The sequence below is a fragment of the Hesperophylax consimilis genome, chromosome 2 (genome assembly GCF_061612785.1).
Source record: "Hesperophylax consimilis isolate HC1 chromosome 2, BYU_Hcon_1.0, whole genome shotgun sequence".
Classification (NCBI taxonomy): Eukaryota; Metazoa; Arthropoda; class Insecta; order Trichoptera; family Limnephilidae; genus Hesperophylax; species Hesperophylax consimilis.
In genome coordinates this window covers 39501067-39789424 of record NC_142837.1, presented here as the reverse complement: position 1 = coordinate 39789424, position 288358 = coordinate 39501067, and the positions used below count along the sequence as shown (strand labels likewise).

Below are 288358 nucleotides of genomic sequence, written 5' to 3'. Positions count from 1 at the left end.
TCTCAGCATCGCCCTGGTGGAAAACCACCATTCAGAATTGAAACGTTGCTTGAAATAGCTTTGGCCATGTTTGTTGACCAGATCAGAAGAGCCAGGTTTCCACCTTCCTATTCCCTATCTCCTTTCCCTCCCCAATACGTTCAACCCCACAACATACCCCAATTGGATATGCTATAGTCTCACTGGCTCAAAACGGTTTTACGCACAAATGTGTATATTTAATAAGAAAATACATGACGTTGTTTTGCTTAAAAGTGCGTAAAATAATCACCACGAACCGCCTTATGATAGTATCCGCAAGAAATAATTGCTATGGCCCCCTTTGACCATTATACTTTGGACTCAATCTCAAAATATCCAAAATGTCACACAAGAACACGCACAGGTAACATTCCGCCATTGTCCCCAACGGAATTTGGGTCCTCTTCAATAATAATTGGAATATGGATTTATACGAATTTCCGGGTAAAATTACAAAAATGACCCTCCTTCCCATGACCGTCCGATAATCTGTGATATATATGCGAAATGTTATTTTATGTGAAAAATAATAATGAATTTAAAGAAACTGTAATTTTTGAAATATAGGGTAGATATTTTTTTTGTTAAATGCCCCAGATAACACAACATGCAAATGTACAAATTTTGTATTCAGTTTTGAATAACAGAGGCATGTTTTGGGTTCAAGAGGTCGCTTGCTTTGTCGTTGCGGCTTCATTTTTTTAAACTTTATTTTGGTCTTTGCTCTGCATGTTGAAAAAAAAAAACAAATTTTCAAGGCGTGAAATTGTGAATTGATAGAGTTTTTTATGTCAATTATTTTGGACATTCCGGCATTTTAAATAGGTTACCTATTTCTGCGAATACTTTTTTTCATAATGGATTATTTTAAGTGATGCTATATCTATCATTTATGTGGTAATACGCTGGACACGTAGCAAGGTAAACGGATGACCGTTGGAACTCCAATATCATACTAAGTGGTGTAGGAACGTGGTTGAAAAACAGAAACAGAGGTCACCCGTATATGAGATTCGCTGATGACCTGCCGCCTTCCGATGGATGAGAACTGCTAGAATCATTCAAATAAGAGATATTTAAACATTAGGTTACTCTCAGTATCGCCATAGTGAAAAACCACCATTTATATCTAAACATCGTTTGAAATGGCTTTATCAATGTTTGGAGACCAAATATGAACAGCTAGGTACTTCCCAACCTTCCTCTTGATTGGGTATGCTATTATCATAGTCCTACTAGCTTCGAATAATTAGGAGCAGTAGGGACTCTTGTTTAGTATTCATATAAAAAAGATAGGCCTGTGTACAAAGCTGGATGCCAGAAGGTTTATAAGAAAAGGGCGATAAGGAATATATATACTTTTAAAAAATATTATTATAACACAGACCCGTGAAAAATCACGGGATAGTATAAAATCTTGACAAAATTTTGAAAACGAATATTAAATAATTATCCGTTAAAATAGCCTAGTATTGAAGTAATGTACAGATAGGTACTTTATCGCTTGTCAATATTATTCACACAATCAGTACTAATTTAAAAAATTACAATTAAATTTAAATGTATTTGAGTTTGATAATTAAAATAATATTTGAGTTCATTGAATCAGAGTTACGCAGGACAGACACACACAATCGAAATTAGTATTTTTATCCATATTTTTTATAAGGTTCTACTGGGCGCTCCATCAATAATTACATAAGAAGGCAAGAATTTCTTTTTTTTGTTGGTAGATAGGTAAGTATGCACCATTAGTTGGCTGATAGGTAAGTATGTATCATTAGTTGGCAGATAGGTAAATATGTATCATTAGTTGGCAGTAGAAATACGATGTCAATGCAAATAGGGGCAACTATTTCAATTCAATTTTTTCTTTCAGATGAAATAGAAGATATCTCGGTACGCAATCTCCCACATTTGTCGATGAAAGGGAACGCTCGTACAAAAGCTGATTAGTCCTAAACTAGAATCGTATTGCAGGCTATTCCCTATCAGATCAGTCTCAGTGTAATGCGAACCCACCGCAGGCCAAAGCGCCTTATCAATAGGTAACTATTTCATTAGAATCGTATGTGGTATGGCACAAAATTTCGAGACTGTTTCAAAAGCTACAAATTTAATATTTAAATTATATTTTTGTGTGATGTGAACTTATTTCAATAACTACAGTTATCTCCAAGTTAATGCTTATGGAGGTAACATACCTATCTGTGAAATCTGCTACAAACCACCAAACATACTATTTTAGGATGTCTGTGCTGTGTGTTATTCCCTTGTGAAATCTCCTGCGTGAGATCTGGTTCAAAGAACTCAAATTTGCTTTGAATTTATTTGTCATTTTAAAAATATGAACTGCTTAAGTGATCAAAAATCGATTTTATTATGAATTTACTAAAACTTTATCAGGAAGCGGCTTCCAGTCCCGTTTTAAACAGGATTTCATAAATCAGCATTCCTCATTTTTCTCCGTGCATATTATTAAATAATGTTTACTGCGAAGTTATTGAATCACATAAAACAAAATTGTAGTTTATGACAGTTTGATATAATTACTATAAAAATCAGTCTCGAAATTAGAAAAAAACCAGTTATTGTTCTTTAGACACAATTTCATCTCATATGACTGTTTTCAACCGGTGGTTTAGTTTCGTCCTACCAGGGGCGCACGTGTGAGAAGATGTTATCTGCAAAGGGAGGCTGGATAAGGGTAGATCTTACCGAGATAACAGCCTTCGAAAGTCTGCTGAAGTCGCTGCATCATTACGTCACCACATCATATCGCAATTATTATTACACAGCAGTTGTAATAATATATATTTCTTTAAATAGGGGATGATAGTGACAAGGGTTTTTTTAATGGGTGCGTGTGCTTTATGATGCAAATCATTTGTATGGTACTATTGGTTGTTCCTTAATTAATTATGGTTAAAATGTTTTGTTACCAAAAGTTTTTGAAAAGCATATGAAAGATTTTTTGTACGATATTTGTGGCTGACCCATTTCTGAGATGTTGTCGGTATCTTATAGCTACACGAAGAAAATAAGTATTGCTGATTTATTAAAAATCTGTAAAACGTGTTGGCAGGTTATTTCATAACAAACTATCAGTACATTTATAATATAAAGAAACAGGTGTACATGCAGCTGAGCTTATAAATAAATATAATGACATCCCCATAACACATTTGTGTTTTACCGACAGTTTTATTAGAAAACCTGTCAATTCATTCATCAAAGGAATGCAATCCCGCTTAGAACAGGAATACGAACAATTTAACCAGATTTTTAATAAATTAGTAATATTATATCAATAAAATTCAAAATTCAAAAAAATATTTATTGCACAAAAAGAGTACAAAGGGTATAGCTTATAGGTTACATTCTATTTCTTCCAGCTAACCCAACAAATACACATTATTTTACATAACCCAACAATTACATGTTAACAAATGCATGTAAATAAAAAATAAAAAACAGAAGTATTTAATTTATGTAAGGTATTAATTTAAGGTGAAGTGACATTTGTTTAAAAGAAATGTTTTTAGTGTTGATTTAAATTTAAGTATGTCGGTTATTTGTTTGATGCTACGTGGAAGGTTTTTATATACTTTAATGGCTATATACTTTAATAAGTTTCTCCGTGTACATTATTTGAAAATAAATGGACACTTCAATGCGACGTAATAATCCGTCAGTTTTAAATGAATGTTGAAATTAAAAATATATATTATATATTAAAATATATTTATTAAATAATTAATACTCGTACTAAAACTACTGACTTAAAAATAGTGACTTACATCTAAGACTTATAACTAATGACTTGCGACTAAGGCCCTTCTCAACTGTCTTAATGACATATTTATTTACATATGTAGAAACTTACAATTTAGTTACATTAAAAAATACTCTTTCTAATTTTACAAGCGCCAGAAGAAAATGGAAGTTCTATAGAGGAAAGGAAGCGTATTTGGAATACTGTTGGTAATTCGGAATACCGTCTTATCTTCGGTTCGGGTGGCGGAATCTATCGGTAATAATTATAACTATTGAAAGTCGAAGCTGTGAGCCTTGATTTTGGCCGGTATAATAGTAATAGGGCGTTTCATACTTAATTTTAGAAAACGGGTGCAAAATGCGCTCAATGGGATAGCTGGGTTTATAGAAAATATATCTTAAATGAATGAATGAAATTAATTAATGTATTAATATTAAACATAAACTTTATTTTATGATTAATATTAATACAGGAGTCTAAGTAATACATACAAATAAAATAGGAATGCGCCTTAATAATTTAGAAGAATTGGAAATTTCGTAATAAACTAAAAATATTTTTTTTTCTAGAAAGTAGTAACTTTGTGCTTTGATGCTTGTGCTAAGCGAAACCGGTCGGTCATAACAAACTAAATACATAAAATTTCGTGGTTATTTACAAATTAATTGTTTTATTTTTACAAAATAACTGCCAAATTTTAAACAAACAGTTGGAATTAACCGACAGTTCGATTTAAGAGATGTTTCCTTTCTCCCTGTGTTCTCTCCCTCTCTTATATGCTTTCTCTTTTGTTTAATCTTATAATCTTCCTCTTTAGGTAATGTCATTTAGCTTGTATATTTATTGTTCCGATAAAGATTGAGATCAGCCGAAACCGGTCTAAGAGTATAAATCATAAGAAAGTGGTTTTAAAAAAAGAACATTTTCATTTTTTACATTTAAATAAGTTTACATTTAAACAAATAACGTTTTTATTTGTACATTTAAATATGTTTACATTTAAAATCATCGATAGTAATTTATATATTTTTACACATTTAGTTATTTACAATGTCGCGGACTTCTGCTTTTTACTTACTTACTTTTACTTATACGGACTTACACTCTACTTTATGGATATACTGATATGCAAAGAGTGCAAGGCTGATGTAAACGTAATGAGTAAGAAAGGGACGCCTAGATGGTTTGGGCATGTAGTGCAAATGAGCGAAGAAAGGAGTGTAAGGAGAATATGCGATGCAAATGTGAATGGTAGCAGAAGTCGGGGACGCCCAGGAAGACATGGCACGATTAAGTGAATCAGATACTTGAGTCGGGCCAGAGTCAGAATAATAGAAGAGAATGTATGAGACGGTGTATGAATGTGAATGAGGCAAGCAGTGTGTGCCAAGACCGAGTTTTTTCTGTCCGTTCTCTCTGCCTACCTATGCGGGGAAACGGCGTGATAGTTAGATAGTTTCTAATACATTAATAGCAGAGATATGCATGAAAATAAAATAAATTAATAGTGTTTCACATGGGTCATGTTTTACATTAAAAAAGTTTTTCTCTTCTAAATATTATTTAACCTATTACAATATAATGCAGCTTCTCTTGTTTCACATGTTAGTCTTCTAGAAGTCTTATGATATTTGATTCCATTGCAAAATAACTCAAATACCATAAGACTTCTAGCAGACTAACATGTGCAACTTCTCTTGTTTCACATGTTTGTCTGCTAGAAGTCTTATGGTATTTGATTCCATTGCAAAATAACTCAAATACCATAAGACTTCTAGCAGACTAACGTGTGCAACTTCTCTTGTTTCACATGTTTGTCTGCTAGAAGTCTTATGGTATTTGATTCCATTGCAAAATAACTCAAATACCATAAGACTTCTAGCAGACTAACGTGTGCAACATCTCTTGTTTCACACGTTAGTCTTCTAGAAATCTTATGGTATTTGATTCCATTGCAAAATAACTCAAATGCCATAAGACTTCTAGCAGACTAACATGTGCAACTTCTCTTGTTTCACATGTTTGTCTGCTAGAAGTCTTATGGTATTTGATTCCATTGCAAAATAACTCAAATACCATAAAACTTCTAGCATATTAACATGTGCAACTTCTCTTGTTTCACATGTTAGTCTGCTAGAAGTCTTATTGTATTTGATTCCATTGCAAAATAAATTTTAAATTGAAGGGTCAAAAAATATATATTTATTTTTTATAAACCTGTTTTCTGTATTCCTATCGAATTTTATAAATTTCTACCCTTTTTTACCGTAAAGCTTTTTCTTGTAAAAAAGAAACTGGTGAAATGTTAAACGTACTTGAACATTCAAAAGCAGATCTGGGAGCATTCGCATAATTGATTCCCAAAAAATCGCTGTCTTTTTAACCCCATTTTTTTTTATTATTGACAATGGTCAAGGGTTAAACTGACCTTTCGCAGTAAGTGGTCAGTGGTCACTGGTCAGTTGATTATGTTCATGGGATTAATGGACACTTCAGTCAAATCCGGTAATCGACAATCCGGAACGTTCATTGTTCAGATCGGGGGATTCGCAAATCAGCAATAATCAGGTTATGGAGTTGTATTGAGAACTGTTTTATTTCTTGAACTACCGTGGGAAGGTTAACGACATCCTGTCACGATTAAGTTTTTGGTTTACAATTCTAGTTTTTTATGAACAGTGTAATTTGGTTGAAGTGATTCGTGTTATTTTATTTTGTTTTACGCCCTGCTTGTACATGGATTATAACAACAGAAACCTAGTGAGCTATCGAAAATTATATCACAATTTTTTTTCATGCATGAAATGATATTAAAATAAATATGAAATAATATTTGTAAAACATGTAACAGTATCATCAAATAAAATATACATACATAAAGTATATACATTTACAGGGTGTATCGGCACGTACTTGACAAACTTTAACCAGCTATTCCTTAGCATATTTGGAGTAAAAAAATCTTATGTGCACTTTGCTGTCCGGTAACGTTTTTTTTTAATAAAAACATTATTATTTATATTTTCACCACATGTCACCAATGTTTTATCCTTTGTCAAAGTTTGAAAACCCATCTGGCAATATTTTATTCGAATTCCGTTGAATAATGTACGTGTGTACCTATATTGGCGCGCTTTTACAATCACTACGAAATGGCACGGCACCATTCGTCTCATTTTTAACTATTATTATTTAGTGTGTGCGAAAGAGCGAAGACGCTTTTCGACATACTTGCTTATAACAGCTGTCGAACACGAAAAGCAATGCCAATGACAGTGATGTAGTGTGGAAATTTTTAATTTTTTTGTTTTTAATTGAAAAAAAATGCTACCGGACAGCAAAGTGCCCATAACATTTTTTACTCCATATGTGTTGAGGAATAGCTGGTTAAAGTTTGTCGGGTACGTGCCGATACACCCTGTATACTATATAAAAACACACTAAAGACGGTATACTTTTCCCTATGTCAATCAATTATATCTTACGGTATAGTAGTCTGCGGTGGATGCTTTAAAACTATATAAGATACATTAATTAAAGTTCGAAAATTGATTATGCGGACAATCTACTAAGAACACTACATTCGCCCCACGAAGGACTTATTTAAGGACTTCAAAGTACTCAATATAAAATCCCTTTACATCAAATACTTATCTACTACAAATTCAAACATACGAAAAAAACATTTTTGAATCCACTTATATTACTAGATATTCCGACCAATCCAACTATACTATTCCAGCAACAAGAACCTCAATGGCGCAGTCACAATTTAATTTTCTTGCTCCTAAAATCTTCAACAATTTACCAATAGAAATAAGTCAATTGCTAAATACGACAGTTTCAGGAAGGCGCTTGGGGATTTCTTGATGAGTGAGTGGGATAGTGTCGGTAACCTGCTTCTCGTACTCAGATAGAGGTGTATATATAGTTTACATGTGTGAGGAAAAAGATACATGTATGTAAGTATATGTATGTATTTATTTATACTTGCGTGCGCATGTGTATGTATGTATGTACATATGTGTACTACTTTATATATTAGTGTTTATTTTATAGAAAACTTTGGCAATTTTTGTGAGTTATTGAAAACATTTTTTTACCAATTTTGAATTTTTTTTTATAAATCTACCAAAATATGTTTACACTAGACATACATTCAAACTTACCATTCCTTATGTGTCCAGTATGGTGCTCTAATGTATCTTTTCTAAATAAATGTATTAATCATGTAACATGTACTTATAAATAAATAAATAAAAAGTAGTACACATCCGTACTAGATATTTTAATAATATTTATTTTTTATGATCAAGTATTTTAGCCTCATGTCCAAATTTAAGTTTTGTATGAAGAAGGCCGTGAAGTCGTTCCCAGCTTTGTTTTAATTTTCGGGACTTGTTGAATTTCTGTAACCAACGTAATATGTCCAGACATTTACATTTATGATTTGTTTTTTGTTTGGAATGTCTCTGGTCGCTTTTGTTTTTTTGGATTTGGTCAACTAACAATAACACCCTTATGTAGGGGAGACCCAGGCAAAACGAATGTACCAGGTAAAGCGGATGAATTGAATATTTCCGAAAATTACCTCTACAATGCGCTAATACTCTCACAATCGGTGTACTGCATCACTACCGACGCCATGACAGTGAATATTTGTCGTTTCGCAAGAACGCACGCTCCTTTTGATAAAAATAGTTTTTTAGAATTTTCATATGATAAACGAAGGTAAGGTATGTATATGTGATTATTATTATTTGGTTATATTTCATGTGAAGATTTGTTTATTTCAACCAATGTTTATTTGTTTCCTATCCAAAAAACTAACTTTAACTAAGAAATACAGAAATCACTTTGTATTTTTTAACAAAATTTTATTTCAGGTTGAGATTTTATTTTGCCTTGGGCAATGCGAAAAGTGCAAAGCGGATGGACCATTCGCTTTGCCCGAATGAATGAACTTTTTGATTGATTATGTGCAATTGTGTATTAAATATCACATAAAAAATAAAAAAAAATAAATAATAAAGAAAAAAAAAACTTACAAGCGAACTAAAAGTTTGAAAAAAAATTATTTGCCTTAATTGTGACTAAAATTATGTTGAACCACAACAGAGGATTGGATTCAATGCAGCCAGTGTAAAAGTTGGGCTCACGAATCATGCAACTCATTTAGTGGATATGGTTCTTACTTCTACTACGATTGTGATTAATAATTCTCTTTGCCCGGAGCCCAAGTTCACTTTGCCCGGGTATCCGGTCAAAGTGAACAATACGAAGAGTTTTTTAAATTTACATTATTTTATAATTTTAATTAATATTACCTTTTCAATTATTTTACTTTTGTAGACAAACATTTTTTTAACATTACACTTTATAAAGTTTTTATGTTATGCAAACATTGTGTGTTTTATTTAATATCTCCCTTAACACATCCGCTTTGCCTGGGTCTCCCCTAACTGAAATTCTCGCTTTACATCAGACTCCTGTTTTGATCTATGCATAATAAGAAAAGAAGTTCAAACAAAAATATAAAAAAAACATTCTGATCATTTTCTAAAATACTTAATGTATCACATTATAGAAATTATTACAATCAAAAGGGGTACATAAGTAGGAGATTTTGCTTTTTAAATAAGTTTTTAAATGTTTGATACTTTATTTTTTTCTGGTCTTATAAAACAACTAATCAAAAAATACTCGATGCCAAATCAAAAGTCAAGAAATGTTCTACTCACAGTATTTAATCAAAGTATCCTTAATATTTCTAAGCGATCCAATTAAATGAAAAATTTAGCAATCATCGCCTTAAGCATCCAAGAACACTCCGTATTAGCTTTGTTCTGATTACGTTTTCATCAAACATTCCTCCATTTATAGACATTTGTTGAAGTTTTATACACATAACATGAAAAAACTTCTTATATTAATAATTCTAAAGTTCCATTCTACTTAGAATATAATTTATTTCACACTAGTAAACGTCAAAATATGAATGGAGTCGATTTTGATTAATCGACTCAGGAATTCTGTTTTCTTTTCATTTCAACTGGGTACGACGTCAGGTTGTTAGCTGTTGGATTGTAAATTATTATCATTTCTGACGTTTCATTTATCATATCTTATTATAAGCAAAAGCCAAAGGAGAATTGACCAGTAAATAATAATACGTAACCTGATTTTTTACCACTTTTATAGTTGTACGATAAATTAATTGATGAAATCAATCTTAATTGCGTTCAATCTAAAATTCTATTGTTGTATAAACGTGAACCGCGTTAATAATGAGTGACTCATTTGTCTTTGTTGATTGAAGTCTTACAAAGAAGTTAAAGGATAATACTGGATTAATTTATAGGTCACCAAGCTAGAAAAATGCTACATTCAAACGACCTTATTACGAATGAGATTACTAAAGGATACAAGATCGATCTTTGAGATGATTTGGGCATTTAATAAAGCGGATGGACAGAAAAAGGAGTGTCGGGAAAATACTGAATTGAATAAAATATGTAGTTGAGTTTTGCAAGGAGTCGGAATAACTATGAGTTTTTATAAAGTGATGCATGAATGCGAATGAAATGGGAATATTCATTTAAGGCGATGCACTACGTCGTGTAGTATTTTAAATTGAGCCGCTATCAATAACAACCCTTACGTAGATGGCGATAAGGTTTAAATTCCCGCTTAACACCATCCGCCTGTTTTGATTTATGCAAGAAAAAAACATGGCCAAAAAGTGCCCTTTATTTTATTTTGTGGATGTTCAGGCATAAATATTTTTTTTTTCTATCATTTTATAAATAACTTAATTTGCCACATTATACAATAAAATAATAACCGAAAATGGGTTCGTAAGTAGGAGGTTTCGAACTTTAAAGCAGTTTTCGTAGGCCTTTACACTATTTTTTTCTGGGCTTATAAAAAGACTTATCTAAAAAATACTCGATTATTTAAAGGGCCAAGATGTATTCTACTCGCAGGATTTAATTAAAGCATCTGAAACATTTCTAGGCGAGCAAATTTTCAAACCAAAAACACATGATTTTGCATGGCTTGGCTTTTGAAATAATCGAGTATTTTTTAGATAAATCTTTTTATAAGCCCAGAAAAAAAATGTATAAGACCTATGAAAACTGCTTTAAAGTTCAAAATCTCCTACTTACGAACCCATTTTTGAAATGATTTTATTGTATAATGTGGAAAATTAAATTATTTATAAAATGATCCAAAAAAATTTAAAATATTTATCCCTGAACATCCACAAAATAAAATAAAAGGCACTTTTTGGCCATGTTTTTTTCTTGCATAAATCAAAGCAGGCGGATGGTGTTTAGCGGGAATTTAAACCTTATCGCCATCTACGTAAGGGGTTTTATTGGTAGCGGCTCGATTTAAAAGATAACACGACGTATGGCATCGCCTTAAGTGAAAATGGTGAAAAAATATTTAGTAAAACACGACTCGTTTGAAATAGAGCAAAAGTCTTTTGACAAATGCTTTAGTTGCATTTAAAGATACACTGTGAATTTTTTCATGCTTATAACATATAAAATAACAGAACAAAGCTTGTTATTAATAATTTTTCGGAGCGGTGCTTATTTTGCTTTTATTTTGCTTTTTTTTTTCTGTATAGATAATTTTATATAATTAACGTTTCGGCATTACAAATGTATAGATATTATCTTTAGAAAATAATATAATTTTTTTTTTTGCAACAAAAACTTAGTTAGCGAGAAACTTGTTGTAAATCTGTAGAAATTGGGTATGCTGTGGCTCAATATACGAAGCCAAATACTAGGTATATGTATAATATACATTGTATATGCCATCATCGTCATATGGCGTTTGTAACAATTTGGAAAATATTTCTAAATTAGACACATTAATTGACGGTCGTGACAAAAAAATTTTCTTTCAAAATTATAAATAACCTTATATTTTATTTTATTTTATTTGTGTACAAAAAATTTTACAACATTACAGATATTTTATCTAACTAATTGTAAAAGTACCATTTTCACAGTGAGGATGTAGCGCCAAAAACCTTACAAACTCATTGAATTTTTCGAAGAATTTGTCGAAATCTTTATCTAATATATTTAAATAGCGTATCGCTCTTCCCACGGGCGAATTCGGGTACAGATTTGTACGACTTAATCGGCAATATAATATGTTATGGTGACGTGTCAAATAAATTGATTTGCACCAGAATCTCACCGTTAGAGACGAGGCCATTGATTAATTGAAAGAAATATTTTAGCAACGCAAAACATCTACGAGTTTCTGGAGAATGGTAGTTAGTCATACCTAGAATAAATGTCGATGGATATAAATATGGATATGTTCCATAGAGGCGTAAAAATAAAAAAAAAAACGTAGGAATTATTTATGCACTCTTTCAATGTTTAAAATATAGGATGCTTCAAATGGGGCCCAGATAATATAATCTTTTCCCTTGACCAATCAAAATCAAGATCAATGTAATCGAAATCAAGATCAAACGAAACTTTCCATATTCCTTAACCTTCCTCAAAGAACCAACTTAACCTTCTCCCAACCTCTTTTGCGAATGTGTCGACTTTATAACATCCATTGTAGTGGCGTAATTCCGGGCATAAGTATTTAGCGATGGCCCCCAGAACTTTAAATAATTTCTCGAATCTTTTGAAATAGCTTCACTAAACTGACTCAAACTTTATTGTCTCTTGTTTGTTTTAATTTATTTTTGTTGCTATACACACTTATGCATAATTTAATGTATCCATTTTGTTCTAGAGCTTTATAGGACAGTTGGTATTTATTATTTGTAATCAGCTGTGCACATTAAAAAAATATAAAATAAATACAACAAAACACATTGTAGAAATGTTCCTTTCATTGAACCAAGTGAAGAAAATACAGTGACAGTTATTTCGTCTTTGAAAAGAAGAATAAAGAGCGAATAAACTGCGTTTTACACAAATATTTTTTTCGTTCAGTTTCCATACGAGTCGTCTTTCGTACGGATTCAGGATGAAAAAAAGTGTTCTATTTGTACCGATTATCATACAGTTTATGATGGCGGACATTGTTTGAAATTTGTCGTCCGACATTGTTTAATATATTAAAAATATTGATAAAAACACCATAAAATGGTATGCATTCACGATTGTAAACGGGTATTACTGTTCGTTAATGTAATTTTCACATGTATTTTTGATGAATTGTTGACGGCAAAGAAAAATAAAAATGACAGATGCTTTTATATGATTTATGATATCACCCGTGTTCTAAAATTAATTATAAAAAAACACTCTAATATTATAGAACTTCCTTCTTCTTCTGGGGCTAATAAAATTAGATTGTTGAATGTTAATGTTAGTTTAATTTTCTACATATGCACTTAAATATGACATTAAGATAGTAGTTATAGGCCTTAGTCGTAAGTCACTAGATATAAATAAGTCTTAGATGAATCACTAGTTTTAAGTCATTGGAGGGGACCCACCCTTTCCCGACGGCTGTGTGAGGAAACTGATTGTTTAACCTCCTTAGCCGCACACGTCAGGACTCTAATTTTTTTTTTGTAAAAAGAAGCTACATTTATTTTAAAACGAATCTAGACCCTCCAATGTCCCTGCATGCATGATTGTTAGTACGAAATAATGTATGCATACTTACATTAATAGTAACACAAAATAAGAACACATATGAAATGTGTTCGCCTGGTGGTTTGGCATCTAAAATTAAATAATAAATAAGGAGCACAAATTTTATAAGTGGAAGTATGATTGAAACATAAAAATATACAAGCCGCGTATCGAGGGCAGTTTACCCCACTATCACGGGGCGGTCCCGGCAAGAATGAGCGTTTTAAGTCAGTAATTTCAGTGTAAATTATTTAAGAAATATATTTGTACAGGGCCGTTGAGGTGATTTTTCACGAAAACGGCGCTATATAAAGTAGCCAAATATTATTATTATTTATAATAATAAGTGTTGACTAACTTATGTTTGACTAACATATAATAATAGGTGTTGACTAACCTCCCCAAATTATTATTTCTGCTGTAATGGAATTTTTCCGTGGGAAATCATATGTTCGAAATCAATGATTTTTTCAAATGGGTTTCGTTATAGTTTCCACATGGGGATCAGTATGAAAAAAAAGGTTTGTGTATATAAGTTGTAAGTCTTTAAAAGAGAATATGTGAAGTTTTGTCCCATTTTCGTAAAGGTTATTGATCATCATCATAAAATTAATGGATTCTTCCGTTCAATATTCAAAATTCCAGCCGTCGATAAATTGAAATGTGCTCTCAATGGCCGGGCCATATCAGCCGCCGGAATAATCTCCCGCGGCCCCACAAATCATAAAGATATGGGTAATATTTTATCGTACAAGTCGAATAAATAAGCCATTTGTCTATCACATGGCCACTCTGCCCGCCTCTCCCTCCCGCCAAGGGTGTGCCACTTCAAGAGCCCCTAAATCAACTCGCCTCCAGATATGTGGAAGAAATGGAGCACGTAGAAAAAACACACCCTGTTTATGATACCGGTGATGATAGAGTAGAGTAGGACACAACGTTGTTCTTAAAAAAGGTACGATAAATGTAGTTAAAAAAATAGATAACGAGTACCTACTCAAATATCTCAACATAACAAAATCGCACATTGTTGTTCTCGGGGGTTATCTCAAACTCTTAATAAAATCCCCGGCTTCAACAAATCTTAATTTGGGCGGTTGGAATAATCTGGACCTCGACCTTGAGGTTGCCACCATATTTATTGTCCCATTATTCTCCACAATTAACGCCATCTATGGCTTACATAATCTAGTGACATCTATGGGGAGCTCATATTATATCATATTTTTGACCAAATAAATTAATTTCAACAAACACAAGCCATCAGTTAGATAAGCGTATAAAAACACTAAAACTCCGACAATAAATGCAAGCTTTGGACAAACCACCACAAATACTAATCATTTCAATTTATTATTTATTTTTGTAAAAGGGGGGCAACAGCACGAGTAAAGCACCCAGGAGCCAACATTTTTAAATAATGGTTTTAAATTTGTAAAATTATTGTAACAAATAAAAATAATATTTCTATAGTAGTCCCAGAGAGAGGACGTATGTGGTGACTTCATCGTTATAGTATGCTCGGTCTTTTTGTCGTTTTAAAATATACAATAGCGTAAATATTACATTCGAAAATATTGACCATTTACCTTATTTAGGTGTAAAAATTGACCAAAATAAAAAATGCACGGATTGTATAAAATAAATTTAAAAAAACTAAGTTAAAAACTTAACTAATAAAACTAAAAATTAAGTAGTACTAAACCACCAGCAAAGTTCTCAGTAAAAAAGATCAGTATAGCTGTTTGCCAATCGATGGGGCAGTGCAAATGACAATAAATAATAATATTTGGATGATTTTTACTGCGCCGTTTTTGTTCAAAATCAGCTCAAGCGCTCTGTAAAAATATATAATACACTTCTTCAATGATCTTCTAACTATATAGTTTTATATGGAGATAATTATTTATCTTCGTTTTAACATACTTATTTTAAATTATCGAATAAAGCAAACACTTTGTGGCTTGACATTATACAAAATGAAACAAACACTTAGTTTTAAACCACTTTATTTTGAGGTATATTCGTCGACCGGTTTCGATTGGACTCAATCTTTTTCAGGACAATAAAATATAATACTTTATTGTATTATATTTTATTGTCCTGAAGAAGATTGAGTCCAATCAAAACCGGTCGACGAATATACCTCAAAATAAAGTGGTTTAAAACTAAGTGTTTGTTTCATTTTGTATACTTATTTTATCTAGTCTTAAATCCTGTATTCGTCTAGGATAACTTGAAACCTGAAAATTTGATTGTCCTAAAACGGGAGTCCTTCCTGGTTGGACAGTCAAAAGCATAAAATGTAATCAATATTATAAAAAATCATTAAATAAATAATATACAGTACCATACTTACCTGGTGGGTCACTTGAGTATCATAAAATATCATAGTATCAAAAAATCTCACATTAAAACACCAAAAGCCATAATAAAAATGATTGTGAAAGTTCCTGTAAGAACTAGCACTGACGAAATCTTTGATTAACTTAACATCATGTCAATTAAACAACTCTATTCTAAAACAATACTCATTTACATAAATTATATAAATTCCAAAACACAAGAAACAACAACTTACACGAATATTAGAAACACTAGATCTCAGGGTAAAATACATATCCAACAAGCAACTAAAAATACAATATTTGGGCAAAAAAGCTTTCAATACTATACTAAATAACAAAATCACACTCTCATTCAAAACCGGCAACAATATTACAACATTTAAATCTCAAATAAAAAGCTCGATACAAAACACAGGGAGATTAGAAATAGATTATATACTGACACCAAATTAGGACTGAAACCGAACTAAAAACACCATGTAATATATTTTAAAATATTTCAGCAAAAGCCCTACTAAATATATTTATAATAACTTTATATTATCCACACTACAAAGTATTAATAATATGTAACTGAAATCCTTAGCACGAAATAACCCAGTGAGAATAACTTTACCTCTATTTGCTACAAAAAAGAAAATAATAAAACACTTATTAATATTATCATATCTTTCCACAAAGTTAAATGAACACTAAAAAAATGTTCTTATCCCCAGAGCAACTTCTTCTCTCCTCTCCCCGTAAACTTATACAACACTACCCACCACCTCAGTACTCCTCCCAACTCCTCCCCATCCCGCCAGTCTCTTAGCAAAACTACCCCCGTAGGACACGTCTGATTATTTTATCATTTTTTTAATCTTAAGTCGGTCATAAATCATGTTGGCCGCTTTGTTTCATTCTGCTTTTTAGGGTGGAGATTTTTTCTTGATTTATGTCCAAGGGCTATTTCAGGCTAACAGTTCATTATTTCAGGAATCAGAAGACTGGATACTAGTTGATAGCGCAGTGAATTAAATTCCCGATAAAAATTGCGACTTTCTTATTTTTCACTTTGATTCCAAATAAGATAAGTATTTAACCCTTTTTAAAGAATGTTACATGTTGTCTTAACCCCTCCACCGTTTGAGGGTCATATATAACCGGGCGGTCCATAATTTGTAAAACTATTTATATATTTTTTTGATGTTAGAAAGAAAAATAATTATTTTTTTCAGTTTGCCTCAAATATGTATACTGGAATTCATGAATAAAATCCTAAAAAATTCCAAAATGAATAATTCATATTTCGCGCCACGATAAACAACGGTTTAACATTAAAAATTAATTCATATTTTTTTAATTTTTGAAGACAATATTAGCGATTTCTAAATGAAAGTCTGAAACAGAAAAATCAGAAAACGATACGGTCACATCTAGGACTCGCACCCAGGACCCTTGCCTTGCCGGGGTACCGCTCTACCACTGAGCTAATGGAACCCTATCCCTCTCGGTCACTTTTAACTGTATCATACTTCGAATAAGAACTATCAACATTGTCTTCATTTTTTCATCGCACATTTTTACTGGCAACTATCTTTATGTACGATAGCAAGATTCAACCCGAAGTAAAAGCAATCTAGACAGCGTCTTTTTAGATAAACCTATCTTATTATTATTTTTTTTAATGTGCAACATCTATTGACTTTTCTGCAAGTCTAGGATGAATATTTATTTTTTGGAATAACGTTATTGAGTAAAACCTCAAATTTTAATATTTAATTATTGAAAACAATATCAGCGATTTCTAAACAAAAATCTGAAACAGAAAAATCAGAAAAGGATATTTTTTAATATAAAAACGAGATAAAAGTGAAGGTACAGTTATCTTACAAATTTTCCAAACAAAACGGACATGTTTTCGAAATATCGAGTTTTCTCAATTTTTCAATGAGTAAAAAATTAAGTTACAATGTGGTTATCATTTTTGACAACATTTTTCAAGTTTGATAATAAATTTATTTACATAGTAATGTTTATTAAAAATGCATACAAAGGAAAGATTATTTTATCTTGTTTCTAAAACAGTATTTGTTTTTACGGAAAATTAAAAAAATAAGATGCATATAGCTCATTTGACATATATAGAAAACATTGCAAACTATACAAAGGTTATGAAAGTACTGAAGGGTTAAACATTCAGAGAGCTTTTGTAATCATTTGTTAATGAGATTGACGAAAATAATTACGATGTTATGGTCACAAGTTTTTATTTATAAAGAATTTCACATGAGCCAGTTAAACTAGCAATCCGGAGGTCTCGGTTTCAAATCCCGGCTTGCGCAAATAAATTTTATGGATTAATTTCAAATAATGAATAGCGTAATTTATTGGCGGTACGTTCCAGCATCAGTATCGCCCTGGTGTAAGACCACCATTCAGAATTGTAATTCTACTTGAAATGACTTTAGCCGTGTTTGGTTACCAGACCTGAATAGCGACCCTCCTCTTCTCTTCTTCCTCTAATCAATATGCCATCGTCTCACTGACCCCAGATGAATGGAAGCAGTTGGAATCCTTGTGCGGTATCCACACAAGAAAAAGAAACTCAGAGAAGCCGAAAATGGATAGTATAAAATATAATCATTAAAATTTTGATTGCATCATGGTGGAACAAAAAGTAAATAATAAAACATAACTTAAGTACCTAATAGTAAATAAATATGGATAGTATCAAATGTAGAATTTCCACAGTGATTTATGATATAAACGAAACATGAGTAGGATCCAAAATCATCACTCTCAGCTAGCACCATTATCATAAACATACCGATCATTGCCTCAATAGAGAACTTATATAAATCCTTCCAAGATTTCTTCCGATATCCTATTATGTACTTCTCATGGCATTGTTACAGTGGAAAGATCCATTGCTTCAAATCTTCCAGTTGTACCTCTTCATAGCGTCAGTTGTGTCAGTTCACACATCACCTCGAGACTGTCAGTAATCCCGATACGTCAGGTGTGGCTATTAAGTCTGAATTGCGCATCGGAGGGTATTGTGCGAAAGGCTGTAGGCTATCGTTGTACCTCATTACACTGCAAGAGGCTGTATTCTCAGCCCGCTGCCAAAGGCTTTACGATCGCCATCGAGCGCAGTCGTAAAACACCTTCGCTCGTAAATCTGTATGACTCCCGATGTCTAATCAACGTCATAAAACTGAAGAACTTGAAGACCTAAGAATGCGTATTATAAAATGGTGGCTGTTACTTAAAGTGGTTTCTTTTGAGGTCCTCTAAACATTTAACCGCTGAAAATTTCAACTCTATTTGAATAGACTTATCTCTTATCTTATCTCTAAAGTATATCGTGTTTGAATCTAAGAAATACTGTAATCTCTTTTACAATCAGTTCAATCAAAATCCGTCAATTTATTTAACACTAACCCCACACAGGAGCCTTGGGGAATGTCATCTTTTGGGAGTGGATTGTCTTTTTTAAGGAAAGGAAGATCTGGAAAGGAAAAGGGTATGAGGGTTAGGTAAGATCAGGTTAGGTTAGTTTATAAATATGTAAAGTCGTCTCATACATAACAAGAGTGCCTTTTGTATGTTGATGATACGGTGCTGATTGCTAATAGTATAGATGATCTACAGTCTTTCGTGTTTAGGATAAACGAAGTATGTATGAAGAATGAGTTAACGATGAATGTTGTGAATGAGGAATACTTGGAGCAGATGGAAGAGTTTGTGTATTTGGGAAGTATGTTTACGAAAGATGGGAAGGCTGACAGAGATATTGAAGGAAGTCTAAATGCAGGTAACTCCATTAATGGAGGGCTGAACGCAGTTGGCGCTAACAAAAAAATGTCCAAAGAAACGAAGTTAGCAGTCTACAAAGGAGTGCTGGTACCTACCCTGACGTATGGAAGTAAGGCATGAAATCGGCAGAGAAAGGATGAAAGTGGAATGAATGCTGTAGAAATGAGATCCCTGAGAAGTATGTGTGATAAAACCATGTATGATCGTATGAGAAATGTGGAGATCCGCAAAGAGTGCAAGGGTGATATTATTGTAATGAGTAAGATTAAGGGATGCTTAGATGGTTTGGGCATGTAGAGCGAATGAGCGAAGAAAGGAGTGTAAGGAGAATACATGATACAAATGCGAATGGTAGCAGAAGTCGGGGACGCCCGAGGAAGACATGGCATGATCAAGTAAATCAGATACTTGAGTCGGGCCATGTCAAGAGTCAGAATAATAAAAGAGTATATTTGAATGTGAATGAGGCAAGAAGTGTGTGCCAAGACCCAAGAGTTGTTTGGAGGTCCGTCCTCTCTACCTACCCCTGCGAGAAAACGGCGTGATGGTTAGTTAGTTAGTTAGTTAGCCTCATACATACAGTGTAAGCGAGTAAGCATATCTTGTTATCTCCGTCACACTCGTGATGCAGAATGTAGTATTGGACGCAAATACGAAAACGCCAAATACAAATACGAATATCTTTGTCATATATAAACTAAGAATTTAATGGAAAAATAGGAGTGTTTCTACTTGCCACATTTTATCTTGAGTTAGCGAGGCAATAACCAGTCTAGATGTATTGTAACGTCACTGGTCTTAGTTATACATCATACTGCTTCCAATATGCACCACGACTATCTTTGGCAGAAGCTGATAAAGCAAGCTAAATTAGTAATGATAATAGCATTGTCTTGTAATTGAGAGACTAAAAGGATGTTATTCAACATTTAAGACAATTGTTTAATATCAGATGGCAAAAGGCCACCCACAGAATTCGTCAAAAGGCAAGCTGCATCCGTGGACGATATTTATTGCAATTATATACGAACACAAAATAAAGTTGATCTTTATTTCATCAAAAAAATTCACAGCAAAAGTTGTGTAAAAAACAATTTGGTAATTTTTATAGGATTAAAAAAAGAAGGAATTATGATCATTATTATTTTATTACTTTTTCTGTCTGATATAAGTGTGAGCTACTACTAAACAAGTAATCTCTGGTCTGATGCCCCTAGTTACATTATGCGCAGTCACGGACAGTCCGTGTTTTATTAACGGACGAATTGCTATCATACGATAGGTAAGAATGTTGGGTTTGTTCTTCTGTTTTTTTCAGTGATCCCTTCGGCAAAAGATGCACAGTTGAGTGACACGCAAATGTGTGAACACGGCGCTATTATTTGCCTTATGAAAATAGGTTGTTCTCTTGTTTTGACTGTGAAATGAATTTCCCGTAAACTCCTCATTCTTCAGAAGGGAAATCTTAAGGTTTCGTGAGTGGAGCCACCCACCCCAAAACCAAGTTTTTTTACCCAGGATCTGGAGTTAATAACCCATCCGATCTTAGAGAAATGCCAATATATTCGGGAGTGTGTATGTGTATGCGATTTCAATCAAAAGTTGATAGAATGCATTGTAATTGACAGCAAGTCTATTTGCTGAGTTTCAGCACGATTGGATGTCGGAAAATGGGTTAATTTTCGCTTCCAAGATATGCATTCATTCATTACAGGAAATAAAAGTGATGTACAAATTAAAAAGAGAAATAGGTATGTCTATCGAATTTCTAAATAGTTACGCACATACCGATAAATTATATATTATCTAGGTATTTAGGGGAAGATTGATCGGTTATTATCGATTCACATTAAAGAGCAATGAAGTGCATTGGTGCTTGTCTATTTCCTTGTGGGACAAAAAATAAGTCATAACACATTAGTTCAAGTCTTTGAGTGGCATAATAATGACACCAGTGTGCAATGCGTATTCTACAGAATGCCAGATGCGCAAATTGGACCAACTGGCGATTTGTTGTACGATGTTACCTGTTACAAGTATGTATATATCGAGGTATTTACCTGGGTATGGGAACACTACACATTCCGCATGTTACGTTACATTCTTTAGTGAATTGTAGCGGATATTACAAACGTTCTAGAGGTCTATAACGAACGACCGATAAATGTTAATAAAATATTGACGCAATCGGTCAACTATGTTCAGTTAGCGATATTTGCGAGCACGGTTAGAATATGATTTCGACAGTCGGTAGACGAAAGTTTGCCGAAAGTATCAGTCCAGTCGAAAGGTATCGGGTGAGCTCTAAATGTGCACAACTATTTGGATAATGTCGTTTGTAATGCATAATAACTGGCTTATAAATGAATTGGGGTGAACTAACTAAGCTCATAGAACTGATAAAAATCGTATACACGATCCACAGACTTAATTCAAAAAGTATCGTTAGTACAAAGCTACTTAAAAGTAACCTTCGATAAAAAAATGATCCAAATTCAAATCAACCATTATCTCGAATGAACGTTAACATTGGAATATTTTGCGTGAAGATACGATAGATTTAATTTTTTTTTATTTACTTACAAAAATTAAAATTATTATTTGTCAAAAATTACTATCGCATCTTTGCTGATAAAAGTCGAATGTATCTAATTTCAAAAGCTCGCAAAAAATTCAAACATTTTTTTTGTTCTAACGTTCCAGATGCTTATCGACATTATTAGATTTAACCTGGGGTCTTTTGAGGTTTCCAAGTTTGAAAGATCTGTCAGATGTATAATTAATTTAGAAATATTCCCAATTTTATATAAATAGATTCGCTGTTTTTAAAAGTACCCCAATATAATATATTTTCATAATATTGTTTAAATCTTGAATCATAGATATATAATATGTTTAAAAATATTGCACATTTAAATGTGAGATTTCTTTGTTAACACCCTTTTTTATTTGTGTTTTTGTATTTTCTTTTTACTACCTAGTATTTTTAACTGTTCCAATTTACAAAAATAAAAAATGCTGTTTTTTAAAGCAGATAAAATAATCTTAATCCAAAGCATGCAATTGAAAATATTTATATTTTAATTTACAAAAATTGTGATTGCATTTTCGCTGATTGTTTTTTTTCTTTGTTTATTTACACAATCGTTTTGTAAAGGCCATTGTTATGTGAGTTCATTTTTGTTTCATTTAAAAATAGAATAATATATTTTTTTAAATTTTTTATTAAAAAATCAGCCTGCGTATGTTTGAGCTCACTAAACTTGAAAAGTAGTGGACTAATATCGTGGAAAAAAACAACATTAACATTGTGGTATATGGAATGGTGGAAGAAGTTAGAGACGACCGAGAGAGGTCCACTAGTAATTAATAAAAGATTCACAAACTTTGACTGATTTTTCGCAAACATGCAAGCAATGGAGGTAGATAACTTTTTGGAATATATTATAATTATTTGAATGTTTCCATGGTAGAATTTTAAACGTGAATATAAAACGTGGTGTTGACACTTTCTAACATTGCTTAAATCATATATCTCACAGTAATACCAAAGGGATATAACGAATTTTGTGAATCCGTGTCTGTTTGTACCATAAAGTACACAAGAATACTCCACTGCTATCAATATACTATAATGCACAAAAAGATCCAAGGGGTTCCGCTAAGCAATCGTTTGATCTGTTTCAGATGGGAAGGAAGGATTGATACAGATATTGAAAGACAGCTAAATGCAGATAACTCCATTAATGGAGAATTGAATACGGTTGACGCAAACAAAAAACTGTCCGAAGAAGCGAAGCTAGCAGTCCAAAATTGAGTGCTGGTACCTACCCTGATGGCAGTGAGGTATGGAACTGGCAGAGGAAGGATAAACGTAGACTCAATGCTGTGGAAAAGAAATCCCTGAGGCATATGTTTAGTAAAACCATGTGTAAGAATTGTAGACATACGCAAAGAATGCATGGCTGATGTAAGCGTAATGAGTAAGATAAAGAAACGGAAGCTCAGATAGTTTTAAACGAAGGAAGTAAGGAGAATATATGACGCAAATAGATGGTAGAAGACGTAAAGGACGCCCAAAGAAGACATGGCACCATCAAGTGAATCAGATAATGGAATCGGGCCATGTCAAGAGTCAAGAATGAGGCAATAAGTGTGTGCCAAGACAAATTTGTTTGGGCGGTCCGTGCTCTCTGCCTACCCCTGCGGGGAAACGGCGTGGTGGTTAGTTAGCCAGTTGTTTCCTCCCATCGGCTCCACTTGTAATCCCACCCCACGACCTTTGCAATCTTAACATGATCACAAATCTTTCAGGTCTATAATATAACCCGTACAACTAACGCCAGATTTTATGACAACGTCGTAAACATAGTTTAAGCACTGGCTTCTATTGCGTGATATCACATTTTATATGATTTTTAACATCAGTTCAAGGAAAATGTTGTTGTTCCGATTTTCGAAGGCATTAGGTTATGAACTAAACCGCAGTAAGAATAAAACATTATTTAATCATAATAAGTCACACGTAAAGATAATTGCCAATAAAAACTGTGCGGTGAAAAAATGAAGACAATGTTGGTAGTTCTTATTCGAAGTATGATACAGTTAAAATGTGACCGAAGGATAGGGTCCCATTAGTTCAGTGGTAGAGCGGTGCGCCGGCAAGGCAAGGGTCCTAGATTCGAGTCCTAAATGTGACCGAATCCTTTTCTGATTTTTCTGTTTCAGATTTTCGTGAAGAAATCGCCAATAATGTCTTCAACAATTAAACATTATTTAATAGATAATTAATAGTTGGAAAACTACATAACTAAGTGTTTATACCTTGATAGTACCTAGTTATCTTTTACCGGCCCGCTCTGAACCAAGTAATAATACATACCTACTATAATTTAGCCAAGAGTTTTTAAATTCGTTACCATACAAAACAGAAAATACCGTGTTATTAGTATATATTTTTTTTTACCTTTTTGATTTAGAATAATAAACACACTTACAATTTGAGAGGAGGGCATGGGTACCGCCGCTCCGAGAACCATTTGTTGGATAACCAACACCCCTGCCATGAATCACCCTTAGTGGTTCGCTACGTTTGGTGACATAGCAGGAGTGCATGGGTTCATGGGGTGAGGTTTGCCTAGGTCTTGGTGGCAGGTGCGTTTGCCCACCTACTGCATGGAGGGTCGGAGAGACTGTTTAGGGAGACCTTTTTATCTCTCCAGCCGGACTCTCTCTCGACCCATCAACATGCACCGCAATGAGAGGGATGCATTCATACATCCGTAACTCCTGGATATATTGATCCCCAGATTCCTACCCACTCCTCACACCTTTCCCTAAAAAGATTCTCCACACAGCATCCCTAATTATGACACAGGTCCTTTTAATACGAACTTAAATTTGAATTTTTTATTCAGAAATCAAATATCTAGTACGGATATGTGCTAATAAATTTATCTTTCTTGCTATTTTAATATAATAAAAAATAAAAAAATAAAACATTTTTTTTGTGTAGAATTTTTAATTTACATTCTACAAATTTGTGTGTTCAAAAATTTAAATTTAAACCCATCATAGTGCTTTTTTTAGAAATCTTTATTTTTTATATCATCATATTCGTGTAGTAAACATTACAAAATATTTCATATTCAACAATTATCATTAGTAACAAATTGCCAAAGTTGTCTCTGAATTGATGAAAATTAAATTTTATAATTGCTCAAGTTTTATAATTTAAAACACATATAAATAAAGTTGCTCATGTCCGAACTCGATATTTGCCACTTCTTTGAATTAAAAAAAAAAAAAAAATCGGTTAAGAATTTTTGCCTCAAATCTAAATTTTTTTTTTTTGTAAAACGGTCGCGCAGCCGTTCCCTTTAAGGTCGTATTTAGTTGATTTAAAGACGTGTTTTGTGATATTCTGTAACGTTTATTATCAACATGGCTGTATCATATTGCAAGATTCAAAAGAAAGGTTAATACTTAGAGTGAAAAAATCATACTCAGAATTTATGAACATATTTTCAAGAATACTTGGAATTTTACGGTATTGATAACTCAATTTTTTATTTATGTTTTTTTTTTCACATACGTGAATAATAATAATAATCCGATAACTTGTACATCTCCGTTTTTATGAAAAATCATTTCAACATGCTGTAACAATTAGTATTTTTTGAAAGGCTTTTTAAAAGGTCAGAAAATATCTTCAAACTATAAATAAATTTACTTAAAAATATTTAACGAAGGTAAAAAATGATTATATATATATATATATATTATCGTAGAATTGAAGGCGAATAGCGCATCTTCGTTAAAGGTTGTGAAAAATATTAATAATGCTTTGATAATTTATATAGTGGTAAATAACAATACAAATTGAAAATATCTCCCGAGTAAAAATAAATACTGCTGACAGGAATCGAATCCGCACCTTCTGATGTCCAGTCAGCTACTCTGGACCAATGAGCTACGTCGGCTTATTTCCAACACGCCAAATAATTCAATATGTTCAGGAGACTAATTATTGCTCCTAATAAGTTGTTATTCTTTGTGCTATGCATAAAACCTCGTCTTATAATTATAAGTTTATCATTTATAAAATAATCAAATTTTAGGACTGGAGAATTTTAATAAAATGACATTAAAAATTCTACTTAGGTTTCAATACGAAATTATCAATGGGTGTTATTTATATTTTTTACACATTTAGTTATTTTACAATATTGCGGACTGAGAAAGTGAAAGGGAGATATGATTGTCTGAAGAGATGAGTTTTGAATATTTTTTTAAACTTTTTAATTCTATTACAATATTAATATTAATTAGAGTCCTTGCCTAAAATGAAAATCGAAATCTTCAAGGCGAGTGCTGAAAATGTCAAAAAATTAATCATTTAGCAGCAACATACCTCATGTCATACTATGATGGACTAGATTGTCCGTTCTCCCATGTGGGGTGCAGAGAAATTCATAATGTCAACCCTGATGAAGTAAATATATGAGATGAAAGTGTGGATAATATTTTCAGAACAAAATAATAAATTCAATATTTTAATCGTTTATTAAATTTACAATTTTTTTTTGTGTAATAATGATGACTTTTACCATTGGACGAAGGTTAATATTATTTAAATATCTCAAAGCCAAATATAATATAGAAAATTATATTTGTAATAGTTGACAGGCATCTACAATGTAAACGTTTTACTTAGGAATTTTCATGGATAATATTGAAATAAAATAAAAATTTCTAAAACTTAACTGTATAAAATGCAAAATGCAGTGCACCTTAAGGTAGTCATGATTTCATTGAACTGCTATTGTAGTCGGTCGTATCCTAAGGTTAATCAATTTCTTAATTAGATGCCAATTCAATGTAGAAGTATTAAAATCTTAACGCTTAAACCATTTTATATTTCGATAAAAGCACCTTATCATTATTTGGTTAACTGCAATCGACAAGTTCACCCTCTTGTAATCTTATTGTTGGCAAGACAATCCCTTCAATAAATTACTACAAACAACACCCCCAAACATCTAATACTTACCCTTAGAACTAATGCCTACAAGGTACATGTTCTCACCGCCGCGCGCTGTTCGTTTGCCGCTACCTATGACAGCACCCTTAACCTAACTATAAACTACGAAGGTTCTAGATTCCACTGCAAGGTGACCAGCGCTGGACAAACAATGAAATGTCCCGCTGGGCCGAATTGACGGGAAAGTGACCAAATAATCGATGCACAACCACCCTGGCAACCGTCCTGTATACATGATGCAGGATTGTATTTAGAAATTAAATAGTTGAGAAGGTATTTGGACCAAGGAAAGTCCACCTTTCAAGATCCTTAACTTTATTCTTCATTTACGACGTTACTGCTCTAGAGTCACCATCGTACCGTATCTTATTCCCTGAGAAAAATGATTGTTGCTAATTTATTAAGAATATTCAAATTTTTAGTAATTACAAATATACGTATCATCACAATGTCGGAACATATATTCATACAAATCATTATATTTTCGCATCATGACGAAATACAAACACGTGTTTCTACGACTCGTTTTTTAGTTCAACAGCTCCATGTTTCCTCTCTCCCGTAACACGGTTATCTTCAAGACCAAAACCCTACAAACAGTATCTCAACTATCGCATAAAAAAATACAAATTATTTTCCTATGGAATTAGTTAAAAAAAAATTCAATTTTAACAAATTTAACTGAATAATACTTTATTACTGTGAAACTTACGTAATCCAACCCTGTTCAGTTTCCACCCCCGCCCCCTGCGGCTAAATGGCGTAACTTGTCATCTGGGACAATTAACTGACCAGTGAATGATTCGCTGACCGCCTTCTACCTTCACCCCCTACCCCCATCTGCCCCATCCTTGTACCTCCACCGTCCATAGTTTACTGCGGCCCACAGGCTATAGTTAACAGTGGACACTGTCGGGGGTGTGTGGGATACCGTTTAGCCCCATTATGGGAATACAATTGGTTCAGCAATAGGAAATCAATTATACCTTAGGTGTGAAAGCAAATAAAGGTTGTTGCGGTCGATTAGTGGTCATTTTATGGCTTATTATCCATAATAATGAAACAACCATACTCCTCCATCCCTTTGAACACGAATATTATTCATTACAAGAAAATTATTCACTAAAAGAATATTATTCATTACAAGAATATTATTCATTACAAGAATATTATTAAATATAAGAATATTATTCATTACAAGAATATTATTCATTACAAGAATATTATTCATTATAAGAATATGAATCATTACAAGAATATTATTTACTACAAAAATATTCTTCATTTCAAGAATATGAATCATTACAAGAATGTTATTCATTACAAGAATATTATTCATTACAAGAATATGAATTATTACAAAAATATTATTTACTAGGAGAATATTATTCATTCCAAGAATATTAATCATTACAAGAATATTATTCATTACAAGAATATAATTTATTACAAGAATATTTTTCGGTACTATAAGGGTATAATCATATATTTTTAATCAATCCCAATTTAACCTAAGTCTACTCATAAGTTTTGCTTGAACTTGTATCTCTTATTTTACATCCGTCTAGAGTTCACATATTATACTTTCTTGTTTTATACTTTCTGATGTCGTAGTATGAACTATATTTAATGTGGTATGTTTATACCGTTGATATTAAATAAACTACAGTTAAACAGTTCATGTTATAAATTATTGAATAGATCTGCAAACTTAATAAAGCTTAGCTAGCCAGTTAGTATCTACTAGGGGCCTTACTAATAAACGCATTTTAAATTTCAAACTGTAAAAAAATAAACAATAAAAAAAATCCACCCGTTAAAAACAAAGTTTTTTATATGTATTCCAAATAATTTATTGGTATGATTAAGGATTGAACAGTCACACTCAGGAACTGGAGTTGACAACTCTACCAACTGAGCCAAATCCTGATTGGATGGGACTGACATTTATTGCGTATATTAGCTTCTGTAACTGCAGAATTTCAAAGAAATGCGTATATGTCCGCGTTTGTATTCGTGATTGCCACCAAAAATCTATAGCTTCAAAGATTTGCATTGATTCATTACTGAAAACCAAAGACAAATTCAAATAGGTGGAATAAAACATAAATAGTACCTAATTTCAGGGTGTTCACGAATAAAAATATTGTAAGATTGTTATTTAAGTGAAAAGATTTAACACGATGAAATTTTTATTTTGTTAGTTGGATTGACTATTGAATTGGTTTAATAAAACAACATAATTAAATAGTAAATTCAAATAACTTAGATTAGATTAGTACCTACATTAGATCAATTTACTAAAGTACCAATAAACTTAATAAAAGTTATTACTTATATATTTATTTATTTAGAACATTATATGGATGGAAGATTTTGACTTTGCAACTAGGAAGGTTTTTAGGAGAGTCAAATTAAGAGGTTTCAAATTATCATACATATACACAATTACAATTACATAACAGTAACATTACAAAATACGTAGTAATAACAAAATTACATAATAGTAACACCATCTTGTTGAATAAAATGACAAGCAAATTGAGTAGGTAATACACTAATGGCGAATATAAGAAAAATAAAAATATGAACAGAATTTAAAATGTGAGAGAAAATAAGCATGTAAAAGCGAAGATACAACTAGGCGTTCGTGATAAATAATTATCAGATTACATTTTTTTGATATTATATGAAACAATGTTATAAATAAAATCCTCAGTTATGTGAGAACTCTTGTTTCAAACTCAGTTATGAACTCAGTTTCGAACTCAGTTATGTAAGATCTCTAGTTTTAAGTGTGGATAACCAGACCTCAAGCTAGATACTAGGTAAATACTGGCCTTATCAAAACTTGAAATGTGATTTTTCATCAACTTCAACTGGTTTATCTAAAAAAGAGATATAAATGGGTTCAAATTCAGCTTTAGGGTTCATGATGTTATTCTATGATCTCACCATCCGACGGAAAATGTAAAATCTACAAAATCCACGCGTTTAACTCTCCGTAAGGTTCAAACGTTCACCAATGACAATCATGAGATGAGATCATATATCAGGTTACGAAAAATGCTACTTTATTAATATTAAGGGTTGTATTATTATAATATCTAGGCACAATGCAGCATCACCAGTTACTGTACCAAAAGGTCAGGCGTGTGCTAGATAGAAAGAATTATATTTATAAACGGAGAAAAAGAGTTTTTATCTGTTGATATTAAAGCAAACAAGAAGACGTGGGGAGAGTTTCGTATAAAGCAACCCTAAAATATGTAAGTTTAAAGGGTGGTTTTTATAGTTACCGACTATTTTAACCTTCGTGACCTAGAAAAAACAGTTATGTATTTAAAAGACGTAAAGAAATTAAAGGGTGACTGTTAATTCGTCCAGGCAATTTTTAAAATAATAATACTTTGTAGAAGAATCGACGCTTTACTCTTCGAGGCTGTTTTTTTTAAATCATTATTAATAACTGGTTACGAGAGAGGCTGAATCAAGAGAATATGTATCATTTATATACATTTTCGTTACATGTTTAAAGTTTTTGTTTGTGGACATTCCTTGGAACGATGATTTTAGGTAGATTTTGGCTAGTGTGATATGATTTTCAGTATTTTACTGCAAATAATTATTCAATTTGTACATTCAATCTTTTAGTTTTTTTCATAATAAATTAGTTTTATGTTTTAACTTACACATGTGCCCCTGAAAAAAAAGTTATATCCGATAGCCGAGAGTTAAAATCTACTTTTTTTTTACATCAATGAATTTTGGATAACTATTTTTCAGCAATTACAAAATATTACGAATATTACAAAATATTACAAATATTACAAAATATTACAAATATTTCAAAATATTATAAATATTACAAAATATTACAAATATTACAAAATATTACAAATATTACAAAATATTACAAATTTTAGAAAATATTACAAATATTACAAAATATGTATTACAAAGTATTACAAATATTACTAAATATTACAAATATTACAAAATATTACAAATATTACAAAATATTACGAATATTACTAAAATTAAATATATCAAAATGATGTCAAATATAAACAAAGATCACGAAAACCAGAAAACGAAGAGATAAATTATGTTCTTCCAAATGAAAAGTAAATAACTTCGGGTCAAAGATCACATTCAGCACTCGACATACGAACATTTAACCCGCTGATTATTTTGGTTACAAGATTCGTAAGGGTTGTATTACCAGATAAACCAGCATCCGCTCTGTACCCGCCAGAGATCAGGCACGAGCTAAATGTATGGCATTATACTACCAATAAAAAAAACAGACTTTTTATCGCATCTGTTTATAACAAAAGGGGAAACATCATCCCTTAATACGTAATAGTATCGGGTTAAGAATGGGACGGGTTGCCGCGGTGTACTTTGTTAGTTACTAACAATACAGCTTCCTCTACGGAGCAATTCCCTTTAGTGAACTTTAGAGAATACTTCTGACGTGTGCTGGAATGTTTTTTTATGACTTGTGATAACTGGGGCAAGGGTTAAAGTTAAACGGGAGATATAAAAATAGAAGGGATGTTTTAAGCAAGTTGATATATTTAATTTATTACACCAATAATATTATTATCATTGAGCATAGTTAAATTAATGTTTTGTACTACTAAACTTGTTCATTTATTTAAATTTAACATTTGAAAATAAACAATGACGATGTCTAATAACCTATCTGAATACAGAAGGCTGGTTTTAAATCTTCAAAATGTTACTAAAAGTATCATAAAAAAACTCTGTAATTTTCCATTGATACATCGAATGTTACCTATTGCTTCGACCTCTCACTGACACCAACGGTTTATTTTGAAATATATGGGTTAAGAAACTAAATGTGCCTGTAACGGTTTTGTAGAAGCTGGTTTTCCTACCACATAACCGGCGGGGGCCTTACAACCAACAGGTCATCAGGTCATCACAACTGCCAGAATCTATTCCTTTATCTATCAAACTATAGCACGCTACACAAAAGCTACCAAATTAGTTACAAGCTTGAACCAGACACTAAAAACAGCCGCGCATCAGAAAAAAATACACTGGACATAAAAAGGAAACATTCTAGTTTCTTCACAATCTATAATAACGTATAAATTAGACCAAGGAAGTAAAAAAAGGATCCCTCGCTGTCACATAAAGATGTTTCTCCAAAATAAAAATAATGCATATTCAGACATTTTTTAAAAGTACAATGCAATTTAATACATAAAAAATCTGGTTCATAAGAGCAGGCGACAAGTACGATAATGCCTAATCCAATTTTAAAAGGTTTTTTTTTTGGGGTAGGACTGCAACAAAACATTACGGGATTGGGTCTGAAAAAAACTTGCAAAAAACAAGAATGGCTTATCTAACAATGGTTTGCAAAAACTACAATAAGACGAGGTAGACACTTCCTACAAAACACAGTTCGCGCCTCAGGAGACTTGAAAGGGATCGGCTTTTGAAGTAATAAAAATATAATATTGAAAATTAGGGCATATTCATAACCATAAGAGGCCTACTTTCAGATTGAAGTGGGTTGTGGGACCCCCCTTCTCATTATTATTTATAATAAATTATTATTTTGGTAAAAAAGTCAAGAAAGGTTTTTTACGTATGAAAATATCAATAAATAGATGAAAACATGTTTGAGGATTTATGAAATCGAATTATATTAGGGGAGTTTTTTTATTGAAATAGATTTTTGAATTATGTAAGTAGTTGAATTTCGATAAAAGAGCTACTGATCGAAATATAACAAGACATATCAACGTATACACATACACGTAGATATATCGTGTCAACGTTCAGTTCGTAACGTAAATTTCAATGTGTTTTTTGGTTTGATTGAGGATTGAAACTTCCTCCCCAAGGGCTAGACTCAAATGCGCCCACACCTGCACCAAATCTCAACTGGGCAGGACCGACATTTATTTCATATATTAACTGCTGTAATGTCATCCGAATTGAGAGAAATGCGTATAATTCCGTATATATATGCGTGATTTCCACCAAAAGTTGAAAGAATGCATTTTCGTGTACAACGAGTCTATATGCCGAGTTTCAGCTAGATCAGATATCGGAAATTTGGTTAATTTCCACTTCAAATAGTTCCATTCATTCATTTACTAAAAAAAATACAGTGTGTGGCAAGCCTACGCACGACGGAAGTGAAACTTTTAGTATTCTTCTCTCTCTCTTTTCATTTCATTCTCTCTTTTTTTCTGTCTATTGACATATTTATAAGTAGCATGTGATAAAAAAATTAAAAGTTATAAAAAAAGAAAAAAAAAATAGTTAAAGCGGGGATCGAACCTCGGTTCTTCACGACGACAGTCGGGCGCTCTGCCTCTAGACCGCGAAGCTGAGTTTGGAGAGTTACCTAAACTAGGTATATAATATTAGCTAGGCTCCTATAGTGAAATGATCACGGTTTTTCGTGACGGTCATGAGTCGGTTTTATTCCGGTCCTCCAAATTGCATGACGCGCGTAAAGAAGTTACACTTCAAAAAGTGAAATTCAAACAGATGCATTCAAAAATAAGTCCCCATACTAAGATATTTTTAGTTTCAGCATATTTCCCAGTTATTCAGTTTTTACGTTAGAGCTACAAATAGTGATAAAACTGCAAAAAATATATGATTAAAGTGAAGCATTTTTAATATAATAGGTAGGTTTCTCTCACCAATCGTTGTATTTACTGAACAGAGAACTAAATATTTTAATTTCGTTCATGATTGCCGATTTTTCATGGTTGATAAATCTATTTTTATTCAGTGCACCAAACTACATATATTTAATTTAACACGCTGTGTCCCTCGAAGTCCGTTGGCATTTTGGAAAGGTCTTCAGCGTATATTACACATGAGCAACTTCGGGACTTGTAGGGGTCTAAAATCTGGTTAGTTTTAGTGTTTAGGGGTAAGTTTATAACCAGGGTGCCTCGGATGTCACGCCTTGCCTTAATAAACCCCATAGACATAGTCCCATAGTGCTCTGTGTCATCCCTCGCTTCACTGGCCTTATTATTTCTACTGCACTGTATGGAATAAATAGAATGGGAACTTTCTCAGTTGTCAGTGGTCTTTTATCTAAAAGTGCCACCAAGGGTATGAATAACTAAAGCTGAATAGAAATTCTCTGTATGAATTACTACGTACTTTACTAAATTCACTTCTAGGTAAACTTATCAAGTATTTCGGTGTTTTAACATTGGATACCTATATAATTTATTTACATATTACAAATAAAATTTATTTACCAATCAGTTAGAAATAGTTAAGATGAAGGCGAATTCTCAAGTTATTGTTTTACAAAATTATCTTTTAATTACTGTTTGTATCTGTGTTTTCTCCTTAAATAAATAAATAAATAAAACTGTAACATTTGATCTCAGCGAAAATGTTTTTAAATTATATGAATGTGTCAAAATATACGTTTGGTACCTCAACCTCAAGGAAAAAAAGAGTTCTGTTAAAAACGGGATTGCATGCCGTTTCCTGAAAAAATTCCGTAAATTCCTAATATATCAGAACCCGTGTTCACGCACCTGCATTCGCCTTGATAATTTATCTATTGATAACTATCAATTCATTCGTTAAGGGTCTGCAGTCTAGTTCTTAACGGGATTACGAATAATTTGAAGAGATTCTTAAAAAAATGCAATACTCATTTTTATGGTTTACAAATATTCGTACACGTTTGACATTTGTCAAATATACTGTAGAGATATTGAAAGATGGGTATCCAGGTAACTCCATTAATGGAAGACTGAACGCAGTTGGTTGGAAAAAAAATTGTCCAAAGAAGCGAAGTTAGCAGTCCACAATGGAGTGCTGGTACCTACGCTGATGTGTGGAAGTGAGGCATGGAAATGCAAGGATGAAAGTTGACTGAATGCTGTTGAAATGACATCCCTAAGGCGTAATTGTGTATGATCAGACCAGATAAACCATGTATGATCGTGTGAGAAATGTGGAGATCCGCAAAGAGTGCAAGGCTGATGTAAGCGTAATGAGTAAGTTTAAGAAATTAACGCTTAGATGGTTTGAGTATGTAGAGTGAATGAAGCAGAAATCTGGGACGAGAAAACATGGCACGATCAAGTGAATCAGATACTTGAGTCGGGCCATGTCAAGAGTCAGAATAATAGAAGAGTATGCATGAGACGATGTATGAATGTGAATGAGGCAAGGAGTATGTGTGAAGACCAAGTTGTTTGGCGGTCCGTCCTTTCTACCTACCCCTGCGGGGAAACGGCGTGATGGTGAGTTAGTCATTTTTACTACTCGTCATTGAGTTCAATAGCTCGGCTGTGCAATTTATGGGTACAATAATATAAAACCTATAACCAAAATACTTTTCATAGAAAACTACATATAAGAACTTTCACAGATATTATATTACATGGTTTTGTAAGAAGAGAAAAAAGGATATAGCTATGAGTATATACGAAGAATCCCTTAGTTCAGTATCTACATAATATTACATCTGATTCGTAAGGTTAGATACTTTGCTCTAGTTCGCTTGCATTGGTTTCTCTTCAATAGAAGGCATTAGTTCACCATGACGACTATGACCAATAATAAATTGCTTTTTACGTTTGATTAAAATAAATATTCTCTGCATGTTTAGAAAACTCAATGTGATTTGAAACTTAAATGAAATAAAAGCTTTAACCTCAAACCGTATGTGAAAATTAAAGTAAATATCTTCCATAATTTTTGCATTCGATTTACTTTATCGTATTTGCATACTGCTATGTAAACACGGTGAGATGATCTATAATAATAAGGGACTCTAGTGAAAAATATTGTAGTTTAAAAAAATATATTCGTTTAGATCAATAAACGTTGATTATTTATTATTTATTTATTGGACAATTTGTATAGCGCCGCTTTTGTGAGATACCAGCTCAGGGGCGCTATACCGTTGATGCAGTTATTACAAAAAATATAAATATTGCAAAAAATTAGTTTAAGTTAAGTGAAATGAAGTACATGAACAGGTGACACGAAGATAGAAGATGGAGACTCTGCAGCAAGAATCTTAGGTGGTGAGGAAACTGGACCAGCTGCTGCAGCGAAAGAGTCCACCGCGTCCACCAACAGTGCCAGCACGAGGTTCGTCATCCGTCCAGGTATGTGTCTGCTGCTAATAAAGCCCTGACAGAATATCGTCTCACAGACACCAGACCTTGGCAGCACCGCTGCGACGTTTGACGAAGATAGAAGACGGAGATTCTGCAGCATGAATCCTAGGTGGTGAAGAAACTGGACCAGCTGCTGCAGCGAGAGGGTTCACCGCGTCCACCAACAGTGCCAGCACGAGATTTGTCATCCGTCGAGGTATGTTTAGGCTGCTAATAAAGCACTGACACCTCACATAGACGTTCGGCGAGTCCATCCCAGTGATTATTGAAACAGTGCATTCTGAAGGCAATAAAAGGAGACGGTCAGGATTGTAAATTACCCTGGGCTTAGCTTACAAATACTTCTTTCCGTTGAAAACATTTGGGGTGCATTTACCGATCGACGTTCGTTTCGAATGTCGAATATTTTGAGCAAAATATCTGAATATTCACTTTTAACACACTGCACTCAAATCACATATTATAAAGTTCTAATAAATGGCTGATAAGTTTATTTAAAATGTTGATTGATTGATTGATTTTCAAATAATTTCAAAGGGATGTTGCTTCATTTCGCTTGAAAATACTAAAAAAACACAAAGCGGTTGACGCTTAGGACGCGTTAAGACGCATCCGGCTGCCACGAAGGGCGCTACATGTATATAAACCTAAGTTTTATTATATAAATACGTAGAATTTATAAATCGTCATTTAAAAACGAATAAAACACCACCACATTAAAACAATCCACTTGGTTGGTTGAATCTGCAGGTTTTGACACGTTCTGACATCACAACCATTCTACGTGAGTAATATATCTATGGTCTACAGTCACATAATTTATTTCTTAGTAATGCAGATTTTTAAACATCGTTAAATTGTTAGGTTAAGTTATGGATGTATTTTTGCACTTTGGTTCAATACAAAAACATTAGTGACGAGATATAACATTTTGCCTAGTGTTCTACAACGTTGAAAGCGGGTAATCTTAAGATTAAAAAACGTCTCGACTCTTACATAAAGGACAGCGCCGGAGGAAAAAAACGGAGTCTTTTAAACGTAAAAAGTCACGTCCAAAGATTTGGTGAGATTTTGAGAAATCCAAGAAATTAATTAACTGTTAACATTAATTATAACAATACAATAATAGATACTGGTATTTAAGTTAGAAGATAATTAATTTGGAAAGCGGAACTGGAGTTACGTATTATTAAGCAAAAAGCAACCCCATTTAAATATTACAAAAAATATGCGTTTTGTGTTATATTTTTTTCTTACAATGCCTGTAATTGTCGCGCCCGTATTGAATAGAGATTTGCAAATCTCCTTGGGACGAGTGTCAACTGCCGTATAAATATTTAGATTGACAGTTTTAATTTCATGGGAAGGCGCATTTCAATTGACGACGGAGGGAATATATCAATTGATTTGCTTCTTCAACGGAGATGCACGTCAAGCTAATCTGTACACGGGTCCATTCAAATAATAATACTCGTAGCTACCTATTCGTTTATGTACAATATACATTAAAGATCTTTCTCCGATATATGCCAAAACGAGAATAAATTATTGAATATGTTTTACTGGGGAAGTAAAGTAAATTTCATTGATATGCGGGAATAAACTAAAGATTTTTTTTAATGTCTGCTTCTAATTTATTTACAGTTACTTTTTCGTGTTTTTTCAAAATTTATTAATTTAAAATAATGTATAAGTACATTTGCGGCACGTTTCAGAGTGGAAGATACTCTCAGTATCACCCTGGTGTAAGACCTCCATTCAGAATTGAAACGTTGCTCGAAATGGCTTTAGCGGTGTTTGGTGACCAAATCTGAATAGCCAGGTACTTCCACACCTTCCTCTTCCCCATCTAATTTCCCTCACCACTACCTTCAGCTTTATAACATACCCAAATTGGGGATGCCATAGTCTCAATGGCTCCAGATAGGAGTAATTGGGATTTTTGTGCGGTGTTGATATAAAAAAAATGTAGGCAGTGAATATATGCGGAATTAACAAATAATATCTAAATAATATATTTAGATGTATATATAAAAATCTGTCATCTTAAAACTGAAGCTTTCCAAAAATAGGTATAATTTCCTTCTATCGAGCAAATTATGATGGTTTTTAAATTTGACAGGCGCTACAAGAGACAGATTAAAAAATATGTATTTTTTGCTAATAAAATGGTTTTCTGAAGTCATAAATAGGGTAAGAGCACGCAATGGGAAATAACATTTTTAGTTGCTAAATATAAAACATAAATGTAAGCTACTAAAAATATTTTTTTTCAATATAAATGTACGGACGCATAAATGAAACAACTTTAAAAATACAATATTATTGCTAAGATTATCTGTGACAGTTTCCCTTGATTAAAGTTTATGCTTTCTTATAAAATTGTTTACAAAATAAATAAAAACCTCTTTTGCGCTTGAAACCGACCGTTTCTAGACTCTGCCAAGCGATTTTAAAGCCTATTACCTATATTCGTGAAGATATAAGGTACACCAAGAATTCACACATTTTTGCCTGTAACTCTTGTAAAAATTGCGTACCTACAGTTACCCAACGTGACTATACCTATAAATTTTAACGCGAAACCCTTAGAAAAATGCAGCAAATAACCATTATATTTTTAAATTGCTTCCAATGGGAATAATTCAAAACCGTTAGAGCACCACCTGTAAGTACCTATTTAATAACCTGATTCAGTTCAATAGGCAAAACAAACTATGAACTCAACAACGACTCGCATTTCTCGTTCAAATGATTTCGATATTCAGGTACCTTACCTTCCTCGCACGACAAAAGACACGACATTATTTTCCTTTATTTTGAAAATCCCAAAGAGAGACATCATTTTATTTATCCACTATCTCACACTTCAGGTTGTACAGGTTTTAAATTCAATAATACTACGAACTATTGCCTTTAGAGACATGAAATCGCAGTTCATTTTACAAACAGGTTTTTACATTTTGTTTGGTTTGGGTACGATTTCATTTCCTCCCCTATTCGCGGCGAATTACATTTAACGGAGTGATCAATCACGAATATTATTATTATTTTCATATTTCATAAAATCAAATGACGCAGCATTTATTAAAAGGTTCCCGTATTTAGCATACATTGTTCAATGACAACGAGGTGGGATTTATTCTATGTTCGGAATTGGTTAGCATTATCTATTTACCGCATTACCAAGCAACAATTTTTATTAAATTAAAGAAATACTTCTTTTACCACAATATTTTATTTATTTTCATTAATATGTGGCAAAAACAATGTATTACGTTTATTATTTAAATAGTTACGGCCTTACCAATAAAAATGGTGAAAATATTGAATAAATATATTGATAATTTTAATGTGAAACTGCTCCTAACCGTCAATTGGGGTATGTTGTGAGGTTAAAGATAGTGGGGAAGGAAGAAGACGGGAAGAGAAAGGTGTGTATTAGAAAACCGTACTAATTGAAACGTAAAATAGAAACTAACATAAAATAGTTAATGGAAAGATTTATACATCGTTTACACAGCCAAAGAGGGTTGTTTATCTGTTGCATAAACTATTAATAATAGTGATTTCTCATCGAATTTCGTAAAAATTTCAAAGTGTTTTAAATGCTCTATATATTTCTTAATTTTGAAGATGCCATAAAAAATGTCTTTTTATAAACTAGATACAATTTGATTTTAGATTTTCGAATTAAATTTATTTTTTATTTTTTTATTTTGTTTTAGATTTATTAATTAAAAAAGTAAAGTATTTATAAATTATTATTTACATTGTGTTTGTGCATATTGTGAGATTTGAATATTACTCTTCCATGGAAGCGTTAGCTTGTAGTTGGAAGTTTGGAATAGGAGTGTTCAGTACATTTTCGTAGTAGTTGATGTTTATAATTGTTATTTTTATTTTACATAATTCTGTTTTTTTTTAACAAAAAAATTACTTTAAAAAAAAATGCATTGTTTTTTTTTTGACAAAATAAAAATATTATAATTTTTTAATTTAAATACAATTTAAAAGTGGTAATGAGGAAGAACACTGTCTACTATAGGTTTCTAAAAACTACCACACTCCTTTTTCTATCCCTTAAAGCAGAATAAAGCCCGGGACACGTTGGGTGCTTCAGATAGTTAAGAAAATAGGGATTACTAACTAACTAACCAACTAACCATCACGCCGTTTCCCCGCAGGGGTAGGCAGAGAGGACGGACCCCCAAACAACTCGGTCTTGGCACAGACTCCTTGCCTCATTCACATTCATACATCGTCTCATACATACTCTTCTATTGTTCTGACTCTTGACATGGCCCGACTCAAGTATCTGATTCACTTGGTCGTGCCATGTCTTCCTCGGGCGTCCCCGACTTCTACTACCATTCACATTTGCATCGTATATTCTCCTTACACTCCTTTCTTCGCTCATTCGCTCTACATGCCCAAACCATCTAAGCGTCCCTTTCTTGATCTTACTCATTACGCTTACATCAGCCTTGCACTCTTTGCGGATATCCACATTCCTTACACGATCATACATGGTTTTACCACACATACGCCTCAGGGATCTCATTTCAACAACATTCAATCTACTTTCATCCTTTCTTTGCCAGTTCCATGCCTCACTTCCATACATCAGGGTAGGTACCAGCACTCCATTGTGGACTGCTAACTTCGCTTCTTTGGACATTTTTTTGTTAGCGCCAACTGCGTTCAGTCCTCAATTAATGGAGTTACCTGCATTTACTCTTCTTTCAATATCTCTGTCAGCCTTCCCATCTCTCGTAAACATGCTTCCTAAATACACAAATTCATCCACCTGCTCCAAGTATTCCTCATTCACAGCTATATTGCACACTGTTTTCGTACTTTCTCTTTCAAACACCATTACTTTAGACTTACTTACATTACGTCGTCTCCGACTGTTTCCACCATTCACTTATGTACACCACAATGTTACTGTTAAAAAACTACATTACATTACATTAATTCGACTCCGTATCTCATTCCAGTGTAGAGATATTGCGTTAGGTATTCCTCAGGTGTCCGTGACTTTTTCTAGCGTTCAAATCACTCTTTAACCACTTCTGACACTAATAAGAACAAACTTAAAAATTTTCAGCAATATCGGTCTGAAAGACTGGATTTTTACAAACACATTTTAAGATTTTGTATTGTAATGCTTTTATTTTATTTGTCTACTTGTGCACACCTCACAAAACCACACAAAACCACACAAAACTACAGAAAATCACACTAAACTAAAACCCGATTATTATTTTATAAATAACTAACTAAAAACAGGAGACATGTCATTTAAATTCCTCTTCACTCTGCCTACCCCTGCGAGCACATACGCTACGTAATAGATAATTGTTTTTTCAACCCATTAAAACAAGTCACATAAACTTGTTACACAGTATTTGATATAAATCAAATCACTGCAACTGCAACTGTGTTGAGAAACTTAGCCGTTTATAAAATAATTACATGTAATTAAATCGGCTTTTACAGATATTCAGATTATATGCTGCCAAGGCAATCATTTATAACTAAGAAATACGATTTTATGAACAAGAAATGACATAATTATTGCAAAAACAGCCAATTTATAGGCCAATGTCTATATTCCATACAAATCTGTATTAATGTGTGATATTATCTAGGAACTCGACGTCATTAAGGCGGTTTTATAGTTAATTTCTAGGGAGCTATAAAATGACTGATTTGATAAATTAATCTATGCATAAATATTATTAACACATTACTACGTTTTACTCATCATGTGTAGGTACTACGGACAACATACTTATAAATTAATATCATATAGACATCAAGCCTGCAAAATACATGTAGAGAATTACGCCTACTTAAATTACACCTATTCGAATTATACACGTGAAAAAACTTAATTTTTTTACGGTCTCCGTGGTCGTGGGGTAAGTCTCCCGACCAGCAATCCGAAAACGCGGGTTCATATCCTAGCATGCGAAAGTAAATTTTATTTGATTTATTTGTGTAATTTGCGGTATGTTCCGGAGTGGAAGATGTTCTCAGTATCGATCACTATTCAAAATTGAAACATTGTTTGAAATGGCTTTCGGCAAGTTTTGTGACCAGATCTGAATAGCCATGTACTACCCGCCTTACTCTTCCCCGTCTTCTTTCTCTACCTTCAACGACACAACATATTCTTATTGATGATGCCACATCTTGCTGGCTCCAGACGACTCTTGTGTGAAAAATTATTTAGCACTCGAAAATTTTAAAGTTTAAACGTGTAATTTATTTTTGACGCGAATAATTGCAGTATGTGTAATTAAATTAGATGTAATCCTTCCTATGTGTTATTTCTTCCATATTATGGGCTCAAAGACGAACTAAGCTATGCTTTGCGAAATTTGTGCTCTTAGACGTGACATCTGTATTATTGAAAAAATAATAACCCTGCAGCCGACTATGGAAGTGATATATTATGTGAAGTGTTGATAAATTGATGTAGTTCCGATACCGCTCAACAGATGTCATTAGAGTGTGTAGATTTAAGTATCTTAAATTTAGTTTAAGATGTCTCCATAGGTGGCAGTAATAACGCCACATAACCGAATGGTTACGAGTATAGCCGATGCTTGCCGATCTTCAGGCAAGCAGCTCAGTACGAATTCCCGTTACGGAATTACTTACAGCTTCCTATATAACGGGCATAAGTCCAGTTTATTCTAAAAATCTCACGATAATAAACACACTCAAAACCGATGTAATCATTGAAATTGCGAAGATAATTAATTAATTAATATTGTAATATATTGTAGATATTTGTTTTACAAATAGGTGGAGAAATATTTCGTTCTTTGGAAAGGGCCTCGAGGTTCATTATTGTCGTGCGATATTACGAAGTCCTGTTCTCAAACACGAGTAGCCAACTTCCTTTTTATAGTCCGAGAAACGAACCATCTCCTCCCAGGGGTATCGTAGACCTCCAGTTTAACCCTTGGAGATTATCGTGTTTTGACTCCGCATCAGCTCGGAGGAAACCCACAAGGACTCCACAGGGACAAAGGATCTACAAATCTGCATAGGTATCACTGGATCTGCATTGGATGCGATGCACGAAGCAATAATTATACTTGAAAGCAGACGGCGCGCGTTTGATTGTATCTTGGTCCTTAGACTAAAGAGGACTTCATTATTTAAGTCTTAAATACGTTGAATTGTGCTGGGTTCAACGTATAATGGTTTCCTTGTAATTTACAGGTTGTTTTAGTAAAGTACTACCAATTTATTATCCCACATTGTGTAGATTTTTAGGGACTGTTTAGTTATTAAAAAACTTTGGTATTATTATCAAACCCAATTGAAAAATATGTCAGGTATAAGGGAAAGGAGAAAATACAGTACCTGGCTCTTTAGTTCTAGTTAATAATCGTAGTTGCGCTGATAATATCTGCTTAGTTATGTAGTTCCACGGAAAAAAATGAGTATTGCCAATTCATTAAGAATCTCTTCAAATTATTAGTAATCCGGTTAAAAACATCATGAAAACTTTTAGTAAATTCCTAACATATCAGCAAACGTGTTGATGCACCGGCATTTACATCATAATATATATAATATAATGACGAAATTCAAAATATTTGGATTTTTATCAAAACATGTTCATATCATATTTTACTAAGAGTTTACTAGAAAACCTATTGATTCATGCGTTAGGGGCTTGTAATCCCGTTTTTAACCGGATTAATACTAATTTGAAGAGATTCTTAAAAAATTTGCAATAATCCTTTTTCTCCGTGTAACCATAAACCATAACAATAGAGACATTATCCTAGAGGAAATACTAAGAAAAATAGATACTACTTTACACATTAACTAACCATTACGTTGTTTCGGTTTTGGCACATACTTCTTTCCTCATTCACATTCATCCATCGTCTCATACATACTCGTCTATTATTCTGACATGGCCGAACTCAAGTATCTGATCGTGCCACTTCACTTGATCGTGCCATGTCTTCCTCGGGCGTCCCCGACTTCTGCTACCCATTATTGATTGATTACATAATATAAAACTTACCTAACAATTATATGTAGGTACCCAATATGAACATAGTTATTAAATTGACATGAAATCTTCTGTATTTTATAACTTTTAAAACAGCATATAAAACATTAATTGAATATCTCAATGGGATTATTTAAATTATTACCTAGATTCATATTTATGCATTCTGGCTATCCGTTAGAATACGAAGTAATATTTAGTCAAAAAAATTCTAATTGCTACAATTAAATAATTTAGTAGGCATTATTAACGTTGCAAAAAAATTGACACGAGTATCCAAAATATTAAATCTTAATCAATTTATTTGATTCAAAACACACCCGTTGCAAGAAGATTCTCATTTGTGAGCACAAACTATGAATTTATTCCAGAACGTATGCAGGGATGGTGCAATACAATACATTTCATATTTTGAAGTAATATATGAAATAATTAGGATAAGAAAAATAATAATACATAGATAAACTGCCTCCTGTTTTATATTATTATAATAATAATAATTTATTCGAATGTATGCAGGGATGGTGCAATGCAATACATTCCATATTTTGAAATAATATGCAGCAGACACATGTCAGCGCTATATTAGCAGCAGACTCATACCTGGATGGATGACGAACCTCGTGGCACTGCTGGTGGACTATTTCGCTGCAGCAGCTGGTCCAGTTTCTTCACCACCTAGGATTCTTGCTGCAGAGTCTCCATCTTCTATCTTCATGTCGCCTGTTCCTGTTCTTCATTTTACTTTACTTAACTTCACTTTATTTTGGTAATATTTATATATTTTTTTAATACCTGCATCAACTGTAAAGCGCCCCTGAGGTGATAACTCACAAAAGCGGCGCAATACAAATTGTCCAATATTTATTTATTTATTTACAAAATAAATAATAATACATAGATAAACTGCCTCCTGTTTTATGTTATAATAATATTAAAAAAATAATTTATTCCAGAATGTATGCAGGGATTGCAACGCAATACATTCGATATTTTGAAATTATATTAAAAATAATTAGAATAAGAAAAATAATAATACATAGATAAACTGCCTCCTGTTTTATGTTTTTTTTTTTTTTTTTTATTGTACGACAGACAGGTAAGTCCAATTATGGTACAATTTTATTAAAACTAACAATACATGTACAAATTTTTTTTTAAACATGGTATAGTGATATTAAACACATCTATATCCGCTGGTAGGGCATTTAGCAAGGTCATACCTCTTGTCATGCATGTTGGGCAATGACATCTGTCCGACCCTGCGGTATACAGAATAGGTCGTGGCTACGATTTCGACAGTATTTATCAGGAACGAATAAGCCACAGCATGATAGGAGATATGGGCAATCGATAAGGTTTTTTAGTAACTTTAATTCAAATACCATGAGTCCGGCATCACGCCTAGTCTCCAGGCTTTGGTAATTTGTCTCCTTTAGCAGTTCCACGTGATGCATGAATTTCGGATATATTCCGTATGATCGCATGTTGACATACCTTAGGAATTTTTTTTTGAATTTGTTCAATCATATTTATGTATTTAAGTTGATAAGGTATCCAGACAGTACTGGCGTACTCCAGCTGGCTTCTGACCACTCCGTTGAACATGGCGGTCATTGCTTCTATGTTATTGAATTGTTTGCAAGTTCTAATTACAAAACCAAGAGTTTTGGAGCAAGCCGAGGTAAGCTGGACTATGTGGTATGTTATAATAATAATAATAAGAATTTATTCCAGAATGTATGCAAGGATTGCAATGCAATACATTCGATATTTTGAGATAATATTTAAAATAATTAGAATAAGAAAAATAACAATACATAGATAAACTGCCTCCTTTATATTATGTTTTAGTTTTAATGTTCTTGTTTTGTCCTGTCCTGCTGTTATTGTTATTCTAAATTTTGTCATAACTTTGTATAAACAGTAGGTATGTTTAGTGTTATAATATTAGATCTGTATGGGTAAGGCACACTGTAGGAATAATTGTAAGAAAATGACCACTAATACTAAATTACCGTTTTTAAGTTTTTATAGTAAAGCACACTTGAAGAGAAGTGACATTAAACTGCGCTATATAAATGCTATGTTATTATTATTATTCCCTCATTCGCCTTCGGAGCAACTCAGTCAATTATTCAACTGCGTTTCCTTTAATGGCTTCATTTCTTGTACCAGTTTTTATGGCACTGCGAGCGCTGCTAACAATTTGTTACCATTATTTTGCTCTTGTCTATTTAATTGGTGCACCTATTTCCGTGGTACTGTAACACAGAGGTAATTAAATAAGGTAGGTTTATTATCATCCGTATAATCTATCCATAAATAAACCACATAATCTACTGTTCCGTACGTGTTTTTAAAAAATAAGACTTTTAGAAAAGTCAATAGGTTTCATACATTAAAATAATGTGTGTTGTTCCGTCACGCCGATTTGCAGGCGGTGTGCTAACCAATAGTATGTTCAGTATTTGAACTGTACAGTTTGAATTCACACACGTCAGCTATAATCACGGAGTGCCGTGAGCCGTACAATCGCATCGAAACGTTTGTCTTGTCAAAACCAATGTGTGTACTATCGCCGGTTATTTATCGGAATAATCCCTTAAACGTATTTTATCGCAACTATTGCAATCCAATTCAACATAACGAGTGCTACCGTACAACGGTCACGGTTCCAGTGCTGACAGATGATTCTCGAGATGCAGATTTCGTTCGCCACCCGGTAAGTTGACTGTGAATTAACCTTACAAATTATGTTATAGCATTCGCCTGTCATAAGCCATAGGCTTTATCCATGCTTTATCTGTGTGGAATAGCCCTTCAAAATACGGCTATCCCAACCCTTGTTTGTTCCTCGAACAGGTGTATTTATATAAAACACAATGTAGATTGATTATTATAATTATTAGTTGGGGGAAAATCTTGAAATTATACATTGATGGCAGCCAATAAAAGTATGCGTTAAGAAAATGAAGATGATGTTGGATGTAGAAGAATAATACGGTTAAATCTGACGGAAGAGAATTTTTTGATTTATCTGTCTCAAATTTTCGTTTGAGAGTGGCAATACGGTCTTCAATGATTAAACGTTACAGTTTGAGGTTATACTCAAGTTATTTTAACTTGAACGACATTGTAAATTGAATAATAATGTTATTGAATATATAAACGAGAAACTTAAAATTAAAATACAGTTTAGCAAATTAAACTTAATAACAATCTTCTACAATAACAATGTAAATGTTCGTTTGTTCAAAATCTTAAATCTTTGAAAGCTCTTCACCGATATTTCTGAAAATTTAAAAGTTTATTCTTATTTGTGTAATTTGTAGATTTAATGGTAGAAGTCGGAGATACTCGAAGAATACTTAGGCAATTTAGTTTTTTAACGATAACATTGTGGTACACGTGGTGAATGGTGGCAGAAGTCGAAGGCGCCCGAGAAAGACATTAGCAATAGAGAAGAATTGCGGAATCCACTAGTAAGAAAATAAAAAAGGTAGTTTTTTTATCAGGTAGGTATTTTCTTGTAGGCATGCGATTTTATAGCGTATTTATTAATATTCATCACCCTAATGTAGAATGAGCATGGGGATATAGAATAGATTTGCACAGTAATTGAATTCACCCTTCGCTAGCTGCTACCTCCGGTATTAGCCTACCTCGTAACAATCAAGGGATGACCGCCCTGGATTAGGTCTTCTCTCATTTATATATTGCAGGGGTTGGAAAACGCAGAAATAGAACTTGGGTAGTAAAGTTTGCAATGCATATAAATGCAAGTGAATTTTTTTTATAGGTAATCTTTAAAATTTTTTTATTGAATTATTTTGAGGCATCATATTATTTAAATAAATATAACATCTATGTTTTATATATATATAAACCTTCCGGAAGAAGTTCTCCAAATGATAGTGAAAACCTTATCAAACTCCGTTGCATAGTTTAGAATAATTAAGCGCACAAACAGACAGACGCGGATAGTTACTTTGTTTTATACTATTGAGAGATTCCAATGTATTGTCACGATTGTGAATTTACCATAAGTTTATCAAGAAACGATCTGTAATCCCGCTTCCAGTTCATTATGATCTGGGATGTTCCGGGATGTTCTCGATCGTTCGAGACTATTCACGAATATTTCACAATATTCCAGTATGTTTCGGGATGTTTTGGAATGTTGTGGAATGCTCTCGAATACTCTCAAATGTTTTGGACTGTTCTAGAAATTTCTAGAGGACGAAAATTCCAGCCCTTATATCTTCAAAAGCACTCCCTTCAGGAAAAAAACGGGAACCTTCTTCATGGATGGGTGATAGAGGGCTACCACACCATATAACTGCCTTGATCGTACCAGGACTCATTTTTGAGTTTTATCGGCACGCACATTGTACATTTCCTTTTATATTACATATTGATGAGGCATTACTTACACTTATGACTAATAACCTAAAACTAAGGTCTATAATCAGTGACTTAGTAAACCATTGTGGGAGACCTCTGGTAGAGGTGTTGGTTGTCTATAGGTGGTACCCATTACCCGCCTCCCAAATTGTAAACTCTTAGAAGTTTAACAATTTCTTTACACGTATCAACATGTTTTAAGTAAAATTTCAAGTTAATTAATATGGTTTGAGTTGCTGATCTCTTCCTTCTTTTGATCCTAACAGATGATCGGGATTTAGCAATTGACCGCAGTAAGGACTGGCCTCTGATTAAATCAATTCCCGTCCTCGGGGAAATCCCGCCACAATAGATCCATCCCCTACCACCCACCCATCTCCACCCCCTCAACTATCCTGTAATAGATTCGGCATTATTTTTATTATACATTAAGGGTGGCTGAATACTCTTGATTCAATGATTGTTGCAGATAAGGAGGCATAAAGTAGAGAAAGGAAAAATAATTTAATGATTAGTGTATAATTCTAAAGGATTCGAGGTTGGTAGTACACAGTGGAGTTCTGGTACCAACCTAGATATGCATGGATTTGACATAGGTTTGAATATAGTAGATATTAGTAATAATCCCGAATCAAATGATAATAAGTATTTTTAAAAATAATAAAAAAATTCTGTTTGAATTTCGATTTTGTTTTCGTGAACGAATGAATGAAAATTTTGGAAGTTGAAATGAACCCATTTCTCGACATCCAATCGAGCTGAAATTCGGCAGAGAGACTTATTATGGATGACAATGCATTCATTTGGCAGTAAGAATGCATACACAAGCGGAAATATACTCATTTTCTGAAATTGGATGACCATATAGTTTGTAAGGAGAATATATGGCGCAAATGCGAAGACATGGCACAATCAAGTGAATCAGATACTTCAGTCGAACCATGTCAAGAGTCAGAATAATAGAAGAGTATGTATGAAACGATGAATGAATATGAATGAGGAAAGAAGTGTGTGCCAAGACAGAGTTGTTTGGCGGTCCGTCTCTGCCCTACCCCTGCGGGGAAATGGCGTGTTGGTTAGTTAGTTAGTTATATAGTTACTACCGCCGTTGTCTCCAGTCCTTGGGGAGAAAGGTTCAATCCTCAGTCAAACCAAATAAATTTAAATATACATATTTTTTAAAGGTGCATAGCCGTTGAAGAGCCTGTCCCTGGAGAGGAAGGTTCAATCCCTGATGAAACTAAAAAAAAACTTTTATATACTAGCCGGTCCAAGAGATGGTGCAGACAAAAACATTGTTTTTTGCGGGATGATGTTTTCTAAAACTGGTGTGTTTATTATAAAAAGTTTCCTTACCAATGTGTAGCAAAGGACAAGATTTCTCCCACTTGAAAAATTAAACTCAATAATTTTTTTTACACCATTACAGTTATAATTTAGAAAAAAAAACACGTTTTACGCTTAGTACCCACCAACTTTTAAATAAATTTTACAATCGTGGTATGAACTTAAGTAAGATGTATATATACAGGGTGTGGCAGAGAGGACGGACGGTTTAAAAAAATCATATAATAGTTAATTTTTACTCAAAAACAAATTTATTGATGGAATCAGGTTCGCGACGAAATAGCATTTGAGACAGTCAAGTGTGGAAAATCACATCAGGCATGTGGTGGCCGAAATCGTTGATGCAGTGCTGGAGGCGTTCTTGGAAGTTCGCGTAGACTCTCTCCAACATCGCTCTCTCAACTTGGGCGACTTCCACGCGAATTGCGTCCTTCAATTTGTCCAGAGTTCGGGGCTTGTTCTCGTATACTCTAGCCCTCTTGCGGAGCTCCTCTTGGTCTTCTGTTGATCAGTTCACCACGCCTGCGAAGTGATTCAACCCAACGAAGGATGGTGTTTCGAGAGGGAACAGCTCTATTCCGATGAATGTTGAAGTGGCGACGAAACTCACGCTGTACGACGGTGACTGACTCATTATTTCGGACGAAACAATCATAGGCGAAAATGCGGTGCTCCACCGTCCACGGCTCCATGACGACAACTGGTAAAACAATGCTAGGAACTAACGAGTCAGAGTAACGAGAACTAAGCGGCTCCCCCCCCCACCTCTCTCGTAGACGGAGGGGGAGAGTAGGTACTACCCATCTCAAAAACGTCCGTCCTCTCTGCCGCACCCTGTATATTACTTTACCTCCGCGTAGGAGGCCCTGAGGAAAATAATTTCCATAAATAATTTCATCTTTGGGGATGCTGGGTGGAAGGTCTTTTTTAACTTAAGAACGAGTCGCTGTTGTTTCCATTGAAGGAGACTAATAAAAGCGGTATAATTGGGAATAGTGCAATAATAATGCAATGTGCCTAGTGCAGCGAACGTGATCTTTACGACTAAACTTCATTAAATAATTCCTCACCCCTACTTGTAAATTGCTTATTATAAAGTGCATAATTCACACCTATCAATAGCGTCATTTGCTATTATTAAACTTTACTGTATCAAGCCGTATAAGCTCGCTGCTTTATTGCTAATCCTTTCAATACGTTTAGTGCCAAACACAGTGGGGATTAAAACGCAACACCGCACAGCAAGTGGCATCTAGTGATCATTGTAAAAGGATAATATTCTATTGAGAATTATGTTCTAAAGGTTTAGTTCTCGGATGAGAGGCTAGTGGGGAAGGGTGCCGGGACGCTGTATCAAAATCTCGTTAAGTACGTATTAGTTACATCGAGCGGATGAAATATTGTGAACTCTTTGTGAAAATTTGCTGTATCTTTTGATGGTTCGTGTCATCATGTATCACAAAGTGTCGGAGAACAATTATTATAGATGTTATTAATATATTAATTTTACTATTTAGTGGAGCCCTACTTAATAAATGAATAAATCTACTTAATTCTGTGCAAAGGAAGGCGGTCCGTCTGATCTACGATCCATTGTTAACAGACCGATTTCCATCTCTAATACACAGACGCAATGTGGGCATGTGGAGTCTGTTCTAAAGGTATTTTGATGGATTCTGCTTTAAAGAGCAGCATTGATCACCGGTGCAGCAAACTCGACGTACACGAGTGGAAGACACGTTCAACGGTCCGCTTATTCGCCTCGTTTTTGTATAAGACGGCTGGTATGTGGAACGAGCTACCGGCATTTGTTTTTCCTCCCTCAAATAATCCGAGCCTCTGTAAGTTAATGAATCTCATCCTACAGCCCCTACCTTAACCCGCCTTACAACGGTGCCCAAGTGGGTGGCAACATACCTCCCCTTATTTTACACTGAACAGACCAAGGCATTCTTGTGAGGAGTAGGTATATTTTAAAAAAATGAATACAAAGTAAAGTAATTTTTTCATAGTCCTCCTCACTGGTGATTCATGTTACTAGGCGGACTGTAGATTGTTGTGTTAGTGATACATCATGATACAAGAGGTTGCAATGAACCTAGTTAAAAAATTTAGTACTTTCTACCAGAAAAAGGGATTTAGAGATTTACAAACTTTTCTGTAAAGGCTATAGGAATAAAGGGAAATTAAGGATATGTGCTGACGGTGGCCAATAACTAACTAACAGAACTAACGAACAACTTTTTTTTTTTACAACCAACACCAATATCCTACCACAGCGGTGAGACTACAAACGTAAGTTCGAAAAATAACACCTTTTTGTATAAAACTAATAAGATGCATGTTTTTTGCCACGGCAATGAAGCTTTTTAAGAATATAACCTGTTTGACGCAAAATATGTCCGATAAGTAATTTGATTAGTTAGCTTTGCAGGTCCGGTAATAAATCAGTTAATGACAAAAATCATCACAGAAGAAAGTGGATTGTTGATGATTTTGAGGATTCAAATTGAATATAAGCATATTTTTCAAAATGTACGTTTTGCAACGTTTCAGATAGGCAGGAAGACGGAAAGATAAATACCATAAGGTGAACAAATCCTCCTAAATATTACTGCGTAATGTTCTTTGAAGGTAATAAAAGCCTAAGGAATAAAGCAATTTGGCACCGAAATAAATCCAAGTACTAAGTTATCTTCCCCGTTAATAAAATTCGCGGTAGTAGTTTTACGTTCGGAGGCTGGGCTATAACAATTATCATTATAAAGATATGATATTATGCAAGTGTGGCGCATTAATTACAATTCTTGCAAGAATTCGGGCAGTAATTAAAACCTGTGTCCCAATAAAACTTGTAGAAATTTGTGGGGAAAAGGTAATAAAAGACGCCATATTTAAATTATTATTGTTCAGGAACTTTTGAATGCGGGGCGCAATGCGGTGCGGTACTTTTTTTAGTTGAGAAAAGATTTTTGTTTTTAAGTTTTAAAAAACATTTTAAATGGATTTATTAGTAAACCCATAAAACATTGTTTTTAAGGGTTGATTTTTTATATCGCTATTTTTTTGAAATATCTCCTCAAGGACTATTTTATTATATGTTTTGAGATTACTATTTTTTCTTACAGAGGTCAACTATTTAATTTTAAAAATTGCATGACGTTTTATATTCGATTGAAAAGGTGTAATGCTTTGAAATAGAAATGTTTTTACATTTTATCAGTTAAGAGTTGGAATTTAATTTATCACTCATTTAACGAGCTAACTTAAATTATTTTTAAATGCGATTAAGATAGCTTTTAAGTGAGCGTGCGCCTAGCGTACTACTTACTCCACCTATATCTGTTTGCTTATGCCAGGAGCACATGTCACGACAGAATAATACTCAGGCCAGTTCATGGGGAGATAATCGCGATGTGTAGTGGGCATTAATTGCTGCGTGGCGCTACTAGCTACTTATTACCTCCTTGGCGTTATCTGCTCCTGGTAGACGAACTAATTTAGCACGACTTAAATGGATTCTGTAGTTTTTTTTCTGGTAGCCTGTTATTTATTTAGTTTATTTTTAGATGGATTGTGACAAGAAAAGTATTTAATTACCATCCTTATAATATATTAAAAAACATTTTGTTTTATTACGAGTTTGTCTGTGGAGATTTGAAAATAATATGGCTATACTATTTAAGTTTTGTCTTGGGATCTTTACAATAGATGAAACTTTTCATGTACGTATTTTTTTATGAAAAACAAACACAATTTAAACGATTTTTTTGGATAGTGAATTTTTGACCGAGCGTTTCGAAGTCCTGCTTTTACTCGAGCGCTTTACATTTCATCTGTATGTAAAATTGTTTGTGTGTTCGTGTTCGGTCAATCCTGTCAAGATGGTAGCCGTGTAGGACAGTACGTTATTAATCCGCCAGAGTTCCCATGAGCACGTTGCGAGCTGTCGTATTGGAACAATCAACATTACGCGAGGTTTACTGTTCACAGAACTGCGGTAGATTATTTTAAGAATTTTCAGGCACATTTTTATGTGGAAATATATTCTCCTCTTTGCCTAGTTAAACTTACTTACTGTAAAATGTAGATTTTTTTATTGTTTTCAAGTCGAACTTTATTACTAAGTTGAAGATTTAGTTAAGTATTCTGCTTGAATTCATGTTCCTGCATTCCTCCACCCAATTACCTGTCTCTTTCTGACAGTGTGAAGTACCTATATACATTAATGTGTGACATTGCAACAATTTATTAAACATAACCAGTCTGTTAAGATAACAGGTGCAGTGAATTTGTTTCTTTAATGCATTTAATTCGATTCCATTACGGAAGCTTGTACAGTGATAACCAGCATTGTCTATTGAGGCCATAATATCGATCAAAAAGTCCAAGGGTAAGTCAGAATCTTTTTCCAATTCTAACTGTTAACCACAGCTACCTCAATATTTGTGTCAAAAATTGATTAAAATCCACAATAAAACCGCGCATACAATATTGCAACTCCAATTATTGTGTACTGACAGTACATTAAAAATAACGTTACCTCTTCTTCTCCAAATTAAATGCCACAGATTTACTGCTCTAGTATATTATTTACTCTGTGGTTAGCCAATACAAAAATTAAAATACCATTCTATACAAATCAGACATCATGTACTATCTGTAGAATTGTTCTAGTACCAATATTGTACATGCAAACATCAATACGCCAAACAGCGGAGCACTCTCGCACTGAAACAGAACAGAACCTCGCTTAAAGATTTACAAATGAGCGGCTATAATTCATGAATAGGCGATAAACTTTAAACCCCCGACCGCGGGAAGGTTGGCTGGGGGTGGTGGGTGGTAGTAGGGGGAAGGGGGCTTTCAGAAGAATTGGTGCAGCCGTTTAATCTGGCTAATGTGGCGGGACTTGCCGTCGGGTGACCAAAGAAAACTGAGGAATTTTTTATTATTTTTTATTCTGTGATTTGCAGACAAAGTATTGCACGCACCGCTCTGTTCAGCTGAAATAAACAAAAAATAAAATTTTTATCGATTCCTCAATCATCCCAACCGAGTGATTTAAATATGTTGTATATTGTAATTTTCCGAATAATTTTGTGACAAGAACCCTCCTATCTACTTATGTCTTTATCGAAATGTTTAAAACTTATTTAATTTTTTGGTTGCAAATATCACTTTTATTTTAAACTTGATTTTATCCCGAAGAAAAGTTTGGTAATAGGTTATTTCTTTGTGGTAGCATTATTTATTTTACTAAAAAGATAAATAACTTAGTTTACATTCTTTAATTTTTATGTGCTCAATTTACATGTTTGCGAACAATTGTCGCTTCTTTGGTGAAAAAACAACTATTTCAAATACACTGCATGAACTTTTACACCAGCTAACTATGGACAAGGCACAAGGCGTCATGAACACATTCCGATTACAGTATAACCACACATACAGGGCCCTGTTCGGCCTCCCTTGGCGATGCAGCGCCTCACAGATGTTTAAAAAGAAAGGGTGCATGGTTTGCTACTTTGATGCTCTCCAGAGTAGCCGGGATGAGTCAGCGCTACCGGAGATCGGAAAAAATCTTATCCAGGCCGTCGCCCAGTAGCCGAGCGCGCCCCTACACCATAAATGGAGAACTTCCCTCAAGCCACCATAGTACAAATGCAAAATTATTTTTAATTTATTTTATTTGCAACTTGTGTTTTTTGTTTAGATGTTTATGCTTCTATCTAGCAGACAGAGTATCGCACTTAACGCTCTGTTCAGCTGAAATAAACAACCATTTATTTAGGAGTAAATATACACAACACGTAGATTTTGTATTTAAAAATAAAGTGATGTAAACTACCAATAAAATTTATTAAAGCTTTAAATTTTGACAGTGGCTTAGTAACAAAATCCAAACGTAATAATATAATATGACCCAGCAAACTATGCGCATACGATTCAATTAAAGTAATTTATATGTTATACTTATATAACACAATTTTTATCAAGGGTCATAAATCAACAAGTGAGCACTCATAATTAAGATCGCTCATTGAAACCTATGTTTTTTCTTGCTTTGTTATTTTACCACCAATATAGAAATTTATGATTTTTTAGAATAAACGATAAGTCTATTTCGTTAACTATAGATTTAATATCAACCCAATAATGTTTTAAAATGTGGTCACCCCAGTTATACTAAGCAAAATAGCTCTGTGGGAATTGCTGCTGGCGATCCCGGTGATAAGGAGCTTTTTAGAGTATTTTTCATGTATTAATTGTGGTGGAGCTTTTGTGGTGGCTACCCACCTAGCTTTATTATTACTGTGGTAAAATTCACCATATCCACCTAAGAGTACTATAACTACCTAGTTACACTGCTGCCGCTGATAGCAAGACACTAGATAGGTCCTATCTGCTGAAACTGAATAGAGGCTGGTGGGTGCGCAGAGTTGGGGGTAGGTCTTGCAGGTTGTGCCAACCTTGTGTCATTATTACTTCATGCTTCACGATACATGTGTAGCTACTACCTATCTAATTCAGCTGCAGCCTCTGAAACACTGAAAGCAAGATACTAGATAGGTCCTTTCTGCTGAAACAGAATAGGGGTGGGTGGATGTATGGGGGGTGAGGGTAGGTCTTGCAAGTTGTGGGAAAGAGTTCTGTAAGGGTAGCTGAACTCGGGATGAAAGGCTTTGATATTTAGTTCTTTAGATTGTTTTTTGTTGAGGATGCTGCAACATTTCTTTGAATTTTGTGCGCCTTTGGACTTGCTCTGCACTCATAAAACTAGGTACAATGACGTAAACTTACTGCATTTTTCTTTGTATATTTTTTTGTACAAAAGGTTCTTGTACAAAATCTGTTTTATTTCCATTTGATTTTATTACATTAGTTACGAAGTGAATTAATTTATTTAACAAATTGTATGATACCTGAAAATTTTTCAAATGTCTACATTGTGTGCAAGTGATATTATGGCTTATCAGGTCGATAATAGTTCCTAAATAGGAGGATTGCCTGTTTTAAGAAACTAATTGCTGCAGATATGCATTTTATATAATTTATTCTGTAATTATTATTTTTCTTCAAGCTATCTACTAAGTATGTTATTATTGTTTTATTTAAAGTGACGTTTTTTTGAGACAAACAAATTTTGAGACTTAATTAGTTGTACTCTAAATTTTCAAAATGAAGCTATACAATCATAACAATGAGGAACCGCAGTCCATTTTTTAAAGAAATGTTACCTGTATATGTTTTTATTTGGTTAGTTTTAATAGTTAAAATAATTATCAAAGCGTACATTTTCCAATGTTCCCTAAAACGCCCGTGACGTCAAAAAGAACGATGTGACATCACAAGAAGCTTTCTTTTTGTATCAACAAGGTAAACTCAGTACTAAACTCAGAGACGGACTCATAACATGGTAGTTATATTTCCTTTTGTATTACATATAACATGGTAGTTTTGCTGATGATGCGGTGCTGATTGCTAATAGTATAGAAGATCTACAGTCTCTCGTGTCTAGGATGAACGAAGTATGCATGAAGAATGAGTTAATGATGAATGTAAGTAAGTCTAAAGTAATGGTGTTTGAAAGAGAGAGTACGAAAACAGTGTGCAATATAATTGTGAATGAGGAATACTTGGAGCAGGTGGATGAGTTTGTGTATTTAGGAAGTATGTTTACGAGAGATGGGAAGGCTGACAGAGATATTGAAAGAAGGGTAAATGCAGGTAATTCCGTTAATGGAGGACTGAACGCCGTTGGGGCTAACAAAAAACTGTCCAAAGAAGCGAAGTTAGCAGTCCACAACGGAGTGCTGGTACCTACCTTGATGTATGGAAGTGAGGCATGGAACTGGCAAAGAAAGGATGAAAGTAGATTGAATGCTGTTGAAATGAGATCCCTGAGGCGTATGTGTGGTAAAACCATGTTTGATCGTGTGAGGAATGTGGAGATCCGCAAAGAGTGCAAGGCTGATGTAAGCGTAATGAGTAAGATTAAGAAAGGGACGCTTAGATGGTTTGGGCATGTAGAGCGAATGAGCGAAGATAGGAGTGTAAGGAGGATATATGATGCAAATGCGAATGGTAGCAGAAGTCGGGGACGCCCGAGGAAGACATGGCACGATCAAGTGAATCAGATACTAGAGTCGGGCCATGTCAAGAGTCAGAATAATAGAAGAGTATGTATGAGACGATGTATGAATGTAAATGAGGCAAGAAGTGTGTGCCAAGACCGAGTTGTTTGGCGGTCCGTCCTCTCTGCCTACCCCTGCGGGGAAACGGCGTGATGGTTAGTTAGTTAGTTAGTTAGTATTACGGTGAGAAACATGAATTAAGCAGTGTTAGAAAGAAACAACACTACTTTTTGTATTGGCATCTAAAACTTCATCATCTTACCATACATTCCAAATAATTATAATACATTCCAAAAAGCCATAGAAAAGCCATAGCCACCGTAAAAATTAACATGTTTGCGAAAGATTTGCCAAAGTTTGTGAATTTTTATATGAATCAAAGAAAATAAAAGTGACAAACCTTCATAATTCGTCTATATAATTAAATATATTTTTCAATTTCAGATAAAAAGGTAGTTCTACAGTTTACAAGAAAAAAACAATATGTAAGAAACAAAACAATCGTAAAAAAATTCACAATTTTCCGTTTGTAATTACATCTACTTTCAAAACCAGTAATTTATTTTGAGATAAATTTAAAAAAACTAATCATTTAGATTCATAAATGTTTGATTACAAAACTTTTTTTTTTCATGCAATATGAGCATTTAAAACCCGCGTAGATTTGCGGTGTCACTAGTACAATAGTAGTATAAACAAAGTTGATTATTTTCATTTAATTTAACATGAAGCCACGAAGCAATTTTTCAGACATTGAAACATATAAACTAACTTTATATTTATTTATTGCATCTCACTTAACATAAATCAGGTTTTTTATCATAAAAATCAACCCCACTAGGACTAAGCTCATATTGAAGTTATTATTAGAGATGGCAAAATTTCGTTTTAACTAAAAACGCGAAAAAATATTTATGGTTCGAAAATTGGGCATTTATAAGTTTTCTTTGCGTTTCAATGCATTTGAAATTGTTTCCAGTGATTTCTATTTCGCGAATTAACGCGAAAAACGTGATTTTGGCCGTATTTCAGCTAAATTATTCTATTTAGCGAAATAGGCGCGAATTTCCCGAAAATACCGGGTATTGACTGACAGGCGTACGAGAATGAAGGAGCCCACTATTGAAACGTGCGCAATGCTATCATTCAATCAGTAAAGTGCCTTTTCCATTGTTTTTTATATTTACCTGTATTTCAAATATGCCTACTTTATTTCATTTTTGGAAGCCTTTCCTACGATTTTTTATAATTTTGTTACTACTTTATGTGTAAATATTTAATATTTTTGTACTGTAGGCTAAAATTGCTTTTTGACATTACACAAATTGTGCGAAATAAATTACGCCTATTGATGTAAATCGCAATCTGCATTTGTTGTGTTTGTGTTCAACCCGTACTTAGAGTTTCCTTCCTTATTAATTTAATATTAATTATTTATAATCTTTCACATGGAAATGCTTGCAAATGAAGGTTAAACATATATTTTACCAAAAATACTTAAAATATGCGCTAAAAAGTTCAGGAAATACATTTTTTTCTATTTTGCTACAAAACGCTAAATTATGCCTCAAAATGCTATAAAACGCTAAATTTCCAATTGTTAATGCTAAAAAATCTGAAAATTAATGCTAAATTTTGCCATCTCTAGTATATGCCTAATAAGATAATTATAAAATATAGGTAAGAGTAATAATATATATAGTATATATATATATACGTTAAATATATACTGTTAATAGGTAATATTGTTTAGTGAGGTAACCCATTTTTAATACGCGACAATGCTTACGTACGTATTTTTGTGTGGCAGGTGTTTGCTGGCACCCTTCGACTAAAAACTAAGCGATCAACAAGCCCTTGAAGTCTTCAAAACTCAGATAAACGCAGTCTCCGACCCTTCAAGTGATCTAATTTCTCTGCTCAGAATAACAAACAAGAACGCGAGATAAAGAGATAATGCGACAAGATACCAGTTTTTACACTAAAGGGTTTTTTGTACCAAAGTTTATTTTTATCCGACACGTGGTCTGTGGCACGTGCAAGGGCTGCTGCGAGGAGCCCAGCATCACAAGGGTTGAAATTATCCTGACGCTTTAAAGTTAAGGGCTTAAGTTTAAGAGTTCACGTTTTGGAATTGCTCCCTTTTTAAGGTCAAGTTACTGGGTTAAAGTCGTTAAATATTTTAAACAGGTGATTGATTTTGTGATGCTGTGTAATTTTTATGGAGACAATTTAAATGTAAATAAAATTCGGTATCTATTATTGTCAGATATCAGTTTTATACGGATTATTAAATATGTACATTTATTTGAATATGATATGAAATTTTCACGTCCAAAAGAATTATAGTGATTTATTTTTGGGTATTATGCCGTGTTGCACTACCTTCTTCTTGAGCCAACGTTTCGGACAGCATTACACTGTCCATCATCTGCCCTGGATAAAAAAATAAATCACTTTAACATCTATTGGAATTTCACCTTTTTTTTTACGAAAATAAATCAATGCAAATCTTGGAAGTGGAAACTAACTGACTTTCCGAAATCCGATCAAGCTGAAACTCAGAAAATAGACTTGTTGTCAATGAAAATAAATAATAATAATAACATTTGTACATTCAAGCATCACGTTCATCAATCAAATGCACTTTATATATGGCTTTGCATTAGTGATCGACAAACCGGTGGATGCAATCTGTTAATAATAACAGCCATAAATCCATAATAGTTTGACTAGTCTTTTGTTAGTAATAAGATAGATAATTTTAGAAATGTATCATATATTTGTACAGCGCCCTTGAATGTGATTTTGCACAAAAACTGCACTGTAAAAATCATCCAAATATTATTATTATTAAGATATACAAAAATACAAAATATGAAATAAAACGTATAAAATTTTTTTTAAAAAAAAGGAGGTGGAGTTCTTAGAGGTGTTGTCCCGGTAAGTCAGAGGCCCTAGGTTCGATTACCAGTTGATACCGTCACCTTTTAATTTTTCTGTGTCTTGTTCTGTTCAAGTTTTGTTAAGATTTATTAGTATTATCTTATTCTTCAATGCCACATTACATTGATGGGTTCTTTATATTATTTATTCAGATTTTTCGTTTACCTCTTCTTGTCATCTGTTACTGTTCCAATATTGCTTGCCCTTTATGATTGTTAGACTAGTGAGAAGTGTGGTTTTACATCACTACCCGTCAGACTCCCAAGTACACAGCAAGTAGAATAAATCAGATTAGCTACACAGTACACACCCACCACACCGGTCGCATGTATCTAAATCTGCAACAGAAATGCAGCGCGTTTCAGCGCGGACAGTTCGGTTTTTGCGGTTACGACAACTGTGCATTATTATGCAAGTATATTACAAAGTCATTACGGCGCAGTGCATATTTCATGGTAGTAACAAAGCCTTAGATTACCACTTCATTGTCTGCGAGGAAGCTGCAACGTCGTAAAATAAGATTGATCACAGTAATGCTATGCAGCCAGATTAAGCTGTAATTGTGTTCAGCGCTGTTCTTTGCATCCACTTTCAGTTCTTGGTACGTACGTGCTTATGTGAGGTGAATGGTGGTTAGCACTGGAGAAACTGACCGAAGTTGTTGTGTGTTGAAGGAGATTGGATTATTAAGAACATACAAAGAAGTGATAATACAGCTTAAACATGTGTGTTTTTTTTGTTATTCACTTATATACATAGATCACAAACGAAAACTTTTGATGCCGCTGTGCAGCCATTTTTCAAACACAACTTAAATTTAGATTTGAGGCCAAGAAAACAACCAAACTGAATTTTTTTTCGAAGGTGTAACAAATATCTTATACGGAGTGCTAGTTTATTTGTTTGTATTTTAAATTATAAACAAGAGACCATCAAAGAAATCGATGTTTCACGATTTTAGATAAATAGTGACGTTGGCCATTATTTGTGAGTTAAAGATAATTATTACATAAAAATTTCATTGCATTACCTACTTTGTAAAGTATTGAAATAAAAATTGAAAATATATATTTAAAAAAACCATTTCGATCGGCTTAAATTTAAATTACTAACCACCAATTTATTTACGTTGGAACACATGTGTTGAATGTAAAATTATGAACCAAAAACGCTTATTTTATGATGTTTTAATATTTTATTGACAAGACCATTTTCTTATTAATTACCATTACTTCTCAAAAATTGCCAATGTTTCTTCAAAAATCAAGAAAAATTTAAAGCTTTACACAAATAAATTAAGTAACACATTTCTGTACTAGATATTTGCTACACCTTTTGACAAAAATAATTAATCTGTTTGGTCACGCAATTTTATTATTTATTTATTAATTGATGCCTTTTTACATATGAATATTAAGAAATATACATTTTTTATTGCACATAACTGGATTGCTACATTAACAACATTATTTATTTGTTTAAAGATAAATTAAAGATGTCCACTGACTTGGTATAATTGTTTCCCTCTATTAGTATTCTGGGCAAAGATGAAAACTGTTCTTATTTTTTCATATTTTGTAGTAAAAATTTTATTTCTAAATTAGCTTTCAACAAAAACTTTATAGTACGCTGATGCGATTATTCTTATTTTTATTTCTATCATCCCTAATATTATCTATTATTTTTATTTGTTATCCTACTTTTTTTTTAAAAATTTTTTTTTAAAAGATTCGCCTACTTCAACTTCTTTCCTGTATGTGATCATGTACCTAATATTAAATATTCAGAATTTGTTATTTATGAAGGGAAGGAACTATTTTAAAGAATACCTGACATCAATAAATTAAGTTCATTTGCTTGATAATTATTTTTTTTTAAATTTAAATTCTGTTTAAAATTTCTTTTTAAAATAATTAATTAATTTATCATTATTTTCATTATATCAACAATTAAAATCATTTGTTTATTTGCCCATTTACATTTATATTTATTTTATCTCATTAAAATCAACAGTTTGCAATACGGTTGGTTTATTATTGTGAAATCTACTTAACTAGAAAACTAGTTAAAGTATTACCTATTTTACAAATACATTGCATTTAACAAACTAATATATTAACAAATGAACATATATTACATTTATATAATTATATACAAATTTCGACTACCATAATACGGACATGTGTCTCGTGTGGTATTCGGAAAGGGTTCCTGATAACTCAACACAGTGACAATTCAACACACTTTCAAAAAGTGATATAAAGTCATTAAAAAACTATGAAAAAAAAAATTAAACCTAACCTAACCTACTTAATCCAGTTAATAAAGTTTTTGTATCATTACTTTCCATGACTTTGTATAAATTTTTAAAGATGTGATCAATTATCACTTTGATGATTTATCCGGTCACCGTCCAAAAGCATGTAAAAAACTGTATACAAATATATTTTACGAATAAAGGAAAGAAAAAAAAAAGTCAGTGAAAATTCTTCTCTTTGACAATTTGATCATATTCATATAATTTAACATAGTGTTGTCATAGTCCAAGATAATTGCTGAAATACCCATTTTAAAATTTGTAAAACGTAAGTATTTGTTTTGTATTCTTTCAACAGCTTGTACTCGTAGATGTAGGTATATTATAATGTGGGTCCCAGACAGGATAATTGTACTCAAGTTGACTTCTTAGAAAGGCAAAATATAAAAATTTAATACACTTTACATTGTTAAAATTTGTATTTTTTTTTCAATTTTCGCATCAAATACAAATAAAGGATGAAAAATGCTGCGAAATAGTATATTAGGTAGGTATTTAAAATAATGTAAGTGTTGTGAGACGATGAAACAGTTTTAAATCTTCAACTTGAATATTCACGGGATTAAACAATGTTCAACTAATTTAAAAATTAAGTAATATTTAAAAAAGGCTGTTTGCATAATGTTTGTACTTCGTGGAATATTATGCGGTGGAAGGGATACATTATTTTGAAGAAAAAAAATATAAATTGGATACATTTGAAAGAGCAACAGAATATTACATGTGACACTAATTGAAGTACCCGGCGTTACCCGGGCTTCATTCTGCTTTAAGGAATGAAAAAGGAGGCTGAGCTAGTTTTTATATCATGTATACAGTGACCATTTTTTTGTTTTGATGATCAAGTGTGCAAAATTTCATCAATAATAAACAAACCCACAGACACAATTTTTTATCGTATATATTTAAATAGATAAAAGAAAAGCGAAAGAGAAAACATAATTTTGTGAAATGAATTGAAATAAAAAAATATATTTACGTAGATCGAAAAGTAGATTGAAAATTGTTTACGAAAATGTTAAGTTAAATAGGCCGGAAGATATACAACAGTATAAATGTTTTCAAATGGGTGAGAAAGAAAGATCAATCAAACAAGATTAATTATAGAAAATTGATTTTTAAGTACGGAAAATTTTTTTAACGGGTTTATTTTTCAAGTATTGAACATAATGTTTCATTAGGTAGTTAAAAAAATCTTACTAAACGCTTTCCGGTAACAACATATGGTGCTTTTAATGCTCATAGTTAAATTTTAATTTTTGATTGTATTCAAAATATGATTAAATTAAAATACCAAAATTTGAATGCGTTCAGTTAAATGCGTTTTTCTCTTTATATACCAAAACACTTTATATAAAAAACGCAACACTTCATTAATTCATTCTGAATAAAAATATATATTTTAAGTCTGCCAGTGAGACTATGGCATCCCCAACCAAGGTATGCTGTGATGCTGAGGGTGGTAGGAGTAGGAGATGGGTAAGAGAAAGGTGGGGAAGTACCTGATAATTCAGATCTGATCATCAAAAACGACCAAAGACATTTCAAGCAACGATGCCGTCATTAACGTCCACTCTGGAATATGCCGCAAATATACAGGGTTTTCCAATAAGAGGTGTTATTTTTTGAATAGCCCGCTATTTCGGTAGATGTTACTTTTGAAGCTGTCATTTTTTTAAATTTGACAAGGAGTAACTACGCCATTAATAAAAATGGAACAATACAGGCTTCAACAACGCATTGAAATTATTAAAATTCACTTGAGTGAATCAAATGCAAATCATCTCGAGTGATGAGGCCCATTTCCACCTCGGTGCCTTCGTCAACAAGCAAAATTGTCGCATCTGGGGCTCGGAAAACCCAAGAGTTATTATTGAAAAGCCTCTCTATCCTGAACGTGTAACTTTTTGGTGCGGTTTATGGTCCGACGGAGTCATTGTTTTTTGAAAATGAGGCTAGAGCAACAGTTACGGTGAATGGATCGTTATCGAGAGATTATTAATGATTTTTTACTGCTGAAATTGGATGGTATTGATTTGGAAAACATTTAATATCACACGTGTCACACAAACAACGAAAAAATTTTCTTTTACGATTGAATATCAAAATAACACCTCTTATTGGAAAATCCTGTACTATAAATTATGTTTTGGCCCCACCCAGGCGTTGTATGTTCAATTCCTCAGCTGGCTAAGTCCTCCATCACAACACAAGCAACATATTCCGCTTACTATGGTGGTAGTAGGAGATTTTCAAATATTGTCTGACAAACCTGGAAATTTTTGGCTTTCTTTTTAAATAAACAATAATATTAATACACATCAATTCAAAGAGAAGAGAGGAAAAAAATGTTATTACCTGCCTGAAGTAAATAACAAAAATCAGAATAAAATAAAATAATAAATTAAAAATAAATATTTACGTAAAAAGGAAGTAACAGATTATATAACTTAATAATGCGAAACAAAATGTCAGAAATTTTTGATTTAAATTTTAGTATTGATTAAATTAAAATGTAATATATACTCCATTGGTTGTAATTCACAATAAAACACACTCCAGAAATTTTTTAATATTTTCGTTTAGCGGGTTTGGAAAAATTGACTTCAATTCTGAATGTCAAATTTGTCCTGTCAAACGATGATTTACTGTCGTCAGATGGTGTAGAATCCTCACCGTGAAATTACGTTTCCATTAGAAGGCAGTAAAAAATAATAATATGCCCATTTTTACGACTTCTCAGAACCAATGCCAATGAGAACGTGCTTCAAACTGAACATGTTTCTTTTCACAAACAAATATCATTTTGAGTCTAGTATTTATAGAGATACCTCCATAATTTGATCTAAAGTAAATATTCTTGCCGTGAAGCGAAAAAAATACGGTACCATCAAAAACACCTCAAAAAAGCTTTGAGGTCAAGATTTTGTGCAGTTTTTCTGTCTGATTTAGTTTTACATTAAAAAAATTACGGCTAAATGCAGTGTCTGCCAAACTTTTTTTACTTCACACACATTGGTAAATGGAATTCTGCGGCACATCAAATAAAAATGCCTTAAAAAATTAAATGTACTTTATTAATATGAGTAAAGGAAATCATAATAAAGTAATTTAAATATATAAATATACTTTATAAACATACTAGCCTTGCCTCACTTTGATGTGGCTAAGAATGTCTGTGCAGATAGAGAAATAATAGCGGGTGTTGCTTTTACGTCGAACAGATGGCGCTGTTTTTCAAAAAAGCATGTTTATCCAACAGAATGATGGCACTGTATTAAAAAAAACTATTTTTTACTTGTCACAAGTGACATCTATATTAGTAGGTGTATAAAAACACACACGTATTCGAATGCAAGGTTGTATGAAAATTTCAAAGCAATCGGTGAAGAAATTTCTCGAGATTTAAGATTTTGAACGAACGAACATTATGAAAGATATGGAATTAATAATTTTATGAGTGAGAAGCAAAGATATTAGAAGAACGAGATGTGCTATGCGCAGTTCGTACTGAGTGGAATTGTTTTGCCGAGTGTCGCCGGTTTTGTTCACCAATACTACTGCACACCTTCGCTTGCGCTAAGGTATCCGCACTAATACATATAACAGATTTCTGTGCGTACACGTCCCGATACCGTTCAAAGTACCCTAATTAGGTAGTACTCCGGCTACGGTCCGGCGGCCAACATAGCATATCTCGTTCTTCTAATATCTTTGGTGAGAAAGGTCCAATTGATCTTTTAAAATAATTTTATCAAAACGCTTTTTGTTTAACCAATCAAATTTTTTCTCACAAAATGTAGTCGACACAACGCGGCACAGAACGGGTGTGCGTGCTTACTCACTCACACTCACTGCGCTGCGTATTTACCAGCCAAATTGTATCCTTGTATCGCATCAAACACTATGTACGAACGTAACTAATATTTATTTGAAGATGTAAATGTTGAATAAATTGAAATGAATTAAAAAAAAATAGGAATTATTTAAATTGAGTCGTTTTGAGGCGTCTTCCTTCGCGACAGACTCTCCTGAGACGTTTTGCGGCACAGTTTTGCAGACTCTGAGTTAAAGTGTTATTTGGAGAATTGTTTTCTTTCGGTGAAAAAGCTTCAAATAGTGTTGACTTATTGCTTAGAGTAACACTCGACTTATTGTTGCAATTCAGATACCAGTTCGACAAAATTTAACACACTTCTATTATATATAATAGCAAGTCGATATTATTTGCATAGTATAAAAAGAGTTGAGGGCATTCGAGAGTTGATGGCATTCGAAAGATCTCATATCGCTTGGTTGTAATTTTTCAATTTGGTTTGAATTATTTTTTCTTCTCAAAATTGACCTGCCAGGTTGTCGGTATAATTTTTATATATTTTTATATCGTATTATTTTTTTTACCATTTTTATTCCAAATCGATTTGAGCCAGTAAGACAATGGCATCCCATTTGGGTTATATTGTGAGGTTGAAGGTAGTCTGGTAGTGGTAGAGGTAAGAGGAAGGTGGGGAAGCACCTGGCTATTCAGATCTTGTCACGAAACACGGCTAAATCCATTTCAAGAAAATTTCAATTCTGAATGGTGTTCTTAACACCAGGATGAATGATACTGAAAGAATCTTCCAATTATACCTTACTCTATATTTTTATTAATTTTTTAAATAGCACAAATTGATCTAAAATTTATTTGCGCAAGCCGGGATTTGAACCAGTGACCTCCGTATTGCTCAACCATGGAGGCTGTCTAAACTGCCTACTTCGCATTTAGATTTTCTTTTGTTTTGAAGTTATTAGTTATTTTATAAGCATGTTGTGAATTGGGTTACCTATATGTTTCACCAAAAACCTAGCTTTGAGTAGGAATGTGGGTCTGGGTGGGTGAATATTTATTAATAGTTCTTGTAAAGTGACTTTTATTTGATTTTTCTCAAAAATAGCCCGTTAAAATGGTCGAACATCTGTCATAGTTCAATCATCCCTTCAGTACTTTCAACACATTTGTTCCGTTTACAATGTTTTCTGTGTATTTGAAATGAGCTATACACTTTTTTTTATTATTTTCCATAAAAAACAAATAGGTACTGTTTTAGAAACTAGATAAAATTATAATTCCAGTGTATGCATTTAAAATAAATATTACTAATTTTAGATAGTCAAATTTCAATATCAAACGTGAAAAATTTTGTCAAAAACTCTAACTACTTTTATACTTTTTACTCCAATTGATAATCGATATTTCGAAAACACATTCGTTTTGTTTGGATAAATTGTAAGAAAACTGTAACTTTTATCTTGTTCATATAGTAAAAATATATTTTTTAAAGCTACTTTTAGGATTTTATTAATGGCATCTAGTGTAAATATTTGAAAAAAAGGAAAGATTTATTATTTTCTTTATGACGTCAAAAAAATTACATATTTCCACATGGTAAAAAAAATAAAACCAATTCTATAAAATGTGGAAGCCTGGTCATAAAACGCTGGAGCGGTTATGGGAGATGTCTGATATTTAAAGGAAGGTAGAAAATAAATATTTTTTATTATACTAAAAAATTATAATTTGCAGAAATTATTGTAAGCTTTTTTTTTTATTTTTTTTTTTATAGTGCATACCTCACAAGAGTCCCAACTGCTCCCGTCTGGAGCCAGTGAGACTATGGCATCCCCAATTGGGGGATGTTGTGAGGCTGAAGGTAAGTGGGGAAGGGAAAGAGGAAGGTGGGGAAGTACCTGGCTATTCAGATCTAGTCACTAAACACGGCTAAAGCCATTTGGAGCAACGTTTCAATTCTGAATGGTGGTCTTACACCAGGGCGATACTGGTAGTATCTTCCACTCTGGAACGTGCCGCAAATATTCTATATATTATTTTAATTAATTAATTGTGAAATAACACAAATCAATCAAATAAAATTTATTTGCGCACGCCGGGTTCGAACCCGCGACCTTCGGAATGGCAGTCCAATGCGTTACCACTGGATTATGCCGGCCGTCAAAGCCGTCAGCCGTCAGCCGTCGGCCGTCCCGTTTTAGATCCGATGATGCATTAATTTTGCTAAATTGAGTCAATAATTAATTAATTGACAGCCCTGCCATCGTTGCCACTATTAAATTCCATGCCGACTAGGAATACAAGACAAAATGTAACATTCTTCTGCAATATATAAACAACCAACTGTCAGACACTCACTGACTAATAGGATGCATGATCTGGGCTACAAGTATGGGGGTAATATTGATATATTTATTGACTCCATTTATAGAACTAAGCGTAATCTATACCAGCACTTTTTTGAATCCTACAAATTAGAGTATTGTTGATAATGTAGTTTTAGTGATTTGTCTTATATGTAGTATTGTTCTAGTCTCTAAATATTTTATGTTATTGTTACATGTTTTACTAATATTATTTTATGTTATTGTTACATGTTTGACAAATATTATTTTATGTTACTGTTATACGTTTTACTAATATTATTTTATGTTACTGTTACATGTTTTACTAATTTTTTTATTTTTTATTATTAATATTACTATTATTTTTATGTTACTGTTACATGTTTTACTAATATTATTTTATGTTTCTGTTACATGTTTTACTAATATTATTTTATACTCATTAGCTTTAATTTTTTTTATATAATTTTCGATGAAATAAGATAAATTCCCGGCTGGGCGTAAATCATAATAAAATAGTTTAAAGAGCTGAAGATTAAAAAATAAATAATTAAAAAATAAAATTGTGCCCATTCCCCTTTTGTCCTATTTTGCCCCTCGCACTCCTCAATCGTGAGTCCGTCGGGTATTTATAAATAATTATATTTCAATTAGACAACAATGATTCCTCTTAGACAATTAAACTCTTAGCCATCTCACCGCCGTCGAGGGAATGCAATCAGGTGGAATTCCTCTGTCCGGGACCGGCCAGTCAAAAAGTTAATTAAGTGCCGAGGAAATAGTTGGCGAGCGTGTTGGACCGTTGCAGAGGAAAATATATCGGCCGGCATTACGTTGACTGATGGGCGGGATGAATCATATGGCCCGAGAGCGCTGCAACGGTCGTGCTAATGAAGTTATATTATACACTTAAGGTTTGCGGGGTTTAACGAAGGGGTGAGCGACGGAGATAGGGTCAAATTATTGCATTGGGAAAAGTATTGAACTTCAAATTTCACTTTGGAGAATAAAAGCAATCTTATCATTAACTTATTACACTACGCGGTAATGAAACGTTCTGAAGGTCTAATAGCACGGACGACCGATAAAATAATAATAATAAAATGGCATTTATATAGCGCAGTTTAGTGTCATTTCACTTCAAGTGCGCTTAACTATTCATATAACAAACTTTAAAAAAATTGTAATTCAGTATTAGTGGTTCTTAAAATTATTCCTACAGTGTGCCTTACCCAAATATAGGTCTAATATTATAACATTAAATACACTGTTTATACAAAGTGATGACAAAACTTAGAATAACAATAACAGCAGGATAGAACAAAACACGAATATTAAAACTAAAACATAATATAAAACAGGAGGCAGTTTATGCTCAGAAATGAGAATTTTCTGAGTAGACACTTTAAAAAAGTACAATAAGGAGACAACCGAAACCAAACAATTACCGGAAGTTTTAGAATATGGCTTAATAAACATTGAAAAGAAGTTAAAATTTATGAATGGTAAGATTTTTTAAATAATGTTGTTTTTAAAGCCCGTTTAAATTCAGCCAAATTTTGGACATTAGTAAGAGCTGAGGGAAATCTATTCCAGATGAGCGGGCTTGTTACACTAAAAGAGCGATCATGGTAACAGCTCGCTACGTCAAAAAAATATTGCCCAAATCCTTTATCTATGGTCAGTTAGCGATATTTGCGAGCACGGTCAGAATATGATTCCGACGGTCGGTAGACAAAAGCTTCTGCTCTTAGCGCTGCCTCCAAGGTGTTGGATAAGCTGTCAATATGCACAACTTTTTGGATAACATCGTTCGTTTTACGTTGAAATAAATGACCAATTAATGAATGGGAGTGAACTGACTAAGCTCTCAGAATTGGAATAAATTGTTTGCACGTAAACTTAATTAATTTATCTAAGACGCGATCAATTGATTCCATTCCAGCCTTGAGAAAAAAATTTCTTAGTTATGAGTGGAGGCCTTCTGAACTAATTAACTCCCTAATACGATTTAAGATTTTTACGGCCAAAAGTATTTTTGTTATTTGTTTTTGGGGTGTTATGCCGTGTTGCGCTAACTCCTTCTTTAGCCAACGTTTTTTTTTCTTCTTTTTTTTTTTTTTGGCTAAAGAAGGAGTTAGCACAACACGGCATAACACCCCAAAAAAAAATAACCAAAAAATAATTAACTCTCTTTTTTAATGTCAATAATACATGCGGACTGCCGATCTATATTAATGTTTTTATGTACATTAGTTCAGTAAAATGACCGGTAGTATGACCGTTCGATGGCATAGTTGACATCGCGCTAGGGTCTCACCCAGTCGTAGTGTTTTTTTAATTCTTCGGCTGGCTAAGTCCTCCATCACAAAACAAGCAAATTTTTTCTGGTTTTTCAAAAAAAGAGATTTTCAAAAATTTTAAAAGAAAAATTCAATTTGAAATTATCCATTTATTAGTATTCATACCTTTGTCTAACGTTTAGGAATGTAATTTCATATAAAATAACTACAGTGTTTCCAGTGTATGTCGATTTCTAACATATTGCTTTATCAAATATCGGGCTGGCTAACAACAGCGCGTCCGTGCTCGGCAACACACCTCTTTGCAAATTGCAGAATGAACAGAATGACCCTTACTGCTTCTAATGACACACTCCTCAAGACTGCATCGGCTTCAGTCTCCCAACGTCGAAAGCGTCACCTGGATTCCTGACGAATAAATCTAACGACCAACGAATCCATCTAACGGATAACGGATTTATCGACACGTCCAACGGATAGCCAGCGCCGAATTAGCGACCACTAAATTTAATCTGTACGAGAGAAGAGAGACGGAATGTGACCGGTATGTTGTTGATGGATTGATGAAGTGGAACGTTTGATGATGTTTCATTGTTAGAGTGTAAGATATAAAGCAAATAAACATGTAACTTTGTATAGATATTAAGTTGGCAGTTCATTTTAGATCTCTTGATGAAATTATCTGTTGCTGATTTGCCGAAAGGCATTTTTAATGCAAAAGCGTTTAATACTAATAACGTCCAATTATACCTATACCGTATACCCAGATGTTTATTGCATTACGTGAGGACACAAAAACGAGAAATTTACATCGAAAACAAAAAACAAGTTAAGTCGATCTAGAAGAATTTTCTCGATCTCGGGGAGAAAACTTACTGAAACGAAATATTGCTAATTTGTTAAGAATATCTTCAAGTTATTCGTAGGTTAAAAACGGAATTGCAGACCTTAGTAAAACACGAATGTGTTTTCACGATATTGGAACACTGTATTACAATGATAAATGTAGTAGGAAACGGTCTGCAATCCCGTTTTAAACTGATTTTTAAAAAATCAGCATTACTCATTTTTCTCCGTGTAACTACGTAGGTACCAAGCAATAAGAATTAAAATATTTTTGTAATAATTATAAATTATCTTATTTATAAAACTTTGGTCATACACGTAAACACAAAAATTAGTACGGGTTTTGATCAAGATACTGTTAAAAATGTGACTGCATGATCATTTCCCAATAAAATATAAGTCATTCAGAATACATCTGAATAAGTGTTTACGCAGGTACCTACCCTTATCCGAATAAATATAATGGCGAAAGTATTATTATTTTGAACAGCACGTGTTTCGACTTCCTCATAACTTTACTACCCTGATGCATGGCAGTTAGGCATGGAACTGGCAGAGAAAGGATTAAAATAGACTGAATGCTGTAGAAATGAGATCCCTGAGGCGTATCTGTGGTAAAACTATGTATGATAGTGTAAGAAATTTGGAGATCCGCAAAGAGTGTAAGGCTGTTGTAAGCGTAATGAGTAAGATTAAGAAACGGCCGCTTAGATGGTTTGGGCATGTAGAGCGAATGAGCGAAGAAAGGTGTGTTAGGAGAATATATGATGCAAATGTGAATGGTAGCAGAAGTTACCCGAGAAAGACATGGCACGACCAAGTGAACCAGATACTCGAGTCGGGCCATGTCAAGAGTCCGAATAATAGAAGAGTATGTATGAGACGATGTATGAATGTGAATGAGGGAAGGAGTGTGTGCCAAGACCGAGTTGTTTGGCGGTCCGTACTCTCTGCCTACCCATGTGGGGAAACGGCGTATTGGTTAGTTAGTTACTGATAGTTTTTTTATGAAAACGAATAATTTTACCAGAATTTCAATAAATTAACCATATTTCTTATCAGTAAATTTTCTCCGTATTGAAAGTATTATAAAAGCAAAGGAGGGGAGGGGGGTTTCACAAAAACGGCGCTTTACAAATCATCCAATTATTATTATTACTATTTAATGAGCATGACAATGGTATCCAGCTTTGTACATATATTCATATTTGTCCAGGATTCCCTCAAAATTTACACATTTTTCCGAATTTTAACGGTTCTCACTCATCCGAAGCCTGCATTTCTCTTCAAATCATTAATCCGTACCATTCCCATCATTTGACGGCCTCCGTGGTCAAGGAGTAAGGCTCTCGACTTGCAAGTCAGGCAAGGGTTCAAATGCCGACATGCGCAAGTAAATTTTATTTGATTAATTTGTGTTGATTCACAATTTACTGATTAAAAACAATATATAGTAGGTATAATTGCGGCACGTTTCAGAGTTGAAGATGCTCTCAGTATCGCCCTGGTATAAGACCAATGGCTTTGGCGGTGTTTGGTGACCGGATCTGAATAGCCAGGTACTCTCCCACCTTCCTCTACTGCATCTCTTTCCCTTCCCCGCTACCCTCAGCCTCATAACATACCCCATTTGGGAGCAGTTGGGACATAAAAAAATACCCCTTAGCTAATATTTTACAATCAATGATGTCATTCGTATCAGCACTTGCACTCGTCGACATTACTAACCAATGACACTTATTATTTGCATGGGATAACCATTCGGCAGTATCCTTTATTCTCTTGTGTTTTTAATTGCGCTTGATTTGACAATAAACATTATTTCAATATTAAAATTTCACGCACGTAAGTTACTTGTAGCCAATTTTATTTGTGTTCTCACTTCGACGGGACCAATAGCAAACATTGGACGAAGTGATATGTGCTTACTACCACATCGCGTAGACTGTTATATAATAAGTATCTATATAGGTTGTGTTTGTTAGCTGAACGTATTCACGTAATATAAACGTAGATACATAAAGCTTGCTTAGAACATTCTTCTTATTTCGTATGGTAGAGGGGTCAGAGGGGAACATCTAGGTCAGTGAGACAGTCGAAGGCTTCAGGCGTCGCCCTGTGGTAAAAATCTATCCCGCCAGGGAATGAATACAGCGGGTATTCGTTGACATCGCCGACTCTTTAGGACACAGCGGCTGTTGGAGGACCTTATCCTGTTGAAGGCAGGCCAGAGTTTGCGAGGCAGTGAGAATCCAAGCTGTCTCTCAGTGGGGTCGTGCACGAGATGGGCATTTCTCACTTCGGCCAATTACCACTCAAGTTTATCTTCTGGAGTGAGAGGTATTCGGAAGAGCCTCTACGCCTCCTCCTTCCACGCAGAAGGATTTTTAGGACTTCGAGTGGGATGCAGGGTGAGTGATGACATCATCGTGCAACGGTATCGCGGTTCTTTGCAGTGCCTTCTTGCATTAAAGTCGCCTGTTATTTGGCGGGGTTATATTTGCAAGTACAGTGAGCCAAGGGAGAGGTGTAGATATCAAGTTTTTTTGTAGGAAATGATATAAATTCAAGCGATATTTTGGGAGCAGATTTGCATGGTGGTAAAGCAATGTTTTTATAACATTAGCATTAAAGATAAACAGGTGTTATACACATACATACATACGTTTGTGGGTGAATGGGTGCTTGTGTTTAGTGATGCGTATTCCAGAGTAATTGAACATACGTCAACTCGATCTACAATTCATACACACTTTTTATACAGATACAACAAAAAACTCTCTTACACTACAAGAACTATAACCAACTGACACTACAATAGATAAGACTAAGTATATAGACGACATACTACGTCAACACAAAGACAATTCATCAACCTAGCCCCTAAAATCCTCAACCATCTTCTTAAAAACCAAAACCCAGTTCCAGGCGGAGAAAAATAGTACCTATTGCTAATTAATTAAAAATATCTTCCAATTTTTGGCAAACCGGTTAAAAACGGGATTGCATGCCCTCTCCTGATAAACTTTTAATACATTCGTAATACAAAAAACACGTGTATATTCACCTGCATTTGCTTTGATAATGTACAGTGACGAAATACGAAAAACGTACAAACATTTTAGATTTTTTATGAACACGTGTTCCGGCATCGTGATCATCAGAAACCTACACGGATAAAAACGAGTACCTACCTTTTTCTAATTTATTAAGAATCTCTTCAAATTATTCATAATCTGGTTAAAAATGGGATTACAGGCCCTTAATGAATGAATTGATAGGTTTCCTGATAAACTTAGTACGGTTTAAAAAATTCGAATGTTTTCTACGTTAATATTCGAGGAATATTTTAGTTTGTAAGCAATACTTTGTGCAGCACCTTCGTCTGCGATTATTTTTTAGGGTTTTTACTACGATGGTACAGAATTTTTATTGTATGGTTTTTTTAAAACATCTCAGGGCATTAAAACAGCAAAAAATATCGTTGTTTGTCCGAAAATTTTAAAATAATTTACTATGTACTATCATTAAATACCTACTGGGAGGGTAGTTTCAGCAAATCATGAAGAAATTAATAATCATTTCAGGAAATTGAAAAATAAATGGAAACACACTTAATACTACTTCACCTTCTCTAGAATATTCTGTAAGTTTCTTGGCCATCTCGCCGTTTAAAATCAGGGCTCAACCCCCGATAAAATCAATATCCCCGCCAAAGGAAAACTTTCTAGCCCAACTTATGGCCCGGTACACCGCAGAGTGTTCAGAATGTGACATTATCGGTCCGCCGCGGGTATTTCGGGCGCGGAATTCATAGACGGGCTCATTCTAAGCGACCGGACCCTGTTGGCCCGACCTGACCGCATAGTTCTCAACTAGGAACGAGACACTTGGATGCCTCCTGAAAAATATGCGCTCCCGATACTCCGTGCATTTACTCATTTATTATTCACAACCCACTCGGTTATTCTGTGCTCCTGGCAGAAATAAAATAAGTCCACACTTTGTTAAATACATTTTTATATGATTTCCACGCAAGAATTAGAAATACCCCGGAACCAGCGAGACTATGGCAACATCCCATACGTTTCAATGCTGCGGCATGACTTATCACAGGAGTATCTAAGGACGGGTTGTTTCGGAGAGTTTGAACAATTCTTCAAACTTCAAGTTCTGTATTTATTTCAGTTCTGTCAAGTATGATATAATTACAGAACTTGAATGAGACTTTCACAGAACCCGAAAATGAACGTTGAAATTTGAAGAATTGTTCGAATTCTCCGAAACAACCCGTCCAAAATATTCCCACATTTACTTAACGGAATATAATTATTCACTTAACGGAATGACTCCGGCTTACTTATCAGAAATGTGTATTCCGAAAAAGGCCAATTCATGTCAGTCAACCCTTAGGTGAGCAGCGTGATCAGTTATCGGAAGGTTTAGGAACCAAAGTCCACACCAGATACTAAGTTCAGCGAGCGTGGGTTCAGGGTGTCGGGACCTAAATCCTGGAATGTACTGCCATATGATATATAAATGGTCACAGATTCGATCGAATTGAGAGCATATATAAAAAATATAAACGAAGAAGAAGTTTTTTAAGAAGATTTCATAAAAAATCTCTAACTTTTGCCACTAATCTATTAATAAATGTAAAATCAATGTCCAGTGTTTTTGTTTTTACCATAGTGTCCGCTGCTTAAAAAGTCGTAAACTTTTTAATAAATGTGTGTTTATCTGAAGTGACCTGAAAGGTAAGTATGTTTTTCTGAATCTGTTTGTAAATAATAAAACTACAGGGTTTTCCTATAAGTGGTGATATTTTGATATTCAATGGTAAAACATCAAGGGTTTCGATGCTTGTGTGGCATTTAGCGCCGTTTTTTTTAAAGTAAACGTTGTCCAGATAAATACCATTCAATTCCGGCCATAAAAAATAATTAATCATCTCTCGATAGCGCAATCCATTCACCGTAACTGTTGCTCCAGCCTCATTTTCTAAAAAGTAACGTCCAATGACTCCGCTGGACCATAAACGGCACCAAACAGTCACACGTTGAGGATAGAGAGGCTTTTCAACTATAACTCTTGGGTTTTCCGAGCCCCAGATGCGACAATTTTGCTCGTTGACGAAGCCACTGAGGTGGAAATGGGCCTCATCACTCAAGATGATTTGCATTTGATTCACTCAAATGAATTTTAATAATTTCAATGCGTTGTTTAAGCGTGTATCGTTCCATTTTTATAAATGGCATAGTTTCTACTTGTCAAATGTCAAAAAACGACAGCTTTAAAAGTATCTACCGAAATAGCGGGCTATTCAAAATAACACCTCTTATTGGAAAACCCTGTAGATCTAGCCTTGGAGCTCATAATAAATTATACAGCGTCCTTGTGGTGATTTTTCACAACGGCGCTATACAAATTATCCAATTATTATAATTACTATCCCCAATTCGGGGTAAGTTACCGGTACCTGCCTAACATCTTCATTACGAAACTGAAGTAGCAGTGAGGTGAAGGGGATGATTGTTAAGTAAATAGAATATAATAGTCTACAAATAATATGTAACACGAAGGTTGTGATTTGATTGTCGATTGTGGATATTTGGCATTCATTCTGCGGAATAAAAATAAAACTAGCTTAATTTTATTTGTCTTTAATCAATATCTAAGTTGAAATATCACTTTGATTTTATTAACAGCCGCCGCCAAAACCAAGTCAAATATCTATGATTGTTTTACCTGCATTAACATTATTTACTTCCGTGTGGTAGGCAGGTACCTACTAGAGTTTTCATCTTTCAACCGCAAGATATCGAGAAACGGGATACTGGGAATCCCGGACCCTTGTCGGCACGATAATCCTGGTGCTGCGCTTTGCCTTAATCCCGGGATTATGGGATTATTTTTCGTTTAACGACCTTGGTTCAATCGCTGGAATATATATTTGCAGCATGTCATTTATTGCACAATATTCTTGAGATCTTAGGATACAGGATACGTGTTTTGAAAATTTTGGGGTATGTTATATTTATTATGCAGGTATTTAGAAGTAAGTTAGGTTTTATTATAGCAAGAATAAAATTCAGTATAATATGGTATTGTGACATATACCTACTGAATTGTTTATACGGTATACAATACGGTATTGTTCAGGCAGACTAGTTTTTACTCCCCATTTTTTTTTAAATTTTGTGACACAATGCTTCTGTCAGTGATTTTGCTCTTAAATTGAAATAGTCACTTGCTCGCCGAATAAATGAACGTCGGACTCGTGTATCTTATTTGTTCCAATTTTCGCACAAAGGCAATTAAATGCAGAAATCAATCCAAATGAGATTATCACTAAATGATGAAATCTTAGGTACTTTGATCTTATTTAGGTCACATTTTAGTTTTAAAATATTGAATAGGTTTATTTTTGTATCACTTTCAACCATTGGAATTAAGTTAATAATTTCAGTTACCTAACTGTGTAATAAAACTTTTGTTAGCACTCCTATTTTTTATAATAATTTAAACATTTAAATTCTAGCACGGTAATATCGATTTATTGAATGGAGAGATGGAGAATTTCACTCAAGCCACCATAAAGTCCTAATGTGCTCATCAATGTATTCATTTTTTATTTATTATTATTTTTTTTTATTAATTTCTTTATTCATTTTCTTTTTATGTATTAACTTAAATGTAAACTTTTATGGCAGACAGAGCATTGCACACACCGCTCTGTCCAGCTGAAATAAACATTATTATTATTATTATTAAAGCCCTATAAACAGAAAAAAAATTGTTTAAAAATTATTCTAATACAGTCGAAGATTGGTCAAGGCAAGTGTAAAATGGGATTTAGTGGAATTAGGTGGCGATATTTTCTTAGTTTTCTAGAGTGCAATTGGCCCGAATATGTACCTACGGATGACAGTCATTTTCACTAAACATCATGCACTCTCTCGTAGACAAATGTAGTTGAACGTCAAACAACTCTGTAACAACTCTCTCTACAATCCTTGATTCATTTACATTCCTACATACTCAACCTGCTGTTTTTTGACTTGCTAAAATACATTAACCGACTAATAAATATGTACATATGTGCATGACTCAAATATTTGATTCATTTGATCGTGTTATTAATTTCTCGGTAAAACCAAGTTTTGTTCGAATTTTTTATTAATAGGAGAATAAAAAAAAATTGCACTTTTGGCACTACGTAGGTACCTACCTATATAGCTAACAAACGTAATGTCTGTGAATCCGTTGCTATTAATCATATAGGTAGTTACCTACCTAAACATGTTTTTCGTGAAGTCTTTTCAACAGTATGAAAATTATTGAAATAAGGGTTGTAACATAATTTTATTTTTTTAAATTACGGATTGACTTATAGACATCCCTGATTTACTGACTCTTATTACCTTTAACATAGAAACAAGAACTACTCGATCGAAAATTCTTTTTAATTGCAACAATTATATCAGGATTTAGGACGGGTTGTTTCAGAGAATTTGAACAATTATTCAAATTTCAAAGATAATTTTCAAGTTATGATATTATTTCAGTTTTTTCAAGTAACTAGGCTATATATAACAACAGAACTTGAAAAGGACATTCACAGAACTCGCAATTGAACGTTGAAATTTGATGAATTGTTCAAATTCTATCAAACTACCCATCCTAAGTCATTCAGATACTCACTTGTACTGACATTGCATGCAGTTGGTAATACTTTATCCAGAAATTTAAGTTGTGTTCAACTGCAAGAACAATAGTTACAAGAAGGTTATAATAACATACCTCAGTAATAATAACAATTATTAGGTTCTATATAATTTGAAATGAAATTTTCATTTTGGTTTTATGTTTGATTGTTCCACTGAACTATTATGTACATATTTTCACATGTTTGTAGAAGTCCATATGGGCGTATAATGTATAAATAAATAAATTAATAATTTGATTTATCCTTAAGGATGGTTCCTATCGACTAGCTTTAAACGGGATCCTTTTCTTAACTTACTTAAAACTATTTAAAGTATTTAACTATAGCAAACCGGACTTATTCTCCGGTTTGTAAACTGTCCAAAAGCCTTAAAAATCTTCAACTATTTGAGCTTTCCTGAATTTAGCGAAATGTTTCAAGAATACGGGAGTTGAAAGTTTTTGATAATTTCTATTTGTCTGGACCAATATGTTTCGGTAAAATCAAATGAAACAACGATAAAAAATGAAAATTAGATATATTCCAGAAAGATTTTTTGACGAAGTCTTTGGTGATTAAAATTATTCATTTAATATCAACGGAATAAATATGACATAAGCAATATTTGCCTGATATAGTTAAATACATGCATTAAAAAAGTAGCAATTAATTGTGGCATTTGAACGTAGGTACAATGACATCAGAAAGTATAAAAAGCATTCAATCTCGTGAAGGATTTACAAATAAGTACCTAAGTAGGTTGAATAATTTAATAGAATTTTTATTCAAAGTTACATAGATTAGTAGAGGTACCTATTATTTAATCAATTCAACAAGCGATCCCATAGGCTAGTGGTATTCGGTAGTTTTCTTAAATTTTCATATAGGCAAGTAGGTACCTACCTACGAAAAAATTCTCATAAAGATAGGTAGGTACATAGGATAAAATTCATATAGATAGGTAGGTACCTAGGACAGAATTCATATAGGTAGGTAGGTGCCTAGTACGAAATTATCATATGGATAGGAAGGTACCTAGGAAAAACTTCATATAGGTAGGTAGGTACCTAATATAAAATTCATATAGGTAGGTAGGTACCTAGGAAAAAAATCATATAGATAGGTAGGTACCTAGAAAAAATTCAAGCTTACTGTAAAAGCAAAAGATTCTTATTGGAATTATTATAAAAATTGACATTTCTAGGTAAGAAGAAAGGTTACCAACAAGATAAAATTGTACTTAAATTAAAAGTTTTTCTATTTAAATTAAAAGTAAATCAAACCGTATACTTTACTGCTGATATAATTAATGCAGAATTTTCTGTTACGATTAATGACGAGATAACGTAAATACTCAAAAAAATTGTGTTTTTACTGCGTGCAAAATCGTAAACTATTTAGTAAAAGTGTGTTTATTTGAAGTGAACATTAGATAAAGCCTAGAAACTTGCAATAAAATGAACAGCGCTCTTGAAGTGATTTTTCATAAAAACGGCGCCATATAAATAATCATTATGACATTATTTATGGATCATAGAAAAAAAAATTAACTACTGGATTACTATAATGCCAACTATCTAAAGTCGCATCCGCTCAAATCACAATCAGTCAATTTCCACAAATTTCATAAATCTGATTTGTAGACATCAATACTACAGAGTAGTCAACACACGTCTGCATCGCGCGAATTACCATCGCGTAGTAAAGTGATATCTCGCCAAGACCGGCGCTGAGTCCTCTCCCTCCGCTACCCCCAGCCCACTGCCTCCCCCCTCTCCGTGACGGGTCACCCCCTCCAGGCGGCGGGGCAGGCCCTATGGCCTGAGCCACGCCCCCATATTTTTAAACTTGGAATGCTGAGATTTTCTTCGTGGCGACGTGAATTTTCCAATCAGGTTTTTGAGATTTTTGATACGTGACGTTAATGGCTATCATTGGTTTTAAAAATAATGCTTCTGAAATATTATTATAAATAATTATCTATTGAGGTCAATAGGTAGGTGGGTAACTGCTATTATTAAATTGGATGATATGGGGTTAACTAGGTACGTACCTAAGTAGTTTCGTATAATTATTTTTATATCTCATTGATTAATGAATTTTTTTTCAATATATCTACAGCTTTTAGTCGATCGGTTTCTAAAATAGTAGAATCTATATTTAAAATTAATTTTATATAACTGTTAATATCTTCATACTTTTTTCTAATTTTATATAGATAACCGAACTGGTTTCGTTTTACGACGGGCATCTGAGTTAAAAAGGAGTTTTAATACATAAAAAGTTATGTTTAAATGCAATTCCGGGATGAATTAGGTAACATGGTTTCAATATTATAAAAAATCAACGTTGATTAAATTTTTTCTTTTGCTAGGGTAATTCTTTATTTAATTTATTTTGCAAAAAACCTTTCCATTTCAAGAAGCCTTATGGAAAATCTTAGACGACGCTTTTCCAATTGATCTACAATACATAAGTATAAAAGAATTATCGTATTTGCGAAAAACCCTAAATCTATCTAAATAAGTGTTTTTTTTCAGTCAGTCCAAAGACAATAAGAAAGTGCTTATAAATGAAGGATTTTCAGAATTATATGAGGCTTACAAAATAGTGTTTTATCAGTAAAATATGATTTTTATATGCTCCGAGAGCTTTCTTGCAAGAATCCAGCGTAACATTTCCCGCGATCTTTAGAAATGTACGTTTCAATGTTGTACGGGCCCGCCCGGTCACGGATCAGGCCAATAGGCGGCCTGCCCCGCCGGGGGGCGGCAGAGGGGGCACAAGGCAGGGACAGGGCACGGGGCGGGGGGGATCAGCGGGCCTTTGACTCGCTCGAGTCACAGAGGCCGCGACACTGCCATAGTTCAGCGGTGTGCCAAACGGTGCTGCGATCTCTTGCGACCCATGCGCTCCGTGTCGTGATCCTTGATTAACACCGGCGTTTCGACGCGTTTTCTCGCACGTTTTCCAACATACAAACTTTAAATATTTCTTGCACGTTAAATTTTTTAACAAAATATTTTTTAGAAGATATGTTAAAAAAACAATAAAAAAAAATTTTGATTGATAAAATTTATTTTATATAAATTTTTTTATTTGTGTTAAATTTTGCTTTTGCGATTATTATTATCTCTCGTCGGAGACGGTGATTCATTTTTGCGTAGCGATTTTGACGCGAGTGTATTTTCGATTCAAAGTGGATTTGAGACAATTTTTTTAAAATCTGTGCTAATTTTTTGTGAATATTTTTTCGACTTTCTACCGAATTTACGCAGTGTTTTAAAAATGAACAACTTCTACTAAAAGACAACAATTGTGAATGTGCACTTAATAATAATTTAATATGTGTTTAAAATTATATTGACAAGCATTTAATATACCAAATAAGTTAATGACAGTTATTAATAATTTATCACTATTTTTAAAAAAAAAGTGTTAAATGTCGTGCCAAAAAATAAACCCAGCATAATTTGAGTAAAAAGATTCAAATTAGAACTCTCAAATTAATCATATGCAGACAATATTTGATAGCAAAAGGCTTTGCACTTTAAAAGCGTTTGGTTATAGTTTGATAGTGAGTGCAAAGAACTAACTCATCATTATCAGCTACCAGAGTGAGTGTTTGAGCCTGTTCAGCTCGTTTGATGCGCGCTCGGGGTTAGCGCGCGCGCCCAGCACGGCCGCCAGCACGATCGGGCTCGGCGGGGGCACGGGCACCGGGCACGGAACCGGCACCATAATCGGGCACGGAACCGGCACCATTATCGGGCACGGCGCCGGTTACGTGGGCCCGCCGGGGTCGGAGCTGGCCCCGCCGTACGGCGCGCCCGCGCTGGAGCTCGGCTTCGCGCGTGGCATGGCGCTCGTGGCCCCCGCGCCCGCGCCGTGGCGTGACCCGCACGAGGAGCCTGCCCTGCCACGCGAGCTGCACGCCGCCACGCCCGCCTCGCAGGCCAACAGCACGCAGAGCGGCGGCTCGCAGCCCGACAAGGGGCAGAACATCGAGTGCGTGGTGTGCGGGGACAAGTCCTCGGGGAAGCACTATGGACAGTTCACCTGCGAAGGTAAGCATCCAATACCTGAAGCCCTGTCTCCAATAGTCATATGTAGTCCGGCCGCGAGGAAGAGGAAAGTGTTCAGCATAATGCCTTTAACAGCACAAATCATTCTCTGTTTTCAAAATAAGTGTTTGCATCAACTAAATAAAATTGAAATGGGTATGTATCCTATACAAATTGGAGTAAGTAGGCAGACCTATACTTTAATATAAAGACTTCCTTACTTCTTATAGCCAATCTTGAAAAAACAAAATTACAATTAATTTATTTTTTAATTTATGTGAATACCGCGTAAGAGTCCAAACTGCCTCAAACCATCTGGAGCCAATGAGACTATGGCATCGCCAATTGGGGTATATTGTGGGACTGAAGCTAGTACCTGACTATTCAGTTCTTGTCACTAAGCACGGATAAAGCCATTTCAAGAAACGTTTCAATTCAGAATGGTGGTCTTACACCAATGCGATACTGTGAGTAACTTTTTCCACTCCGGAACGTGCGGCAAATATACCCACCGTTTATTATTTTATTAGTGTGAAATAACACACATTAATCAAATAAAATTCACTTGCGTACGCCGGGATTTGAGTTACTTTAGAGCAGAGTCCAATTCAAACCCCAATCGGGAAAGGAATAAAGACACTTTGTTAATGTTGAGTTTTTGTGTAGTATTTTTGTTATTGCGTGAATAATATTATTTACAAAAGTAGTGCTCATTTTGATTTATTTTTCCTCACATCCTCGTTAACTCAGGCCCTTCATCAATATGATAAGGTGCTCCCATAGTCCTTGTGCCCACACGATGCTTAAGTGGGGCCTCAACGAGGGCGATGTGTGAATGCGGTGCGGTGCAAACCGCCGAACTTGTTCTCTACGAATGCTTGCTCCATTAATTCCCCTTCGGGTTTGATGAGCTAGCTCTGAAGCCCTTGACTGTTTCGAAGACTTAAAAACCCCACCATGTCCCACCTCTTGAAAGAAGAAGAAAATTACGCACTAGGAAATATTCCAAGACGAACAGTTCCTGGAAAGTGATCACATAATCAGCCCAAGCAGGCTGCCCTCTCAGCTTGTCGCATCATTATTCATACTCCGCTCAGCTTCGCCTTTTACTTCAGCGTGACTTTAGGGATCGCCCGCCGTTTAGTGGAGATGTTCCGGCATTACACGCATTAGATGGGCGGACCTCGAAGGCTCGGGGCTACAAGGCTTAAAAGATAATGATTTCTAGAAGCTTCCGGATATTACTATGCAAATTTAAAGGTTTCATGTATTTTTCTCAAATATGTTACATTTAAACATTGAAGACAATATTAGCGACACTCAAACTAAATTCGGTCAAATCTTTTTCTATTTCAAATTTTCGTATTTTACAAAAAAATATTTTTTTCTTAAAAGAATACCATATAGACTAAGTGCGTGTTATAATACAGGTTTAAAGCATTCCATTATATCTGCCTACCTCTGCGGGGATGTATGTTATGATTGTTACCTAATTTTAAGTTTTCCACATTCATTATGCGCATTGTAATAAATACCTACATTTAAGGCGATGCACTACGTCGTGTAGTATTTTAAATTGAGCCGCTATCAATAACAACCCTTACGTAGATGGCGATAAGGTTTAAATTCCCGCTTAACACCATCCGCTTGTTTTGATTTATGCAAGAAAAAAATATGGCCAAAAAGTGCCTTTTATTTTATATTGTAGATGTTCAGGCATAAATATATAATTATTTTATAAAAAACTTAATTTGCCACATTATACAATAAAATCATAACCGAAAATGGTTTCGTAAGTAGGAGATTTTGAATTTTAAAGCAGTTTTCATAGGCCTTTACATTATTTTTTTCTAGGCTTATAAAAAATACTCGATTGTTTCAAAGGCCAAGATGTATTCTACTCGCAGTATTTAATTAAAGCATCTGAAACATTTCTAGGCGACCAAATTTTCAAACCAAAAACACATGATTTTGCATTACTACGTATGGCATCGCCTTAAGTAGGTAATATTTTTGTTCAAAATTTTGCAGAAAAATAATAAGTAGGTATATACGAATTATTATTGCATATTACCCACTGTGCAATATATTATGTAACAGACATGCATATAGTATATATTACATACCGCCTAGTGGTTAATAGGCGAAAATTATAGCTCAACATATTTTCTAATTAGAATATTTATGTGTTGTAATGATTGATATTTGGGTGTACCTACGTAATTATTTTAAAATATAACGCTCCAATATTATTAAAGAAAGTTAATTTTTACAACAGACTAGCTAATGTGGACCCGGCGTTGCTTTTTTTATTTTATTTTATTTTTTTATTAAATTTAATATAATTACATTTAATACAATATAAGATATGGGTAGTCCCACAAAGCTGTGACAATCAGCTTGTCTGTAGGTTCTACCATTTAATGTATCGGGGTATGAATGGTTCAGAATAAAGTTTTGACCAAAAATAAGTATTTGTTTATCATCATGGTGCCATGCCTTCCTCGGGGGTCCCCGATTTCTTTAACAATTATCTTCCACATCACACACTTTTCCACAAATAATTATTTGTTTCGTAACTTCCTAGGGTGTTCCCGACTTTTTCTACAATTCACTTCATTCGACATTCGACTCCGTACCTCCGTACTAGTGCAGATCTAATGCTTTACGTCTTCCTCGGTTGTTCCCTACTTTTTCAACCTTTCAAACCATTATTTAAGCACTCCCGGCATTAATAAGAACTAACATAAAAAGGATGAATGGTGGAGTAAATAGTACGGACAAACAAAGCAACATTAATTTCAATATATAGATTTTCTTTAATAATTTCCCCGAAGACAGGTAGGTAACTACATAACCCAATTTGTAGAATTTAAAATATCTCGGAACTAATTCCAGTTGAAATAATTTCGCTAATTCTCACTCTATAATGTACAAGTAATGATTTTAATCGACGTTTTATGAACAACAAATTGAAATCCAAATCGTATGGTTATTAGATCATGGATCTGAACAATTTTAAATTATTTGTATCGTGAGAAACGTATTGATTTAAAATCATGAATGTTCAATTTCAAGCGTTGGAAATTGAAAATAATATGCGGGTATTACATGGACTATTAATTGATGATATATATTCAATCGTTTCACAGTGTAAAAGGAACAAGCGACGATGAAGGGGTCCCATTAAATATATAAATATATATTTTTTAAATTATTAGGTTATGCATACCTAGATAAGTACCGAAAAAATTGCTGAATTTAAAAAAATATATTGTTTCAATTTTTTTGTTTTAGTTTTTTCCTGATTGTATATCTATTATTTTAAATATGAACCTATTGTAAGGTATTTTTAATATTTTTTAATTTTTATATAATATTTTTTTGATCATTATTTGATAATGTGGGCCTCACATTTACCCGTGATTTTACATTTTTATTAAATGCAATAAATAAAGAAATAAAAAAATTAGGCAATATTTTATAAATTACGGTTGTGTATGCATTATACGTTAAATGTTTTGAAATGCATTTTTATAAGAAATGAAATTTGTGTAATATTCCCCTTTTGTTCTTTTTTCAGTGTAAGATTGTTAAATAAAATAATTGGTTGTCAATGAAAAAAAAATACTTACAAAATATGTTCCAAGTGTAAAAACTACAGTAGGTTATTTTTCAAAAAAATTTATAAAATCACTGAATTAGAAAACCTTTGACTATTTTTTAAAGCGCCTTTAAAGTGATATAAAAATAGACTTCACATCCTCATTAGTTGTTAGGTACCTATCTACTAACTGCCTATAAAATTGGTTTAGGTACCTTTTTTGTACCATATTTTGTTTCGTTATAAAATTTAATATTTATTATCTACCATCTTACTTACATTTTACACAACTGACAGAACTTGAAAAAACTATTTACCTTCCATTAATGGTTGTTTATCAGTAGTTGTGTAAAATTTAAAACACATATATTAGTAAGGCCTCTAGTATTTAAAATTGATCTACCAGTTTATTTGTTGAAAAAAAAATCAGCCTACTGCCATTGATGTATTAAACGTAGATGAGACATGACGCGAAAAAATAGGTTCCATTTTTTACCTGACCTCCAAATCTCCCAACAAACTAAACTAAAACACCACTTATCGCGTTCTAATAGTGGAACAAGTTTCGACGAGATATTAGTACGCAGTAGCGCCTCTAATTGAAGCTTTTTGCCTACTGCGTAAAATGTCAGTGTTTGTCAGTATTCATCAGTTTTTACTAAAAATTTTGGAATAAACAACCGTGTTTTAGAATTTGTTATGAATCTTATGTTATGTATCCCGTCAAATAATAATATTTTAAAGTCCTACGACTATCAGAAAACAGGACTCTTCAATAAATAACCAAAGCTTTATCTTAACTGCGCGATCAAACATCGCATTAGAATATCCATAAACACAAGTGCGCCTTGATTAGCATTACTAGAATTTCTTCAAGTCATTCCTCTGACCCCGAGGTAATTGAAGCAAGATCTATTGTGGCAATGAATCGCTCGTACGTAGATATCAGATGGACACAAAACTACCTAATTATAATAATTATTATTCTACCAGGTACATTCGTTTCAAAACCCTTTTAGTGGAAATCGTTGGGGCCAGTAACACAATGTTTTAAATTTGCATAATTACTAGTAATGCTCTTCCTATGATTGTAGTAATTATAATGGGTAAAGTTCACTTGAGCGTTTACACGTAAACGTCATATTATCTGAGTTTATATCCTACTATTACTAATAATAATAATATTTTGATGATTTGTATAGCGTCGTTTTTGTGCAAAATCACCTCAAGGGCGCTGTACAAATATACAATACATTTCTACAATGATCTATGTTATTACTAACTATATACGGAGATAATATACAGTACAATACTTACCTGGGATACTCACTTGAGATTAACACTTAATTAACAAACTAATTGTTTATTAGATAAATTTAGATACTGGATTTAGGACATAATTGGAAAATTGGATATAACTGGACTTTCTCTCAGGAATGGTACATATAGTTTAAGGGTATGACAGCTTAAAAGGGTAAGTTTTTAGTTTAGACCTGAATTCTTTTGGACTTGTTATGGATCTTAGTTCCGGAGGAAGTTTATTCCAAGCCTTCGGCCCAGATACTCCGAAAGCGCGATCACAAAACTTAATATTTGGCTTGCGCTTAGGTTCTAACAGTCTGCCTACAGCTGCTGATGTTGCTGATCTAAGAGTTGACTGCCTCCGATCAGAGTTTTCCGGGACGCATGGTTCACAGATGTAGGGTGGGGCCATTTCATTGATGGATTTAAACACCATCCAGCAAAATTTGTACTGGATTCTTTCAGGGCACTTGAGCCAGTGAATGTCGAATCACGATGTCGGAATACATGTTTATAAAAAAACCTTACATTTTTGCATTTTGTCATTTTATATTACTGAGACAAACGCAGGGGCATGAATGCGTGTTCATTTGCATTCTTTTAGGATACATACATTCGTATTTCAAGGACATGAATACGGTACGTCTAAGCGATTTCATTCTGTGTCCACCCACCCAAACTTGCTGTTCGTTCCACGGAAGACCACAGCAATCATTGTTAGAAATGACGTGAGCTATTGTGAACCCCTCAGGCCTCTGGCATATTGACCGTTATATTTTTCAAAGTAGCTGTCAGAAGGTAAAATCCAAATAAATTGAATATTTCAGAACGCATCCACAAACTAAAAACTGTTTGTGAAAGGTCATTTAATACTTTTGAAATTTCATTACTAAAAATTAACCAAAAATTTTGTTAGAAACAAAATTTTAAGGGACCTAACTTTTTCGTCGTATCTTGTAAAAATAATTAATAAAGGTTTAAAATTTTTTCATAATATTATTCTCAAATTACGTTAGGAACCTTTTGTGGTTAACTTCTATATTTGAATATAAAGTTTGGTGTTTTCTCTTTCTAAAACCGTTTAGTTCATATTTCTAACTATGACAGTAAGGGAGACATAACGATTTTTATGAGACCATGTGTTCTGTTTCTAAAAGCGAACAAATTGACACTACGGGTAATATCAGTTTGTTCCCAAAACCGAACGTATTAAGAACATATAGATTTTATTAATGGCTACTAACATCAAAAATGGATTTTTTCTGTCGCTTGTGCGATTCTTGTGTGGTATTCCCAAAAAAAATAATTACATAGTGTAAAAGAGAAATATTACGATCATTATAAATCGTATAATCACATCTTGTATGTATCACTTCTCCTTATTAGTTCGTATTGGGAAATAAATCGTGATTCTGACTGTTATACTGCAGCAAGTGCTAGAAGTAGAAAGGAATGTAAATGTGCGGATAAGGGGACTGAGATGGATGCTGCAGTTCAGAGGTAATCTCTACAGGTGTTAAATGTTCACCTGTCCTAAAATAGACTCGTTGCATTTATCTCTAAGGATTATTTAAAATTAGATTGTATTCTCTTTTATCGGGATATGATGCTTTAAATGCAGATGTCGTGCTATCAAAAACATAATCATTTTCATCATTGGCGGCCTTCGTGTTCGAGAGGTAAGAATATCGACTATTAATCCGGAGGTCACAGGTTTAAATCACGGCGTGCTCAAGTGAATTTAATGTAATTTTCATAATTAATTCATTTAAAATAATGTGAAATTTATTTGCTGCACAATCCAGAGTGGAAAATACTCTCAATATCACCTTGCTGCACAGAGAAAAATGAGTACCTACTGCAAATGTATTTAGAATCTAGTAATCCGATTAAAATCGGGATTGTAGGCTGTTTCCCGATAAACTTTTAGTAAACTCCTAATAAATCGGAACATGTGTCCCTGAAATCACATTCTTAACCGGATTACGAATAATTTTAAGAGATTATTAATATATTAATAATTAGCAATACCTACTCGATTATATCAGTGTAAAAGACCACCATTCAGTATCAAAACGTTATTTCAGATGTCAATAGATGTATTTAGTGACCAGATCTGAACATCCAGGTACTTTCCAACCTTCCTCCACACAATCTATTTCCCTTCTCTACTCCTTTAATTTCACAATAAAACTCAATTGGGGATGTTACAGTCCTATTGGCTGCGGACAATTGGGAGCATTTGGCGATATTTGACATTGATAAAAATGTTGTATCTTTTAAGACGAGCTTTCTTTAATTACGCGATAAATTACTACGCCGAGATTTATAGTTTAAGTTATCTAGACAGTTAGTGTACAGATTTTCTAAGTTAGTTAGGATGTTGTCAGCAAACGTGGAAATGTTTAATTGGTCAAATAAATTAATGATAAGGAGTACCCAATTAAAATTTGCACTACAAGTCGCTAATTGTGTTTAGTATCTGGCGAGGTAGTTGGAGCGAATGCGTATCAACAACTACAAGCGCCAGGTACCTGAAGAAGTACCTGTAGTTAGTGGAAAGGTAATAGTACCTACCCGTTCCTCGTGGCGCGATATCGACCAGTCTGTTTCCTCACACGCTAGGGCTGAATTCAGACGAGACGTCTCAGAGGTGAGGCGCAACACGGAGGTCACGGAGACGATTTTTTAGTGCTTTAAGAACGCCGCTGTATTAGAAGATTCGTCTGCCCATCTAGTGTGTGGCGGATCAAGAGAGAGTAGTAGTGGTAGACCCATAGCCATGCATCGCATTGGAAGGGATGAATTCAAACGTCCGTCACACACTGACTCCCAGATTTCTACCTACCCCTCATATCACTGATTTCCTTGTCTTAAATATACCCTTCACCAAACATCCCCGAAGATGACATAGTACCAGAGAAAAATTATTTTCGTCCGGGTCTTCTTTGTGGAGTAAAAAAAATATTTTAAATATTTTTTTCTAGACCCAGCTGTGAGATAGGTACCTACATTACCTACCTTATACATGGTTTTCCAATAAGAGGTGTTATTTTGATGTTCAAAGAAAAATGCCATTTTTTAATATAAATGATCGAATGTTTATTTTATTATAAAGAAGAAGGTATGCCGTTAATAGTGAAAAATAACATCAGTCAAATTACCACAAAGACCACGCCTACAGGACCATATCCTTTTCATGAAATTTTCCATAACCAAATCGCAAAGTGGCTGCCTTATGTCCTCGATAGCCTCACGAATTCCATCTTTGAGGTCTTGTTACGACGCTGGGCTGTTGGCGTAGATCTTCTCTTTCACGTGGCCTCAAAGGAAGAAGTCGCAAGGTGTTAAATCACATGATCTCGGTGGCCAGTTGTGATTACCTCTTCCAGAGATAACACGGTCCGGAACTTTTCCCATAAAAGATCAATGGTTTCGTTGTTTGTGTGGCACGTAGCGCCGTTTTGTTGAAAGTAAACGTTGTCCAGATCAATACCATCCAATTCCGGGCATAAAAAATCATTAATTCCTTAATTAATATTCAAAATAACACCTCTTATTGGAAAACCCTATAGTTAGTTACTGTTGTGAGCTGTAATTATTTAGCAATAATATATATCTCAATCTAACAGTTAGTGCTAAATTTTTGGGGTATTATGCCGTTTTGCGTTACCCATACAGTATCCATCATCAGAGTAGATGTGCATCACACCCCAAAAATAAATCACCATAATACTTTTAGCAGTGATAATCTCAAATTTTAAGATAAGTAATTATGTATCGTTTATTAGATATGTTGTTAATTTTTTAAATTACTAAAAATACCTTTAATATGTAGGTACCAACTTTAAAAAATAATTTAAACCACATTTCTATGTCTTCGTCTTTTAAAACCTCGGTGTCCTGATATCCTTGCCACCCAGAGAGACTTGTCGCCTAATGCGTATAAATTAGTCACCGGACAGCTAACAGCGATCCTTGCGGGGCTTGTGGATACCTCATACATGTTTTAACACCTGGCAACGCCGGGAGATAAATTAATGAATGTGTCTCAGGCTTTCGTGCAATACTAAATCATTAAAATGTGTACCTATTAAAGTACTTACAGCTAGAATTGCAAAACGGTGTTTCTTTTTAATTTCAGTCAAGTGCAATTTTGCTTTGGAATTTTCATATCATTTATGTATTAAGGGTAAACGTAACGTATGTTATAGGTGGCCTTATTTTAATTATTTTATAAAACTCCACTTTTTGTTTATATATAAGTTAATCCTTAAAATATTAAAACTAATTATTTATTTGCGCCCGTACAAATGCAATATGAATATGAATAAATAGTTTTGTCCGTAGAAAAACTTATTTCTTTCAAGAAGGGCATACAAATAATGCAATAACGGGTTGACTCACGAATACAATATTGTATCTGTTCGCCTTTTTTATAATAATTGAATAAATAATTTGATAAATTTTTATTAAAATACGAATGTCAGAACACGTGATCATAAAAATACTAATGTTTCGCAAATTATCATTGTATTGATTAAATGAGATAAAAAGAATTTGGCATTCTCAGACTATAAAAATATTACCATTTGTTATTTCTGCTCTGGCATTATACTTAGCTCTCTCATTAATTATTTAGGCGTATTAGATATTGACTAGATGATCATTTGTGAAAAAGTGTGTGGAAGGGTTAAGTTTTTCCATTGGGGAAGATTTAACCCGTACATAAAGTCGGATAAACATTGAAATAAAATAAAAAAGTAAATGCAAGTGATTCCGATATATTAGAAATTTACTAGAAGTTTAACAAGACATTGCCTGCAAACCCGTTTTTAACAGGATTAACAATAATTTGAAGAGATTTTTTAGAAATCAGCAATACTCATTTTTCTCTCTTGAAACACTGTTAATGCTCAGGTTTATAGGAGAGAAAATACATTCAAAGCCAGTAATATTGTATTTAACGCTATCAGTACCGGTTTTCTTTACACAAAAAGGCATCAAGCTCACTTTTGAAAGTGGCGCCTTTAATATAAAAGTTAAAAGTGCATGCGATATGCGATTTGAGGCCGGCTTTAGTGCATTTATTGCTATCGCGAACATGCACCAGGGCGGTCACCTGCATATATCTTCACGCCGTAAACTGTTTAATGTGTCGGTGTCAGAAGTCAGTGGGCTAAAAGCTGAGGTCTGAACAGAACGTATTGGCTTATCCCAAACCCCGAGCGTTTTAGTGGGTAGAACGAAATGATTTTGACAAATGAGCAGGTGGAACAGTGAACAAGTGAAACTTTAATTTATTATCAGAATAACTTGTTGATAATTTATTTATTTACGTGATTTCTGTTGCATTGTTATTGTGTATTTCATGTAATTATGTGTACATCATAGTTCCAACTGCCCAGAGCCAGTGAGACTATGTAATCCACAATAATTTATAGTATTTTGTGAGGATGAAGATAATGGAGACGAGAAATAAATGGAATGTGGAAATATTGTAATTTTTTGATAATATCTACCATCACCCTTATCTTGTAAAAATACATCAATTAACGTATTTTATTGGCAGATAAACTTAACTAACTAACTAACAGATAACTAACTCTTGACATGTCCCGAGTCCAGTATTTGGTTTATTGATCGTGTTTTACTCGAGCGTCCCCGACATTTTTACCATTAATATTGGCGTCATATATTATCTTTAGACTCGTTTATTTGTTAATTTGTTCTACATGCCCAAACCATCTAATAATCCCTTCATTAATCCTCCCCATTACCTAAGCTTAAATTAATCTTGCAATCTTTGCAAATCTCCACATGTCTGGCACGATCATACATGGTTTTGCCACATATAGGTATGCCTCAGCTATATCTATAGAATATCTACCAACTAATCTTAGTTCGATAGGTACACCTCCTTCAGTGGCTACCAACCAACGAACCAACATTAAAAACTGCCCGAACCTAACCTAGTATCATTATTAATTAAAGTTTTAATACAGAGTAGGTATATTTATTTATACATCCTTAGCGATGTTTTGCAAGCATTTTGATAGCTGTCTATAACACTCATACATTATAGAACTAAAACACAAATCGAAATCATATGAACACATTCTATGAATGTGTTAGATTTTTTTTGATTAATCTAGCATTTTAATCTGAATTAATTTAACCCTTACAAGGACTATCTTAATTGTCGCCTTTATATAGATAACCCGTATGGTACACGGTTACATTAATGAAAAGAGTGTCCCATTATAAGTTGTGAGTCATTATTTAAGCCAGTTTTGTCTTGGTTCGTTAAAAACAGTGTACCTTTTATTAAGAAGGACATTTATTGTAATTAAACGGGTGACCCGTCGAATGGAAAAAAATTCGTATCGTGTATGTTTTCCATATCAAAAATTAGTCTTAATTGAAATAAATTTGTGGAGCTTTGTTTTTTGAGACTTAATTTAAGTATGTTAATTTGCCACTTGCTGCTTTTTTTTTAATTTACATCGTAGTCTTGTTGGTCAAAACCAAGGTTCTATTACAAGGCGGCCTCCATAACCTAATGGTCCATGGTTTTTTCGTTGATTCTCATGGTGTTGAGTCCGATTCTCACTCAATAAAGTTTATATAAGTTAATTTATTTACATGCAATTTTATTGTGGTCAAAATATGTGGACAAAAATAAAAGCAATTTCTCCTAAACGGTCCAGAATTTAAAATAAAGTAATATCGTTGCGTTTTTTTGTGATCTTCATGTTAAAAGTGTTGATGTTTTTAATATGTGATGTTAAAAGTGTTGATGTTTTTAATATCTGATATTAAAAGTTTTGATGTTTTTAATTTGTGATATTAAGAGTATTGATGTTTTTAATATGTGATGTTAAAAGTGTTGATGTTTTTAATATGTGATGTTAAAAGTGTTGAGGTTTTTAATATCTGATATTAAAAGTGTTGATGTTTTTAATATGATGTTAAAAGTGGTATTGCTTTTAATATGTGATGTTTTTAATATCTGATATTAAAAGTGTTGGCTTCTTTTAACATGTGATGTTAAAAGTGGTATAGTTTTTAATATGTGATGTTAAAAGTGTTGATATTTTTAACCCAAAATCAAATATAAAATTAATTTGTATTCAAGTATAAAGGACACATGCCTTGGTGTTATTACATATGAATAGCTCCTTTGAGGTGAATTTTTTTACAAAAACGGCCTTGAGTAGCAATCCGGAAGTCGCCGGTACTAATCCCGGCCTGCGCAAGTAAGTAAGTAAGCAAGTAAGTTTTAACTGATTGATTTATGTTATTTCACAATTTATTTAATTAAAAAAATATATAATAAATTTATGGCAAGTTCCAGAGTGGAACATTCTCTCAATAACGGTTTGGTGTAACACCACCATTCAGAAATGATACATTGCTTGAAATGGTTTTAGCCGTGTTTTGTGACCAGATATGAATACCCAGATACACATCCTCCACACTACCCCAATCAGTGATGACATAGACTCACTGGCTCCAAACGGTTGGCAGTAATTTGGAGTCTTGTATGGTATTCATATAAATATAAACCGTTTTTGTTAGTGAAACGGTCTCTACTAGGTATAGTTACTGTAGGTTTATAAGTTTAGTTTTTTTTTAAGGACTGATATATTTGTCTAAAAAGCTAGGTAGGTACTTTTTTACTTTTTATTATCATATACCACTTTATGTTCTTATTTTGAAGTATTGTATGCATGTATAAAATCATTGAACAGTGTTAAACAGTTGACATCAGAATGGTCTTTGACAGCCTTAATTATTCATTACCATTCTATGTGGGTCATTATAAAATCAATTTATTAACTTCTATCTCGACCACCACTTATAAATTAATCGTTATATTTTATTAAAGGGGTTAAAAGTTACTATAAATGGCTTAATGCATTCACGTTATGAGAACTTTATCTGATTGTTGGTTAACGGGTTAAAAATGGGGTTATCAAAAAGCCGTGCTAATTTTTTGTCCCAGAATTCAATAACAAAAATGCACCAGGAAGTCAGCATAATTAATTATTACAATTTTAAGGTCTGTTTTTGAAACCAGTTTTAAGGGTCATCCCTGGCAAAGGTTTTTATTGTATAATTTAAAACTTTTAATGACTTTTAATGTCAGGATTAAAAAATGTGTGCAAATTAATGTGCAACAGTAAATAAAACACGTTGATTGCTTGACGTTTTATTTTTTTTATTCTATTGCAAACATTTCAAAATTATGGCTTCAATTTTTGTTGAATTCCTTTATCAAACGTTTACCTGATTCATTGAGGTGATTCTTTTCTGCGCAAGATATATCAGTGTATATTCTGTCTTTGGTGCTGAATGGTTTTTAGGTTTACATATATTTAAGTGCCCCAAAGACGGTAAATATAAATTGTTAGTAAAACTTCAATCCAAATCACATAATTCACACCCACATCAATGCTGTGAACATTGACAATTTATATGGACAATTCTATCATTCCCCTAATTTTTCTAAATGTTAGTCAATGATTTTCACTATTTTCAATTTAGCCATGGTACCGTGATACCTGAGAGGTAAATACTCTTAGGACGGGTTGTTTCGGAGAACTTGAACAATTCTTCAAATTTCAAAGTTAATTTTCAAGTTCTGTGAAAGATATTTTTAAGTTCTGTTTTTATTTCAGTTCTGTCAAGCAACTAGCCTATAATGATATAATAACAGAATTTGAATAGGACTTTCACAGAACCCGTAAATGAACGTTGAAATTTGATGAATTGTTCAAATTCTCCGAAACAACCAGTCCTAAGTATCGCCTTGGTGAGAGAACAACATTGAGAATTGTAATATTATTTCGGTCGTAAATTAAACACGAATTACATAATTAAGCTTTCAAAAACAAATGAAAAATTGGATAAACAAAACAATCTGGAAAACAAAGAATGACGTATACACGAACCATAAATACAAGAAAACAACAACTAACAAAAGCAACACAGGTTTAATACCTAGTGAGGTCTATATAACAAAAACAAATAGCTTGTAAATCTTTTTTCCAAAAAATAAATGTTTAAAATCTAAGCGTTTCTTATTGCATTAGCCTGGTTTAGTTACCAGATGTGAATATGCAGGTAGGTTCCTACTTCCTAACCTTCATCTTACCTATCTCCTTCCCCACTTCAAACCCTTCAGTTTCACAATGCCATAGTCCCACTGGCTTTAGCTTGCTGCGCCGAGATACCTTAGTGTTCACATAAAAAACCTTGTGAGTTTTTTTTAATGTTTTAACATTATTTTTTCTTACCTTTTCCTTTTACAAGACCAAATTGTTTGGCGTTCCACCCTCTCTGCCTAATCCAGCGGGGAAACGGCGTGATAGTTACAGTTCCTACCTGTTTATTTCGCAGGTTGTATTGATAAGGCTAACTGAAATAAATTGCACTTCTTTATTTAGATAACTTACCTTACCCACCGTTTTATTTATGGAAGTAAATGGATGGAGAATATTTATCTTCATTTTGCTTACTTTTAGTTTTAGTTTATGGGAATTCCCATGTTGGTGTTATATTTGCGCCATTATTTCTAATAAATGTATATAAATACTATTATACTATCGTGTTTTGTGCCCAGTTACAGGCAAATAATTATTTTTTTAACACCGCTAGTACTGAAAGTTTTTGGAACTATTTTGTAACACTCGTCCACAGTCCCTCTTACCCTGCACTAGTTCAAAGATAGCGACATTAATCAGAAAACTAAGTGAAGTTCCCGGAGTTGCCCAGGATTTAATCTGCTTTAAAAGATGAGAATAAGAAATAGGATTGTTTTTTTTTTCACGTAAACAGTGACATTTTTCTTTTAAATTTCTTTGATCTCGGAATATCAAAAATACGATTTACTTTAAATGTGACATTAATAATGATGTCATAAACTCTAACTCACAGATAAGTCACGAATTGCCTTCCTATCTATTGATTGCGGTTTTGATATGATAAATAATGATCATGTTTGTGCTAAAGCATTAAACTTTAGAAAAACAACTCTCATAATTAACTTAGAATTTTATTACGCTTTTATTAACTTCGTTTATTATTTATTACTTGTAGATCTCATTAGCATTTTAATTGTAATAACCTGTGCTACTTTGTAGGTTATAATCAAATACGCTAGAGAACATGAAATAACAATACGTGTTGAGTATTGATCCGTTATCCATTAACAGGTCGCGTGAAGTGGGAACTCTGAAATACATAATAACTGACTGTCATAAAATGAGTGTCATTATATCAGCGGCCATTGTTTTTTGCTACAAAGGACTACCACTTAGAATGAAAGCTTCTTTGTCTTGTCACAATACGATCAAAACCAACTACTCCATATCACACATCACACACTCGAAAACTCATTTTTTCAGAAGGACTTGCACAAAATACAAAAAAAATCATTTCAGATCAATTGACTATAATATATAAGAAAAAAATTCTTTAAGTTATTTTCTCATTTTCATTATGTTGTTATTCTTTGAAAATTATATTATGATGTCTGTGAAAGCTTCTCCGTCTTAATACGATCAAAACCAACTACCTCCACATCACACATCACACACTCAAAAACTAATTTTTTCAGAAGGACTTGCACAAAAAACAATAATGTCTAATAAAATCAATTTATTATTTGTATATTAGAAAAAAAAATAATCATTAAGTTATTTTCTCATTTTCATTACGTTGTTTTTCTTTGAACATTATTTTACGATGTCAGTTTGTATTACACATTATTTTAATTTGATGTTTTGTTTTTGTACGTAGAATGATTTTATTGCAAAAACTCCACTGGTTCATGCAACCATGTAACGTGTAATTATTTTTATAAATTGTGTTTAGTATTTATTTCCCTATTAAAAGAAAAATTAACAATAAAACATAGAATAAAGTAGTAAAAGTGATCTTAATACAGGATTTTCCAATAAGAGGTGTTATTTTAAATAGCTCGCTATTTCGGTAGATGCTACTTTTAAAGCTGTCATTTTTTAACATTTGACAAGTAGAAACTACGCCATTAATAAAAATGATAATGATATACGCTTTCACAACGCATTGAAATTATTAAAATTCACTTGAGTGAATCAAATGCAAATCATCTTGAGTGATGAGGCCCATTTCCACCTCGGTGGCTTCGTCAACAAGCAAAATTGTCATATCTGGGGCTCGGAAAACCCAAGAATTATTGTTGAAAAGCCTTTTTTATCCTCAACATTTTACTGTTTGGTGCAGTTCATGGTCCTACGGAGTCATTGGACCTTACTTTTTCGAAAATGAGGCTGGAGCAACAGTTACGGTGAATGGATTGCGCTATGGAGAGATGATTAATGATTTTTTATGGCCGGAATAGGATGGTATTAATTTGGACAACGTTTACTTTCAACGACAGGGTGCTACGTGCCACACAAGACACGAAGCCATTGATCTTTTACGATTGAATATCAAAATAACACCTCTTATTGGAAAATCCTGTATAACTTTCAATGGGAACAAATGTGCAACTGATTTTTTTTTAAATTAACCCCACACAGGAGGCTCTGAAGAAAATAATTTCCCTCAGGGCCTACGTCATCTTTTGGGATGCTGTGTGTAGAGGCTTTTATAAGGAAATGAAGGGGATGAAGTTCTGGGAATTTACAAGGTATGAGAGTTGGGTAGGAATCTAGGTGTCAGTATGTCTATGAGTGACGGACATATAAATTTAACCCTCCCACTGAGGCGCAAGGCGACAGGTCAATACAACAGTTGGAAAAGTCAAAGGGTCTCCTCAAACTGGCCTCTCCAGATCTGGCACGCCACGCAGTTGGTGGGCTGACGCATCCTGAACACATCTCACCCGATGTACCCGGGCACCCCTGATGAGTCACTAAACACAGCGGACCACTTGGGGTGACCTATGGAAGAGGTGTTGGATATCCAACAAATGGTTCCTGGGGTGGCGGTACCCAATCCCGAATCTTAAATTGACTTACTACTTTTTGGTCTGTCTCTTTTACACTTGCCTGAAATTGTATATCTCCATCCCATTTGAATGCCGATTTGAAATCATGGCGAAGCACCATTTTTATACAGGGTGTATCGGCACGTACCCGACATCTTTAACCAGTGGCGGTTCGTGGTTTTTTTAACAGGGGGTTCAGAAATTCAAGAGAAGATAAACATATCTAATCAAAATTTACTTACTGTTGTCCTACGTCAAATAGTCGAATACGGCAGCAGTCACACAACTTAAATAAAGTTAGTGGGAGGGGTACCTACATATTATTGTTTTTAAATCACTTTACCTAGACACAATTATTAGATAATGAGAAAAGTTTTATAGGAATTAAATTGTTTAATGTTTTTATAGCACTCAATGTAGGTACGTTGCTAATTATTATTGTTTTTTAGAGAAGAATAATTTCGTAGAATATATAATAGATATTTTAAAACATCAAAAAAACAAATAAAGGTGGCACGAAATAAATTTAAAAATAGGTAGTAGATTTACAAATGCCATAAGCAAACGGTTGGAGAAATGCAGAAACAAGAAAACAAAAATATGTACAAAAATGACTACAAAGTTAAATACCATAATATAACATAAAAAAATAACACTTAACTTGCATCCCTATGGTTCAAAGGTTAAACGTCGGCCGCGAAGTTCTCGGGTTTCTTCGGTTACATTCGTCAATGTTCGGAGGTCACGTGATATCACAACGCGTGTTCGGCGCACACAATTTGTCTTATTTTTGCAAAGAAAGACCAAATTTTGTATATATCACCGTCATAGGGTCTGTACCGGCTAAGATTATTTTGTATGGAGAGTTTGGCGCGGATTTTAACTCGCACAAATTTGGAATAGGCATCGTATTTTTCGGTGGCGCGGGTTTTGAAGGCGAAATTTTAATAGCGTGCTATCTATAATGTGCTTATATTATTATAAAACAAGGATGTTTTATTTTCTCATATTTTTAATGGGGGTTCGCCGCACAAACGCACTTTAGAGAAAACCGCCACTGTCTTTAACCAGCTTTTCCTTAGCACATTTGGAGTAAAAAATGTTATGGGCACTTTGCTGTCCGGTAACAATTTTTTCAATTAAAAACAAAAAATTATAAAAAAATCCACACTCCGTCACTGTCATTGGCATTGTTTCTCGTGTTCAACAGCTGTTATTAGCAAGTGTGTCAAAAAGCGTCTTCATACACTCTTTCATACACACTAAACAATAATCGTTAAAAATGAGACGAATGGTGCCATGCCATTTCGTTGTGATTGTAAAAGCGCGCCAATGTAGGTACGTACGTATATTATTGAACGAAACTCAAATAAAATATTGCCAGATGGGTTTTCAAACTGTGACAAAGGATAAAACAGTGGTGACATGTGGTGAAAATATAAATGGTAATTTTTTTATTAAAAAAAAAGTTACCGGACAGCAAAGTGCCCATAACATTTTTAACTCCAAATGTGCTAAGGAATAGCTGGTTAAAGTTTGTCGGGTACGTGCCGATACACCCTGTATAGAAATATAGGCTCAAATTGGGCTTATGTTTGAATCACGAAACACTTCTTGTGTTAAAAAATTAATTTAAGCAATAATTAGTTGCATGAAATATCCATACAAATTGAAAATATCTCCCGAGTAAAAATAAATGCTGCCGACGGGAATTGAACCCACACCTTCTGATGTCCGGTCAGGTGCTCTGGACCACTGAGCTACGTCGCCTTATTTCCAACACGCCAAACAATTCAATATGTACTAGTACTTCAATCAACAATTACTGCTTATTATATTTTCCACCTGTAAACAACCAACTTATTGCTTATAATAATTTGTTATCCTTTATGCTATGCATAAAAAACCTTGTCTTATAAACATTAGTTTTATTAAAAAAATAAATCTTTATTGCATGAATTCAATGATGAAGGAAATTTTATTAAAATGCCTTTTGCTATTCGTCATAAAGATGACGTAAAATTATTATTTCCGCCAATCTCGTAATGAAATCAATATTTTTCACACTTCACAACGTGGAAAACGATTTGATTTATAGTTTCAGTAAATGCATTTAACAGTAATATTATTTAATTAATAATCGAAGTGTTTTTTCCCTATAACTAATACCGGATCCGTAAGTCGATTGTATCTGTACAGTAATGATTGTAGTTCTCGTTAATTGTCGGGTCTTGAAACGCAACAATTAAATATAGTGCTGATATAATCGAAAACACACAACTGTTTCAGTATCACGTGATAACTTCAATCGTCGTAAAACAATTTTATATCTTTTCCATATCCATTGTCCGTACAATCTACGGAAATTATCTTTTTGATATGCACAAAACTACGGTTTCCTTAGTCTTGGACATTGACGTCATATGTCTTTGGTCTTGAGGGTATTTAGTAATAATTACATACAATGTAAGCAGTGGTGTATCTATAGCATTCACATGAAGGGGGATTCGACCCTGAGGGGAAGGGTTGAAAAATTATTAGTTCTTTGGGAACTCCATTTACTACAACTAATCATTCACGTGATACAAGGAGAAAAATGATCCTGTTAAAATAGTGGCAGCATGCCAACTTCCTGATAAAATATTAGTCATTCAGAATATGTCGAGAAAACGTTTTCTTTTCCTAATAGATATCATAAAGGAATGCGATAATATCAGAATGTCAATATCAATGTCAGTATTTGAATGTAATCATCAATTATTTGAATGTTTATACAAACGCCTTCCTCATAAAACATTCTCTTATGACTGATACTCTGCCAGGAACTTTTTCAATTCATTTGGTATAGACCTACAATCCCATTTTTAACAAGTTTTTTTTCTAGATTTTTAATAAATTAATATTATATTTGTAGTTGGGGAGGGGGAGTCTCCCTTAATTTTCTCTAACCCCCCTTATACAGGGTGTATCGGCACGTACCCGACAAACTTTAACCAGCTATTCCTTAGCATATTTGGAGTAAAAAATCTTATGTGCACTTTGCTGTCCGGTAACGTTTTTTTTTAATAAAAAAAATATTATTCATATTTTCACCACATGTCACCACTGTTTTGCCATTTGACAAAGTTTGAAAACCCATCTGGCAAATATTTTATTCGAATTCCGTTGAATAATGCACGTGTGTACCTATATTGGCGCACGTTTACAGTCACAACGAAATAGCACGGCACCATTCGTTTCATTTTTAACTATTATTATTTAGTGTGTGCGAAAGAGCGAATACGCTTTTTGACATACTTGCTTATAACAGCTGTTGAACACGAAACGCAATGCTAATGACAGTGATGTAGTGTGGAAATTTTAATTTTTTTTGTTTTTAATTGAAAAAAAAATGCTACCGGACAGCAAAGTGCCCATAACATTTTTTACTCCAAATGTGCTAAGGAATAGCTGTTTAAAGTTTGTCGGGTTAGTGCCGATACACCCTGTATACTAGTCATATGCATTATTTTATTTAATTTATTACAATGTTGTATACATCAAGAATATTTTTCATTGGTGTACCGTCATTTAATTTCGTTTTTATTCGGATTTTCAAAATTTAGATATTGGAAAAATTAAATTAAATTTCACAATAAGCATTGAATTTTAATTATTTTTTTTTGGGTGACGATAAAATTTTCTATAAAGATTAAGAATGTGCCATTTTAGATTTTTTTTTAAACTTTTAAAATTTGTGTTATTTTACAATTTAATTATGTGAAATAATATGTAATATATTTGCGGCACGTTCCGCATTGGAAAATACTCTTAGTATCGCTCTGGTGTAAGACCACCATTCAGAATTGAAACGTTGTTGAAATGGCTTTGCCCGTGTTTAGTGACCAGATCTGAATATCCAGGAACTTCCCCACCTTCCTCTTCTCCATCTCCTTCCCCTCCACTACCTTTAGCCTCACAAAATATCCCAATTGGGGATGCCATAGTCTAACTGGCTCCAGACGGTTTAAACCAGTTGAGACTTGTGCTGTTTTCCATAAAAAAAGCATCATATAAAGTTGACGAGACTTCCATCCAACAACGGAAAACATTGGCTCACGACGATTATAATAATGATTTAAATAAAAATGTTATTAAAATAAATAAAAAATATATATTTCATAAACTTTGAGTACTATTGTCAACCTACTTGGATTAAGCAATATGATATTCTTTCAAGTACTTACCTAATATAATTTCTTCAGTTGAAATACAGATCATATGGCTTCCTTAATCATAAAAAATTCCAATTGGAGATATTATTTTACGTTGGTTTCCGGATTACGATATTAAAACTTATTGCTACAGAATTATTGAGGGTGGAACTTCCTTTCCTATTCTTTACCAACTGTCAACTATATTAAACGATAATAATTTCCTAAATACTCACAAATTAATATATTTTTAATAATGGTATTATTTCTTATTATTCGTTATTAAATAATGTAGTCAACGCCTATAATTAAAATTAATTACGTTATCGTGAAATTATGCAACATTAGTAAGTAATTCGTGAAACTTGATTGCAATATTCCGTAATCATTTTTGGTACATTAATAAATTTAACTAAAAAACGGTCAATAACGTTTTTTACAATGGCGTTCCTTGGCTTTTAATTGATTTCAACTATTTTTGTATTTCAACACTTTTTAGATAACTACTACAAACTTGTAAATCTCCGAAACTTCATATTATATGTTTGAAGAATATAAGTATATACGTAATGTATGCGCTTGTGGATAACAGTTCACAGGTTCCTACATATCAAATAATTTATTTTTGATTGTGAAATCTATTGGAAAAAAACATATTTTAAAAAATACAGACGTTAGATTGGTTTTCACATTTAATTTCCATATTAACATTTACTCTACGCAAGAGGAAAATAATTTCTATTTCGAAATGAAAGTACTGGGAAAGAAAAAGCAATAAGGGGTGAATAGGAATTGGTGGTCAGCGTGTTCAGGAGTGACCTATGAATTCATCCCTCTCACCGCGATTCAAGGCGACGGGTCGAGAAAGTCCGGCTGGAGAGTTCAGAGGGTCTCCGTCAACCGGCCTCTCACTCGCCACCAATACCAATAAAAATTCACCCCATGAACCCGGGCACCCCTGATAAGTCAACAAACTGAGCGAACTATTTGGGGTCACACATTGCAGAGGTATTGGTTATCCAATGAATGGTTTGCATACTTGCCTCCCAAATTGAAATTTAATTTCAAATGAAACTTGCATGCTTTGTAATCTCCGAAGTGTGCTTCAGTCGATGTTCGAAGTAATATTTTATTTAAATTAATTTGGTCGGGGAAATATCTGTAAATGTTGAAAAAATTTTAAAATTCCAACCTTTCAACCTTGGTATTGGAAATTGCATTGGTCGTAAGTGAAAGGAAGGTACGCCACTGATTTATTGGCAATTAAGCAGAATTCAATAGCCTTTTGTATCTAATTAAAAATAGAAAAAAAATATGGTTGCTAAAATGGCAAGCATGCATGCTTACCATTCAATATTGTTAAATGCAACATATTAAATTAGAAGATTTTTATTGCCTGATTCCCCTGGAACATAAAATAAACGAACAACGAAAAGCCAAATCATTAAAGTAAGCGAAGTTTAAATGCTGAAAGCACAGAAATGAGCTTTTGCGTAGGTGTATGTTACTTTCTCTGCGGTTTGTGCATTTTGACCTGCAGTGACCGACATACAAACGGTATTTTCATCAAATAATCCAAGAAATAAAATATTTTCGCGTAGAAATTTTCTTAAAGATCCATGTTTTCTATTTTACGAAATCGTTATAGTGTTTAAATCAAAACCACAGTATTGTTTATGTATATTTTTAAAATTATTAATGAAATTATAGACAGTCCTGATTTATTGAGTCTAATCACATTTATTGATTAGACTTAATATCAGGACAGTCATTTTGATTCTATCTTGTACTTAGATTGCATGCAATTGGCAACACTTTCGCAGAAATTGTAGATGAGGTCAAATGCCTGAAATATAGTTACAAAAAGGCTATAATAACATAGCTCAGTAGCAATTGCAATTAAGGTTGGCATAATACTATTCCTCTGCACGGATTTTAAAATTAAATTTTACTTTTGATATTGTTCCATTTAATTATTCATATTATATACATAAATACCTATAAATAAATAAATAAGCTCATGACAAACGTTAAATTAATTAAATAATTAACTATTGCAAAAGTTCTCGAATATAAACTTGAGTCAAATCCACGGCCAATAAACAATATGTCATATCTCTACTGAAACTGATGTTAAAATTTTGATGAACGTTCGATCATCGAAAATAACATGGCCAAAATAAGATCTATTATATACAATTTCGTTAATTGCAATATAATATTATATTTCTTTGCCGATCACTAGTAAGTTAGTACCTAATTGTAACTAGTGTTTCCATTGAAAAATACGAGTCTTTGCAAAATGCACAGCCTGGTCAATCAAAAGGTCACATCACCAATAAAACTAAAGTTGATACATTGGTGCAACGAAAACAAGATTTGCACCAATGCCCTTTTTGAACTTTCGCCAATTTCTTTTCCAAAGACCAAAAACAGGTCATACAAAAACAAAGCTAAAACATTTCGCATGTCATCATTTGATATGATATTTGGAGGGTCTATTTGAGAAAAGAATCATGTCGTAGAGGAAGGAGGAAACATAGGAGTTGTAGTAACAATCCTTTCTTACGAGACAAATGTAAACTGCGTACAAATTTTTGGCGTGTTCCCCGACAGAACACCGATGCTGAATGGATCAATGACGCTTGTTAGTCGGAGCATCTTCCATAGTAGAATAAGGACAGCATACCAATCATTCTGAAGATGGCTGCGATATTCTGAAACCGGTAATGTTAAAAAAATTGATAATTATGATCGTTTTAATAAATCATTACAATGGATAATACACTTTACATAGGTGCCCGCTACTTTCTTCTCGAGAGCGCACATGGGCAGTATAGCAGTACGGCAGTACGGACCGGGTAGTATCGACTGGGGTGCCCGGTGACCGGTGCCCGCTGCTAGAGCCAGAACTCTGGCCCATCCGGGTCCGGCGATCGTGCGGCCGACCAGCGTGAAGCCGTTGAGGTCAACCAACGTGAGAACCGCCCGTGCTCATATAATGAACTCATCCATAATTCTTCCATATTACCCGCAACTGCTATACCTATGTGCAGTGACGGACTTAATTTACAAAAACATTTTAATTTTAAATCTCTCATGAAAGATATCTACCTACTATAATAAACGACGTCTCTCTAAGACTACCATGGCTTCACGCCAAAGCTATAAGCCTTAAATCGAAATATTTTAAATATATATATTTTCTGTTCCATAAGATTTCTAACAGCTCCCAACCGTCTGGAGCCAATGAGTATATGGCATTGTCAACTGTGGGGTTTTTATTCCAAATTTTACTATTTCCAAAATCATAAATGGTCTGTAGTATTAAAGCAGTTTAAAATTTTAAAAACTCTCTAAATAAACATACAATTGACAAAATATTATACATGTTTATAGTTTTAGTATAAATGAGGTCAGTCCATTCAATATACAAGGAGTTAAGGATAAAGAAAATTCTCTTTTCACTAAAAACCGGTTATTTCCAGGAAATAGACAGCTTTCCGGTTATGTTGTAAGGCTGAAAGTAGTGCGGAGGGGAAAGAGATGTGGTAGAGGAAGTACTTGGCTCTATAGTTCTGGTTACCAAACACGGCTAAGGGCATTTCAAGCAACTTTTGGATTCTGTGGTCTCTCTCCAGGCGCTAGTGAAAGTATCTACCATTATGAAACACGTCGCAAATATATTATATATAAATTATTTAAAAATAATAAATTGAGAAATAAAGCAAATTAATTCAATAAATTTTCTTGCGCATGGTGGGATTTGAGCCTGCGACCCTCAGAATCATAGGTTAAATTCTCGGATGTAACCACTCAACCACGGATCGAATCGAAACGAATGATCATGCATCTAGGTATCTATAGGTATCTACTACCCAAGATGTGCCCAACGGTAAATTCTCTGTAAATTTTAATCCGTCCCTGTAAATGCACCGCTGTGAGATGGACTGGCTGCCTCTCTGTCTCCCTGCCTCTCTACCTCCAATGCCCAGCCGAGTGTGGAAGGTTAATAATTGGCTATGAGCAACACAACAGAAATATTGAACGAGGAAGAACCAAATATGATGGAAATTGATGAGGACCTCCTGCAGAATGTAGATACAAGAATAATGGGATAATTGCTGATGGGAGAAAGTTGGTGACAATGAGACAAGCTTGTGGATGGATGCTGGTGATAAAAAAAGGATAATGGGGACTTTCAGAAATAGAAATATTTATGTACATAGCTAAATGGTGACAATGCACCAAAACTTGAAACACTTAATAAATCTTGAAAGATGGGCACCGTTTTTGGATCATTATGAAAGATTCGCATTAGTCTAGCAAAACGTGTAACACTTTTTAAATACTGGTGAACTATGGGTGACATTCAACCATGTCAAATCAAAGATTGGTGACATTAGGATATTATTAACCCAAGACAAGAATACTTTTTAACGGTGAATGATTGGCGATACATGGTTTGCAATAAACCATACCAATAATCATGACAAAATGAAGAGAAACGGGTGCCTTGGAATTTTCAAATAAGTCACCAATATTCGCAAGAGAACCGTTCAGTAATTTTAATCCTATCTATCATATGATTTCTATGTTATCTCAAATCATACGAACGAGTAACTTCTAGTTCTGAGTTTACTAAAACCATCTTGGAAAATAATTGCTCCATTGCAGTAATTAACGCAATCTAACCGTAGTTGAAAACCGCGATAGTTCCACTAAAACCTGGCAAACGTACAATGGCCTACACTCTGATGTGAGTAATTATTATGAATCGACCAAGTTTATAAATAAAACGCCGCACTTTCCGTAACCCCTGTATAACTCAGGATCAAAGTACTGTGACCAATTATGTCCAATACACGCTTCGCAGGCCGTGAGATATAGAGGCTGACCAAAAGTACGGTTATTGTTTGGAATATTATTATAAGCGTGAAATGGTCAATAATTATGTGCTAATGTATTCTAGACATGTGATTTTTATTCATTAATGTAAGGCTAGGTTGTGTTTTTAAAACGTAACAGTTTTGTTCAAAAGTTTTCATTTCAGCGACCGTCGTCAGGGCATATGCCAGATACTCACTCCACATGCCACATGCAAAACCCATTCCTCTGTTCCATTGTCATCAATATCTTTAAAAAAAATTTAAACGAAATTAAAATTTTTTGAAATAATTTACATTATGAGATAAGGTCAACATTCTGACGTGTATCCGCTGCAATTTGCTTTTGATCACTTTTGTAAAATTAGTTAATTTGTGAAAGTGAGGCTTGACACGAGTACACGTCGCTATCTTGAACTGACGTGACGTCATCAGTCTTGTCGACAAGACGTATGGTCAATCTATTGAGATCGCGAGCAGATAGGGTGACCACAATTCAACATACAAATCAATTAGATTATTATTTAACATTTTGAAATTGCTCCATTACGTGGGCTTGAAACAACAAAAAAATACTCTTTAAATAATGATCTTTGGCATTTTAATAGTCTTTTTAATAATCTGGAACTTTAGGCTGTTGTATCTGCTTTCAATTTTATACAGGCGTTTTTCACAAACTCTCTTATCAAATAAAACTCCAGCTTTAACAAAACACTTTTTTTTAATGTGATATATTGAAAATTATCTCCGATATCTTAATTAGCAGGTGGTTGGAATAATATGGACCTCGAACTTGAGGTTCCAACAATATTTATAATTCATTCAGTCTTTACAATACTCGACAGCTAACGCCATCTATGGGTTAACTAACAGACTAAACTAATGCCATCTATGGGTGAACTCGTACTGATATCAAGGATATTACACTTTCAGTCCTTAATAACATTTCCATCATGAGCTATAAAACTTGACCGTTAACAACTGACTATTGATTGAATAGATTAATTATTACTATTATCTTTGACGGTCGGCGTGGTCTAGTGGTATACGCTTTTGACTACAGATCCGAAGGTCGCGGGTTCGAACCCGGCGTGCGCAAATAAATTTTATTTGATTAATTTGTGTTATTTCACAATTAATTCATTTAAAATAATATATAGTATATTTGCGGCACGTTCCAGAGTGGAAGATACTCTCAGTATCGCCCTGGTGTAAGACCACCATTCAGAATTGAAACGTTGCTTGAAATGGCTTTAGCCGTGTTTGGTGACCAGATCTGAATAGCCAGGTACTTCCCCACCTTCCTCTTCCCCATCTCCCTCCCCTCCCCAATACCCTCAGCCTCACAACATACCCCAATTGGGGATGCCATAGTCTCACTGGCTCCAGACGGGAGCAGTTGGGACTCTTGTGCGGTATTACTGTAAAAAAAAAAAAAAATTATTTTTATTTTAATAGACATTATTTGGGACCAAGAAATCAATTAGTTCTACTATTTAAACAGTTTACATAAATTTGATTGGAATAACTTTTTTTCAGTATATATCCATCAGTGTAATATATCATTGAAGAAGTAGTAGTAATACTAATAAATTAAACAAAACATGAAATAGAATAAGACAAAAAAAATACAAATCTTATCTTACATCTTTCGCGTATAAATATATCTGATTTTTATTTATGTGTGACACCAATTGACTTTTTCTAAAACTGAATATATGGGAAAAATCAGTTTAAGATAATATTGTAAATTTTGATTTTGAAAAATGAGATCGACAAAAATGATTTAAAATAATTAGGTCGTAATGGCCGAGTGGCTAAATGAATTGTCTCGGTAAGTCAGAGATCCTGGGTTTGTTACCTTTTTATTTTTCTGTGTTCTATTTCATGTATCGTTTAGATGTATTAGTATCATCTTGTTCTTCAGTGATATAGTTAATTTACACAGGTAATCAACTATATAACTGAAGAAAAAGATTATCCTAATATATCTAAACGATACATGTTCTGTTTCATGTATTGTTTAGATGTATTAGTATCATCTTGTTCTTCAGTGATATAGTTAATTTACACCGCTAATCAACTATATAACTGAAGAACAAGATTATGCTAATATATCTAAATGATACATGTTCTGTTTCATGTATCGTTTATATGTATTAGTATCATCTTGTTATTCAGCGAAATAATTCATTTAAACCGGTAATCAACTATATCACTGAAGAATAATACATCTCAATGATACCTGTTCTGTTTCATGTATGATACTTATACATCTAAATGATACATGTTCTGTTTTATGTATCGTTTAGATGTATTACTATTATCTTGTTCTTCAGTAAATTTAAACCGGTAATCAACTATATCACTGAAGAACAAGATGATACTAATACATCTAAATGATAAATGTTCTGTTTCATGTATCGTTTAGATGTATTAGTATCATCTAAATGAAACATGTTCTGTTTCATGTATCGTTTATATGTATTAGTATAATGTGATTCTTTAATGATGTTGTTAATTTAAGCCGCTAATTAAAATTTTAATAACTCATTCTGCACCCAGAAACGATCTGTGCGCGGTTTTCACGATATTTAAAACGTCAAAGCCACCACAAAATAAGTATAATACATCGTAGATTCAACATCACGTGTGCCATATAATGAAGAACGGTATCGTGGTTTATTTTATGGCTAAAGAAGAAATTTTATTCTCGGTAACCGTTTCATTCGCGGTAGTGTTAAAAGTTATTAGACACGGTGTCGTGAATCGACCCCTTGAAAAGTAGTTAAAATGAACACACAATAAGTATTGTAAATATTTTCGAAGAAACTGTAAAAGAGACAAACAATTAAGTATTAAAAACAGTTTAGCAAATAATTTTATTACCTGAACACTTCATAAACGATCTTTAAAAAAACAACAATGAATTAAAAGAAATATCAACTTAGAAGTATCCCTTTTAAATATGTCTTCGAATTCTAAAAATCACATTCCTCAAAATCATTTCAGTATCTGAAGGACGTCCGTAATTGCCTTTTTTAATTGTAATTTAAACATTCCCATTTTTAAGTCTACTTCTAAGCACAAAACCACGGGATATTCCGAATTCTTGACAAATCAGTTCCAATTTTTAAAAAGAAATTAAAATAATTATCTGTTAAAAATATAATATTTTAGGAAAGCATTTTATCGTTGTCTTTATTCATCACACAATCAGTTACAATTTTGAAAATGATGCTTAAATTCAAAGCAAGTCTGAGTTCCAGAGTTCATTAGACGATCATTAGGACAGACAAAAATTTGTGTTTTTGATTATTCCTTAGCACCATTATTAAGGAATTTTTCAACAATTTTTAATTCATAAAAAATTTCTCCCATCAATGATACAGATATAATGGATTGCTGTCTACAGTATAAAAGTTACCTCGATTCGCCACAAAATTTCTTCCAGCAGACCTTCAGTAAATATGGTTTCATCAAAAATCAATCTCTTTAAGTCCAAAATGTTTACTCTCTGAAAGTCACCCTAACATATCACCAAACCAATCATAATGTATTGTAATATGGGGTGTGCAACACAGAATACATATATTTATATATGTGTCCAGAGTCCAGTATTCATTGCTGACCATTTATCACGACCGAACCATCATCATTAGTACCCGCTTCCCCATTCTGCTTCTCTATTCATCTTCTGATCTCTCGGCATCTGAAGATGGATTCTCCAATCCTAATTGCAATCCATCTGATACACTCGGGGGTTTCATTCGTTGATTCGTATTGGACACAGCCAAAAATGATCCTGTTAAAAAAGTGACAATATGCCAAATTCTTAATAAAATTTAAGTCATTCATAATATATCAAGAAAACATGTTCATTTCCTAATACATATCATGACGGAATGCGACAAAATCAGACATTCGCTTTTAACTGATACTTTCTTGTCAAGACCTGCAGTCTATTATTTGACCAGATTTAAAAATAAATAACAGTATACCATATTAGTTAAATTTTTCCGTATATAAAATATCTAACTGAAATCAAATTAAAATACGGTACTTAAGCTCATGGTAATATAAAAATATTAACCCTATCTGTTAACAAATTATTGTAAACAATAATTAGTCGCCTTGAATATCCAAAAAAATTGAAAATATCTCCCGAGTAAAAATATATTGATTGAAAAACTAGTGCATATTGAATTAATTGGCGTGTTGGAAACAAGCCAACGTATCTCAGTGGTCCAGAGCACCTGACCGTACATCAGGAGGTGCGGGTTCAAATCCCGTCAGTGGCATTTATTTTTACTCAGAAGATATTTTCAATTTGTACTGATATTTCAGGGGACTAATTATTGCTTATAATAATTTGATATCCTTTGTGCTGTGCATAAAAAAACTTGTCATGTAAACATTAGTTTATCATTTAAAAATAATCTGAATTTGTAAACTATAATCCTTTCCATAATACAATATAGAGTTATTAAAATCTATTTCACTGCACAGCTATTACAAAAGAGGGAATCAATCACACACCACCAAATAAATTTGTCTATAGTTTCTATTGGCTAGAGCGATTTCAGAATTATATAACCTGTCCAAAATGTTCCTCGGTGTTATGATATTCGTACATAACTGATTTATTGTCTGTTTTCTGAAAATGCGTGGTGCAATTTTTGTTAATAGATTTAAATGAATTGACAATAATTATTATATTTTTTTTTATGTACTGGTTTGGGACTACGAACTAGGAATCAGAGAACCGAAAACTAATTATTAGTAAAACTATTACGAATGGTCATTTTAATTTTATACAAATCAAGCTATCGCAACCATGATAATACATATTTTAAATAAGTCAAGAAAACACATCTTTTATTGAACTTAAACTTATACTTTTTTGTTATTTGTTTTTGGGGTGTTATGCCGTGTTGCGCTAACTCCTTCTTTAGCTAACGTTTCGGACAACGTTACAGTGTCCATCATCATGGACACTGTAACGTAAAGAAGGAGTTAGCGCAACACGGCATAACACCCCAAAAACAAATAACAAAAATACTTTTGGCCGTGAAAATCTTAAATAGTACACTTATACTGTTTTACTTTACTGTTTCGGATGCCAACCCACAGACAAGCCTTCGCGAACTCGTTTGGGGTCACGACCCAAAGGTTGGGAACCTGTGAATCTAGCCCTATTAACAAATGATTTCTACTAGGTACTAATTTAACGAAGAAATTATTTTTTTGTCTTAGAATTTAATTATTTTCCTTGTGAACTGAATATTATGTTAACCTGTGTTTTTTTTTGTTTCAGGTTGCAAATCGTTCTTCAAAAGGTCCGTTCGAAGAAATCTAACATATTCGTGTAGAGGGAACAGAAATTGTCCTATTGATCAACACCATCGAAACCAATGCCAGTTCTGCAGATTGAAGAAATGCCTCAAAATGGGAATGAGAAAAGAAGGTGAGTTCAATTTAATTTTTCCGAATTCTATAGAAATCGATGACACACAGTATAAATAATGTTTCCGTACACTGTTATTAATATTTATTTATCTTTCTATTTTGATTTTGACTGTTTTCGATCCAAATTTGGATAACCAAACGGATTTTGTCAAACGTTGATCATAACGCCATTCAAAAGTTCGGCGTACCAAAAGGATCGTCGTATGGACCATATTTATTTTCAGACTTTATTTCGCAATATTAATTTATTTTAGACGATGAGTTGCATTGTTTTGCTAATCACAAGAAATAATTTTTATATAATATATTGTTTCTAACAGTATGAGAGAAGAATCTCGAAGATTCATTAACGAAGCAATATCTCATACGCCACAAAAGAAAACTTGTTCACGATAAAATAATACTGTTAAGCTGTAATGGGAGATTTTGTATGCGGCAATTTTACAGTTGTTCTGGAGAGGTTCGTTAAATTTTAATCTCTACAGATTATTATTCTGGAAATCAAAGGCAGGGTGATTGATAACGCTGTAATATTCGATTAGAAACATTTCAAAACAGTGCGTCAAATAGTTTTATTATCTTCTCGATGCTAACGAAGTATGGAATGGGTACTGGGGGGAGAAAGATGAAATAGAGGGTGTGTTGCTGAATCCTTAATTACAGACTAACCTCAATCCAAACTATTTATTGTTTTGTGAAGTAGATTTGCCAACGAAGATAACGATTGATTCATTGAGCCATTTAGGCAGTTGCTCTTGTAGCTTTCTAACTCTTAGAGAAAATTTGCACAGCTTTCTTATGTTTATGAAAACTACGTCAAATGCGCTTTATAATTTTTTTATTTATCTTTTAGCTCTCATATTAGATAGGTGCATGTGAAAGGGGTTTTTTTGATACATAATTCAATCATCAAACGATATTTTTTATAATTTGCAATCATTTCAGCATTTATCGTTTTTATTTAGAAGAAGTTTCGTTAAAATTATATTTGAAAACGGTCGATAAATATTTTCCAACAGAAAGGTTGTCTTCTAATAATTTTTTTTTTAAATATATTTAATGAATTAATAATTACAGTAAAATTAGTTTTTCGATGTCTTCAATCAATCTTCAAAGTAAACATTGGTAGGATGTATCCAATTGTGCCCTGGTAAGTCAACTGCAGTACGATAATAATTATTCATAATTCGAATGGTAATGAATTCACACGCTTTTCGATCAACATGTACTATTCAGTATTTTCCGAAAATTCTGCCCTCAATACGTTCTAATTAATATGACTCATTTTTTTTAAATACGAAATTTCGTTGTAAGAGACAACCTCCTTAAGTATCAACCCTCTTTCCGGAGGGATGATACCAAACCGAAATTGGTATAAAGGCGGGGTATTTTTATTGGACATCAACACTTCTGCAGTAGGTCAACCCAAGTGGTTCGCTACCTTTGGTGACTTAGCAGGGGTTCCCGGGTTCATGGATTGAAGTTTGGTTGATGCGTCTGCAGACTGGCTGAGGGAGAGCTTTTGACCTCTCCAACAAGTCTTTTTTCTTCGCCTTGCACCGCAGTGATGAATTAATAAGTCTATCTGTCTGCCTGTTACACGCTGGCCCCCAGATTCCTACCCACCTAATTTATTTCTTTAAATGACTTCCTGTGTGGTGCTAATGTAACAATATAAACAGTCTTTTTAAAGAACTTTCCTACTAGATTAGATAATACATTATTTCATCGTAAGTATAAATTTCCCCAGTTAAACAGTCCAATGCAGGTATGTACGGCGTTCTTCATCAATCCGTGCTAATGATTCCACAAGATTAATTATGTGGCACTAATTATGAGCACCAAAGAATGAAATTTAATAAAACAAGACTATAATCGCCCATATTACATGAATACGTCGAGGTGAACAAGTGTTGTGAGGATGGAGTAGATACTACTATGCTGATTCGCTTCACTTATTTTATAATGTAGGCTTCTAAGTTGTTACAATTATAATAGATATCGATCCTGAGAAAATGCAATAAACGGAGAATTAAAATAATTTAAGAATGTGGTAATGCTTACTACATTTTTGCTTTTGTATAGTGACTGAGATTGATACAGGGATCATTAGAAATTGTTTTGCGACTGTAAAATTTACGAACTAATCAAAAAGGAAAACAATTGAATGTTATATTAATAATAAAAATTTAAAATTGATGAAATCCGCGTAAATGGTGACCAAGCTAAATGGATGAATAAGGATAGACTGATAATAATAAGAATAAAAGGTCCGAAGAGGTCGAAGATGATAATTTTGATGATATTTCATATTTTCCCATTAAAATATCAACCACGATGACCACTGATCAATTTGATTAATCTCGCCTAAGCAATATTCAGAAAATGGACAGCAAATGCGACAACTTTCGTTAACAAGACAACTGCTACACATATTTCTAGATCACGGTGGCTACTAAGCTTTTCAAGATTCAACAGATAAATAGTGCTTCCAAAAGTTGACTTATCTAATTATTATAATATGTAGCTATACCTACCAAAAGTTAAATACATGCTTAACAACATTGTACAAAACTCTCTGCCAATTCTAAAAATATGTAATGCTTAGGTCTTGTAATATATGCAAATCAAATGGTTATACCCATTCGAGGGTACATCTTTCTCATCACTCAAAAAAAATCTATTACTGTTCGGCATCTTGAGACGGACACATTTATAATCTATTGTCATTACCCCAATCTGTTGCTTAACCTTTAATTCATGCCTGCAGTTATGTCTGTTTCTTCCGCTTGGGGGGTTCTGGTTCATTCTTTCTTCTTGACGAGTTTCGTTTCTATTAACAAAAGGACAATGGCTTCTCCACAGGTGACCTATTATGAGGTGATGGGTGCTTTGCCCTTTCCTTTCTGATCCTTTGTTGGGTAAGAGAGACGCAATCTTCTTAAATCGTTGTCATTATATGAAGCATTAGCTCACGAACATGATAATGAATTTAACACATTTTTCCAGTCCAAATTCCGAGTCGCTTGTAATTCACAAGCTGTGGAACGAACAACATATGATTGACTTGGTTAGTCCTTCTTTTCCTTTACAGACTAATTCAAATACAGTAATAGAAATATAAATTTGCAGTAGATCAAACGAAGAACTAAAGACGCTAAGTTTTTTTCTAATCGGCTTTCAAAATAGGTGTAATTTCAATTTAGACTTTGCGATATATAAATGGCGAAACAAACAGGAAAAATGATGCACGAAGCGTTATTCTCAAGGTCTCTCGAATTTCTGTAATAGGACGAGTTGTCATCAATAATTTGTTTAAGACGCATAATTGCCTATCAATGAAAATATTTTTGATAATTTACGGTAGGTGTTAATTTAATGAAAAAATAAAAAAATATACTGGTGGTCACCCAACAAACTGCAAAGTTAAGCGTGTCATTCTGTACCTACTTTAAATTCAACAGATTTTTTGAAAAACGGGTTACTTTAATTTTGTTTTCATTTTTTTGATTTTTCAGTTTTTTTACAATTGTGTTGTACACATGTGGGTCTTGCAAAACTGAGTAATGTTCAGTTCGATTGTGAGAACCCTGACATTTTTAAATATACTTATTAGAATTTCGATTTTTTATTCTTGATTGAATTAATGAATTAAGGAAAAGGAATCTTGGAAGTGGAAATTAACCCGCTTCCCGACGTCTGATCGAGCTGAAACTCGACAGATAGACTCGCAGCACACATGCATAGGTACACAAACATCTAAAATTGGATGACATTATTAAAAAAATTAGAGCAGTTAATATACGAAATAAATGTCGGTACTATCCAATCAGGATTTGGCTCAGGTGTTAGCGGTGTTAGCTCCAGTCCATGGGGAGGAAGGTTCAATCCTCAGTCAAACTATCTTTTTTTTTAATCTTTGAAATCGGCTACTAGCAGGCCCAAGAGATGGCGTAAATAGATCGAAAAATAAAAAAAAATTATTTGTTTATACAATAGTTATTACCAGAAAGCCTAATTTCTAACACTTAACATTAAATTTTTACTTGGTAAGTATTCTAGTATTCTACGATATTAAAATTTGATTTTAATATAAACCTTATAATTTTAATCCAATTATTACCGTTCCAATTCAACTTCTTAAGCTCGTTATTATTTCTATTCTTCCATCTTCGCAGTAAGAAATTGCATGCATCATGTTTCTCTCATTCATTCCACATCCTAGGCAGGGCTTCCCGACTAATTCGTTCGCATTTGTAATTAGCTTTGCTCCCAGGAACGTAGGATTTAATATGACACAATTTTGATGAAATTACGGCTTTGGAATACGTTTATTTAATTTCTTCTCTGAGAAGCCATTCTGAGTAAGGAATTAAAGAAAAGGTTCCTCGTTTTATACGATGAGAATTCCTTGAAGAATCATAGAAAAATGTAGATCTAGACTGGTTTTACCTAATTACAAAACTCTTTTAAAATTATAACTCAACGTTTCAAATTGGTTTTATATTTTATTATATATATTCCATAGGTATCCATAGCGTAATGTTATACAGATTTTAATTTACATTATAAACTCCCGCAAAATTGCCAACGAGAAGCCATAATATAGAAAACAGATATAGATTAATAACATTTCAAGTGACTTCAATACAAAGGCATAACATAATAGACAGATATATTTAACACAGCCAATATACTCACACTCAAAGGCACACTACATACTTAAAAACACTCATAGGAATATTTATATAATTACATACATAAGAGTACAATCAAAGGCACACAACATACTTAAATTAAACACACTCGTAGGCATGTTTATATAATTACATACACACACTCAAAGGCACACAGAATGCTTAAACACACTAATAGGCATATTTATATAATTACATACACACACTCAAAGGCACACAGAATACTTAAACACACTAATAGGCATATTTATATAATTACCTTCACGCACACTCAAAGGCACACAACATACTTAAACACACTCATAGGCATATTTATATAATTAAATGCACACACTCAAAGGCACACAACATACTTAAACACACTCATAGGCATATTTATATAATTACATACACACAATCAATGGATATTAATGTATTTATAAACAAATATCAATATAAAATATCTTGATCTATCAACCATGTTTATAGCTTTTTTTAGTTCAATGATGCAGTTTAATTATTTTTTGTATCCACTGGCATCTTATTAAATATAGAAGGTACAAGATAAGTAAATATTCGCTGGCCGTATTTATTAGTAATTTTTGGAGTCGACACAACTTCATTTTGACCAAATTTTGTGTTAGATGAGGGAGTAATGTGTGCTATTCCATTTGGTTAGATAGAAATTAATATTAACCAATTTGCTGTAACAAAACATTATCTGCACACCATTGTGTCCGACGTAACTAAATTTAAGACATTTATCAATACAACTGAAGTTTCAAACTTGCTATTCCACTCCATAGAATTAAGTTTCAGTGAAGTTGAAAAATAATTAATTTTAAAAAAACATTCAATTCCTGCTATATCTACACTTAAGTCTCTCTCTCTGACAAAAAATACAATTCAGAAACGAAAAATTGATAGAAATGAAAAAGCATTGCTTAGTGTCGAGATCTGAATCACATCTCCATGCCCTTCAGCCTCACGATATACAGATCTCGATTGGGGATACCATAGTCTTGGTATCATTTGTGCGGTATTCACTTAAAAATATATAATATCAAATATACATTAATATCCAGGCATTAGCATCTAGCTGCCTAGGCAATTTACTGCATAGAAATCTGTTTAGCGAAATCGCGAGTCCCACTGTACTGGCGGCAATTTGCATATCGGTCAAGAGATTATGGTCACCTCGTGTGCATATATCTCGTGGAAGAAATTGCATTCACACAACTATACCTATGCAGATGATATCTCTTAGATGCATTGCCAATTAACTTTGTTGTTCTCTGGTTAGAGATTGCTGAAGTGGCGCCCTGAACCGTTTATGAAAAAAAAAAAAAAAAATTTTTTTAAATACTGTAGTTAATAATGGTTTTTTTTAAGTGATAGTAATATTTTTGAAAAATTATGAGCAATTTGATTAACCTAACCTCACATAGTTTCATCACATAAAACTTATAATTTGACCTGATAACCTGATTTCACTCGAGTTTTTTTATTGTGGTTTTTAATTTTATTTATTTTTGACCGTTAAATACATTTTTCAAATCGTCACAACTCACGAAAGATAACCAGGTAAGTTTCATGACCCCAGAGTAAATATAAGAAATTATGACTGAACTTTTCGATTGTTCAATTATAAGTGCTGAAAATGATAAAAATGATTATTGCTGATTAATTAAAATCTGGTTAAAAACGGGATTGCAGGCCGCTTCCTATTCAACTTTTAGTACATTCCTAACAAATCGGAACACGTATTTAAGCAACCGCATTTGTCCTGATAATATACAATCACGAAATCAACATCGTGATAACACATTCGTGTTTTACTGTTAATTGAGATTATTAGGAAACCTATCAATTCATTCGTTAAAGTCCCGCAATCCCGTTTTTTACGGGCTAGTAAATTAGCAATATTTTACGTGAGAAAGTTTTCTCCGGGTAATCATAGAAATTCTTATAAAATATTGGGTTATGATTTTTGTCTAAATAAAATATCATTTTTGAATTGTTGATTGTCGATCCCTTCGTCTTGAGAACGTGTTAGACCAAGCGGAGTTCGTTTCCCAGCCGTCTGGCGGGTACACATTATACTCAAATACCCTCACATACCTGGCGCGGAGGACTGGGGAGGTAAGGTAAGTTGGAATATTCCATACAACAGGCACTGGTATCATATCTTCACGTGGAACGCTATACCCACCTTGGTATAGGAGGAGCAAGTATAGGTCCCCGTTATTCGCAATAGGCGAACGCTAAATCGGCCGCGTGATTATGGTAAATGCGATGTGTGCTAGAATAGTTGGTCTGTGCGGATTAGATGTCCAACTTACACCGTGGATCGTGGGTGATATCTTGTAGCTTGTATCAAAAATGTTCCTATTATAGGATGATTGAAGATATATTAATATAAAAATAATAAATAACTTTGTACACACGTTGTCAAACTAATCGACGTGTTTCGAAGTCAATAGTTTCTTCAAACAAATAATGAAAATTAATTATATTATATAAAAAAAAAATACTTAGTTTTTGTTATAAAAAATAAACAAACAAAATAAATTATAAATTCGGTAATTATTTTTTAAATTATATTTTAATCTTATTTCTTCATATGAAGCGGTTACTTTGTGATGTGACATTATAATTTAAAATTAAACAATTACTTTGTAAACATCACTTACAGGTAAATACTTAATGCCGACCGGGTTTCGCTACAACCGTAGCTTCATCAGGGCAGTATAATACTAAAAATCTATCTCTAAAAATCTACTTATATTTTAATCTTTTATAAACTAACAAAACCGAATTAAGAATGTACGATGTACCAAGGTGTCTAAAAATCAAACAAAAAATATAATTTGAAAATAATTTTAAGAGATGTCCCCGAGGGGGTTAAGAGGTTACCGATTCTCCTTTGACATTGGTCCATTCATTAATCTTATGCAGCTATTATTTTGATAGAAAATCTAAAGTTAGAAATCTTAACTGAACAATTTTTGTTTGTTTTCCTAACGTCAAAAACACCCTGTTTTTGTAAGAACGAGAATGTTTTATGACTCTTCCCTTATGATGCATTGCTTTCATGCAATTTTGATAAAATGCAATCAGCGGTTACAATCCAAGAACCTCATCTTCACAGCCTCTTTTCATCTCCCTCAACCTGCACATTATACCTTGATGATTCTGCACACCTGTACGAGATCTGATGACGAGAGATACCTTATTGAGTTATAACTCACAATATCAAAACATGTTTCAGTGCTCATTACCCAAGAACAAGACGATGTTCATAATTTATTGAGCGTTCATCAGCATTAATAATATTAGAAAGTATTTGTTTTAAAGATTATGAATTTACCGATCTGGCAGCTAAGCAATGTATATAAAATTAATGTAATTGAGTAATGAACTAAGAAAAAGTACCGTTTGCCTATTTACATGTAAGTAAAATGATTCTGTTAACAAAGTGATAATATCCCAATTTTAGTCATTCAGAATATATCGACAACACGTATTCTTTGCCTAATAAATATCATGAAGCAATGCGAGAATATCAGTATGTCAATATCAATATCAGTATTTGTATGAACAAGTGTTCATTTTAACTGATACTTTGTTGGAAACCATGTCAATTAATTTGTTTAATTCAAGACCTGCAGTCACTTTTTTTAACATCAAAATGAAAAATTTGATCAGAATTTAAAAAAATTAACAGGATTTTTCAACCGTAATCTTTCTCCGTGTTTTTTTGATAAATATTATAAGATCTTTTTGATATTGCTTTCTTAGGACTTATATTACAGAAAGTACGAGAAAGTCGTCATGTTTGCAATTCTTCAATGTATTGATCACTAGTTGACGTGTACCCGGGGTTGCTAGGGGACTTATGAATGATTTGGGGTAAAATTTTGAGGTTCTGAATATATGCTAGTGGACCTGACAACTGGCTTCATTTTTAAGGTGAAAATAACATTACTCTATTGTATTAAGTTTATGTTTAACTTGATCGTGCCATGTTCACTTCTTCAACCATTTACTTCCAATTCGTACTTTCTCCTAAAACCTCTTTCTTCGTTAATCACGTACGAATCATTTAAGTACAGATAATGATATGATATTGATATTGTTATTGTTAAAAAAAAACTACATTAAGTCTACTTTAATAAGATTTCGTATCTCAATCCAGTGCAGAGATAATCCGTTAAGTCTTCATCAGGCGTCCCCGATTTATTCAACCATTCACTACTGTATACCACATTGCTAGATACTATTAAAAAACTACATCATGAAGTCTTTAATTTGACTCAAATCAAATCAAAAATCATTCATTTAGATATATTTTTCCTTCCTTGCTGTAAATACCAATCTCTTTAAAAAATGTATGCTGGATTTTGCAGTAAAACGATACTCCTAAGCTTAGTGCAAATATATACATTTAAACGGCTTAAGGCGAAGCTAAATGCCAAATCACTATTTTGATTAATCTTCATAACGAATTGGTGTATATTATGAATACCAAAAATATGCTTTAGATAAATTGAAGGTTTTCCTATCGTTTCGGTTGAGTAGAATGCAAATAAAAAAATAAATTATTTAATACAAAATATAAATGTAAACTACTTAAAAATATATTTTTTCAATATGAACGCGTAAAGGAAACAACTTTAAAAAATACAGTGTTTTTAGAAAATTGTCTATGACAGTTTCACTTTATTAACATTTTGCTTTGTTTTAAAATTATTCAAACAATAAATAAAGACCAGTTTTGTGCTTGAAATCGAACGTTTCTAGACTCCGTTTGTCAAGCGATTTTAATGCCTATTACTTACAATATAAGGTACACCAAGAATATACACATTTTTGGATTGTAGCTTCCTTCTTATTGTATCTAGCTTTAGTATCCAAATAAAGGTGGTTCCATTATAGAACAAGTAAAATTCTAGATTCTTTTTTTAATTCTTGCAAAATTACAGATTACAAAGAAAAAGGCGCTGTTAAAGTTCTATCGCCCATAACATTATAGCAAAGTTGCTATTAGACAATTATTTCTCCTAGCATTATGCCAAATAAGGCTCGTTTTAATTGCCAACCTTACCGAATAAGCAGCAAGAATCAATATCTGTCATACTGCGGGCCATGGGAAGTCAGAACTCCAATTGATATATGAGTTTTTAAATTTTATCGTTTCTTCATCAATTCGCGTGACACTTCCATACCCCATACAAATTCTGTTACCCCGGTACGAGCGTCTTGGAGAAGAGAGAAAGCCCACGAGACTGGCCATCGCCCGAGGCTATTTACCTTTCACACGAGCTTCGATCCATGCCGAGTTCGTCACGAATGCCTTTTCTCTCACATGCTACCCGGGGAGTCATCGCTTGGTCGACACCTACTTGTTGAACCGCCATCACAGCCCGTCCTTCATATTATGGAGATTGGCAAAGCTACTGGAGATAAGATCTGACCTTAGATTAAGATATATGTCGCTAAGATTGGCTGCATCAACATACGCTAAAAAATATCGAATAATAACTTATGACTACCACTTATTAATTATTAAAATTATTTAAATATATTTTTTTTATTAGTTTTCAAAATCGCTCAAATTGTCCAAACACTGAACAAATTCATATAATTCATTAGACAAATTGTATTATAAACATTATTTTGACCTATTTTTTTCGTTTCAAATTTTAAAAAAATCAATAAAAAATTCTTAAGTTTTTTTTTTTTTTTTTAATTGCTTTCAGAACCTTTGGTTATAAGAATGCTATATTTTAATTCTTCTGTGGTTAAGTTGTAGATTTGAATATAAAGCGCGGTGTTTCCTCTTTTTAACATCATTTAGGTTATATTTCTAACCATGATGGTAAGAGAGACCATATATGAGCGGTTTCCAAAAGCGAACAACATAGTCTGATGGGTTCCAATTAATTTGGTTTCCTTTCCAATGTTTTGCAGAAATTGCACCTAATCTATTAATTTCCGAACACCTGTCTCAATAAAAGTTTTAACAAGTTCAATTTAACATCCCACCAGTACAATTTTGTTCGACTTTGTATCCGGTTCGATTTGACCTCCCTTACTATTATTTTATTCAGTCCAGTAATCACCGCGGATTTTTACGAGTTCTTGTCATGCAATTCTTGTAACTGTCTGTTTTATGCTTCGATCCCACGTGGAACTTTTTTTGTACGGAATTTAATCAGATCCGTAAGAGCCATGTAACTTGCTGTCTGATGCACGCCATTGTGAGATCTTATGTATGTAATGTGCTATATTACGCGATATATTATCACTACTATAAATGCCCACTTACGTTGAATGGAAAGATGAATAAAATATGTTTGATTTTCACTTAAATTTTAGATAAATAGATTGAGCTTATTCTATGTAGCTTTATAAAAAGCAATTGAAAGTGGTCAAGTAATTGATGTTTATTCATTACAGCGCATTCATATTCATTGTGAGTTTAAAAGGAGTGGTGTGGAGAAGGACGGTTAATAAGATTCTGGCTATTCATTTCAGTTCAATAAGCACGGCTAAAGTCGTTTCAATTCTCAAAAGGTCGGTGGTAACTTCACGAGGTCGATACTTACAGAATATAACACTTTGCACTGGTATGAAATACTGTTAATTTATTAAAGTATGGTCAAATTATTCGTTTTCCTGTTAAAAATGGGACTGCGAGAATATAACGAATGAATTAAAAGAGTTCCTAACAAAGTATCATTCAAAAGCAATTGGTTTTGTAGATTTGTTCATACAAATATTGATATTGATACTGACATACTTATATTGTAGCGTCCCATCATTTTATCTATTAGGAAATGAACAAGTGTTCTTGTTATATTCTGAATGACTAATATTGTATCAGGATGTTTGCATGCTGTCACTTTTTTAACAGGATCATTTTTCTCCGTGTGGAAACTGTAGTGTAATAAATTTATGTAAAATAATACACATGAATTATAAAATATTTACATGCTTTTCTCACGCAAGTGCCTTCACAACTGTCGTAAGATAATTAAATTCGATAAAATCTCTTTTTTTATATAGGTAAATAATTCGTGTGTATGTATTGGTAGGTACTGTAAGTGTTCTAAACAAAAGTTCAATGAACAGAAGAACCTTTGAAACCAACCGAAGATATTCGGCCAGATCGTCAACATGCTGAAAATATGCAGAAACATAATATTATTTAAGAAATAAGTTCATTATGACATCTGCATCGTAAATTCAGTCTATTCTTTTGTGACCAGGGAACACTTCAAGGTTTGTCCGTCATTAAAAAAACGTATAAAATTCCCATGAATATGCATATCGCCATATCATGCCATTCTTTCTAAATTAATCGCCAGCTACCGTTTGTCCTAAGCGGGTAACTTTGCGAGGAAAAAATGCTAATGTCTCGTAGTTGAAAATAATAGTATCTTACCCGGCGTGATGGCTTCGAACCTGGCACCGTATTAAGCCAGACTACAAAAGAATCGATGATTGATGACCAGAAAACAAAGGGTGCCAGGGCTGGTACTTAGCAGGACCGGTATTGCAGGATCTAATAAGGACCTTAGGTTGTATGGGAAGGGACAAGGAAGCCCTTTGTTGTGGACATTCTATTATTTGAGGGCCTAATCGCTAACGGACCTTACCGATATTTCGCAGGACATGCTAATATTCAGCGCGCAAAAAATAACAGGTCCTAGAATAAAATTGAAATTCTGTAATGTAACGCTTGGGTTATATTTAGTTCTAAGGGATATGCATTAAAGAGATTAAACTTAATTACTGTCAATATTTTACAAGTTCAAAAGAAAGCTGTTATTTATTAAAGCTGTTTTGACGAATGGCTATAATTTTTTTCACCAACGTTGTTTGACTTTCCGGTATTGGCATTCTCTTCCTTCTTATTCAGTGATTATTTCAGAAAGCTTTTCATTGTTTATCATCAGGGCAGATGTCTAAGGACGGGTTTTTTTAGAGAATTTGAACAATTCATCAAATTTCAAAGGTGTTTTTCAAGTTCTGTCAATGGCCGTATGAATCTCGATACTAGTTGACTGACCGTAGCGAAGTCCTGCTTCAACTCGACTATTTTGCATTTCGCCTGTCTTTAAATTTGATTGTGTTTTCCGGGTCTGATCAGTCATATCAAGATGGTAGCCTTGTTTGATAGTACATTTTTATTCCGCTAGAGCGCGCTTACGCTCGGTCGTATCGTAATAATCAACATTACGCAAAGTTCACACTGTTCACAAAACAACTAGTAGTTTTGCATGTTTTTTTTAGTATAGCTATGTTAGAAGTTTACGTATAGTATAGGAAATAATTTTTCATATTTCGAAAGAACTAGAAACATATTCAGATTATATTAACAAATCAATGCTTCGATCGTAATCTTTATTGATCTTAATCAATTTATCAGATTCTTCAAATCCAAAACTGTATAATAATCAAGAACTCACACGCAGAAATAAGGCGAAATATTCGGCATTTATCGTCGCTTAGAATTCCGAGCGGATTAAATAATGGCGCATTGAAAATATGCAAATGACTTGCAAAAAAACGTCCGTGACAAAATGTGTGGAAACATAATTAGCTTATATAACAATATGCGACCCCAAATTCACACCGTGTACCTCTTTGGATAAAGGATTCGCCTCATTCCTAAGGGGGGCAGGTCACACAATAAGTAAACAAAACTATTCTTTCAAATAGATAAAAAGATCCTATTGTCTGCTACAAAAGGTTGTCCGTCACTGACCATAGCAAATCTTTACAAATCTTAAGTCCTTTTCTTTGAAAGGGTTGATATCGAATCCTTATCTGCAAAGGTGAATGCAATTTTTTTTTAGTTAGGGTTGGTTTTAATTAATGTTTTAGCGAAAATAATACCTCAGCCATTGACCATTTTGACCATTGGATTTTTGTATTACAGAACGATGTCCGTTTTTTCTTACCTTACGGTTTTCAGTTTGAGTGATTAATCGGTTTTATAGAAGACGCAGAGCGTTTCCCAGGCGTTTGGAAGTGTTGGTTTGACCAGCGGTCATTTTTAAACCGTTTCTGAAACGGCTTCAAATATTCTTTTAATCACATTATAATATTATTATTATGTGTGTAATGTGATAAAATGATTGACCTTTTGTTTGTGAATGTGAATCATCATTTAACCTGTTGTTTTTTGTTGTTGATTGTAACACTTGATGTTCTGTGCACGAATGACCGTACAGGTATTTAACTGAACATTTTATATTTATAAATAAAAACATGAGATGCAGTGATGAAAAGACTAATTCTCAAATTAATAAGACGATAATGACGATAAAGCGAGAAGTAAAAGTAAGATGTGATAGATTCTTCAAAGAATTTTTCTATTTGTGTTCAGTTTTTTATGTGAAATTTATAATTTTAATATCAAAATACCTATGTAAAATTGTACCTATTAACTTACAACTATGTATTGTAAGTTCCTCTCGTCCTACAATTAATTTTATAACTCATCGGGATTGCTTAGGCAAGAAATAAAAATAGTATATATATACTTAGGGATAAGTGGAATTTTGCATCTTTAACTGAAAAATTTACGTAGGTTGATAAACAAATCGGCAGATGTTTTAAGATATAAACATTTAATAATATTTGCAAAATCTTTGTAACATTATTTAGGGGTAGATTTATAATTTAAGGGTCAAACTCGTAGGAACCATTATTTGCAAAATTTTCTCTCACCAAATGGACAATGGTCAGGGGGGATTAATGTCTAAAATAAACATGTATTTTAGGGGCCTTCCCATAATATTATCACCTAAGCAAATATCTGATACAAAATTTTCAAAAAAGCTTAGTGCCTGCGGTCAAAATAACCGTTGGAAGTAATTATTAATTTTACGCAATTTTCCCACGTAAACAAAATAGGAGTTAGAAGGTACCTGCTCAAGAATTCCCAATTTAAAATAATTAATAATTACCAAAAACACAACTTTTATTGTTTGATAAAATGACATCAAATTGCACTTTTCGTAATTAATTACATTATTATGTAAGATTTAATACGCCATAAATAACCGCAAAAGGTAACGTGTATGATTACGAATATTTATTTAAATTATACAACCATAAATCAGGACATTAATTAAATTAATATGGATATGTAAAACATGTGTATGGAACATCAATTTGGTTTTATTTTATAATCACACATATAAAATTAGACATTGATGAAGCATTCGAAAAAGTATTGAAATATTTACTTTTCTAGCACATCTAAAAATACTTTGGTCATGAAATTATAAGTAAACTATTTACAAAAATATAATAAGTGTTTATGCTGTTCGTATTACCTTAAAACGCCTTTTTTTTTTTTATGTGACACCTCACAAGAGTGTCCCTGCCTGTGCAGTGCACAGACAGGGGAACTATGTCACCACCCGGTTGGGTGGCGTTGTGAGGCGGAGTAAGGTAGGGGCTGTAGGGAGGGATTTGTTAATGCGGGCCTTGAAGAGGCTCGGATTATAGGAGGGAGGAAAAACAGATGCCGGTAGCTCGTTCCACATACGAGCCGACTTACACAAAAACGAGTCGTAAAAACGGCCCGTTCTCATGAAGCCAACGTCAACCGTTGTATCGTTTTAAAGCGTAGCTATACAGAGAAAAATGAGTATTGCCAATTTATTGTATCCCTAAATTATTGGTAATCTGGTTAAAAACTGGAATGACAGATTTCCTGATAAATTTTAGTATATTACGAACATATTATCACGATGTCGGAACACGTGTTCATGAAAATCATTTTTTCATTAAATATTATTTAGGCAAATTCACGTGTTCTGATGTCGGAGCTGAAACATTTAAACATTATTTTGGAACGAGTAGCTTTCGTAAGTATATGTTATTAGATTATATGTTTTTAAAATGTTATCACAGTTCATGGTTATCCTACGAGAAGCTGCAACGATTTTAGGCTTCCCAAGACAAATTTATCGACAACACAAAACAATATTTATTACAAATGTTTTCAAATGTAACTACTAGGAACTTGCTTTAAATGTTTTTTGTTATTTTTTTATTTATTTATTTATTAACTCCACACAGGAGGCCCTGAAGAAAATAATTTCCCTCAGGGCCTATGTCATCTTTGGGGATGCTGTGTGGAGGGTCTTTTTGTGGAGAGGAAGGAGTGAACATGGGTCTTGAAGAGTCCCATGTTGTAGGAGGGAGGAAACACAGAGGCCGGCAGCTCGTTCCACAGCCGAGCTGTTGAACTTAAGAACGAATCGTAGAAGCGACCCGTTTTCATGTGACAAATGTCAACCGTGTACAAATGTTGGGCGCGCGTTTGGCGTGTATCCCGACTACGCACCGGTGCCGAAGGGATCAATGACGCTAGTTCCTCAGAGCATCTTCCATTGTAATACCGATAGAACAAGGACAGCATACCTACTTGACACCTGTGCTCTAAAGATTGCAGTCCGTTTGTTAAGATTGGGGAATCTATCAAACGGACCGCCCGTTTCTGCACAGAGTCAAGGGTTTTTTTCAGGTATTTAGGGGCTCCGGACCAGAGATGGCTGCCAAATTCGACAGTAGGGCGCACTAAAGTTGAAAGTCTTGCAGTTTTTCGAGGGTTGTCTCAATTTAAAAAAAAAAATAATGCGTAGGTAATAGAATAGTATTATAGTAGTTTAAGAATAGATATAAAAAGTTATAAAAAAATTACAGCTCAATAAAATATCTTTTATTTTTATTTTCTCACGTTTTCTTGGTACGTTCCACTGCAGCACTGGTAGTTTTAGTTGTACCAACCTCTTTCTTCTTAATCTTGTCCCGATGTTGTCTCAGAGACTCATTGTGTGACATGACAGGGAGACAGCAGTTTGGGCAGTCTGAGTGACAGCACCGGAGGAGAGGCACCACGAAATCAGAGTCATGTTTAAATGCACCTTTTGATGACCCCCGCAGTGAAACGGTTAGATTTTTGTTATCCCCTGAAAGAAAAAAATAACGAATGATTGTCTACTGACCCCAAATTTATTATTTTGCAGCAATATTTATAATAGGAGGCAATTTTCAATGATTTAAACAATAAAAAAGCTATTTGGACTGTACCTAGCAATGTGAACGATTTTTAAACAAATAATTTGCCTCAGGGCCTATGTCATCTTTGAAGATGCTGTGTGTTGGGTATTTTTAGGAAAGTAAGGGGAGAAAGTTCTGGGAAAGTAAAATGTTTGGGGGTTGGGTAGGAATGTGAGGGTCAGTGTACAATGGACTGTAATTGCTATATTTTGTGAATTTGTTTGATTTGACTTACCAATATCTCCAAGCTGTCGGCACCTTCCACTTTGCTCTGCGGTAATCACCGGTGGGGTAATTGTTAGTATTGGAAGAGAGGTCAGGAAAGGGAATGGTGATATTGGGTTTGCGAAATGGTCAATGCGTTAGAGATTGCTATTTTTATGCACTTCGTCACGGCGATCTTTTGCGGTATAACATTTGCTGTTTTCAGCGCGGTGCGGTGGTGTAAAAACTCAAGATAGGTTATGCGGAAAGCGGTAGATAGGTTGTTAGATAGGCGCGGTAATTTAAACACAACTGACTGATGTAGGTAAAGGCGCGGGACGCGGGTGGGAAACAACCGAACCAAATACTATATGCAACAATTATAACTGGCCCGAGCATTATTTATTATTATCTTTTCACATTATAAAGGAAATTTACAAAGTGATAATATTTACATAGCATTTTTAATGAACTATTTTAATTACCCATTTAGTAGTGAAATATTCTGGGTTCTAACTGAGAAGCTAGTCTATTTACTTATAAAATATTAAAATTAATAAATAGTATTTATTTGTACACTGGAATTGCTTAAAAATAGTAGTTATATCTTGTTACAAAAGCTTCCAGTAATCATATAAAATATTCTAAATATTGGACAGTAAATGAATCTATGAAAATTCATAGAAAATAGCAATAGAATGGCAAAATATTATATCTGAAAATCATCATTGCGGATCTCCACATTATTATCATTTAGTTACGGTTTTATCTCACATACGCCTCAGGGATCTCATCTCCAGAGCATCCAGTCTATTTTAATCCTTCCTCTTCCAATTCCATGCCTTACTGTTATACATCAGGGTAGGCATCAACACTCCATTGTGGACTGCTAGCTTCGCTTTTATAGTTTGAATTGTGCTTAAATGCCATTTACTCACACCTGCCTCTGTCTATGTTGTGAATAGTTTGAAAACATGGTGATAATATTAATTTTACTACAAATTTTATGTGCATTTTGAATATCTGCCATATCGCATGCAAATAAAACCACAAATTAAAGTGCGCTCCGTTCCTCCAATCACAATGGAGGACGTTGGGTTTATTATCATTGGTTACTATGGTCTGTCTGTTTGCAGGCTTATGTGTGCTTTCTCAATTTGCAATTATTTGAGTTCAATTAGTATTGTTGTGTGCTTTGCAACGGAAACGCGTGGGAACGTCATAAATGTGGATGAAAATCTCTCGTGGGGTGTTCTAAAATAATGACCTCTAGAAACATAAGATAAGTTGTTATGGAGAATAAAGTTCTATGAATACCCACAAATAGCATCGAATACTGTAAATTTTTTTGCAAATAAAACGTGTCTGATACTAACAACTGTGGTTGTACAGGGTTCTAACTACATTTTAACTTTTTCTTGAGTTATTGGGTGTCGAATGCAAATACGACATAATATATTTACCGATTTATAATTTTTTTGTAAAATATTTTAATTTAATAAATTTTAAAGGAAAATAGGACGAATACTAACTATTTTAGAATACACCTAAACGCGCAGATAGAATAATATGCAACGATTAACAGTAGGATACACACAAATGGCTAATGCAAAATGTTCAAAGTGGTGTTAGAACCTTGTAAAATAAATAAAACTTGCTGTAAGAACTTCTTCATTAAAGTATCATCATTTGCAAAATGATTTGCAGTCAATGTTCATTTTTGAAAAAAATGTTAGTTAGAACCTAGTCTAACTGAAGTGACAAAATAGTAAAATAAAAAAATCGGATCAAGCTTCTGAACTCAAGAACGAATCGTAAAAACGACCCGTTCTCATGTGACAAATGTCATTTGTATGCAAATATGAAATCTTTGAGAGTTGAAAAACCTGTGTGTAAATATCAAATATTCATACAAATCTTTTTCGAATTGTTTCCATTTAAAACTAACGTATGTGTCCGTGCATTTTATTAAAACAAAGAAATTATTGTAAAAACGGTTGTAATCTGACATTTTTGCAAATATATTTAGACATGCGCAAAAACAAAATATTGATTAGCTCAAAACAACAAATTTGGACTTATGGCAGTTTAATTCTGTGCCATTCTAATCAAAATCGCTCTCGTCAAAATGTGCAACTGCCTTAAATAAATGATAACAAAAACCTGATGCATTTCAGACTCAAAGACCCGTATCACCGTTGCATTGTGCAGCATATTATGGGTCACAATGCATCCTGCTTTTGTTGGTGGTTTTTTACCCCGGGTCAAAACAGGTTACCTGGGGTTACCTGTACTCTGTTGGATACTATTACGAGGTCCCCACTCCCAAGCCTCCAAACTTCAAACAGTTGTTTTGTGTTATTAACCTTAACCCCCGTGTTTATATTTTAATCTTAATTGTGGGTTTTGTAAGTTTTGTTGTCGAGCTTTTTGTGTGAGGTTTTTTATGGTCCTGGATTGTATAATACCTTAATGGCATTCATTGGATCAAGGATGCGGATGATAGGAAGCTGTGTATAAAGAGATGGCGTTTGATACTGTTAGATCTGATACGATTATTGTAAATAGGGATTGACATAATACGGTGAAGTGTGCATGATTTTTTGCACTAGTTTCCGATATGTTAAATCCATAAATATTTACCAATTGGTTAATATATATGCTCCAGGAGTCTGGATCCAGTAAGACTATAGAATTAGGTAGTGGGAAGAGGAAAAGAATGTGGAGGATACCTGGCTATTTAGATCTTGTTATCAAACCCGTCTAAAGCAATTTCAAGCAACGTTTCAATTCTGAATGGTGGTATTACATCAGGGCGAAACTATGAGCATCTTCCACTCTGGATCGTGCCGCAAGTATAAGATAATAGGATTTAAACCCGCAATCTTCAGATTGCTGGTCGAGAGTCTTACCCCTCGACCACGGAAGCCACCCTGTGTAATTTTTTAACTCTAAAAGACAGCTGTTTCTCTCTGCTAGACCATTGACGAACGGTAAGACAATGCCTTCGATAGGCTACATAATTTCAAACGACTTGACAGGCTCTGAAAAAGGTTTAAAGTTTATTGAATAATATATTTGATAATGTTAAATGTCTTTTAAATGCGAAACAGCCATCTAAATAAATATACCCTTCAAAATAGATTACATAAAGGCTTTTGACGTAACATAAATGTAGGTATATTATATACTCGCCCCATTAGGATGATGAAGGTACCATTTTCGGTTCCCACGGCTGCTGAGGTAGACTAATTCAAACCTCCTTCCTCGTATCATAAACCGATACCTATAAATAATACATTCGTCCAAACCAGATCATTATTAAAATTAATGAATGTACAAAGGCACTACCTGCCTTAAAGCCTCCTTAATTCTCATTTGAGAACGTTGCCCTTATTAGAAAAACAACGTAAGGGTATTTTTTTACGTTAAAATTACAATTAAAATCTTCGAGATCCTTGAAAATCATGCTCGAGAGATGCTGCGTTGAAAAATCACGCTCAATCAATCATTCAGGTTGATTTATATGCAAGGATTTTTAACTTAAATCATCAGTTAGAATATAGCATTTAAGACAGACACTTAATATATCTACTTTATAAAATGGATTAGTACGCCAGAAAAAATATTTGTTTGGAATTATATAAGAATTTTAGTGTGGATTGAATCTGCGTTTTGTTTAATTAGACCTGATATTTAATTTAACATTTTTTACGGTTTGATTTTTCCCGGACGAGGTGAAATGAATATTTTCAATTCACAATAAAATCTGATAATTTACGAGTAGCAGGTGTATATAATGGTAAATGGATTTGTGATTTATGTGTTTTTAATGAAGTACGTTTTACATGCAATTCAAAATGTAATTACAAAAAAATGATGTATTGTTTGAAAGGTATTAACGCTTTCATAGCTGCGTCTGGCCACATTGATCATTTTGTTATTGGGTTATAAAAATAAGAGAATTTATTTATGCAATTTTTGTTTATTTATTTATTTTCTTACAAACGGTTTACATAATAAATACCAGGTAAAAATGACAAAAATCAGTAACTGTGCCGATTAGTTGTGGTCTTTTGTGAACACCTCACTGTGCTGAGGTGTTCACATGATTTAGAAGTACTTTTATTATGCTTCTATATGTAAAAACACTACGTCATTCTTGATGTATACGGTGGTTCACCCATGGCGGCAGAATTGTATATTAGGTTAAGTTAGGTTGCTAAATCTCTGCTGAATATAAAATATCAGAACTGAGCGCCAAAACAGTATATAATAATAATAAAATGGCATTTATATAGCGCAGTTTAGTGTCATTTCACTTCAAGTGCGCTTAACTACTCGTATAACAAACTTAAAAAATGGTAATTCAGTATTAGTGGTTCTTAAAATTATTCCTACAGTGTGCCTTACCCAATACAGATCTAATATTATAACACTAAATAAACTGTTTATACAAAGTGATGACAACACTTAGAATAACAATAACAGCAGGACAGGACAAAAAAAGAATATTAAAACTAAACCATAATATAAAACAGGAGGCAGTTTGTGGTCAGAAATGAGAATTTTCTGAGCAGACACTTTAGAAAAGTACAATAAGGAGACAACCGAAACCAACAATTACCGGAAGTTTTATAATATGGCTTATTATAAAATATTGAAAAGAAGTTAAAATTTATGAATGGTAAGATTTTTTAAATAATTTTGTTTTTAAAGCCCGTTTAAATTCAGCCAAATTCTGGAGATTAGTAAGAGCTGAGGGAAGTCTATTCCAGATGAGCGGGCCTGTTAAACTAAAAGAACGATCTAGTAAACGGCTCGATTCTATACAGCGCCAAAACAATTCAAAATACAAAATTTAAAAAAGGTTTATAATTATTTAACATAAAAATAATCGTTAGATGCGTTCTTCTTAAGTTTCTCAACAATAAAATTTAATTGTCTTTACAAATCGTTAAAACCTCCTCGTAAACTACCGTTGTTAGTTTCTCCAACCTCTTTAAGCCCTGTTCAACAACACCAAAGTGTGAAGTATTTATTATTTTAATGATTTACATCGAAATGTTTATTGATGCGATGATAATATTCGATGTGTACTACATCATACAGGTGTAACGAGCCAAGACCCCCGCTGACTCCTGCTGAGGTCTCCCATCTATGGTCCGATACTGGATACTGCAGACCTTGTATTATTTCTTAGACCTCATGGATCTTTAAATAAATGTAACCCCCATGCAGACTTATACCACATTTATCGGATGCTGAAGTTATTGATGAGTTATCCCAGATAACATCAAGCATACAGTGCCAGAAAACAACGAGAAATTTGTAAAAATTATGTTCGACACACATTATAAATTTTCGGTCATTCGTTTCGTTGGAAAGCTTGTCTGATTTTTCGTAAGGTTTGAAAGCTGTTTTATGCGTTTATGCAACTTGAGATATTGTGCGATTAATTTGCAATTAATTATGAAGTGTGCCTCAATGTCAATTGAATATGCAAACGACACGACCAACTTGGAAGTTTGCTTTGAACCCAGAATCTGTGTTTTCGTAACCTGGTATGCGCAAGTAAGATGGTTATTTTATATTCTCAGAATCCCCCCGGTGTACGGTCACTATTCAGTATATTAATAATTTGCTTGGGGTTCCATTAGCCGCGTTCAGTGACCAGAACTGAAAAGCCAGAAATTACCTACCCTTCGTCTTTACCGCTCCTTCCACGCCAAATGGGAAAAAATTATGCTAAGATTTTTTATACCAATCCCTTTATGGGAACTATACCGGGAACCAAATGAAAAATATTTGCATTATCATTATTTTCATAATTAATAAATTTTTATTTCTAACACTAATGGTTTTCACCGAATTAATAACCATTAAAGTAATGTATTTCCTAAATAAATAGTTAGTTAATCTATAAAACCAAGGCAGCAAATGCTTGCTGGAAATAAAAAATAATTGGAAATTTTCCTGTGAAACACCACATAGTAAAAAAGATTGAAAAATCTATTCAATTGTACCAGTCCGAAGATGGCTATAATATGCTGAAACAGTATTTGTTTTAAAAAAACAATAAATCATTTATAATGGAATTCCACCACGAATTATTTTCAGCATCAAAAAAGGTATTTTTTAAATTGTTTCGTTTCCAGACAGCTTAAATAATAAAAATGATTGCTGACACAGTTAATGTCCATGTAAGAAGATAGATGCATACAATGCAATTGATCCAAGTGTCACGAGTGTTAAATGCCGGAAGTCACAATTACTTTGAGTCGCTCTTTAAATTTGTTGGTCCTTCAATAAATGTGAGCAAGATAACACCATGATTGTGTAATAAAAGAATTGCAGTAGAAATTAACTGAGACGACAACATTAATTAAACATGTTATTATGTTAAATTAGTAAATAAGCTTTTACAATTATCTAATATCAATATCTAAAGATTTATTTCTTCTGTACGCTCTCATTGATACATCGGTTCAGTAAGTAAGTAAGTTGACCCCTTGGACATTTGATCCCTATGTCAGTTGATCTCTCGGACAGTTGACCCCCTAAAGGATTATTTCTTCTGTACGCCCTCATTGGTACAGTAATTACGCAGAGAGAATATACGGCCGTAGAACAAAAGTTGATATATTTATACTTGTAGGCGTCTTGAATGTAAATCCGCATCCACAACAAGTATGGCGTATTTTGTAATACGTACATTCTCTCTGCATACTTACTGTACCGATGAGGACGTACAGAACAATTAATCCTTTTAGGGATCAACTCTCCAGGGGGTCAACTGTCTGGGGGATCAACTGTCGGCGGGCCAACTGTCGGAGGCTAACTATCGGAGTATCATGCAATCCATCTTTATATATTTGATTAATCATTATTAGAAGTATAGTTTTTGAGACTAAAAATTTCATCTTTTTGCTCCGGGTGAGAAGGAATTGACCCAAACAACCCAATTTTGGATTGTGTATATTGGTGCAAAATGCATACACTTCCAACAGTGATTTCCTTGAGAATCGTCACTGAGAAACAAAATTTGGGGTTGCCTATGCTGACTTATTGTTATTAACGAGAACTTGTTAGTAACGCGTGTACGATCATCGATTTTTCTTTTCCGATGTTAAATAATAACAAGTTCTAAACGTGATGTATGGGAGCATTACATATATGTGAGTATTGCGTTTGATTATTGCGATACCTATATAACTTCGATTATTTCGAAACTTTGTTCAATTTTTTCGAATTCAGCATACTTTCCCGCATTTTTAGACATCGTACATCACTAGCTAGTACGGTGACTGGCCTAGTGTTAATTTGCGAATGCCAAGAGCGTGCCATTTCAAACGCATTCAAAACGTAAAAAAATAAATTAGAATACATTATCATGTTGGTAAAATATTCCTGTGTTAATGTTCCGTTGACGTACCAACCTGGCGCGCGCGGGGTCGAAGGTTAGTAAAGCGGCCGTGAAGGCATTTTTTTGTCGGCACTTTACGAAAAGGATTATGCGATATAATGCATGTTTGTCCAGAATAAAGGATTTTTTTATTAAATGGTTTATTTTTACCCAGATTTAACGCAGCGTTCTATTTTCACCGGTATTTTATAATAACTAGAGAAGATCAAGAGTCTCATATATTTACAATAAAAAATATAATTAAATTCCCAAATAATAATAACCATTGTTTGTGCAATGTAAAAGATGATTTCTAAGATATCTATGTTCAAAAAACATCACTTTCATCGAATACCTATTAAATTCACATGTAACAGTCAATTAAAAAAAATAATATGACCGAAATAACTTCGGCTTTTCAAGACGGGAATTTCAAGTGTCAGTCTTCTAAAATGCAATGTTGCCAGATCTTTCGGAACACAGTTAAAGACATTTTTTATTCTTACCAAATCGAATCTGATATTGTACAGTATTTATTCAACGTGTAACTAAAACACCGTTTAACAGTTGTAAAGTGTTTTTGTTTGTTAGTACATTATAGAATAAACAAACTGATCATCTTTCTTTCATGGTTGCCCACTATATTTTTAGATAGAGAAAAAATATTTTTAATCGTGTGATATTTACATTATACCTTCATTGCTTTTACACAATTCAAAGTTAAATAATCTGCTTTAAATCACATATCTTATTGTTTAGTCCGCTTGATGTAAGAGTCCTTATTTAAAATCAATGTCACGTTTACTGTCATAAAAAGACAAATGTTTAATGCTAAATTCTGTACCTCTTGATTGTTCTTGATTGTATCGTAGCACTATTGAAGTAACATAAAAGTCTATCGCGTTATGTCAGCCAAGTCATGTAGACTGGAATATATAGCAAAATTAAGAGTGTGGGTTGAAAAAATATACGTTAATATAGGGGTTGCATGTTAATGTAAGACTTTGCTATTGCAGCTAACACTTAACATATTCTCAGATCTTGAAGAGAACGAGGATTGGACATGGGATTATCCAATTACGTGATAGTTGTTAATCCAAACGGTGCGTGCGGAACAGGCGAGCAGAGAAGAAGCGGTAGAGCGGTTTATGGGTTGCGGATTATCTCCATCTCGAAACCAGTAACTAAACTGCCACGAGATACCTCCTTGCACTTATGGTATCCGGGTATTTGGTATAAAATATTTTACGTAATTTGGAACCGTATCACATCGGATATGATATCTTCGATGCATGGTTAGACGCGATTTACAATAATTAACAACATGGCATTAACTTCGATTTGTTTACTAGCGCAGACCCCTGAAAATCACGGGATAGTAATTGTAGAATTTGTGAAGATGTAATTTAAATTCTTGTTGTTGTTGTCATTATTTTTGTTGAAGTTGTCTAAACAACTTAAACAGTAAATTCAAAGCATATATGTTCAAGAGTTGATTGTACTCATAGAGTCACAACCGAAATTGGTATTATACATTTATTTCGTACATTATCTAGTGTAATGCAACCGATTTTAGAAAAATTCTTTTGTCCACATGTGTGCACGTGATTGCCACCAAAAGTTGACAGAATGCATTACCATCGACAACGAGTCTATCTAGTTTCAGCTCGATTGGATGTCGGGAAGTAGGTTAATTTTGCATTCATTCATTACCGAAAACAAAAGTGAAATTCAAATAGAAATATTTGAAATACACCTAACTAACTAACTAACTAACTAACCATCACGCCGTTTCCCCGCAGGGGTAGGCAGAGAGGACGGACCGCCAAACAACTCGGTCTTGGCACACACTCCTTGCCTCATTCACATTCATACATCGTCTCATACATACTCTTCTATTGTTCTGACTCTTGACATGGCCCGACTCAAGTACCTGATTCACTTGGTCGTGCCATGTCTTCCTCGGGCGTCCCCGACTTCTGCTACCATTCACATTTGCATCGTATATTCTCCTTACACTCCTTTCTTCGCTCATTCGCTCTACATGCCCAAACCATCTAAGCGTCCACACCTTTGACGATTAAAAATGTTAAGTATTTTAATAATTAGACAGTCAGTTATTTGTATGCATTTTTTGTATCTGAGGAGTAGGGAGTACTATTATTTGATCAAATTAACCTAGCCAGAATATATATTTAAAATATTCACGAAAGCAAGTTCTTTCAAATTTTAATGAACAAGTAAAGCTATACAATTAACAAGTAAAATCACTTAACGTGTAAGATACGCAATATTAACTAGCGAAGTTTTTCTGCTTGGAAGGCATACGAGTAACTTTACTGGCCAGGTAATAAAACTGACTGTTTTCAAAGACGTTCGAGATAGGCATTGAACCAAACACTGGCTAGGTACTGTAACAGGTAACTGCCTAACGTAATGGCACCTACGTGAGAATTCCTGCATGTCAAAACAACCCGGGATAATGTACTGACACCTGATGCTTTAGCCCATCGAGATATAACCTCGAACTTGGAAATGCTTTAGTTTGTTGTCAGTGAGAAAAGCTTTGGTAATTTACTTAATATACAAAACATATTGTCGGATTCCATATACTTAGAAAAGGTAGATCAAATACATAACACAAGATTAAGTCAAAATGAAATTATGTCCAGTCCAAAAATTACAAATAAATACGGGTAACGAACATTTATTTATATTTTACCTTATATTTGATAAAAAAAATGCATATAAAACGCGAATCAAATTACAAAAAAATCCAGTAGGTTTAATCTACTGACACCTCATGTTTCACATGATCGAGATTGAAAGCTTCGTACAATTATTATTGCAAGCTTACTTACTGCAAGTCAGAAAAGCTTTGTAATTTCACTACTAACTGGTTTGAAAGTTAAAAAAAATAAATTATTATAAGCAATGAAAATTAGCCCGAAACACTCATAAATTGAAAAAATCTTCAGAAAAAATCACTGACAGGAATTGTCAGATGCACTAGCCACTATGCTACGTTGGCTTATTTTTAAACAGCCAAATAAATTAATAAATACTAGTATTTTATTCAATATTTACTGCTTATAATAATTTGTTATCCTTTATGCTTTACTAAGATCCTTGTCTTGTAAACATAAGTTTATCTTTAAACATTTATAATTTTCAAATATATTATTCATAATTTTATGCAACCAAAATTGGTTTTCCAATAAGAGGTGTTATTTTGATATTTAATCGTAAAAGATCAATGGTTTCGTTGCTTGTGTGGTAGTGGCGCTGTCTTGTTGAAAGTCAACATTGTCCAGATCAATACCATCCAATTCCGGCCAAAACAAATCATTAATCATCTCTCGATAGCGCAATCCATTCACCGTAACTGTTGCTCCAGCCTCATTTTCAAAAAAGTAAGGTCCAATGACTCCGCCGGACCATAAACCGCACCAAACAGTCACACGTTGAGAATAGAGAGGCTTTTCAACAATAATTTTTGGGCTCTGAAGATGATTTGCATTTGATTCACTCAAGTGAATTTTAATAATTTCAATGCGTTGTTGAAGCGTGTATCGTTCCATTTTTATTAATGGCGTAGTTTCTACTTGTCAAATGTTAAAAAATGACAGCTTCAAAAGTAACATCTACCGAAATAGCGGGCTATTCAAAATAACACCTCTTATTGGAAAACCCTGTATTTGTTATTCTTTTAGAAATGCCTTTCGTGTTGTACACATTTACGTATGTTTACGCTTAGTTTTGAAACTTTCTGTAGCGATTCGTTATCAACAAATGAAGTCATTAAAAAATTCGACTTTTAACGACGCGTTGAAGATACGATTGACAAATTGACTCCTCGCCCGAAATAAATGGATTTGGATTCTGAAATCTTGTTAATCTCACAACAAGTGTTGTCGGAATTCGAAACTGAAAGATGTTAGTTTAAATATAAATTATCTGTGACTATTTTCTGGTATATTTCTTTGGTCTTAATTACTGTCCAACATATACATGTCTCTACAAGAAATACGTTCTCACTTGTTTATCGTAATGTTTAAGTCAGCACATGTTTTTATAATAATATATCCAGAGAGTCATAAATTATTGATTCTGGTTTTGAGATTCGACAGCTAATTAATAATTACTAAGAGAATGTGTCGATTCGAATGCATATCTTCAAATTCAGTGGTTTTTTGTGATAGTAAATCAAGTGTTTTATATTTATTACTGTGTTATCCAACCCATTTTAAAATAATAATGATTGGAAATGATTAAAACAATAAAAAAATATCTATGTATAAAACCTGATTATTCCAGAATAATGTAATTTTTTATGTTATAGAAATAAACAGTTCATTGGTTACATTGACGAAACAATTTACAAATAATTTAAATATTTCAAAGTGGGTACCTATGGTATGTTTCCTTAAATGTGGTTTGTTTATTTAGTAATTACCGGGTGACGCGACGTATAGTGTAAAGGTGTGTATTTGTATGCGTGAGTGTGCGTGTATGTGTATGACTATTGAACAGTTTATATTATTGACATGATGCTCCTTTTAAATATGGACAGTGAATCCGAAAAAAAATCCATTTTAAAGCTTAGACAAATATTATTTAATATATGAAGAGAACGGTTAATTGGGGAATTAGATGCTGCATTTGTTTAAGCGTCTGTACATCTACATTTAAAGATATTTTACATTAAATTTGAAGGTAAGATATTTTAAAATTTGTTGTGAATACATCATATGTTATCGATTTACAGTTGATGGTTTCTAAACTGGCTAAGTTTATTCCAGAGTACTTCTGACTAAGATTTAATTACGTAATATAAAAAAATATATTTTAACTCTTATTATATTTTTTTGCTAATCTATTTGTATTTTGTACTACCTACGTTCTCAAACGGTGAGCGATAGGCTAATGAACTTAATGAAAAATTTCCTAGGTTATCGCTTCAACTTTCAGCTCGCCATGTTATTTGCATCATGAGCAGTGAAGGTTTGAAATAACCATTAAACAGTGAACAAACAAAAGATGATGAAATGCCGCATGTAAAAAACACATAATAAAAATAGTAATTTTTACAAAAAGGATAAAAAATTAGTATTTCGAGTCTCTTAAATTATTGGTAATCCGGTTAAAACGGAATTGAAGGCCGATTCCTGAAAAACTTGTGGGACTACTTTATTTCCTCCCACATGTGGCAATACTAACGCGAATTAATCCGCCGCTAGACGCAAGCGAGCACGAGAAAAGAAATCTCCATTCCTGTTTCAACCTTCGATCCTACCGCCACTCTAAGAAATTTAGAAAAATAAAAATAATATTAAAAATTTAGAAAAATCTAATATATCGGAGCACGTGTTTATGCACGTGCATTTATGATGACGAAATGCGCAAATATTGAGAATTTGTGATAATATATTCGAAAGTTAATAAAAGTGTATAAGGAAACCTATTAATTCATTCGATAAGGCTTGCAATCCCGTTTTTAACCGGATTACGAATAATTTAAAAAAGATTCTTTATAAATTCAATCAATATTTGTTTTTTTTTCCGTGTAGTTATTGTATATTTTAATCAAATCTAATACACCAATAAGTGTAATAAGTTTTTTAAATACACATAACTAGATATCTATTTACATACGTTGTTATTTTAACAGGACATCTAGAGTTTAAAATAGATTACTGTAACTTCATTACAAAGCTAAAACTTTTGAATGTTGGTTCCATCAACAACCGTAATAAGTAATGATATATCAACGTTTCCACAACTGCATCTGCAATAAGCTGCTGCAATTTACTGCACATTGAGATGCACATACTGATTGCGGGAGGCTGTAAAACTCAGTGTGTCTTACATGCATTATGCACCGGTATTACGAAATAATAAGACTTATAATTGAATTTCGCCTCTAAAATTGCAATCTCATTTGGTAGGAAATTGTTTAATATCAAATTACGCTGGAATCCTGTAAAATATCTTTATTGTAATTTAAACGATCTTTCTGTTAATTAAATAAAATGTTTACCTTTATAAATATGCATACAGTTTCCCGTGCATTTATAAGCATTCTCAATTAAAGCATTACAACATTGATATCAACATTCAAAAATCCTTTGAAAAAATTTACGTGATGATTGTTTTTTTGTTGAAAAAATGAACCACGGGAAGTATGCGCCGTTGGGAAGGTAAAGCATTTTTTGTGAAATATTCCAGTTTTTTTGATGTGGACCTGCACAAGAGTCCCAACTGCTCCCTACCGTCTAGAGTCAGTGAGACTATAACATCCCCAATTGGGGTGTGTTTGAGGCTTAAGGTAGTAGGGAGGGGAAGGGGAAGGTGGGGAAGTACCTGGCTAATCAGATGTAGTCACAAACACTGTGAATCCAAAGCCATTTCAAGCAACCTTTCATGTTTCAATACTGAATTGTGATATATACTTTAGATGTTTGTATTTATAATTTATGGCAGAGAAATTTGTGCGTGAAAAACTCTCAATATTTCCGTTCGCTGGATTAAGACACCCTAACCTCAAATGTTGAAATGAGGAAAAATAATTTGGGTATTGAAAGAAGAAATAAAGAAGGATTGTTTGGGAGAATTTCTGATTATTTATCTGTTTAAAATATATAGCTAGAGACATTTCAAGCAATGTTTAAATTCTGGATGGTGTTCTTTTACTAGAGCGACTCAAATAAATTCTTTAAACATAATATGACTCCTAGATGTTATTAATGAGTTGATATATCACTAGACGAAAAACTTTCACAGCTGTCGTTGGCAGAAGAATTCCAAATCTCAGTATAAACTTATTTCGATGCATTTAATCGCTAATATTATCTCCTAAAATTATTGTGGGAAAATCCGTATATGTGTTAGGATTTTCATCTGATTAATTGTGATAATTTTGTCCGAAAGGTGGCGCTTACGGGTGCCCGAGAAGTGAGTGCACCCCCAACCCCCCTCCCCCGCCCCCGGGCCGAGGAAGCTGCCGGCCGGGGGTGGTTCGAATCTCTGCTTAATTAATTTCATTTTTTACTAATCTATTAATTTCCCAATCACGATAATCACATGAAAGTGAATTTATAACGTCCTACATATATCCTATAGTAAAATAATGGAAACCGCTTAAGACAAAAACGTTTAATTCGACTACCCGGTTAAAACGTAAAAAAATTAAAAGTGCTTAGAAACAAAACACCTGATATGAAAATAAGCTATACTCTCATGCCTTGGTCTATTTCATCATATCGCTCGCCATATATTATGATTGGGAATTACTGCGCATAGTGCACATGCATTTAGTTTCGCCCTGTTAATAGACCACCATTTCAAAAAAACTCTTTGAAATGTCTCTAGCCGTATTTGGTAACCAGATCTGAATAGTTGGGTTCTTGCTAAACTTTCTCTTTCCCATCTCCTTCCTTTCCACACTTTCTCCAGCCTCACAAAACACCCCGATTTAGGATGCTATAGTCCCACTTGCTGAGACCAGGCGGGGCACTTGTGCGGCATTATTATATTTTTTAGATAAATTGATATTGCTAAATTATTAAGAACCTCTTCAAACTATTGGTGATTCCGGTTAAAAACACAATTGCAGACTTTACGAATGAATTAACAGGTTTCCTGATATTTTTTTAGTAAATTACGAATATATTTACATTACAACAACAAAATCTTTGTATTGTCGAGATGTATTATCAAAGCAAATCAAATGAGGGCGAAATGAAAAAATGTATGAAAAAATCAATGCATTTAGATGCGCTTATAGCAATGACGATTGGCAAATGATTAAGAATATCAAATCACACCCTTTAAAAATAACTTATCTATTGAAAAAAAAAACCTTACACTTGAGACAAGAAAAACGACTAAAGACTAGTCCAGCATAAAAACCATGCCTCTTACAAACCACTTTTTTATCTATTACAATCATCATGTATTATGATGCATACTTTCTTGGCATGATGCAAGGTGTACCGGTTAATAAGTCAGGTTGAATTTCTTAAGCGCCGAACAATGACACATCCGCTTTAATACTTTTGGGTTCATTATCCTTTGAACAGGCGCCATGCTCCTACAACCTTTTTTTAACGGCAAGATATGAATCTTGAAAAATAGTTAATTTAATATACGAATAATTCGTGCATACGTGTCTTATGAGCATTTAATAAAAAAAAGTTTTACCCGTGTAAGAGACACTTGTTGATAAGGATGATTTTTTGTTGAAGTTGTTGAGATTTTTAGGCTTTAAGGTCAATGTCGTTAACGCCCTTTTATCTTTTGTGGTATGGTCTTGAGACAACGTGATCGCGCATTTAAATGTGTTATATGAAATGTGGATACTGAAAGATTGTGGAAAGAGATGAAATGTACGGGAATATGCGAGACAGAGGGGGAGAGAGAATTAATATCGTGATACATTCTCAGAATGTCTGCGTTTTCATTCAGTGGCGGAGAAAAACAATTCGGAGAAAAATATAGAGTGATAATACCCAGCGAAAGGTTAAAGCAAATCGTTGCGTCAGCAATATTTAATGCGCGTGACCAAATGCTACATCCTAAGAAAATTTTTAATATATATCTTAATTGTTAATCACTGTACTAAACCCAATAACTACACTCAATTGATTTGATGAATTTATTACGTGGATAAAATATTTTAAAAGTATATTTTAATGAGCGTATGATCAATTTATATTGCGAAGATGGAACGCAGTCTGTTAAAGAGTGAAATCCTTTATTTTTATTCCAAAACAAACCTTATAATTCAGGTCCATTTTTATGAAAATTAGTCTGTAAAAAGCAACGATTAAGATTTCAGATTACCTTCAGAATTATTGTTATCACTGACTAAAGAAATAGGTCCTTAAATATCACATTTTAAAATTAGTTTAATAGTTTTTTATGTTTTCATGAAAACCTTTCTCTCTACCTCCTTCGATTTAATAATAAATACTTCATACCATTATCTGAAATCAGTATCTACTTACTGCCTTACGAAATCCAAACTATAAACCAAAGATATTTGCTATAAACAATAAACATGGCGTTATTCACATCCATAAGTCACCGTAGTCTATAGTCTATAGTCCCCGGCAACCAGCAAATGTAGTAATAATGTATAACGTTTATTTTCACATAATCACGAGTCCTCTGTTCTGAGACCTTTTATTCTTGCAAATGTCGCTCAGTTGTTCTGCAATAAAACACTGCGAGGCCCGAAGGTAGCCATTGTTTACATGTAAATAAAGATATTTCGTCATTCCGACACAGTTTCATGGGACGCAACGCGAAAAGGCAGCGGTAGCAGGCGATTTCTACACACGGCTTCTCTGTGTTATGAGCTCCTGGTAGTTTTTCAAGAAAATCTTTTTAAAAATTCTTGGAAACTGTACACTCTTTTATGATTTCATAACTCGAAAAGCGGTAACGGGCGATTTCTACACATATCTTCTCTGCTTTGTGCTCCTGGTAGGTTTTCAAGAAAATCTTATGAAAAAATAACATTTTCATATTTTACTGATTTCATTTGAATAGGATAGCGTGACAATTTTTCTAAAAATGTTTTGAAAACTTTCGCCGAAACGTACATTTTTTCTGTATATAATAAAAAATAATAATAATAAAATATAAAGGACAAATTGTTTCACAAAATTCATCAAATTTTGAAGTTCATTTTCATTTCTATAAAAATCGTATTCAAGTTCTGTAACTATCCAAGAACTGTAAAACAACCGGCCCTATGATAAAATAAAAACAGAACTTGAATAGAACGTTAACAGAACTTGAATTTCAACGTTCAAATATAATGAATTTTTCAAATTCTGTAAAACAACTCGTCCTACATGACGTAATAAAAAAATCTTTGAAAACTTTAATTACTTAATAATTAAGTACTGATCAGTTTAGAATCCTACTAGAGTATCAATTATTTTATAGTAGGTATGTACCTACCTACTCTCAATCTTTTCAAAGGTGTTTTTTCATATTTTTGTCTATTTATCGTTTAGATAAAGACCTTAACATGTAGTAGTTAGTATAATATGTATTCTCTCTAAAGCATAGTAAAGACGTAGGTATTAGGTATTTCTGCTGAGAATAAATAGTGTATCACAAAAATGAACGTAAAATCTGCCTGTATCACTTATTTGCTACAAAACACCTAACACCAGTTAGTGCTGGCACCTGGTTAGTATAATGGGTCACTAGGTATACAATTTCCGATTACTAACCACAGATCAACAAACAGTTACTCTGTTTCCCGTTTAATCTATACAGTGAAACCATAAATCGAAGCCTTTATTGGGGTCGTTTTGACATTCATTATCATATTATCTGACCACGTTCCCATGTGGTCCAATCATCGATCGTTTAACCTTAATAGGCCACGTGCATTCGATAGTCCAGAAAAGAGGCTGTGTTCAGTACCTACCCATCTTTCCAAAGATGTGTTCTCCGCTAACCTGTTCAAGAAATGATAGCAATTGCATCTAAGTGCTGGGTATTATCGTTTTTAGCGATCTTCAAAGTTAAGCCGGTCTTAAAACCGTGTGATGGAACCGATTATGCGTCATTTTAATAATATTGTATTGAGAAGAATTGCACGTGAGAGTTTCGGACGACATGTAATGTGCAGACCTCAATTTGTGCCAACTTTTAGATTAGGTATTCATTTATTAAAAAAATCTCAACAAGCTTTTAGGTGATTCGATTGTTTCGATAATGTAACGAGCAGAAAATTACGTTCGATTAATTAAATAAATTTCAAAAGATTTATGAAGCATTTTTATGTAGCAACTACTTTCGCAATATGTTTCAATGCTTGGTAAAGCCATCCGTAAATCCATGGAATGATTCATAGAAGAAATGGTAGAGAAAAAAACGATACACGTCAGGTGATGAAATTATTATATTTTTTTACATGAACTACACACATACCTGAAAGGAATATGTAAACATTGGTTTGAAGAGGTCCATGTTGCAGGACGCAGAACACAGAGGCCTGCAAATCGTTGAATAGTCGAGCCATTGAATTTAAGGCGATGCACTACGTCGTGTAATATTTTAAATTGAGCCGCTATTAATAACAACCCTTACGTAGATGGTGATAAGGTTTAAATTCCCGCTTAACACCATCCGCCTTTTTTTATTTACGAAAGAAAAAAACATGGCCAAAAAGTGCCTTTTATTTTATTTTGTGGATGTTCAGGCATAAATATTTAATTTTTTTTCGATCATTTTATAAATAACTTAATTTGCCACATTATACAATGAAATCATAAACGAAAATAGGTTCGTTAGTATGAGATTTTGAAAATTAAAGCAGTTTTAATAGGCCTTTACATTATTTTTTTCTGGGCTTGTAAAAAGATTTGTCTAAAATATACTCGATTATTTCAAAGGCCAAGATGTATTCTACTCGCAGTATTTAATTAAAGCTTCTGAAACATTTCTAAAACACATGATTTTGCATTACTACGTATGGCCTCCCCTTAAGAACCCGTTCTTATTTGAAAAATAGCAACCGTGCACACATGTTGGGCGCGCGTTTGGCTTGTTTCCCGTCTATGCACCGGTGCCGAAGAGCTTAATGACGCTAGTTCCTCGGAGCATCTTCCATTGTAATACCGGTAGAACAATGACAGCAAACCTACCTGATTCCTGTGCCCTAAAGATTTGCAGAATCAAGGGTTTTTTTCTAGTATTTTGGAGGTGGCTGCGAAATTCAGAAGTGGGGTGCACTTACGATTTGTGTCAATTTTTGATTATTCAGGTTTTATTATGAAGTGACAAATTTGACATGTTATTAAAAACTTTGTGATATGAGGTTATTCAAAAATATTTGCATCGTTTTGAACTATTATGCCCAGAAATTGTTTCTATCGAGAACCAACAATAAAACACCAATCATACACAATAATAATAATGCGTATTATTTATACGAGCAGCCTAACAACAGGTTGTGGTAAAGCGGAAACTCAGTAACCGTTGCCCCGACCGAGAAACTACTCCTATACCTCTAACCTCCATAACTCCCCGCAATAAGAGATACATCTTGTTAAATAGATATTCCCACGGCTCTGGTCCATTGTGGATGCTGTACCTACCTACATACCTGCTTAGCACGTGCTTCTTTGAATTCCTTGATTTTTTCACGTTGGGCAATCGATTCATTAGATACTTTCACGTGGGCATTACTTTTACAGATCTCTTCGGGTGATTTATCTCGAATCGAACAATTCTGGCACTAAGTATGGCAGGTATTTTTTAATTGACCATTGATTCAATCATGTTAATAAATAAATGCTTTTGAAATGTTTGACATCTTGTTTAAAAGCTTTGAGAGATATAAAACCCGCACTCAAGACGTGCCAACAGGTGTATTGAAATAAAGAAAAATGTCATACTTTGTAATAAAACAATATAATATTTTATTTTATAAAATCATTATTTTCGCTTTTACAGTGGAAAAAAACTTGATTTAAAAAAAATTTTAACTGCTATGAAGCAGAAAATTCGTTTGTGTGATATCTGGAACAGCAAAAACTCTCAGTCAGTTAGCTCTGGTGTCATGAATTTTGCACAGCTTTTTCTGATTTAAATTTGTAGGTCAACACAGCTACGCTTAATTTTTTTTTTCTCTTTGGTTTGTCAACAGTGATTCATATCAAAGCTCTCGAGATACAATTACATTAATTAAACTTGGTTGATACTATCACTAATTTCAGACAAACACAACATTGATGAACACAACACTGTAAGTAAAGAATAATGTACATGTATGCACCTACATGCATACATGTATACATACACTTACATATACATTTCATAACAGCAACAGTAATTATTTTTTAGATCAACACGATAGGTAGCTTTAAGTCTTGTATAAGTTTGATTTGAAGTTTTTATTTTTTAATTTTAATTTTAAAATATATCCATTTTTTATATGAAAAATAAGACATGATCTTACATTTTTCAACTGTTGAAAAAAAGTTTAATGAATGTTGATTCCGAAGAGGCCGGGAAGAAACTGTTATCTACTATATCATCACACAATATAATTCACAGAAAAATAATGTATTATTTTGAGAAAAATAAATACGCCTCCAAAGGTTTTTTTTTGGTTTATTGTATCAGAAAGGTATTTAGTTGTGGCAACAGATATTAACAAAATCACGTAATTTATCGAGAAATCTTCTAGTTCCGGTCGCTTGCAGATTATAACGCCAACCAGACTGTATTGATTTGTTATAGACTCTACAGGGTGTTTCCACAACAGTATAGTTTCAACAGTATAGATTCTATATTCAACGGAAAATAACCGTATTTTAAATCCGAATTTATAATTCATGTTACAATTTATTCTCGCTACTTAAAACATGCTGCTTATCTCAAACAGCCTTATTAAAAAACGTGATGTAAATATTATGCGGCGCGTAAGAAAAGAACAGTGAAAAACTTGACTTATTCCTCTGGCGTTTGTTTGATTAAAACGGTCTTAAACCAGGTTCAAGGCCGGCTTTACCACACCGAAGTTGAACGGGCATGTAAAAATCTAATTAGTAAGTTCTTACATTGGACGCTTTTGACCATCATCTTTAGTTTTTGATACTTAGCTCTTTCAAACGTGCAGTAAAATGGCTCACAATGGCTTATCTTCCACTCTCTGTCATGGTTTCCTAAATACCTAGAATTTATTTCGTTTTTCTTCTTCCGATGCCTTCTCTAATCACAGGTTGACTACCATCGTACGACTCACCTCCATGTTTCCCTTTGTATAAAGTTCACTCTAACAATATAAAAAGAGTTCAGCACAAATGTCTTAGGGACGTTAATTTTCAGCTCAAAATTCCAATTGAACACGTTAATTATATCAGTTTGATGAATATGATGAATCTAATAACACTGTCTAACAGGAGGTTGTGTTACACAGAGTCATTGACAACTTAATTGACAGTCCTGCCATCGTTGCCACCATTAAATTCCATGTGCCGACTAGGAACACAAGACAAAATGTAACATTTTTCTGCAATACTTCTATTTATTGGAGGCACTTTGTTGAATCTTACAAATTATAATAGCGTTAATAATGTAGTTTTAGTAATTTGTCTTATATATAGTATTGTTATAGTGTCTATATTATTTTATGTTACTGTTACATGTTTTAATAATATTGTTTCATATTCAGTTTATCAATTTGCTGTTTTATCATACTTTAATTTATTTTTGTATAAACTTCGGTAGCTTACTAGGTGCATTACGTTCTTAAAATTCATCTAAAAGCCTGGCTGGGCGTGAAACCATTTCATTGACGCCATCATGAGTTATAATAGTTTTTGTTTTAATGATTGACTTGAATAAGTATGGAACATTTTAGTCACATTCTTTGCCGAAAACTGATACTTTAATAAAACATTGTAGTTTTTTTCTGACCACCCGTTACCGATTTGACAACAGCAGAAAAGCAAATTGTAAACGTTTTTATTCGTCGTCACGATTTTTCCCCGATTGACGGACCAATGAGAGTGGTCGATTTGCCGGAATGCACCGTGCCGCTGCCGGCATACCAGTCTCGCTAATAATGTGATACCTCATTCCTGAATACCGTGCACCGTGCACGACCAATTCATTAACTAAGACACATCCGAAACAGCTTGTTTTTTTTCCTTAATGTGACAACTGTGACTGGTAATGTGATGGAATTGTAATTAACGAGGAATTTTATGTTCAAAGTGAAATTTAATATAAATTTATTTGGAATAACTTTTGAAGGTTAAACCCATCTAAACGAACACAACTAAAGAAACATAATAAGACACAGAAAAAAAAGTTAACGGTCGCAGATGCGAATCAAACTTACTCATCGGGTAACGCCTCAAATAACTCGGCCATTGAGTCCTAATTTATATATTATTTTACGTCATTTTTCCAAAATGATAGCAGCCAAAAATTTAGAAATTTTTTTTTGAAGATAATTTTTTTTTCTGAATTTGAAGTTGAAGACAAAAATGACGTAAAATAATTAGATTCCAATGGTCGAGTTGTTTGAAACGTTGTCCCGGTAAGAGAGAGGTCCTGTGTTGGAATCCCAGTAGCAACCCCAACTTTTGATTTGTTGTGTCTTATTCTGTTTCATGTTACGTTGAGATTTATTAGTATTATCTTCTTCTTCGCTGATAAATTTATTTATTTCTTAACCAGTGTTTTCACAAACAAAGTGTTCGTACTATGATGAAAGAAAACAAACGGAACATTTTTAATATCCATTTAGAAGTAAAAAATATAGAAGTTTGTGGGGACTATTGTGGGTTACACAGTTTTCGAAATATTTAAAATAATTTTTTTAATTTTTTAAAGTTTCTTTTCAAATTGCATAGTAAAAACACTGTTAATAAGCTCCACAAATAATGGACCCAGACACAATAAACGATTGAATATTTTGGCATACGTGTTTTCTATCGTCTTCATCGTAAATCTACTATGTTCAGAATTGTAGAATCCAAAATGTGCACATATTAACCATTCGTGGGAAAAATACGGTGCTTTAACGAAATTTGTCAATAAACACCAATGTTGTGTTTTGAAGAAGCAAGCACTAAAATTCAAATATGCGCCGTTATTTCATTTGAAGTCAACTAAAAGTCGCAGTTTATTATAAGTTATAACCGATATGTAAAAATAAAACCAATTCTTGCAATGTATATTAGTGGAAATGTAAAAATACCTTTAAGAAATAATATTTTCATGCCTAGTTTAGTCAGTCTTTCAAGCTGGCTTAATTTATGCAAATGGATATATCTAAAACGTTAAAGAAAATATACAAATTGCCTTTATAAGTTGTTATTTATCACAATAAATGTTTTGCTGTGGTACAAACATGGCGTTCTCTGTTATTATTGCAGTCATCATGAACATTATAACGTTATTTTATTATTTTTATGAGAATACCACACAAGAGTATCGATGCACGAAGCAGTAGAACTTTCGCACTCTGGTGGGATGTTGCGTAGAACTTTCGCACTCTGATGGAATGTTGCGTAGAACTTTCGCACTATGATGAAATGTTGCGTAGAACTTTCGCACTCTGATGGAATGTTGGGTAGTACTTTCGCACTCTGATGGAATGTTGGGTAGAACTTTCGCATTCTGGTGGAATGTTGCGTAGAACTTTCGCACTCTGATGGAATGTTGCGTAGAACTTTCGCACTCTGATGGAATGTTGCGTAGAACGTTTGCACTCTGATGGATGTTGCGTAAAACTTTTGCACTCTGATGGATGTTGCGTAAAACTTTCGCACCCTGATGGAATGTTGCGTAGAACATTCGCACTCTGGTGGAATGTTGCGTAGAACTTTCGCACTCTGATGGAATTTTGCGTAATACTTTCGCACTCTGATGGAATGTTGTGTAGAACTTTCGCACTCTGATGGAATGTTGCGTAGAACTTTCGCACTCTGATGGAATGTTGCGTAGAACTTTTCACTCTGATGGAATGTTGCGAAGAACTTTCGCAATCTGATGGAATGTTGCGTAGAACTTTCGCACTCTGGTGGAATGTTGCGAGGTAAATTAAAGAGAGCAAATAAAGTAGATGGATTAATTTGGTAGTGAATTACCTGACTATTTAGATCAGTTTACCAAAGTAAAGATTCTAAATGGTTTGTGTTATTTAAAATGTATTTGCGACACGTTCCAAAGTGGTAAATACTTTCAGTAGCGCCCTGCTGAAAGACCACCGTTCAGTTTGGAAACGTTGCTTGTAATAGCCTGGCACTTCCCCACAATCAACAACATACTCAAATGGGGATGCCATAGTCTCACTGGCTCTAGAAAATTGGAAGCAGCAAAGAATCTTGTGTGGTAGTCAAATAAAAAAGCACAAATGTAATTGTGTAATGATTACCGAACTAATGTACGTACCTACCCCAGTTTTTAACCAATGCTACATGCATTATGTTTCTGTAAGCCCTACCGTTGTTCAATAATAATAAATACCTGAACATATATTTTTAAAAAAGTGTCAAAGTAAACAATTATATTACCAATTTGAGAATTTATAAGTGGAGAAAGGTCAGACATAAGGCGGAGAGACGTAGCGTAATGGAAATCGGATGACGTGAGAGTTAAGTAACACGCATTTTTAATCTCCAAAAAGGTTGATTACTCCGCGATTTGTGTGTTTATTTTTTAAATGTCATTCTACAAAACAGTCTAACTGATAGGAACTAGGGTTCTATTTCACACCCACCATCGTTTGATGATGATAAGTATCGAAAAGAATCAAAATAATTATAAATATTTTTCCATTGAGATTTTAATAGAGATAGCGAAACGTACAAAAAATATTTAAGATGTCCGAAAAACAGGTGTGTGATTAACGAGCGCCTTTACTCACAATGTATTTATTATATTTCCATTATAGCGATATTACATGATAATATTATATAAAATAGAATTACGATTGCACTGTTTCTTTGATTATGATGCCATAGTTAAGACCGCATTCAGTAAGAGATTTCAAATGATTTATATCACGTATTCCAATGAAAAATGCTAGAAAAAAACATCTTCAGATATTTTAATCGAATAACAGAACTTGTTGAAGTAAATTATTACAGAATTAGGAATTCTAACTTATGTACAAATTTTATGGTTATATTTTATGCTAGTCACAACAAGTGAGTGGTTTTATTACAAAAACGTTATTTACGGGACAAAAAAAACAATTCTACGCTCTTGGCGGTTTTGTAAAAATAATATTTTCAAACACATTTTTTCATCAACGATAACCGGTCTCTGTGCAAGTTCTTAAGAAAATTTAGCAATACACACAATTATTGATAGGTAAAGTAGTTTCAGATATATTAATGGCATTGCATTTGCTTGACAAATTAACGACAGGAGAAAGGTAGAATGTCTACATGGCCTTCTAAGGATTGATTTTCTTGAATGAAAAATGAAATCTATCGTTTTTACATTTTTTTAATACATGACATTACAAATCATCTGAAGAAATGCGGTAGTTATCACGAAAACGCGAAATGCGAAAATGACCGTGTTTTTGAGTTTTGAAATATTGATATCAATCTAAAAAAATCTGGCAAGATTATTATGATGAGTAACTATTTTAACACCAACAGTCCTATATTCGGTCTCTTCCTCGTATAGCTATACCAATGCAGCAGCGGCGTATTAGGGAATCTTTATAAGTAAGACTTTATTAGTATAATTCTTACTCCCATAAATAACTTTAGACAGTTGTAAGTAACTCAACGAAAGAAATTAATGCGTTTTTATTGCTTATTAATATTTACAATGTTTTCTTAAATTGTACCTCTTTCCCTCGCAAAGGCATTTGAATTTATCGTCTTTGATTGCGCTGATAAAACAGTGAGCCTTATTACAAAATGGCAAAGTCAGTCGTCGCATTTTCCCTCTCCGTGTTTGTCGGACTACGTGTCTCATTTACATAAATTATGAACAGAACTTCTGTCATAAACTGCATGAGAAATAAACCACAGGTGTATTGCTTGCATTATACCTTCGTCAAAAATATGTGCCGAGTTGGAGTCTTATCAAGTCTGCCTCATTCGGATTACGTGCGTTGATGTCACTCAACGGTTGAATTAATTAGCGTTTATCAAAATGGATTTTTATCACTTATGTTTCTGAGGAACGTGTTGAATTAATAAATTGATTAATAAATAAAAATTTAGTCAGCATACAGTATCAATGTCCTATTTTCTTATCCCGAACAAAAACTAGTCATTTTACGTGTTATTGTATTGCATGAAAAACTTTTCGTAAACTTATTTGGGATACTGCGAATGTTCGTTAACATTGAAACAAAGGTCACTATCAGTTGAATTGGGGTGGGAAAGAAAATGGAGGAAAGAATGGTTGGAAAATATCTACCTGGCTATTCAGATTTATTCACCAAACACACTAAGATAACTGAGTCTACTGTCTGCCTTTTAATTAACAAAATAACATTTGACAGTAATAATAAAACAAAAAATAATTTTCGACAAAGCATATAATATCGCTCTTGTTTCCGAGACATTTTACATGTACAATCCATAAGAAAAATACAGTAAAGAAATTAGCAGTTAATTGCAGTAGTTAGTTACCTACTTACTTTTTTATTTTTTACGAGAAAAAAATCCATTCACTTGAAGTGTTTATTTTTTCTTTTTTAATTGATATTATCAGACTGCACTAATGACCGCTGTGTCTGTGTGTGACAGCAAGTGCAGTAATTCGCCTGCAGATTGTTTGCAGACAATTAACCCATTTGCTTAGCGTTGCGCAGTGCAGGCTGCATTAAAAGTGCATTACGTATGCACCATGGAAGAATTATTTCCCAAGAACAATCTTAACACTACTCGGAACCAGAGTGGTTACAAAAAACGCAACAGATTATTACTGCCTACGATAAGAAATTATAAACATGAAAGGAATTATTATTAAAAGTGTATTAAAATACGCGGAAAAAAATAGTTTGACGAGAAGTAATTTCTAACATGAATTAGAAGAAAATCATTCAGTTAATCCAGTTTTCAATGGGTCATTATTATTAATATTATTTATGTGTTGCGATCGCTGGGAATAATTATTGTGACTTGGATGGTTTTTGTGTATTTCTCATTATGACTCAGGTTAGAATATCTTCCAATAACAATCAGGGACGGGACAAAAATTTTTAAACTTCCGATTTTATGTCCGGGTTAAATCTTCCCCATAGGAAAAACTAAACCCTTCCACACACTTTTCCACAAATGATCATCTAGTCAATCAACATTATGCAAGTGCATTATATAAACAAAATAAATACAAAACAATACAAGAACAACACGTCAACTCACAAGAGATCAAATGGGAAAATAATTCACCGACTCCAGATATTTTCATATCAGAGGGTTCGGCTCGGTAGAACTCCTAACAGGGACTATAAATCCTACTGATCCCTCAACATAAATATTTTAAAAATCTTTCGTTATCCTACATGTATTCAAAATGACCGACTTTTGAATCTTTATATATAATTTTTTTTATAGATCTAATACGCCTAAATTTTTAATGAGAGAGCTAGGTATAATGCCAGTAGCCGAAATAACGAATGGTAATATTTTTATAGTCTGAGAATGCCAAATTCTTTTTATTTCATTTCCTAAATCTGAGTATTTTTTTTATTTTTTCATTAACAGATTTTTGAATTTTACAGGAATTCGGAATAGCGACATCAATGATATAAGTTGTTTTTTTTAATTTTCTCATGTAAAACTATATCGGGTCTTTTATGACTAATCGTTCGGTCTGTTAGTATAGTTTTATCATAAATAATATAAATATATAAATTTTTCCATAAATAATGTAATTATTATTTATGGCAATCAACAACATATTTTAATTTTATTATTACTGAGTTATTAAATTAATAAAAGCAACCAAGAACAGCTAATAAACCTACTTTATTATATAATTTATACTAAAACCTTGCTTGGATAGAATCATGAAATGCCTTTGCCAATAATGTATTTTGAAAAATCACGTGTTATTACAGTAATTGTAACAGTAACAACTGTTGTACGATTTTGAGTATTTAATAAAAAATATTTGCCTTATCATCATTGCCTTCACGGAGACAAATGAGTATTGCTGATTTATTAATATCCTGTTAAGAACGTGATGGCAGGCCATTTTATAACAAACTATCAGTACATTCAGAGTATATCGGAACACGTGTTCATGCAGCTGCGTTTATCCTAATAAATATAATAACGAAATGCGAAAATATTAGAATTTTTAAGAACATGTGTTGCGACATCCCCATAGCACATTCGTGTTTTACCGACAGTTTGTTAATTTTGTAGGAAACCTGTCAATTCATTTCTTAAAGGCCTGCAGTCCCATTTTTAAAAGAAGTAAGAATAATTTGACCAGATTTTTCATAAATCAGTAATATTTTATATTTGTAAATTTTCTACGTTTACCAAATGAAGAAATTTTCAGCCGAATGTCAAATTATTCGTTTTCCTGTTAAAAACGGAATTGGAGGCCTATAACAAACTGAATTGGAATACGTTTCCTTAAAAAATAAAATATTTTTGCTTCTTGTCTATTATGTTCATTCGGACAAGGCCAACTGCGTGAACACGTGATCAGAAATATTCTGAATGACTAATATTTTGTTAATTTTCTACGTTTACCAAATGAAGAAATTTTCAGCCGAATGTCAAATTATTCGTTTTCCTGTTAAAAACGGAATTGGAGGCCTATAACAAACCGAATTGGAATACGTTTCCTTAAAAAATAAAATATTTTTGCTTCTTGTCTATTATGTTCATTCGGACAAGGCCAACTGCGTGAACACGTGATCAGAAATATTCTGAATGACTAATATTTTGTTAGAAAATGGTCATGCAGTCATTGATTTTTTTCTCCTTGTAGATCTTAAATTACGACATCTGTCAGATGAAATTATAAAAATACAAGACACATTATTTTTATACTAATCGAACAAAAAACGTAGCGCAGCTTATGAAAAAGATAGATATTTAAAGAATATGTGGGTAAATGAACGAGGTACTTAAGTGTGTCCACTGGACCTAGTTCAAACCTCGCTTATTTGATATGATAAGTAGGTAGTTCCAATAAATAGTTCATATTTAAAAAAAATTATATTCTTGGAACTTGAATAATGCTACGCATTACGCTGGAATATTTCACATTTCTTACTTACCCATTCATCAACAACTGAAATTAGTATGTTTAATTCTAATATTGTTTTTTTGTTTTGTTTCAGCCGTACAAAGAGGAAGAGTACCACCTTCACAGAGCAACGCTTTAGGAATGCCAGGACAGTTCATCGGTGATCCCGTGTCAGCAGCCGGCCTCAATGGTCACTCTTATCTCTCGTCCTACATCTCCCTGCTGCTAAGGGCGGAGCCCTACCCCACCTCCAGATACGGGCAGTGTATGCAGCCCAACAACATTATGGGCATAGACAATATATGCGAACTGGCAGCGAGGCTGTTGTTCTCCGCTGTGGAATGGGCGAGAAATATCCCCTTCTTCCCAGAGCTCCAAGTAACGGACCAGGTCGCTCTCTTGAGACTAGTCTGGTCGGAGCTCTTCGTCCTCAACGCCTCCCAGTGCTCCATGCCCTTACACGTGGCGCCCCTCCTAGCAGCCGCTGGTCTGCACGCCTCCCCCATGGCGGCGGACAGGGTCGTGGCCTTCATGGACCACATACGGATATTCCAAGAGCAGGTGGAAAAGTTAAAAGCCCTCCACGTGGACTCGGCCGAGTACTCCTGCCTGAAGGCGATCGTCCTGTTCACAACAGGTAAAATGTTCGATTCGTTATTTGGTGACGTTGGGCTCTTGCTGTATAGGGTGTTGGCGGGTTGGTCAACCTTACTTACCGTCTCCGATATCCTGCCTCTGGTAAGGCAGCATTTGGATACTTACAGAGAGCCACAAGCCCAACAGAATACTTCTTCTGGGTATTATTCCGCATTCGACAGTTCTGCTTCATCCCTCGGTGTCAGTTCTCCTATGAAGTACAGTAGTTTCTTGCCCAATCCTCACAATATGGCTTCCGCTTTTACAAGTTCCCCTCGCATGCCTCCAACGTCCAGTTCCTTCCACAACGCGGACCTGAGTAACTTTTCCCCTTATACGAAGATGCGTTGATACTCGGGTCGTTATCTCGTGTGGTTCCCATTCCTTACCACTATCAGTAGGTAGTCCATTGTTCCTCAGGTGGAATGCTGTAAGGATGTAGTGTATTGTAGCATGCGTTAGCCATAAGGCACGGATACAGGCAGCGGCGGAGTGCGGAATAATCCCCGGTTCGCGGTTGGCGGCAGATGGAGAGATAAGTGCGGCAGGGCACGGATGTCTGTGGGTGATGCTGGGCTACAGGAGCCGCGTGCTCTTGTCCCCGCCGGGCTATCTGACCCTCATCTCCGAGCGATCGATTTACATCGCCATCGGTTCAAAGTGTGCATCGCAAATCGCAAAAAAGCAGCAAATAAAATCACAATAATTTTCTTTCCACGGGTAAAGCACGAGCAAATTGTTCACTGAATGTTAAAATAATGCTCCCATGTTAACTACAACTTCTGTCGAAAGTTCATATCAATATTCAATGCGATAGTTTTGCCCACTTTGAATGCGGTGCGAATCGCCCATTCGTTTGAAACATTAGAGAGTTTACGAACTTGGAGTGAGCAGGGAACAGGGACGCAGAAGTGGGGATCCAGAGGCTAGTTCCACCGGCCCCAGTTCAGTCAGATAAAGCCGTCACACGCCGGAACAAACGGAACTGGTGAACCGATCATCATTTCTGTGCTCCTGATACGAAACCCATCTCAACCGTACATTGACATGGAAAACTTTGAGATTTCTATTATGAACTATTTACTCCAAATTTGCATACCGATTTGTTTTATTATAAGAAGGGATACACTCACCCCCAAATATAAACATTTTTTTAACTTTTACTGTGTACAATTTTCCAATGAACACTTCGACTGACCTTAAAAAGTATCTTTTCGTAAATGTTTTCGCTGGTAAAATTATTAACATGACTTGTTAATTGTAAAAAAATAATCTTCTAATGTAATATTTAATATTGTATCCACTACTACCTACGTAATTATTACTTCCAGTATTATTTTTATTTATTTATTTATTAGATATATTGTTCGTATTAATTAGTATTTGATACCAGAACAAGAATCACTAGTTCACTTTTGTAAAAATATCTTTTAAGTTTTAAGATTTTCCTTTTATGGTCAGTATTTTTAATAGAAAAATGTAGTCAGTAGATATCGGCTGTGAGCTTACGTTAGTTATTAAGATAAGAATGAAGTATTTAAAAATTAGGGACATTTTTTGTTTGTTTTTGTTAAAAGTCGTCACTCTGAAATATTCTAGATTTACAATCGAATTTCGAACAGCAACATTTAACCTGGAAATATTCTAGATTTACAATTGAATTTCGAACAGCAACGTTTAATTTAGAAATATTCTAGATTTACAATCGAATTTCGAACAGCAACATTTAACCTGGAAATATTCTAGATAAACAATTGAATTTCGAACAGCAATATTTAATCTAGAAATATATCGAATTTCGAACAACAACATTTAATCTAGAAATATTCTACATTTACAATCGAATTTCGAACAGCAACATTTAATCTAGAAATTTTCGCGAGTCGTCTTAATTTATCCCATATTATAATTATATATAAGAACATCAATTCCATGTGCCTTTTATCAAGTATTAGGTATTTATTTATTTATTATAGATTATAAAACATCGCTATGATACAAATGTTACCATTTTTTGACAATACAAACACTTTTATTAACAATGAACCATCGTTTTTATTTAATTTAAAATGTATAATCAATGCAAAATCTTTTTTATTTTTTTACGATTTTGACAATTAAAAAAATAATACTGTGTATTTTAATCTATGATAATAAATTTAAGATTGATTTAAATGATACATTATTTATTACCATATTACTATTATAAGTAAATCTCAGTGTATACTTAAGTCTAATATGGGAATTAATTAACATCATTATCATGATAAAATCAGTTGGCTTAACTTTAACGGCTTAGCATTGTTGAAGTGGAATTAATTAAATATTTTAAGTAATCCATCTACATAATTACCAATTTTACAAAAAAACAAGTAAATCTCAGTGTTTACTTAACCAGTTGACTGTGGTGACGTCCGCGACTTTGAGAAAAAAATAAAACGTCGAAAAATCGTAGACAATTTATTCCAAAGCCGTCAGAGAAGCTGCATGCATAAAAATGGTGGTCTAACGCATTATTTAGCGCAAGCTATACTGAAAATATTTTTCATACAGCTCCTTTGTACATAAGAGTTAAAATCGCTTTAAAAAAAATTCATCGATTTTTGCATGGGAACACCACGGTGTCCCATCCACAGTTAACAGGTAAAGTCTAATATGGGAAATAATTAACATCCCATGATAAATTATCGAATCTATGAACTAAGGGAATTAATTTAACATTTTAACTAATTCAATTTATAACTAATTACATTATAATTACTATTCTTACAAAAAAACATATTTTCTAATTATATTTTAAACCGAGTATTTTATGCATATTGCGATTCTAACATTTTTTTTAAACACAACACAACACAACTTATAAATAATTATTTATAGTAATTTCTCGTTTTATATACAGAATGTATCGGCAAGTACCCGACAAACTTTAACCAGCTATTTCTCAGCACATTTGGAGTAAAAAATGTTACGGGCGCTTTGCTGTCCGCTAACATTTTTTTCCATTAAAAACAAAAAATAAATAAAAAATCCACACTCCGTCACTGTCATTTGCATTGTTTCTCGTGTTCAACAGCTGTTATTAGCAAGTGTGTCAAAAAGTGTCCTCGCTCTTTCGTACACACTAAATAATAATAGTTAAAAATGAGACGAATGGTGCCGTGCTATTTCGTTGTGATTGTAAAAGCGCGCCAACATAGGTACGTACGTACATTATTCAACGAAACTCGAACAAAATATTGCCAGACGGGTTTTCAAACTTTGACAAAGGATAAAACATTGGTGAAATGTGGTGAAAATATGAATAGTAATTTTTTTATTAAAAAAATGTTACCGGACAGCAAAGTGCCCATAACATTTTTTACTCCAAATCTGCTAAGGAATAGCTGGTTGAAGTTTGTCGGGTACATGCCGATACACCCTGTATATATATATTGATAAATTAACCTGCTGAAAAACTGCTCTGTCAATTAACGGTGTGTTGTAATGAAGAAAAAAAAAATGTTTCAAGTTTCAGAATTCAAATTTCTTTACTAAATATTTTGGAATATTTACACAGTAATAATAATAAACACAATACAAAAAATATCAAGAAGATTAATATATTTAGACTTACAAAAAAGTCTGAATAGACAAGGCAAGTACTTACCGGGAGGTCTATCACGGATGATCGATAAAGTCCTTTGTCAAAACATTGACAAAATCCGTCAACTATGGTCAGGTAGCGATATTTGCGAGCACGGTCAGAACATGATTCCGTCAGTCGGCAGACACAACTGTTGGATAATGTGGTTCGATATGCAAAATAACTGGCATATTAATGAATGGAGGTGAACTAGCTAAGTTCTAAGAATTGAAAGAAATGTGACTGAATGAATTCATCTAAAACTAAATTGGTTCCGTTCCAGCTTGGAGATACAAAAAATGTTACTTTTAAGAAAATACCCCATGAACTAATTAATTCCCTTTTGTGTCAAAGAGTATATGCGAACTGCCAATGTACATTAAAGTTATTATTTCAATTTAAAATTTTCAATTTATTAGTATTTTTAACTATTACGTAGCCGTCTGTCGTTTAGGAAAGTCAATCCACAGAAATTACCTCCACTGTTGCCAGCGTATGTCGATTTATAAATTATTACATTATCAATATCGGTGTGGTTATCACTAGCGCGACCGTGCTCGGGAAAACTGTATAAAATCGATCAGACATTGTATCGATTTCACCGTGCTCGACCCCCTTACGGAAGAAAATAGTTTTTTTTTAAGTAGGTACATATTAACTGCATATTAATTTGAAACTTACTTACTCAAAGATATTTATGGTAACTGTATATATTATTTGTAATATTTTAAGAAATAATTTACTATTCAATATGTCAGCTAGTGATAGTTGTAAAATTTCTTTTTTGTTCAAATCGGTGGTGGGTACGAATTTATTTTGTAGTTTAAATTTAATAATCTCTATCAAAAGCATGCCTAAAAACGTGTTTTTTTAGATTGTAGAGATATAAGTTTTTTGGTAGTTTGTTGAGTTGTGTTGCGTTTCTTTTATCTTTTTGAGCCAAGATCTTCGCTGAAAACAGACAGTCCAAAAACATTGAGTCAAAAGCAAAATATAAGAGTTCCAATTGGAGGCAACAACTTAAATAACAACCAATATGTTGTATTATTCTGTCAGAAAATGTTAACTTAAAGGCAAAACCTAATTCAAGTGAGCGAAAGCGTTGATATCTTTAATGTTTAAAAAATTCAGTTTGCAAGTCAAAAAGATTTTCGATTTTCTACAGTGATGCTATCTTATAAAAAATTGTGTCAGGAAAATAATCACTAAGCACATAGTAAAATATTGTCGTATGACCACCGTCTATATATCATTCAAACTCTGTGAAGGATTCATAAATACTTCACTTCCTTATAAATTGCGAAGAAAATACGACCTTTGACTTCTGAGGTCCATTATTTAATGCTTGGCTCGAATACTTTCGAAATCTGCATGCAAATATTAGTTTAAATGACTGTACGATGAAGGCATGGCGCTAAAAAATACCCAAGTCAGTTGTTTTCACCATCCTTAACAAGGAGTCTTTTTTTTCATTTTCGACTGAAGTAATTTTAGCGCTAAGAAAAGGGTATTTATTAAATTTTATCTGAAATAAGGTAGTATTTAAAAAAAAAGTATGCATGAATTTTGTTTATAACGTGTTCTGTTTATTTTTTTTACATAATCTTTTGGGTTTAAGTTCTATAAAATAATAAACACTTAAAGCGTTAACGTATAATAAAACTCTTCTTATAATCGCCTGAATTTCTTTTGCGTAAACGTTAAGTTCCAGGGGCATCACATCCGTATTTTCATTATGTGCGGTGCACCCGGGCGGTCGGCCGAACTGCGGATGATCTTTTAAATAACGAGTTTTCTGTGAAAAACATTATAACACCGATCAATTATGCAAAGAATTCTTTCAGAAAGTTAATAAGTAGCATTATTAAATCATTAATTTAAAATGACAATGACTAAAATATCTAAACTCTTTATTTTTGATTTGATGACTGGCGTCATCGGAATCGACGCCATTTCGGGCTCAATAATGGCAGGTAAAAAAAAATCAAAACATTTTTTTTTAAAATTAGATTAATATTATGCCTACATTACGTGGGACACTTAATTGCTTAGATTACTTATAATAATAATGAAGAGAATATTTTTTTTACATTTAAATCAAAAGAAGCGTTCAAATATATGACAATAACGTAAATAAGTCATCATTTAAAACTAAGTGTCCATGAGAGCACAAAGAAGGACTGCTTTAACCCTTATAGTGACCAAAAGCGCCGTGGCGCTCATAGGTAGGTGTGCGAAAAATGCCAGCGACGCGGTATCGCTCTTTTCGACAGTTCAATTTTGGCGTCCGTCAATGACGGTCGTGTTCCCACGTTTATATTTTTGTTAATTAAATTGCGTTCTTACTTTCGGTTTCATGATATTTTATCAAAATGAAAATTCAACACACCTTTAAAAAGTGATATAGAGTCATAAAAAGTGATGAAACAAAAACTAGGTTTAAAAGTTACATTTTTAACCTGGTTTTTGTTTCATCACTTTTCGTGACTTTATATCACTTTTTGGAGGAGTGTTAAATTATCATTTTGATGACATACCCGGTCACCATGCAGAAGTAAGGACAGTAGCTCTTTGAAAAGATCCAACCTGATTTGCTCATTGTGTAAAAAAGGACTACACGGTGTTTGTGTAAGAAAACACTTCTGTAAATAAATCTTGTACATTTTCCATTTATTTTCTTGTCAATAAATATGTATTATTCAATTTCTGTTTTCTGCTTTCATTATCATGGTTTGAAACTTTTTGAAAAGAATGTTGAAAAAATTATGAAAATTAGTGTATTGTAACAGAAAAGGCAAGTGTTTTTCTTTTTTATATAAATTATCTATAAAAATGCACTTTTTTACTGGCATTTTCAGCATATTTTGACAAAATATTTATGGCACTAAAAGGATTGAATACACTTTCAAGCGATTACAGCGTCATCGCTTTCTTGTGAAAGTATATTTTAGTTGAATATAAATTATATATATAGGGCAGCAGTTTTTGGTACACAGGCCACTGTATTCCTTGCAGCGGTCCTGCAAAGACCTAAGAGTATTTAATTCAGTTGATTCATGGCTCGGCCGATGTTAAAAAGTGCAATATATCCTGTAACCGCTTGTGATGACTTGGTCTCCATGTTAAGGGCCACCCGGGTTTATAGACACTTAAATGTTTACAGGGCATGTAAAAACATATTGTTTATGGTTGCAGGTAAGTCTGATTGCAAGTTAACTTGCCAACGCTGAAAATCTATTAATTCTACCATTCCTCATTAAATTTTTTATGCTGTTATAAGTCACTACGTATGTATTATTAATTACCTATTAACGTTATTGCTGATTATTCAAGCATTGGAGTTGTTTGCGCCAACTCTTTGATCCGCCGAGGGTGATAAATCGTGGATCTCGATTGATTGCAATAATCGATGATTATTGACGTGGATGGATTTTACACTCGAAAGACAAAATACTAGATTAAGACTTTTTAGATGTTTTAAATTTGTTTGTATTAATGAATATTTAATTACAAAGTGTAGTTGTTTATGCACAGTCCTCTTAACTAGCGATTTCTGTTTTAATGCGGACTGTAGGTAGTTGTGATGGTGGTAAATCGTGATTTCCTCATCTTCATGTTTGTTAATTTCCTCAACTTCATGTTTGTTGTTTTCATCATCTTTATGTTTGTAGATTTCATCATTTTATGTTTGTTGATTTCGTCACCTTCATGTTTGTGGATTTCATGTTTGTTGATTTCATCACCTTAATATTTTTTGTTTTCATGATCTTCATGTGTGTTGATTTCCTCATCTTCATGTTTGTTGACCGTATGCTGTGCTGGTGTTCGATAGAGGCTTTTGATCTTATTACCGTAAGTTAGGCGGCTTGTTCAATTAAATGTTTTTATACTTAATAATATTAATCTTAATATATTTATACATTTTCTTTTATTACTCAGTCATACATTTCGATGGTCCCATTCAATCTTTGTTCTATTTATCTTTACCATTTACATTATCAATGGCTTTCTTTCAGATAGGCTTGCTTCAACATTATTCATGGTTACATTTTTTACATTATTTGGCAAGGAGATAAATATTCCAAAGTTCTTTGTCCGTAGAAACATATTTATATTTAAACATTGAGACAATATGAACGACTTTCAAACGAAACTTCACAAAAAAGATTTGGTCGAATCTACGAATTGAACTCAGGACTTGTCGAGGTTTTGCTGTACCACTGAGTTAATTCCACTCTATCGCCTTAAGTCAAACTTTAACTATATCATTCTTTGATTAAGAACTACCATTACTATCTTCATTTTCTTAATGTATGGCAAAGCTAAGTCCCTGGGTAATCCAATAGTTGATTGATCGAGAATTATTTCGGAAAAAATTAAACATATTTTCTGCTAAATCTTAAATCAAATACGAAATAAATTAAAGGATTAACACCTCTTTTTGAATAATAAAATTATGTGAAAGTTGTCGCCCATCACAATGCAGGGGTTTTATTGAAATAATCCGCGGCATTCCGTGCGGCGGGGCCCCGGGCCGGGCGCGGGCCCCGGGCCGCAGGGTCAAACCACTTTCCTCCCGCGGAACCTATAATTTATTATTTATTCTATACAGGTTATCGAGGCTCCGCCAAAAGCGTACCTTACTGTTAACAGTACAGTGCGTTTGGTGCTGCGTGGACAATTTCAATAAAATTTCATTCAAAAAATTCTTCATACTAGCATGCTTTTTTAATCTTTTATTTCATTTTTTAATGAATAAGTATGTTTTTTTTAATTCACGGAATCATTATTACATATAAAGCATAAAAACTCTCGAATAGTAAGCTCTAGCGTCATGAAATCAGCACAGCTTTTCCTCAACGGAAATTATTTTTTTTAATTTTCCACAAGGAGCTGTACAAATTAGTAGTATAAGAATAAACACGAGAAATTGTTTAAAAAAATATGTATCTTCTTATATTGGTGCGAATGGACTGAACTAATAAATGACATCCTTGGCTTTTAGAAAATTATTTTTTATTTTAATATGGTGATTTAAACAGCCACATTTATCTATCACAGACATCTGAACAACTTCGATCGAAAATCTTCAATAAGTCCACAATCCTTCAGAAACATTAATTTCTATTAATATTAAGGCGATGCCATACGTAGTAATGCAAAATCATGTGTTTTTAGTTTGAAAATTTGGTCGCCTGGAAATGTTTCAGATGCTTTAATTAAATACTGCAAGTAGAATACATCTTGGCCTTTGAAAAAAATGAGTATTTTTTAGATTAAGTCTTTTTATAAGCCCAGAAAAAAATAATGTATAAGGCCTATGAAAACTGCTTTAAAGTTCAAAATCTCCCACTTACAAACCCATTTTCGGGTATTATTTTATTGTATAATGTGGCAAATTAAGTTATTTATAAAATGATCGAAAAAAAAAAATATTTATCCCTGAACATCTACAAAATAAAATAAAATGCACTTTTTGGCCATGTTTTTTTCTTGCATAAATCAAAACAGGCGGATGGTGTTAAGCGGGAATTTAAACCTTATCGCCATCTACGTGAGGGTTGTTATTGATAGCGGCTCGATTTAATATTACACGACGTATGGCATCGCCTTAAATATGTTAATGTAAGTGAAGTTGCAGCTCACGATTTTTTTTAAATTTTAACCACGCAGAGGTGACCTTGAGGAAAATAATTTCGCTCAGGGCCTATCGTTTGAGATGCTGTGTGGAGGGTCTTTTTCAAAAAAAGTAAAGAGAGTAATTTCTGGAAAGGTAATCTTTAAAGGGTGGGTAGGAATCTAGGGATCAGTGTGTCCAGGAGTGACGGACATATGAATATATCTCTCCCAGTATGGCGCCACGCATCTGGTGGGTAGGAGCATCCTAAACACACCTCACCTGATGAACCCGGGCACCCCTGCTAAATCAAAAAACGTAGCAAACCACTTGGGGTGACCTATAGCAGAGATGTTGGTTATCCAATTAATATTATATATATATGACCAATCACGAGATGGACTGATTCCTTGACACTTGATACGACCAGTTCCAATTTTGAAAATGACAATTACTTACGTTTAAATATTATTTTATAATTAGAAAGGTACTTTATTGCTTGACTTGTCTGAAATCTTGACATGGTCAGTCAAATTTTTAAAATGACACTTAAATTAAAAAAATAATCCGAATTCAGTGAACCAGAGTTACAATCACTCACAGAATGTCAGACATACAACCGAAATTAGTTTTAATTTGCCTACAATAATGTACATATTACTCACCATGTAGATTTATTTGGAAACCGGTGTCGCCGTCTTTGATTCTTTCCCTTTTAACACGCGTTGTCTCTTTTACATTCACATATGTGTGTCAAATTTAAGGGAGATTATCTCATTATTTTTTTAATTATAAACTATTGTTTATAAGACAAGATTTTTTTATGCATAGCACAAAGGATAACAAATTATTATAAGCAATATTTAGTCGCTTGATAAATTTGTACAGCGCCCTTGAGGTGATTTTGCACAAAAACGGAGCTATGCAAATAATCCAATTTTTATTATTATTATTTATTGAAATATCCATACAAATTGAAGATTGTCATGTCAAAAGTCGTAATGACAGAAGAATATTTATGATTGCGGGAAATGGAAAAAAAATGTGTCTACGCCGAGACAGAGTTAGAGAGAAAAGATTAATAAAGATGTTGACATTTAAAACTGTGTTTAATTATAAAATTTTCTTCTGCTTCGCTGAAGCTTGTTGGTTTATGTTTAATATTATTTTATTTGATTTACTGCCTAGTAGTTTCGTTATATTTCAATAAACAGACTATATATTATGCCTTCGGGCACTTTGCTGCCAGCCTCAAAACGATATAGCCCGGGGCAGTCGCGGTCACGACTCTCCCATCTCCCTCCCACCACCACCGAACTAACCTCACTCACCTGGTGGAAGAAAGAGATCAAAGATCTATCTAAATATATCTACATAGGTGCAGGTTAAAGGCACATCTCGAAATCCTGAAAACTAATTCTTTCATAATGGCACTGAGACAAAAGGTTAAATCATTAAAATGTAATATTATTTAGAATCTAATGAATGTTTTATTTCTTTTTATTTTGTTATTCAATTTTACTAGACCGTGAACTTATCTGTTTGTTTCTGTGTATTTGGATCCCAACGGTGGACTTAATTCGGTAATCAACCTTGCCGCGAGCGTGGCGTCTCGCTTTTGCATATTGTAAGTGCATCTAATGCGGGGGAGAGAGAAAGACGAACTACGGGTTTCGTGTCGTGACTCTGTACGTTTGGGTTTTGACCGGTGGACCAAGATCGAGTCACGACCCGAGGCGTGTGTGTGTATGTGTATACATACATATCTTCATAATGCACGTGTGATATGGTGACCTTTGTATGTGTGGGTTCAGTAATAATTATTGTGAGAGTTTACCTGTGACGGGAAAGCACAAATGTATTAGTACATATTACCTAATAATGAGAAGAAAGTCGCGAATAAAATTGATATTTTGTTGTTTTTATGCGACGTAAGAGTTTAAAAAAAAGTAAAAAACAACTGCAAATTTTATTGGAATTACTTTTCTTTAAGCTTTTGAAGGTAGAATCATTGAAGAAGAAAATAATGTTTCTAAATCTAAAAATAAAAAAATTAAACAAAACAAGACACAGAAAAAAAGTTACGGTCTCAACCGGGAATCGAACCCATGTTCTCTGTTTTACCGGGACAACTTATTTAACCACTAGACCATTGGGACCTTATTATTAAACTTCATTTTTGACATCATATCATATTTAAAATTCAGAATTAACAATATTATCTTGCAACTAATTTTTCCCATTATTTTTTTTATATATTTAGGATAACTATTGACTTTTGAATGAAATATAATGAAGTGACAGATAATAATTAGGTCCAAATGAAGTGGTTAAAGACGTTGTCCCGGAAGACGGAGTTCCTGGGTTCAATTCCTTTGTCTTATTCTTTTTCATGTTTCTTTTAGATTTATTAGTATTATCTAATTTTTACGTGATAAATAATTTCACTTAAATAAATAATTTTCTTTCTGATTCTGTTTTGTGGATGAGAATAAAAAAAACAATTATCGTCGTACGATTTATAACAAATTACCATGCAAGGCGCGTGCTTTTGTGATTGATGTTCAATCGACATTGAATCAACTTCAAACAATTAGTGCATAGTTTGAATCAATTGTCCCATTTCCATCGACTATTTCATCCGATTCTTCTGTCGATCTCTCCCCGTCGACTCCGGGTCGCAATTTGCAATTTGCATAGCATCGTGCCGATGATATCACTGCCAGCGAAACCGGTTAATTAAACAGTGAATTGACTCACAATTGCGACCCAATCAGATGTGGCCGATTGGTCGGATAAGTGCACCGTTTATGGCTCTATCCACTAATTGGCAGGAGAAATGGAAATGCATAGATTTCTTTATCAAATAACTTAACGACAGCTGTGAAACTAATACTATTTTCCATCTATTCTTAACTAACTAACTAACCATCACGCCGTTTCCCCGTAGGGGTAGGCAGAGAGGACGGACCGCCAAACAACTCGGTCTTGGCACACACTCCTTGCCTCATTCATATTCATACATCGTCTCATACATACTCTTCTATTATTCTGACTCTTGACATGGCCCGACTCTAGTATCTGATTCACTTGATCGTGCCATGTCTTCCTCGGGCGTCCCCGACTTCTGCTACCATTCACATTTGCATCATATATCCTTCTTACACTCCTATCTTCGCTCATTCGCTCTACATGCCCAAACCATCTAAGCGTCCCTTTCTTAATCTTACTCATTACGCTTACATCAGCCTTGCACTCTTTGCGGATCTCCACATTCCTCACACGATCAAACATGGTTTTACCACACATACGCCTCAGGGATCTCATTTCAACAGCATTCAATCTACTTTCATCCTTTCTTTGCCAGTTCCATGCCTCACTTCCATACACAAAATGATACACCAGTATAATACATGGTCATCGAAAGAGGTGTCCGTAAATTTAATATGATATAACTAAGTGTTTCTTAAAATTATACTATTTATATTTATACCAAAACATGATGAATTTTTTTTAAATTTCGTAGACAATTTCGAATTGAGTTTCCACTGTTGCACGGCAAACATCTAAACGATGTTCGACCTCCTTCCAGGTATGATGAATCATATCAGGAGGCACACTCGAAATTGCCGTGCGGATTCTATCTCTTAACTTGCAGATCCTGGATTATTTCTGTATAAACAAAGTTCTTAAGATAACCCCATGAGGAATGTAGCCACCTAGAATTTCTGATCTAACTCATTTGGACCTTTTTCATGGTTTTCATGGAGTCCAGCCATTCTAAATTTGAGTAGAGAGAGCCAGGAGACTCCCTTCTCCGCGACTTCTTCTATACCCTTCCTGCATTCCAGAGAAAGAAGAGTAGCTGAAAAGGTAAAGAGTTAGAGTCGTTGCCTGTTTATTTTTGACTTTGTCCGTACACAACTGGAATGCAATTGCTACTAACAATCCCTTCAACGCAATTCGCCGTGAAGGTACATTGGAGGGTTTAGAGTCGTTTTATTAAATGTAGCTTCCTTTTACAAAAAATAGAGTCATGACGTGTGCAGCGATGAAGGTGAACCATCTGTTACCTTAAAACATCGCTGGGAATGTGGTGGGGTCCAATGTGCCAAAGAGATCTTGGAAGAAATCTTTGGTCCCTCCATTGGAGACATTTCTCCAAGAAGACTTCCGTGGTGGAGCTACCAGTTCCTTAGATCTAAACCCATGGGTTTTGGGCTTTAAATTCCTGCATGGACAAGTAAAACGTTATGTAACTTAGTGGTAAATTTATACAATACGTTGAAATTTCGTTATCAAGCCGAAAATGATAAAATTTTTGTTCTTATGCAAGATCAATCAATACATAGTTGGAAATGTCTTTAGATAATTATGCTTAGTGATCAGTTCTGTAAAGCCGTATACCTACTTCCCAACCTTAATCTTCATTTTATTTACCTTCCCCACTACCATCACCGTGTTAACATTCAACTTTAACTTCATCCTGATAATCTTAATCCCTTAATGAAGATATCAAAGTGTCACTATCTCCTGCGGTACCAAATATGTCTGGTTGGTAATTGGCTTTATGAGAATTACTAGGTATAAAAAACATCGAACCCTTGAGCTTTTCAAGCCAAAGCTGATAAATTATAAAACCATCAAAAAACCAATATTATGTGAAAATTTTTATGATTTCTTTTTTTCAATTAACGAAAATACAATAAAAAACGTAGAGGATAATTAATCGATTTCTTTTAATTATTAAGTTTCAGTGATGAATTCGAAATCGAAATAATTTAATTTCTGATTCGTACACCCATCCAAAGTGAAGGTCGTAGTTTGCAGTACGCGGCACGCATTGTTATGAAGGTATCTTATAATAGCCGATAATTTCTTTGTGTTAACACACATGCTACGCTTAAAGCACTATTGTTTTCATCCAATACACGCGAGCTGCAGTAAAAAAATGCGACGGTGGGTCATGTCAGTTGTTCTCAAACTTTATATCTTACAGAACCTAAAACAAAAAATTATAAAATTTTGAAAAAGTTATATAATTGTTATAATAATACGGAAAAATATCACTGCCAAAAAAGAAGCGTAGAATTTTAAAACTTTTACTCATTGTTTTAAAAAAAGAAAATTCTTCAATTCAACAAGTGACAATTTTAAAACGAGATATATCGTGTTTTGACAATTTTGTCCCCATTTCAATATTTTCTAAAGCTCCTCATGATGAAAGTAATGTTGCGAGCTGAAAACAGTTACATTATTTATTTATTTATTGAACAATTTGTATAGCGCCGCCTTTGTGAGATATCACCTCAGGGGCGCTTTACAGTTTCTTGGCCTTGAAATTTAACGGTTTCATGATAACTCAACACAATGACTTCTCAACACACTTTTAAATAGTGATATAAGATCATTAGATCATTAGAACCTATAAAACTGACTTACGAAAGCTAGTTATTAAATTATCACTTTGTGTCAATTTTTAAATGTGTATTTATTTTGATGAATTATGTGATGAGCATATTATTTCACGGGTGAGAGCTATTTTGCCTAATGTTGAACTTTGTAATGAATATTTATAATATAATATAATGCCCTTTAGGTATATAAGCTGACTTCAACAAACTAAAAATCACGTCATTAAACAACTCTATTCTAAAACAATACCTACTCCTTTACAATCATAAATATTAAACACAAGAATTAACAACTTACACACATATTCAAATCACTAGATCTCGGGATAAAAAATGTATCCAACAATCAACTTCAAATACAAAATTTGTTAAAAAAAGCTTCCTATACTATGGTACTAAACTCTACAATAAAATCCCACTCTTATTCAAAACTCAAAACAATATTTTAACATTTAAATCTCTTTAAATAAAAACCTGGATACAAAACATGGGGGGATCAGAAATAGATCATATACTGACACCAAATACAGATTGAAAATAAAACCTCTCAACTGAACAAAATAACACCATGTAATTAATTATTTCAGAAATAACACTATTTAACGTATTAATAATTACTTTATATTATGCATACTAATAAATTTTATTAATATGTAAATGAAATCCTCCGCATTGGAGATCATTTTATATATTCGTTACAAAAAATACGATAGTAAAACACTTATAAAAATATACATATATATTTTAAAGAAAGACAAATAATCCTTTTTTTAAATTTAATTAAAATCAAATTTAATAACATAATTATTAAGTTCTGGAGCAGTTTCGCACAGTTTGAAAATGGCCTTGAAAGCCGAAACAGCTGTAACAATTAAATAACAAAAATACTCGCAGAACTTAATAATTATATTATTAAATTTGATTTTAATTAAATTTAAAAAAAATTAAATGGAGTTCTACGAATTAAACACAAAAACAATATACAAATATTCCCGGGTTACGAATAACCTGACAATATTTGAAAATCTCCTACTACCACCACAGCATGCGGAAAATAATAATAATAAGTGTTTTATTATCTTTTTTTTGTGTAACAAATAGATATAATGATATCCTCACTGGGATCTCCCGTGCTGAGGATTTCATTTACATATTATGTATAATTTAATTATAAGAAAATTAATATTACATCAAAGTTACAAAAAATTTAATTATGAACAAATATCATGCAATATATATATATATATATTTTATTTTTTTTTAATAATTTTAAAATAAGTAAGATGTTTTTATATATATATATATATGAAGTGTTTTTTGGTATAGTTATATATATGAAATGTTTTTTGGTATAGTTCAGTTGATTCTGTTTTAGTCTGTGTTTGATTTCAGTAAATTTTCTATTTCAGATCTTCCTATGTTAAGTATCCAGCTTTTTATTTCAGATTTAAATGTTAAAGTGTTGAGGTTTTTGAGTGTGAGTGGTATTTTGTTGTAGAGTTTAATACTATGATATAAGAAGCTTTTTTGCCCAAAAGTTGTATTAGTAATTATTTGTTGGATTAGTTTTTGATCATGAGATCTAGTGTTTCTATTGTACGTGTTTGTTGTTATTTCTTGTGTTTTGTGCTTATGAATGTAAATGAGTATAGTTTTAGAATATAGTTGTTTAAGTGACATGATGTTAAGATTGGTGAAGATTTCGTTAGTGCTAGTTCTTACAGGAACTTTCAGTATAATTTTCATTATGGCTTTTTGAGATTTAATAAGTGGATTTAGTATGTTTTTATTTGCACTGCCCCATCCGATGATACCGTATTCTAACAGTGATTGGCAGAGAGCCATGTAGATTTTGATTAAGTCTTTTTTAATGAGCACATTCCTGATAGTTTTGAAAAAATAACTTAGTTTTTTTAATTTTATTATCTAAATAGCTAATGTGATTGGTCCATTTTAAATTTCCATCTATTTTTAGACCTAGATACGTTATATGGTCAACGTTTTCTAATGAGGGACAATTACAATGCTCATTTAAATGTTGCTTGTGTTGTGACGGAGGACTTAGACAGCCGAGGAATTGAATACTCTACGCCTGGTTGGGACCCAAACGCGATGTCAACTCAGCCACTGTTTTAAAAAATTCGCATAGCTTTTGAACCCCATATTTTTTTCGATTGTTTATTATTTAATTTTTATTTTTTCACTGTATTTCTGTAATCAATTGGTAGTTAGAAATAACTTAGTTTCTCGCGAACCACGTTTTGTTGGCCTCCAGCTGTGAAGCATTCTCGTTGTGAGAAATAAAATGCCGCGGCCAAATATTTCCGAGTTATTGATGGGCGTGTAATCAGCCCAAACTATCCGTGAACACTTTTTACCTCCAAAATCCGAGTACCTACACATTTTTGTATCGTTTTCTTCACAAGTCAAGTGCCGTCCAAACCGCAATAATGGTATTAAAGTGTTGTAAGCTGCTTCACAGCTTGACATATATATGCCTGGCTCAATCAATTAGGAACAAATCATAATTTTACATCCCATCTTTAAGTCTCTTTTAATATATCTTTTGAATACATCTCTTTGATTTTCTTGAAAGAATGAAGTGGAATCTTGGAAGTGGAAATTAACTCATTTCCAGATATCGAATAAAGCTGAAACTCAGCAAATGGACGCGTTGTCGATGGCAATGCATTGTATATCACGCAAACACACGAAGATATATAAGCATTTTTCTGAAAACGGACGATAATATTGCAGTTAATATTAGAACTTATTCTACCTAAATGTGATTTGGTTCAAATGTTAGCACTGTTGACTCCAGTCTCTCGGGATGAAGGTTCAATCCTCGGTCGAACCAAAATAAAATTTTATTTATTTTTAAATACATTTAAATAAAAATATATGTTCTACAAAAAAAGTTCGTTTTTACGGATCGATTTTTTGTTCAAATCACTAGGTCTATGAAGAATCCCGATGAAAATATTATAAATTTACAAAATATAGATCTAACACCTACAATTCTGATCAAATGTTTTAAAGTATGCGGTTATTCGTACAATTTAAATCGATAAAAATGATTAGAAAATCTGAACGTTCCGGTTCCGCTTTGAGGTTACAGATACCGCAAGGGATACAGTGGTGAACTAAATTGACAACTATGTGACGTCATCTGATGCTACATCCTATAAAACATCATTAAAATGGTAAAATAATTTACATGTAAATGTTTGCACATTACATTTTTGCAAGTAGGTACGTAATTTTTCAAAATGCACATTTTAATTTGTTTTCAATAATTTTATTTTAAAACTAACCGTGTCTAGGAGTACCCATGAACGGAGAATTCCACACTGAAAAGGTTATAATTATATTGAATAACTGCATACGATCTACCTAACCAATAAAATGCATATTTAATTCATTTTTATATTGGTTTATAAGTCTTGCATACAATTGATTCTTATCTGTGTGAATCGGGCTTTACAAACGTTCAGAGTGAGTTGAGACAAAATAATAATAATTCACGTTCATACCTTCCTTATTCTCAGTAACTCTTTCTTTCATGGGAACTCCGGAACATGTCGGTGAGAAAATACCGAACGATTAATCGTAATTTCGCCGCTGAAATTATTAGCGGTTATCGGGTAAAAGGCGGACATTTCGTTTAATGTTATTTTCACAAGAGTTTGTGTCTTTATTCTCGGAACAATGAACTTGGCTGTGTTTTAAAGTGAGTCTATGACACGCCTTAATAATGTTTTAATGGAGTTATTAGGTTATCTTTACGTGTTTATTGGGTTTAGTTATTAATGGAAAAGATATGATTGTCATTTGAGTCTGATATCTTCCCGTGGTTTCATTTACTTGTTTTTGAATGTTATGCATTAAACGGTTATGCACCATTATTTACGAAAGGATAAAAAATTCGAGGTAAATGTAAGTGTAAAAGATCATGGGAACAGTTTTACTATTTTGTGACATATGTCAAAAAATAGTTACTAAACTGTCTGTAAGTGACGTTGAAAATATCGATGGTCAATGCAGAATCGTTCGGTAGAAGTCCTCACTTTTGGAGTATGAAAAAGTGTGTGTAATCTTCCACGAGTACCTATACTTGTTGGGTTAGGTTAAGTTACTTGTTATGTTACGTAAGTTGATCTCTTTTGATATAAGTGGATTAGTTTTAAAAAATGTTCAACCAAAAATACTTCTCAGCGTGCTTCTAAGTTGTTGAAATCGAGCATTCCTGTTAAGAACAAGGATGGATATAGGAAGGGATAATATGTATATTATCTTACATATAAATGACGCATAAAACTCTTTTAATGTGAATACCTCGCAAAAGCCACACTATTTGCAGCCAGTGGCCACACTATTTGCAGACTATGTCTAATGAATGGAGGAAGGGCGAGGAAATTGAGTTAACATAGCCATGTCAAGGTTCACATCGAGTCTATTTAATAAAAAATCATCAATTCTGTTCTGTTCTGTGTTTTTCACAACCTCTGGGCCCAGATTCAAGGATCTTGCGGCTTTGTTGTAGAAGTCATCAAAAATGAATAATAATCGTTGATTTGGGGCGTGTTTCGTACTCGATTTCGTATATAGAAGATATGTTTTTACGGAAGACGCTAAACGATTCTAGATGTGGTTGTTTTGTGTGAGTATTTTCCATATATCCTACCGGCTGCGCTAGTTTATTCTTAATTATTCTGTTAAAAATTTACTCCGGTTTCACAACAAGCACGATGTCTACTTATTTATACGGTAATACTCTTTTACAATGGCAATCAGTGGACTGGACAGTCAGGAGAAAATGTCCGGTCTCTCGTAATATTAAAATCTCTTTGACCTTGAGATAGCCTCCTATGCATGTTTCAAGTCTACAGGACTTCAAATACCACTCTTTTCCTTATTCTCTACTAAGTAAAGTTCAATCTTCGGACAAACCAACAATCTTAAATTTACCTGAAACTAACTGTGTTATGTTTGTCCGAGGTTTCTTCTTTTCCTTTGCGAGTCTTTGTATCTTCAAATGTCGACGATTTCGTAGATTCTCCATGCCCTTCTCATCCATAACTGGTATTTTCTTTTCAGGCTATCAGCTCATCTACTCTTTCCGATGACATACGAAATCAAAACTTCTAGAATTTTCATGTTATGGCACTAAAACTGACGTCCGAGGTCTACCGCTGAATGAGCCATAACTCTTTAGGGAGAGAGTATCGTGACTGAAGCAGACTTTCGACTTCAGTCCGGAGGATTCATGTTATATTGTCGTACTGAATTGATAAAAATAACGAGATTCTAAAACATTTAAACCCATTCAAACGCATTTACAGCTCAAGCCACACTCAGTCGGCGATAAAAATGCTGGTTGTTGGTTGCATCTTCGAGAAAATGACGATAAAAGACTGTTGTGGACAATACGCAGTTGGATTCGCGATCCCAGGGGCGCATGATAAATCCCGGGTAAATTCCTGCGGCCGGGTGAGCCAGTGGCGGTGCCGCGAGTCCAGCGACAGCTCTCCATGCATAATACATGGTCGTCTTCGGATCGCCCTCCGCACTTCTGTTGCCCTGGTCGTGAGCCGGAATCTCTGAATAATAATTTGCAGAGTCGCTAGTAGTGCCACGACTTTCTCGACTTTTTTTGTGCTGCTCTTACATATACACCGTAATCCTTTGTCTTTTTGCAAATCCATCACTGAGGTCTGAAACCGTTAGGCAATGCAATGCAGTAATGGAAAAATCATATGTTTTTGGTTTAATTATCAGATCACTTAATAAAGTAAAAGGCATATAAATAATGCTTTTGACGGCAGCGGATTTTTATCTGCTAGTCCTTTACTATAAGATGAAAACATATTTATCAAACATTTATGTAAGCAGAAATAGGCGTCTAATTTGACCATGCGTTGAAAGCATGTAAACAAAATTCATTAAATTTAAAAAAAATAAAAACCATCTCAATTCACCTGCATCCGTCAAAAAAATAAATTGCCAAAGCGGCTACTTAGGTACTGCTTTTAAATTTTCGACTGTGTTTCAAATTTGAATACTACGCTTCCAAGTTCGATGCATTTCGAGTATTGCCCGCGGTGCGGTCACGGAGCGCTACCGTCGCATAGTCACTCTCCTTCGATAGATTTATCGGTCTGCCGTGTCTTCCCTCTTTCCCTGGCCATAAAAACGTCGTTGTCGCTCTTTAGCGCGTATAAATAAGCCAAAATAAATAAATATAAAAGACAAAAGTGCGCGCGCGCCAGAAAATGGCGACAAAAAATGTCGACAAAAAATGTCAACCAAAAAAACAGCGCTCAAATAATTCAAATTGCGGGGGGAATACTTTCCCGCGTCGCGCGTATTTTTCGCGATGTATCGATTTAACTCTGTTCCACGGAACGAGCATTTTGTCTTTTTGTTCAGGATTTATTGTTCGTGTTTTAAGTGTGATTTTTGACATTGAATTTATAAATGTACATAATAATTGTACTAATCGAACAATGTTGGGACATTCTTTGTAAAAATGTGAAAGGTTGTTATACTAACTTCATTGTGGATTAATAATGCCTTGGAATATTTGGGATTTCATAAAACAATGAATAACTCCTATTATATTCAAAAGCGAAAATTCATTGTTCATTTGAAGCAGCAAAAACTCTCGAACGGTGAGCTCTGGCGATGTGATTTTTTTTATAGGGCATTCTCTCATGAATTCCAAGATCAATTCAACTATATTTTTACTTTTTATTTATTTTTCGGAATAACTTTATTGAGTAAAACCTCAAATTGTAATATTTAAATATTGAAGACAATATTAGTGATTTCTAAACGAAAATCTGAAACAGAATAATCAGAAAAGGAAACGGTCACATCTGGGACTCGAACCCAGGAGTCCCATGTGTGACCGTTTCCTTTTCTGATTTTTCTGTTTCAGATTTTCGTTTAGAAATCACTAATATTATATTTTTACTGTTATATCACTTCCATCTTGAGCTACTGAGCTTTGAAAATTTTGAATTTAATCCTTAAAAACTAAAATATAACTACTTAATATTAGTTTCATATCTTTCAATACGAATCTCGGACGAAACCGGTTTGTAAAATTACCAAAATTTATTTTTAATTCTTGTTAAAAAATAAAGTTAAAATAAAAACAATCTTGAATATTATTAGCGTATCATATTTTCGTGTCGTACATTTAATACGCAATTAATTTCTTAGCATGTGTATAAAAATACAGTGCGAATGATCTGAAGGTGATGTGCAAAAAAGCTTTCCTGCACTTAAATTGCATTAATGCTCTTTTAATTCTTGCGTTTCTGACACTAAACGGTGCCCGGACACGATTTCAATTTCGCAAAACATTCGCGTGGTCAGTTCATTTTGATCTCTTTGATCTCATGTACTCCCGGGATAATTAAGTTAATTTATGCAAATTCTTTTGCATTTTTTTTCACACACTCAATATTTATGGTTGGATTATAAATATATATGGACTTTAAATATACCTATTACCTACAAATATATAAATATATGTTTCTAGAAGCAAGTAGTTATATTTATCAAGCGTACGCTTTTATATAAATATTTTGCATAGACTGACAATAAATACTTACGAACTTCCAAAATAGTAAATTATTTATGTAGATTATTTAAGCTCACTTTTAAGTGCTATCTTATTATTTTTTGACGGATTGCTTTGACAAATAATGATTTTCATAATTAATAAACAAATAAATAACACACATTAAATTTATTATAAATATTAAGCTTCTGATTGAAATCAGATCAGATACGTTATTAATTTATTTAAGATAAGTTCTATAAGATACTAAATGATTTTTCAAATGAACCATTTGGGATAGTTTGATTAAAAACGGTTTCGGATATAAATCACTTAATTTTAATAATTATTATACGTATTAAACTGTTCGTTTTCTCGGGTTTTTCACGGGTCTGATCTAGAATAAAAAAGTAAAATCTTACACAAGAAACACATTACAACTTAATCCTGTCACCAATAAACTACGAAGTAGTTTCCCGTTAACAGTGGCTTGCACATTTATTTTTCAGGGTAGTCAGCCTGAAAAACAGCAAATTTTTAATTCATATTTTACAACAGGCAAGGCAAATAAACTGCAGACTTAGCCAATGATAGTCAGGATTACGAATCAAATAATATTAAAATAACAGATAGAATACTCTACTACACCGCGAATCAATCTTAAGGCGATGCCATACGTAGTAATGCAAAATCATGTGTTTTTGGTTTGAAAATTTGGTCGCCTAGAAATGTTTCAGATGCTTTAATTAAATACTGCGAGTAGAATACATCTTGGCCTTTGAAATAATCGAGAATTTTTTACATAAGTCTTTTTATAAGCCCGGAAAAAAATAATGTATAAGGCCTATGAAAACGCTTTAAAGTTCAAAATCTCCTACTTACGAACCCATTTTCGGTTATGATTTTACTGTATAATGTGGAAAATTAAGTTATTTATAAAATGATCGAAAAATAATTAAATATTTATGTCTGAACATCCACAAAATAAAATTAAAGGCACTTTTTGGCCATGTTTTTTTCCTGCATAAATCAAAACAGGCGGATGGTGTTAAGCGGGAATTTAAACCTTATCGCCATCTACGTAAGGGTTGTTATTGATAGCGGCTCAATTTAAAGTATTACATGACGTAGTGCATCGCCTTATGTCGAATCAAAATGACATAAAAAATTGAAATGAAAAAACAAAAACAACAAGTTGGTTTTGATTTGTAGTAGGTACTTCGCGGTTATTTTTTAAAGTTTACACATTTAAAAAAAATTTAATATTATTTATTTATATGTGAGTAAGGTAGGATAGGCAGTGCTTATGTGCTTATTTGTTGTGCACGCCTCTACCCGTTAACCAGTATCCGAATAAAGGAGTTGCAATAATATGTCGCGAGACTTTGAAAAGGCAGTATCGCTACTTATAAAGATACAGCCTTTCTCTCGTATTAGGCTATTCTGTTCTCACGCTATACAGCAGTAAATAAATCCTCAATTTACCGAACTGCAATGCAGTTTATCCAAGCAAACCGTTAGTTCTGTTGTACGGAATTTCTAACGCACATTAAATCTTCTTGTTATTATTATTCGTATGGTATTGAGAAGCTCGTTGGCACATATGTGGTATTCAGACATTTACTAACCACAAAGTTAGTGGTTTAGGGACCAGGAGATTGTTCAATCTTCGGTAACCTATGATGTGGTATTTGAATATAGTAGGGCACTTCAACCAGCCCCTTTCGTTGGTATCAATAAAAAACGTGAAACGATAAATTCTCCCAAGAACTCCCAACCTTCTTGAGTCAGGGAGCCTATGGGATCCCCAATTAGGGTAAGTTATGAGTTTGTGAGGCTGAAGGCAATGGTGAGGTAATGATATTGGTAAGACGAAGGAGGAGAAGTACCTGGCTATTCAGATCTGGTCACCAAATGCGTCTAAATCAACGTTTAGATTTTGTGAAGCTGAAGGTAAAGGAGATGGGAAGGAAATGAAAAAAAAGATGGGGAGTGACACGTATACTGAACCATTTCAAGCAAGATTCCGAACGGCAGTGTTTCACAACGGCGATACTGAGAAGTAAGTACCTACTGCCACTCCAAGACAGATCATATTACAGTGCTATTTTATGTGACTAGATTTGAATATTCAGCTTCTCCACGAAGATAAATTAACAGGCCTTATTAATAAAAAAAAAATTAAAATGTTTTATCGCTTTGTCTTGATAATATTTCACGACGATACAACTTTTTTTCGTTTTATTGCAAAAATATTCGAATTTTTATCAACACGTGTTTCGACAACATGATATTCATAATTTACTAAAAGTTTTTCATGAAACCTTTTAATACATTCGTAAGGCCTGCAATCCCGCTTTTAACCGGTACTTCCAATAATTTAAAGAGATTATTAATAAATAAGCAATTTTTCTTTACTCCTTCATAATAACCATTGTACAAAACAAATTTTTGACGATTTCCATAATTTTGAATTTTTCAAATTAATTAATTTTTCAATCATTATTACCGTCTTTGAACATTTGTTTCTATGTTACGTCACAAATTTAAGAGACTTGTCGTAATTAGTATAAAATTATAAGTGATGTTGTTCATTGTTTTATGCAAAGGTCGCAGACAATAACAGCTCCATCTGGTTAAACAAATTGCGAGGTTTGATAATGATCTTGGGGGATTTTTTTTTCTCCAGCCTCGATGGCCTACTAGCTCGCGTGCTGACAATAATCTGTTGATGTTGTCTGCTGTACACGAGAAATGATAGTAAGATTACGAGGAGACCACTTGTATTGCACGCTCTACAAAAAAGTATATAAATATACTTAAAAATTTACAAAACAAACCATTTATCAATACATTTATAGAAATGGAGAGAGGTTGTAGATATAAATCAATTCAAAATACAAAAATAAACAATAGAGACATAACATTATTAACAAACCATCAGAGAAATATTATTTTATGGACGTCTTGTATTTGGTAATTTCGCAACTGAAAATATCCACCTTGGAAAATACGCTGCTTCGAGTTCGTTTTATGCATTGATCCACCCTGAACAGGACAGAAGAGCGTGTTGAACGCGCAGGTACATTGAATTGAACAGAGAAACAGATGCTGATCTGGAACGCGATAATATTTATACATAAAATAATGAATAACCTATAAAAAAATTTTTTTTCAAAATATTTTACATAGCAAGAACATTCACAGACATAACATAAAAAACGTGTAATGAAATTATGCTACAAAAAAGAGACAAAGCCAATATTAAAAACAGTTTACTATACAGGGGAATGCAATATTATAATGCGCTGGCGGAAAATATAAAGTCTGCACAAATTTATAGATTTAAGCTGGATTGTAGGAGCCATATCAATCAACAGAAAATATTTAAAAAATATCAAAGCTTAATAATGTATTTAGGTAATTGTAATAAATTAGACATTTGTAAACGTGGATGTACAAATGTCTGTACAAATTAAAATTAATAAATAAAAAAATTGTGTAAAGAAAAACCTATAATATCGTTTACTGCAGACTAAACTGTACTACTGGCTAGCTAAATACGAAATCTATGTGACCGACGGTAACCTGACGACTGATTGGCTTTGTGTATACCTACATATTATGTAATGGGCGGGTTCGTAAAGCGTACGCGGATATTTTATAGCTAATTCTAATTCTTTTTCTTTTTCTTAATTCTTTTGTAATTTTGTTTATATTTTTATTTTGTGCTGTCAGGGGTGTTTAGAATCATTATTTGATAGTAGCTTTAAAAAAAAAGGCTTGGCGAGAGAGCCGATACCTTGTAGGATCAATCTGATCCTTAACGGTTCGGGAAAGTGGTGGGTGCTTTCGACAGCACACAATAAAAATATTTATATATTTAGCAGTGTTCGTCTTTAACGTTAGTCAGCCCAAATTTCTTCTTGATTATATTTAAACATTTTAAACGTTTCTTTTTAAATATCAGAATTAACTAAATGATTAAATAAAACTCCGGTTTCAACAATAGATGATAAATAGATGACCTCTAACATCACAAGAATTTATTCTATATCAGGAAGTCGTAAATGGCGGCAAGCTAAAATACTCCTTATCTGAATGCGGATTTAAATGATGTAATCCACAATCTTCTCAATTCCACTGTATGTTGTTGTTTGTTGTCGTGTGGTATGATTATTCCTAACTCAAGGTTGTTGCAGTACTAATTAAAAATATTGAAAAAACATCCTTTTCGTCATATTATAACCGCGTCAGATAGAAGTCAATATTTTCTAATTGATAATTACATTACAATTCACTTAATTGCCATAGAACACTCATATAATTAAGACGTATTATATTATGGAGCCATTAATGTAATTCACGTAGTTCCGGCTTATGAAAGAGATGAAGTTATATAATATTTCAGTATTTTACGAGATACAATAGACACTTGATGTTATTGCCGATTTATGTTTTGCTCTCCCAGAAACTTGAATATAATATGAAGAAGCAGACAATTCACGGAATACATTCTGTAGTGGTGCATGACGTGTATATTTAGATGAAAGCATACAAACATGAGGGAGTTTTATTAATTCAGCAGATGTGACAACCCCCAAACAATGTTGTGGTTGATTCGTCACAGCATCCAAATCAAATATTCAGGTAAGTAACAAGGCACTTAAATAGAAGCAGTTTCACACTAACTTCGACGAATAAACTCACCCTTGAACTAAGAATTCCTTTTTTTATAAAATGTGTAATATTTGATGCAAAGTGACTTATTTCTTTTTCTTGCATCGCGATCATGACTTGAGGTTTCATTTAAATCATTTTATTATATCTTTGTAAGATTTATGTTTTGAGTCAAGAGTCAAAAGGCATACGTTGAAATACATTGATTTGTGCAGTAATCGTACTTTTCTACATGAATGTTAGTATGTGGATTTGTTGTCCTCTTTTGTCAATTTGAAGACGTTTTAGTATTTATTGTGTATTAAGATGACTCGCTGATTTTATACAAAAGGCTTTCAATCGAAGTAATTGACCTTATACAGATCTTGATCCTCTACTTTGAATTGTAGCACACATACGACTAATTCGCAAAGGCTTTACAACATAATATACGGGAATGATATTGTGATTTATAATTTTAAATTAAAAATGACGTTGTCTTAATTTTTTTCTTACGGCAATAGAAAACGGGAATCATCTCCGTTGAAACATATCATGTAGGTACACATGTGTTGTAATTATATAAAAATAATTTTTTTTATGCAAAGTGTAGTTTTATATAATTACTAGATATGTATTCTTGTACTAGATTATAGAAATCATAAAAGGTTTTCTTAGAACATCTCCATAAAAGTAATCCTAATATTAACTGCATGTATTGAAGTAATTGAACGTGAGATAACACTTAAACGTGTAATTATTTACACAGCCAATCAAGCACTCATGCAACAACATGGTTGATTAATAAAGTGATTTTAATGTCCGTGACTTGCATGTTTTTTATGGTTTAAATTCCTTTATTTTCCTGTTTGTTTATATTTAACTGTTTTTGTGATGGTTCGTAATAATAAAAGTGTTCAATCAATATGCGTACTTACAGTATTAATGGCTGTCACGCTTTATAATAATAAACGCCCTTATTATTGTTTTGGTGATGCTATTCTGAGGTTGAATATCATCAGGGTTATCTTCACCCTGATGACTGCATCCAAGAATAACTCAGCTAAAGTTCAAGATACGCATCATTCGTGTAGGTATATTTTGAATGCACTTTATTAACCTTTCCTTCATTAGATAGGTAAGGTTATGTAATTTTGAATTCCTCTTCCCAAAAGATATGTCAAAGAAATTGAAGGTTTATTTTTTTAAACTAAGAATAATTTTGCGAAATTTGACCATTTACCCCATTCTGTCATTTATCCCAGAATTAAACATTGTAAACAAGCAGAACTCCCAAGACAAACTGATATAAAACAGCACAACTATCAAATACAAAAAATACTGCATGCCACTACTTCTCAACTTATCACTTAGCGTAGTAATACGTCATCAACGACAGATAAAACCGAATCGTTCTGTATCCACAAGTTGGATGTATCTCTCTATAAGTCTGTTGTATCTTCTCACAGCCCGGTTGTATCTCTTCCGCGGTCGGTGTATGACAGTTTCGGCACGATTTCGCCTTTCAGTATCATCACCTCTCTCTGGGTGATAGCTGGAGGGCGATGGAGTGCGATGGGGGCAGCAGAGGGCTGGAGATGACGGAGATAATTGAGAGGATTGAAACGTTTAGCCGAGCCGTGATTTAATGAACGATAGATTATCAGCACTCATTAAATGTACCGCCGTAATGGAAATGTCTTCATCTCTGACCAGGCTATAAATAATACCGCTTCATAGTATTGTCAGATTCATTGCTTTATTGTTTGTACCCATATCTTTGCAATACATCCTCGACCAGTTCGTTTATTGTTTTTAGTTTTTACTTGTAATATACCTACCTAGATAACGGTCAGTAACAGTAATTCATTTATTAATAATTTATACATATTTTTTTTGTACTATCGTGTAGAAACACCTCCCAAAGTTCGTGCATTTTACCTGGGAACAAACTGTATATATTTTTTAATCCGCAGTTTAGTTACCCACCTACATAACCTTCCCTTTAAATTGTAGGTAGTTCTTATTCTACATAAGTCTTTTGTTTCTTTTGTTTGTTTGTACATTTTTAGTTAGGATTATTATTTTACCTACTTGTAGTACCTATTTTACTAAGAACTGGCAACAATAGCGGTTATGACATATCGAGTACTATTCCAATCAAATTAGTAAAACATTGAATTGAAACCTTTGTTCCAAGCGTGCCGTTTGTTGGATGAACTTATTGATTGTCAAAATCTAGGGTAAGAGCCTAACCCAACACGTTTTTTGTTGGTGCCATTCCTCGCATAATTCTACAACATGATTTATACAAGAGGGGGAGCATCGATTGGATGTATACGGCAAACAGGAACATGTTTTAGGTCTGTGGTTGTAGTTTTAATATCGCTATATTTATAAAAATACTTCATGCACAACTGTAGGTGACTCTTCAAAGTTGCAAGCTTTAAAAAGTTGCGTTAGCCTAGAAACTTCAGACTGAAATGGGTAGGCGACGCCAATACTCAGTTTTAGCTGCTTTGTCGAAACATTAGAAACAGGTTTTCTGCTAAAATAAAAATAAATTTTATAATCTATGCAAACACCGCATTTATTTGAAACTAAACAAAGACAAAAGATGGCAGATGAGGCAAAAAAGATGGACAAATTTTATAACGCTAGATCACCCGTTTGAGAATTTTTGGTGCTCAACTCTTGACAGGCTAAGATGCCAAACAAAACGTCTGTAACCAAGTGGTTCTTCCGACGACCCCATGCATTTTTCTGTCTTATGGGCTTTTAAACTAAAGAAATTCCAATTATTCAGTCAATTATTAATAGTAACTTATGTATTTGCGCATAAATATGTCACATACTAAAATGATATTTCAAGTATTTAAGCTAATATAAGGAGGATAGTAATTTTGGGTACTACCTACTCCCGCACTTAGCCGCATCTTAAATAATTATACATCTAAAATAATAATATGTTTTAATATGTCTTGCCTAATATAACTTGAAATCTTCGAAGTCAATGTTGAAAATGTCAAGAGACCGAGATAAAACGTTTATAAGCACCATAACTCTTAGAAATCAGATCCATGTAATCATGGTATCACCGTGCATTCTTATATAAACTTTTTTTGCTTAGATGAATAATGCCTTATCACGTTTAATGATAATCTTTGCGAGGTGTTTTAAATGACGAATAATTGTATAATCTGCAAATCAAATTCCCGTGGTTTACCTGGTCTATCAGGATCATCGAGTCTCTTGCGTTGAGATAAATTATTGCAAATTCGGTAACAGCCGCCAGTGGCGTCCCGAGAATTTGCGACAATTATTCAAATGGACGCCGCGTGCGGGCGCCGGGGGCGGGCGCCGTGTCCGGTGGCGTCAATTGAGGCCTAAACTTTAAACAAATACGGGCCTCGTTAGGGCGCGGGCACCGGGCATTGGCATTGGGCATCGGGTGCTCTGGGCATTGGATGCTCTCGCTGCTTGGACCTGGGCTAATTGTAAGTTTACATTGGTGGTTATCACACATGATATCATATGGGTTAGATTACAAAGCGCCGTGTTTAAATAAAACCGACACATTTTAAAATGTTCATTTTTAATAATGTTATTTTAAATTTACCTAAACAAAGTATCTATGTTTAGATTGGATTTGATAGAGTATTTTTTTAAATTTACGCGTTACGAGATTCTTCAATCTAAAAATAAATAAGGCCCTTAAGTAACAGTGTCAAAAATAATAAACTATATAATTGACAGTCCTCCAGCAGGTATCTAACGCAGTCGATCGATAAGATTTATTGATAATTTGTCATCGTTTTAGAGCATGCCTCTAGATCGCCAACGAAAAAACCACACTTCAAGTGTTCTTAATTTTTTCGACATTTTCGATAAATCCTTTATCGATCTACCGCGCTAGATACCGTTGAATGCTATAAATTGTTCGTACCGATAAGCTAACGCCAGGGATTTTTTTAAAATCGGTTTGAATTTTTTTAAATATTTGCTGTAGATTTCATTCAAACTCAAAATGAAAATTAAAAAATAATTATTTGAGTACAAACATATTTTGTTAATAATTATAAATATTATGAGTACATACAAATTAACGAAAATAAAACATAATATATTAATGTATAGTAATATTTAAATTTTTTAGTAAAAAAGTTTTTTTTTTTTTACCCTTTTTTCTAGGTATTATATATTGTTCGGGCAATATTAATTTTTGTTTAACTATGTTGATGGAATATCTAATATAATCTTAGGCGTAAAATCAGAATTATGATAAAATACTAATAAAGCTTACCGCAAGCTGCCAAACTGTTGTAATTTGATAATTTCTCCCATTTACTGCGTAAAAATACGTCGTAAATATTCTAACTTGCCATTTGTCGAATCTGTCGCCCCAAAAACGACAAAGTTGGCGAAACTTCTGAGGGGGCGAAACCGCATGCTAATGAGGGCCCAAGGATCGAGGAGGGTGGGTTTTAGGGGGTAGAAGAGTGATCGGAGCGTGAAGCGAAAAATTGGATTGAAAAACGAGCCCTTAGGTGAAAAGGTATGCACATTTTGACGAACTGTGCCAAATCGGATTTGAATAATATCATGGATTGGGAAAATTAGGGAAAATTGCGTCAGCTTAAATCTACATTCTCTCTTGTCAGGTAGGAGTTATGAGTTATAAAAAGTTGATATTTTTTAACAATTTTCAAGATACGATCGTGCACCGTTCAATGGCGTCAAGTATTTTTTAAAATAAATTTACAATTTCTCCTGACATGTTATTTGGACGAATATGTTACTGTAGTATTAGTTTCAGTATCTATCAACAGACGTCATTTGGATACATACTTTTAGGTAATCTTCAGGTGTCTCCATAGGGTCTGTCTAGGTCTTAGTAGTAGTACCACGTGACAGAGACAACTGTCGGACGTTTAGTTATAATACTCGAATAGTTACGAAGATAATAGCCGATCTACAGGCGAGCATAATCAGTGTGTAGTTCCCTCGCTTCAGAATAACTTGGAACATCATATATAAAGTACTTGAGTCCAGTTGGATATGTATTTTAAATACAAAACGATAATAAACAGACCCATAATCTCAGAACAAACCGAAGTGTTATTTAAAACTCTCGATCGTCCAAGTGTAATTCTAATACGGGAAAATAACTGTATACCACAGTTACTATTAACTAATTATAAGATATTTTCGTTTGAAGGGTAGGCAGAGAGAACTTCACACACACCTATGGTTTGATTTAGTCTTGTCTGGAGATCGTTGTAGATATCTGTACAAAAAAATCTCCGTACCCTCTCCAAAACTGTGAGTCTGTTTGTCTGTCTGTTTCTTACCTCTTAGTCGGGACATATACAAAAGATGGAAATGTCGTGTAAGACACAACACTGGTATAAGAGTATAACAGTATTTCAATGGAAGGTACCCCGATCAGCCTTTGTCGTAAACCTCCTCGTTACGGATGCACACTTAGGAGATAGGCAAAGCGAGTCCAGTATCAAGTCACCTGAGAACATTTGGGCTGGATTTTGTGATACTTCACTCATGGAACTTTTCTTGACTTCGGGAGACGATATCATTATCTTAGGAAAATCGAGTTAATAAAAAAATAGCACAGCATTTCAACATTTAATAAGACGCATTAACGGCCTACGTGGTCGAGGGGTAAGGTTCTCGACTAGCAATTCGAAGGTCACGGGTTCAAATCTGGCGTGCGCAAGTAAATTTTATTTGGAAAAATTCGTTTATTTCACAATTTATTCATTTCAAATAGTATAAATAGACACGTTGCAGAGTGGAAGATACTCTTAGTATTGCCTTGGAGTGCGACCACCATTCATGGGACTCTCGTACGGTATTCACTTACAAAAAAAAACAATGTGTTTTCAAAAAAATATTCATTGCATACCTGCCTCAAAAAATAACGTTGTTACATTGTATGTTCACCTGTTACTATCTATACAATGTTGAAGCTTAGCATTTAATCACTTCCTCCTAATCCAATCTTACGAAAACCATCAAATTACCGTTTCTCTTAATTTGTAAACATTGTAGTATTTATTTTACACGCGTTTACTTGACACGCTAACCTTACGACTTACAATAATTTTTTTCTCATATCAATCTCGTGGTTAACTGTAAGTTGGTGTTTCCTTGTAAAGTAAGATGCAATCGCTTAGTAAATCTTCAGGTTTTTTTTATTCCAAGTGTATTAGTATTGGATAAAGGTTTTACGCTCTCTTTACGCTATTTTACAATAAATAGCCAATAATAACGATCTAATAATAAATTTATACTACTAACAGAAATTTAAAAAAAAAACTAGGTTAGGTTTATAAGCCATTTTTTTCATCACCTTTAATGACTGTATAATTTTTTTAAAGTAAAATAAAGTCATGAAAAGTGGTGAAAAAAACCTAGATTAAAAGGTTACTTCAGGTTAGGTTTCAGGGCCTCTTTCATAACTTTTAATGACTTTATGTCAGTTTTAAAAATTATTTTGAATGGCCACTATCCTGAGTTGTCATGGAATCCCTTATGGTAACAGGGCATCTCAGGACAGTGACAATTAAACAAAATTTTGAAAAGTGATATAAAGTCATGAAAAGTGATGAAGAAAAAAATAGGTTAAATTAGTAACGTTATGTTAGGTTTACAGGCCATCATTTTTTTCATCACTTTTAATGACTTTGTATCACTTTTCAAAAGTTTGTTGAATTGCCAATGTACTGAGATGCCATGGAACCCTTTATGGTAACGCGGCAACTCAGGACAGTAGCAATTCAATACAATTTTGAAAAGTGATATAAAGTCATGAAAAGTGATGAAGAAAAAAATAGGTTACGTTATGTTAGGTCAATAGGTCATTACTTTTAATGACTTTATATCACTTTTCAAAAGTGTGTTGAATTGCCACTGTCCTGAGATGCCGTGGAACCCTATTAGCTATATTCAAAACTTTTGTTTTTTTGCGTACAATATTTTGTATCCGTTTATAATTAAAGTTTTTTATTTGCTTTCTTAATTTGAATAGCGAACCTTTTTGAAATTGAATATCAACCGAGAATGATATGATATTTTTTTGTCTAGATGAAATTGGCGAACTTGATACTGAAATTTCTAAAAATACAAACATATTTGATGTTTTTATCTTTCTCATTGACTAATATCATTCTAAACACTGAGTCGGGGGCACCGCCCCCAGTATTATCATTCACGATCTTTAAGATAAGAATAAGAAAAGGACTCATAATGCATCGTATACCGGCGTGGTGCCGTGGCGGACGGTGCTCAGGGTTCAGCAGTATTAGAGCTGAGGTCAAGTTCACGGGCAAGTTCAAGTTCAATTGCTGGGTTCAGGCATTCGTGTTTTGTTAGGCAACATTTTAATTATTCTTCTGCAATGTTGACCATACATGGTGTTTTATTTTATTAACACTCGAAAAATATCATCAGGGAGATTTAAAAAAATATTAATTATTTAAGCGATGGATTCCCTAACCTTTTTTACTTTAGCTTCACACAGGTGACCATGAGGAAAACTATTTCTCTTAGGGCCTATGTCATCTTTGGGAATGTTCTGTTGAGCGTTTATTTAACTCTTGCTAGGCCAAGATGCCAAACAAAACGCTTGTAACCAAGTGAGTCTTCTGACGACCCCATGCATTTTTCTGTCTTATGGGCTTTTAAACTATAGAAATCCCAATTATTCAGTCACTTATGTATTTGGGCAGAAATACGTAAAATATTAAAATGAAATATCAAGTATTTAAGCTAATATGAGGAGGATAGTAATTTTGGTTACTATCTACTCCTCCACTTGGCTGCGGGATAGTTAAGTAAATGAAGAAGAAGAACAAAATGAAGATCTGAAAAAGGTATGAGGATAGATAGGAATCTGGCGGTCGGAAAAAACGTGTCCAAGAGTGAAGAACGTTTGAATTCATCCCTCCCACTGCGGTTGAAAACTTTGTGGAGAGAGAGTCCCGCTAGAGACGTAAAACGATATATCTCAACCAGTCTCTTCAAGTTCGGCTCGCCACGTGATAGGTGGGCAGACTTAGACAATCCTCACCCCTATAATCCCAGGCACCTCTTCTAAGTCACCAAACGTAGCGAACCACAAGGTGAAGCAGAGGAGTTGGTAATCTAATTAAGTTAGTTACAGCGGCGGAGGTACCCATTCCCGCCTTCCAAATGATTTAAAAGAAAGAAACACGAAAAATGACTTGAATTGAAAATTTATTTTTTTAATCACCCTCTACTTATAGCGGAAGTAAGAATCGCCGTTGTTAAAAATGTTAAGTTTATCCGATGCGCTCCTAAATTCATTAAGATTGTACCATCGCGATAGCACCCATCTACTCTCTGCTGGCTGCTCGCTCCGGTCGGAATTCTTCACAAGCTCGTGGGAACTTTGCTAATGTGCCACTAAATAGTGATTTACTATCCCAACCCACTAAACACTGAACACTCTGAACAATCGGCATTCAATGCATTCGCCCATGGTCCGCTATGCCGAACGAAACAAACAGCTTGCACAAATATTAAATACCGAATTATTTTTAGTTGAGGGAATCAATAGATCTCCCATCTCGCGACCTTTCTCTAATCTCTAATGTAATAAGAATAAAATATAAATGTTTTGCAGAAGTCACTCTTTTAAATTAATTTCCTTTTAGGCCCCGTAGTAAACGTTCAAAGATGGTTTGAAAGGAAGATATGTAAATACGAATGTTAGAGTGTAACATGGTAAAAAATATAGCCACTCGTATCTGAAATACCAACAAAAGAAAATTTTATCAACAGAAACCATTCCAGCTGTCATCCCATACAACAAAAGTGAATTTTAGATTTACGTAATTAAAAATTAAAATGCTAAAATTAAAAATATCCCAAATGCAGTCAGATTCCTTTTATAGTAATTAAGGTAAATCAGAAGGTTTTATTTAAAAATATTTCATATAATCCTTGTCCAGCGATTCCGAATATTTACCCGGAATAACAAATGTATAGATATTGTCTTAAAATTTAACATATATTTTTTTTGGAACTTAACGGGGAAACTTATAAATCGATAGAAATTGGGTAGTAAATAATTTCGGGGGATTAAGGCCTGTTTCAAATTGGGAATGTTTTGTGAAGGGTTTGTTTAAAATTTATTAATTTATTTATCATTCAAACCTGTTGAACAACATATATAGTTTGTCAGCACGTACCTATTGACAAAATGTTCAAACGTTATACATGTGTATATATTAATGATGATTATTAATCAACAATTAGATAGGTGGGTCAAATTTACAGAATAGTATAAACATAAATAGCAGTGCAAGCATTAAATGGCAAAACAAATTCAAATTGACAGTCACGACAATAGTTCCATTTTTGAAAATTGGCAACTAAAATAATTTACTGTCGTAAATATTATATTATAAAAAGGTACTTAATCGCTTGAATTCTTTTATAATTCAAAGAAAAATTCACACAGGACAAACTAACGCATGGCACAGACAACCGAAATTACTCTTTTGGTGTCTCTAAAATAGGTTTCATGTAGGTATGGAACATTTTAAAATCAATGATTTCCTTTGATCCCTATCATATACACGTTGAAAGATGACAAAATTAAATTTATTTTGCAATCATAAATGTTTTTATTATTTTGTAATTCAATACGTTAACCCTTTAATGACCGCAGCCAGCGCCACAATGGAATAATTATATTTATCTCCAAGACGAGCGCCACTTTCTCCCCCGTGTTAACCCTTAAGCGGGGTATTAGTGGCGTACCCCAAAAGCCACAAACTATACCAAACAGCTGATACCAAAAACGATGTCTTTAAATGGAGGAAAATGCAAACAACATCTAAGGCAGATTTTCACGTAAAGGGTTAACCAAAAGTTATGCCGTCATTTATTCTTATACGGTTTTTTGACGTAGATAATATTGTAATATATATATTAAATATTTTTCGGCTCTTTATTTTTCTAGTTACATGTTTTTTGCAAAGAGTTTTTTTTTATAAACGTATTCATGAGAACTTCTGTTAAAAGAATTTAAAATCGGAAAACTAAATGCATTATACTTCTACCATGCAGTATTACAAATTTACAATCAATAGTTTTCAAAAAAAATCTGCACTTTTAAAAATAATAGAAAACAAACATCAATTCTCCACTATTCTGATTCACTATTCACCATTTTTCACTTTTTTTATTAATCTTTATAACGAATTGGTGTACATTATGATTACCAAAATATATGCTTTAGATGAATTGAAAGTTTGCCCGTCGTTTCTCCTGAGTAGAATATAAATGAAAAATAAATTACTCAGTAAAAATATAAATATAAACAACTAAAAAAAATATATTTTTCAATAGAAATCTATGAACGCGTAAAGACAACAAATTTAAAAAATACATTATTATAGCTAAGATTATCTATGACAGTTTCACTTGATTATATTTTTTGCTTTCTCATAAAAATTATTTACAAAATAAATAAAAACGACTTTTGTGCTTGGAATCAAACGTTTCTAGACTCCGTTTGTCAAGCGATTTTGATGCCTATTACCTACATTCGTGACAATATAAGGGACACGAAGAATATACACATTTTTGGCTTATAGCTTCCTCTTAAATATCATGGAGTTAAGTTTTTTTAATACGTTAGCAGAAAGTATCAGATATATAAATAACAATAAAGATTTTGAATTTCATTTTAAAAATTACGCTTGAAATAAATACTGAATACTTTTAAATTGTTGTTGCAATTAAAAAGATTTCCGATTTGAAATGGTATCCTATCAACAGGGAAATAGTCACTGGAATATTGAAAAATATTAATCGAACACTTATTTTAAAATATTTGATTGCGTTGATAATGACAAAATTGAAAAAATAACGTTTTTAAATCTTTGAGATTGCATCGCCGCAAAACCTCAAAAAAACACGTTGCTTTAAAATCAATTTAACCGATCCAAGGTACCGATTTATAATAAGCGAAACTATTTAGAGTCATAATCAAAAATCGCCTTAATTTTACATCAAGGTATGCGAGAGGCATTCGAATAAGCAATTAATTCAATTTAATGCTTCGAAAGGCACGGCATTTTCTCTACTTTGCATTGTATATTTATATGATATCATATTACCATTAGACATAAAAACAAAATTAAAAACATTTCATTTATAGCCTATGATTTTTTTAAGATTACGTTGTCACAAAGGCACGCAAAAATGATTCTATAACTGGTTTTTTTTATTATTCCTGAGAAATACTTGTTTTCTGCTACGAAGTTTATGATTAGATTACCTGTATTTATTAGATATTCAATAGATAACATCTCTGATGGCAAAAAGTAGCATTGTTTTGATAATTATAGGATTCTCAAATATCAGAAATCATATTAATATTCAACTTGAATACAAATTTATAGTTTTAATTTTACCGGTATATTTTTTAAAAGCGTGCTATGTCAAATAATACAGCAATAACAATTAAAATTAATAATACAAAAGTTTTAAATCGTTTTCAAACAGCTTGAAAAACCACTTTTATTTTAAGATATTAGTTATTTGTTTTGAGTTATTATTGCTATTTCAATTTAATTGTAAAACTGATCGCAAAAAAGAAATGGTTAATATCTAAAAGATCGGAGATCTATCCTGATGAAGTGTGTTATTTTAAAGGTTGGGCTAATATGTTTTATTTCTCAAAATCCTGATAAAAATATGTTGTAAGTATGAATCATCATTCCCTATTTCAAATAAACCGTTTTAAATCGTTTTTTTTTAAATACTATCGTCCTTCCTATATAATAAATTTGTCTTTAAATTTATCCCGTTCAAATCATCTTCACTAATCTACTTCATATTTTTGAACGCTTGTAAGGCAGACTGAACTCTTGATAGGCCAAGATGCCAAACAAAACGTCTGTAACCAAGTGGGTCTTCCGACGACCCCATGCATTTCTCTGCCTTATTTTATTTTATTTTACTTAGGAAACAAACAGTCATTTATATATTTAGCATAAACAGCAATTATTTACAATATTAGACCAATAATGTTCCATTAATTCTAGTCGTTGATTCAATATTTGCATCTTTACAATATATTCATAAATGATAAAGAAATATAAAGAAAAAACATTATAAGGAATTACAAAATGTTATAAAACAATTAAAGACAGTTAGAAGTAATCCAGTTTTCACATGATTATAATAAAAACCATAAACTAAACTAAGATGATAGGATTATTTCACAAAATAAAAAAAATTAAGTTATCAGTTTAGTAAGTTGCATTTTATATGTTTTCAAGTTACACTTTAAAATTTCTACATCTCGTAATGCATTGTGAGTGAGATTATGGGCTTCTAGACTATAGAAATCCCAATTTTTCAGTCAATTATTAATGGTAACTCATGTATTTGCGCAGAAACAACGTAAAATACTAAAATGATATGTCAAGTATTTAAGCTAATATAAGGAGGAGAGTGATTTTGGGTACTATTTACTCCTGCACTTGGCTGCGGGATAGTTAATAAGAAATCTAGAAAATTCAGTCTGATGAGTTCAATAAATTAATAAATTATGAATAGTTTGAATTGCGTGACTTTCTCAGTCCTGTATAAAATGTAAGCCGACCCGTTAAACACAGTATTCCAACTCCAAACGAGACTAATCTGTTGGCATCCGATCCTTTTCGGCCAAGGGGTTAATGCCGGCCCCAACCCCCGCCCCTGTGGTATCCGGGGCGCAGGAGTCGCGATGAGAGTTTTGCATTTCCTGCTAGGATAAACGTTATCGGCTCATTTGTGCCGGACTATGGCGCATAAACAATTCAGATAACGCATCCCTTCTCGCCGACTGAATACCGAATGTTGTGTTAAGGGGCCATCCTAAATTGTTTCGAGTTTTGCACATTGAAGGAAGTTAAGGGTTAAGGGAGGTATTGATGACTTGAATCTTGATGAGTTTTAATACAATATTTAAGATGGAGGCGAGTGGCAAATTCTCAACAATAATTATTTTAGGAACCTAGAAAATTCTGTCTCTTAGAACTTATCAACAACAAATGTTACAATTATTGTGCGGTCGTAGTTGCTGCGGTTGGAATGTTGTTAGAGAACGATTTAATGAAATTATTACACTATTTAAATCTGAAAATTACAGAAAGATCTTTTAATAAGCGTTTTTATTCAAAAATGGCGCAGACCAGTGGAAAATTACGGGATAGTATGAATGAGGTCGTCTCGTTTTTTTGATTTTGTTGAAAATGTATTATTTATAAATAATTAAACATGAAAATAAAAGTAGTTTTCCGGTTTCTTCAAAAATGAAGAAGTTACGAGCTTTCATCATGAACTTATATAAAACATATTGAATGGTGTCTCGTGACGTCACATAATATACGGTCGGACGAAAATATTAACATTTTGACGGCTTACGACTGTAATATATCAATAATTGGTTTATTTTGGCTATATAATACTTATGTACAAACTGATTCAATGTAAACTGTCGATTTCCCGAAAATTAATAAATAAAATAGTATATATATATATCGTCGGTGGGTCTTTCGGTATTTTCCAAAAATTCAAAAAGTTACTTCCTCAACATGCTTTACAATTAATTTGATACATGCTGCAGCAGCTGGTCCAGTTTCTTCACCACCTAGGATTCTTGCTGTAGATTCTCCATATTCTATATTCATGTCACCTGTTCCTGCTCTTCATTTAACTTCAATTCATTTTTGTGATATTTATATTTTTTGTAATACCTGCTTCAACTGTAAAGCGCTGCTGAGGTGATATCTCACAAAAGCGGCGCTATACAAATTGTCCGATATTATTATTATTATTGGAAAATAACATGAAATTTGGTTGATTAAGAGACGATCTTAAATCGACAAATCAGTTCCAATTTTGAAAATGGCAATAAAAATAATTTTCTGATAATTAAAGCTAGGTGCTCTATAGCTTCTCCAAATAAACACTTCCAATTTTGAAATTGATGTCACTTAAATTCAAAACAAAAGTTTTATACTTCATTGAACCAGGGTTAATACATGTAACCGAAATTCGTTTATATTTTATTTTCAATCCCACTTCAAAGTTTTGACACGACATCTGTCAAAATGCAATGTAGCCAGTTCTGTCACAGTACAGTTAAATAGATTTTTTTTAACAATAATTCGAAATATAAATTGTACAATCTTTATTTAATATGCAACTAAAACACCGTTTCACGGTTGGGAAGTATATTTTTATTAGTAAGGTTACTAATATACAGGGTGTATCGGCACGTACCCGACAAACTTTAACCAGCTATTCCTTAGCATATTTGGAGTAAAAAATCTTATGTGCACTTTGCTGTCCGGTAACGTTTTTTTTTAATAAAAAAATTACTATTCATATTTTCACCACATGTCACCACTGTTTTATCCTTTGATAAAGTTTGAAAACCCATCTGGCAAATATTTTATTCGAATTCCGTTGAATAATGCACGTGTGTACCTATATTGGCGCACGTTTACAGTCACAACGAAATAGCACGGCACCATTCGTCTCATTTTTAACTATTATTATTTAGTGTGTGCGAAAGAGCGAAGACGCTTTTTGACACACTTGCTTATAACAGCTGTTTAACACGAAACGCAATGCCAATGACAGTGATGTAGTGCGGAAATTTTAAAATTTTTTGTTTTTAATTGAAAAAAAAATGCTACCGGACAGCAAAGTGCCCATAACATTTTTTACTCCAAATGTGCTAAGGAATAGCTGGTTAAAGTTTGTCGGGTTAGTGCCGATACACCCTGTATATCGCGGATGAACGGAAACCAATATTGCTAGAATCAGCTGAAACCCTTTTTATGCCCGAAGGCAAATCTGATAAAATTCCGTAGGTTGTTCGTAAGTTGTATAACCCGTTAGTATGTTTATTGTTTACCTTTTGTAAAGGAATTGTGTCAGCAAATATTATTGATATTTCAAACAGATACACATAAACAATGCCGGTAGACTTTCATAGCATTTGCTTTTTAGATAAAATATTAAATAACTCTATAGAATATTATTATTAGTTAGCTGTTTTATAGTGTATTGCGATTTTAGTGTGTTATTGACAAGTGCCTGGGATTGCGATGCAAACTGTTTTATTACCTTACTTAAATTAATATAATTATTTGCAGGTGTTTTTGAATTGATGCACAACCAGTGGCGCACGAACCGTGCCTTTTTTAATAGGGGCCCCAAATTAGCACAGTAATATTTAAAAAATTACATTTTGCAAGGAAAAGTTTGCAAGAAAAAGAGGGGCGTAAAAGACTGCTTTTAAGTAATTGAATTATTCATTAATTTTATTTACATGTTCATAATTTTGATTCAAAATTGGCTTTGCAATTTTTTTCATTTGTTTTTATTTTTATAGCATCTATAAAACGCCAGATGATTTATGGTACAGATCTTTTCACCTAGCGTACTTTGATTTGAAAAATTCGGTTAACAATGTGTTGTTTCTTCCCAAAAGCACCATGTCTCCGAATCAATAAACCACTTGGTAAAGTAGTGCTATATCTGTCACTAAATGACACGTCTGCATAAAACTCTATTTTAGTTATGGCCAGACATAATCATAAAAATGGTTTTAGAAAGAGAAAAGCTTTCTCTTTGCATTTAAAAGTTTAACATAGACGCTTCAGAATATTACAAAAACCATACAACAGGAAGCGGACATAATAATACAGATAGTTTTAGAAAGAGAAAAGCTTTCTTTTTGCATTTAAAAGTTTACCATAGACGCTTCAGCATATTAAAAAAAAAACTGTATAGCAGAAAACAGTTCACCCAGTCAAGATTTGTCCATTTTTAAAATAGTTATTTTTTAATGTAAAATGAATAAAAGTGACAATAACCCTTGTAACTTGTCTAATGAAATAGGTATATTTAGTTTTAGCTGAGCTCGTTTTCAAAAGTTTAATACTTTTAATTGCAACACAACGTCCGTATGTAAAATAAACGTCCAAGAGGCTTTTATCTGCTTTTATAAAGGGTATTTAATGTCAGTCTCACGCATATGAATTTTACTTTGTGGAATTTTTTTGATTGCAGTTTTTTTTTAATATTAAATATCTACATGGTATTTTTGTATTTTCATTTCACATTGCTGTAAAATTTGATGACATGATATTATTTTGTCTTGGCCCGAGTATTTGTACCATATATTTTGTACCAATTGGGATTTGTAAATGGCAATTTGGCCCTTCTATAAACGGTTGTGCATCGCTGTATTATGACCTTTGAAAAGCTGTAAAATGAAGTGTTATTAGTTATTATAAATGTTAAATTATTGTTGATTTCGATTCTCGGTCACCAATTTAAACGTTAAATGCTCAAACATAGAGATAAATCTTCATTCCCTGGCATTTACAACACATGCATCATACTTTCCTCAAATTAAATTTAAATCAAAATAGTACCTGATTGAAAAAAATTTCTTTTGTAGACTTAATATACATAGTATGTAATAAAAGTAAAGAGTTTTCCAATAAGCGGTGTTATTTTGATATTTAATCGTAAAAGATCAATGGTTTCGTTGCTTGTGTAGCACGTAGCGCCGTTTTGTTTAAAATAAACGTTGTCCAGATCAATATCATCCAATTTTGGCCATAAAAAATCATTAATCATGTCTCAATAGCGCAATCCATTCACCGTAACTGTTGCTCCAGCCTCATTTTCGAAAAAGACATTTCCAATGACTCCGCCGGACCATACACCGCACCAAACAGTCACACGTTGAAGATAAAAAGGCTTTTTAACGATAACTCTTGGGTTTTCCGAGCCCCAGATGCCTCAATTTTTCTTGTTGACAAAGCCACCGAGGTGGAAATGGGCCTTATCACTCAAGATGATTTGCATTTGATTCACTCAAGTGAATTTTAATAATTTCAATGCATTGTTGAAGCGTGTATCGTTCTATTTTTATTAATGGCGTAGTTTTTAATTATCAAATATTAAAAAATGACAGCTTTATAAGTAACATCTACCGAAATAGCGGGCTATTCAAAATAACACCTCTTATTGGAAAACCCTGTAAGTATATGAAAAATTATCGGATTATTTCGATCCGTTCGTGGTTTTGATGAAGTAGTAAAACCTTTATGTAAAATCGGTTGGATTTATTCAAACATGTTTGTAAAAGTATGCATTTATACCTTGAATAGAATGATCATAGTCTGGCTGAAGGAATGTTAACCACTATTGTTGGACAAACAATAAAATTCGAATTTTTAACTTTTTATTTTCGAATTCGGGTTCAAATCATGAGAAATTAAGATTTATGGTCTCAAACCTCTAAGCATTGCATGACATTAAAAAATTCATTAAAAATATAAGATGGTAGGTGAAAAAATAATTAAAATTAAAATATTGTCGTTATTTTGTAAAATAAGTCGACATAGCACAGTGGTTCCGTGCAGCTGACCGGCAGTCAGAAGATGCGGGCTCAATTCCCGTGGGCGGCATTATTTTTTTCTCGGAAGATTTTTTCAATTTATATTTGTGTTTGAGACTAATAATTTTTGCTTTTCATAATTTGTTATCCTTTGCGCTTTGCATTAAAACCTTGTCTTGTGAACATAAATTTACCGCTATTAAATAATAATAAAATATTTTCACTTCTAAACGGTTATTGACACATTATCAGTGGCTTGCTTCTAAAAGGGCCAATGTCAGCTTTTCGGTATATTTTTGTATTTGCGATTTCACCTCTAAGTTGAAAAATCTTCAGAATTCTGAATAAGCATTTTTTCCATTTTTAGTTACGCCAGAAAATCGCCCTATTAAATTAAAACTTAGGCTTCGTGAAATTAAAATAAATTTCACTGGCCCTTTTAGAAGACAGTCGCAGATATAATTTTATCAAGTTCTTTTAACTGCAATATAAAAGTGTCAAATAAAATACTATTCAATCGTCGAAGACAATATTATCGACTCTCAAACGAAAATTTGAAAGAAAAAAATCAGATAAAGATTTGGTCACATCTAAGAATTGAACCCAGGGTATCGATTCTCCAATCCAGGCCGCTCGCATTCGCCATCGAAAGTACATACATTGGTCGACATTCTTATTTCTGAGTCTCGTCGAAGGTAAATAATTACATTCACCAAACGTCAAAAGTCATTCCACTCGAACAACGAGTGGATCTATCCTCTGTGGAAGGACTTCATCGAGAATCAAGGCTCTAGACCTCAGCCTTACGGGGGCTTTAGTAAGGCATACAAATACAATAATGTATTAAATCACCGATCAAATATTGTATTTGCTTGCCTTCCTTCAAATAATTAAGTTTTTATACGTAAAAAACTAATCATTATTATTCATCTGCCATATGTACAGTTGCAAACAAACAATTCATCTTAATATTTTAAAACACAACTTGCGAAAAGTGTATTTTTTCAAAACTATTTAAATTAGCGCCATCTATGAACGATTAGATAAATAATTATTTTACGTCTACCTTTAATACTTTTAGCTGTTTTTTTATCATGTCCATAAATATTTCGTATCAAGTATTCGTCGCCCTGTATATGCTGTTTATGTAATAATGATGTATTTGATTAATGTTGTGACCATGGGTTCGATTTCCGTCAAAATCAAAATAATTAATCCATTTTTCGTTTCTTTTTGCCGCCCATCAGATATCAAACTAGTGGGTAAGCATTATTTCGAGTAATTTATTACATATTACCTAACCACACTTTTCTTTTCTTTTTAAAGATTTTAAAACTTCTTTTAAAATTTATCGATTTTTAATAATGTGTCCGAACTATTACTATAAATTATAAAATGCTGTCTCCAAAAACCAATTCTTTATCGTATTTTTTCGATTATTTGTCAAAAAGCATAGTTAGATTTATTTATGACCAACTCTTGTACATTTATTCTCAATCTTTTCAGCACAATAAAGGCATCAACTCCAACTAAAAACTAATCGTCTGACTTCACTGCAAAACGTGACTTAATACCTTCGTCTCAAGACGCATTTTCCCATGTCACAAAAACACATTTAAATCATGAATTATTTGTGATAGATCAAGATTATTGTTGAAAAAATGTAAGCAATAAAATTAATTTATTGTAATGTTATTCTTCAGACATCTTTTCATAAGGGACAGTATTCCTTGTCACAAACAAATCACTTGGTTAAGTTCTGTTTACTGCTTTTTCTGAGTAAGATATCCAAACGAATTTATGTGTCGAGCTTTAGGAATGTATGCAAGAAGTTTCAAAGATCAAAGAAAACTAGTTTTTTCTTCTTTATTCGATGGTTTATTTTGGTTTCAGCTCTTTATCAGAGGTGTAACTGTTTTTAAAAATTAATTGTGTCGAGTTTGAGAGTGATTTAGTAAGAAGGCACCCAAAAGACTAATCGAGACCATATATTTTAGTGCTGCTATAAAGTAATTCAATTTAAGATATTATCTGTCCAATACATATGTGTAATTTATGCTTTCAATTGAAAAACGTGCTAAACGGATCGTAATTGAGGACGGACCGCCAAACAACTTGGTCTTGGCACACAATCTTTGCCTCATCCACATTCATACACTGTCTCAAACGTTTTTTTAATCTTACTCATTACGCTTACATCAGCCTTGGATTTTTTGCGAATTACTTTACATTACTCACACGATAATGCTTGGTTTTATCAAACATGCGCCTCAGGGATCTTATTTTTACAGCATTCAATCAAATTTCATCCTTCCTCTGCCAGTTCCATGCCTCACTGCCACATCAGGGTAGGTACCAGCAATTCATAAGGACTGCTAGCTTCGTTTCTTTGGATATTTTTTTGTCATTGGAGCCTCCCATCGAAGTGATTTTCGGCACATTTAAGGTTAAACGCAACGCTCGTTGTATTCTACGTGTTCACAGATGGCGTTAATTAATTAATTTTGTTTAAATACGCTTTTGCAAGGTATTGCTTTACAATATTAAGACAAATCATTTGTTTGCGCCCGTATATACGCAATATGAATATGAATCAATAGTTTTGTCCATATAAAAACTCAATTCTATTGAGAAAGGCATACAAATACAATATTGGATTCAATCATCGGTAAAATATTGTATTTGTGTGCCTTTCTCGAAAGAATTAAGTCCTTAAACGAACAAAACTATTGATTCATATTCATATTGCGTATATACGGGCGCAAACAAATGATTTGTCTTAATATTGTAAAGCAATACCTTGCAAAAGCGTATTTAAACAAAATTAATTAATTAACGCCATCTGTGAACACGTAGAATACAACGAGCGATGCGTTTAACCTTAACCGAGTTTGCCAAACGTCTCGAATGATCGCACGCCATAATTTGCCATTTTGAATTCAAAATTACTTTATTTTATTAATTGATTTATACTATACGTCCATACGAACTTTTTTTAAAATATTAACTCCACACAGGAGGCCCTGAAAAAATAATAATAACGAACTTTTACAAACTAAAGTAATTTTGCAGAGTGGACATTATTAATAGGTTAAAATTTGCCAAATAGTTTTGAATATACAGCACGCTTGAAAATGAAAGTGAAGAGACCCAACTGCTCCCAACCATCTGGAGCCAGTGAGACCATGGCTTCTATAATTTGGCTATGTTGTTATGCCTAAGGTAGTGGTAGTAAGGGAAGGAGATGGGAAAGAGGATGGCGGGGAAGTACCTAGCTATTCAGATTTGGTCACAAAACTCGGCTAAATCCATCTAATGCCACGTTTTAATTCTGGATGGATGTTTTACACCAGGGCGATACTGAGAGCATATTCCACTCGTATTAAAAGAAATAAATAAAAATCTACCACTATTTTCTCTAAGAAGCTATTTTAGCTAAAGAATACACTTCTGACGAGATCTGAACAGCCAGGTGTACCTCGCAACTTTCTACTTTTCATTCTACCTCATAACATTCCCACGTAGTGTTGTCTTAGTCTCACTGTCTTGGGGCAGTGGGAATCTTGCATGGAATCAACATAAAACGAAAACGTAAATAATTGTTTGGGTAAATCCTCATCTGTATTTCTGTCGTGTTAATTTTTTACTTTCTAACATTTTTTCTTAAAAAATTCGTATGTTTTACGTTTTACAGTCAGCTGTTCCGTGGAGTGAGATTTATTACCTCTGAATGCGTTTGAAGAAACATTAGTAACGAATTTCCCTAATGCGTTTGCGTGACAAGCTAAATTTGTTTTGTTTAGAAAATTTTCATGCGTTAATTCTACTGATGTCTTTATTATCTCGTTTCCATCTATTACAATGTTTGTTTTAATGCACTTTTTTTGGTTAATCATTAAAAATGCTGTTAGTTTGGTGATTTTTACTCTTTGAACATAAAAAAACTCTCCGAGAATTTTTTGTCTAAATTTATTAAAAAAAACTAGTGAACCCAGCATTGATTCGCTATTGTAAATGTCTTTTTCGTGCATGTCCGACTTCTATCACCATTCATTACTGTATATCACAATGTTACTGCTAAAAATATATATTTTATATTGCGTTAAGGCGAAGCTTAATGCTAATCATTATTTTCGATTAATCTTTATAAAGAATTGGTTTACATTATGAATACCAAAAAATGTTTTTAAGATAAATTTAAGCTTTTTGTATCGTTTCCTTTGAGTAGAATTCCAATAAATTGTTTTATTTACTCGTAGAAATGTATGAATGCATAAATGAAACAACTTTCATCTTTTACGACAATCTCTATTCAGATGATGAATTGAAAAAGCAATTATATGAAATTCCCAAGATACAAGAAATTGCAAAGCATGTTACGAAAATTATAAAAAACCGGTTCCATGATAACCCAATACAGTGACAATTCAACACACCTTTAAAAAGTGATATAAAGTCATTAGAAACGATGAAAACAAAAATTAAACCTAACCTAACCTAACCTACTTAACCCAGTTAATAAAGTTTTTGTTACATCACTTTCCATGACTTTATATAACTTTTTAAAGATGTGAGAATTATCATATTGATGATTTATCCGGTCACCAAAAAAACACATCTGTATCATCACGGTTCTGTAATTTTTACACGCCAAATTCACAGTGTTAATTTAAATGCCACTTAATTCAGATATCAAGCGATTTTTTCTCAGTTTTAAAAAGTCTTGATTTATTGAATATTTCAACAGTCGCTAACGCCCATTTAAAACATATTTTTTTAAAATTTTATTCGTCTCAATCATATCTATATAAAATATTTCCCTTACATCATCTTGAGTAATCTTCTTCTTCTTTTTGAAAACTTATAATAGAGCCTTAAAGCTTTCCTTTCTAGATACAGAATCATTTATTTATGAGAAAACTCTGTAGATATTTCTATTTTGTCCAAAAGAAGATAATCGAGATACCAGTGCAAATTTCATGACGCCTGAGCACACCGTTATAGAGATTTTTTTCTGCTATATCACTAATACGTACTGTGTACAACGTGAAGGTGTACATGTATATATATATATATATATATTTTTTTTTTGGTTAAATGTGTTGATTTTCTAATGAAATTTTATTTCGTTTGTACCATATCTTCCAGAAAAGCTATTATTCCATTTATTCCCAATTATTTCTGAAGAGTCCCCGACATTAGATTGATTGAAATTTCATTCTCGGAATATCCATTTCGAGAGAGCAGGTCGTAAAAACCAAATTAGCAAAGCGCCCTTGAAATAAAACGACATTTTTTCAACCGAGAAGTGAGATCATTCCTATAACCAACCAAATATAAAAAATATATATAAGCTCCCATAGAAAACAAACGTTTTTTTAATAAATATATCTTATCAGGAATTTGCTTCAATATTAGCCTTGATATTAAATGATATATTCGAATGTAACGGTATAAAAAAAAATTGAAAATTGATATCTCTCTGTAAAGACACTTTATTCTTATAGTTACATTTGTGTAAAATATTTTTTAAAGTTATTTAATATTATAAACCTTATAAAATTGTACCTGCGCTAAGTACCTACCTAATCAGCTTTTCATATTTTAATTAAAAAACTGATTCATGGTTCAGAATGTTTATTTGTATTCTCCCAATTCTCTATCATGCTGTTTTATCACAATTCTTTTGTAAGAGTATGTAACGTTATTTGGAAATATCTTAGATTGAGGGTTAACGGAACATATGTCATAATCTATGCCTCAATAGATGGCACTAATTAAATATTTTTTTGCAAGATATGCTTTAAAATAACGTGAATTTACGTATAAAAACTTAATTCTTTCTAAAGAGGAGTATTAATACAATATTGTATTGAATGACAGATATAATATTGAATTGAATCACCGATACAATATTGTATTGAATCACCGATACAATACAATATTGAATCACCAGTACAATATTGTATTAATAATAATAATAATAATAATAATAAGAATTTATTCCAGAATGTATGCAGGGGTAGTGCAATACAATACATTCCATATTTGAAATAATATACATAATAAGTAATAAAAATAATAATAAGGTTGGTAATAACATGGAATTGAATCACCGACACAATATTGTTTTGAATCACCGAAACAATATAGAATTGAATCACCGCTACAATATTGTATTGAATAACCGATACAATACTGTATTGAATCACCGAAACAATATTATATTTGTATGCATTTCTTGAACGAATTGAGTCTTCCTAATATTACTTATGTACAGGTAGAAACAAACAATTCATTGAAATATTTTAAAGTGTATCTTACAAAAAGTGTGTTTACCTAATATAATGAAATTAGCGATATTTTTGAAAGAGTAAATTATGAATGCTTTTTAGTTTTCCCTAGGCCATTAAATTTAAAGTATCAATCTTTGTTCCTGATGTAAAAGTATAATTTCTAATAACAATTTCCAGAATGTTATTAATCGTCGCATTGATCATGTCACTGCAGATACCTTAATGCTCCTATGAACTATGATTTTTTTCTAAATATGTTAAAAAAAATTAACCTTTCTTTCTATATTTTAAGACTTTCTGAAGTGTTTTAAGACTTACTCCAACTCCACAACTAACTTCTAACCAAGAAATAACAAGTAGCCACTAGTTTAGTTAACAAAAGCAGAGTCTTGAAACAGAAGTTTCCTGCGACCCTTAGTTGCCGCTGGTAACTAGGAGGTCTGTGGCAGTGTTTGCAGTTGGGGAGGTCTGTTAGGCCTTATCTCTGATCATTCCGGAGGTCTACCGGACTTGGGCAGGGGTGGCGCAAGTTATCGGAATTTTGTTGCAACTGAATTGAATTATTATATCAGCTTCATTTCAAAACCCTTTTGCACAAAGTTATGTAGGCAAAAAACTTTAGGGTATCATAAGGGTTGGAGATAATTAAAACATTAATAGGTTTGATTGCTTAAGATTTAACATGTGTTATTGCTAAGTTTTGAGGGATATTCCAAATAGCGGCTGCTTTGACTTACAATTACTGGAATAAATTAACCGCGATATTCTAACACTGATAACATGAAAAAAATACTAAGTACTTTTTTACACTGTAAGTAAACCAACATTTCATCCGTAGATTTCCAAAAATGCCAGTTGTTGGTAGGTTAGGTTTATAAGAGTAGCCAGTGAAATTCATAAGATTCAGTATATACCTACCTTATTGGGTATCTAGTATCTAGCACGTTATATCGATAGAACTCTGTATCAATACGATATTGACGAAATCCCTCACGGTCAGAATATGATTCCGAGAGTCGATAGACATTAGCCGTTGGTTTTAGCGCGGTCTCCAAGGTGGATAAGATATCAATCTGCACAACTTTTTGGATAATGTCGTTCGTTATGTAAAATATCTGGCTTATTAAGAATGGAGGTGAACTAACAAAGCTCTTAGAGCTGAGAGAAATTGTATACACGATCCATAGAATTCATTATTTCATTTCGTTTCAACTTCGAGAAACAAAAGTGGTTAGTTTAAAGACATCGTGAACTAATAAACTCATTTTTTCTTATCAATAAGTACATGCCAAGGTATATTAAAGTTAAAATATCTATTAGAAATTCTTGATTTATTAGTTTTTAAACTTTTACGTAGCCGTCTGATAGGAATATCAAACCATGGACAGATGCGCTAGCGTTGTCAGCGTATATCATATTCTTAATTATTGCTTTATCGGTATTGGTATCAAATCATCGGTAGTTACGCCTGTCGATCCGATATTGTGTATTTCACTTTGAAAGACCCCCTGAATAGATTCATATTAAAAAAATACTTTTACAAGATTAGACTGGTTCAAAAATTATCATTTTTTCCAATGGTTTATTGCTCAAATGCTTACACTTCTATCAAAACCATCGAATTTTTGCATTGTTTATTGTACACCCCTGAATAAGGCTTCACCGCATTTGCATGCAGAAGTGCCTGCAGCCGGCAGAAGGCAGCGGGCAGGGCAGCATGTCGAGTCCGAACCACCACCCAATACCTAACCCACCCGACCATAGCACCTCCATCTACATTACACTACAATACAACCACTACCAACTAAAATAATATATGTACTACAGACTACCGGCTCTCTCTCAGCCATCGATGAGTATTATGTGGTGTGCCCTCAAGGCGATGATTTGCGCGGGTCACAGGAGACTAAAGGGTAACAGCGAGTGTTGTGGAGATTATTCTGCAATATTTAATTTTATTAAACGACATCATCGGATGGGGGAAGGAATTAGGAAGGAAAGGGCTTTGCTGTACCACTGGGCTAATTTAAATCTTTCCTCTTCGTTCATATTTAACTATATCATTCTTCTACCGAGAAAGGTGCTATCAAATCTTTTTATGATTATTCTATTTTAAACTTTCGTTTGAAAGTTGCTAATTTTGTCTTCAATGGTCAAATTATTGAAAAATTAGTTTCGTCATGACCTGATACATAGTATTTCCAAGATCTGATGTCATGCCTGACATTTTCTGGGGATTAGGAATTAATGGTGGCACATAACTACATTGTTATACAAAATCGTTTCGCAAATATATTTTGTTAATTTTCATTTGCATTTGGCGCCCTTTATTAAATCTACCAGTAATTCATGAGCATATTTTGAGTAAAAATGTACATGTCATTTTGCTCATTGTGCTGCTGGAATGAGAAGGAGTGCAAATCACGTGATACATTAGGTTGTACCCAGTGGTGATACGTGATGGAATGTTGTTGTTGTTGTTTTAAATTGAAAAAAAAGTTATCGGCCAATGACATAATACATCTTTTACTCCAAAAATGCTTCAGAATCGTCGAAGAATGTCTTTTGGTTGCGTCCTGATTTACTTTGTATTTAAATATGTAAAAAAAAATATATAAATATAAATGCTTTGAAGCATTGTCACCCCATAATTTGCATTTGACGTACAGGATTCTCGTGATTTTTTCACAGCTAAACTTCCCGACCTCCCAGCAAGTCCCGGCTCCAGTCCCGATATAGTATTGTAGTTCGAGTTACAACTAATGGCCACCGCAGTCCATATAAAACCATTAAGTCACTTCAACACGGACATATTTAACTACCTGATATCTAATGCGACAATTTAATACTTCTGGGGAAAGGATAATAATCTTATTTATTTGATTTGCCAATTAATTTAATATTAATTTGATCTTTGAAGCTGGGCGTACTGTACAGTCCCGCATATACTTTAATAGTACACAATTCAACCCTGTTGAATTCATAAGTGCGCCCTACTGTCGAATTTGGCAGCCATCTCTGGTCCGGAGCCCCAAAATACCTGAAAAAACCCTTGACTCTGTGCAGAAACGGCCGGTCCGTTTGATAGATTCTCCAATCTTAACAGACGGATTGCAATCTTTAGAGCACAGGCGTCAGGTAGGTATGCTGTCCTTGTTCTATCGGTATTACAATGGAAGATGCTTTGAGGAACTAGCGTCATTGATCCCTTCGGCACCGGTGCGTAGTCGGGATACACGCCAAACGTGCGCCCAACATTTGTACACGGTTAACATTTGTCACATGAGAACGGGTCGCTTCTACGATTCGTTCTTAAGTTCAACAGCTCGGCTGTGCTCAGGGAAATTATTTTCTTCAGGGCCTCCTGTGTGGAGTTAATATAATTTTTTTTTTTTTTAAATCGATGAAATTTTGTTATTTACTAATTTTGGTTAGTATTAGTACGCAACTACGAAGAAATTCTTAGTTCAGTCAGTGATAGATAGGTCGGTTATCTTAGTATCTATTTAGTGAAAGATCACTATTCAGAATCGTAAAATTGCTTGAAATGCCTTTAGCCATGTTTGGTGACCAGTTCTGAATAGCCAGGTAGATACTTAACCTTAATCCTCCAATCCTATTCCCTTCCAAACTTCCCTCAAACTCACCACAAACCCCATCTGGGTATGATATAGTACCACGGACTCGTGACAGATAGGACTTAATAGGAAAAAAATATCTACATATTGGTTTTGTCTATGTACGGTGTCCAGAAACTCGTAGTACAATTGGAAAATGTAGAATCTATATCACGTACAGAACTCAATAAAACTTTTTATTCCGATCTGAGCATTTAGATGTAGGTTAGGTATGTATATTTAATATTTTTTCGGCAACTAAATGGTTAGGAAAAGGTTAGTTTTTTTGGTGTCCGGTATACCCTTCATTGTACTTTTAAATACAAAATAGCAAACATTAACCATCTAGCGACTGATTTTTTTTTTCAAATTTGACCGAAAAATTCCAACTTCGGACTCGATTAACTAGAAAACGGAAAACTCATGTGATGTAGATTCATAATTTTATCGCTTGTACTAACAGTTTCCGAACATCTTGTATAAGCGCCCCTGAGGTGATGTCTCACAAAAGCGGCGCTATACAAATTATCCATAAAATTAATAATATTATAAATATATTTAATACAGTATTTTTTTGTGTGTTTTTTTATTCATCAAAATTTAAATGATTACAGTTTTTTTGTTTTCCACAGCCACCATACTAGGCACATGCCCGTATTATATACAATAATATTATGTCTACCTTAAAAATTCACCCAATTTTTAGGTAGGTACAGAGGAATTCACAACCTCCAAACTTTACTCCAAACCATATATAACCCCGAGCATCGCCCTGTTATTATTAATTAAAGAGAGTAGGTATCCCATTTAGGAAAAAAACTGTACATAAAGATTGATGACAGAAAACCTCAAAATACACATTACATATTCTTACATTACAACCAAACGATGCCACTTGAGTGATTTTTGGCATATCTTGCCATTTTGTAAAAATGTTTTGAGAGATCGCTCGTCATAATGCGCCATATTTATAGAACCTAAATATATGGGATGTACGGCACAATCTAGGTGGATTCCTTGGCTTTAAGCCACTGTAAGAAGTTTTATATGTATTCATATAAATATTTTGAGTATAATGGTATTAATTAACAATATGGTAAATGTTTGTATATGAAAATAATCACTCCAGTGGTTAGAACCTGGTGCGCATGCGACAGTTTGCATAATCAGTAAATAAATTACCACCAACTTGTCGTCATGGTTTAATAAATGACTCGACTTAATTTGACTTATCAATATGATGACTTAAATGGCTTGCTTTTAGTCCAAAACCATTTTTGCCGGCTTTCCACAAAAAAAACTCGGAACCATCTCCTAATCTAATTGCCGTTCTGTTCTTCCATCATTCCTGCGTTTACTATTTAAATAATATAAATCTTAAATTAATGCTAATTCATTCAATAAATAAAACAAATTGATCGAACGTTGTTATATACAGGATTTTCCAATAAGAGGTGTTATTTTGATATTCAATCGTAAAAGATCAATAGTTTCGTTGCTTGTGTGGCACGTAGCGCCGTCTTGTTGAAAGTAAACGTTGTCCAGATCAATACCATCCAATTCCGGCGATAAAAAATCATTAATCATCTCTCGATAGCGCAATCCATTCACCGTAACTGTTGCTCCAGCCTCATTTTCGAAAAAGTAAGGTTCAATGACTCCGCCGGACCATAAACCGCACCAAATAGTCACACGTTGAGAATAAAGAGGCTTTTCAACAATAATTCTTTGGTTTTCCGAGCCCCAGATGCGAGAATTTTGCTTGTTGACGAAGCCACCGAGGTGGATATAGGCCTCATCACTCAAGATGATTTGCATTTGATTCACTCAAGTGAATTTCAATAATTTCAATGCTTGAGGTGATTTTTCACAAAAACGGCGCTCTACAAATTATCCAATTATTATTATTATTATTATTATTGTTGTTGAAGCGTGTATCGTTCCATTTTTATTAATAGCGTAGTTTTAACTTGTCAAATGTCAATAAATGACAGCTTCAAAAGTAACATCTACCGAAATAGCGGGCTATTCAAAATAACACCTCTTATTGGAAAACCCTGTACCTTACAACAGCGTAGTTTAGTAATATGTTATATCATAACTTATATCGTACCTTAGTAAAAAAAAAATAAGGATTTATGCAAAAAAACTATTTTAAAATGTACTCAGAAGACATAATATGCACAATGTATTAAAAATTTGTTGTTGTAATGTAATTTACGATTTTCAAGCTTTTTAATTCCATTATCAACAGCGCAAAGCAGTGGACACTTTTTTCACTAGCGACCGACGGATCCACTCGATAATTATGTAATCATATTTTTATTTTAAATCTGGATCATTTTTCGTCGATCCTTGACTTTTACTGGGTCTAGTCTCGCGAACAATTCTCACAAGGCGAATCTAAAATTATCAAGAAGAAATATTGATTACAATTTTAATCAACCATATTTCAGATGCCAAATTATTAATGCCGTATTTAATGCGTTTATTTATTTACTTTTTATAAAACTGAATAGTGTTAATAGTGCGAAGGAATTCATTATCCACGGATGGGAACAGGTTTTGGAAGCATCACTACAATTTACAAGTGATCACTGATTCAGCATTGACTCGGCTGAGCGAGAAAAGCACCAAATCCGGAGAAAGTTAACAACCTCGGGGAATTTTTACGCGCCTTTGCTGAAAAGTGATTGAATTTAATTTGTCTTGAATGTTAAAGGCCTGCTCAACAGGTGTTTAATGCGCTTTTCGATTATTTGCAGAAGAGGCGAGTCGTTATTGATGTAGATATTCATTTTTAAACAGGTCCACGTATGCGATATGCAGTTACGTTTATAACAGGTATCTATCTCACACAATAATAATAATTTATTATAAAAGTTGCATATCAATTTAAGGTTTGTTTGCTTTAATATCATCAAAAATACTAATTTCAATTGTGTGAATGTCCTGTGTAACTCTTGTTTAATGAACTCTAAACGGGTCTAAACTATTCAACAAAATCCCACTCTCATTCAAAACTCCCAATAATATTATTACATTAAAATCTCAATTAAATAAAAAAGCTGAATTCATAACATACGGAGATCAAAAATAGAAAATATACTGAAACCACTCAATTGCACTAAAAACACAATGTAATATACTTATTAGCATATCTGAAAAAAATACTACATAATATTTTTATAATAACTTCAGTTTATCTATACTACTAAATATGAAGATAACAAAACATTTATTATTATTATAATTATGTTTACTTCGTGACATTTCTATTTCGGTTTACACGAGTGTGACTTTGAATTAACTTATATATGCAACAATCTAAATAAATCATGAATTATGTTCACAACAATTACATATAAGGGTTTAAAATATAATTCACGCGTCAGTACAATTCAATCAAATTCATTGAAACTTTGATATATAACTGACATCAAGGTATCGATTCTCCAATCCAGGTCGATCGCAATCGCCGTCGATTGGTCTACCTTCTTATTTTTGAGTCTCGTCGAAGAATCGAGGCACAGGACGTATTCCACACAAATGTCTCCTTACAAACCTAATTAATGAGATGTATGTTTGTTACATAACCGTCACCGTTCGTAATTCTCGCGAAAAAATAGCAATGATAAATATATCAAACCAGTTTCATAAATCAGTTTCAGTATCTTAAACACTCACATAAACACAATTAAGCACAGAATTTCGCCGGGTTTTAATTATATTTTAGTCTCAAAAAATCAAAAAATCGTGTACTTTTCAGTGAAATAATTACAGCCTCCTTAAATCAAAGTGATCGTGTAATTAATAACTGAAAATCGTGTTAATTTTATTGCTGTTTTATGAATATCTGCGTGATTTATAGCGCAATTAAAAACCGCGGAGCTGTAAAACTAATCGTGTATTAACTTGAGTTTATTTATAATTATGGTTTACCGAAATCTTTATTTCGTCTTCAAATACACACCTTTATATTTCAATTATACGAATTAACTGAGACTAGCAGATGGTTACTGAGACTAGCAGATGATCACCTGCTGCCGTGGTTTGAAAACTACAACGATTCTTTGTGAAAATAACAGAGGGTGCCACTTCCGTTTACAAAAATCCTAAACTGTCACTGAGAACAATACAATCAGATATTTTTCTCAATTGTAGGTTTTCCCAACAAATTCCAGATCAGAACCTTTAAATAGGTCATTCAACTGGAATTATTTTATTTGGGAGGCGGGTATGTGTACCGCCTCCCCAGGGATCGATTATTTGATAGCCAAAAACCCTGCAATAGGTTACCAAAAGAGGTTTACTACGTTTGGTGAATTGGCGTGAGTGCCCGAATTCATGGGGTGAGGTTGGTATAGGTCTTGGCGGTGGATGCGTGAGAGACTGTTTGAGGGAGACCTTTTGACATCTTCAGCCGGGCTCTCTCGACCCATTGCCTTGCACCCAATGAGATACAAATTCCTACCCACTACACCTACCTTTTTCCTTTCCGGATCTTTTTCTCCTTCCTTTCTCTAAAAATACCCCCCACACAGCATTCAACAAATGACAAGGTCCTGAAGAATTTTTTTCCCGGAGGATTGGTGAGTCTGAAATTTTTCCTTCCTACTTCAACAGGGCACTCTTTTAAACTCAGGATCAAAGCTTTTTCTATTATAGACACCCTCCACACAGCATCCCGACATTTATAAATTGATAACAAAATTTAAATCAAGATGCTCAATACCCGTACCAATCTACGTTTAAAGCAAAACAAACAGTTTATGCTGATATAATCTTTACGAAACATGTTTGCTGATATCTAAAATGCACAGTAAAAAGCCTACGTTTTACACAAGTATTTAAATATTCTCTTTAAATTATTTTATATCTCTTTGAACGCCCATTTCTACGAAGGTAGAATAAATTAAATGAATATATTGGTACTTTAAGGATATATATAACCGTCTTACTAATAATAGATAATACGGAGGGATAAGAGCAGGTTAGCAGAAAACGTTACACATAATCACGTTCACGCGTACTACGTATACCGGCCTTAATACCGCAGTATTAGTGGCTGGCAGATTTTAAACCGTCCGACCCTCAGGATTAGGGACGTATTAGTATGGTATTAAGACGGAGATCGCGGAAATTGTTAAAAATCTGTTTGATTTGGCAAATATCGATCGGTAATTGGCAGCACGATAAGAGTTTTTAATTTAATTTCGATTTAATCTAAATATCGATTTATCAAAGCAAATACGGCCCGCATAATCCAACTGGCTAAGTTTCGAAGAAATTCAAAGCAGAGTGGGTCAATGACATTGCAAATGTCATCTGAAGAAACTTGAAGTTAGCAACTAAACGCGAAATGAAAAAATAACCGTGTTTTTTGAGAATTGTAACAAAGTAGTGCCAGACTAAAAAAATCTTGCATGAATGTTATTATGGTCACCCCAAGTTGTTTGCTATGTTTGGTGACTTAATGAGGGTTCCATGGATTTAGGATTGTATGGGCCTTGGCGTCGGATGCATTTGCCTATCCAATGCGTAGCACGCTGGATCAGGAGAGAATGGTTAAATGAAACCTTTTGACCTCTCTCGATCCATCCCCTTGCACCGCAGTGCGATGGATTTGTACGTGACTAATGGTCAGATTAACGACCAGATACCTACCTACCTACGCCTCATACATTTTTATATCTCAGAACTTCCTCTTCTAACCTAAAAAGACCCTCCACACAGCATCCCCGAATATGACATAGGCTCTCGGAGAAATATTTCCTTAAGAAGTGTGGAGCTAATGTAAAAAAACCCTGCTATTTTGTGGATAATGCAAGTAAATGCATTTCTTTGCTTTTATTTTAATATCCTGACATAAATCTATTGTACAATACATACTTTAACGTGAAGTCTCGAGGAAAACATATTAAAACTCTCCTAGGGTCGTTCATTAGTTTATCTGATTCATTTTAATAGCTTCAATAAATTCCATTTCAGAAGATAGTTTTATTACATTTATATTCCAAGTGTGCTCATTTCGTGTCGCATTTATTTATTTATCGACTGTTTTTAATTAATTTCTCTATCATTTGTTTAGTTCTGCGGCACCCCACGATTTTTTCGATTGGTTATAATATATAATATGTGTATAATTAATTTATATTGATTTTAGTTTCGGAGTATGGTGATCGATTTCGATACAAACTTTGTCACGGTTCTTGGAGAAATTCTACGCGATAATTATGTTTTTGGGCTAATGGTGCGATAAAAACGAAAATATTCATACATTCCTGAATTTTTCAAATTCCGTAGCAATTTACGATGACAAACAAGTGTAAAATTACAAACATGTCAATTATTTTGAGTTTTCTAAGCCTTATTTGATGTTTCTTGTTATTTATGGTATATTTAAGCGGTTTATATTTTCAACATATTAGTAAATATTTATGAGATTGAAATTTATCCGCATAGAGAAAATGTGTATTTTTTATACTAACCCCAACTTATGTCTAAGGAAATTATCTTTTTAAGGAAAGGAATGAAATGAAGTTTTGGGAAGGAAAAGGTTATGAGGGGTGGGTATGAATCTAGGGATCAGTGTATCCAGGAGTGAGGGACAAATGTATATATCCCTCCCTCTGCAGTGCAAGAAGATGGAGTCGAGAGATCATGAGAGGTCAAAGGGTCTCCCCAAACGTAGACAGGTAAAGTAGGCAGGCATATCCTGAACACTCCTCACTCAATGAACCCGAGCACCCCTGCTAATTCACCAAATTTAGTGAACCTCTTGGGGTGACCTATGGCCGAGGTGTTGGTTATATATGAATAATATCTTCAAATTCTTGGTATTCCAGTTACAAACGTGATTGCAGGCCATTTCCAAATTATTAGAAAATACCTAATATATCATGTGTTCATGCACCTTGATAATATACAATAACGAAAAGCGGAAATCTAAGGATTTTTATGAACACGTGTTCCGACATCGTGATAATACGTTCGTATTTTACTAAAAGTCTAATTAAGAAACCTATCAATTTATTCTTTAAAGGTCTGCATTCCCGTTTTTAAATGTATAACGAAAAAATTTAAGACATCTTTAATAAATTAACAATAAACAATATTAGTAACTTTCTTTTCGTGCGGATTTTGCGTGTTCATCCGAATTTTTGGCACACTCTCAAATCTTCACATTTAATTTAATAAATCTTCCTGACTTACATACTACAATGCCAATGAAATACACAATAATAAAACAGTGGAAGATACTCTCAGTATTGCCCTGGTGTAAGATCACCTTTTAGAATTAAAAGATCGCCTTTACTTGCAGATTTAGTGTGTTGGGAACTCTTGATAAAGTAATAGGTTCTTTACAATAATTGCGTGTATTTACGTTACAATAAATAAGTCTGAATTTAGCTACACTGTTCATTACCCGAGGATTGGTAATTCTCTATTTCTAGAAGCTTGAAGTCTGACAGTGATACCCCACAGGCAATTGCTACACTCTAGCGACATCTGTCGGACTCTGGAGTAAGCTTTCTGACTATTGCCATCTATCGCATGAATATCCAACATTTTTTTTTTTTTAAAAAGAAAGACAAACATTCCCAGGTTACGAATAACCCAACAATGTTTTAAAATCTCCTACTACCACCACAGAAAGCCGAAAATGTTGCTTGTGTTGTGATGGAGGACTTAGCCAGCCGAGGAATCGAACACGCGACGCTCGGGTGAGACCCAAACGCTATGCCCACTCAACCACTGACCGGTCTCTACATATTGCCATACATCACAAGTGACCAGATCTGAATAGCCAGGTACTTCCTCACCTTCTTCTATTCCAACTCCATCCCCTCTCCATTACCTTTAGAACCACAAAATCCAAATTGGGCATGCCATTATGCTCACTAGCTCCAGATGGTTGGGAGCAAGGAGTCCAAACCCGAAAAAATCTAAATTCTGTATTAAACGAATTTTTTTCTAATTATCTTTACTTTTGTCGCTTTTGTACTTTATATTTTTTATCTACATTGTATTTTAATGCGTTCCTAGGATTTGAATTAAAACTAATTAATACATATTTTGGTACCAATATCTTTCATACCATTCTACTGTAAAATGGATATTTCTTAAATAAATGTTAAATAGTATAAAAGCAAATGTAATATTTAATTATTGAAGATAATATTAAACAAAAATTGAAAACAAATCAGAACAAGATACGGGCCCATAATGAACCCAGGATTTTGCCGAGGCCCTGCTCTACCAACTGAGTAAAATAAAATAAAAATATGATTTATTTTTCCAATACACTATCTAGATTGCATTTAGCTCGATATAAATCTTGCGATCATACACAAAGATGTAAGCCAGCAAAAATATGTGTTAAGAAAATGTTGGTAATTCTTATTCGAAGTATGATACAGTTAAATATGACAAAAGGATATAGGGTCGGAATAGCTCAATTGGTAAGGCAGCGCCCCGGAATAGCGAAGGTTCTAAGTTCAATATATATATATATAAGATGTGACCGTATCTTTTCTGTTTCAAATTTTCGTTTGAGAATATCCAATATTATCTTCAATAATTACATGTTAAGTTAAGTTTTGTCAGGAACCATACTATCAGTACAAAATTAAAGTTATTGCCGAAATATTTCATTAATTCATTTAAGGCGATGCACTACGTCGTGTAATATTTTAAATTGAGCCGCTATCAATAACAACCCTTACGTAGATGGTGAAACGGTTTAAATTCCCGCTTAACACCATCCGCCTGTTTTGATGTATGCAAGAAAAAAACATTGCCAAAAAGTGCCTTTTATTTTATTTTGTGGATGTTCAGGCATAAATATTTAATTTTTTTTCAATCATTTTAAAATAGCTTAATTTGCCACATTATACAATAAAATCATAACCGAAAATGGGTTCGTAAGTAGGAGATTTTGAACTTTAAAGCAGTTTTCATAGGCCTTTACACTATATTTTTCTGGGCTAATAAAAAAACTTATCTAAAAAATACTCGATTATTTCAAAGGCCAAGATGTATTCTACTCGCGTTATTTAATTAAAGCATCTGAAACATTTCTAGGCGACCAAATTTTCAAACCAAAAACACATGATTTTGCATTACTACGTATGGCATCGCCTTAAGATATATGTATACTTGTCTATAAACCCAGCTAACCCATTGGTCGCATTTTGCACCCATGTTCTAAAATTATTTATGAAACACCCTAATATTATAGAACTTACTCCTTTATAGTATGTAAAAGTATGTTAGTTGTAAGTTTCTAAATACGTAAATAAATATGTCATTAAGACAGTAGTTATAGGCTTTAGTCGTAAGTCACTATATATAAGTCTTACATGTCAGTCACTAGTTTTAAGTCAGTGATTTTAGTATTAATTGTTTAATAAATATATTTGTATGGCGCCTTAGAGGTAATTTTACATGATATCGGCGCGATATAAATTAGGCAAATATTATTATTTATATCAGAGCGGTCTTCTTATTGAAATATAATTTATTGATGATCATTGAGGCATAAATATTATAATCAAGTTCATGACGCCAACGTATTTTCTTCTTAAAACTACTAATACAAAATCATGTCGATATATTCCACTTCGCTATAAATTCTTATTCTGATTAATGATGATTAAAATCTAAATAACTGACACATAAAAGTAAGAACATTTTAATACCCAATTTAAAAGCACTCAAATGACGAGACACGAGACGGAAATTTTCCAACGCGTCTCGTGTTGAATCAGAAATAAATTCAAATTTGTAGTCGACTTGATATTATTATCCCATAAGTTGTCATAAAAGTGACTTTTATTTAGGAGTTCTTCGGCCATATTGTTATACATTTATAAAACATTAGAAAACACTTTGCCGCTTCGGCGTCTGGTTTAACTTTTAGTCTCGACTGCTTTTATCTTATGTGATGTTTATTGAAGAGCAGCTATGAAAAAGGGCAAAGTTGTCGACAACTTGCTGTGCCACTATTGAAAATGTCTATTAAAATGATTGCAGGGAAATAAAACTAACAAATAAACAGTTCATTAATACATGAAGGTTTTTCTTTGGTATTAATTAATTACGTAGTTAACTTAATATACATTTTTTTAGGGAATAACGGAATGAAATCGAATCGTATGGCCATTCATACATTTTTGGACTCGAGGTCTATTGTTCAAAGAACTACTAGCGCCAGTATTAGAAATTCATAATTAATATAAACTTCCGAGATTTCTTTATCTTACAACGTGTTTCTTGATAAGATTTAGATTTACCTAATCTTTCCTCTTCAGACAACCTACGTTCAACATCCTCAGAAATTACCTACGCCCCGAGGGTAACTTCAAGGCTGATTATCGTAAATATAACTTGTTAATTAAAAATCAGTTATAATATCCCAGCTAATTCTAATTCGCTCCTAATCTTCGAACCTTTACGTTGATAGCTTTGATGTAATTTACTCCAGGGCGCCTAGATTAAAGTTACTTAACTGATATCTTTAATTTACTTAACGAATTCAATTTATTCATGGGGACGAAACAAGGTCTTATTATTTTCTTCTGCTCCGGAGGTTAACGCTCATTTTATCTTTATGCCTTAGTTAAATGGTCATAAGTTTAGTTTTATACGCGCTTCGGTGCGTCGGGACAATTTATGATTAGTTTATTTCACTTAAAAGCGGACCAAGTCGTGCACCTTGTGGTCCTCCTCGAGCACCCAAACAATCCCGGTTCTGTTAAATGGGGGTTTTTATTACCTGGACTTAAATCGGTGTTGTAATTTGACCAGACCGTATACTACTTGCTGTATTTTATTGTTTTTTTATGAACAAATCGAGCCATTGTTGATAAGTTTTTGAGAGGTGAGAGTTAATTTACTCAGTCAGTTGTGATTTTAAGAGGCTTTACGATTTTATATTGTGGGCTAATGTAATCTGACAAATTGACATATTTTATACTCTCCCACATTTAAAAGATATATGCGTTTCCTCTTTAGACAATTTTTGAATCTGTGGATTTTAGACACATTTAAAAAAAAAAATTCTTATGAATACAAAAGATACGTTTCAACGGAATCTTTCGGAATACGAACCTTTAGGTGCCTAGTCAAATTCCTTTGGACAGATAAGGTGAATAATGAAGAAAATCTTCTTTGAATGGCCAAACATTTCCACAATTCTGTTTAAAGTCATATTAGGTATAAATTTAATTGCGTAAAAAAATATTAAAATATTTCGTATTTATAAGGAGGAAAACGATATACATCCAACATCCAACTGGTGGGACTGCATTGGGCTGCAGTGAAACATTAAAGAGATAATCAATCTTCATACATAATGAAAAGTGTACCTGGCGGTCACCGGAGGGCGGCGTGAATAGATGTTTGTAAAAATCTACAGTTTTATTTCGATATTGATAAAAATTTTCTCGCATCTTCTTCAAAACTAGAGGAAGGTCACTGTTTAAGTCGAATTTCTAAAAACTTTGTGTAAAGTCCGTGAAACGCCGAGGATATCCAGTTACAAATATTATAAATATTTTTTTCTCAGCCTATCCGTTCTTTTTTTCATCTATTTTCTTTTCGAATCACACATCCTTTGACATTGTACCTGACCTGGCCTCTCCCCTCACCAACTGTCTAAAAAATAAGATATTCAAATGAACTTTGAGTTTGAGTGTGCCTAAATTGGTGTAAGCTCTCCTGCATAATGTTTGATTTATCTCACCATTTTCCGCGCAATATTTCACAGAATCACGCCCTATTACATGTGTACCCACGAACAAAAAAAACTAAGTAAAATACTTCTTTCAAGTTATGCACCCCGGGTATATTTTTCTCTTCACCCAATTTTTTAGACTGCTCTCCTCCCCACCCGGAACAGAACCCCAGGACCGATCTTAATATTTTATCCGACTCACGTACGCAGTGATTTATTTGAGTTTCCCCGCCCATTCTTCTTACGGTTGCACTTGCTAAAACATTTCCTTTTCCTTATTTTGTGCCACAGAACAAGACCTGTTTACTTATGCTTTTTTACTCCGATGGGGTAGCGTTGATTTAATTTCATTTAATTCATTTAGTGCTGCAATGTTTTTCACCCAAAAAAATATAAGAGCTATGAATGTGTCAAAGACGTGATTACAAAGCCTATTTCGTCGATCATGACAATAAGAATTCTTATAAAATATTTATTATTTTTTGTGTTTTAATTCCTTGAAATCACAGTTTCTTTATTTTTAGTATATAAAATACAATATATATTATTGTTAAGTTTTGCAAATAATTTGTTCTTTTTTATTGTGACAGCTGTTTCGGCGTTAAAGGCCAATAAAACATTTTAAACAATAATGCAAACTAAAATATTTTGGATACGTCCTGATACTAATATCGAAACATAACTGCTTACTGTTAAAGATAATTGTTTTGTTTTGTTTATTTAGGAAAACTAACACTTTTTTACATTATTAAATAATCAACTTCTAAAAAATACATGTAATATCTAATGATAGGTTTTCACTTAAAAAAATAATTATCATAACAAACTAAGGGTCCAGTACCCGTGGGCAAAAAATATTTACAGAAAATACTAAATAAAGTAAAAATAACATTGGATATAAGAACACAAGTAAAATACAATATATCAATTTTATCCTCACACAACACCAATAATCACCAATATATGTATATACCTACAACCAAACTGAACAGATGTTTATAAAATGAATCACTTGTAACTGGACAGGGTTCATATCAACAACATGATAACTTGCAGTATGTTATTAATTATTATTTAATAATAGTTAAGGTATCTTTTTTAAATGTTCCTAAATTACACGAAAATATGTCAATATAATTAAAAAAATTATTGTATAGGGTACAAGCTCTGAATATAAAAGCGTTTTGTCTGTGATTAGTAGAACATTTTTGAAGATGAAAAAGTGATTTATCTCTAGTTCTAAAGCTTGGGACTCTAAAATTAATCTCAGACAAAAGGGGCGAACAATCAATAAGTCCATTGATAATTTTATAGAGATATATTATATCTGCGGAGTCTCTTCTAGTTCTTAATGGCTTTAGTCCATAATATTACATCGAGCTGTTAATCCCGTGGTTATCAATATTCATCTTAAAATTTAAATGATTGACAATTTTTTTTTTGGATGGCTTCAATGCGCTTTACATAAATATTATATTGAGGATTCCATAATGAATCCACTTATATTTCATCACTTATCCCATACCAGCTGACGGGTACTTTTCTCTACATTTCTAAAAATATAATATGCCCCTAATACACATCCAAAACTTTCGGAAGAAATTCTCTAAATGAGTGTGAAAACGTTGTAATCAAAATCTTTACTTTAGAAGAACTAAGCGCACAAAAAGACAGACGCGGATGGCGACTTTGTTTTATGCTATTTAATTAAACATTAGTAGGTTTTATAATTAATTAAGCTGTTTGCAGGAATTATAAAATAAATTCTGAAAAGTTGTCTACCTAAACCTAGGCAACCATCGCTCAAGGCACAGACCGACCACAGACAGACGAGACCTAAATATTGGTAGTCATACTTCGTCAAGTTAGTAACATTGTACCTATTTTTGTCATGCCTCTCATTGATAGATACCCAGTATGTTTTCATGTGCTACAATTCCTTTTTAACTAGTCTAAGACAATATGTTATTAGTCAAGAAGGACATATCAATTGTACCAGTTTAGAAGCTTGATTGGAAGCAACAATATCGCGCTTGGTAGACGTACCAAAATAAGTAGGTTAAAAAAATACACCAATGACTGCAGTAAATCATGCAGCAGACGTTTGTCAATATTTAAAAATATTTATATTTAAAAATTATGTTTCTTTGTTTGTCCAGTACACGTTCCAATTTCGCTGTAAATTTCAAAGTATGCTCGTATTAATGCCAGGAGTGTTTAGATGAGATTTGAATGGTATAAAAAGTCGGGGACGCTCGAAAAAGTCTTTTTAATAACAACAACGTGGATTTAATGATGCTATGTAAAGTGACTGCATGAATCAAATAATTATTTGTGGTAAAATGAGATGTAAGTTATAGATGAAGAACGATGCATAAAGAGAATGTATGACTTAGAAGTGAATGGTTGAGGAGGTCGAGGACGCCCTATGAAGACATGGCACGATCAAGTGAAACAAATACTTATTAAAATACAATAATATTATTTCCGCCTTAAAATGGTCCCAGTTGTCAGGTACTCTGGAATTCAAAACATCGTAACTTTACCCCAAACCATGTTTAAGTCCCCGATCAACGCCGGGTATAAGTCAGCTAGTCCCCGATATGTATTAATTGATTTGAATTCGTTTGCACTGTATGTGTTTTATTGACTGAAATAATGTTCATGTACCCGGGTATGGAAACTTAAATCTATTGTCAAGGTCAAATCATCCATAAAAAGTGTCTATTGACGGCCTACGTTGACGAGTTGCAAGGCCCTAAACAAGCACTCTGGAACTTGCAGGTTCAAATCTTATTTTACTAATTTGTGTTATTTCACATTTTATTATTTTTAAATAATGTAACGCGTATTTGCGGCATTTTCCAGAGTTGAAGATGTTCTTTGTATCGCCCTGGTAATTCGGTATTAAAAACTTGCTTTAAATTACTTTAGTCGTGTTAGTTCGATTTGGGAGGCGGGTATGGGTACCGCCGCCCCGGGAACCATTTATTGGATAACCAACACCTCTGCCATAGGTCACACCAAGTGTTTCGCTACGTTTGGTAACTTAGCAGGGGTGCCCGGTTTCATGGGGTGAGGTTTGTCCAGATATCTATTGACGGCGGATGCATTTGCTCACCAACTGCGTGATGGGTGGGATTGGTTGAGGCCGGTCGAGGGAGAAACTTTTTGACTCTCTCGACCCATCGCCTTGAATCGCAGTGGGAAGGATGGATTCATAAGTCACTCCTAGACATACTGACCTAACCATCCCTCATACCGTTTTCCTTCCTAGAACTTGATCAGATCTGAATAGCCAGGTACTTTCCCACCTTTCTCTCTCCCATCTTGTTCCCCTCCCCACTGCCGTCAGCCACTCAACATACCCAATCGGGGATACTATAGTCTCATTGGATCCAGACGGTTGGGAGCAGTTGGGACTCTTGTGCGGTATTCACATAAAAAATGCATTTACCTACTCCTTATGTTGAAATTTGACGAACTTTAAAACGAGTTTTTTTACGATCTTAAATGAATAAACTCAAATAAACTGTTAAAATGCATAAACGGGTTTTTAATTTTTAATTAAAATAACACAAGTAATCTTTATACACGGTGTCCGGAAACTCGTAGTACAAGCGGGAAACTGGAGAATCTACACCACATGGGGAACCCAAATAAACATAAAGTTTTTTGATTTGAGCATTTTCACAACAAAAAAAAAAAAACCAAAAAAAAATATTTTTCGGCTATTTTAGGGTTAAAGTTTTTTCTGGTGTTTAGGATTGAACAACAGATGTTTTAACCCTGCAGAGCAGAAATATTTTATGATTACACCGGATTAAATGAAGGGTGATTTCAAAATAATGCTTCAAATCCGAGTTTCTTCATTTGTTTTACTTTCAAATAGTTTTAATTAGTTGGGTACTTTGATCTTCAGTAATAATTTATAAGAATTTGATTAAAAAAAAAAAAATCAACTTCTAACTCGATTTACTCGATAACGAAAGCTCAAATAAAAAAAAATATACTACAAAATCGACTCCAAATGTGATGTAGATTCACCAGTTTCCCGCTTGTACTACGAGTTTCCGGACACCCTGTATAACGATTTTTGTGCAATATCACTTAAATTTCTAAATAAAGCTCAATTTTTTTAGTGGTTACATAAATTACTTTCAGGCTTTGAGCTTCGTAAACAACACTTTTGTTTTTATATCACATATAGCCAATCAGGATTCGCTACATGTTCGCTTGTCATAGATTCTTCATGGCAGTATAATACTGTAAATTTATTTTATATTACTAAATACAGGTTTCAGCAAAACATACAGTGCTGTTTTGAAGGGCTGGTACGTCTCGTGTGGTAGGGCTAGGAACCTGGAAGGGGTCTCATTGTGTCAGGATGGTCGTGCCGTTTTCAGTTGGTTTTATGGTTTGGTCCGGATAAAACCGGAAAATGGTAGTTTTTCGTCGTCACCCGTACTCACCTGATTTGAGTTTTACTTCCTGTGGAACTACCTGAAGGTTTTTTTAAATCGGCCTCACATCTTGGAAGAACTCAGAAATCGAAAACTTCAGAAATCGCCTTCACCAATGTAGCGCTGTTGGGGGCCATCACCTTTCTGATATTATCTTCAGGCCTTGATGCATAAAACGGCATGATGTACCGAATAAAATAAATTAAACGCCGTGTAAGTGTAAGTAACGCCGTTTTTTTTTAATTGCCCCTTAAAACTTCACTGTCTTTACCTTGCATTTATATGACAGCGGTATATAAACAAAATATTGTGCGATTGCCAACTAGGTGCAATCGAAGAAGATACGTTTGTAGCAAAACCATTGATTGGCAATAATATCAAAAATAAAACAGATCTCGACAACGAATTCATTCATTATTGAACGTACATATATATTTTGTATGCTGGCAGAGAGAGGGAACACCGAGGACACTAAGACCAAAGGTAGGACATTCAGTATTCTAGTGGCATCCTCTCAGAGTTCCATTTCCTTCCCCTTTCTACATTTCGTACACAAGAAACTCGCGACCTGGAAATATTTGAAGAGCTATAGAAACATGTACTAATGTCAAGGATATTATACTGTCCTTAAAGTACCAAGAGTGGCAAAAATTATATTTTTACTTGTTTAAAGCATTGCATTTCTATTTCTACATATTATTATCTCAGAGATAGAATACAGCAAATAGACCGCCAGAGAATGAGAGAATGTATAGCCACTAAACACGGGGAGGGTTGGTCCTATAGTATACGAGTATGGAAGATTTATTGCCTGAGCGTTGTACCTACTACTACTGGCACTCGTTCTTGTACTCGGTTTGGTACTTGGTACATGGCTAGGTTAGCACATTCTCTTACGTGCATTTCCTGCAAGGACGAGTTTATGCATTTGTGAATAGGGCGCAGATCACTTTAATGTGCAGTTAAAGCGTATTTGCACTGTGCAGAAAACAAGTAATCTTTTTTTTACTAACGTAAGTAGGTGTGAAAACCACGTAAAAAAGTTTACATTTAAAAAATGATTTTAGGTCAAAGTAATAATTTTGTTTATTGTTTTTTAATGATTTTTAAAATGGTGATTTTTTGGCTGCTGTACAGTGGTGATTTTTGTAGTTTGCGGAACCTGAAAAATAAACACAAATATTTGATTTATTTATTTAACTGTATGAATAACTAAAGGTTTCACGTGAAAAAAACTTACTGATAAAATATATTGCTAATTTATTAAGAATCTCTTCAATATTATTCTTAATCCGATTTAAAAAGGGATTTCAAGCCAATTAATTTGTTTCTGGATAAACTTTTAGTAAAATACCAATGTATTGTCACGTGTATGTAAAAATAACAACATTTTCGCATTTTTGTCATAATACAGTATGACAAATGCAAGTACATGAAAACGTGTGCCGACATTATTACGAATTTACTCAAAGTTTATCAGAAAGCGGCCTGCAGTGTTATTTTTAACCGGATTGCCAATAATTTTAAGAGATTTTTTAATGAGTCAGCAATACTCTTTTTTCCTGCTTCATAAAACGTCTTTAGTTAAAAATGTACTTAAAATGCCTCTGTGAAATATGTTCTTTTATAGCACAATATAGTAGGTAATACAGTAACGCTTACAGTATATAGCAATACATATATTTTATACTATCCCCTATATTTTATAGTAATATAGTAGATTCACAGTAAAATATATAAAATAAATCAAGCAACATTACTTTACCATCTACAGTGTTGTGACTCAAATATTTCTATTCTGGCCCCTACATTAATTTCTGTATAGCTTATTTCCAAGAGCTCCATAAAAATAATTATTTAAGTATCCCAAAATAGCTGAAAACACTTAAATATTCAAAACAGTAAGTGGAGGCATTCAGCTTGGAGTTTTGAGCCTCAAACAAAAATATTTTCCTTGCATCTCATCCGGGACGCTGATTTTTAACCCTTTCCACCGTGTTATCTTTTCCCCTGTAAAATAAGAAGGATTTCATTACGTCCGTGACTAAAACACCCACCACCCTTAACTCTGTTACCTTTTAACCCTTTGGCTTTGAGCTTAAGGGATTGCTACACCCTCCACCCCGATTATTCGTTATTATTTGCTGTGATATAAATTATTTTTCTACCCCTCCGTCTCTTCTTTGTAGATAAGTCAAAGTGGCGGTCAGATTGAGGCCGTGTTCCATGATATTATTAAAAGGAACCCTCCGCACAAATTACACAGATGTAAATGAGAACATGAGACGAAGCAACCCTTACTCACGTGTAGTTACGATTTCATGAAGTCTTAAAAATCATTCGAATATCTTGTCACCTTTTGCAAAAATAATCGTTTTTCTTCGATTGTTGCCTTGATTGATACTGTAGGTTTTTCAAAGATTTATTATAATCTCTTGTTTTTTAAATAATTCTTTACTGTGACACCTAATTAATGATGTTATGTCACAAATCCGTTTGCTGTACGCAAAGAAATCGATAACAGCAAAAACATGTGCAGAATCGATGATTTAAACCACCATTTTTCATCGACCAAAATATGTATATTATTGAAAATTTGAAAATCTGAAAAAATAAACCAAAATACAAATCACTCTAACAGTATCAGTAAATGTAAAGGTACGAAATAAAATAGGTACCAAAGCTTTTATTTAAATTTTATAATATGATCCTTTTGTGGGAGTGCCACTAACAAATAGCAGACAGGTACGAATATCAGGGGAGCATCAATGGTAGGAGCGAGTGAATTGTTTACTTTGATGAGGTATATATTCCATTCGGTACAAATATTGGTTTTGATATTTGCTCATTACGTAATACCAGGCAAACAGAATGCTCAAAGAGACGAGCGGGCGGATTCATTCATACACATAATCAACTTTGACATCATTTGAATGGAAATTTTCTCAGTGTGGTTTTCAATATTATGTTGAACCAATCAATAGATTCACATTTAAATAACAGAAATAATAATAATTTTTTCGAAGGTCAAATTTGGTCGAACTCCTATCTAATTAAAAAAAAATTATCTACATTAAAAATACACTAAAAAATTACTGTCGAATTTGCGAACAATGATATTTAACTAACTAACTAACCATCACGCTGTTTTTCCCGCCAGGGTAGGCAGAGAAGACGGACCACCAAACATCTCGGTCCTGGCATACTCTTCTTGCCTAATTTACATTCAATTCACTTGATCTTGCCATGTCTTCCTCGGGCATTCCCGTATTCTGCTACCATTAACATTTGAGTTATATCCTTACACTCTTTTCTTCGTTCATTCGCTCTATATGCCCAAACCATCTAAACGTCCCTTTCTTAATCTTACTCATTACGCTTACATCAGTCTTGCATTCTTTGCGGATCTCCACATATCTCACACGATCATTTTATGATTGCAATAATTATTGATAAATTAACGTCCGCTAAAGAGGGACACAGATATTTCAGAATATTCTATTGTAACTCCACTAGATAATTATATGTATAACTAATGTATCATTAGTTGGGGATCCACATACAAAACTAACCTTACTCCAATAGAAGTGGTACAAAGGTTAATAATTAAAATAATATTAAGAAAACCTTCCGATTACCCAACGGATCGATTATTTGAAGAAATTCAAGTGCCTTTATTCAAAGAACTTTATACTAAAAATGCATTAATTCAAATCATAAAAGAAAAAGACAAGTATCAATTTCTAACTGAAAATCGTACTCGACTTAAATATATTTTTCCATGCCCAAAATTAAACACTTCCTTTGCTCAAAATTATTACACTTACCGGGCAAAAATTTTTTTCAATCGACACTACCTTAAGAAATTAGAAACATTAATGATAACATCCAAATAATAAACACTGTGAAAAAATATTTTAAAGACAAACTTACAAACAATAAAAATGTTTCCAATTGAATTAATCTTAAGAATAACTCATCTCAATTAGTTTCCTTAAGTAACATTCCATTCTTCAAATAAGTTTAAAATCAATTTTTTTCTAATTACCTACATACTGTAATAAAACAATGTAAACTCCATTTCCAGCCACAAGCTAATGCTTCTATGGAAGAGGGGTCTTGAAATATTTGATCATATATTGTAACAAATAAACAAAAATGTACTTATATAATAAAAAAAAATAGTAAATAAATAAAAAAATAAAAAATAAAAATAATCTTGATTTATCTTTGGGGTATTATGTCGAGTATAGAGTATGCCCCTCTGCCAGCCAAGTCATCAATCATTGAAGATTTTCCATTTATAATGATGGAATTATATAAAAATTAATTGAAATCAATTTCACTATTGGTTCTAACCCATTTAGCATTCGTTATCTCTTTTACACTAACCTGGCGTCGTATATCGTCATCCTAATAGAATTTAATATTGATTTTAAAGATTAAAAACCGCCCTCTTTTGGTTTATTTCTTAAGTTATTGATTTGCAAGGTTTTGAATTTGACTAAACCTGTGTACTATATTGATTAACTATGCCGCAGCCAAGTGGGGGAGTAGGTAGTTCCCAAAATGACTATTCTCCTTATATTAGCTTAAATACTAGACATGTCATTTTAGTATTTTACGTATTCCTGTGCAAATACATAAGTTACAATTAATTATCGACTGTTTGGAATCGACAATTGGGATTTCTATAGTTTAAAAGCCCTTCAGATAGAAAAATTCATGTGGTCGTCGGAAAACCCTCTTGGTTACAGATGTTTCGTTTGGCATCTTAGCCTGTCAAGAGTTTCTTTAAAGCAGAGGTCTGCTAAGCGCACAGTGTAAAATCATTTCTTTTCATTATTTGGAAAAGTAAGGTAATTTTTTTTTTATTAAACACTTTGCACACTATAATTTTACTCTTCCTTTATAACCGCAGAGCGTGCAGGGTTTTTCGAACCTCCAAGGAAGCATCAGACCTTTTTAGTGTAGACATTAAAATCATCATGTGAATTATTATTGAAAATACCTTATTACTCCTCTGTCCTTCATTTTTCCTCTACTTCAATTCATTTAGCCTAAAACATTTCTCGAAATCATGAGTGATATATCTACACATAAATATGTGTGATATACATTAACACCAGATATAAAATCTTTAATTTCTGATTTTTGGCTAACTTTGAAAAACTACCCCTACCCACACAGACATAAGTGAAAGAATCTCTTTCTACGCGTAGTCATGTATTAATTTTATTCGTGGGGTGTCCCAACCCCGTTAGTTATCAGTCAAAAACCAAATGTTTTCACAATCCCAACCACCCTTTCCCTTCTCCCCCTGTTGGCTTGGTGTTCCATCCCTCTGTGGCAAAAGGATTGTCCGAGGCAAACAATACAAATTTCATTCAAATTAGTTCTCGGAAATGTTATGAATTCGATTCTTATGAATTAATAAGTTTATCTGCTTTGGTATTTAAAAAATATGTAATAAGTATAATATTTTTATGGATATTTTATGTGAGTGATTCTTACATAACTTAAGACACATCCTCACACATCATCTTACCCATCGCATATTCCCTTCACCAGCTTACCTTCAGCTTCATAACATCTCAATTGAGGATGCCATGTTTCTCTGGATCCAGATAGTTCAGAACAGTTGGAATTTTTGTGCGGTATTCACATACAAAATTCAATACACTAGGTATAAAAAGACTCATCCAAGATAGTTACCATCCGGTTTCGCCTGAATATTTTATTTAGAAAGCCAATTTTTAATTGAATCTTTGAAAAATATATTTCGTAAATATTTTTGGTGGGAAATTTGATCATTTTAATATTCTTGGTGAAATAATAATTTATAAAACAAAATCTTTACTATTTTCGCTGTAATATCATCTTTATTTACATACATTCCTAAATCTTTGATTGGACAAAATATGTCACCATGCTCGATGTTTTTGGTTTTCAAAATATTCACATCCTTTTATTTTCAAATTTAATTTATTTGGTTCATGAATTGAGTTTTGACCTAGTCTTTGTGGTGGATGTGTTTGCTCGCCTACTGCGTGGCGGGTCGGATCGGGAGAGACTGGTTGCGGAAGATTTTTGAACTCTCCAGCCGGACACTCTAGACCCATCGCCTTGCATCGCAGTAGGAGGGATGGATTCATACATCCGTCACTCTGGACACATTGATCACCAGATTCCTACCCACCCCTTACGCCCTTTTCATCTCCTTCATTTCCCTTAAAAGACCCTCCACACATCATTCCCAAGGATGACATCAAGGCCTCCTTTGTAGAGCTTGTAAAAAAGTAATATTAATTTAGTTTGCAAACAATAACGATAGAGCAACCTCCTTTTACAGTAAAAAAACAGAACGGAATCCAATTATTTTATCGCCAAAGCGACCTTAACTTTCTATATAAGGAATTCTTATTCCCGGGCAAACAGAAGTAATGGGGAGGTATTGGGAACACATTTACACCTTATTTAAAATATACTTAAGGTAAAATCTACCAGCGTGCAGCGGCCGCGAAAAGCGAAGGTCTGATCCGCATTATTAAGTAAGGTACCGAACGCGTGAAGTTTTCACTGCCCTAGCATTTATGGATTTTACAAGCCATTGTTCTATCGTTCTCATATGTATAGTCAATGCATTTATTTGCATTTATACCTGATTCATTTGCTGCTATCCTGTTACAACCGAACAGTAAATTTTATTTTAAATTATCATGCGTTATTCCCCCATCTAACGTGGACATTCACCATACATGTTTGTGGTATTTATTGTCTTTTGTAATCGCAACAGTATCGCGGTTTAGAAAGGTGTTTAATAAACAGGTACCAATGTATTTATATATTTACCACTGAAAATTATCAAGCTGGTAAAGTGGTAAGAAAAGCAATCACTCGTTAATTCCTTTCCAACTACAATTCTTACTCAATATTCCGTCTTATTTATGACGATTCCCTAATAAGCCGCTGCAGCGTTGGTATAGCTATACGAGGAAGAGGGCCGTATACTGCTCGGCTTAAAATCGTTACTCATAGTAATATTCATGCCAGATGTTTTTAGACTGGCTGGTGACTTTGATCCAAATCTCAAAAACATGGTCATTTTCGCATTTCGATTTTTGTTGTTAACTTCACGTTTCTTCAGAAGACATTTGTAATGTCGTTGACGCAGTCAATTTATATTTGCATCGAAATCTGACTAATTCTACAATGGGTCCCTAATTTGCTTTGCTATATTACGATTTAAGATATCTCACTGATAGTGCTGCAAATGGGTATTACTGCTTTTTCATATTTTAACTACGCGACGTAGTTGTCGGCGTTATCCTTACGCTATACTAAGGGGCCAGCCGATATAAATTTGACGGCTACAAATACGGCTGGTATAAATAATAATAAAAAATATTGGGATGATTTGTATAGCGCCGTTTTAGTGCAAAATCACCTCAAGAACTATGTACAAATATTTAATATATGTCTACTATGATCTTTCTTATTACTTATTACTAACGATAAGTATACTCAGCGATTAGAAGTTTTCCACTATACCGACCTTATTCGCCCGAATAATATATTTCTACCGCGATTATGAGTAAGTTTGTGTATATTCTCTGAATACAAATACTGCAAAAAACTATAATATGGTTCACAATATATAATGTGAAATACTTGTGGTCTGAAAACAAAACTAAAAGGCTTCTGCTTGCAACTTGCAACCTTTAAAAGATTTTCAGAATAGTGCAGTCGACGTATTATCTGCGCTTGTCAGTTCACCGTAGAAAATTTTCACTCACCTCCTCGAACCTCTGCGCTCTCGCTATCATGATATGTGCAAAACGCCCGGATAAACTTCGTGCGCTCCGAAGTGAAATCTGGGGAACACGTTTCCGCATTTTCCATTTATCACCTAACCTCCCCGATCCTTCTGTGCTCCGGATACCAGATGTATGCAAGAGTGGCCCTGATGAATATGCATGAGGGTCCGAACAACACCGCTAGAGCTACATGCACGGCAGCTACATATTATCTCTACTCATTCATGTGTTCCTCGCCGTGGTAGGTTTGATAGTACAGGACGGGGTAGCATGCCTCAATTACCCCTGTTGCATGCATTTATTTAAATTATATCTGCGGATGGAATCCATTTTCGTGCTGTGAGACCTTCGAACAAGCGAAGCCGCTTTCGAGTGGTGAAACATATTCCATTCGTGTATAAACCCTTCGCTATGTATGTACATCAAGCGCGTTTTAAGTTTCTACCAAGTAATAATTATTGTGTACGTATATTTCCGCAGAGTTAACTGAATTTTAATTTAATCGTGTTATAGTTAACTGGTTGTGAACAGTTAAATGGTTGTTACATAGTTAACTGGTTGTGAACAGTTAAAATTCTAATAAAGCTGAATTTAAATTTATTTCTACCCTCACAGAGTTTGACGATCCATTATGTATATCGATGGGTGCAACTGATAAAAAATGTGAAAATTCTTAAAAGAATAACAGTAAATAAATATTAACTTTCAGTATCGTAAAACAGATAAAATTTAGTAAAGTAATCAATCTGTCATAGAGAGAAATAAATTTTCGCTCTCTCGATAAATTTACAGGACTTATTAATAAAACATCGATTGAAGAATATTGTAGCGATTTGCATTGATAATAATTTTTGTTGCAATTCTAAAATATTCTGATTTTACATTATACACGTGTTCCGACATCATGATAATATATTCGTAATTTACTAAATGTTTATGAGGAAACTTGTTCATTCATTCCTAAGGCCTGCAATCCGTTTTTAATCGGAATTACTAATACTTTTAAGAGATTCTTTATAAATTAGCAATAGTCGTTTTTCTCCGTGCTATACTATATTCACTGAAGATTCTGGGTTCTCAAAGTGTTTTATATCATGCATCTACGTAAATCTACGTGGCATGGGGAATAGTGGCAATTCAACACACTTTTGATAAGTCATTAAAAGTGTTGAAAAAGGGCATATAAACGGTGACCGGATAAATCATCAAAATGATAATTCATCACATCTTTAAAAAGTTATATAAAGTTATGGAAAGTGATGAAACAAAAACTTTATTAACTGGGTTAAGTAGGTTAGGTTAGGTTAGGTTTAAATTGTTTTTTCATCGTTTCTAATTACTTTATATCACTTTTTAAAGGTGTGTTGAATTGTCGATGTGTTGATTTATCCTGGAACCATATAAACAAACCTCAGCTACCCTTAAATGCATGATTTATTAATTTTTCTGGAAAAAAAAATATTTTGTAGATATTTACATGCAAATGCAAGGAAATATAAAGAATTTTATTTTTTTGTAATTTTTTAATGATATTTGATTAAAAAAAATTGTTGCAGGTTTACAACACCATGTATTTAATAAAAATTAATATGTTATATTTACGTATGAAAAAAAAATAAAAAACCTAAAAAAATTTCTCAAAACTAATAAGTGTACCGGAAAAATACGAGTTATTACATATAAGTATTGTATTATTGTATCTACTTAGGTACCTAAGAAAATCAAAATAATAACAGCAAAACAAAACTGTAATTCTAACCTCCAACCAATTTTCGAGAATTAATTAATTAATTAATTAATAATTGGATAATTTGTAGAGCGCCGTTTTTGTGAAAAATCACCTCAAGGGCGCTGCTTCACTTTGTTAAAGAAAAAGTGACATTTGACAAAAAATTTTGAAAAAAAAGGTGATGCCACTCGATAAAATATATTACCGTGAACTTGATAATTCTAAAACGGCATGCATTAAGTATACACCAAAGAGTTAAAAGTGGTTTGAACGGTATGTTGCAGTTTTGCAACAGTATGCATTTAAGGGTTTTAATCAGTTTTTAAGACTATATGATACTGTTTGCATATATAGTTAGTAATGGCATAGATCATTGTACAAATGTGTTATATATTTGTACAGCGCCCTTGAGGTGATTTTGCACAAAAACGGCGCTATAAAAATCATCCAAGTTTTATTATTAGATCACAAGAATAAGTTGAAATGTATTGAAGTGTGTTGAATTGCCACTGTCCTGAGATGAGATATTGTCCTTACAAAATATATTAAATATCCTTGTAAAATACAAGTAATTTTTTACGTAAAAGTTGACAAAATAGGTTGCTATATAATCTGTAAAGTCAATACAATGTCGACGTATACAGCCGTCGACAAGATGTCCGTTGATTTTGTCAACTACTGAATAATTTATTATCGAAAAGGCGGACTAAAAGCTCACCAAAGGAAAATTGATTTTATCTTTGTCTACAGCCCAGTTTATACTGTCGCCTTGTGCATAAAACAGCCCGTAAAGTAGTGGCAATAGACCAGGTTTAATAGTTCTGTGTTAAGGGTATTAATTTACATGTTAAAATGGCAGTTCTCAGAAAGGGTGATGAGGTTGAAAGGGAATTGCAAATTGCTACCGCGGTCATTAATTCAATGCTACGTAATATGATAATCCCAAAGACCTCAGTCAAGGGCGATCTCATTGAGGTAGCTGGGATTGATTAAATATTATTAATACCATCAGAAGTTATATTTTCGAAACCATAATTTATTACCATAATCCATTTTCTGTTTAAAATATCATATTATGCGTAGGTATTTTATCGCTTGACTGAATTCTTAACACAATCAGTTCCAGTTTCTAAAATGACACTAAATTCAAAGCAAATATAAGCTCATTGTTGCGTAAGACGCACAAAACAACCGATATTAGTAATTTTGATTTGGTACCTACCTAATACTTCAATAAAATTTATTTATTTATCGTTTAGGAACATTTACAGACTATTGACATGAAAAAGTCATTAGACAAGCACTGCAAAAAACGTAGATTGCAACAGTCCACTTAAAAATGTTCACATTATACACAGTTTAAGTGTCAATATACACTATATGTGTTATTTATAGTATTTCAAAGATAATTTCAATATATGTACAGTAAAAATAAAAATAAATTCTTGAGAGACCTCAGACATCTTGCCAATGAACACGGTGAGTAAAAATGAAAAATCATTCAAAATTTAAAAAAAATACACATTATAAATATGGAATTATTAGTTAAATACAAACATTTTTTAAAAATTTAGATGATCTTCCTGAATTCACAACAATCATCAGTTCATTACGTAGGAATATTCACGTCACAGCCAACAAAAATAAATATTTTTAATTATATTATTCAGAAATTAGAGATATAAGAATAACTACCACGTAATAAGGAGATAATGTTTATCGTAACGCTGTTTTAAAAACGCAAGTAGATTAATTTGAAATTATAAATCTATCTTTATTTTAGAGTCGCCACTGAATTGAGATAATCCAGTAAGCCAGAAGCATCAACCCCGGCTAAATAATAATGGGATAAGGGCGTATTGCCGATCATCCCCTGGTACTACACACAGCTAGCGGTTCTATGGCCCTACCTAGCACTCCCACCCTTATAGGATCACAGAACCACGCAAACAGTCTACGGTTTCAGCGATCCGTTCATACCTCTGCGCTCCGGGTGCTTTCAATGCGAATTTGTGACGTTTGCGATTTTTGATCGACTTTTAAAGTTTACTCGAAAGTTTTGTAAATCTATCTCTCTGTAAATTTGTTTGTACGTTCCGTTTCTATTGTACGTTGGTGGCCGTGTAGGATACTACCCTTTTCAACTTGCTAAAGTTCACCTGAGAATGGTCCATCTACCATCTGTCAAATCGGAATAATCAATATTGTGGCACCTACATGCCTGATGAAAGGTCGAAAAAAGAATTTTCAATGAGATAATAGATGTTTCTTTGGACAAATTGTATAAATCCTTATTTCAGATTGAAAATAATATTGTTATATAAAATACAAGGTACGAAATTTCATAGTTTTCCGAAATATCATGTAAACAATGACCTTTCTCTTGTTTCGAAGGTCAAGTGTTTAAAATTAGATCAATTTCGGAATGAAACTGTAGATTAGTGTAATAATATTATAACCGCACCGCCCGGTGTATGTCCGGTGTCCGTCCTGTAACTGTCCTGTGTCCGTCCGGTGTCCGTCTGGTGTCCGTCCGGTGTCCGTCCGGTGTCCGTCCGGTGTCCGTCCGGTGTCCGTCCGGTGTCCGCCCGATATCCATCGCAACACTATAATATAGATAGATATTGTTATTATTTTTTATGTGTCTTCAATTTTGAATATCATCATTTTATTAGTGAATGGTACCTTCCTAACACTACCAAATATTAATTTCTATAACGCTAATGAACATAATATTTATTAAATACATTGTAATATCTCTAACCAGCTTCTAAAATATTGTCCAAAACTTTTGATTGTAGTTTTGAAATTTTATACACTCATATCTACGATAACTAATTGCTACTTTAAAGCAATTTTGTAAAGAATTTCGCACAGAATTACCAAAACGACAATCTATGCACTTTCTTAATTCGAAAATCTGTCAGAAGAGCATGAAAAAATGCCGGTGGTTCGACTAAAAAGCGAATTATCTGAGGGCTTCATTCAGAGTGGGGTGGAACAAACCCGCTGATCTTTGAGACATAATTAACCGGGGATAATAAGATATAAGGGGTGGTGAGGCCTACGGCAAAGTCTTTTGTTAGGCCCGACGTTTATGCCAGGGCTGTGTGAGCGCGTCCGTGATTGAATATCAAATTGTGAAGTGAAATATTAACACGAGTCTCTCGCGGTCACCCCCTGACACTTCTGACAGGGTAATATCATCCCGTCGTCTCGTCATCCCCTGGTAGCTAAGCAAGAGAAGTTTGTTCCGGTCGCTTTTATTTTAAAATAAACAGGGTTGATAAATATTTAAAATCTATAATTAATTTACGTAATGATGTGAATTTAAAAAATGAAACTGATTTATGTGTTTTGCACATGCGCGGTCGACATTTTCCAAATGAGAACGGGTAGTTTCTTGTTCTTGTTCTTCGAACGATTTACCGGACTCTGTATGTCCTTCCTCCAACAACTTGGTCTCTTCAAGGTTTCCTTCTTAACTAAATAACTAATTAACCAACACACCGTTTCCCCGCAGGGGTCGGCAGAGAGGAAAGACCGCCAAACAATTCGGCCTTGGCCCTTTAATAATCTTACTCATTACGCTTACATCAGCCTTATTATCCTCAAATTTTTCAGTTTTCATTTTGGTAAGCCAAGTTACATAATATATCCCGTGATTTTTAACAGTCAACAATTAATAACAAGCAACATAATTATGATTGGAATAAACAAATCCACATATTTAACTTCCTCGTTTAGGAGAGCCTTAGCTATGTAGCATAAACTTGATGTAAATCAGAAAAAAACTATTGAACGATGAGCTCAAGCGTAATAAAATTCGATCAGCTTTCTCTGTCTGGAATTTATAAGTTACATTCATTTCATTACGATATTTGAAGTATTGAAGTTGCCATAAACTCTACAACAAAATGTATGTTCTATATTAAAAAAGATTTCGATGATATAGTGTGTAGCAATTCGGATAAAACCGGGTAATATTAACGATTTTAATGAATACGCTATAAATATTCAATCGTCAATAGATACTCTGTTGATACGCCAAATTAAAGAGGTACTGATGAGGAAATATTTAATTTGGGCGAAAAAATGTGAGACCTACCAGAAATTTAAATAAAAATCGGGGAGCTCGGGGCTATCGGCTTCAGTATTAATATTCATCATTATTGAAATGATTCGTCATTCAGTGGTTGATCTGATTTTCGAAACGGTGAACAATTTTGTGCCAGCACGCTTTCTGTACGGGAAAGGGATACTTGAAATCTGGCCTTTATTTTTGATTATGTCACTGTGTGAACATATTGAACAGGTTCTAATTGCGTTAAAAAATTGAGTAGAAATCAATGATATTGGAATATGAGCATTGTGAATTACTATCGGTAACATTAGTTACCGTGTATTAGTGTATACGATTGTCAAATTTTACAGAGTAATTTAGAACAACTTCATCAATGGTGTGAACAAAATGCTTTATTTTTGAACATTCATAAATGTCAAGTAATACGATTTTCTAAAACTCGTTATAATATATTACATGAATATACATTAAATAATATTAAATTAATACCAGCATCACATATTCGTGACTTGGGTGTAATATTCGTTGAAAACTTGTCATTCATTGAACACATCAACTATATAACTAATAAGGCTTTAAAGATGCTTGGTTTCCTTTGCAGAACTTTAACCGATTTTAAGTCCATAGATTGTATGAGAACCCTCTGTATTTCATTAGTCAGAAGTCAATTGGAGTATAATTCACCTATTTGGTCCCCTTTATATAAAGTTCACTCCAATAATATAGAAAGAGTTCAGCACAAATTTCTTAAGTACGTAAATTTTAAGCTCGGAATTCCTATTGATTACATTAATTATGTCAGTTTGATGAATCAATTGCATCTAATAACACTGTCTGACAGGAGAATTATTTCAGACCTGGTTGTGTTACACAGAGTCATTAACAACTTAATTGATAGTCCTGCCATCCTTGCACACTATTAAACTACATGTGCCGACTAGGAATACAAGAAAAAATATAACATTCTTCTGTAATACATACTCGACCAACTATCAGACACACTCACTGACCAATAGGATGCATGATCTGGGCAACAAGTATGGGGGTGTTATTGATTTATTTATTGACTCCATACATAGAATTAAGCATAAACTACACCAACACTTTGTTGAATCCTACAAATTAGAGTAGCTTTGGTAAATTAGTTTTAATGATTTGTTTTATATGTAGTGTTGTTATAATTTCTTTTTTACTTTATGTTACTCTTACGTTTTACTAATATTGCTTCATATTTTTTAATATTTTCTCATTATACTTGTAATCACAATTTTACAAGTGTGTATTTTTTACCTTCTTTAGAATGGATTACATCTATTTTCTGTCAATATCTCCTGTATAATACATATTCTCTTATTGTACTGCATCATGTATCACTTCTATGTAAAAGCCTTTTTAGGCGTATATATATATATAAATAAATAAATTAGTTCTCTTGTCTGGTAGGTTCGATTAAAGTTTATTAATTTTGCTTGAATATTTTTTTAATAATAAGTGCGTCTGTATTCATCAAAAAGTTGTCAGTTGTTTTTTGAAAAAAAAAATTATTTTCGTCTTTTTGACAACAATAAGTGAAAAACGTTATCTAAATGTTGAAGCAATCTCGCTAAAACTCACGACCCACCCGTCACAGTTGGGGCCTTAAATTCTACCAGCTTCAAGATGCTTTACTAGTAATACGAATGTAAAATTCACAAAATTATATTCCGCGGTCTCCTTCATATCGCACATCAATCCTTCCTGTCTGAGGTATTAATATACACTGAGTTTGAAATTTTATTATATAAATTGGGTACATTGGGTATGTAGGACAATTTGTTTTGATACTGAGGTTTCCTATTCATCAAGTCTTTGCGAATACACACCTAATTACTCTCATATATACTGCGGGAACAAATGATAATAATAAAAATTGTATGAAAAGTCAAATCAAACAGTTAAGTAGGGAGCTTTTCTCAAATCGATTAAATAATAAAACAAATACCTTTAATTCCGTGCTGACAATTTGAAAAAGTTCATGAAAATATCATTATATTTTGCTTATTTCACCTGCAAAAATGATAAATGAACGTTTCTATTCAATTGAATTATTAATTACAATTGATACAACAAATTGCAATCATCCAATGGTAATACACAAATAATCTGTTTTTCCTGTTTGCGCAGTGTAAAAATAAAGTGTTTATGTAGCTGGCAAATAAATCACCCGTAATATTTGTTATAAGGCGTGTTCGGTGTTCATAAACCCATTCACCCACACAGGCTTATTGGAAAAACTCAATTGTGAGGACGTTGTTTATTTTTCTATTTGTTCGTCCGTTCCGCCCCGCTTTCCCGGTTATTGGAAACCACCTTTTATCCAAACAAGTTTTTAAAATATCCCAGGATGAAAAGCCGGGAACTCTGGCTTGCAGACGTGTTAAACAAAACTTCCACAAAAACATATATTTTTAATAGAACAATGATTACATTTTCTTTTGCTTCGTAGTGGCTGCATCCTTCTTCACGAGGGAAGATATTTACGGTGTACAAAAATGTAGGTTAATTGGTGTTGCAGTGATATTTATAGTAGTTTTAATGTTGGTCACTGTGGTCATTTCTGAAAATACAATCCATAGCTGGACTCTATGAAGTATTGAGGAATAACATGTCAACCATATTCATTTTGATTAGGTCCTTATAAAACGTCTATCCCATTTTTAGTACTCCAAAAGTCAAACAATCTTACAATATTGGAAGTGAAAATCTCAAATAATAATCAAATTAGATTATGATTTAAGATTCCCACGACAAATGACGTCATTTGCCCTCCATCTGACATCCAGCACACGGCTTGTGCGGCTTAGTTATCAAAAAAGCAAAACAAAACATAATATCATTTTCAAAAACGAGACTAGACGAGAGCATGTGTTAAAAAAACCATTTATTAATAAGCACTTCGTCAAATTACTGAATTTTATTTTTAAATTAAATAAAAAAATCGAATTTTTAATTTGGAAATATCAGGAGCACATACTAATCGCGAGGTGTTTGTTACATTTACACAAACATACCGGGACGTGATGGAACAAGTAGGGGAGATATGGGTAGGAGGCAAAAAAGGGATACGGCAAGCGCCAGAGTTCACACTCGCGTAAAAATCAATGATTCAATTGTGTTTTTTGCGGTGCGGTGCGCCGCATTGCCCACTTCTCCCCCAGCGTTAGGGGAGGTACCTACCGCAAATCTGAGAGGGGACCATCAAGAGGGATTATATTATATTATTATACGTCTGTGATGTAATTTGTTTTACAATATTTGATTTAAAAGAATGTATGGTATTTAGTTCTTAACCTCAAAGGTCGCTTTCACAAATCAAAACTTAAGATGAAAATATTCACAGTCAGAATGATTAAGTTATAAGAACAATTTTTTTTTTTCTTTTTTGATAAATTCATCTCTATAACTAACTAAACATCATGCCGTTTCAAAGCAGGGGTAGGCAGAGAATTAAAAAACTCCTTCTTGGCATACACTCCTTGCCTCATTCACATTCATACATTGTCTCTTACATGCTATTTTATTATTCTGACTCTTGACATGTTGCGACTCAAGTACTCGTATTTGGTTCACTTGATCGTGCAATGTCTTCCTTGGACGTCCCCGACTTCTTCTGCCATTCACATTTGCGTCATATATTCTCCTTACATTGCTTTCTTCATTGATTCGCTCTATATTCCCAAACCATTTGAGCGCCCCTTTCTCAAACTTATTCATTCTTTGCGCATCTCCAAATTTCTCATTTCACCATTTACCACACCTACGGCTCAGGGATTTAATTTCTCAAAAGCATTAAGTCTACTTTCATGCAACCTTTCCATTCAAATCATTTTTTTTCAATAACCAAACATCGTGCCATTTCACGGAGGGGTTTGCAGAATGAATGCACCGCCACACAACTATGTTTTGGCTCAGGATTTTTGCTTCATTCACATTCATGAGTCTTTGTCATTCATGACACTCATGCATGACTCAAATCGAGTATTTGATTTACTTTGTTCCTCGGGACAACAAACTTCATTAAATACTGGTTCAACTTTTCATTCATGACACTTGACTCAAGCATGACTCAAATCAAATATTTGATTCACTATTGTTCCTCGGGACAACCAACTTCATTAAATACTGGTTCAACTTTTCATTCATGACACTTGACTCAAGCATGACTCAAATCAAATATTTGATTCACTTTGTTCCTCGGGACAACCAACTTCATTAAATACTGGTTCAACTTTTCATTCATGACACTTGACTCAAGCATGACTCAAATCAAATATTTGATTCACTTTGTTCCTCGGGACAACAAACTTCATTAAATACTGGTTCAACTTTTCATTCATGACACTTGACTCAAGCATGACTCAAATCAAATATTTGATTCACATTGTTCCTCGGGACAACCAACTTCATTAAATACTGGTTCAACTTTTCATTCATGACACTTGACTCAAGCATGACTCAAATCAAATATTTGATTCACTTTGTTCCTCGGGACAACCAAATTCATTAAATACTGTTTCAACTTTTCGTGAAAACACTTTTTACTTCATTCTATGTAAACATGAATTTTTTTATCAAATTTCTTTTATTTAAAAAATATTTTTTTGTCTTGCCATAGAACTCAATTTGACCAAAATGTATTTGATCTGCGTGGAATATTTAATCTTCACATTTTCTTCTATACACCTTTTCAGTAGACCTTTCATTGTAAATTTTTTTTTATTTAACTATTCCTTATATTTGGAAAGATAGGTATACAAAAAAGAGTAGGTATAACATATCCACTATTTTAAATTTTTTATTCAATAAAACCATTCCTCTTGTCATGTTATGCTGTGCTAGAACGTTAGTTCTGTCGCTTGGTAACTTGGACAAGTCGTGGTGACGACTCTGCTGAAATTTTCAGTCATATTATAAATATGGTCTGTTTGCTGAGACATATACTGTAACCTCTCTTTCTGTTACAAACAAACGAGAAATGCCAACTTCTGTAGGTATTACTTGAGATCCATAATGCATGGTAGAAAATTTAATTTCAAAAGTATTTTTGGATATCAACAGTTTTTTTTTTACTTTTCAAACATTTTGTGCATGGTGTATTTAATAAGGTGAGGGATCATCAGCTATCATTGTCTTGCCATATATCATACACTTTCTTTTATTGTTTCATTCGCACCAATAATGGTTGTTTGCGAGCTAACAACGACTAACAACATCCGATGCCACGTGGCGGGCTGGCGAGAGAGATAGTGCCACGCGGGCACGTGGCGCGTGGACAACGCACGAGTGTTGCCGTGGGGGGAGATAATGAATTCACGCAGCGGTGATGAAGAGCAGATAGGAGGAAGAAAAAGCGATGAAGTGGGAGAGTAAGCAGATCAAGAACTAACATTTTCATAACTAACATTTTTCAGGTGATTTATTTTTCTTTTCTTTTCTTTTTTTATTATTTCATTATATATTATTTAATGTTTTTATGCTTTTATATTATTTTCTTTTGTTTCCTTCTGTTATTTATTTTTATTTAAATTAATCTTGGGCAATTTTGAGAAATTTTCTTATAGAGTATTTTTGGGGGATATATATCCCACCCTGACACTATCTCGTAAAAGTTATGCTATCTCATTTTGCATTATGGTTAGAAATATGATTAAAACAATTTAAGAAAGAGATAATACCTTGCTTTAAAAAAATTACCATAAAAGCTCAAAAAAATATTTCAATGAAATAATATTTAGCATTTAAAAACTCTCCAAATATTTATAAAAATACGTTTTTAGGTTTTGTGTAAAGTAGTAATTGCAGTTTAAACGATAAAAACCATCGGTAAACGACATTAAAAACCTTTAATACTTTACCTAATAGCGTATGTTGATTTGTAACACTATCATCTAACAGTACTTCGTCTACTCTCAAGAACAGTATTTTGAAAGGTTTCAGAAACAGTTAATTTATCTGATACAAATGTAATGCGCAAACTCTTTTCGAAAAGTGGACAATATGCTGGTTTTAGAATTAGAGACCTTTTTTCTATCCAATTTTGTCCCAGTTTTCCGATTACATATTTATACTAAATAATGTATTATTAAAAGCTCCATCATAGCCAAATGAAAATGGCCAATAAATTCTAGACACCTACATTTTTTAATTTCGTTCGTGTGTTTCGTGTTTTTATTACTTCAAACAAATCTGCTTTATAAGCCAAAGAATCCATGGAAACAATCTCTCTTAAAAGAGGCTAAGTAAAAAGAGTCGCGTCAGGTACCAGGAGACAATCGCGTTCAAGAGATAGATTATGAACTCGCTCGCCCCTTAACATGAGGCAGCCTGACATCTCTCGACATTGTTCACCCGACAACGGCCCGGCTGATCTTATGCGCTCCTGTACCAAATACAGAATGCGACGGAAAACTGGGACAGTGCGAACGCAGGGAAAAATGCATTTCTGATAACTATTTTCCATCTATTTAGAGATATAACATTATTTATATTTTTATTCTTACAAACAATAAGTTCTTGTAAAAAAAAACATTTTGGCATAAAATGACTGAAATAATATTATAGACCGGGTTTGTATGAGATCTCCTGGCATATATTATGAAAATTTTCAAAAGCAAAAAACAACATAGAAAATGATTTACGAATAATTTATGGGGAATATTTTACCATTTAATAATATATCATTGAAGACGAAGATAACAAATCTAAATTAAAAATGAAACAAAACCGTACACAAAAAATACAAAGATAGCTGGGAATTGAACCCAGGATTTTAGTCTAACGGGGATAACGTCTTTATCCATTGGACCATTCTTAAACAAACAATAATAATTTTATTCAGGACTTATTCATAAGTGCTTTTTTAGTCCCGTTGGCGTCATGTATCTTTTATCAGGAAATTTTTCAATGTGGATGAGTGTTTCAGGCGAATAATTATTGCTTGTAAAATAATTGCTTTTTTATACCCTAAACTACTGAAGTATCTGTCAGTACAGCAGGAAATATGTTTGTTTGACATCTAAAGCTGCATAAAATCTAAATTGGTGAGCTCTGGCGTCATGAAATTTACACATCTGCCTTTACCTTCTAAATTCAGCACTAAAACGTGTTACCATTTTCTTTTATGTGGTTTTAAGAATCACAACTGTTTATAATATCTCTAGGTGCCAAATCATTGTTGGAAAAACTATTAAAATTCCCAAATTAACTCGTTTACAACAATCCAAAACTGTACAAACATTAGTATAATAATACCATCAGATGTGATTATTTTTTTGTGATACATCCTGTACGTTAAGTTCGGTCTTAAACAGTGGCTCGTGGTAAAGTGCGACGGCCTGCCCCACATTCACCGTTCAAGTGAAAATACGTGATAAAATCGGGAAAATGTCAAAGAGCAAAGTTCGCCTTTTGTGCCGCGAGTCACAGCTTAGCTAAATACCCCGGGATGACTGCCTCTTAGCGGCTTATGCCACTTGGCAACCGATATGAGCGGTGAACAGCTCAATCCATCTAGAATCTGGAGTAACATGTGAAGTAGTAGGTAGAGTGGAGCTATGACTTATGAACTCCTGATACTTTGTTGACATAGTCTGTTGATAAATACGTTTCATACTTACTTTTTTTAAGTGTGGTCACGATCATAAGATGAACACACATTTCATAAAGAGTGCAATAGTAGAATAATATAACTTAACGTAACCGAGTATCTTATTAAATACATTCGACCACCACCCCATTTTATTTATTTTTTATTATTATTAACTAACTGACGAGTACCCGGCGTTGTTCTTGATTATGAATGCTTTTTTATTTCTTCGTCACATACGCCACATTATTAACTACACTATATCGACTTTTATTCGATTCGTATCTCATTTCAGTGATTCTTTTTTCTTTACTTCTTCTATTCTAATCCCTCTCAAAACACTCATGGCCCTGACAAGAACAAATTTTCACCGCCTACAAAACACATCGATATAAATAAATAGCTCGTATTAGATTAATTTCCGAACACAATGAAGTATGAACCAAAAAATCATGCACTAACTATTTCCCATCCTAACCCGCTGATTTCTTGACTTTTACAAATAAACCAACAACAAAAAATTGATCTACTTTGGTTTTTGCATAATAATTTATAATGCAAGATTTCAGATGGACGTTTTCTTTGATACAAACAATGAGAGCTGTCTCACAGAATGAGCTGGACTTAACTGAATACTAAGTACCTACTGAGTGTTGAGTGTTGAGTCCGACCTCGGCCTTATCTCACTTGTACCGCCGACCCTTGTTCAACATATCTCACTCAGGAAGCGAGTAGCTCTCTTGCAGTGATACTTCGTATACAAATCATAACAATTTCACTCTCGTGGTCAGGGGTGCAAACAACGTATTCTAATTAAGTTAAATTAATTAATAAGCTTCACTGTTTTCATATTATAATAATTACGATTTGGCATTATGAATAATAACCCATTCAGACGTGAATTAAAACTGACAGCGGCAAAACGTATTTGATGCTTGATTAGTAGAGTTATTTGAGTTTGCGTACGTTTTTTTCCAATAGTTTTGAAGTACATAATTGCTGTTTTTATTTGATAGAAAATAGGGTCATATACAGCGTGTTTCACATAAAATAACAAATCATACGCTGTATAAAAATATAACAAAAGTCTACCACAGGAACGAGAAGCTTATTCCAGTAATTAGCCAGTAATACCAGCAAGTCGTAAACTAAAACCGATAATTTTTGTTCGCTCTAGACTAGTTAGTGACGAAAAAATTCTTAAATCAATGTACATACATTATATATTACATATGTACATACAGAAAATACTTAAAATCAGTGCTTTTTTCAACTTTTTACGTCTGAAACGATAATTTTTATAAGAAAATATTTTATTAATTCACCCCAAAAAGACAGCTTGTTTTTGCTGTCGATAAATTGCCCAAAAAATAAGAGCCAATGATGTTTCACTAATACGTGATATACTGTAGTAAGATATCAATGAAAATCAGCAGTGTTTTTTAATAATATATAACTGTACACAGGAGGCCTTGTGGTGTGCCTCAGGGTCAAATGTGACATTTGGGGACGTCGTGTGGAGGGTCCTTGATATGTTATTGGTGGTATAAAGTGCAATTTCAACATGATGAAAATTGCAATTTTGATTAGAATACATTGAAAGGTGTAATTTTCACCTGTAAAGTGTTAAAACTTTTGCGTGTAGCTTCGTCTGTGTTAAAGATACAGAAGTTATATTTAGTTAGATAACAGATACATAATTAATTGGAGATATCAAACAAGTTGTTGTTGCATCAGCTCCTTACAATTCCTTCTAAACTTAACTAGATAAATCCCGGAAGTTCTTATTTTTACGTGAATAGTAAAGATATCTGGATTTGACTATTTATGAAACTAATATTTCAGATTTTTTTAGAATCCAGTGTACAAATATGTTAATAAATTTAGCATCTCAAAACAGTTTAAAAAAATGTTACTGTAGTGATCTGTTCTGGACACCCTTACCAGGGTACCAGGAGCACAGAAGTAGCGGGAGGTACGTAGGGGTAGGAACTCGCATTATGAATGGGCGCGCTATCTGCCCGCTGATAGACCCGGGCCGCAACTTTTGACATTCAGCCTGACATTCATTTACCCCTCTACCGGCCCCTGCCGCCCCGGTATGGAGGCCAGCTGTGATATTTGCAATTATTATTATTATACACGGAGCCTGCATACGACGGAATTTAAATAACAATAGAACTGACACGTAACCTAGATTCGCGATGTTTCTTTCCTTGATCGAAATTTATTATGCTTATCAATGCGTTTCATTTTATTGTTATTTATGGGTAAATAAGGTAATTCTGCGATAGAATGTACATATATCGTTTTTCATTTATATTCTGTCCAAGCAGTTAATATACAGGACCATGTTTACATGTAGTCGCTTGATATTAGCAATGTATTAACATGCCGTTAATCCTTTCAGCCCCAGTGTTAATTCAAATTAACATGAGCTTTGTGAATTTTTTACCGTAACGGTAGCGATTTAGAAAAGACATGTTTTTGTTTTCTTATAGCTTGTAATCTTTGCTGTGGCGTCTATATTTTCCGCTCGGTCAAAATCCTTTTTCCCGCCACAACAACGATAAATATTTTGACATCTGCTGATTATGAGTTTCATCAAATTTCTGCCGTCATTGATTACTCAATTTAATGTGAGATATCAATATTTTCTACTCGAATTACAAATATTTTAACGCATTAAGATGTGTTCTATAATAATAACATCAGTTCAATTCAATGTTCACAGTTATTTGTCAAAATATTGTAAATGTATTTCAATGTTCATTCAAATTAACACTGGTAGTGACGGACATGTTTTCGACTAGTAGGTTTGGTGAATTTAAAAAAATTTATTATCCTAGATTATTTCTTCATTTCTGAATGAATTTTAGTTAAAATGTTGTTTGTTTGTACCTTAGAGATTATCACTACATTGTAAATGTGCATTTTTGACATGAAACAGTTATTTGTATTACTTTTGAATTGTGTTTATTTTACCTAACTATTTAAAAAATACTCTCTGACATCCAATGTTAATCCAAATTAACATTTAATAATTTCTAAAAAAATTTAAATACCAATTTTCTAATAATTTTCCGAGGTTATTATCAAGCATTATATATTTTATATTTGTGGAAACAATAATGCGGGTGTGAAAGGGTTAAGTGATAAATTTTTAGTAACTTATAAATATTTCGGAACATGTGTTTATGTACATGCGTTAATGCACACGCCTACAATGACGAATTGCGAAAATATTAGAATTTTTATGAACACGTGTTTCGACTTCAATTCATTCGTTAAGGGCATGCAATTCCGTTTTTAATCGGATTGTTAATCATGTACACAAAGATATTTTCCTCGGGGTCTCTTGTGTGAAGTTAATGTAAAAAAATATATATATTGTTACTAATAAAAGTATTACAAAAATGTATCGCAAATCGTCAAATAGTTAATCGTTTACACCAATATCAGTTTTCTATTACTGCTGCGTTTTTACAATGCATTATACAATATCAGTCACAGAAGTTGTGTTGGATACAGAATTTATTACCTTTTTCCTAAGTAGAGGTCAGAGGTCTGTATCGTTTTTCCGTTTATAACGCAACACAATGCATCATTTGCATAGTTTGCATATTACGAATTGTTCTCGGAACTGTCCGCGTTATGGGCATATTTTTGCGTTCGACGTAAATATATGACATCTGAAATAAATTATATTTTAACTGGGTGCTTAGAATGTAACTCTCCAATTAAGTTGAATCTATTTAATAAAATCCTCATGTGATGAAAAATCTCCTGTGGAGTATTTTAGTATGTTATGATTAGTACCCAACAGATTAAAATAAACATGTTTGTCTACGGAAGTTACTGAAACCCTCTTTCTAAAACCTGGTTTTAAACCCTCTACACAGAATCTCCGTGTGAGTAGGATTAAGAAAATGTTCTATATCTTACAATTATGGATCTTTTGTTATTTTGACTTAACATCTATTGAATTTCGTAGAATAAAACTCAAATATTATGTAAAAATATAATAAAATGGAACTTTTTTATAGCGGAACAGCCTGTGTTAAGGGATGAAAGCAGCTGTACTCTTTTTAGATTAATATTCCCCAGTTTCCATTAACCCCGCCAAAGTCACCAAGGGTGTGATACACCCCACCATTCTCGAATTCACCTCTAAATGATACATTTCGCCAAAAAACGTTTAGGATAAAAATAATCCGCACGCGTTTATTATTCTTTAACAAAGCTGTAAAGTTTTTATGCGAGATAATGTTTACGTGTTAATTTTGAAATAACATGTTTATTTAAATCGTGTCCCAATACAGTGAAATTAAAAAAAATGTATCTTTAATATTTTACAACCAAGATAAAGAATAAATTTTAAAAAAATTATAAAGCAGAAAATGTGTTGTTTTGTCTCAATAAAAACTCTCGAACGGTGAAATTATAGAATTCGCATAACTCTTCGGTCTTGAATTTCACCGTGATCTCAATTATTTTTAAGGTATTTACGTTATTTTCGCGAGCTGTTCTACTTGTTAGTTGTTAGTTGTCAGTTGTTAGTTGTCAGTTGTTAATTGTTAGTTGTCCGTTGTTAGTTGTTAGTTGTTAATTGTTAGATGTTAGTTGTTAGTTGTTAGTTGTTAGTTGTTAGTTGTTAGTTGTTAGTTGTTAGTTGTTAGTTGTTAGTTGTTAGTTGTTAGTTGTTTGTTGTTAGTTGTTAGTTGTTAGTTGTTAGTTGTTAGTTGTTAGTTGTTAGTTGTTAGTTGTTAGTTGTTAGTTGTTAGTTGTTAGTTGTTAGTTGTTAGTTGTTAGTTGTTAGTTGTTAGTTGTTAGTTGTTAGTTGTTAGTTGTTAGTTGTTAGTTGTTAGTTGTTAGTTGTTAGTTGTTAGTTTTTAGTTGTTAGTTGGACAAATCAGTGGTAGATATAATAAATATATATTTTGGTTAATTAGTTTAAGTGCATATATTTTTTAATGAAATAACATGATGACCACGTTCAATTAGTGCGCTGTTTCGGCTTACGATGAGAAATATTATGCCAAGTTTTACGTTTCTAATTATGATATAAGTGTTTTCATTTTTTAAATATTTTAATAGGCCTTTGGGTTTGTTGTAAATCCCAATAATGTTTTTTTTATCATTTTGTAGAAATATTTGAGTCACTCCCGAATACCGTTGCAAAAATAAAACAATATTCCTGAAAGATTCAAAGGACACGGGTGTATTTTTTCTATTATTCATCCTATTATTATAGGGCCCCAGGGACCTAGAGCCCCGGTCCCAGGTCCCGGTGTCCGATTGACCTCTCTGACCCTAACGGTCCGGCCCGGTAAGTTCGGGTATCGGTTTGACAAAAAGGTTTTTTTTTCATAAGGGGATGTCGAATCTATTGAAATATTTTAATGATTTTATTCGTATTCATAATATTTTTTCTAATGTCCTGCTAGCATTGCACAATAGACGGAGAAATGGACAATCGTGGGGATGTTTTTGAAAGGAAATATGGATTTTGCATGCATATTACAACGTTATTTACCTTAAAAATTATTTAACACCATTTTGAAAATAAATATATTAAAGAATTTTCCATTTGTATATCAAATATATTTTTATATCTCTGTAATATAAAATCAAGAAAACTTTTTTGTTAAAAGTATTATTATACCTACGCATTTGTAGGCTTATATTTAAAAAATATATACATAGTACATTGTTTGGTGTTCGCAACCAACTACCTACATTATTACTAAACAATTATTTTTATTAAGGAAATAAATTAAAACACTTTGATTTTACAACGATAATCTTTATTTTTTAAAAATCGACATTTCGAGAATGATGTTCTCTTCATCAGGACATAAATTGTACTTGTCCCGATTCTCCAAACATGTTGATTTAAAAAAATAAAGATTATCGGGGTAAAAACAAAGTATTTTAATTTATTTCATTTATAAAATGGTGCCACTAAGTGAATTTCCAAAATTTGAAGAAGTAATTATTTTTATAAATTTTAATGAATTTTCTTTTACGATCGGTATTCCAGAATTGTCGTTGAAACACAACACTCTTATGATCTGAATTTGCTCAACATTGTCTGATACAATGATTTTCACTGAATGGTAATTCATTATAAATTTTTAAATTATGCATTTGATAGTCTAGAATTGATAGGCTTTCGAAATGGACTACTTAATACTAGAAGTTCGAATTTATTTCAGTGCTAAAATTTTGGGACTAACTACCATATTTACTCCTCATTGACCAGAATACTAATGGAAGGAAATAATTATGCGGAGTCATAAGAAAACATCAAGTTATAACTTACTAAATAAATACAAAAGATTGTTGCTGGGGCAGTTCAGCTATGTATGAAAAGTAAGAAAAATGCTACATATTTTTTTGATATTCCGATGCAAAAGCCCCTAAAAAAGGCGTTAATAAAATTCTAGCTGATGTCTACCCGGCGTTGCTCCGGGGCTTATATTTGATACATTTCCGAAGTACATTATTTCGGTGTATCTCATGAGGTTCAGCCAGCATTAGCAATGTAAAGGCCTGAAATTTTTTTTTTGACCTGATTAAAAAACATCATTTTTTCTCTACTTTCTATAATATGATATGTATGTATTAAATATATAAAAAATTTGGAAGAAGTTTTCTAAATGATAGTAAAAACCCTATACAAATTTGTGGCGTAGTTTAGAATACCTAAGCGCAGAAACAGACAGACGCAGACAGCGATTTTATATTATACTATTTAGAGATAAACATTGTATTTTACGATCCAGAGTAGTAGTTACATAATTGTTTATTTTGACAAATGAATACATTTTCTAAGACTACATGAAAAAGACTATTTGTATTTGTCTGCCACATTTACAATCCTAACTTTTATTTGTAGTACCTATACAATAAAGGTGGCCCAGTAGGTTATGCTTTAATTATGGCTGCGTAAATTTGAAATTGGCTAAATTTATTTTGTCATTTTTCTCTAACATATTTCTATATACAAGCTACACTCTACTAATCTCGACAGTCCAATATAGAATGACCAACAATACTAAAGGTAAACGCAATAATGGACACCATTTATGATGTTGAAGATTGAAAAAAGGCAAAAGCAAACGTGTTTGAATGTCGATAAATACCGTGAATGACAATCGGAACATTCTTGTCGTAAATTTGTACTAAAGGACAGACGCGTCAATACGGAATAATGTTCTTTTCCATTCATTCGTGTCGCCTTTCATGTTTGTGTCAGTTTTTATGGGACACGCTGTACGCCCACGCCAATGGACCCTAATGAGATGGAGGTGATAAATAGTTCCCAGGTACTAGGTGGCCGGTAAAACCTATCTACTGGACATAGTTTAATTTGTGTGGATGATTATACAATGCATTCTAATCGGTTTATTCTTACTCCCTTTAACGTTAAACTACAATTATTTTAAAGGGATATCTACAGACGGTATCTACTCATGTAAAAAATGTATTACATTTATTTTTTTGATTTATTTGGGAAACAAACATTTTAATATTATACGTTTTTCTTATTTTTTAAATCACATATTTACTGGTTGCATAAAATAGTGAAGTTTCCGTGCAAGATAGAGAAATTACACAAAAAAACACGAATTTAAATTGCACGAATAGAAAGAAAAGAAAAGATAACTTATTAAAGTTACACGTACAAAAAACGTATTAGTACGATAATTACAAAATTTCAATACGTAAATATATTCTCATCTTATAATATATTATGTCATAATGCCCTACCTCCTAATTTAACTAAAGTGTCCATCATCAGGTAATGTAATTGAATACACATTAATGTGTAATGTGTAATCAATTACACATCTGCCCTGATGGTTAACAGTGTAATGCCGTCCAAAACGCCGGCTAAAGAAGAAGGTGGCGCAACACAGCATAATACCCCATAAATAAATCACGAAAATACTATAAGTTTTTTTTTTTCCTTAAATAATGTGATTTTAAAAAATACGCATCGAAATGTCATCACTAAATCAAACGAAAGACGAACATGTATTTTACATGCTATATTTATCTATTATATTAATAATCTGCTGGGAAAAAAGCGAAATATCATAATATTATTCAAAACATTTCGCATTAAACTTTTTGTTACTTTGCTCATGTTTACTGAGTATTTATAATCCAAGACCACTAAGTCTAAGTCCATAATCCACCTTTTTCACCTTGTCGCAAAGTGCGCACATCTTAAAGATTCCGTACTTAGATTACGAATCATTTGTATGCCTCTATTGTAACGCATAAGGCTATTACCGTTGCATTGTGTCAAAAAATATATACATATTTGCGAAAGAAACCAAAAAAAAATCTACGCCCCCAAGAAATCAACAGATTTGGGAACATTGCATGATCGACGTGGTCCATTGTGATCTTATTTTGGAAGCTGTTTTTGCGAGATGGGCGCGTGTCTCGGCAAACATCTGTTCTTTACAAAGAATGATAGTTTACAATAATATCTTTGGTCGTATTATAATATTTTCGTTATTGTGTCCGTGTGTGCTTTCGGGTATTTTGTGATTGTATAATTTTATCGGATCCTAAGTAAACTTAATGGTTGAATTTTTGGAGTGGTAACGGATAAAGTCTATATTGGTCTTAGGAATTAATCAAATCGTTTCTTTAAGTATAAGCACAGTGAAATAAAGTACCTACCTACGTATGATGTGAATATTCATGGTAGAGGTAACTATCTACTTAATATTTTAATATGAGTCGGGATATTCTTGGAACGATTTCTTTTATAACCTTGTCGACACAATACCCCATAATAAAGTCGGAATCTTAACGTCGTAAGTGAAGAAGACGTCTACAAAAGTATTCGGCGCGCGACCTGCTGAATTGGACGGACCTACGTCGAATTTGGCCTAACAGGCCTAGAAATTTGATATTTCAACGAGATTTATTTTAATTAATTCTGATAAACGTATCATTAAAATCTCAGATGTTTACAAATGAATTCCTCGGGAAGTTACAAATTCATCGAAAAGAAAAATAAAATCTGTGCTTACCGCTAATTTTATACATGAACGTTTTATAATTTTTTTTAAATCGTTTTACATAAAATATTTTAATGGTGAGGTACTGTTTTATTAATCTTTACTATAAATAACTTACATCTATGGGTATCGATCTGAAAAAATTATAATACTTACGAATTTGTCGAAATTAATTAAAATGTGAGTCTGGTACAAGCCCCGTTATGGGGGTTTAATAATAATAATAATTGGATGACTTGTATAGCGCCGTGTTTGTGCAAAATCACCTCAAGGGCGCTGTACAAACTTATAATACATTTCTACAGTGATCTATGTTATTACTTAACTATTTATGGAGAAAATATACAGTACAATACTTACCTCGTAGGTCACTTGAGATTAACACTTAATTAACGTTTGCTTGAGTAGGTACATACCTACATTGTAGGTACTTACATTGAAATAGATTATTTATTAAGGTGTATTATTTATTTTAAGCTAAATAGCTTAACAGTAGAATAAATTGTATAAATAGATATATTGTATGTGGTTAAAAACCGAACTTTTCTGAAATTAAATCACTTGTTCTCGCTTTCAAATATTAAATAGTGATAGTAAAATTGATACTTACATAATTAATTAGATCCCATTATACGTGTATTTTGATTAGGTATACAGAAATCATGATAGGCTATTTTCTTTTTTTTTATTCTAGAAAAAAAAAGAAAAAAATTACGATAGTGAATTTATTTTTATGTTCACGAATATATTTTCCATAGCGATTGATATACCATTTTAGATTTGCGTCCAAAAGGATATGTTCGTTATTATTCGTGAATTTGGTGGCGTTAACATTACGCCGGGCGACGTTGGCGACAGCCGTATTACTAGACATTGGCGGTTTCTTTGTTATAATCATGTTGTAGCCAGTTGGAACCGATTCGGAATGTCGGGTTTTAGATCATCTTTGAAATCAATAATTATGATTGAAAATACATATATTTACTAAGATAAACTTAATCAAAATTTAAATCTTCCACATATTTTTAACAGTCAGTATTCACAGTTTGTGAAAATACATAATTATTCATAATTTTTAAATTATGCATTTAATAAACTGGTTTTATTATTTTCCTTTAAAAATAAGACAGGTACTCAAAATTTCCATGAATAATGTGATTATTCAGAAAAGGTCACGCCCTATTTTTTTATTAAATAACAAGGTCAAAGTTCAACCGCAATAAGCCAAGCAGCTTATTGTATTATAAAATGGTTCCTATATTTACTTAATAGAAGGGTGCAATCCGGTTTACTTTTGAAATAAATAAAAAATACGTAGGTACCCACAGGTCTTGGTAATTGTTGCCAGTATTGCCACCCTAGGGGTGCAACTAAAAATGTTTATTTTTTAATTTTAGAGGTAGGTTCTATCTAGCCAAATACGTATAAAAAAGGTATCCGGATTACTCAACACAATGATAATTCAACACAACTCTAAAAAGCGACATAAAGTCACGTACATTTATGAAACAAAAATTAAGTTAAATAGGTTAGTTTTTCATCGCTTTTAATGACTTTATATCACTTTTTAAAGGTGTGTTGAATAATCATAGTGTTAAGTTATCATGGACTGTAAGCTTTCTTATCTTAGTCTTTTCACCAGTAACCTTCCTTCGAGTAACTTGTACAATTAGTGCGACAATAAACAGTAATTAGTGTGCATACACTCAGTTATCAGTCTACCGATAATTATAATACTGTTGTATTTTTTCTTTAGAGATCATCCACTAAATTTCTAAATTAGAAGTAAAACACTTTACTTTCCTTTACTTCATTTTACTTAACTTTGCTTTACTTTACTTTACTTTGCTTTACTTTAATTTAATTTACTTAAATTTACTTAACTTTACTTTACTTTACTTTACTCTACTTTACTTTAATTTACTTTACTTTACTTTACTTTACTTTACTTTACTTTACTTTACTTTACTTTACTTTACTTTACTTTACTTTACTTTACTTTACTTTACTTTACTTTACTTTACTTTACTTTACTTTACTTTACTTTACTTCACTTAAGAACTAAAAAAATGTAATAGTTTATAACACATTTGCGTTATTTATGTACGGTATAAGAACCCTTAAATACAGAAAAATACATATTTTACAAAAAAATGATGTACAATACAAACACAGTGTAGACATACCAATTTGACATCAAAATTTTACAAATAATACTTACAATCTGGTATAGGAAACAAAATGTTAGCTGATAACTATTTAAAAAAAAATGTGAAATGCTTTTTTGTAAGTTATTTCGGTACTATTAATGATGTCTGCTATTTTTGCATATTAATTAGCTAAGCTGTGTATGAACGGTATAAGGGAGTTTATAAACGAATTGGTATTGACATTATTGCTGTAGAAAACGATACTCTTAGTTCGTGAGACATTATTTGAAACATGAAATGAAATTAACTGCATTGAGATTGTTCTATCAATAAGGGAATTTTGATTTGACAATTAAAATGTATGTTTTCAATAAGAAAATTAAGTCTATATATGTATTCATATATAAACTTGTCTTATAAATGTATGCTGTGTTTTTCCGATATTATCTGAGCGAACCTTATAATGCGGTAACCAAATAGGTGAATTATACTATATTTCATAGTGGTAAAGATACAATAAATATTTTGTTTTGCATTATTTCAAGAAATTTAAAAATAAATTATTTTGATAACAAAAAAATAATTGTTTCGCAATTTTCGTAAAATCACATTCGCCGGGGTCATTAAAAATGTATTTTCTTTTAATAAAACGAAGCAAGGGTGACAAATTCTCAAAGAGAAACGTAATAACCCTATTCTGTTGAGAATTTCTCCAAGGAAGGGGACCACGCGCCGCGGTGACATTTAAATATTTTGGGGTTAGGTTGGCAATCTAAAAATAATAAGGGAAGATTGGGAAAGCTTTTAAAAAAGTGCAAAAGCTAAATGTGTTAAGTTTTTTTGCTGTGGGAGCCTTGAGAACTAAACCGTTTTGTCAGGGGCTTTGAAAATCTGATCTCTTTCGTTTGTAAAGAAAAATGGCTATTAGATTTTTTACTGGAAATTTACAATATTATGCTCAAAATTTTTTTTTTTTTTACTACGTGTAGAAAAATGTATAGCTAGTGTATTAAGAATTTTCTACAAATTATGTGTTACTAATTCCGGTTAAGAACATGTTCGCAGGACTGATGAATTAACATGATATTGCCAAATAACAAAAGTTAGAACGCAAACTTTCAGAATTTTGTGATAAACTTTTAGTAAATTACGAATATATTTTCATGATGTCGTGTTCATGAAAATCTGAATATATTTTATTTAAATAGTATTTTTCATTATATAGTCATGATTATATTAATAAGGCATATCAATCAAAATAAACATTATTATATTGATGTATAATTAATAATGGCTTGTTAATTTATCGAAGGGGCAAAAATCGATTTCTATCCGTGTACCTGAAAAGCTTACCAAGGAATTTTCAATGAAAACACAAAGAGGTAAATCTTCCCTTTATGATTTCTATAAATACGTTATTTTTTAAAATACATATGGTGTCCGGAAAATAAAAGTACAAGCGGAAAACTAGGGAGTGGTCATCCCAAAGAGAATCTAAAAAATATTTTATTTGAGCAATTTGTTTTTTTTTTGTCATAAATTTCAGGGTTACCACCACAGACATAGGAATTAATAGACGAGAAGATAATGACGAGGGGTAAAATCAACTGTTGAAGAACGAAGGGCGTAAGGCTGACTGTGATTCGTCAATAAATCAATCTGACAGTAAATAGGCATCTCGCATTATAATATCACCATTTACTTCTTAAAAGTAAAATCTGCTATTGAATGAATAGACATTTTTACATGGGAGCGCAAATTACTCGCCACGTTATGAACAAATTTGCGAAGTCCAAATTCGGCAAAAAAATTCGGTTGTATTTTCAGAGTCGAATATTTCGTTTAAGTATTTAGTTAAGACACTTTTATAAATGTTCATAATTTACTTCCCAGCAACCAACCAGCTTTGTGTTTCGCGTCCAGACGTTTCTCGATGTGATAGTATAATATGTTTCTAAAACTGATCTATATTATACGATGTGAATATGCTTAAAATAAAGTAAAATAATGCTTATATATGGAATGTAATACGACAATTGGGTTTATTCTCTTTTTCACATCTATTTTTACAAGTTTTCATAGTACAAGTCAACATTTTGCCGTGTTATTTCGTAAAATGAACCGATGATGCCTCGACCATAGTTCGCACAAGAATGATGACGTCACGTTTTCAAATTTCACTTGGGGCCATACGCCAGCACAGCCGGTTCCAATGGAACCGGTATGGGGAGTGGGGATAATACGCTTTTAATCACTTAGGGCAGGTCTACTAATATTCATATGTCTATGGTTACCACACAATTTTCAAAACGACGGTTAAACGCTCCGACGAACTTTAAAATACAATAAAGAACTAATTGTACCCACGTAGCGACCGTTTTTTTTTTAATTTGACCCGAAAAATTACAATTTCGAATTAGTCTAAAACAAAAACTCAAATAAAAAAAAGTTGTACTTAAAAATTGACTCAAAATTTAATGTAGATTCGCCGGTTTCACTCTTGTATCAAATGTTTTGCGACCCCATGTAAAGGTAAGTTTTTATTTCGCTATAAACCATAGAGATAATAGTAGATATATTTTCTACCTATATGATATCAAAGTAATAATTATGATAAAATTAGAGTACCTACAATATCGGCAAGCCGTGATCTTTCATTCTATTTAGCGAATTTCTAGAACAAAGAATGTAAATACTCTCAGTATCACAATCCAAAAGCTTCTTAAAATTGGTTAGGCTCTGGTTTATTACCAATAAACCATTTTTACTTCCGATTCCCTTGCCATCTTATTGCAGCATCACAATAATAATCTCGACTCACTGATATAAAATATTGTTAATTTATTAATAATCTGTTCAAATTATTCGCATTCCTGTTAAAAACGAGACTGCAGGCCTTTAACGAATCAATTGACAGGTTTCCTAACAATCTGTCAGTAAACCACGTAAATGTTATTACAACACGTGTTGATAAAAATTGTTATATTGTGGCATTTCATCCTTATATTAATTAGGAAAAGCACTACTTCGTAAACACGTTTTCCGATACATTCAAAATAGAATCATATTTTATCAGGAAATGGATTGCAATTACGTTTTTAACAGTTTTTATCGTATGCATTTTTTCCGTGTACGGGCTATCGGTAAATGGGACGTTTGTGACTCGTGCTGCTAACATAACAAAAATAAAGATATTAAAAAAATTAACTAAAATAGAACCTACGCGAATATCAAAATTAACGAAAAATTTTGTACCTACCCGCATAGGGATTTGAACATAAACATTAAATTAAAATGAATCGTAGATAATTTCATGAAATTTATTATGATTCAGTCACGTCCACAATTCTAGGTATTCAAAGCAACTACAATAATAACACATTTCTCAAGTTGCGTTATTAAAAGGAATCAATGATATATAACATTTTTTAAATTGATAGATGGTGTCAATAAAATTGACCCCTTTCTGCTTATTGTGTGGCTGCAAAGTGGGAGAGCCGTTTGTTTAAATTGGAGATATGTGCTTTTTCTGATTCATTCGGCTTGAATCATTTATTACGAGATGTATCGTCGAATCATTGCAATAGGACAGAACTGGCATGGATTCGTTGCATTTAAAATCATAAACCCGTTACGTCATTATTATTCATTATCAAACGGAGAATTTGAACAATTCATCAAATTTCAAAGATAATTTTCAAGTTCTATGTGAAGGTTCTATTAAAGTTTTTTTACTATATAAATATTGGCCAGGGGCTTCAAAAAACTAAAATAATAACATAACTTGAATAGAATCTTCACAGAACTTGAAAATAATATTTAAATTTGATGAATTGTTCAAATTCTATGAAACAAGCCGTCCTTAGTGTCAAGGCGAACATAGGTAGTATCCATACAAATCGCTACGACAGCGGAGTCTAAAGCACAAAGGTGGTTTTTATTTGTTTTGTGAATAATTTTATAAGAGAGTCAAAAAGCTAATCAAGGAAAACTGTGACAAACAATCTCAATTATAAAATATTAATTATTAAATGTTAAAATATTTAGCATTTTATATTTATATTAAATTTACTCAAGCGAACGGGTCTCACCGGGACAACGTCTTTAACCACTCGAACATTAGAACCTAATTATTATACGTCATTTTTTCGATCTCATATTTCAGATTCAGAATTACCAATATTATATTTCTATTAATTTTACCCACATATTTGGCAGCTATATTTTTGAATGATTACAAAGTTCTAAAGAATTGGTTTGTAACCTGGATAGTGTCTCGGACAAACTTATCCGATTTTTATTGATGTGGGTATATTATAAATAGGTATTATTAAATAAGATTCTGAGTTGAAACCATTATATTTCTTTATTTTTCTTTGTCTTGTTCTGTTTCATGTTTTGTTTAGATTTATAAGTGGTATCTTCTCCTCAATGATATGTTACATTGATGGGTATAACTTTTTTAAAAAATTAAAGAAAAGTCGTCCCAGTTAAAATTTTAATTTTAACGGTTCAGCTTAAAAAAATGTGTTATAGGTGAATGTTGAATAAATCAAAAAGAAAAAATGGCGTAGATTATGTAGTCATTTTTTTGAAAAATTAGTAATTTAATTTATGTTATAACAATGTATTGTTCATTTTGCTTTCCGATAGCATGGGAGCCATTTATTAAGCTCCCAGTCGCTTTCTGGCTTGATGTATACACCAATTGACGTATTTAATTGGTTTATACTCGATGGAATCAAATGTCATTTAATTGATGCATTCTTATAAAATGTAGCCATAAATAACAGAAGGGGTGCTCTTGCAATCATACACGATTAACCAGTGAACAGTTATTTTGTAAAGTCAAAGAGAATTTATTTTTATTTTATTATATATTTTACTATTGAATATCAGTTTAAATCATTTGTTATTTCGAATTGTAGAGCAAAAAGGACAAATAAAATGCCTACATGAATTCCGGAGGTGTAAACGTTTACTATAATTGAAGCTGCAATATTGGCTGACATTTATACAATTTTAAATGTTGTTGTACTAAAGTGATTGTACTGTTCTCACGGCTGCATCCCAATTCAATTATTTGTATTTTATAGCAATGAACTATATAGTTTTGTTGCAATTTATAACAGGTGTTAATTTATTAATTGATGTATTTAATTACTAGAACTCTTCCTCTTTCCCTTCCCCACTTACCTTCAGCCTCACAACATCCCCCAATTAGGGATGCCATAGTCTCACTGGCTCCAGACGGGAGCAGTTGGGACTCTTGTGAGGTATTCACTATAAAAAAAAAAAAGAACTCCGTTTAATTTTTTTTAATGTAATGTAAATCAAATTTAATAATGTTATTATTAAGTTCTGCAAATATTTTAGTTTTTTATTATTGTCCGGCATTCAAGGCCATTTTCAAACTGTGGTTAGGCCAGGTTGAGTCAAGTCTTAGTTTAAAAAAATGCAAGGAGAGTTGTTTTGATGACTCCACAGAGCTATAATTAAAGGCGCTACTGCGTACTAAAATCTCGTCGAAACTTGTAACACTATTAGAACGCGATAACCGGTGCACGTAGACTTGTAGAATATGTAGTTTTAGTTAGAGCGTTGGGAGATTTGGAGGTCAGTTGGATGTCAAAAATCGGAACCTATTTTTTGCTTTATGTCTCATCTAAACATAATACGTCAATGGATGACTCGGATTTAGACGACTTTATATGACCTTATACTTAAGTCATTTGATTCTACTTTTGGCGTAGATACGTATTTTGAAATATTTGAAATGAGATCCCTGAGGCGTATGTGTGGTAAAACCATGTATGATCGTGTGAGGAATGTGGAGATCTGCAAAGAGTGCAAGGCTGATGTAAGCGTAATGAGTAAGATCAAGAAAGGGACGCTTAGATGGTTTGGTCATGTAGAGCGAATGAGCGAAGTAAGGAGTGTAAGGAGAATAGGTCTCTTCAAGTCCCACGTTCACTCCTTTCTCTCCTCACAAAAGCCATCCACATAGCATCCTCAAAGATGACATAGGCCCTGAGGATAATTAATTTCTGTGGAGTATATATAAAAAACTACTAAAATTTATAAAAACTGTTTTTTTTTATATATTCAATAATATTGTTACTGGGTTTATAAAAACGGTTATTTTTAAACAAGTTCTGTTTTGCCACTTGTCAATAATCGTTTCCTGATTGGTTTCCTGTATTAGATTGGTAGAAAAAAAGAAAAATTAAATGTTTGGAATTTACCTAGTTTTTCAGATCTAGTGACTATACGCAACATAAGCCTTTTCTATTCGTAATCAAGTAAACATGGTCTTTATCAGCCTCAAACTCGATCTGAGGTTATCTTTCGCTATTGAACGAGGTGAAATAGGTGTGCAAAATGAGTACAAAAAAACTCGATAAATTATACTGTCAAAAACATTCTTCCTAATAGAATAAGGGCTTACTTACAGATGCTTTTAATATCAGGACAACATAACTGCATTTTGTGTTTTCTGCCACACAGTAGAATCATGAAAAAATAGTAACACTTATCTGATTATTATGAGCAAAGATGATAATGCCTCGCACGCGTTCATATCCCGAGCAAGTTCAAAAGTTCATTCACGCTGTTCCATACATCCATTAGACCGGAGGATTTTGTGTATCCATTCCCGTTAATCACTCTAATGAATTGACCCGAAGGCTCGTGACCCCTTTATTAAAAAGACAATTCCATGCTTTGGCCGCGGAGGAATCCCATGGGGGCACATTTGAAAATCTCGCGTCACCCACTCGATCAATTATTCGATTAATTGATCGCTTGGCTCAAATCGCTCCGTGGATGACCTCCACAGTTCGAGGGAATCTGAATGAACTCACGATCTCGAGTTATCGAAAAATCGAAATACTAACCTATTTATTAATCATTTTACCGTAGTTCCATCTTGAACATAACTTGGTTCGAATTTTTTAACACAATAAACATCTAAATGAGGGAAAAAACAAAATACAATGCACGATGTAAAAATAGTAGATTATGAATAGTACAATAAATAAGTCAAAGTAGATTGAGGCAGTTTTTTTGTTTATAATTAGTGATTGATGCGTTAAATAATATGTCAATGATAACCTTGCAATGATTACCAAAATTCTGTAAACGGCGAACGGGGTATACAATTGTAATTCCGTGTTGGAGTTGTCGCAATAATACGTTGGATATTGTCACGATGTTGGATTGAAAGAAATCAAGTACACGAGTTCAGGGCTGTCTCAGCTAATATTATGTAGACAATAGATTGTAGTTGATGTCCACAAATGAAAAGTTATCTTATCGATTGTATTTTTGATAAAAGCCTTCTAGCAACATTTTTGGGAACGTCTTGAAATCGCAACATTAAAAAAACTAAATTTATGCAAAAAAAAATTTTTTAGGTTATTTTGAGAAAACCATCATTACTCCATCCTTAAATTTCTCATAATTTAAAATAGAATTTCAATACTTCACGTCGAAATGTTAAAAAATCAATAACCATTTTTAGTTCGTTTATAAACTACAAGATTTTTAATTCGTTTTACAATTTTGTAAATATTCATTTTATGTTGTCTTCTGTAAAGTTAACATTTTGTGGCTTGATGGTGTTATCAAGCCATAATCTATCACAATCCTCAAATTTCTCATAATTATAAATAGAATTGCAATATTTCATATCAAAATGTCGAAAAACAAAGAACCATTTTCAGTTCATTTATAAACTTCCAGATTTTAATTAGTTCAACAAACTTGTAAAAATTCGTGTTTGTTGTCTCCTGTAAAGCTTTCATTTTGTAGCTAGATGGTTTTATAAAACCACGATCTACCACATTTTCAATGCGATCATTTAAAAAAAACTTGAATTGATCGCTGTATTTATAGGCTGCAGAGACAATGAATGCCCTTTTTTTTTTAGAAGTTAGTACGGTGCAAAGTTTGCCCAGGGTCCTGAGAATTCTCTTCAAGCCACTGAATCAGCCAATCAATTGCGGTGTTAGATTGTGCAAGGGCTCACCTACTTAGAATTTAATTATGTTCACGATTCTGAGAGGAGAGTGGGCAGGTACACATATATATCCACTACAGTGCACAGTGCCCATCTTCCGCTAGATCCTAGAGTCGTGAAGAATCACTCAGCGGCGGTGTGGAAAACGACAATGCAACAAACTGTGTAGCGGTGGTTCAGTGACATCCTCACGATATATTGCAGGATGAATAATTAGGCTACCTCCAGATACAGGCAGATCTCGCCTTAATTTAGTACCCATTGACTTCACTAGTAGCGTACAGTTACGTTTAGATGTTAGAACGCTGAGAAACAACCTGAATAAGAGAGTTGCTCAGTTAAACCTATATTTAAAGTTTAATTGCACAAAACAACTTTGATAAGGTATTTAAAGTTTATTTAAATCTGATTAAATTAAAAATAGTCATTCCGATTGTGTGTCTTTAACTCCGATTAAATAACTTCAGATCTCGGATATGCTTTGAATTTATGTGTCTTTTCAAAATTTTAATTGTTTGAGCACATTCAGATAACAGATACAGTAGATAGTGTAAATATAATATCCCCCGATATTTCACGGGTCTGCGCTAGAATCAACTAAAAGTTAAGACGTATTGCTAGCAGAATATAAGTTTGTTCTACAGACCATTTTTCAAAAACCGCAACTGCTCCCCACCGTTTGGAGGCAGTGAGACTATAGCATGCCCAATTGGGATATGTTGTTAGGCTGGAGGTAGTGGGGAAGGGAAGAAGATGGAAAAAGGTGAGGAATTACCTGCCAAGAAAATTTCAAGCAATGTTTCAATTCCAAATGGTGATCTTACAACGGAGCGATAGTAAGAGTATCTTATACTCTGAAACGTGCCGCAAATATATAATTTTAAAATAGTAAATTGTGAAATAAAATAACTTATTCAAATAAGATTTACTTGCGCACGCCGGGATTTGAATCCGGGACCTCCAGCTTGCTAGTCGAGAGCCTTATCCTTGACCACAGAGGCGATTCCCCTTACGTTGGTCCTGCCGCTCAGAGCACAATTTAATCTATTTTTCTGTTATTTAGGTTGTTTATGAGTAGAGACACCCATTCATGGCATTAACGATATTTTTGCGAATTAAAGCGATAAATGGTGTTTTTAACGATAGTAAAAAAAGATATTTTAGTCGCTGTAATCTTGTATTGACAGATCGCAGAACGAACAACCATTCACCGTAACTGTTGCTCCAGCCTCATTTTAGAAAAAGTAAGGTCAAATGACTCCGCCGGACCATAAACCGCACCAAACAGTCACACGTTGAGGATAGAAAGGCTTTTCAACAATTGACGTTTGTTGACGAAGCCACCGAGGTGGAAATGGGCCTCATCACTCAAAATGATTTTTTGATGGAATTCTAATAATTAAAAATGGTGATTTTTAATAATTTCAATGCGTTGTTGAAGCGTGTATTGTTCCATTTTTATTAATGGCGTAGTTTTTACTTGTCAAATATTAAAAAATGACAGCTTCAAAAGTAACATCTACCGAAATAACGGGCTATTCAAAATAACACCTCTTATTGGAAAACCCTGTACAATACACATGTTTCAAGTGATTTTTCCAATTTCATTGTTTTTCCCCTCTTATGCCGACTCTCATTCCTTGACGTTATCCTTTTTAGCTATAAACACTATTAAAACGCAAAATTAAAGCTTTAAAATCTATTTTTTCAATAAATAATTTTACATTTCTTAAAAATTAAAGCTATGAATGGGTGTCTCTATTTATGAGAAAGTGAGAAATAATTTAACGGTTTGCCTGTAATGTACTTACCGTTAAACCAATAGTCAATCTGCATCAGGTCATATTTTATTGTATTCCATGATTAAACATATTCTTCGCGCGTGTCCATCAAACCCAAGCATTTCTTAAATCTCTTGTACTTCACACAAAACACCAGTCTTGTTGCGCATGGTCCACGTTCCAAATCTGACAATGCTCAAGAGTTATAATTGCTGTATCATGCATTCATCCATGCTCTCGTGGACACGAAGAGACGAGCCCGAAAGTAATAATACAATATCGTGTGTCTATCAATTCCTGGAACTCGTAAACGGCCAGCGTTTGATCATAGTTATATCCTCATTCTTATAGAAGTCAACGGCAATTCGTTTCGATATGGTGTTGAAATGGATAATGGCCTGCAATGATGCTCATTGAACACTTATTCAATGTTTTTATACTCGTTGAGTACCATTGTTAATTTTGCGAGGTTTTGTGTAGGTACAGGATACAGGTACACTGTAAAAAGTATGCATCTTGGATTTTGGTTGTGAACGGAAAGAATGGAGCAACCCTTTTGTAACAACCACATCGTGTGATTAAACATAAATGCAAACATTATCTTATCAGAGTTGAGCGGCATCTCTGAGAATTGAAAAATCATTTCTAATGTGGGGTCCTTAAACTTATCAAATAAGACAAATAGCACAGCATTCAACTGATGATTTAGTCAATAACTCTCAGATCATCAGAAAAGATTTGTAATTATCTTGATCATTGGCCGAACAAGAGAGACTTTAGATGCGGCAACAGTTGCGTGCATCAAAATTCATTACGGTATATGGAGGTGCGCACTCGAGTGACGCGACACTAGGGAGACTTGTATTGTTAAGTGTATGGATTTTGGAATAGTTTCCTACTGTCGCCGCAACTAATGTTTCTCCTGGGCGGGCTGCCTCAAAGACAAATTTTCAAACAAATTAAATATAAAAAAAATATATACATAAATTATACATGGTATATCAACACGTACCCGAAATATTTAACCAAATGAACCAGTGATTCCTGAGCTTATTTGGAATAAAAAATGTACCTTTGTCTTTTTGCTGTCCGATGACATTTTTTCAATTAAATACAAACAAACAAAAAAATTCCGTCACACGATGCCACTGGGTCGATGTTGATAAAAAATTATTATAAGCATTTTTTTATGATAACCTAATGTTTATTAAACTCATTGCTCATAATAATTTGTTATCCTTTGTGCTATGCATAAAAACTCGTCTTATAAACATTAGTTTATCATTAAAAAATAATAATATTTGACAAGTCAAAATATTTCACCAACAAATGTAGATATAATATATCTCGATGCCATCTAGTTGGAAATTCAGCACTAACAAAGCTTTTCCTACAAAAACAAATTTGGCGGTTTACAGGTGAAAAAATATAATAAGCAGTAATTGTCGATTGAAGTACTAGTACATATTGAATTATTTGGCGGGTTGGGAATAAGCCGACGTACGAGTAGCTCAGTGGTCCAAAACACCTGAATGGACATCAGAAGGTGCGGGTTCAATTCCCGTCGGCGGCATTTATTTTTTCTCCATAGATATTTTCAATTTGTATGGATAATTCAGGAAAGTAATTAATGCTTATTTTAATTTGTTAGATTGTTTTCAGTTGTTTTATTTTGTTGTATTGTATATTCTACTAACTTCTAAGTAAAGCATTGGACACAGAAATACATTTTACTCACACTTCATCATAATGGTCATTACCCAACATGGTGAAGATTTTTGCTGATCATTTGTAGTGAATATAACATATTTCTTCTTTAATATAGGCAAGGTAATGACGCGATAAAAGAAAATTTTCGTAACGTCTTTTTCCCCTAGTATTTATTAGGAGTTTCCTTATCTGAATGGCAACACTTTCGATTAACGAGCGGAAATGTTTTTTTTATTTTATTTTGTTTACATCATTTACCAGGAGAATCGTAAATTGAGCCAAAAGAATATTAGTATAAACCGCTATAACAAGGCATTCAGAAGAAACATTATATGATGTGACAATAAGATATTATATTAATGTTCTATGGAAGATTGACAAAGAAATGCTTAAGGTACTCATAAAGAGAAATTCACTTCTAAGTGCAAAAAAGTCTTAGAATTTGAGAATCTGCTCCGAAGGCAATTAAACCCTCTCTGTTTTATAAAGTTTTAATCAACTTATGCAGAACAAGAAAGTCAAAATGAAAACAATCTCGGAGTTCAGACTCGAGAGATGTTTGGTCTTGTTTTTGGTCGGACAAATTAATTCCTCCTGCCAAGTTAAAGGTGAATAAATGATGACAAAGTTACCCCACTTAGAGTAGCCACAAATTTGTTTTGAGGGTTTCGTAAAATAAGGGTTTTGCTTTTATGAAAAAGTGAAACTTTACAATTATTAGTTTTTGGAAGCTTTGGATTGTTCATGCAAACTCGTATTGCTCGTTTTATTGCAAGGAAGTAGTGCTTGATGTCTGTAGTGTTACAAATAACTAATGATTTCTCTTTCTTTTGTCCATAGATGCATGTGGCTTGTCAGACGTCGCGCACATAGAGAGTCTCCAGGAAAAGTCACAATGCGCCCTGGAGGAATACTGTAGAACCCAATACCCCAACCAGCCCACCAGATTCGGGAAACTGCTCCTCAGATTACCCTCACTTCGGACGGTCAGCTCGCAGGTCATAGAGCAACTGTTCTTTGTGAGATTGGTGGGTAAGACTCCCATCGAGACGTTGATTAGAGACATGCTGTTATCAGGTAGCTCCTTCTCATGGCCTTACATGAACTCGATGTGACACACAGTCTGGAGGCAATTAGCTTCCGCCTGATCTTCAACCGCCGCCTTCCACGCTGGCTTCCCGACCTACCTCAACCCCCAAGAAAGATTTTTGGTCAACTTCCAGAACCATCTAGCACCGACGCAGTTCCACCAACAGCAAGAGCACCAGTTTTCTTTCTCATACCATGCCCAGCAGAGCCAATTTGCAGCGGCAAACCTCGAGAAAGCAAGAAACGACAAACAGACAAGCAACGTTTCAGACATGTTCTCTGAGAACAATGGTATCATAAGTGACGTGACGGTGGACAGTACGACGAACTGTTTCGACTACGTCAGAAGTTTAAAGACTTCTACAGCTGGGAGCAATGAGGTTTCTGATTGCAAAGTCAAAATGGCAGCGGCATGCGAACATCACAGTGCGATGTTCGAAAACAACAATTCTTCTTCATATCACATGGCGATGGCGGGGGAGGTGGGGGAGTCAGGCGAAGTGGGGGTGGCGGGCGGCTCCAAGATCAGCTTCGACGGACTCGCATCAAACTGCAGCTCCTCGAGTTGCAACGAGGTCAGTGCATCGGCCTGTCTGTCGTCGAGCGCGGAAAAAACTCTACAGAAGACTTCTCTCATGATCGAGAGCCTTCTCGATCACAACAACGAGAGTGATTCTTGCCAAATTTCTACTATCAAATAATGCAGTCAAAAAGGTATTGAGATTGATAGAAAATTAAATTTTAAAAAATATATCAAAGACATTTCGATAGTGATTTATACTTAAAAATGAGGCTGTTTCATTAAAAAAACTACTTTCAATAATAACACATTTAAAATAATCAAATTTTAAGACTGTTGTACAAAATAGGAATTAATGCGAGTATAATTTCTATCAGCATTTTAACATATAGACAGCAATTTATATTTTTCTTTCCGTTTCAACTTTTTAATTTTAATGATAATAATTGTAAAAATGACAAATAGAGATTTTGGTTGGTTGTAGGAAAATATTGTTTACGTGCTACGTATTTTAAAAATAAATATTTATATCTACTATTATAAAGAAATTATGTACAATAAATTCGAATGTGTTCGTTGTTTTGTTATTTTCATCTAAGATGTTAATGGTTAACCTACTTAGCAATATTAAATTTAGCGTTTTTCGGAAAATTTTATACTGTGTAAAGCAATTTTTATATGTTGTCATTTTATTTATAAAACAGTTTTCGTCTTATTTAACACAATAATTTATTACGGTTTCAAAATCACGTGGAAGTATAATGTGTTCCTATCAAAGAATAGACATTTTTAATGCATTTCAAAAGCATCCATCGTTAATTTTTCTTCGATGGATATAATATTAATTGTATTAATTGACTTGAGAAAATATTATATGAACCAAAATTCAAAATTTGTTTTTAAATTGATTTTTTTAAATCATTAAAAATATCTAGGTATTTTAGGCACTTCCTAAATCTATTGTATATCTACAAAATTATGCGTATTCACAGATAAAATTGCAATAGAGTTTTTATTTATAATTTCACAAACAACAAAAGAAAATACTATTGCATTATATGAAATACTTCCTATTGTAAATAAAAAAAATGTTATAATTTTTTTATCTTATATCAGTAGTAACTATGATAAAATGTTTTTAATTTTTTAGTGTGGTGATAAAAATTATTGAAGTAAACATTTCCGAAGTGTAATGTTTCTGCTCGTTTTCAATAAAATAGAGAAATGTAAATAAATAAGATAAATTAAAATATATTATTTGTCCCCTATTAAATATCTTTTATTTTCCACCCCTTATGGCTTTAAGTAGGTAGGCAGCCAGTAGCCATATTTTTCATCCCAAAAAAATACATGTTTTTGTTTTGTATGTTTTAGAGTCTTAAAAGGTTGGTACAGGACTAGAGACTTGTTCAACATTATTATGTATAAATTAATTAATTAATTGGAAAGTGGAAATTAACCCACATTCCGACATCCGATCGAGCCGAAATTCGACAGATAGATTCATTGTCGATGACAATGCATTCTTTCAGCTTTCACACAATCGCAATCAGTTCCTGGGGAGGAATTTTCAATCCTCATTCAAGCAAAAAAAAATAGAGACTATTTTAAAGATCGCAGCAGTTTTGCCAGTCCCTGGAGACGAAGGTTCAATCCTCATTTTTAAATACATCTATTAAAGATTTATTAAAGTTAAAAAAACTTAGTTTTTTACGAGTTGATTTTTTGTTGGCTTGTACGACATATTGAAATATATAAAAATATGTGTTAAGTGAGCTGCGCTTGCTAAGTGAGGATTTATATCCTTTTATAATTTTACTTCAAATTAATATCTATTTAAACTTCATAATCATTTAACTAATTAATAGAGTCTCTAACGAAAATTTGCAAACGGAGGCTGCTGAATTAGTGCAGTACAGGGACCCTTGGATGCACTCCGACCCTACTAATACAAAGGGAAGAAGATGACGATGATTAATTGAAATATTCGCGTAGGTTGTCCGTAAGCAAATTTCTGGATTACCATTAGATAAATTGGTACATTATAACCCAAAAAATACTTCACAATAAAAACATATTTTTAAGATTTTTGGTTGAATAATCATGCAAATTCGAAAGATTGCTGATACAAAAATCATTACTTATCAACTAACGATAAATTGATTTGAGTGATGGTACGTACTCACTTCATAGGTTCGTAATTTACGTGACTGGTACGAGTGCAGATCCGCGGAGTTGTTCCGGCCCGCAGCCTACATGGTAAAATTGGCCAGATGATAACCAACTTCCGATAGGATAGTTCCCCAGACTAAAATGTTACATAAGACATATTTACTGTACACAAATATTTTAATAACCAAACATCACGCTATTTCACCGCAGGGGCAAAGAGGACTGACCACCAAACAAATCGGTCTTGGCACACATTCCTTGCCTCATTCACATTCATACATCGTCTCATACATACTCTTCTATTATTTCGGAGTCTTGACATGGCCCGACTCAAGTATCTGATTCACTTGGTCGTGGCATGTCTTCCTCGGGCGCCCCCGACTGCTACCTACCATTCTTTTTATTTACATAAATCTGCCAGGAGCACAGAAAGCATGAAGAGGTATGAATAGCTACCTCAATTCATTAAAAATTTTGAATTTAAAAGAAAACTAGCTGAGGGTGTACCCGGCCATGCTCGACTTTTCTATTCTTTCTATAAATATATGCATGTATTATTATAAATTCTCTAAGTGATCAAAATCCGTTTTGTGGTTAAGAAGAACTAAGCGCACAAACAGACAGAAGCGGATATTTTATTGTATGTTTGCATTTTTTGGTAAAATAGAGAAGACTGTACCTGAAAATCTGCATCCATATATCTAAAAGAAAATATCAGGAGCGCAGAAGGGATGAAAAGGTCTGAATATTTAGATTCTAGCCGCATTATGGGCGCTTTCAAGTAATAAGTAGTTTCAAATAATAAATAACTAGACAATATTTACGTAATCAATTACTTCAAGTAATTATTTGCGCAAGCGATTCTGGCCTTGTCCTTCATACTATTCCTTTGTATATAGGGGTAAAAATCACTTTAAAAATCATCGAATGTATGGATGGAGGTTCACGTTTCAAGCATTCGTATTTAGACGTTTACCTACCAGGAGCACAGGAAGGTCGGGGAGGCATATCCATAAATAAAATTAATTTATTATTCTGATATGATAGAAAATCTACCAGGATTACAAAAATTGTGAATGTTTCGTAATTCGTAAAATCGCATTTAGAGGTAAATCTACCAGGAAAATAGAAGGTCTGAGAAGGTTTGAATAAGTTTCGTTCTGAGCGTTCACGCATTCGTGAAATCGCGTTTTGAAGTAAATCTACCGGAACATAAGGCGTACAAAAAGGTTTGAATCATACGTTCGTGAAATCGCATTCAAAACGTCTACCAGGAGCACAGAAGGTATGAAGAGATTTATTTGGAAGAGAGAAAAACACTCTAGATACAAATAACCTGATTAAATTTTAAAATATATGTGGTATTGTACCATCCATGTAAGCGGAAAACATAGCTTATGAATATTGGATTATTTAGCTAACAGATGAGATGAACCCATGGCGCTTGGATGGGAACACGACGCGCTTGTAAACTAAGCTACTAACCAGTCAGATGTTAGTGCTGTTCCAGCTGCTGTTTCTGCTGAGAAAATTAAAATGTCTACAATAATATATGTTTATTTCTAATAATAAAATCTAAGAATGTATTTGATCACCTTACAAAAACAGTTTTTAATTTTCAGATACAATCAGAAACATTTAATTTATTTGGATTTTATTGGAAAGCTATTATAAACAATAAAACAGAGAAGTTTTTGTTCCCAGAGCAGTGATCTTAGTGTTCCGTTACTTTAGTCATAATAATCTCTTTGGAGGACCGAAGTTGTTGGCAGCGAACTTTTTAGCAAGAAAATAATAATTGACAAAACTTTGCACTCAGGTTAAGTTAGCGGAGATGCGAACCGCACCTGAGACGGAGTTACCTATAGCCACCTGGCGACTGAAATTATCATTAAAGTTAAGATAGGAACATTACTTTAGCAGGAGCGTAAGTGTGTTTTTTAATGGATCTCATTTTTATGACTTCGGTTATTATTTTTTGATAACTTTTTTGCAAAAAAATTAACTTTGGTATAAAATAATGACACCAACGGTAAAAAAATATGAGCATGTAGGTAGCTTCCAAAACTGTAAGCCAATGATTCTATGGCACTCTAATGACAGGTTGTTTCGCAGAATTTCAACAATTAATCATTAACTAGGTAGGTAGGTACGGTAAATTGGAATCATTTTTGATTAATTATTTAATGAATGGAACTGGGGTGTACCCGAGATGGGTATCAAAATATGCGTTTCGACATGGCTGTAACGATTGACAAATTGCTGTTTCTCGGTGACGTTTGAAATCAATGCATACAATCCCAAGAGCGTTTGTTACGTTGTTTCATCCACATTCAAAGATCAAATCATAAATACAAAAGTAGGCCAACACTCATTGCGTCATACACATTCAAACAGACACACACTCCTTGCCTCATCCACATTCAATACCAAATCATACATTTTTTTTTACATTTTAGATTAATAAAGTTTTTTTTTGCCTGCGACGAGCAAAAAACTAATTTTAGGCACATGAATTTAAACATACATATATTTTAATACATTTGTGAGCACACACGCCCTGCTTCATCCACATTTAAAAATAAAATCATATATTTATATAAAAGTAGGCACACACTCTTTGTTTCATCCACATTCAAACATCAAATCGCTTAGTACTCAACCAATTAGTTGCCCACAACTGGCAAAAGCTAGTTAATCATTAATTTCAAAGTAAATTTTCTGTGAAAGTTTATTTATTTATACTGGGTTTTTACAGATGTTCTCACTTAGGTGAGAACTATCCAGTTACAAAAACTCAGTTAGGTTACAGACAAAAATCTATAAATTACATACATACAGGTAAAATGCAATTAAATACACGTTACGTACAATTAATTAACAAAACAAATAATAAAATAAAATTATACATAAGCTCAGTAAAATGACAAATAAAAATAGGAGAGTTACGGTGATACATAATATAATTATCTAAACATATAATTTAACCGCAACAGAACATTTTTTTTTAATCTGTATAGATTATTGACGAAAATGTCTACTTCAGCACACTCAATCTTTTTTTTTTGGTTTGAGGCATTTCACCCTGAAAAGAGTGCTTTGTGACACTCAATCTTATTATACAGTCGACACATTTGGGTCAGAAGGCTAAAGTAGGCGATATTATTTTTGAAAATATTCAGGTGAAAAATGCTATGGTGTCTTAAACAATGGGAATTGGGGACATTTATTTCATTATTGCTAAGACATAATGAGGTATCAAGATGGTCGTGGATAATTTTATGGAAACATATTAGGTCAGTCAATTGCCTTCTTATTTGAAGTTTATTAATCTTAAAGTATTCACGACGTGCGTCGTATGATCTAAGCATTTTTTTAACCGATGCTATAATAATAATAATGATTTATTGTCTTCTTTTCTTAGTAACATATAGAGATCATGATATCCTCACTGGGATCTCCCGTGCTGAGGATTTCATTTACATATTATAATTTAATTATAAAAAATTAATATAACAACAAAGTAACAAATGAATTTAATTATAAACATATATCATGTAGCATATATATTTTTTTAATTAATTTTAAAATAAGTAAGATAGTGTTTTTTTGTATAGTTCAGTTAAGTAGATTCGGTTTAAGTCTGTGTTTGATCTTAGTAAATTTTCTATTTCAGATCTCCCTATATTAAGTATCCAGCTTTTTATTTGAGATTTATATTATTGTAGAGTTTAATACTATGATATAAGAAGCTTTTTTGCCCAAACCTTTTAATACTTGCAATAATGTGGATTCCACGTAGTGCTTCCATATTCAAGTTTACTTCTAATTAAGGCATAGTGAAGGGTTAGAATTGATAGAGAATCTTTGAAAGGTTTAGTTATTCTGTGAATAAATCCCACCATTTTAAGTGATCTGAACTTAATATCTAAATCAAATATGAATTGAGAATCAAGAGTAATTCCGAGATCTCTTATGGAAGACACTTTTTAAAGAATTATCTTATTAATGACATAGGAAAAATTCTTTATAACCTTATTTCGAGTAAAGTTTAAGATGTAACATTTAAGTGCATATCATTGACAGTACACCAGATATTTAATGTATCGAAAGTCCTATTCAATTATTATATCATGGGCCAGTTACATCACAGAACTAAAAATTGATGAATTTGACTACACGAGAATCCCAATTTAACGGAGCAATTGAGATATCCAAAACGTATTGTTTATTTTTTTTATTATATTTAATTTAGTATATCTTTTATAAAAAAAAGTATTTCTTAGTACATTCGAGTTCACATATTATTAAAAACTAACTATAATTTACATACTATATATTGTATCTCCCTGGTTCTGGTTAAGGTTCTTCTAACTGACAATAGTCTTTCTCTTTCTCTTGAATCGCAAATTTCAAAAGCTGTGAGTTCTGGCATTTTCAATATAAGACAGATAAAATCAATCAGCAGATGCCTTCCCTCCGATGAAGCAAAGTCACTCATAAATTCGTTCCTCGTGTAACGTATGGACTATTGCAATAGTGCATATGCCGGCCTACCTCAGAAACAAATCAATAGAATCCAGTCAGTTTTTAATGCTGCGGCAAGAATGATTTTTGGTGAATCTAAGAATTGTCGTATAACCCCACTTCTAAGGGATCGCCTTCATTGGCTTCGATGCCCTGAAAAAATAGAGTTTAAGATCTGCTTATTGACCTTCAAAGCATTGCAAGGAATGGCGCCAGCCTATATATCGGAACTAATGTGTCCGACAAAACTTAAGCAATAGACAGCTTACTCTAAGGTCAGCAGATCTAGTTAGTAATCGTCTAATCGAACTTTCTAGGTCAAATCAAGCCGTATACTATGATCGCTCTTTTTGTGTAACAGGCCCGCTCATCTGGAATAGACTTCCCTCAGCTCTTACAAATCTCCAGAATTTGGCCGAATTTAAACGGCCTTTAAAAACAAATGTATTTAACAAATCTGACCATTAATATATCTTAACTTCTTTTCGATAAAATATGATTTAAAAGTTTCACGGCATAACACCCCAAAAAAAATAACAAAAATTCTTTTCGATATTTTATGATAAGCCATATTCCAAAACTTTCGGTAATTGTTTGTTTTCAGTTGTCTCCTTATTGTACCTTTTTAAAGTGTCTGCTCAGAAAATTCTCATTTCTGAGCACAAACTGCCTACTGGGTTATATCATGTTTTAGTTTTAATATTCTTGTTTTATCCTGTCCTGCTGTTATTGTTATTCTAAGTTTTGTCATCACTTTGTATAAACACTATATTTTGTGTAATGACATTAGATCTTTATTGGGTAAGGCACACTGTAGAAATAATTTTAAGAACATGACCACTAATACTAAATTACCGTTTTTAAGTTTGTTATAGTTATGCGCACTTGAAGTGAAATGACACTAAACCTCGCTACATAAATGCCATACCATTGTTATGTAATTGTTTGTTAGTGAATGTCCTGTGTGGATTTAATATAACAAAAACTGTGAGAATACATAAAAAGTATTTTAAGTAAATTCATTAATAATCATTGTCAATAATAATTTTCGAGCATAATCGTGAATTAATTATTTGTAAGCATCAGTGAGATACACGCGATTTGGGCATAAATAGAAACAAATATTCAAACACATTGCGAAACTGGGTAGCACAGTTAAAAATTGTTAAGATGAATAACAACTTTTGAGTAAGTTTAATATGAACTACCTTACACAAAAAATGTTACTAAAATGCTCACAAACATTTTTTTACATGCAAATCGACCTAACATTAGTTACTACAAACAAACACAATAATAACTAGTTTCTGGTGACCATAATAACCGCGATACCTGGCTTGATTCATCTTGATCAGTCAGGGGTTCCGTTGGAGGTCAGAGCAGAAGAAAACTGGGGTCATGAACGGAACACTGATTTTTATAATGACCCATAGTTAGCTAATAAGTGTTAGGAGACGTAGTTGTTCCGGCAGGTGAGTTTCGTGGGAAGTCGTTACGGTGTTCTGTCGCCGTTGTTGTTTGCTGTTTATTGTGTGGAATTGCGACGTTTTGTGACTTTGGCGAGACGAAATTATAAAGCGTTACGTTTTATGCTGCTTTATGTTGAAGCGCCAAATTTATAATGTTATTATGGTTTGACATCTAATAGTCGTTCTGTGTACAGTACCTAGATCTCAGGTCCAAAAATAGTTTTTCTAATTTTGTCTTCTATGTGTAGAAAACCGATTTATTATTTCTATACATACATTACAGTGTCTACCAAATTATTTACATTTGTATATAACACATAAATTTAGAACTGTTGTTAATATGGTGTTTGTTTTATGCTGGGTGTGAGGTAGGTTTGAGTAGGTGACACTGTTGTGGGTAATGTTATATGTTTCGTGAACACCTCACTGGGAGAACCTGTGCTGAGGTGTTTACGTGTTTATGATTAAATGGTACATGTATTTATGTGTATTGGTTTAATTTTCTTATATAAATGTAGGTTGGGTTTTTAAAATTTTTTTAATGGTTATTGTACATTGTTATTTAAAGATAGGGATTTTTTAAAAATTTATATGCACATATATATATATATATTATTTTTTAATATTTTCTAATAAATCTATTTTGTACCTACTTTATAATGTATATATACTAGTACTTTATAATATTTCCTATATAATACAGATATTCTCATATGCACACTGCATCATATATCACTTTTGAAAATGTAAAAGTCTTTTTAGGCGTAAAAATAAACAAATAAATCTTATAATAACCTAAAATGTTGTTCTCCTTTGAGAGTTTTTGATTTTATTCCGGAATTCGGAAATATTGCAAGTTAATAAAATTAATTGAAAATAAACCCAATAAAAACCAACCCTCTGGTTTATAACCTCAAAGAGACCTGTGTTTATAAATTATCTTTTCAAATGCTTTTTTTAGTTCCTGATTAACATTCTTGACACGCTTGATTGACGAGCGTCTTGCTCCCTCGCACCTGTCGCACTTTCAGGAAGTGCGAGCGGAATGGATTGAAGGTGGGCGGAGTCACGTCCCCGACCACCAATCAGGTCGCGACCCGCGACTCAATTTCGCGTCACTTTGATAACGCACGGACCCGATTGATGAAATCTCATGGAAAAGCGGAGGGAAATTAAGATTCCGGGTAGAAAAGTCACTCAAAATAAAAGTGGGCTAATTTGCGCGATGTTCACTTTTTACGTATGTTCGTCTCAAGCTTTGGTACTTATTTCTTGGATGTTGAATAGAATTCAATGACTTGCTGTAGGTATCGTAGCCTTTGATGACACGAAAACAGTACACATGCAGATGCAATGCTTGCATACGGCATATCCG

General features: G+C 33.3%; 1 protein-coding gene across 2 annotated transcripts; it reads left to right on the top strand.

Annotated features, from left to right (window-relative positions):
* The first annotated feature begins 83400 nt into the window (after positions 1 to 83400).
* Positions 83401 to 278341, top strand: svp (COUP transcription factor 2). Of its 2 annotated transcripts, XM_089642846.1 has the most exons (5): positions 83401 to 84602; positions 115882 to 116031; positions 147339 to 147362; positions 162232 to 162774; positions 278047 to 278341. In XM_089642846.1, exons 1-5 carry the CDS (start codon positions 84395 to 84397, stop codon positions 278319 to 278321), a joined length of 1200 nt encoding a protein of 399 aa, XP_089498972.1. In that variant the 5' UTR covers positions 83401 to 84394; the 3' UTR covers positions 278322 to 278341. The 2 variants fall into 2 exon arrangements, with proteins under 2 accessions (XP_089498972.1, XP_089498973.1); XM_089642847.1 differs by lacking the exon at positions 147339 to 147362.
* The last annotated feature ends 10017 nt before the right edge of the window (positions 278342 to 288358 follow it).

Coding starts and splice junctions, on each gene's coding strand:
- svp (XM_089642846.1), top strand. CDS start 84,395: ATGGCGCTCGTGGCCCCCGCGCCCGCGCCGTGGCGTGACCCGCACGAG. Junction 84,603..115,881: donor TGGACAGTTCACCTGCGAAG/GTAAGCATCCAA, acceptor TTTTTGTTTCAG/GTTGCAAATCGTTCTTCAAA. Junction 147,363..162,231: donor CGCTTACGGGTGCCCGAGAA/GTGAGTGCACCC, acceptor GTTTTGTTTCAG/CCGTACAAAGAGGAAGAGTA.